We start from the raw sequence: 288,358 nt of genomic DNA on the forward strand, positions 1-288,358 counted from the left end.
TCGTTTGGCAAATGATTCCTGGCACGCATCGGCGGACCTCTATAGATAAGTCGGTCGGGCTGCCTTTTTTTTTTTCAAAAGAGGAGCCCCGCTGACGTTGTCGAAGAAGAGCCGTGAGTCGTCGCGGGTCTCGCGCGTGCCCGATCCGGCCAGTGGGCTGGGTGGCGGCAGAAGGGACGGCTGGAAGAGATCCTCTGCCTTGGAAAAGCGACGAAGAAGAAGAACACCGGCCTCCATCGAAGAACGTCGTGAAGGCTCCAGGAGAAAATTTCTCTCTCACACACACACACTCTGCTTCCCTTTTGCTGAATTTCTAGACACCGAACCTTTCTGTTTTTTTTTAGAAGCGTCCCTTCTTAACTTCTCCCCTCAACATATATATCACCGCAAGAAGGATGCTCCGAGTTGCTGTCTTGTTGAGGCGACCGCATGAGAGGAATGCGCTGTATATCGAAGAGCAGGGGGAAGAAGGGAAAGACCGCAGGTCGAGAAGTAGAGGCGCCGCCAGAGAACCGTTAATGCATCTTAACGCCATTTTCTATTTTCAGTTTCTTTTCAGCTGAACTCTTTTTCCTGCTTTCATTTTTTTTAGGATGACTCCGTGACTGCAGCTGCCGAGGCGTTGATTGCTACGCTCAGGCCACCGTGAGAGCCGCTGCCCCGCTCCCTGATATTCTTGCTCCCGAGTTGAGAGTCGTCCAACCATTTTTTTAGGTTTATATTTATTTCTACGCTATGAATTATCGGCTCGGACTGAAAATAATTCGTTAACTACAAGTAAACTTCAAGGAGAAAGTGACAATCGTTAATTTTTCAGAACTTCCGTAAGGAACCGTATATTGTGCAACGTACCTTTACATAGTGGTTTTTAGCAACATGAGTCACTAACTATAAAACCGCGGCACCCAACTCTGGCGAATATTATAATTTGTGACTGTCGCTTTGTATTCTAGCCTGGGCTATCCGTTAACGCACCCCGTACCTAATTCATCATCATCATCATCATCATCATCATCATCATCATCATCGTCGTCAACATCACCATCAGCCTGACTACGCCCTCCGCAGGGCAAAGGCCTCTCCCATGTCTCTCCAATTAATCCTGTCCTTTGCCAGCTGCGCCATCCGTAAGCCAGCAAAATCTCATCCGCCCACCTAACTTTCTGTCGCCCCCTGCTGCGCTTGCCTTCTCTTGGAATCAATTCCGTTACCTTTAAGGACCAGTGGATATATTGCCTTCGAAATACATGCCCTGCCCAAGCCCATTTCTTCCTCTTGAATTCTCTTCCTTCTCTTGATTCCTCTTGACTGACGTAATGCTTCACGACTCTATTAATCTCTAATGGCTACTCTGCGTAATCGCTAACCGACTGAAGTTCGACACGTTTATGTGATGTCGATTGTGGTTTTCATTCTAAGTGCAAGAATTTTATAATGAAGGGGAATGCGAGCGATGTTTTACAATGTTGTAACGTTGTAGCTCCTTTCGAACGTGTTGCCTAGGAACAGGGCTCTTTTAAATACGCGACAAAACGGTGTGTCAGAAGCAACCAGTTATACCAGATAACCCGTAAAGTTACTCTTTTTAGGACCTAAACGTCTACGTGCATCACAGACAGATATTTCAAATAATTTCAAACAAGATTGGGGCGTTGATGAAATGCATTATATTATCTCAGTGGTTTATAATCGTACTTCATGCACCATTAAGATTTCCCGAATCCAGATTAGTACGCGGACGAAAAAAAAAAAGAATCGGCCAGAACTCTTTTACGAGATCGCAGAACAAATTGCTTGTAAGTGAGGAAACGTGACCTAGTACAGCGAAGCACTGACGCGCGTTTGAACACAATCTTAATCTCTATGAACGTGCGACCAGGGCACCGTAAAGACAGCTAAGGATTCTTGAAATCTTGTCGAATGGAGTAGTAAATCTTCCATTATCTTTCGATTTTTTCCCTCTCATAATATCCCAATGAAGCAAAGAAAGTAACACCTGATTATTTACCTGAAAGGTATCAGAGACAAAAATGTTGCGATAAGGCCACTGCCCATATACGCATGCCACACAAACAACGAATGGAGCAATGCATTCGCGCATGCATCAGCTGCAGTCAGAAGACGTTTTCGTTGCTTCGCCTAGCACCACTGACGCGCGTTAGACAAGTGCGATTGGATTTGTCTCTCGGCGCTTGAGCCGCGACACTAAACAGATAGCAAGAAAAAGGTGCTGCCTGTCGACGCGTTCAAATTTTTTGGCGTCCTTCCATGAGACCACTTAAACCTAAGAGGCCCTGCGCCTTCAAGAAAGTAGCGGAAGCCTGCAAGAGTGCTCTTCGTATTAATGGGCGTCCGTATCGTCGCGAGAGTATGCAGCCTGCTTAATCCCCTTAATCTTTTTACAATCCACGTGTGTGCCCCTCTTTAGAACATTTTTGTTCTGCCTGAGCGAATGCTTTGTTATAAAGTAAATGGGCGCCAGCTCAGGGGGCTGAGTAACATTCGCAGTACATTCTGCATCGTGTGATGCTCAGGCCGAGCAATGTGAAGATGTTCTTCGAATTCCTCAAGGCGAGAACTCGATAAGGAGGTATGGCTGTGGTTCTTACTTCAAAAACGAATAAAAGAAGCGCCCCTTTCAAGTGGGACAGCACATGGCTGAGGCAATGCGATCGAGATTCCGGAGGATTAAAACGAGATGAAAAAGAGATTTGCATGCACTTGGACCTTCGCGATGGATTTAAGCCTATGAGTCACTAAAACAGAATAAGAAAAAAGACTCTAATCTGCTTTTCATACGAGGTCAAGCGAAATAGCAAGTACATTCCTTGCAGTAATGAGTGACAATGATATACCCTCCTCCTATAGTAGTTCGGAAGACATGCAGGTTTCTCGACAGCCAATGATAGAGCTTAGACTGTGGTTGGTAATTTTATCGCAGATTCTTTTGTGGTTGTGCTGTTGTAGAAAACACTTATAGGATGTAGGTTGGGGAGAAGTCCTGCCTTGAACAGTTATGCACGCCAAACTCGCGCTAGGGACATGTTTCAAGATCGCGAAACTTTGTTTTCTCCTGAGCCTCACTGAGCACATCAATCCTGCACAGCGGACATGCTGTAAGTGGTTTTGCATGATTTCTCTGCGTGCTTAACAGAATTCCCCGCTATACTTGTCGTTACCTGCTGCGGTGGCTCAGTGCTTAGGGCGCTCGCCTACTGAGCCGGAGTTGCCGGGTTCAAATCCGGCCGCGTTTCGCCTCCACCAAAACGCAAAGACGCCCGTGTGCTGTGCGATGGCTGTGCACGTTAAGGATCACCAGCTGGTCAAAATTATTCCGGAGACCTCCACTACAGCACCCCTTCCTTCCTTCACCCGCACCTACCTCTCTTCTCTTAAGGCGCGGAACGGATGTCCACCAAGATGTGCGGCAGTTACTGCACCATTACCTTTCCTAAAAAAAAATGCTGCGGTTTAACTACTGCGGAACCTGGTTAGATAGCGAAAGCTGGGGTGTATCGGGCAACTAGACGCGGCTTGGCGTCTATAACGTTGAGTGGATGGGCAGCGCGCTCACCCTGCCACCCTGGCATGAGACAGTTAAATTAATGGTTGATCGGGAGAGGTTGTTCGCCCAATTAACACTGCGGCCAATATATTCCCCCCAGAGTGACTTCAAAACGGCAATTTCCATCGCGTGACACCACGCGATTGTCACGTTACTATTCTACCGCTCTCCACCGGCGAATCGATAGGTCAAACGTCAAGTGGTGCGACATCATGCTGGACCACATGTGGTAAGGCCTATAACCACACTTGACTTCTGGCTCACTTGAAGATCAACCGGCAACGCACGGCAAAATCGGCTCTACCTAGCGTAGTGAAGCTTTCGCTTTAAAAAAAAAAGCTCTGCCTTGCATATAAACGATGTTGAAGCGAAAAGCTTCACTACGCTAGGTAAAGCAGCCTTCGCGTAAGCCGGAGAATGACCTTGAACGACCTTAATCCCAACCACGTTAGTCGTGTATGACCGTATGTGGTACAGTTATGATGTCGAACCCTTGACCCATGGCTTTTAGTTGACCTTTCACATTGGGCAAGCTTTGGGTTGACCTTGCACCTTAAGAGCGTCCGATTGGGTGATGTCAAAATCCGAGGGGGGGGGGGGGGGTGATAAGACCACGCAATACCACGTCATAGCCACGTGGCCTTGTAGGTATATATAGAACAGCTATCGCAAGCGTGTAGCGGAGCTGCCACGGACGAGCCTCAGACACTTAGCAAGCATGCATGCTTTTCGCTGAATTCCAGGGTTAGCCAAGTTAAGCCACTACCAATTTTTTGATGCGACATTTCTGGGCTTTTTGCCGGTAACACCGAGCCGGTCCCAGCTACCACGGTAAACGAAGTGGCCCGAAGCTCGGAGAACCAGGAGGACCGTGCGACTAACGTGACGTCATTTTCCTCCAATAACAGGCCGCCATTTGCTCCGATTCCTTCGGCTTCCTCGTCATCGAGCCGGAGGCATACACAGAACCGTCAAGTGCAGCGGCCATATTTTCTGGCGATTCATTTTTTAATTCCTTTCCTGGTTAGCTCTTAATAGCCGGGGCTTTGAGAACGCAGCCTGCAAAAGACTGCTCGCTGCCTGCCAGCCCTGATGCCGCATATAGCAGCTATCCCTGTTAAAGGGGAAAAAGATAGAGCCGGGAAATTGTTGTTTCCAAAACACAGTACCATGTGAGAAGGTACACCGCTCTAATAGGCACTAACCGCAACGCGCTTATTGTAGATGCGCTTCTTTCCTGAGGAGCCTGTAGCTCTCATCATTTCACCTCTATGCTTAGGTGCACGAAGAACAGGTGAGGAGTACCAGGTATAGGAGCTCTTTTGGCTGTTATGGTGCTTCTTTTCTTATTTCTGATTTTTTCGTTATAAAGGTGAGTCGGAAATAGCCGCTGTCAATAATATGCACCATGTGGTGTCCCTCCTTACCTTATGTGGATCAGTGTGTCTCCCCCCCCCCCCCCCCCCCGCCTCCCGTTGATATGTGGGCCGGGAAGTGGAGGCTCTGAATAATATGTCATATGTAGTAAAATTGGAATCGACATTCAAGCTCCGCATTAAGACCATGACGAAATAACGTTTATGGGTTAATGTCCCTGTATGCTGAATTGGTCATTCTCGAGTTTACATTGATAGATCCCCGGGAGTGTTCATACCATTCATGGCGCAGTTTTGCAGTGGTTAAGTGTTGCGCCACTGCCCTGCGATGGCAGCTGCTGCCACCAGTGAGACTTGTGCGGCCCGTCTCGCGTCATTAATTTAACTGCCACCTGCAAATGTGGTCAGTTTGCTCATTATCTGTTGGAGAAGTTGCGATGACGCCACAAGGTCACGTGATCTAGACGGCCCAGCTAGGCTGCTTCTCCGGGGATATTTCGCTCACAACGCCGGTCACAACTCTGGATTTTCAGCAGAAAGAGAGCCTCTACGCTCTCGCGTTAGTATGGCTTCTCAGATGCGGTGTGCAGTCAATGCAGTGAAAGCTTTGTGTTTTTCGCCTTATAGCCGGCACAAAGCACATCTGTTTGTTTTTTCTTGGTGCGCAGGCTTTTAGCGCGCAGTGGTATGCCGGTTTTCCGTTGCAAGCACGTGCAGCTGACAAAAAAAAATTAGGTGCTAATAGCTCTTTCACAAGCGCTGCGAACGATTATTCTGATTCTATGTCTACTAAGCAGTAGTCACCACTTCTACCTTTCCTGAATGTAGTCTCGATGTCTAAGCTCGGAGTGGAGCAAGCGCATTCAACACGCGGAACGCTGATTTCGAGAAGAGTCCGTTAGCATTGGTTGCAGAAAGGTAACTTGAGTGCGCTCACACAGTGCAACATTTCAGATTGCTGAATTACCTATATTTGTGCTTGTCGTGATAAGTGAAGCCCACGCCGGTTCTGCCTATCCGGGGCAAAGTGCGTTCAGAGCTCGAACGCTGTAAGCCCAACCGCCATGTTGCAACACACTTCCATCAAGGCGCATAAGGAGGTTTGTTTGTCATGTTGCGTGCGTTGCGATTTCCACCGAAATAGCTGCCCACGCCGAAGAACGTGTGAGGCAAGCGCGCATTTACTAAGATAAAGAACACCGCTGCCGACTTTTGTCGTCAGAAAGGGCTAGCTTGTAGATAATGCTTGTAGATGTTGACCCCAGTATCGAGACAAAAAGTTTGCATATTCTTTATGGTGAATGCGGAGACAAAGATTCATCGACTTGAAAATTTTGTTTCAACATTTACAGGGGATATATGTCGACGGCTTCGTCACCTGGGAAATATTCTCTTTGACAAAAAGCAGGGGAAACACAACTGAATCGAGAGAATGTGCAAGGCGCCACACATCTTGTGAGGGTTGTTTTTCAGAGGCCAATACATACCGATGTTTTATACCACGCAACACATACGACATAGGGACATAAAAAGAAAGAAATGCCTTCAGGCGACTTGGCCCGATAGAACAATAGCAGCTTAAGAAAGTGTGTGTTTCAGTCTGGCGGCAGATGGGCACTTTGCCCGCTTATATAGGCGCTGTAGGTACCTTCACCGACTGAATCATATTCCTGGTCATGATATCTCCCCTGTTAAGCACAGTGCATTGTTTCTCCCATCACTTTGGAGCCAAAATTACCTAGGCACAGATCGGCAATCCATCAGAAAAATTCATGCAGCCGCTGTTGATTACAAACCTTTGTATCGGATGCATTTTGTATTGGTCCTATCAGAGAGCCACCTCAATAAGGGAAGGGATAAAAGAGGGAGTGAAAGAAGAAAGAGGTGCCGTAGGGGAGGGCTCCGGAATAATTTCAACCACCTGGGCATCTTTAACGTGCACTGACATCGCACAGCATACGGGCTCCTTAGCGTTTCGCCTCCATCGAAACGCGGCCGCCGCGGTCGGGTTCGAACCCGGGTACTCCGGATCAGTAGCCGAGCGCCTAACCACTGAGCCACCGCGTCGGGTCTCACTTATAACAATGTCTATGTCGCGCAGTATTCAGAACGCATCTTTCATTCTTGCAGAGAGGCGTACGGCGCTGACTCGACCTAAAATCATGCCGGTCGTGAAACTAAGGGAAAGCAACGCATATGATCACGAGCCGCAAGTTTTTTTTTTTTTTTTACTATCGAGATGGGTGGAATTTCAGATACGTCGTTCTTTGCAAAAACCAAAGGCTACAAAAAAGAATTTTAAATACGACTTCCCGCAATATTTCACTGCATCAAAAAAATAAAAATCCCGCGGAAAGCAAGAAGAGAAAGAATAGAATAAAAAGATGGCCCAGCTGACGGTACAATCTGTGCAGCCGAGGGAGAACGCCAGCGGAGGTCGGTGTAGGGAGGAGACGAGGAGGGAGGGCAGGCCTACTTTGAAATGACAGATTGATGCCTCTGTCAGCCGCAGTTGAGCGCTCGAGTGTACGAGACGCCCACGTCGGGGCTTCCAATCTCGGCAACGTTCGAGCGCGCACGCACGCCGCAGCGCGGCCGAACCTCCATTTCGTCTTCTGCGGCGGCGTCCATTGGCTTTCACTGCGTCTGATGGCGCTAACCCCCTTCCCCGCATCCCCTTCTTCGCACAAGCCGCGCCGTCCTCGCCTCCCCGACGTCCCTACGCTGCTCTGGGGAAGAAGGGGGAAGCGGCCACCGTCTCAGCTTCCCCCCCGACCGAGGGCGCTCGCCGTGGCGGGTGTGAATCTCCACTTGTGTCGCTGGATTGGCGGCAATCGTGATTGGTATTTGTGCGATGCTTGAAGCGAAGAAACCATCCATCCGAAGGCTGGCTTGCGCGGTGGCTGTCTTCATGATCGGGGTTCACGGATCTGCGTGCTTCTTCGGCATCGCCCTTTCTGTCGACGTGTTAAGAGCAGCCGAGCGTGGGCCAGGCATGATGCAAGTTTATTTTTTCGCGTACTTATCTTTGTCCTAAGCTTGCTTCATCGCACGCCGTATAGCGTCTAGGAATGTTTTCGTGCCTGTGGCGTATATACATTCTATGCAGATGAACGTCGGCAGAAAAAAGGGCGATTCGGAACAAAACTATGCACTGCTGACAGCTATCATTTCGCCTAAACATCGCGACGAAATGTTAATTGTTGCTTCGAGTATTGTTAAGAATTTGCCGAGACATGACTGGCCGATTAAATCTCATTCGATGGCCATGTCGACAGACTGCTCTTACGTACTATGAAGCTAACTTTTGTGCATGGGACGACGATACGTGCGAGTGTGTTTAGTGACACAGCCCTGCACAGCACTGACGCAGCCCTGCCCTTCAGCCTGCACAGCCATGACATAGCCCTGCTGTCCATTTTGTGCTGGCGATGTCTGCCTGCTGATAGCAGGCACTATAGCAACTGTTGGCCGTCTTTTCAAAATAACCCACAAAACACATTGCTGTCTTAGATCCCCATATTTCGGTATTGAAAGCTCATCGGCTGTCAAGGCATCCGGAAGACAATTCCGGTTGACATCCGAAAGAAAAGTTGCCTAATCATTTCGGCACTAGCGGCCTGTATAAATGACAGAAGAATAGAACGTAATGTGAGCTTATAAATTATCCAAAAAGATGAAAAAAACAAATAAAACAAATGAACATCGGTATAAGTGTTCAGCAATGCGGAAATTTGGGCGAGTTGGTTAGTGATCATTTTCGCTCTCAGCGCAACACGAAACGGGACACAAGACGAAAGACTAGCACAAACAGGCGCTGACTATCAACTGGTTTTTAGTGCTCTCTGACCTCCCACGTGCCTTTCCAGATAACTTTTGTTGATTGATAAGTAATTCACTGTTTGTATTTATACGCTTTTCGTTCTTCAATAAAAAAACCAGTAGATAGTCAGCGCCTGTTTGTGCTAGTCCTTCGTCTTGTGTCCCGTTCATTTTGCGCTGAGAGCGAAAATGAGTCTAAGTGTTGCTTCGCTTGTTACACGAGGAAGGCAGGACGAAAATTGCGGATGGCATCGCCAACGATGTAGTAGGAAATGAAGATATCTGTTACTCAATAATTAGTCCAATTTCTGCGCTGGGAAATTTTTACATTGTCTTAAAGACACTTGAGTACTTGAATTCATTGATAAATCTTCGCTTCAAGTTTTTCATTGTTAGTAGCTGCATGCGAATTTTGTGTCCTTTATAATGGATATCAGTGCGCAAGAGCTTTTGCCGAGTGACATATCTTGCACCTGGGCATCTGTCGTTTAATTTAATTCGAGCCATCTATCTTAGTTGATATTTTATGTATGAAAATTTTGGATGGAATATTTTACTTAGCTTGAAGCTTCAGTCACTTAACTGAATAAAGGAGTCTTCAAAAATAAACCCATTGTCCTTTAAAAAATTCAAAAGTAGCTTTGCCATTGCCCGCCGCTCAGTCCGTGAACCCTCAGGGTACACGACGCGAGATGCGTCGTCCGAGAGAACGTTTTTCTCCTCAGGTTGCCCAGACAATTGCCATCCGCCCACTGCAATGCTAATACCGCCTGTACATAAACACCGCCACGATCCCTCAGCTCGAAGAACACCTCGCTCAAGGGGGGTAAGTCTCGAATATTCCGATACTTTTGCTTGCTGCCCTAGGGAACGGGGTCATAAGGCGTGGATTGAGGCAAAGAATTGGCGGAAGAAGCTCGCGCTCTAGTTGAGGCGAGAGGGAGTGTGGCGCTCTGGAAGAGGTGTTGTTCTCTTGATGTTAGCCCTACACAAGATGGAACATACCCACACTGGGTGATCGACCAAGAATCGGGAGGCAGAGGTTGCTATTCACCTGTACTCAACGAGGCAGAAGCAAGGCACGCGGGAGTGCCTGACTCGTGGGAAGGGGAGGGACCGGATGACGTCAAGGAAATTGTGCTATCGTGCAATTGTGCCCTGGTGCTGGAAATATTTTGAGAAGCCATATGCTCAATCCCAGCCGATTGCTGACGCTTAAATGAGCCCGTTCTTGAAGCTCTCTCTTCGTGGTGTGAATATTCTTCAAACTATCTGCTCAAAAGTTTGCTTACTGCGTTAGTCGACATAAAAAAAAAACACTTATTTGGTTTTCTCAGATGGGCACTCAGTGCAGACGAATAGAGAAGAGATATGGAGGCCTACTGCCCTCAGTAAAGACGCAACTTTTATTAGCTGTGGACATGGCTTGCGAGCCTGCCTTCAGCGAAGAATAATAATAGCAGTGCAAGCTCGTCGGGCGCAGAGGTAGCCCGATGATGAAATGCCAAAAGCGCAATGTGCACCTTTACTTGTCCCCAGAAAAAGATTCCTTCTGAACCTTTCATACGGAATAGCCTCAGACTTGGAGTAGAATAAATTGAAGGCGAACATTGCGTACCTGGGATAAACTTCAAGGTGTATCATTTATTTTGTGCTCGGTGGTAGCCTCCAAGCTCTGGCGTCATATATTGCACACGGTACAATTTTGGATGCTGATAGGACTCTGAGGTCATTTTTGGTGTAATGAGTTTCTTTGGCGGCAGTTCAATTTCATTGTTAATTTCGTTTTTTTCCAACATCGACATTGCAGATGTTGAGAACCGTGAAAAAAAAAAAAAAGCCCCTGGCTTGACGCGATTCACGGCCCCTAAACATGGCATTGGCAACAAATGAGGATACAAAAGCAAAGTACCAGACATTGAAGGATCTGATGCAAATTCAAGAGGTAAGCAAGAATAATTAGAAGATAAACAAAGATTTTAATGAGGTATACAGTGTATTTTGAAATGGAGAAAGAGGCATAAAAGTGCAGGTAGTGTGGGTGCTATAAATTTCGCAAAAACAGCATTATGGCTACGGATAATTTTGCTTGTTTAGAAGCGATGGTAGCATATTGCGTAGCACTGGGCAACCATAGTGCGTGCTCGAGGTATTTTCCCAGAGTTCGGTACTGCGAATTATGACGTGCGTGTAGTTTACGAGTAATGTTTGCTCTGTCACCTAAAATGTTTTTATTCTGTTTAATTCTGTCAGTGTAACGCTTAATTAGCATTGTTTTATAAATATCGGGAAGTGTGGTAATGTTCATTTCATTGAACAGAGACCCCGTATGACTATGGTATGCAGCGTTTATAACTATAACGAATTGCCCCTTTATGTATTGAGGTTAAATTTATGAATGTTTGACAAAACAGTTGTACCTCACAATAGGCGGCAGCAGTTTATATGTGAAGTAACAAGGAATTGAAAATTAGACGTTTAATGCTAACAAGTGCGCAGTATCGCAGTTGGCACCAAATCCCTTAATAAGCGAAATTTTTCTCACAGAGTCGGACAGCCGAAAAGCCGGACTAGCTCATGACCGTAGTGATACTCTGAATCGCTCCTGACGAAGGACCTTAGTGTTGAACTTGACGCTGGTTAAGCGTACGAGCTTTGAGCCGACCTCTTCACATGGGAGTGAAACACAAACCACTTTGGAGGCTGAGTGTTCGAACCTGGGTTTGCTCCCGAAGGGGCGCAGCGGGGTTTGCGGAGCCTCCTCCAAGCACACACCCCTGAAGAAGCCGGGCGCCGGGCCGGGGGTGGCTTGTACCCATTTTTACCGGTGGGTGTCCGGAGGTGGGTTTCGAACCAACCACCTCCCGCAGCCGAAGCGGACGCCCAGACCACTAGGCGAAATTTTAGCGGCAACTGCGTCTATGTGAGTATCCTAGGACGTTTTCTTCCAGCACAACACTGAGGCATTTAACTTGAGGTGCTATTTTAATAGTTGTAGTGCCGAGATGAAATATGAATTGTGTCTCTACGTTGCAATTTTTTGGCAAGAACAAAACGGGTTTATGTTTTACTATTTCTTATGGTGAGCCAGTTAACGATAATTCATGAATGCAGTTAATTTAGCGGCAGATTTGCCTTTGAAGTAAGAAGCTCGATATCAGACCCTATTAAAAAATATGCTGGTGTCCTCAGCGTACATGACAAATTTTGCTCTGTTGTCAATCTTAACTAGATCGTTTATGTGAAAAGGAAAGAGCTGAGGCCTAAAAATGGTTCCCTGAGGTACTCCTGCGCGAGCTCCTCTCACATGAGACAAATTATGATTGATAGCAGCTCGCTGGCGGTGATATTGAAGATAGGATTGAATAAACTGAAGGAAAACACCCCGGCATCCGTAATGATTTAACTTTAACAACATGGTTTCATAGGTAATGGTTTCAAAGGCCTTAGAATAAATAATATATATATATATATATATATATATATATATATATATATATATATATATATATATATATATATATATATATATATATATATATATATATATATATATATATATATATATATATATATATATATATATATATATATATATATATATATATATATATATATATATATATGCCTAATACGCGCATTTCTCGCTCCAACGCGTCAAATATTATTTCCCAGTAATAATATCAGAAAACGCTATTATTTAAAGCATATACGGCAGGCAAAATTTTCTGTTCACAAAAAAAAAAAAACAGCGGAGCTGGAAGAGTTTAGCAAGTCCAGGTTTCTTAGACATAAACTTCAATCTTGAGACAATAAATAAATAAACTGTACGATATGTAAGCTGCTACTACAAACATATTTCTAATAATGGTCTAACAGCCCAATGAGTAGGAAAACCTTGCTTGAGTAGGTTTGTCCTGCGCTCATGCCGTCAAGTTACGACTTCCAAGGAAACCAATGGGCTACGATTTTAACAATAAATACAATAAATCTACAGGTGTCTCGAGGAGCGATATGTGGATATACTGAATGTTATTGTGCATTCTTAACATATGTGAAAAACTTGCCTTCGAAAAAATTGACTTGTCAAGAATTTCTTAATATGACTTGTTTTCATCGTGGCATCCTTTTCTAGTTGTGCTGCTCCGACGTGCGCTTTGATGTTTTGTGCGATTCCATCACAACTCCTCTGGTGTGACTACGCCTGACTATGGCTTGCACTTGTGTACTAGCAGAAAACTATGCCAACACTTCCGCCATTAGTGTAAGTTCTATCTGTCTAATTATTCAGTGCCGGATCAAAATGCTTTCGTTGTTAAAAACATCATTTTGACCTCGGCCGTTCTTAGCTCCGGTTTAAAAGGTTCTCGTTTTTAGACAAACGCTATTAGTTCCTGATTTCTTTCAGAGCTGGCTTGCGTAAGACAAAGAGGGAACCCAGCTATACTGATGCAAACGGTTACAACACAACGGCAAGCTACTTCGGGGAAGCGCTTCCTCTGCCCTCTGTAAAAAGCTCTCCTCGGGGCTCTAACAGCCTTGGCTCTAATGGCCTCCGTTGTACAAGCGTCGATGCTTAGGCTATGTATGACAGCGCGCCGACAGCCTGGACAGAAAAGGCGCTCACAGATAGGGCACACGTCGAAGGCGGCAGAGCGTTTCGCTGGCGTAGCTGCAAATAGGCTTATTTTCGAGGGTGAAAATTTTAGGCCGCCTCTCAGGCCCCGAGAGCACGACTTAAACGGCTCGGGACAGCGACGTAATTGAATTTCGGAGACGCCCTGGAACGCCGCCTCACGGAAAACACAGCGAACAATAACGAGAAGAGAAGCAGCAGCAACGCCATACAACGCTGGCGCGGACTCAACGCGCCACTGTCGCGTTGAAAAAGAAGCACGGCACAGCCAAGTGACGCCCGGAAAACATGTTGAACGAGCTTGCAAAGCATTCCTGGCAACGTCATGTTCCCCTTGGGTCGCTACAAAGCCCCGCCCCTTCCCTCTCTCCTCCTTTCCAACCCAATGTCTCGCCTTCCACTCTGTGGCCTTTGGAAACCCCGCCTACACTCCTTTTCACCATATACGTGCAGCGTAGCGGACGCTTGAAGCGACATCGAACAATCAGCCACCGAATTCACCAGGATGTCAACGTCCTTACGTGCGTAGGAGCGGTTTGTCATCGACCGGTTCTTTATACAGTCATGACGCCAGCGGTGGTCATGACCGAGCAACATGCAGTCCAGCCACTTTTACGTACGAACAACCTCGTCAGCGAGATCCGCAATTAACTGTCGCAGTGCGTAGCTTGAGCAACGCTGTCCGCTTCTGGGCTAGAGGAAGTGTGGGGTCGCGGTTCGTCGGGAGCGCGGTTCGCACCCTCGGCCTGACTTTTGGTTTCTTACCGCCGCGCTCTCGGCGTCCGCGAGCCAGTCTCTAATTAATTCACGCGTCTTGCAAATTACAGCTCTGGCGTGAGTTATGGGCAGAAACTGACCCGCAGTCGAGGCGCAGCGAATTCCAGTGTCCCGGACCAGTCGCCGCCGCCCCCCTGAGCCAGCCATAGACTGAGCAGGGCTCTCTAATAACAAAAGACAAAAACAAACTGAAAAACAAGCGGGAAAATAACAACTTATACAACGAGAGCTTGAATAATTTTTCCAAACGACGCAGAAGTATATGGGAACCCCCTTTGGCGCTAAATGGATGCGATGGGTATATACTGATGTTACGCTATAATACGGGGTTCCTAATCAGAATGGAATGCCTCATAAGCATGAACGTTCTATTTTTAATAACAGTTTTTGCTACGCGTATATCATAAAAAAAAATGAAGCACCAACCCCGGATAGCACTCACTTTTATGACTTATTGCGAGACGTTAGCTCGGGTGCAACACAACAAAGCACCATGTAACTTAAAAGCAAAAAGACACTAAAAGCTGTCGACAGACTAACTGATCTTTACGATTTAAATTCATTGCTTGTAGGACTTCATGACTAAAGTCGTGGCTCGATAATACCACCCGCATCAACATAAACGACACAAATTATGGAGAGTTTTCCTGGGGACCAAACTGATTTACTGCATTTACTCCTCGTTAGTATGAAAACTTGCTTTCAGGACAATAGACTGGGTGGAAAATCAAGGAGGCTATATTGAGGCCAATGTATTTTGTAGCTTTAACAAAAACTACGATGGAAATCAAGTCTCGACTGCTGCTGTCATGACTTTCTTTTACTGCATTGTGAGTGCAGGACACCAATAGAATGAAGTAGGAAACTGTAAATGCTCTAGTGGTGCCTTGCCTTTGGCGTCCTAGCAGGAGATATGTTATCACGCCCTTGAATGTCATCACGCGTCTTACAGAATACTGAGCGCTCAAAGCTGCACCACATTGTTCAAAGACAATTGACCACTAGGACAGTACACTTGAAGCTTCAAGTGTACTGATTTGATTAAGAATTTGATTAATTTCTACTGTAGTGTCCACTACTATGCACGCAAGAGAAGTTAGCTGGACCACAATTTTTTTTTATACAGGATATTTTTTTCGTCATGATTCGGTTATTACGGACGATTCGCTTTATGGACAGCTATGCGCGAGACCTAGAGTGTTCCTATTAATGAAGAACTACTGTATGTTATTAGTTTGAATTCAATCTAAAGTTATTTAACTTTAACTTTTTTTACTAGTGACGCACCGATAAACGTCCGATCGAAATGTAATGCCCGATTTTCGGGAGAGGGTATGAAGGGGTGCAGTGCCATGCATAATTTATGAAAGCGCACGTCCAGATTTCGGGGCAGATTAGGTCTGTGGTGCTTGCCCGTATCCCTCTTGTCCCATCTGCCTGCTATTTTCGTCCTTTTTTTTATTTATGAATACTGCGATCTTGTACACAAGATCGTAGCAGGTGGTAAACATTGTGTTCACATACAAAAATACAGACACAAACAAAACAGAATTGCACATAGAAAGTAAGCAAGAAAATACCGCGGGAAGGTCGTAAACAGCAATCTTGCTATCTTTCCTATCCCTTTGCTATCTTTGCTATCCTTGCTATCTTTTTCGTACTTGATAAATCTTGATACCTTGTGCTCACCAGCGCCAAGCATGTATGGTAAGATCAAGAGGTGGGAATTGCGCATTTGTTTCACCGTAGAGCGGTTATCTTATCAGGCAACACGTTTGTATTCTCAGTGTTAAAGCGCTTCTTGTTATCGTCTTGAATTACAGGCATTCGATAAAGTATGCCGAGCGAGAGTTAAATGCTTTATTTGAGGTATTTCTTTTAATCGAACTTTCGAGCCCATTTGAAGGGTAGTCTTTAGCGGCTACAGAAGTCGATCAGAGAGCTGTCGTCTTCTTCTCTTCGCCTTCGTTTCTTTAGACGAATCCCCTGCCGAAACGTAAAGTACAATGTTTCTTCACCACGTCTACATATTAATATATATATATATATATATATATATATATATATATATATATATATATATATATATATATATGCACACACATAACGGCAGCTTTGGCCAAAGTGCGCCATGGCACAAGGTAATTTACATTTCACAAAGTGGGGGTCAGAGACCAATTTCCCAAGCATTTCACCCTAAGAAGCCGAGCACCAGGCAGGGAAAAGCTTGTATATATATATATATATATATATATATATATATATATATATATATATATATATATATACGAGGAGGCTGGAAATCTTTCAGGGCTATAAGGTGCTCTAGGCAGCTTGAAGTTATCTCTGAAGGCCTCGCATGGCTTTACAGTACGGCATAGTGGTGAAAGTACTGCTTACAAACCATAAAATCATAGACAGAAGCAGAGTATACTCTAAGGTTACCTCATATTAGATAACAATCATGACTATCAACATATTCTGGACGATTTCTACTACCTGAAAATCAAGCTTGACACCGACCTTCAGGTAATGGAAAAAAGGAAACTAAATTCGGAAATGGCATTCAGAACACACTCCAAAAATTACTTACGCAAAACACATCTAAAAAAAACGCAAAATAAGAAGGAATATGTAATAGTCTTCTGAATATCAAACAGTGATAAATTTCAAGCAGGTTTATCAGAACACTGAAAAAAGGCTAGAAATGATGTTCCCCACCCGCCGCGGTGGCTCAGTGGTTAGAGCGCTCGGCTACTGATCCGGAGTTCCCGGGTTCGAACGCGACCGCGGCGGATGCGTTGTTATAGAGGCAAAACGCTAAGGCGCCCATGTGCTGTGCGATATCAGTGCACGTTAAAGATCCCCAGGTGTCGAAATTATTCCGGAGCCCTCCACTACGGCACCTCTCTTTTCCTTTCTTCTTTCACTCACTTCTTTATCCCTTCCCTTACGGCGCGGTTCAGGTTTCCAACGATATATGAGGCAGATACTGCGCCATTTCCTTTCCACCAAAAAACCAATTATTATTATTAATGATGTTCCTTGTGCTAGCGACCGTTACATAGATGAAATATTTTCTTTTCGCGCAGTGCGTGGCTGAAATAATTATTTTAGGAGTGTGAAGAATAAAGGTAATGAAGGTCGTGATTTGCCACCACATCTCCTAAACATAGCTACTGTTCATTGCGGATTCTTGCGAAGAGTATAAGCATGTTGAGACTGTATGTGTCTGTAGAAATTTCTTACTTGACTTTTTTCCGGATCAGTTGCCGTATTTCAGCTCACTTTTTATGCTGACACGCAGGATATGTTAGCTGGTAATGGTCCCTTAGCTGACGGTGCATTCTCATTTAAAGTTAGGAACGCCTCTTTCGTATCGGAATAGGGTGTGCACCAGCTTAATATCGCATTGTAAATGGGTACATTCAGCTCCCAGAATTTTCTTTTCGAGGTTCAGTAACTCTGATAGTTTTTAGTTCCTTTTTTGTTGAGCAACTTTCCGTTTGCTGCGTTCAGAGTCGTAATGGGAATCCCTAAGGCACCGTTACAAGCTATTTTTCGAGTTGTTTTTTTTTAGAGCAGTACGCTATAGGCCTATCTCGCCCCCTTTTCTTTTTGTTATTCTTTTACCACGATTTTCGGACTGAGACCAACGTACAAATAGGCAAATCAGGCGAAGCTATTTGCGTTTAAATGAAGTCTGATCCCATTCGGGTGCACTTCTGCAAAGAGTGCGGGCGCGAAGGCAAACGCGAACGGCTTGCATACGCAAACAGAGGTGGGACAGAATGAAAGTCCGTGATCGAGTTTCGCCCGCTCATTTCCACAGCGTTCATCGTGACTCCTCGGGCATCCGCACGGTCAGCAGGCAGCGGACTTTGTTTATTCGCGTAGGCTACTGTCAAGTTTGCCTTTCCCAAACTTTTGCAATGATCTTGATCATCGACTTGCAACATGACCTATGGTGAGGGAAAGTGCTACGCGAAACCATGAACGTACCGCTATCATAAAAGAGAATACAAATTCTGAATAGAAAAAAGCAAATATCACGCGGCAGACACAATCAAAGCTAAAATGAAGTTAGGTATAAACACAATCGCTCTTGATTTGTGCCGCTTCAAGCGCGCGACTAATACGGAATTACAGCAAGTACAAAAGCAGGAGCTTAGCGTTAGGTGTGGTAGAAGATACATTATTAACGTTTGCCATCGGGTCGTTTTAATTCAGGATACCAGTTTATGAGTACGCTTTTTCTACCTCACTGCGGTATTGATTTGCATTTTTTTACCTTGCAGGTACGAGTGTTTCACAATCCTGCATTTTCCATGCGCCCTTGATCTTTTTCTTCGCGCCCTTGGAAAAGTACGCTGTTAACGGGATGAAAGTGAACCAAAATACTGCAGAGGCGCGCAAGGCAACGGTCAGCTCGCGGCTTGAACACCCGTAGACTATCGAAATTGATGCAGAAAGGTGCAACGACAAAGAGACAAAAGCTTTTGCCTGAAGGCGGAGCCAAAGCGTGATCAGATAATTGGCAGTACTCCAAACACCAAAGAATGGGCAGAAGCTATTTGTGCAGCGGTTAATGTATGTTGGTTAGCGTATGAGAGTACGCACTCGAATGATAGGGCTGCCAAGCAGTGTTTCATTCCTACACCCACGAATACCTTGGTAGGTAAGGAAATGCAGTCCGCAGGCTTCCAAACCGGGGGTTCGGAACTGCTCATGTTCATAACAAAGAAAATAATGGGATAAAAAAGGAGAACCGACTGTCATTTGTATGTAGTCTTAGGTTTTTCAGTAACCTGAGACCTCCCTTTAGCTAACCTTCAAAGGTTGTAAAAATTAGCAGCACAATGCAGCAGAAAATAAAAGGCGAAGAAGAGAGATTCCCCGCACAGGTTATATTACTTGAGGAGAAGAAGAAGAGGAAGAAGAAGAAGACGAAGAAGAAGAAGAAGAAGAAGAAGAAGAAGAAGAAGAAGAAGAAGAAGAAGAAGAAGAAGAAGAAGAAGAAGAAGAAGAAGAAGAAGAAGAAGAAGAAGAAGAAGAAGAAGAAGAAGAAGAAGAAGAAGAAAAAAAAGAAGGTTCTTCGAAATGCAGGAATGAGACGACGGGGCCGTTGGTGCACTAAAGATAGTTTACTGAAAATTTATGCTTTTCCTTTTCCTTAATTCCTGCTTTTTACTATTACAATCTCTAGGTCTAGTCGAAAAGAAGCCAGCTGGAGGAGGTGTTGCCTGTTTTTTTTAACATTAAATACATTGGCTTACGAGACATTTTAAATGCTCGTCGAACATTATTAGATTCTTATGTATTTTGGAAATGATGATATAGAGCCACAGATACAACGTGTTTACAGTGTGGCTGGTTCCGGTGCGAATGTTGCTGGTTTGTCGCTTAGCACGACAAATGCGTTAACTCTCTTGATGAGGCATTGTTAGCTCACGCGAAGTCGTGTATTTAGTAGCTGTAGTGATTAACTTCCCTAGCACGTAATGTTAACTTGTGTGTAATATCAGCGCCATGTTTCAAAAGCACAAAAGACTTTCGTCGTTAGAACAGGATCGTCTTCGGGAGCATTCTTTGCTTTTAATTTCTTTGCGAGTGCGCAGTTTCAGCAAAAAAAAAAAAAACACCTGCAAATGCGGACGTGCATGTAATTCAACTGAGCACAGCAATGTGGTGACAACTTCGTTTTCCACATGAAGCGAATCGAGAGTTTTTGAGTTACTTGAGTTGACTGTTTCAGTGGCAAATAAGAGATCTGTTAAGTGACTGCAGACAAAAATAAAGCTAGAGAAAAGATAGTTAAAGAAATAATACGAACGTTGATATCGCGTTCGGAGCACTCAAAAATGCTGTGTCTTGTCTTTAGGACCAAATAAAAATAAAAAACCTTTGCACAGGAGACGGGAGAATTTGCGTAATAACGCCATGTGCAAATAGGAACTACGACCGGGCGTTGTCAGCCGTATGCAAAAAGGATTTTTCGTTCGTCTGCAGGCTACATAAACTCGTTCCGTTGGGCGTCTCGAAGTGCGCGGGGCAGTAATTTTATTTGAAATCTTTTCTTTTTGCCATATTAGCGATTTTTTATTCGGAAAGTAGCCAGCCTAAGCGTATTTTAAGTTCGACGTGCTCGGTGCGTTGCGCAACACATCTGAAAAAAAACAAAACAAGCCGACTACTTTCTCGTAGGCAGGCGATCGAGAAAGTAAACGATGAAAAGGCTTGAGCAAGAACTTAATAGATTATGCAGGTTGAGATTCCATTGGTCCCGTGAATGTCTCTCATTCTGTTACTTTTTATTTTGAATCAAGGCTTTTTTTTTGGTGCCGTACCTGATTTGGTTACCTTTTATGCTGAATAGCCGAGCTAAACTGACACCCAGGCGCTACGGCAATTGTATCTTGATGTGAGGTGTGGAACATATATAAATTACTAAATGCACCAGCGCTAAGACATGGGTGGACGTGCTTTCGCATAAGCTAAATGGCCAGTGACAATGCACCTAGTAAATAAATTTTAATAACAGTAATTGAAAAACGGAACGAATGAATGATTGTATCCATTATTACATGCGGAGAGATGGCTTTTGACCGCTGATTAGACGATACAAAAAATTTACGCGGGATCAAATGAATTGATGCGGAGGAAGTGTGATAGTATATTTGTTTTACTCGCCAAACCATTCCAATTCCGATTCCACTCCCATTCTCACTTCGTTGTCTTTCACTCATCACTCTGTTTCGATTCCGATGCTATTTTAATATTGATTATATTACAATTCTGACTCTATTCAGACGCTGATTCTATTCTGATTATATGCATATTCCGCTATGTTCACATCGCTTCTTTTTTTATTCATTTTTGTTGACGCATTCTTAGTCCGGCGTCTCCCTTCTTGTTCATACAAGTGAAGATGGAGAAAGTGGTGAGGGGACGGTTGGTCAGTGGCAGGTGTAGAAAAGCAAATCCCCGTAAACACCACATGCCACCTGCCGCCGTTGGCACGTTGGCAGGTTCACACACACGCCGACAGCGCCCCCGCCGGCAACGTCGGGTAATTTTCGCCTTCGTGGCGCTCCTAATTATGTCGCATTATAAAAAATACATCATCCGTGCTCTTACAATAATAGTGCATTACATATAGTTTCGAAATAACACTCAATATTTATCACTGCCTTAGGCTGGTAGAGCAAATGTTCCTTTTGGTTCTGCCCATTTAGTTCATTTAGAAATGCAAGCGAACATTCCTGTGCCTTCGAGTATACTATGGTATACTTCTGAGCCGCTGCGCACTAAAACAATAGCAATTTATTTAACATTACATTACTTACGTTGTGCTCAGAACATTACTCAATTGCAACCTTAATAAGGAAAAGGGAACGTAAAGTATTGTTCATGAATGCCAGTGCCTTGACAAAGCCAGAAAACTACTGTTTTATGCTATTAGATACTCTGAGCATGGTATTCACTAAATGGTAACGCTTTTTGAGCGTTATCAGAAATGCAAAACCGCAATGTTTCACTGTGGAAAGGAAACAAACGTTATCATTCTAGAGTATACGTCCTGCGAGAAGCTCGTATCACATAGTGTCAAAAAAAAAAAAACGTCTGCTGGATAGAAGGGCAGCACACTTCTTCAACTTTATTTACCTTTATTATTGTATATAGCATAAGGAAATGCAACGAAATTGCGCAAATAAATATGTGAGGTGCACGTTTCTGTGCCTCACGTAACCCCTTCGATAAAAGTGCAGAAATAACGACTGACAGCATTTTGTACTCGTAAATGTGTGACAGTATATGTGATTTGCAACATTTGCTGCAAACTTCATTTATAAAAGACGATAAAATCGAAATACAGATCAGCTAATCAAGTGATTTCTGCGGACTGTGCGAAACCGCTAACTTTAGCATCATCAGTACAGTAAGGGATACAGTAAGTGGGAGGTTTTGTTTGATGTGGTGGTAGTTTCCCTAAATGGCGTACTCGAATCACTTTATTACGTTCACTTAATATGATGGCGTTGCTTCTTTTTGCATGCATTATTTGGAGCAGTCACTGAAAGACACTTGCCGCTTATGGATACATCAATTAAGGATACAAAGTTCTTCATCGTCGTTTCAAGCTCGGGCCCCGCTGCCTTAACTTGAAAACCTAATTACTCAGATGGTTACACAGGCTTAAGCTTTCACATACTCATAATTCAGTTTTGTAAGGATGCAGTTCTCCTTTTTATTCAGCGTCTAACGTTTTCTGATATTGCTAATAAAGTTTGCTTTTATTGGCAAATGATGCTTGTATGCTTTGTTGCATCAAATCATCAAAGATTACTTTTAAGACGGTGTTTTTGTATCGTGAGTACAAAAACGGCCATCCAAAGCCGACAAAAAGACAAGTTCGAACAGCCAGAAAGCAGTGATACTCTGAATTGCTTATGACGAAGGACCTTAGTGTTTGAACGCTGATGTCAGCGCTGGTTACACTTTGAACGCTGACACCAGCGCTGGTTACGCTGGTTTCAGCGTACAAGCCTTGAGTCAAACTCCTCACTTGGGAGTCAAGCACGAACCACCTTTGCAGGCTGAGTTGTTCCAAACTGGATTTGTTCCCGAAGGGGAGCAGCAGGGTTTGCGGATCTTCCTCCAAGCACACACCCCTGAAGAAGCCGGTCCGGGGGTGGCTTGTACCCATTTTTATCGCCCCCCTTGACTAGCCCTTTGAGTTTCCTATCCATTATTTAAGCCCTGATAAAATTTTGCCACGGCTTTCCAGGAACATCCAGATCTGAAGACTCTCATATTCTCCATCTCAATGTACTGGAAAATACGAATACCTTAACATCTATCACTACATTTACATAGCGGAAAACCTCGTGTGAGGTCTTTAATTTCATTGAATTTTCAATTTTGTCGCTCGTTTTATGCGAGGTTGGACTGGCGGGAGCGGGGAACAAGGACGGTATGGTTGGCCCGAGTTTATTTGTACACATTTTATGCACGCGACGAGCCAACCATACACAGAAAAGCTATCACGCAGGAACACAACAAATGCGGACAGTACATGCACGTGCAAACGCTGACGAGAGTACGTGCGAGGGAGTCGACGAACGCGTGTTCGAACAGAACTGAAAGCCGACCACAAATAAAGACACTCTAGGCGTTAGGAAAAGATAAACATCAACTTTTTCAAAGAGTGTTTCATACGTCACCTGGTGGGAATATTGTTCATTCGTAAGCTAATAAAATTCCTCTGTCCTCGGTATCTTTAACAGAATCTCTACTTTCCTCCTTGGGGTTTCCTGTGTACAAAATCAGAGCCAGTTTATAGAACCGCTGCTGCAATTCACGTGGCACAAATTGTAAGCCCACTTTTACATGAGCCCGTCGAATTCGCATAACATTCTACGACCTAATTTCCAAGAAAGAGAGGCAGCACCGTTTAGACGTTTCGGCGTTAAAGGCATCAGCGTGCCTTGATGCCACTACCCATACTGGCTCCAGAATGGCGGTGATTCGGATCCCCCTCATGCCTGCACCTTTCGCGTCTATTTTTATTTTGTCGAGCTTTCTGATGGTGTGGACAGACGGACGGACCAAATTCAGCAGACAAAGTATTGACATTGTATACGTTAAATGCATGCCTGCATTAAATATTTCGCTCCTCTCACCTTCGGGGAGAAATTACCGACGCAGCACAGATAATAAGTCCAATATTGGAAATGTATTGGAAAATGCTGGCCCTACAATAAACCAGTGTGAAGTCATCCCTTTCCAATATTGCGCCAATGACCTGTGCTGCTCGGGTAGCCTTCAGGGGCAACTAGGAGTGCAAGACTCGAATTAGTAATTTTTAAAATGTTTTTGGTGCTCAGCTAATAATAGGTTCTGTAGTAAGGTACAATCAATGCTGTGCGCGCCAGAAATGTGGGATGCACCGACCTGCTGCCTAGTTTTACGTAGTCGTCAGTGTTACATTTCCTATGGCTCTGACACGCCCCCCCCCCCCCACACACACACACATACACACGCACACATACACACGCACGCGCGCACGCGCACACACATAGACTCACTCTCTCGCTCACTCGGCCTCTGGCCCAAATAACCGATGAATTAGCGGCTAGGTGGTTGAGATTTTTTTTTCTATTGGGTTTTGTGAAAACCTCTTTTCTTCACTAGTAGTACCATTTCATTTTCTTTCTTGTTTTTGTGTTTTTTCCCCACAAAGATGTATTTAATATGCCGAGAACTGCACCTTTTTTTTCAACAAGTACCAATGAATGGATAATAGCAAATCGAAAATTATTGGAAATCACGCTAATGGTTACCAATAAAAAAAAGAATGCAAATTAGTGAAGCTCCATATAAAAGGCGCTTTAATGCGAGGAAATTACGACACGATGTAACACTTTTGTACAAGTGAGCGATTTAGTTTTGCAAATTTTTTATCGTCCTTTTTGTTAATTTTCTTTCTTCGTCGCGTATAGAAGATATTGATGGGCCTCGTGGCTGAAGCGGAATTCAATAGCATCTCCACCTCCTCGTCCTCACTGGACCGAAGCGCATTACAAACGCCGGTAACATGCATGAAAAGTGCTTTACAAACAACCACAGTGCTCAATACGTTCCTATCTCGGGAACGCGATAACAAATAGAGCAGCAGCCCGCAGCCGCCCGCTATTTTGCGCCGCCCATTGTGCGAGCGTTGCTCTATCGATTCAGTGATCGAACTGCGCGTGGAACGAACGACTAGACACTGCGGGTGCCTGTAATTCGCCTACACCTGTGAAGGCTTGCCTTACTCTCAAGCGGGCAGGAGTAACAAGGAATGAAAATATCCATTGAAGATCTGAATTTGCTTCGATTCTTTACTCGATATGGAACACTTCATTTGTAGATTACAGAAGGTTATGTACTACAATAAATTTTTCGCGTGTCTATGTTTGGGATATAGAAGCGGCTGCTGTGGCTCAGTGGCTATGTCGCTAGGCTGCTCACCCGAAAGACACGGTTTCGATCCTGGCCGCGGCGGTTGAATTTCGATGCAGGCGATATTCTAGGCACTGTGCGATGTCAGTGCACGTTAAAGAACCTCAGGTGGTCGAAACCGGAGCCCTCTACTACGGCGTCTCTCATAGCCTGAGTCTCTTTTTGACGTTAAACCCCATAGACCACCAACCAAACCATGTTCTCGGCCATCAACAAAGTTCAAGGCCATCAACGAGCCTCAGCGTCAACACAGACCGCGACTGTACGTGGGAACGCACCTGCAAAATGCTCAGACAGCGGAGGAAAAAAGTCGCACTACTAAATGTTGATATTTTGACGCTGCTTTCTGCGTTCTTGGTAGTACATTAATGCACTGTTCATTTTGTACAAGACATTCACTTTTTCCTGTTTTCGCATGTACACCACAGAATACGGCGATGACTAGGTTACGAAATAAATTTACATTACTGTATGTTAAAGAGCTTTTGCAATGTTCTAGCGTAGTTTTAGTTTTGTAAAATAAAAAAGACCGCAGTACAGTGCGGTAATTCTTACCTATAGGCACATTGCAATTCAGAACGGCGTTATTCGATGGGGACCGGGCCAGTTACTGGCGTCGCAAGCTAGAAAGTGAAAAAGTGAAACTACGATCTGCTGTTCAAATATGTGAGCGAAATCGAATGAACTGCTCTTCCGAATACACGGCACCTTCGCGCATAGCAACAGCCAGCGCGACGGTATGAAACCTTAGTCGTCGACAGTCAACCATGCATTAAGCCCCTCATTAAAATTCCATACCAGCTAGTGCTTAACGTACAGCAGTAAAACGCAACGTACTGTTAAACCTGCAGTTGAGTCCACTGGTGCCATGCGAGCGACACAAGCGCAGCACAGTTACAACAACTGCCGTTTCTAACGGGACCTTTCGTTTATCGTGCACTGCTCATAGATTACTGAATTCTAGATTACTGATCACACGGCTCGTTGAAGCAACGTTTAAATGTTAGATTACGCATCACAGTTCGCTACGCAGCAACCAGACAATCACACGTAAAGAGTCAGCCGTGGCACTGCCGGCAGCACTTTTTTTTTTCATATAGGCGTCAGCGGGTTAGGATTACGGAACTATGGAGAATGCAGGACTTTATCTTCAGTGTTGCATAAAATATCAAAAAGACGAAATAACAGTACGCACACGGAAGAAAGCTTTTCTGATACAACGACGTCATACGCCACAGGCGGCCTCTTGGACTCGCGGGTCCCGGATCGGCGGTGGCAGCCCAAGCGGCTGCTTTTTCCGCAAATCAAATTCGGCGGGAGTTTCATTAGGAGTATTCTGAACTTTAAAAAACGCAGGACCCGCCGCGGTGGCTCAGTGGTTAGGGCGCTCGACTACTGATCCGGAGTTCCCGGGTTCGAACCCGACCGCGGCTGCTGCGTTTTTATGGAGGAAAAACGCTAAGGCGCCCGTGTGCTGTGCGATGTCAGTGCACGTTAAAGATCCCCAGGTGGTCGAAATTATTCCGGAGCCCTCCACTACGGCACCTCTATCTTCCTTTCTTCTTTCACTCCCTCCCTTGTCCCTTCCCTTACGGCGCGGTTCAGGTGTCCAACGATATATGAGACAGATACTGCGCCATTTCCTTTCCCTAAAAACCAATTATTATTATTATTATTATTATTATTATTATTAAAAAACGCAGGCAAAAGCTCCGGCGGGTTAGTATAGCGTAACGCGAAGTTCAGCGACGGCTGTTTTCGGCAGTGAATACAGTATCTTTAATCAATATTATTCTGATTTTATCTGGCAGATTGCCTGTGATGTCACTTTGCAGTCACTAATGACGTCACCATGTTCGGACAAGTCAGCGTGGCATGTCACAGTGTAGTTGTGCATGATACCACTGCATGTTAACTGGTCAGCGTGTTGCGCTGTGCGTTGACATTGGGCTTTGAAGTGACGTCATGCTTGATGTCACTGTGTGTTGACCAATCAGCGTGGTGCCCTGTTGCGCTGACGCCGACGCTGTCGCTACTTTGTTGTTACGCTTTTGCTATAAAAAAGAAATGAAAAGCAAGAGCACCAATAATGTATCAACCACAAAAGTTTTATTCAGTGAAACTTTTATCGGCAAGACACAATGCGAACTATAGAGATGCCCACAAAAGGTGTTGGAATGTTGGTCTGTGCTGCATTCTCTGGCAGCAGTCCTAGCTCCACACTCTTGTAAGCGTACGTGTACTGTCGCGATCAAATGTTTACGGGACGTCAGTTGGTTGGTTGGTAACAACTTTATTAAAAAAATCCTGCAGAGCTTTCGCCGACGGGGCCTTAGGTCTCCCACGTGTTGACGCCAGTGTGCGAAAAAAAAAATTTAGGCTTAGTCAAGTAATGTAGACACCAGAAATTGCTGATACTATGAGGGGACATGTTTGCTCTTAACGCTGGTAAGTGCGCCACAAAACTGAGGGGTCCCGAGGCAGAGCTACATTAAATGTTTTTTTTTTTCTCAGAGAACACATGTCCCACAGTATTTAGATCTCGATTATATATTCGTCGTTTTTCTGTAGTAAGTTCTATTGATACAGAGAGAGGAGTTCGTATTATCGAGTTGTTCCCATGAGGGACCAGAAAACAGATTTATTAGTGCCCCGAACAACAATTATTGGCTTTGTAAACACTTACATGGTTTATTATTTAATATCGACAGGGTCATAAAGTTATGACAACCAGTGCAGTTTTATTTATTGGGTATATACAACTCCAATTATGCCAGAGCAAACTTGGAAAAAACTGTAACGGCGAAAGAAGGTGGTATGCATTAAATTGGCAACCCAAGAGATATCTGGTAACCCGCCGCGGTGACTCAGTGGTTAGGGCGCTCGACTACTGATCCGGAGTTCCCGGGTTCGAACCAGACCGCGGCGGCTGCGTTTTATGGAGGAAAAACGGTAAGGCGCCCGTGTGCCGTGCGATGTCAGTGCACGTTAAAGATCCCCAGGTGGTCGAAATTATTCCGGAGCCCTCCACTACGGCCCCTCTCTCTTCCTTTCTTCTTTCACTCCCTCCTTTATCCCTTCCCTTACGGCGCGGTTCAGGTGTCCAACGATATATGAGACAGATACTGCGCCATTTCCTTTCCCTAAAAAACCAATTATTATTATTATTATTATTATCTGGTAAGAATCCCCACGCGCTATTTTTTACAACTTGTATCCTTTCGACACCTTCGCCCGAGAGCAGAGTGCTGGTCTTGGCTGTTCTTTTTATTTCTTTTTCCTTGCGCGCGATTTACAGCCAATAATAAAAAAATAGCAGTCTTTTTTACGCGCTACTTTTGGAGTTCTGTTACCTCACACAGGTCCCAAACTTGCATTGCTTTTAAAGTACGACAGAGATGTGACAAACTAAACCAAATTCGAGCCCAAGAAAGACCATTCTCTCGGGTTACACTTTTACAATTCCTCGAACAATTTCTTTTTTTCTTTTACAGGTTCATTTCTTGATTCCACTTCTTCATATATTATTACTAGTCGTAGATCTGGCCCCAGTGAATGCAAAAGAATAAACAAAAGCAGCTAGAGGAAGAGCGAAACTGAGTTTGGCGCGGAGTTCACGGTGGCCTGACGTTCCGTCTTTTCCTCGCGAGATATAAAAGTTTACTTCGCCAATTCCGCTTGCAAAAAGGGTTTATATGTCTTGGAACTGGTCATCGGAGACCATCTTTTACGACAGCTGGCCAGGTGACTTGCCCTCTCTCTTTCTCTTCTTTTATCGACGTAGAACTTTGAAGAAAATAAAATTAAATCACAGCGTGCTGGAGGCGCTTTCACGGGGTTGCTCTTTACCCCACAGGCGGGATGGAATTATAACTTCCCGTTTCCGCATCGGACGCGACCTGCTTGATACGGATTCGTTTTCTTCATAGTTGTGGGAACTGATATTGCGTTCACAGCTCGTAAAATCAGACCAGGAAAGCAAAAGTGCCCGCGGCGAAAGTTCACTAATAATGCCGTCTTTTTTTTTTTCACGAACCGCGGCGGTTCTAACACCTCCATATTTATTAATCTTTACGTGAGCTTCATTCTCGTCGAGATCTACAACTCAACATTATCATCATTCTTGTTTATTATCCCTTAAAGGCTCCTAAGTGGGGTATTACTTAAAGGAGGGGAGGGGGGAGATCGATAACATATATATCAATGGTCAGTAATAGAAAAACGAGAACAGGCACTACAATACAATATTACAATAATAATTTACGGAAACCATAAATTGTAACAAAACAAAACTCAAAACTCCTAAAACAGACTATAAGCAGTATAAGTGCAATATTATCAAAAACGCAACACCTACCACGATCACATAAATTCGAATAATAATAATAATAATAATAATTAATAATAATAATTAGTTTTGGGGGAAAGGAAATGGCGCAGTATCTGTCTCATATATCGGCGGATACCTGAACCACGCCGTAAAGGAAGGGATAAAGGAGGGAGTGAAAGAAGAAAGGAAGAAACATGTGCCGTAGTGGAGGGCTCCGGAATAATTTTGACCACCTGGGGATCTTTAACATGCACTGACATCGCACAGCACACGGGCGCCTTTGCGCTTTGCCTCCATCAAAACGCAGCCGCTGCGGTGGGGTTCGAACCCCTTATAGCCTGAGTCGCTTTGTGACGTTAAACCCCTATAAACTATAAACCAAACCCGGGAACTCCGTATCAGTAGCCGAGGGCCCTAACCGCTGAGCCACCGCGGTGGATAAACAAACTTTTTTTTTAATTAATTGGTTTTGGGGGGAAAGGAAATGGCGCAGTATCTGTCTCATATATCGTTGGACACCTGAACCGCGCCGTAAGGAAAGGGATAAAGGAAGGAGTGAAAGAAGAAAGGCAGAAGAGGTGCCGTAGTGGAGGGCTCCGGAATAATTTCGACCACCTGGGGATCTTTAACGTGCACTGACATCGCACAGCACACGGGCGCCTTAGCGTTTTTCCTCCATAAGAACGCAGCCGCCGCGGTCGGGTTCGAACCCGGGAGCTCCGGATCAGTAGTCGAGCGCCCTAACCACTGAGCCACCGCGGCGGGGCACATACATAAACTTGGAAGAATAAAATTACGCACAAAGGAAATCGTTGTAGTTATGTATATAGATGGGGAGCTAGTTTAGTCCTGAATTTAAGTGTGTCGTGCTCAGAGGCTATTGATTCGGGTAATTCCTTGCTGCAATTATCATTGATGAAACAGACAAAAATGTCCCAAACGGTGCGGAATAATTAAAAAATTCATATAGCATGGAAAATATTTTCTCTTATTCAGTCGGGCTTGTATCATTCATAAGTGAGAGATGCACAAAAATTCCTGCTGTCTTGCTTAATCAACTCTGGGTCGGCTCCGTGATGCAAACACGTCGGTCCAAAATGCATCTGCAATGTGTCATTCAGATCTCGCTCTCTCGGCCAATCTAGTTAAAACTCAATGGTCGTGCAGTGGTCTAGTTAGCTCTCTATCAGAGAAATATTAGATTTGGTGCGGTAATGTGCCATTTCTCTGTTTATCTTTCGAGATTTGGTTTGGAGTTTTGTTGCGCCTTATCGCTGGTATGCAATGCGGAAAGACAACGCGCTTTTGGCCGCATTAAATAGAGGTAAATGGCTCGCAGCACTTTGCAGTATCCTGCCTTATTCCGTCAAATGTCCCGTCATTTACATAATATTCATGTGTTTCCACCTTGTGAAAAGATGTGTTACGTCAAACATAGACGTGAGAAATATCAATGTTGTTTAGTGAAACTTTAAGAGAATTATATCCAAAACAGAGAGAAATAGTGTACTCGTTACAGCGAAGTGTGCTTTCGTGCCTGATGTTTTGTGCGGCGTATTTCATAGGTTCGGAAACATGCTGCTCAAAACCTGGCGTGCGATGGAAATTCGAGTATCCTGGCATCATCATTCCGGCCTGAAGCTTTCACCCTCGATGCAGGGCCATCCGCTGACACGTTGCAACAAGCTACAGCCCCATTCGCCATCCTAGGGACCTCCTTTGGTCCTCAAAACCGTTACAGGGGGCGACCTTCGAAGGGTTGTGGCTAGCGAACCAGTGGTCGCAGAGGAATGCAGGTGAGACCAAACGAATTGTCGCTACGTAACGTACACGTTGCTGTTCGAATCTGTCGAACGCATAGGTGAAAACAACTTAGCTAACGCTCTTCATTTAATTTCGCATTCGCGAATCATCCATTAATTTTTTCTTTCTTTAGATAATTCTGAATTTTAGAGCTGAACTCTACCCGGAAATAATATTTTTGTCCAGTTAACAATGCCTCGGCTTGCCCTTTAACAAAGCGTCGCCCCATCTAGATGCTCAGGTATCGCCGCACTTGTTCCTCTTGGCTCTCAGACGACGTTCTCAAACATCGACAAGTTAACGCCGAACTCTGCGAGCTCACATATCCATATTCTGTCCGCAGGAGGAGGTGCGAAAGCTATCGAAGCAGTGATAACAACAACAACCACCCACGTTCTCCAGAAGCTCGAGTTGTTCGACAAAGCCCGCCCCTTCTCCGGAGCGCTGGAAACGTGAGGCGAGAGCTGCTTTTAAAGCGCGTCTCGATGAACGCCGGAGCCGCAGAGCTTTGATTCAGCACCGCGCTCGCCGTGTCTCAAGTGTGTTCCGCTTTCGCTCGCACAATCGATAACTTCCATTAGAGGTATTGCACGGCGGGGATCTGTTTCAATGGCAAGAGCAATGGAGGAAACGGAACTGGTTTGGTGGCAAGTCTCGACTGATATTCCCTCCTGATCCGATTTGCTTCTGAAGCTTTGCTTCGTCTTGCTTCGTACCGGAGTCAGCCACTGAATTGAATGCGCTGTTTGCGACTACAGCGCAGGCAGTAACTTTTGCCGTCCATCGTTGGACTACATGTATTCCCCTCCCGTGCACTTTTCATTCCAAGAGTTTGGTTCAGGTTTAGGTCTGCTTGAAGAAACCGACCCAGCGCTGAGAATTCTTTCTCCGTAGAATAACAAGTCGCATAAGGCTTGTCCATTCCATTTCGAGTGTGCAGAATAAGCGGTTAAGAGTTTACATATTCTGTTTAAAAGTGGCACATTGATAATGTATGTGCATTGGTTGAATAGGTCACTGTGCGATTTATATGTCTGCGTTCATGCTGTTTGTATTAGAGGTATTTTTTTCTGGTTTAGAAAACAACGTGTTTTTCATGACATGCGTGAAATCATATTTGATATGAGCTTGTCTTAATTCGTAAAAACTGTGCGTCAAAAGCGGAGGAGGCGATGAACGACTTGTCCGCTAAAAATAACAGAAACCTCGTCTCCTAAGTGCTAACATTGCGTTCATCTCTGTTGGTCTGCAAGGTTGCTATTCCGAACACATCTCGCTTTTTTTAAGGAAAACAAAAACTGAGAATCTCTAACCTAGGCAGCGAGGGTTTAGCGATAAATATGCTTTTTCTCATAGCAGCCGTATTTTCAAAACAGAGCATTGGATTCGGCTATACTACGACGAGGTTTATGCGACACGTTCCTTCAGAACATCCGCTTGTTTTATCAGATGGGTGCAAGCCCGTCGCTGACGTGTCGATGGGACTCTCCAAGAAACTGCCAAGCGTATTTGTTCAACGTTCCACGTCCTCCACTGATTTGGACGTTCGCCACCTGCTGTGAATGTGTCCGCGAACAAAGACTTCAAGAACAAGACGACCACAGGAATTTGGGCTAGAGGCTTCCAGAGGGGAAGGCTTCACTTTGCCGCTGACGGACAGTTCTAAGAGCCGTAGACTGGTGAGGTTCTTGGATGAAAAAAGTTCTACGACCTTCTATAGTATATCAATAGCCGGATCGTTTGCCACAAGGCAGGACCGCGAAATAATAAAAAAAAAATTCGCGGCCTTGCGCTTGGCTTACAGACCCTGACATCTTGCGCGAAGTATTGCGCGCCGTCAAAAGTTGCGAGTGTCGCAGGAGGAAGTTGCATGCAGCAACATGTTGATTAGTTAATGCTTTCCTTTCAGTTTGCGTTTTGGCAGGTTATCCTATTGAACGGATGCATGTTTCTTATCGGCGGAAGTAATCACTGACCGGTTGGACCAGTGATTAGGCCTGATATGCCAGGCTTCCCATCCCCAACAGTTTTATGGAGGTTTAACATCCCAATGCGACTCAGGCAATGAGGGCCGCCGTAGTAGAGGGCTCCGTAAATTTCTATCGCCTGGGGTTATTTAATGTGCACTGACATCGCACATTACACGGGCCTCTAGAATTTCGCCTCCATCGAAATTCAACCGCCGCAGCCGGGATCAAACCCGCGTCTTTCGAGTCAGCAGCCGAGTGCCATAACCAATGAGCCAACGCAGTGGCTCGCAGCAGAATATGTCTTTCGTATAAATGAAAAAAGAATGGCTCCTGTGCCGACCCCTTCGGTACAGCAGATGATGCTTCCACCCGATCAGACTGCGTTCCGTTTAACGCTACCAGTTAACATCTGAAATTAAATATTCTTTAATCCTTTCAATAACTGAACAAAACGTGTTGTGCCAAGATAGTTTCAAGCAGTAAAGAATAAGGGACTAAGTAAAAAGTTTTCTTAAATATAAATAAAAGCAATCAATAGCCAATTCGTTGTTCTTAGCACAAGCCAAACACATGTAAATTGAGCTACAGCACTAAAAAATAGGGCACAAGATTAATCATCAGTCAGGGAAACAAATGTTACAAATAACATGCATCCCCAGCGTTGCTAGAAATCATGTGCCAATCCCAGCTGCAATGAGACGGAGCGCATGGGAGTTCAAGTACAAAGCCATTTATTGCTTTTTCTCCTCACTAAAGCAATGGGTTGGGAATATACAATACAATAAGGAAATTTCGTGGACGCAATTAGACAAGGCATTATTTTCAAAGGATTCATCCTGTAGGGCTGTTTGGAACTCATTACCTTCATTGAAGATGTATGAAAGGCTGTCGGATACGAATTTAGTATGTTCTCACAGGTGCAGTAAGGTGGAGACTCAACAGCATATTTATTGTTTCTTGTGCTAAGCTAATTGTCTGTGTGCAGTGCATGCGGATGATTTCGTTGAACATTTGTTCCTGGAATGAAGAATGCTGCAGTGCTTAAACAGTACAGCACGAGCTTACTTTCGTAGAGCCCGAAACACTAGTCTATTTTTGAAGCCTTCCAGATTCTCATCTCGCCGAGTTGTCAAGGGTTGACAGATCGCTTTGGGCTGCCAAGTTGACGTGCCATGACGCAGGAAAGACATGGGGACTAGCTTGAAACAAGTATGCAAGTAGCACGTATAACAAACGAACAGAAGTCGTGCCTCAGGTGAGAGGGGGGTCTTCAGCCAACCGCTAAAATCGGTCTCTTTTAGCAAGGCCTCATATTCAGAGCTATCACACTCAATATCTCACACTACAGCACAAACTACAGTGCTGTCCGTGTTAATGTGTTGCCTATTAGACTAATCTCTTTTACTTAGCAGACGGAACATGTTTTCTCAGAACAGTCTTTTTCCTCTTTCTTGTCATTGACTTTGAGCTATATAAAAGCAAGCAGACTACAAAATTCTGAAGAGAACATGCCCTGTAGCAATGCCCTCATCTTGTTCGTGCCTGCATTCCGTTCATTATTTATCCAGCATTGAATGCTTTCCTAAATAATAAAATAAATTGCGTCTATAACTGCGCCTTTTTATAATTTTGTATTGTAATGCATGCTTAAACAAACCACTGAATAAGAGTTCGGCAGTAGCTTATGTTTGGTATATAGCAATTAATGCGAAATGACTACTACGCCCATTACGAGAAAAGATGGTGGCATGTGTACTCGCTGATGGTGGCATGTGTACTGGCAGATGGTACAGAAAATCCCAGCGGCACCCAGAACAATAGGGTGACGTAATCAAGCGGCCGTATGACGCACAGAGCGAGCCCAGCATCGTCACATCAGGCAGCGACGTTCGTCATGTCGTTCGTTTATATCTACTCATGCAGGCCAACCTCCTGTGGCGCCAGTTTCCTCGACATTGGTACCAAAATTACGAAGCAAGCGTTTGTCGTACAGCGTTCCAGGTGGCGTCATACGATTTGTCATTGCATATAGCTTACATGTGCTAATCAAGTTCTACGCTGGCTTTCGACAGACAACGAACAGACATCATATGCACCCGCATTTGTACGCGTTCCCATACTTTCGTGACAAAATTGTGATGAAACTGCTCGTCGTACAGCGTTGTGCGTGGTGTCATACGCGCGCGTGTGTTTGAGTCGACGTCAATGGATCCAGGGACAATAATGCTTTCGCATTCCCACGCGTAATCACTCTTAAGTGTGTCTGGCGATTTTTTTATTGTTTAGATAGGCTCTCTTTATCGTCGAGGCATGCAAATTGTGCCGATAAATTTCGTCCCTCCTCTGTGCATGGTCATCATGTTGGATCATTACCGTCCTAATACCCAGCGACTCAGTGTGCCCTTCTTAATTATTCATTAGGTTTCAATACAGTTACTGAACAAGCGACTGCGTTAGGCAATCTAATTATACCATGGCAAGGTGGCCAATGTGATATTAAGTTCGATCAATTTATTTCAACGGAATGAAGTGGTGCTCACATGCTCGCGCTCAGGTTCAGGTAGCTTCTCTATATATTAATGTTCCCAGCTGCTTACGAGTAATTTAGCAGATTCAAGAACAGTACCGTTAGGCAGTAGGAGAGATGTTTAATATTACATAAGAGACGATACACCAAATGATTAGCACGAGCTGACCTGGGTGCTCCTTGTAATTAGTTATGACTATCGTTCCTCTCTTCCCCGCTGGTATCCACAGCGTCAGCTTTAAAATTATATTCACCATGTGCGTACATTTATTTTCGGTCGACGCATGCCTCTGATAAGATGAAAACTGTACGTGCTCACCATTTGAGTCTCCACTCGCCAGCGGTACCGCTGCCTTCTAATAAACATAAGTTTGCGGGCAGTTTTAGTTCGGTCAGGGAAGTTTCTTTCATGTTTTTATAGGGCTTGCCAAATGTGGAGGAGAACTTCCAAATTCGGCCGGTCCGCATTTTAAATTCTCGGTGTACATCACAGGTGCTCACCGTTCCTTACAGACTGCGCCCAAGCTCATTTCTCATTGGAACGACACAACACATTCGCTCTTCGCCGATTTGGTAATTTAACCGTAAATTCTTGGAAGTAGACTGGCGGGTGGCTGATACAGCCATCTGCATTTATAGTTTTTTTTTGTTCAGCATGACATTTATTACATTGAAATGATGTTGTATAGGCAGGAATTATTTAATGAAGTAACCAAGCTGTGACACTAAACAAGAGAGGAAACACCAAAGAAGGCAATAACTACGGCTTCACAACTTTCTCAGCGTTGCCGCTCTTGTATTGTGCAGCTGTTCCGAGGTGTTTAGTGTTCCAATGCACAAGTGATCTGTGTCAGGGTACAGTCGCGCTCGTTATCACCTGCAACGTACCGGCGACAACTGTAGTGCTGTTTTCACTTCACGGCACTCAAACAGGTCCCAATATTGTCTGCAGAGAGCTCTACCGATTAGATTGAGAGCTAGCTGGATAAATTCTGACTACCACCAGGTTCGAATTGATACCTGAATGAAGCTCCAGCGCCGTCTCTCTTGTTGCATTTCATACTGAGAGCGACTGCACATATTCAAAAAAGTAATGCTGATGAAGGTGGAAGAAAACTAGTTCAGCAGCCAGAAGACCATTAGAGTGGCAGCAAACACGCAATGGATTGTGGTGACAAAACGGAAACCAGAGCGACATCCAGTTCACTATGTTCACTGGAGGCACACTGTACAGGTTTAATTAATCGGTTTCTTGGTAATGTAGCGCTAGCTCCGTCATAGGTTGTATTCTCTGCTAGAAATCTTGTTGCCAAATTGCATGATTATGTGTAAGTTACTATCTCACAATGAAAAGATATCTTCATTTTCTGTTTCAGTCCGTACATAGCAGTTGCGCTTGTTACTTGCGGCGCCATTCCGGTACATTGCTGGCGCGCCAGCCTCCATTAAGAGACTCCTGAACGTTTGTGCTGGCTCACAAGAAAAAGAACCCGCCACGCCACAATTGTAACTTGTTATTTATTTACAAAATTTACATAGCCAACGTGACCCTTTGTAAGTTGAAATATGGACACACGTACATGATTGGTTACTCGGGCAATTCGAAACAGGAAATCGCTTTCGAATGATGTTGAGCACATGACTGACATTTTTTATTTCTTACAGTAAGTATAAAACACTTTTTTCAAGCTTTTTAACGCAGACTCACGCTTAGTAAACCTCTTATTTTTAAAGAAAGCCATAGTCTTGAGCAGACGTGTAGTTTCCCATTTCTAAATACCACAGATGCGTAACGACCACTAGAGCGTTTCGATCGCAAAGCACAAAGCCCCAGAAGCTGGCTGTCGTGATGATACAACAATGAGTCTTCGTAGGTATGTACATCATAGGAGTAGTTTTTACAGCGTTTAATTTAACGCAATTTCTTTTCGCTATTGTTTTATTTGCTTAGTGAGTCGATGTAATGAATGTTGAATCGCGGTTTAGCGTGCTTGTCGCCTGGTTCCATGCCAGCAAATTTACACACATCATCCTTTGCTGTCTTCGCTCACGTTCTGTAACTTTCCAGGAGCGCGTCACTTTAACGAGAAAACACAATACTATCATAAAATATGCCTGCAATAACGACACATGCAGAGCAAAAAAGTGCATTGAAAACAGCATGGCAACCCGTAACAATAAGGCCGAAGGTTTCGACCTCTGCCTTCAAGACTCCAGGCTAGCGTAGGACACTTCTTTGCCCTAAATATTCCCCAGTTTCTTTGGAGACAGGGGCCATTTTGATAGCTGTTACAAAAGCTGCGTCTCAACTACATGTACAATGTCGCAGTAGATCACACAGTAATTTAAGACCCGACAATTGAAAAATAAAAGACAAGAGTCCATTGGAAACAACATAACCATAGCTCATATATTCGAGACGGTTTCTTGATGAAGGTGACCAAATGGATCTGAAAAGCAGGAAAAAAAACAATGGTTATCACCGAACATCACTCTAGTTTTCATGAAGTAGATTTCTTTCTTGGTGCACGGAAATAGCATGCTATTTTCGAGCCAAAATAGTACCCTCGTTTGTAAATCCAGTTGTTTCTCATCTTGCACATTCAGTTTTAACTTCTGATGGTTTACCGATTACACACATGTCCTCTGAGAAGTCAGCGTCGATATCACGTAGCTCCTTTTCCAGCACGATTCAGGGAAACGGATTAGGTAGTAAGTCATGACAGCCCTGGTCTGGTCAGGCGTTGGTTGAAATCATACACTTTAACCCTTCTCCCACTTAACCCTTCTCCGACCAGCTCGTAGTTCATGCACAATTATTTTACTTAAGGCGGGGAATATGGAAACAAGAGGCTTAACGCCTTCACCCGTTGATGACTTAGAACCCCATCGCTAATTTCAAATGGTAGTTGAAGACTCGTTCAGTTCTGGGTAACGGGAGAACTTGCTTTAGGAGCTCTTCTCCACACGCAACGACACTCCTCATCGCCGCGCCAGGCTACGCTGAAGTGGCACCTTCAGGACTATCAGAGCAGCCTGTGAAACTTTCTGAGTTCGAAAGTGAGCCGTAACGCCCATAGCTCTGCACACTGTGCGACAGATTGTCAAAATCGGTTCCTCAGCAGCCTAAGATCCCATGCTCATCTGCTGGCACTAAAGCCTAGTATTCCAAGAAGGGCGGTGAATGGTGTGCCTGTTATTAATAACGCGTTCCTCAAGATATACGTCTGTTACACTAACTGAAGGTAGAGTCTCGCCTAAGTCTACAGGTACCATGGCTTGCTTTGGAGCCCTACAGCCGAGTCCTTGAACGTCTAAAGTTCACACGAGTGGGGACGATCGTCTTTATCGCCCTCCAGAAATGTGCAACATCTTGTGTGCCGTTCCTATCCAACTGCGTTGCTCAAAAGCATCCCTCGGCCCAAAGACCTTTGAGCAAGACTATACGTCTGCTAACGTGGAACATTAAGTTCGTTGGTGCAATATGATATGGTGTAAGGCACTTACACGCCTGCAAAGATAACGAAAATTCCAGCTGTGAGAAAAATAATTCGCTGGCTTTACCTTACTTTTCCCGCTCGAATGAACCAAGAACTCAATTCGTAGAATTTTTCTTACGCTCGTTCATAGCAGAGGCGCCAAGTTTGTTGAAAGCATTTTGCCTCGTATTAATTTGGTAAGGCAAAGTGCAGCGGTACTCACCGGCGTTTTTTCTCGAAGGCGTGGCTGAATGCAGGTTGGATTGATTTGGAGCAAAATGCTGGTTCTTGGTCAGGCGCACATGTCTCTTGTCGAGACGCACCTGAAGTTTTCCGGCAAAAGAGAGGGTCCTCGTTTCCCTTCTAAACACTTGCCGCGTTGACGTCGCCTTTTGTCGTGTGGTGTATACTTGCTTATCTTGTTCTACGTTTTTTTTTTCCTATTATACACTAATATTGTTCTCAATCTGAACTGCTATGTTACATACATCGAGTATCACGAACAGTCATTTAGGTCACTTGCACACTCCCTGCAAGTTTCAAAGAGAAACAAGCCACCAAGAACCAAGAACGGAACGGAGCAACCGCGCAGAATAAGAAAAACAAAACAAAAAAAAGTGAGCGACGAACGACGCGCACGAGTTTTTGTCAAGTCCATGTTGGCTTGCTGTCAGAGTCATTTTGTCCCGCTGTCCTCTACATCCGTCTGTTCATCCGTGTAATTCTCTGTGGATGCCACTCCCGCTTCCGCAGAGGACCTCAGCATTGTTCGGGTTCACAAGGACAAGCTTCTTCGGTTGGACGATTGTTTGGCGCGCTGCTGACGCTTCAGCTGTGATGCCGTTGAGGAGGGGGCCGCACTGTGTTACCTCGTCATGGCGTACACGTGCACCCAACAGATGACGAGGAGGGCAGCGACATCGGCAACAACCACCGAGGAGGCTGGGCGGCTGGACGACGAGAGAGGCTTGCCGTCGTGCTGCATGGCCGCCGGCTTTTCGCCTGGGAAGCAAAAATCAGTTTAAGCTATTAGAAGTATTCTGCCCAGCTCTCCCAACTGCGTCTAATGCCGAATAATAAGCTCTGAGATAAGCTCTTGAGTTCATTTACGTAAAAGTTCGAGCCGTAATTTTCGGTTGCGAATGCATCGGCCGTATAAGAGAGACTGTTTGCGAGGGTCAAGTGGCCGACGAGGTTATGAAAAAAGGAAAGGCGTGGTAAAGGACTGTAACGATATATATAGGACGTTGTCCCCTTCACAGTTTGTAACTTAGTCAGCTTCTACTGCATTAAAAAGTACCATTAGAGTTTCGTTATTCTCTGATTGCAGACCTTAACCAGCGCCATGGGTAAAAAGGATTTGGGAGGAGGAAGAAACATGAAGTCCAGCGGCCGAATTACGTAAAGATCACAATCTCAAAACAGTCACAAAACATTCAAAAAGCGCCGCTTCTATTGGTCGGCACGGACTGGCGAGCATATCGACTAATAAGAGCGATGTGACTAATTGATACGCTTGGGATAGGTTTTTGATTAGATCGTTCCGTGATTGAGCCCGAGGTGAAAATTGTGCGGGATATATGGCATGCGCTAGTTTTTGTAACCCACCGGTATGTGTAAATGAATATAAAGAAATAAGAAAAAATGGTTATCTGTTGAGAACAAAGTAATGGGTTTTAAGAACTTCTTTTTTTACATTCTTCGTTGGAACTAGTAGATGCTTTCCAGGACAATTTTTTCCAGTGTTTTGTCATAATGAAGAACCTTATAAAAACGTCCCTGAGCGGATACGGTGGTTTAAGGGAAGAGCTGAAGAAGTTAACAGAATGTACGGGCCCGAAAGCACGAAAACCTTGTAAATTAAAGTGTAAATAGCTAGCGAAATATGACGGCGTTATAGCGGCTTTTCAATCATGCCACACAACCACAACGCTGTCGACGTGTTCAGCATGCCTCTATTGTTAGGGGTTAGCAATTGCCTTTGAGCCAAGTCTTAAACAACCGTTTCCGCGAAAATACCATCTCCTGAATAAAATGCACCGCCCGGCGCTTTATAAGAGGCGGAAGCACAATCGTTCGTGGGCGGAACTTTTTCAAGGAATGATTAAATCTACGCGATCCAAAGGGTAGCTCAGCTTCCATATTTTCCGGCATTGTTTTACGCGCGCAGTCGGGCTACAGCCGACGAAGTTAGTTATGTAAAAAAAAATCTCCGAATATAAAGTCGAAGATAGCAGGCCAATTGGATTTGCATCAATCCCTTGCACCCCGTTCCTCTCTGTATGAGGCCTCCGCCATGGGTCTTGCACGCGCTGTACTTGGGCATTCTGTTTTCACTTACGAAGCGGAAAAAAGAAATTCGCGCCCAAACTCGCAGGAGGAGCGAGCGAAAAGCGAGTAAAAATAAAGAAAGAGAGAGAATGAAAGGCAGCCAGACGACGCAAAATTTAATAAAAGCCACTGCGCAAGAGAAAGAAACCGCGCACGAGGTAGGGGAGGTGGGGAGAGAAAAACTGAACACAGGGGCGGTCGATATTTGGGTCCATGCAGTGGAACGAGTGGCAGCGCATTCCATAACGCCTCACGGAGCCCGAGACTGACGAGAAAAGAAGGAAGCGCGGAAGAGAGCATATCGCCACTGACGCCCACGCGAGCGCCACTAGTGCGCCCCCAGAGTTCTTCAGCTCTTTCAGTTCTTCGCTCTCTTTCTTTCCCTCTTTCTATCTCTCTTTCCCTCCCTGTGTAAGAGCCATTTAGATTCGCGGAATATCAGCAATTCAATGCCCGAAAGAGGGAGGGTGGTAGGACTGCGCGAAGAGCAGCAGTGGGAGCGCAAGCAAGCCGTGCGAGTGGAAATGCAGCGATGAAGGAAGGCAATAACGCCGCAGCGCGCGCCGCGTGTGTGACTCGGCCTCGCGAGCGAGCGAGGAGAGAACGGGGTGTTTTATATCTGACAAGTCCCCCCGCCACGGGTTTGCGGCGGGAACAAGGTTGCGGCAGACTCGAGTTGGCCCGCCGACTCAAGTAAGTCGGGGCTGGTAACAGGTGCCGAGCCCATGAGCTTATGAAGCGTAGGAGAATAAAATATGCGGAGCTGAGGGAAGATGTGAGGGTAGAAGCAGTAATACCTAAAACGTGTTTACTCGTTTTTCTGTAGTTTCGGCTCAGTCACGCCAGGGCGAAGCATTCGTAATATTGCAGCTGGAGACAGGTAAGCCGGCGGGTACAAGTAACCAGACTGGAATGCGCCCTTTAACATTAAAACAAAAATTAATATTCGAGCTAGAAACTCTGATGCGCTTATGGTAGGAACAAGTAATGGTTGGTTAGGCGGAAGCAGCACAGGAGAATTTCTTTTGCAGTGAAAACAAGCACAGAAATATAAATATGAGAGCTTGAAACGGGCGAGCCTGACTCGTTTTCAGTAGAATTAAATCAGACCTTGTTAGGCGGAAGCATTATCGGTGAATAATTCGTTTGAAGTGAGTAGAAGTATTTTGATTTTCCCCATGAAGGTGCATTCCGGAACTTTAGGGTGAATATATACATTTTTTAAAAATAGAAAAACAGGTTAAACAGGCTGCAAAACCTCTAAGGCTAGGAAAATCGTTTTGCTCTTGACGCATACCTTGTTAATTCGTTTCATGGTACTTTTCGTCTGCATTATTAAAACCCATTTTCAGTTGCCTCCGGCCTGATTAAATGAACAGGGCTCTGAAGTTAAAGACGTCATCTTTCAGCCCATTTTTTTTTTCACTCCAAAACAAGAAAGTAAAGCTGCGCTTAATGGAATTCCGATGAAGACCGTTCCTTATAGCGGAAAAAAGAACAGAAACAGAACAGAGAGCAGAAAGTATAATGTCTCTGGAGACAAGATAAGCATGCAGCATTGCACAATTTCATGATTCATGCCGCTGAAATATCGTACGACCAAAACCAACCCAAAATGAATTTCAGGTTTTAACCTTCCCAAGAGGACACCGCGGCGTATTGTGTCATCCTTAGGCAAAGGGCCTGAATATCAAATTAACTGAAAAAGCCTAAACGCCATATCATGAATATCCATTCAGAAATAATGAGCGCAGTTCATTCTGTGTTTTCGTTTGCTTTCTTATTCTTGTGCCTCCTGCCTCAGAATTGCTTAATGTACTTAGTTGATTTACCTACGGTGGATAACATTATTAACTAAGCCTTGGCAAATGTTTTTCTTACTTCTTCCAAATAAAACTAAAAATATTGAAGCTCCTAGATTATATAAATGCTTAATAAGTAATGCGAAATATCTGACATGCGTGATATTACGCATTATGCAAGGGTTCTCCGTTGAGCTAGAAAGGCTTTGCAACGACGGAAAGCTAGAAGCTTTTTGCTGTCTGGATACAATTTTTGCTGCACACTGTTACTTTATCATAGCTGGTTGTGAACGACACGCCATTTTGTTTTCTTTTTTCGTCCGTTCTGCTTTATAGGATTCCTCACTGCTAATTAATACTGCCGGTGTGCCGCACTGTGAATTGCATTTATGAATTGCATCGTGACTTTCTTAGTGCAGTTGTGTTGTGTGCCATGTTGACAACGTTTGTGAATATTGCACTACGGAAGCAGTGTAAGCAGCGGACGGTTACTCAGAACAGAAACACAATAAACAGTCGACCTCTTCAGCAGAAACCGGCCACCTCCACGATAACTGCATCTGATTTCGTTCTAGTACGCTATCATTTACGGCCACCTGTGTAGTTGGAAGGGTCTTCAAGACCGGCTACATTCAAGGAGAAGATGAAAGATGGCTCAGAGCCCCATTCACAGTCCTATCGCAGTGATTAATCGCATACTCGAGTGCCTCTATGAGCGATGTGTTCCTGCGCTATCCATGCAGTGACGTGGACTCATTTCGCAACTCATTTGCAACAACAAGCAGCCAGCGTATGTCTAGCCATGCTCACTCCCAACCAACTCCCATTCGCGTAACTCAGGCACCAAACGTAAGGACGGATAGGGTTCCATCTCACCGTTCACAACGTGTACGCTGATCGAGACTGGCTCCGCGTTGGCCGGGTCGCAGGTGTAGTTCCCCGAGTCGAGCGATACGGCCTTGCGGATGTACAGTCGGCTGACGGTCTTCTCCGGGCCCCCTTTGTGAAGCGTGATCTCTCCCTTGGCCGACACGTAGTTGATCATGCGGTCGTTGTGGTACCAGAAGACGAAATGCGGCGGCTCGGGGCTCCGGCTAATCTCGCAGGTCAGGTTAATGGAGCTGCCCGTGCGGATGAACAGGTCAGGGCCGCCCTCGATGACAGCTTTGGCCACTGCGAAGACGCCAGAGTGCACCAAGACGCACTGTGTTTTTTTTAGCGATATTACGGGTTTACCATATCTCATGTGTTTACCACAGGAACGAAAGGCACACTTTCTGATAAGACGGGCGCCGTCTTGTCCCTAAGTGCACCTTCTTTTTGTTTTAGTGCGAGTTCTACAAGTAGAACGGGAACCAACTAGCCCTAACCAGGACTTCGATTGAACCACTGTAAATGTCGTGTTAAAACATTGCAGCACTTTCAGCGCCAGCGGTAAATTTGTTATGACACGTTGCAGGTACGCAGTGGTAAAAGGAACGTCCGCTTCAGTGCAAGGCTTTTAGCAGCGGGTGAGATGAGTCGCCGCATTTTCCGTCCTGTGTGTCGACTTTCTGAACCAGCGCAACACCCAGCACGCGAAAGGACGTTTTTCCGAGAAATGGAGGCGGTGATCGCTGTGCGAGTGCCTTCGAACGTGCAGACCTTGTGGTACGACATCGTTAGCTTCCCGCGCCAAACGAACTCGAGGTGGAGCTCAGCGTTCGTGTCCCCGTTCTGTATACAGCCACTGAGTGCGCCTTCTGGGGCCCTCGCAAAGGTGCCAACGCGGCAGCTGTTGTTACTGCGACGAGGTTCCACTGCCGATAATGATTGTAACACTTCGCAGAGGACCGCTTCCCCGCAGCGCTTCCGGAGAAAGCAACTGCGCTCGGAATAGAAAGTAACCTCGCCGCATCCCATTAACAGATGCACGCGTACTCGTGATTGCCGCACGAGGCCCCGCTCCGGTTAATGCCAACACTCCTCGCTGAGTTCGGTCGACAGAGAGAATACAAGGTGATGAGGAGGGCAATGGGAGAGGGGACGAAAATATCAAGAGGCGTAGCGAAAAAATTGCGGGGCAGGGAGCTCGGCTCCGACCGCCAACTAAGTCGGTCGACGAAGCATCGCCCCGGGACAAAAGGAACGGGTTATCCGCGCGCCGGCGGGGGCAATATTGCTAATGAACCGGCCGGGCCTTTGTTTTCATTGGGTCTCGATAGCATGGGGGGCTCCGTCTGTTGCCCCGAGAATCGCTCGCCAGCTGCGTTTTTCTCGTGTCTTCCTCGCCTTGGGCGGCGGTCCGCTTTTCTTGTTCCGTATTTATCCGGTCCTCCGGTTGGTCGCGCTGGAAGGCTGCAGGAGAGCCCCCGGGCACCAGCTCGCGGGGTTCTGGCCTGACCCCCGCACGCCCCTCACGTTTAATGGAAGCAGCGTCGATTGGGCCGGTAACTAGCACTCGGTTCCAGGAAACACCATTGTCGGTGGCCGGTAGAGCTCGAGAACACGAATGTATCGGGGATGCGATGGGAGCCCTAAAACTTATATTATGGGGAAACAAAAGGCTAGAGGCAGCAGCTGGGTCGTGCAAGGTTAAGTAACGTTAACCAGAATCCGACCGCGGAGAAAAAAAATATTGAACTGGGTCTTCTTCCCTTCCCACTGGGACATGTAGAAGGGGGATAAAGCGGACCTTGTTGCTACCTGCAATATTGAGTGCGAGAGTCGGTTTTTCGGGAATATGCAATTACGTATAAAAAGTCATAAAATTCGCAGGCAGGTGAGCGTAAAAAAGAGAGAGTAATTACGAATCGCCCCTGAAAAAACAATGAGCGCGCGGAAAGTTGGGTTGTGTACAAAGGCGAAATAATGGGTACGGGATGCGCATTGCGACGCGCACAATTATCGGTGCGCATTTCTTGTAACGGGATGTACATAATACAAACCCAGGGCTTTGTTTACTGCCTGTCAGACATGCGGCAAGTTCTCGTTTGTGGAACACGGCAGCATTCTGCGTGCCCCCATATTCAGGATGCATTTGTCTTTTGATTTTGTGGAGCCGTTGTTGCACTTTCCAGTATTATTGTTATGAGACAGTACAATGAGCCGTGATGAAAAACATGTTTTTGATGTGGTAAGTACACTATATATCTTCTGAATAAAACAAACCTGCTTCGTTTCGCCTGAGGTATCCAGGCGATGTTTTCTGTAGTATTTCAGCAATGAAGGAATACCCCTTAATTTTACATCCTGAGTAGGTGGGAGCACTTTTCATGTGTGAATGGTATGGGAACGCTACAATGAGAGCTTTCAAAATTTCGGCCCTTTAAAATGCGCTGAAAACATATTAAAGGTTAGCAGTTAGCAGATAGCGAAACGATGTGATAAAATGGTCCAACTACTTGCAGTAGAGATAGCGCGCAGTAGGGCTAATGCGCGGGTTGTGGCACCGGTAGGAACGGTCTCCTATTGGAGGAATTGACGTTTCATATGTTAAACTTTATACAATTTGCATGACATATTTAGTGCTAGTTATTTTCAATAAGGAACTCCTGCCTCATTGGCCTTCAGTGTAATGTGACATTCATAAGTGAGGAGTCAATAGTGATTAGCAGGAAATTGAAAATAAGACTCTCGTTTCACTTTTTCTCTTATTAAATGAGTAATGGCAAACGTTTGAAACAACTAAACCCCGCCTAGAAAATGCTGCATGTTTTATCAACAACACTGTTCGGTTATAAGTATTGTTATTCTTTATTTTTTCACTTCCTTGCAAAGTTTATCGAGTTTAAAAAATGGCATTCAACCTTAGGTTTTCTTTTATATATTGTGTTTAAATCCTAACCACTTATTCACAGATTTTTCTGGTGTAGTTGACCATATTGTTGGCCATTGGCCTCGTGTAATTGTTCATTCTGAAGTCAGCGCATAATAGGCGATCTAGCCGAAAGAAAAAGGCGGTCGTTCGACCCACCAACAAGATTTCCGGTGCCTAGTTGATCTTATTTCACTGGTACAGTGACTCTGGCATATCGGTCAGTAACATACGACTCAAAAAGAGCGCTCAAATTTCCTAAGCGGTTATTACGCACTAAGCCGAGCTGTGGCTTTTCGCCTTGTAAGTAAGTGGCAAAATGAGGGCGTACCAAGAACGGTGAGGTTCACGAAGTAGCTGATCTTAGGGTCCGAGGAAACTTGGCACTCGTAGAGACCCTGATCCGAGAGCTGCACGTAGCGGATCTGCAGCGCCCAATCCGACGAGCGCTCCAAGTGCACGGCTTGGAAGCGGTCGTCGGCTGTGTACGTGTCCAGGCCCACCGTGAGCACGTTGTAGTCACGCCGACGGATCCACAACACCTGCACATCAGTGAAAGAGTATACGACCATCGTCAGTTGCGGCATGGCAGAAATGTAAAGTCGTCTAAGCTCTGCTTGGTCTGGTTATCAAGCGGCTCGCCCCTTGTTTAGCACCAGAAAACTTCCTTTGATGAAAAGCTGAATCTAGGCGCCCGTGTGCTGTGCGATGTCAGTGCACGTTAAAGATCCCCAGGTGGTCGAAATTATGCCGGAGCCCTCCACTACGGCACCTATTTCTCTTTCTTCTTTCACTCCCTCCTTCATCCCTTCCATTACGGCGCAGTTCAAGTGTCCAACGATATATGAGACAGATACTGCGCCATTTCCTTCCCCCCCTACAAAAAAAAAACAATTATTATTAATATTACCACTAGTAAACTCAAGCAAAGTGAATGCTTCATTTCTGATGTTGCGTGAAGACGCACCTGTTGGACTGGCTAACAGGGGGTATCTTGTTTGTACAATTCCTAGGCACTCTTGGTGCAGATGCCGCTGCTGCCGAATTTCCTCGTTAAACCTTTTTATTTTGGCTCATAATAAAACGGCGGCAAGGCAAGAATGCCTAATTGTCGACGAAATACTACTGTGACGCGGTAAATAGGCTTTATTCATCCGTGTCCATCACACTGACCAGAAGGTGCTCTCGGAACCCGCCGAGGCCACCAAGTGGCTATGTCATTCGGATAATGAACTTAAGACCCCTTGTTTCTTCGCGGCTACGGCGGACACATATTTATACGGCCGCCCTGCTTACAGGCTCATTTGCTGCGATTTCAGTGGGACATAAAAAGTCACAGGAGATTGAAATTAATTCGCAGCCATCCGCTAGCGTAAGCCTTGCTGCTTAAGTGCAGCTACAGCAAGTAGAAATTTATTGTTTATTGCCTCTCTTCAATACGGTCATCTTGGAGAAATACCACCTCGGTCCTTTCTTCAAGGATGACTTAATTGCGAGCTAGCAGCAGCAGGGAGTGGTCTTTGTTTTGTTTTTTTTTGTTAACACGTGGCGAAGTTCGTTACCCAGCTAACCAGGCGGACTTCCGTCAAAGATATTCTTGTTAACATCCATCTTAACAGCCATCGTAAAAGAGCGCTCAAAGTGGCCTGAATTCACAAAAGTTCGGGCTTGCCGCCACTGACTGGCAGATTTTGTCAGCGACATTCTAGTTTTGTATCCTTCTGGTGATTAAATATTTTGAGGTGGAGGCTATAGTTTTCGAAATTAAATGCACCAGGAAACGGTATGGAGTGAATAAAAATATTGAGACATTTTATCACCCTCAGAGTTGACAATTTTATAATCCTCAATTACGCCGTTTAATGTCTCTGATAATTTCGCAGTTAGCATTTCAAACTTCTTTGCGGCAGCCAACATAACCACACTACTGCATCAGGAAAATGTTTGCAAAAGAATGCATGGCCTAAACATCCAAAATTTTTTAGAGTGAAAAAGACATACTAAGAGCGATTCTCCGTGAAAAATTTTTTACTGCCTAGTTCTGTCACACTAAGTAAATTAAAGTTTTCGGTGTCGGTAATGAGTATAGAGACGCCGTTTCATCTTACACAAAGCCAGTCAGAGATATTCAGTGCACCGAAAAAATAATGAAACGCAAGTGATATTGGTCGAAGGAAAGGAGAGGCTCGAAATGTGGGGAGGTATATGTGCCTGTAATGCCAAAAGTTACAGCACACTGGTGTTTACTGGTACACCATCGGTACGAATGTTTATTAGCTAACATATCTTGCAACAGCATTTTGCACTGCTATCGATGTTTCCGGAAAACTGCCCGCTGCCTGTCGTTGTAGCGTTGGCGCAAAAAATTATCTTCTCAATGTCATGTAAGCAGCGTTGATAAAAATCCAGAACCACAAAGTTAATTGAAGGTATCGAACGTGAAAAAGTGAAAAAAAGGCATTATTTGTGCACAAGTTGTCGAGCTTGGGAGCTTTATTTGAATTGAAAAATACACACAGTGTGTAGAATAAAACTATCTATTTATTTTATATGATTCTTTACGTTAGCAGCATCCGCTTTAACTGGATTTAAAGGTGCACTTTAAAAGCATTCAGTGCCATAGAAGCCCTAGCCGACTCCAACTGTTCTAAAAGCATGTCCTCAGACACTTCATTTTCCCCTCTGAAGCAGAGATAGTTAGCGAAAGAAAGAAGCAAGTGTACAATGCGATTCTATCAAAATGGAAAGCGCCCGATCAGCATTGTTCGCTGGTCGCTTATCAGGCCCCGCTTCAGCCTATCAGATGACATGATATCAAAGTTTTGTTTGTTGTCGCGCCTTTTAGGACGAATTTTAGCCGTGCTGCCCCGTGCATAAGATGAATCGACTTCTAGCTTGATTAGTTTTATAAATACCGGTTGCTTCATCCAACACTTTCAAAAACTCCTATAAATAGGGAGTTATATATGGAATAGAATTCCTGTTAGGAACCAACATCAGTTGCGGCTGAGATTAGTTACTGCACGAATAATCCTATTTATGCAGCTACTGAACATAAATTACTTCATTACCTTTTAAATTAACACAATCTCATTGTTATTGCCGGTAGGTTGTTAGAAGTCACATACTTGACGATACCATGTAAGCTTTCGAAACGAAGAAAAATTCATGAGCTCCGGCTTACTAGCGAAATGAAATCCTAGTTTCTTTTTTTTCCCCCTCAAAACCGAGCCTGGGTATAATAAGACGCGCAGGAAGCTCGGTGGAAGCGCAGTTTGCTGGTGACCTGTTACAGTCTCTCAGACGCCCAATTTGAATTGCCCGCGCTTTTGTACCATGCCATGCAGATTATAGTATTTCCTCTCTCAGTGCAAGGAAAAGGATTATTCATCGCCAGCTGCTTGGTCAAAGCGCCACAGAGCAGAAGGAAGTGCATGCCGTGGTTTAATAGAGCCAGCACTTCAAACTTGGGGCTGTAGTTAGTGCCACCCGACATCAGTAGACGCTGCACTTGCACCGAGCTTCCAGCGCATCTCATACGCTCAGTGTCAGTTTGTGCTGAAAAAAACTTGAGGGCGCACATAAGCTCCGCCTTAAGGGTATGACGCGATAGCGTACCTGTACCGTTTTACCGTTACCGTTACCGGAGCACCGGGAGCCCGCCCGCCGTCGCTTTGCACGCGCTGATTGGTCCCGATGCTGCAGGCGCACGCGCAGCTGCCGGGCACCTGGCGCCATCTGGCGCCGTCAAGGCGACTTGTGCATGCCCTTCGGCTGCGCACGGGCTGCAGGAACTCCGGTACCGGTAACGGTAGCACGGTTCACGGTATGCTAAAGATGTATAATGGGTCCGTTCGACGGCATGGGGTCCTCTTGGCGTATTACTTCCCAGACACTGATACAGTTCTTCCTGTTACAATCACGCAACGCTAAACCTACCCTTGGAGTACATCAGAGATCCCTGCGCGCAAGTACTCCTTCTCTGTCACCTTGGTTCGCCTCGTGCTGCAGATCTTTGGAGAAGGACTTTTTTTTCGATTCAAAGATTGATATGGTACCGTACAGTTAGTGGATTCGAACTCCCCATTGCCACTAACCATCAAAATGCGCTAATTAAAAAGCTAATTACTAAATTTCACGCAGCTTGCTGCCTAAAAGGGATAATTTGTTTAGCAACTCATGTCCGCCACGTCTGAATAGTAAAAAAATATTTTCTTTAAATTTAAAATTCCACATGTTTAGTCACTTTTAAAGTTTCGCTGTGTGTGTGTGTGTGCTTGTGCGTGCGCGTGTGTGCGTGCGTGCGTGCGTGTGCGTGCGTGCGTGCGTGTGCGTGTGTGCGTGTGTGTGTGTGTTTTAAACCTGGTCCAAGAACAGCTAGAGGAGCAAGAAGCACGAATGCAGGCTGGTTATCCTCGTCAGCCAGACTGTTCCCGAATAGCCGTAGCCAGACTGCATAATAACGTGCTTTCGAACTAGTTGCCGTGGCAACGGCCTTTTCTAGCCTCGGAAACAAAGCCTCCCTAAAACACGGGTTCAGCCAAAATAAAGGCGAGGCTAGGGTCGGCACGGCAACTTCGCTTAATATTTTTGTTCTCCCTAGGCGAATACTTCAGCGAGCCATTAGCATCCCCGTTTCGAGCGACTTACGCGCGGAACGCGTCCATGACGATAAGAACCGCCAAATTTCCAGCTGAAGTTACAGGCCTTTGTTTTGGCTGATACGAGGTTCAGAACGTCCTAGAGTGTTTTATGGCGCCCTCCGGCAGTGCACCGCTCACGTCACTAAACAGAATTGGAAGCCATAGCTTAGGTGCTGGCACAGCTCGTAACGTGAATGATGCTTCAATCAAGAATTTTACTGAGATGGTTAAAAAGTGCCAGCTTGGTTGCAAACAACCGCAATATGAAATGTTGTACTTGTGTGCGAGACAGAATATTTTGAAAAAGCTAGAATTCATTTGTAGAAATATGTAAAAAAAATTCACAGCTAAACGTGCGATTAAGCAAAACGTAGGGAGCGGCAGTATAGGCTTAAGCGCTTCGCGCAATGTGTGAAATCTATAACGTGCAAGTGTTAGCCGCACTTTGGTGATTTCTTGCATCATCGATGATGCCGGGACGGTCAGGAGCACGAAGAGGTCAGTAAATTTAAAAGTAACCAATACATCTTCACAAAATACAAATTTTAAAACTAAAAGTGTATGGCCATAAATCTATAGATTGTCTATATACTGTGTATAGGATTTGTATTGCCTCTGAACTGTTCTGTTGGATTTGTCTATAGAGACTCAATAGACTTTATAGACAGAAGTCCATGGACAGTCTATAGACTGCCTAAATAATTTTTTGTAAGGGTATATGACCGCGTAGCGTGGAGAGATGTAACGGCAAAATAAATTTTGTTATTAAACAGCGTCCATCACTTCTCGCACACTTCGCTCTTCGCGATTCACATTTGCGTACGAAATCGTGATGATTGCATGCAACCAGAATAGCCGGCGTGCCGATAAATTCAATTCATTCGCATCATTTCCAAACTACTCAACGCGAAAGGTTTCTGTTGACTTCATTACTTTGAATCTGCTTTTCGTCGATTATCAGGGCTGCAGTGGTACAAATTAAATCAGAAGAGTAACCTTTTAACGAAGCTCTGGCTGAAGACATTAGGCAGGTGAGTATAGGCCGTGTTGCAACGGCTCTTGAGGCCGCTGACACCCATCGATTTTAGCTCAGACGTCTGACGCTTCTGCCTCATTTGTAGACACCAGTAAAGAAAAACGCCCCCTTTCATGGGGAATTGGAGGCTGTGATATTGCGTCTTTCATCAAGAGCAGAAATGATAACCCGTTCGGTTGTTGATGAATGACCGCAACAGTAGAGCTCTACAGCTTCGCCAGATTCTATGGGTCCCGCTAGCCCTCCTCGCCTTTATGGACTGGGTGATAAGAGATTGCTTAATCCCAAAACAGGTTACGTAACAGATGTTCGTTCGAGCGTTAAAACATACGAGTGGCTATCGTGCGCCCAAGTGCTCTCGACATTGCAGCATCTTTTATTTTCATTTTATAATCTCCATTAGTTTCTGGTTATATTTTTTTTTTGCCCAGTAACGAAAAAAGAATGAAGCGCTTAATCCGTCCAGTCTTGTCGAGCAACACGTGTAAATGGTTCTGAAAGGCGAATCTTTTTCTCCTGAAGCTGTGTGTTCCAGAAAACGCGTTCACATTGTAGACACCGGCAAGCAGGCAATGTAATCAACAGCGTGCCAATCAACACGCCTGCTCGGGTGCGCGCACAAGCGCGTAGCGAAGAGAGCAAGCGTAGGCGTACTCGGCGCCTCATCAAAATTTCCATTAGTGCGGGCCTCAGACATCTTGCGCTTAATAATATCCTTGAATGATTTAACGGCCAACAGTCTCGGCTTGCGCGAATAATGGATGACACTTTGGAGCGGTAGCCGGCCGTTCATACGTTATTGATGTGATCCTTGCGCGGTGAACTGCGCTGCACGCAGAGCCAGTGTTGTTGTCTGTGAGCGAGGTTCCTGCGCTCCCAATCTCCCGTGGGGAATTCCAGCCGGAAATGCACCGCTGTAGACAACTCGTCTGCGCTAGCGCTCTCTCGCGGAGGGCCTCGATGAAAGTGAACTGTCGTCGGGCAGTCGCAATTGCCGCAATGGTTGCTGCTACATCAATTGAATGGCTTTGCTTGCTTGGTTGTCAGCAGCGCCAGAATTTCGAAGTTCTAGATAGTTTTTTTTTTACTGTCACACCAAACTGGTGTATGTATTCGAGGGCCCTGGTGCTTCCTGATACCAGTCCGAGTCCACGACATCAGATATTCCGTTTTATAGACACAGCGAGAAAAGAACCGAATGTTCGGGTAGATTTGACATAAGAAATGTAAGAAAGCACTAGTACGGTCTTATATACAGTGAAGTGTTACTGTAATTATAGGAAACATATTACGACACTTTCTGTCCAGTCGCCATTGTGATCTCCTTGCTCTCTGCGTGTGATAGAAAACGAAATGGATGTGTTGATGTTTTCCTCAGTCCAGCTTTACAGCTCTCGTGCGGTTCTTGAAACAATGCTGAGTGGTAGTTCGCATAATTTTGTAACGGGATAGTTGAAGGTTAGAGCCTTTCTACGTTCGAAGATTCCAGCGTTACCACTGATTCCCCGGCCTAAGTACAGCACTTTTTGGTTTATTTATCTTTAACAAGTGGGCAGTAGCTGACCGGGTCTAGCTATATTAGAGCGCGACTTGCACGTCGGAGCTCTTCACTTTTTTTTTTCTTTTAAAAACGTCTGGTCAGAGCCAGCTATCATTTGAATTGGTCGCCTTTAAATCGCTTTCTTCACATTATATCAGTGCCTTTTAGCGCAACTACAGCGAATGTCGACAATTATTGCTGTTGATGGAGCGAAACACAAGATTTACCAATAATTGCTTCGTACTGCCTTCCTTACCTGCTTTTACCACAAAGCAAAGAACGCAACAACAACAAAAAAACTTCCCTTTGTGGGTGCGCCTATCTTCTTTGTTCGGTTTTTATTAGACACTTCGCATGCCGTGCCTCCTGAAGGAAAATTGTTCAAAAATTATTCTTTATTGTTTTTTTTCCTAGTTGGAACTGGCAACCAGACTACGAAGACTACGAAAAGTGTAATGTTACTGCCTCTTCTCAAGAACTGAACACCACAAAACCACAGTCAGCATGAAGACTAAAGAAATTTTAACTGGTTGCCGATCAAGTAAGCTTCAAGTTCGAGAACACAAATAGAAGTCAGGCATAAAGTAAAAAAATATGGAAGTAAATTCAGGCACCAAAATACAACGCACAACATAAATGAGGAAAGACAGAACTTCTTTCAAAGGCGCATTGATCGAAACACGAGCTTCGTCATTTTACTACATTAAACATAAAATCTAATTCCCGCAAGAGTAAAGCCAAAACTACAATGCACGTGGGACCCACATTCCTGACTTGACTGCCAGTGACTTTTATTTTTCTATTAAGAATTCATTGCAAGAGACACGGGCATCTTGCTATCTGTCGCGAAAAAACTACTAGCACGCCGCAACGAGCAACAAGCGTGCTATGAGTCTCACGCTATTAAGGCGGGCTTATTATTTAGCTGCATTGAATAATAGAACCATTGTGAGGCTCTGCGGAACTTGAGCTCCAGCTAATTGGTGAACACCCTATTAATGACCCGAACAAACAGAACGCTCTGGGCTCATTGAAACAATAGTAAGTAAGGATTGTGAGCTCAACACATTCCGTTGTATCCTATAATATTGAAAAGAAAATGTCTGGCTTATCCTCCACGCTTTCATTTTCATTTTAATAGCGGTTCGGCGACGGTTTGCGACTTTCACTAATGAAAACCCCACTCAGTGTTACTGGCATTAAAAGCTGTTTTACGCACGACAGTATCCATTCAATATGCATTCACATGACTGCAAAAAAAAAGAGAAAAGAAGAACAAAGCTTGAAGACATAGTCAGGAACATTGTGCGTTGAAATGTTTACGGCTACATTAAGAATGGCAGTAAAAATCAAGAGAAAAAGTCATTAAGGCTTTTTACGTTGCTGCTGCGGTCTTAATTAAGGACCTTTAATTCCATCTTTCGTTAGAAAGCTTCAGCTTTGCTTCTTTATAAAATTTTACCAAATTCTTTTGAGTGCCTCGCAGCCAGACGGTAACTATTTTCTATTTGTCAAGAAACACCCCCTCTTGCGCACACGTCCAGACACAAAACAAATACACCCACATACAAACACGCATCCTCTCACGCACGCACGCACCCACGCACTCACAATTATGAAGTCGAAATTTTTCCATCCGTAGCCATCTTTATCTAGTGCCCTAATTTATTTTTAGGTGACGTAACTCAGACACGGAGCTAAACTATAAACTACATGCTCCACCTGGCGGCGCGTTTGGAACCACTGCGAGGAATCGCTTGCAGTACCCGTGTCATGCGAGCCTCGCGTGCTGCAAGAAAATCAAATAAAGCATCACTGAAAACATGGTGCACACAACGCCAAACACTGCAGCGCCTAACCATGCAGCGAGTGTCAACAACTCGTGAGACGATTCGCATCCGTGGATTGCCACTGCGCCGCGTGATGTGTCCGCGCCGCTGCAGACACCGGCGGTCGGGCGCCAGCCGCCGCCTCGTCTCGTCGAAAAATTCAATAGTGTGTGACGACACCAAAAGTCTCTTATCGTCGCCACGCAGGCCTTTCTCATTTGCTGGATTGCGTTGCCGTGAAATTTACTGCTTCCTTTGCTTTTCTTCCACTGAAGCCTCGAGTTGCCCGTTTGTATTGTTATCCGGATCGTTTTCCAGCCCTTATTACGACGTTCCTTTCTTTATAGTTATTTTTTTCTCGCATGCTGGTTTTCGAGAAACAGGAAAATAAAAACGTGCCACCGAAATGGTGGCTCCTGATATTGCGGCCTCATACAAGCGCAGAGTGAAGACGACACTTTCATGGAAGACAGCGTGAAGGGGCTGCAATTGCGTGCGACCGGAAAAAAATAAATTACGGTTAAAGAAAGCGGTCAGTCAATGAGTAGACAAGTGGAGAGTTCTTTGAGAGCGTCAGCGCTTTGCTCTCAGGAATGAACGTCCCTGGAACCGCAAAATGAGAGAGAGCTTTACCGCTCGTCATCCAGCATTGTTCCACGTTTCACGAGTGGGCAGTATTTCTGTTTTTCTCGTAACGTTATGAGTCGGGAAGACGGTGCGTCCAAATAATTACGTCCCAGATGGATAAGGGCGTTCACCTTTAGTCACATTCGCGCGTACCTGGTGTCGAAAAACACCGGGAACCCGGCCGGCAAGCCATCGTTCCATTCTGTGGAAAGCAGTCTACTGAGCCTCAGCGAAAAAAAAATAAAATCGCAATGCTGAAGCTTGTTGCGCAAATCGCGAAATTCTGCGAGATGTGTCATTAGCGTTGTGAGTTCATTTTTATTCCTATGCCTTGCGAACCTTTGTTAATCATTTCATTCATAGCACGGCTCAGATGTCCACCAAATGTGTGAACGCAACCGCACATTTCTTTGTAACTACTTCTAATATCCCTTACGAATACACGCATTCTCTTTGGTTCCAACGGAGTGAGCACGCTGGTCCCTCCAGCTGTAAGTGTGAAGCATCTCCAGCGCGGACAGCAGATACTGATATCCCGCAGTTTCTCTTATTACGCAGCCTGGTTTAAGCACTGTCACTCTCGCTGCGAGCAACGTCAGTGCCATCTACCAGACTCGACGTGGAAGAGCGTGATGAGGATGGTCACGTGACCACGGACCGACCGAATGCAAAGTGTAGCTGAGGGCGTACTAGTTACAGCTATTGCGAAAATTCAAGAAATTTGTATCACAGCGCAGCCTAGACACAAAAGGTAAAGCGGATAATGTGAATAAAAATAATGGTTTTGTTTAATGAACTTAATATTTGAGTCCTAGCACACCTTTTCAGGGCGTTTTTCGACATCTTTTTCAACATAGCTCACAGCCCAGTGCGGATATATTTCTTGCTTTGTTTTTGCCCATAACTCGCGGCAAGTTGCAAATATTTCGTGGTGATAGGCTTGTTAATCCTACCCTACGTGCTACATTTCCATTGTAGGTGAGAGAAGGGTGGTATTACGCAGCAGCCTTAAGTTTTCGCCCAGGGATTTCGGTGCCACTTCTATAATGCTGATGTGTAATTGGCATATTTCGCGCTTCAACGCCGCTGTTCACTAGATTCTCGAGGTGCGTTTCATCAGGTACATCCCTGTTCTAGACACTGCCATGCGCGGTGTCAGGTTTATATCTGCATACTAAGAGATTCCGTTCAGCCGCAAAGTTTCCTCTGTGGCCTGCGTTAGGTGGCCTGCGTTCCCCAACTTCCATCGCAAGTTGAGGCCGCTTCGCCTTCACAGGATTCCCTCAGCCTTCAATTTCGTTCGAATCATTCGAGTGTCTTCCCCCCCCCCCCCTCCCCCCAGTTTTCTTTCCCAGTCAACGTCTTTGCCATGAGCGCGCTTGGCTAAACACTACAATTCGCCAACACTAGCTGACATCAGCGCAACCGGGTGACACATGCGTGCGTTTTGCTTTCTTCTAGCCTCCTAAAGCTTCCGTGCCTACCTCGGGAAAAAGAGGGTGAGGGGGTGGTGCGGCTCACCAAACTTTGTTTTTCTCAAACTTCTCCGGTGCGACGCCCAGGGCCGCGCCACCCATAGCCCTGGGCTTCACCAGTGCTCGCCCATTTCCTGCATGCGGATTGCCTTTCGTTCCGCGTGACAAGCGTCTGTTCCTGTGCGCGCCTGCAGCCTCGGGCCATCGATGGGGCATCTGTCAGAGCTGTCGGGGCACCGTGGCTTCGCCGGCGGGATGGGTGGTGGACGGCCGTTCTCCAGCAGGGTGGCTTCGGAGCCTTTCCTCTCCACAATGCGCCCGCCTTAGAGGAAGACCGCCGTCTGCCTCCTTTTTATTTTCCTGCGTCGGCATCTCTTCTTTCTTTCCTAGGGTTTCTTCAGTGCTATCTTTATTCTTCCCAAAGCTACCCTAGCTCTTTCTTTCGCTGTGCTGTTTGTGGGCCGTCTCTGTTTTATTTTTGTATTTGGTGCTGGAGAAAGGATAGGAAGCTTTCCCAATTTCCTTGCGATCAAGCGCTGCGATAGAAAAACCGCAGACGATGCCGCGGCTATCGGTGGTCCCCTTTGAAGCACCTGGTGCGCGTCGGATGGCGTCGACGCCTGCTGCTATGTGAGGCGTTGGCAAAAAAATTGTGAGAAGATTTTAGTTTTGAATATGTTTAGGTTGCAAGAAAATCGGCGACAAATTTTATAGGGGTTTCGCCGGTATGGGTGTGAGCAGTGGCAGTTTTCGTTTCGCTTGTTGGGCACGGGGAAGAAATAGGAAACCGCGCGATTCGCAGACGGGACAAAGTCGCGAGCGAGGCGTTCAGAAGCGAGAGCAGCTGTCTCAAAGCCAACGCGAAGAACAAAATGTTTTTGTTTTTGTCTGGGTTTGTAAAGCTTTTCAAATTCATGCAGTAGAAGGTTCCAAACCGGGAATGTTGCGAGATGTCGAAAAGAAATGTTAATGCTAAAAAAAGGAAACGAAGGCCTAAGCAGTTCGTGGAGATCTGCAAGTTTAGGCTCTCTTCACAACTTCGAAAATTTCATGGCTCTCCTTGAACCGCCTTCCCAACTGCCTCTGTCTCACCGAGCAGAAATGCGAACCCAATAATATTTCAGTCGAAGATTTTTTCTAAAGAATTTTTTGATGAATTTATTTTCTTTGTAATAAACAAAATGAGTATTCAGAATTCTAGCCTGTTCTGCCTATTTTGTTTTTTGAAAAAATGGCACGATTTTAACGTGCGTGGCTCTTCTTGAGCATTATTTCGTACGAGCAACAGATTCAATAGTTTTTAGGCGGCGCTGAACGTCGGTGACGGGAAACATTAAAACAGAGCTCCAAAGTATGTGATCGAGTTCTCTTTTTTGACTTTTTATTCTTCAGGGATATTTTTTTGCTTTTTTACGCCTATTAGAGAAGTTCCACAGTAGCAGCTAGCTACCCGTAAAACAAGAAAAGATTGTAAACGTTTTGACCTTCTAACAGTCTTGTTTGAAACGCGAGTAACAATTTGGGCATTTGGCAGGGAGGTAGCTGATCACATGGTACATTACTATGTAGCATTGTACAAAGAATTCCAAAGTATCGTATATTCAAAATAGTCTGTGGAACCTGATCTTAAAGTTGATAGCTTGGCGATCATTGCTTCTGTAGCAACAGAACATGTCAAATAGTTTAGCAGTAAGTCCGATATCTAACCAGGATAGTGTGCAATATTCGAATTCGTAAGACATGTTTGTATACCCACACGTAAGCATGCTCCTTATTTTAACCGACATACTCTTCTACTTCGAAGGGTCCTTGTCCTGAATCTCTGCATTTCTACGCATTCGGAAGGCTTCGTTTTGTACACCGAACTTTCTGAGCAATTAAAATGGTGGCAAGCTAATCACTTCAATCAATCAATCAATCAATCAATCAATCAATCAATCAATCAATCAATCAATCAATCAATCAATAAATCATTCAATCAATCAAATAATTAATTCATCAATCAATTTGGTTTATTACTTATTATCACAGTCTCTTATGCAACTGAGTAATGAACTTCACTGATTATTTGATACGTAAATCTTGGCACACATGCAGCATAACTTACGAAAGTGAACAAATGTCTGCAATTTTGTCATCGAAAAAATACAAACTGTTTTTTTCAGTAGCCTAGAACTGCTTGAATGGAGGTATAAAAACAAGAAAAGGCTACGTAAAACAAACATCAAACTTTCCGGAGGGTAAAAATTAAGAACCGCTAGAAATAACAGAAAGCTTGCGGTAAACCTCCTGAATTATTCTTAGTTGCAAATAACAAATTTGGGGAGCAAGGAGCGCTTCGATAAGTACCACGGCAAGCAAGAGAAGAAATGATGTTGTAGAACATTGTTCGACGAGAAAGTGTTACACCGGTAATCACACGCGAAGAGTGTATTTCAGCGAACAATAAGCACACACGAGCGGTTCTTGATACCCATGCCTTATTAGGCGCTGAATATACGTATGATAAACATGCGATAAATAAATGTACCAACTAGTGTCGATAAATAATGAGTAACAAAGAATCCATGGCAAATAAAATTACCGCAAGTATACCCTCCCCGTTGTTTAACAGCCTCATATTTCAAGGCACACATGCACTCCCAGTTATGGGCGCAGACACACGCACCCGCCTGGTCTGAGGAAACGCTTCTGAGGAAACAGTTTTCGCGAAAAGCGGGCCTACGTTGCAGTAACTCAAAATTGAGTGTTTTATCTGAAAAAGTTTGCTACAATAATTTGCGTGCGCCACTTGAAAGCGCAATGAAGATAAAATGCCGCTGCGGGACGGTGAGAAAAAAGGATATTTAAAAGAAATGCGGAGAATGTTCTCTGCGAGCAGAAAAAAAAGAAAACTATTTGAACGGCGATTTAGAATGTTTAATGGCCCAGCCTCTGGTTGATGAAAAAAATATTCGATTACGCGCTTCGAGGGCGCTGCAGTTTTAAGTTCACTGCAGCCTAAAAAAAATATAGAGCTTTTGCATGTTTTACGGACGGTAAAATTACTCGCTTCATTACGTTCTCTTTGTATTCACTCATGAACAAGGGCCTTTATCTAAAACTTGAAATTAAAAAATGTGCAAGTTAAGCAATTAGGAAGACAAAGAAAACCAATTAACCACAACCTCATAGAGGGGTGGGGGGTCGCTTTTGCGCTAATATGCAAAAACTGTGTACGTTTTATGGCATCCTCAAATGGTGGGCGGTCTACTTGCTCAATATTTTCACCCCTCGCGATTCGATGGAAGCTCTAACGAATAGTAAGGCTATACGCGAGATGGCTGAAACTTTCGGTGTCAAAAGCAATAATGAAATGTGGATATGTGGAGCGCAGAGGAAGAGGTATAGGCATCAAAATTATGAATTTTAGGTGGCTTTGTGTATGGTCTTAAAATATTCACCGTAAAGATTAGGAAGTTTGTGAAACGAATGGTTGCCCAACACAGGTTTTATGGAGGCCCTCTGAGCTGTATCAACGAGGTCAATGCATTGTGAATTGGGCCGGGGCCTGCGTATTGTGAAAGGGTCCAATGTCGTTACGATCATTCTTTTGTTCTCTTTCAAGGATAATGCATCGCTGCGTCTCATGCAGCCGAAGTTTGTTGCCAAAGCAGTTTTGCCCGGGAGCCACAAAATATGTCGAAAGACGTTCAATGACCCGTAAGTCGAGTCTTGAGCTACTTTTTTTTTTATTTTTCACTGATAGCTGCTCGTTATTAGTCGTAGGTGCTGGCAGGAATTAGTTGGCGTCGCAGAGTTGTTTGAGGTCAATAAAAAGAATTATTAAAGCACTCTCCGCAGTACTAGAATGTATTATTCAAAACGTTTCCAATCTCCGAGAAAGAAACAAAGACTAACAATTTAGAAATCCTGGCGCCAACAACTAATATTTTGTAGTTTGGCAGGAGAAACAAGAAACTGCATTTGCTTGTGCAGTTTTACGGAACAGTGAGTGTTAAGCTGTTGCATTCTAAGCGTAAATTATATTCCTTTTTTTTTTCTCTTAGGTATCTTATAGTGCTCTTCTCTTTGCGGCTACTGCGTTTGAAGATTTCTGATCTTCGGATTCGACATTAAACTGCTTTTGTCAACTTGTAGACTCGAAGCACCGACGTCAATCAGTTCATAAGCCGTATTGTAAGATGAATGTTCTCTGCCATTTCAATAATATTACATCTGAATCCCGGAGCAAGTGCTTGAAAGATGTGCGTACCTACCAAGCCTGAGGAGGCGTTCAGCGGTCTGTGTGCGGAGACTTGCCATCAAAAATTTCCTAGGAATCCCCTAGAAAAGAGAATGCCTAATCGATTAGCGACGCAACCGCTGAAATAAACTGTCGTCCGTTTATCATTGCAAAACGCCGATGGCGGCTTTGCCGGGGTTTAAGGGCTATTAAAGTACGTTTTGTAAATATTCGCGGAGCGCTGCGGTTCAGTGTGTGTCTGGCGTGTCGGGCTTCAAGTACCGCCAGACCCATCCTGTCATGTACAAACACATGCAACTGAATGCTTTGTCTACATCAATGACAAAAGAACAGAATCGAACGAAGGGGCTTATGCTGTAAAAAAAAATGTACGCCCGTCAGATGAGTGCCTTTATTGCTGTGATACTTGCGTAACCGGTTAAAGAGATGTGGTGCGTTAAAGAGAGAAAAATTATTTCGATGGCCATGTTCTAATGCAAGAAATTTGCGAAGGTAAGTTTTGTGGGCATTACCGTCAAATTTAAAAGCGCTATGTGCACATTTTATTTTATTTTAAAATTTGCTGCGCGCAACCGGTTATGGCTGCGCCTCACCGCGTGTTCTAAGCTGGCCGTACTCCGATAAAATGAATGGCCTATCTGGACAAGCCCGTTCATTAATGGTGCCATCATCGATGTCTTTGATGTTAATGAAGCTAGCTTAAACGTTTATGCGGTGCGGTGACCAGTGATTGAATACCGATCACCTGTGCGCTTTCCTTAACATTAGAAGATATCATTTCATAGTCTCTTTTTTTTTTTACACTCACAAGTTTACTATAGCGTTTCTTAGCCGATGCGCCTTGCTGCATCTCAGCTCTAAGGTTTATTGGCGCTTACTTCAAAAACCACTATGTATGAACGTCACTGATGGCTAAAGCTCCACGCAAGCTCCGCTCGGCCGATGCAGAACCTGCATTTCTCGCTTGCAGGGCCAAATAATAATCCTTCATCCAAAGGGTGGCATCGTCCCCACACCAGCATATATCTTTTTTTGTTCATTTGAGCTCAGTCTGCCATTGCCTACCAGCCCTAACGCTGCCGCACATGAATAAATGTGACATCAGCGTAACCCATCGTTCTTCACGGCTACAACAGGTGTGGCTACATACGATATGACTCAGCTGCGAGCTATACACATCAACAGTGAGGTCCAGCAAACACTTCACTATCATTGAGAATTCCTCCGCGTAGTGGCCGACGGCATTGAAGCTTCCATCACTTTCACCTGATGTGGTGTGAGCCACTTTTATTTTCGATTCAAGATTTGGGATTTACCCCGTTAAGAGCCGGGGTAACGAGCAGACCGAAAGAGCGATTTTCACATTTCAAGGCAACATGACTCACATAAGCTGTCCCCTATTTAATTAATGCGATTTATTCCACCAAGCATGCGCGTGGGCATAGAGCATCTTTCTTGGCGCGGGCTAGCTTTCGTATACTGTGAGGCTGAATCAAAAAACTACACTGCTGTGCGCTAGCCGTAATAAATGTACAGGACTGAATCGCAGGTCCTTCGGAAACGCAATGAATGAGAAACAAAAAAAAAACACTTCCGTATCTAAAAGCGCTGGATAGTGAAAGCTGAAAATATGTCGATGGATGCGTTGCCGCTGCAGTGTTATGTGCTAACGCAATTAAAAGTACGCACCATTGTCTCCGGTGTGTCTTTTCGTTTTCTGTCTCTCTCTTTCGTGAGGACTTTGCTTTCCAAGTTTTTACACGGTGAGAGTTCTTGGTGCTCTTGCAAGAATTTCCTGACAGCCTAGTCAGTGAACTGCTGTCCTTTGAGATAAATAAAAACTTTTCTTGCAATGCAAAGCTATACCCCGAAGAAAAGTGTCAAGCTAGTTCAGATCATTATGCTCTACGCCCAACCAAACCCGTGTGACCAAGGAGCTAAACAATGCACAAGCCGCACTAACATGCCGCATTCGCATGGATTCTGCTCACACTCTAGCGTGCATATGCGACACCGGACAGTCATCCCCACTGCCGTGTTCTTCATAGGTTGTTTGTGGCGACTTACATGCTATCCAATGTGCTGCGTAAAATACAACGTCAAGAGCCGTGCATTGCTCGCTTCCCTGACGAGGAACAGGTGTGCCGTTTTCCTCTGAAAGACACCGTTTGTCCACAAGAAAACCAGAAAATTTGGACGAAAGCTTGCCGGCTTCTTTTAAAATGCCTTCATGAGACGGAATTGGACCACAAATGGTGACGGCGGAAGCAAAAGACCCGTGGGTACTAATGCGAACGCTCATAGAGGACTGCTAGTTGAGAGAACTGCGCCACAAATTGTCAACATTTATTATTTATTTAAGTATTGTGACAGTGCAGCACCGCCCAACATTATGCCTCAAGGCTAGATCTTCCTGGAGCTTACAACATTCTCCACCTCTAAACTGATCCAATGAGGTGCAGTTGCAATAGTATTTTGATTCGCACTTTTTCTTTCTTTCACGCACGAATTGTGTGAGAGTGTGGCTTGTGCTGTTCCGCACGAATCGGAAAAAGAGAATGGTACTGAACTCGCAGTAGAAGTGCGAAAAAGGAGCTGCGTTCCAGCGTTAGAATTATTACTGTACGAAAACCGGAAATACTCATGTCTGTTATCACACTTAAGCGCCTTTTAAGGGCTGTCGTGGTTAGGGGCCACTACGCAGTAAAAAAAAAGAAAAAAACCAAGCCCTACGCCTCTAGTAGCGTGTCATAAGCTTACCTTTGCTGATCGTAAAAAAAGAAAGAAAGGGCGGTAAAGCGCGAGGGAGCTTATGGGAGAGACGGGGAAAGAGAGGGAGAAAATTCTTTGTCCATGATAGGATGAAACCAGCGTCTTTCAGCAGGAAGCAAGCGGCGTTCTCTGAGCATTCTCGAAATTAAGACTGCCCGGAACTGTGCCAAGCAGTGGGAATTAACGTTATGCACGAACATATTCATCATTTTCCCCCGACGCTTAATCTCAGCAGCTGCACAATGGCCTGTTGCCTTCTGCAACGTCCCAGCGATGTCCACACACAACATACGAGCCTGCATCGATTCAAGCTTTCGAAAACCTCTCTCCGTGTTTCGCAATGACAAATGGAAGGTGCTTTGTTTAGACGCCCGAGGGGCTACACGATTAAGCCGGCCTGTCTCGTTTCAAGGGATTATAACGCAATTTTGATAATTACCTTAGGCACGCCTCTCGGCGATCGGCTTTTGAGGTCCAGTATGTCTGTTTCTCTTCCGTGAGCGACCTTGCGTAAGCGGCCGAGAGCTCTGTTAGCGAGATCCGAACAAGCTTCTCCCTGCCGAATTGCTGCTGAGTTCATCACATGCTGAAAACTCTTCCGATGTAATTCTGCTGCAATGCAGTGATGCTTCCCAGCACAGCACTGTACCTGCCGTGAAACCGCTCACTTAACCAGCGCTATGTAATTTACTCTTTATTCATGCTATTTGTTATCAGCTGAATCTCTGATATCGGTTCTGAGGCGCATAATGCCTGCGTTCAGAAAATTATCCCTTAAAAACTTAGTTTAATCTTGCTTTTTATTGATCGACTGAATCAAGTTATTCAGTCAGATTTCCGGTGCAGAAGATTCCCTCTTCTCCTATTGCATCCTCGAAGTGGCGCTTGGTGTGCTAGTCTGCCCGCACATTCATAACCTTGATCCGTCGTGAAAATCTGACACTATGCTAAATTTGATATGAGGAGATATATTGTCCAGCGCCTGCGACGTATAGCGGAAATTTTATTTCATATATTTTTACACACCACCGCTGAGAATGCCAGGCATAGTTAGCGTTTATTAGTTTTAAAGTTTTACTTGTCTTTAAAGCAAGCTTGGGCTTCTGCGAGTGATGGCAGTCATCATCATCACCAGTCTGAATACGCTCACTGCAGGGCATAGGCCTCTCCCATGTCTCTGCAATTAACCCTGTCCTTTGCGAACTGCGGAAACCGTATCCCGCAAACTCTTGAATCTCATCCGGCCACCTAACCTTCAGCCGCCTCCTGCTGCGCTTGCCTTCTCTTGGAACCCACTCCGTTATCCAGCGGCTATCTTTCTATCGCATTACATTCCCCGCCCAAGCCCATTTTTCCTCTTCATTTCGACTAGGATGTCATTAACCCGTGTTTGTTCCCTCACCCACACTGCCCGCTTCCGGTATCTTAACGTTACACCTATCATTTTTCTTTCCATAGCTCGCTGCGTTGTCCTTAACTTAAGCTGAACCCTTTTCGTTAGCCTCCACGTGTGTGCCTCATAGGTAAGTACCGGTAAGATACAGCTGTTGTAGATTTTTATCTTGAGGGATATTGGCAAGCTGCTATTCTTGACATGTGAGAACCTGCCACATGCACACTAATTCATTCTCATTCTTCTAGTTACTTCCCTCTAATGATCCGGATCAGCAGCCATTACCTGCCCCAAGTATAAATTTTCATGCTCAATAGAATATAGTTACAAATCTACTGAAATGAAAGTTTGTCTGCCAACGCCGCTCGAATCAACCCTGGATAAAAAGTGTAATTTCGTCCGCTATCAAAGAAAAAAGACTACTATGGCAACGCTGCAGACGTACGCCCTGTGACAGTGCTCTGCGTGCTGAATTTAGAACTTCTCGAAATAAAGTAAGTGCCCTAATTCGTGCGGCCAAGCGTTCGTACAATAGAAATCGCTTGCATCAATCTCGTCATAATGCCAAGAAAATATGGTCTCTTATAAGCGAAGTGAGAGGTTTACCTTCAAACTCGACTAATGATGTTCAGAACAATTTTGATTCAGATTTATCAACAGTCGTTAACATCTTTAATCAGTTTTTCGCTACGTCTTCTCGGGCGTCCAAGCATTCGTGTTACACCGCTAACACAAATAATCCGGTAATTGAATTCGCTTTCTTTCCCTCTATCACGGAAGAAGAACTTCACTCTTTATTAGGCAGCTTCGGCAGGCGTCAATCACGAGGAATCGATAAAATCCGCATGTTTGATTTTTACAGGAATTTCGGCATTTTTAAGGAAGTCCTGTTAGAAATCCTAAATGAGATAATTGTAAGCGGAAGCATTCCTGCACGCTTTGATTAAAAACAGCCGTTGTGTGGCCCATTTTTAAAGGTGGCGATGTCAAGTGTGTGCATAATTACCGCCTCATTTCCATCCTGCCTAGTTTAGCGAAAATTTAAAAAAACACGTATTCTTAGTAATGAACCCCTTGATTTTTAAATCGGGGGGGGGGGGGGGGGGTGTTGCGATTGTCAGTACGGTTTTATCGAAATGAGTGACCACTTGTTTTCTTCACTAGAAAGAAATCTTGTATCATGCGCACTTTTTTTGGATGTCGCAAAAGCGTTTGACGTGGTATGCCATGCCATATTATTAGACAAGCTCTGCAATATAGGTTTTCGTGGTCCTTTTTTTTTCGGTTTTTGCAAAACTTCCTTACATATCGTTACCAGCTTGTTTGCATTTCAAGTATCTGCAGCTCTTGTGTTTTTCTCAAGGCTGGTGTACCACAATGTTCCATATTGTCTCCCTTACTTTTTAATGTATATGTTAAGGACATGTGTACTGTGGTACCTACTGGCAAACTATTTCAATATGCAGATGACACTGCACTTGTAACTACTCACGTGAATTCTTCCAACGCATCTTCAATGCCTCAGACTGACGTCAGAAAAATAATGAACTGATTTGACATGAATTCAATAGATATTAATCATTCTAAACCAAGGTAATTTTGCTTCCGCAGCCCACTCAAGAGTGTCTTACTTTCTTATCCCCTTTATCTACACTCATCCCGATGTATGAACTGCTCCTGCCATCCAGTACAGTTTTCGGATTCTGCAAAGTATTTGGGGATTTGCTTTGATTCCAGTCTTATTTTTTTCTGCTGACTTATCCTACGTATGTGCAAAACTTCCTAAAGTCGTCTGTTTGCTGTACCGTATTAAGATGTTTTTACCTATTTCGGTAAGGAAATTATTGGTTCATTGCTTAGCCTACAGTGTACTCAGGTATGGAATCACAACTTTTGTTCATTGTTTCGGTATCTGGCATCAACATGTAACTAGATTGTTAAAATGTATATTAATAAGTGTTACTTACAATCTGTGTACTCCTCAAAATGTGAACCTTTTTCAGCTGCTAAGGATGCCCAATTTTTGATCCCTTTTTGCTCATACCGTGGTACTCAAACATTACTGGAGGGACACATTTAAAGCTCCATTGTACTTTCCGGGCCTTTACGTCAATGCCTGCATTTTCAGTTCCTCACACATAGACCAGATTTGGTAAATGTACTCGAGGTTACTATGTTCCAAATATATTTAACGCTCTTCCCTCTGAAACTAATTCCTGTGAGTGTTTACATGATATTCGCGTTAAACTTAAAAAATTGCACTTAGTATAAGTATATTGTGTATTTCAATATCTGTGTCATTGTAAAACTTTTCGGTTTTACCAGTTTTCTGCTTGGTATTGTGTTACTTGCAATCTGATTGGTTTCTTTAGTGCCTTCTTTCTTTTCTCTCCCCCCCCCCCCCCCCAAAAAAAAAAAGTCAGTTTTGCGGCCGAGTCTTACTGTTGACTGGCAGGCTTCGCGTGAAGAGCCACAATGATGCTTAGGCGAACCTGGTTTCTGTAATTGTATTTGTAGATTTGTGAATAAGAACTATTACATATATATATATATATATATATATTGTTACGTGGCGGCCAGCCAAAGAGAGAGACACGACGATCGATGGCAATGAGATGATTTAATGGCCGGTAGCCTAGCGCGAGCGCTCCTGCCCGCGCCACTGCACAGTTCGTCTTCTTCGTCACAATATATATATATATATATATATATATATATATATATATATATATATATATATATATATATATATATATATATATATATATATATATATATATATATATATATATATATACCAATTTCCATCAAGAGGAAAGTGTACAACAGCATAATCTTACCGGTACTCACCTACGGGGCAGAAGCGTGGAGGCTAACGAAAAGAGTTCAGCTTAAGTTAAGGACAACGCAGCGAGCCATGGAAAGAAAAATGATAGGTGTAACGTTAAGAGATCGGAAGCGGGCAGAGTGGGTGAGGGAACAAACACGGGTTAATGACATCCTAGTCGAAATCAAGAGAAAGAAATGGGCTTGGGCAGGGCATGTGATGCGAAGGCAAGATAACCGCTGGTCTTTAAGGGTAACGCAGTGGGTTCCAAGAGAAAGTAAGCGTAGCAGGGGGCGGCAGAAGGTTAGATGGGCGGATGAGATTAAGAAGTTTGCAGGCAAAGGGTGGATGCAGCTGGCAAAGGATAGGGTTAATTGGAGAGACATGGGAGAGGTTTTTGCCCTGCAGTGGGTGTAGTAAGGCTGATGATGATGATGATATATATATATATATATATATATATATATATATATATATATATATATATATATATATATATATATATATATATATATATATATATATATATATATATATATATATATATATATATATATATATATATATATATATATCCTGATACATATTCCCAACGAAGGCAGGCGACGCGGCCGTTGCTCGCTTCTGATTTCCTGCTGTGGCTCCCTTTCATCTTTCATTTATTATGTTTTTCATGCGGAGGCATTGAAAGGTGGCGCTCGCTTCAGAGATTTTGGCGGGAAAACGTGGTTTGACCGCCAGAGCCGTTGGAGCCACCGGCACATAACATTCTCTTTTGTGCGTCGTGTCTGTCTGCGTTTCAATCGTGTGCTGTGTGGCGTGCTCGTTTCTGATGGTGAAGATTGGCGGAAAAGCTACAATGTTATGAGTACGTTGACACTGGTTGACTTACTTGGTGTGCCGCGCAGTAGGTGCACGAACACCGAGTACGACTGCCCAGAGTTCACTTGCAACAATGCGCCGCTCTCCGCAAACTGTGGGCGCTCATCGGCCATTTTTCAACATCTAGGTAAGCAAATTATTTTTAATGTCTTCACTCAATATATGTTTTCGCAATATTTTCCGAGCAACGACGTTTTCAGGGTAAAGTGCAAGATATCTTCTTATTTCCCTCCGAACTTCGCCTTAGGGTCAGGTCAAGTTCTTGGCTGTCATTTGACTCGGGCCGTGTGGTCGACCGCGAGAGATGACACGAAGAAAGGAGAGTTGCTCTCGCTGCCTTTGCTGTGAGTTCGCCATCCGCTTTCACCTGTCTCGGCGTCTTGCGCTCGTTTATGGCGCCAAAGTTTCGCGGCCGCGTTGTGGTTCGCGTCGGTGGCCATTTTCTGACTGTTGATAGTAAGTTTCTATACGTCTGCATTTCGCCAGCTTTTTCAATGGTATTTCTTTTTAACAGAGCTAAGTGCTCTCTTCACAGATGACGACTAAAGTTATTCAAACTGTCCTGTCAAGTGGAACTCATTATGCACAAGCTAACGCGCTCGGGACCAAGAAGGGATTCAGCAAGGGACAGCTGTGTGATGAGCCATGAAACGAAGCAGCGGCGAAACTGGAAGTCGTACACTGGCCTCGATCGACACATACCAGCGGCCAAGGCTCGCATTAACTGCCCCAATCTCAACGGTGAGTGAAATCGTTTATCACAACCGAAGTTTCATGCGCAATGCAAAAGTTGTTCATTCTGCCGACACTCTTATTTTTGAGCCGCGTGTAATGAAGATTTAACGCCGCAGTTGCAATGTGAGGCAGCGCCAGTGAAATGGTGTTTATAAATTTGTAGTTACTTCAGTAAGTGAGATTTGTCAACGGTTCACTATATCAGGCACCACTTTATTTTGTTAATTTTATCTTTGCCAGGTTTCACCCGCAGGCATCGTTGGCCCATGCATTTCGTGGCTGCTGCTCTTGCTGAAATGAAGCTGCTGGTATGCTGCAGACAGCCCGTGCAATCATCAATTTGTAACCCGACACATCTCAGAGAAGACCTTGCGTATATTAAGTAAAGGGCATTACGTATACGGTGATTTTATTCAAGCTGTGGTAGGACATGGCGTTATAGTCGAAGTTACACGTGCTCAAGAAAGGCTACGGGATTTTTCTTTTCGAAGCTCCACTTTGAGAGAAGTTCATGGTCATGTTTAAAAGGAAAAGGTCTACTGAAGTATATATTCATAAAATAGTTATAAATTAATATGTACCTGCAAAGTGGAAAAGTACGGTATATGCGTACTCGCGTTTCATTCCGGCTTGACTTTACATAGCAGTTTTCATGCGATCCTTTAAAACGGCATCAGGGATGCATCTTGAGCCTATTTTTTACTTCATGTGTTTTTTCTCAAATTGTTCTTCTAGTGAAGCATTTTTGTAACTTATGATCAATAAAAAGTTCCACTCATATTTAAAATTCGTTTTAATAGCGTTCGTAGAGTAGTCCTCAGCTTTGCTTCTACATGTAAATCCTAACCACATTCCTTACTTAATTTTCTCTATAAACGTATAGGCGATGACGCCGTAAGAATGCACATCAACGGGTTAGTTGTAGGACTGGCTAGGCGCACTTGCGCACACTTTATGAAAATTTCTCTTTCTCTGCCTTCAACGAAGCTTGGGTTCATCAGAATACAAAAAAATTCGCGCTTCCTAAGCTTATTTTCTGGCATGACATAAAACCCACCAACTTTATGGAATGGCTATTTTCATAATGCAGCTCCTAAGCGGTGTTGAAATGAGGTGACCTTCTCTTGTAATTCTTCCATTAGCTACGCAGTCAATATGTAGGAAGATGTCATGAAACTAGAGTTTCAGCAAAAACAAAATGTTCACATTTTCTTAGAACATTCAGGCTCATGCTAATGTTGTAAAGGCGGCGACACTGAATAAGCGTAGATAGGCCACTTTTTAAATGTTTTAAAACTCGCTTGTAATAACGCGCAGTATATACAGAAGAAAAACGTTGTTGTGAAGGCATAGTCGTTTCAGGCAACGTAACACACAATGCCAAATTGCTAGTCTTAAGCAGTGCGTAAGCGCGCGATATGTGCCGTTAAGTACAAAATGGTGAGAGTAGCCAACGAATTAAAGTAGGAATGTCTTATTTTTTTGCTTTCATCTTGTACTATAAATGAAATTCTGAGTTTCTAAAAAGCTAGCTATCTTTTGTTACGTTCTCCCAGCGCAGTGTTCTTGTTTGCATATATCCGCGAGATTAATATTGCAAGTTAACTCTAGTAATAAGCAATTTAATGGTAATCATCAGTATTTTACACGCAGCCGCCAAGCCCATAAATGCGGGACAATAAGAATGTCCTCGTTTCAGGTTCCTTTTAAATGTTTTTTGACGGCCTACGCAGCAGGAGAATGCCGCATCGAGTAAGTGAAAAACCTTTATTTCGCGTTTAGCGTTCGGGAGATCATCAATCACGCATGGCAAGCGTGAGCGCTGAAAGCGCACCACGCCTAAAACACTCTCCACTCAAGCTTGGCTAACGTTACTCCTCTTGTGAGTCATGCTTCGGAAGCGTGATTTCTCAATCGACACCCACGCTTACTAAGCGTGAAAACACACCACGCTTAGAACAAGTCTGCAAAAAATCATCGTCACTTGCTAAGCGTGAAAAATTTTAGAGTTTATGGCTAATTCTGGAGGCAATCTGAGAGAATTATTGAAGAATTAATAGTAAAGTTAGTTTTAGGATTAGTGCAATCTGTTTCACCTTGTGACAATTTGCGCCTTTATGCTCTTTCCAGTTTTCTTTTGAATGGACTTGCTAATTTGTAGTGTGCTCTTTTTCATTTTCATTGTTATTTTGTTTTTGTCTCTATACGCGTGATTCATGCTTTTCAGTCACTATGTTTTTTTAGGCATGGTCCTACAAGCCATCTAAAGGCTTAGATCGGCCTGTCTCGCCTGTATTGCTATTGACGGTGACAAATTTTTTTACTATTATTATTATTATTATCAATATATAAATACAAAGCCTGTATATGAGAACACGTTTACATACATGGGCGTTTAACCAGAAGCAAAAAATAAATGCACAGGTGCAATACGAGACGAAAGTAAAATTATAAGTACAGATTAAAAGGAGTTACATTTGAATGAAATAATCATTTACTATATAGCGGGAAAGATTACATATACTTGTGTATCTATTCAGATTGACAGAAATATTTTGCTTGAAGGACGGCAACTTGTAATTGCAGCGAAAACGGTGAATGAATCAAAGGTAAATACTGAGGTTAGCAACAGCATGTTCATGAAGTGACAGCGAGTATATGAGTCCAAAAAGACGTCAAAAATAAAAAAACTGAAACTCCTTTGAAGTTAACGGAAATTACTAAAAAATGGGATACTCATGAAGGTGGTGAAATCTGGTAATATGGCTGTTAAGAAAACTATCCGTGTCGTCAAGCCGTCATCCATGTTTCCTATATAGCGCATAATGTTCTTTGGAAGGACGCAAATTTTGTTTATGTTTGCATTTGTTGTGATTACACAGACTAGGCTGCAGTGGCTTATGTGAATGAAAATCAAACTATAATAAGGTATCTCAGGGCGACCTGCTTGTAAGTATTGCTTCATGACTTGCTTTTACTAACCAGAACTCACCAGCGCAATACCTCGTGTATAGCTCTAATTGCTCTTACGAGTCCGTTACTCTGTTAATCCTTTGATGCCGCCTAACGAAAAATATAGAATAAGGCGTGCCGACACGAAGGTGGCGGCTAGTGTGGCCTTGTTTTCCGGTGGGCCGAACTTCATCTGTCCAAAGCACGGGCTGTTTTCCCGTCAAACACGCGACGCGTGCCGCCTCTCGCCGACGGCGGCCTCGACCTCGGCGCCAATCCAGTTCGATACGAGCCTCGAAGAATGGCGTCTCAGGGTCGTCACCGACGGCGCGGCCAGGTCGCGCGCCCGCATGCCGGCGGCCGTGCGCGCGGCGACACCGCGTTTTCCCGTGTGCCGGCACGCGTGGGCCGCGGATCCAATTTGCGGCTAATCCCAGCGCACCGCAGATCACACTCAGTGGCAGGCGCGCGCGTGCGCCAATCTCGGCCTCACAGGCGCTTCCCGCAGGGCCGCGCCTAATCCCGAAAGCGACTCTCGGGGACACGTAACTTTGTTTGCGTAAGCCGCCGCCGACGACGCCGACGCTGGTGGGAGCGCAGTAATTCCTCCCCAGAGCTGACCACAACGTTTGCTCTCGGCGTAGTTGTCGCGTTCGTCGCCTTCTCAGCCTTTGCTCAGTAACCCCCCCCCCCCCCCCTTCTTCCCCCTTTCCCTCCTCTTGCTACTCGATCAGCCCCTGTCCACTCCTCGCAGTCTTAATATCGCGCCTCTGCACCGAGGGTCTGCGGGAGCGGAGCAGTGACTCCCTCGGCGCCGATAGCAACAAATTGACGAGCCCCCTTCCACGCAGGACCTCGCCAAGTGGGTTCGTGTTTGAGTACTCTGTGGCTGGTGTCTACGGAGTTGGCATGAAGCGTCTTAGCGGGGCTTTACGATGCGATGGCTTTACTGTAGTGGCCGAGTTCTCAGCGGTATGAATTTGCTTTGAGAGCACTCTCTAAAGCAGTTCATGTTAGGTTAACTGCGGTGCCAGATTAAGAACGGTGGATGCAACGCATTTGACTACAATAACGCTCTCTCTAGTTGAGCTCCATTCGTAGAACAAATACCTCGGAAACCATCAGAACGGGCGACGAAACTAACTTACGGGTCTAGATGGAAGGACAGGAGCTTGCAAGTACATATTCAGGAAAACCAGTGCTAACCACAAGCCAAATAAAACTAAGAAAAAAGAACCTAATTAAAAGATATTTCGACACTAGTGGGCGTCTAGTTTGTTTAATTCTTAGTGAGGGTTCTTTGTTGGTGTGTCGTAGGCGCAGGTAGCAGGGCGCAGCCCAGAGTGCGCGTAAGGAATGTTCTTGTGGATGAAAATGTAATTTTGCAAGCGCGCAAGGGCACAAGCCGCATAACATGACATCAGCGTACCTCCTCCCTTTAAGCTGGTGCAGCCAATGAGGAAGTTACCCGGGGGGTTTCCGCATTTTCATACCGTGCTTGTTCACAATGACACTTTTCAGTACCCGCGCAACATGAGTGGATGCTAGAAAAAAACTGCCTCAACTAAATGATCCTGAAGCGTTTTCAGGGCATAGAGTCAGCGGACATAGCCCCTAAGGCTGTGAGATCCAAAAACGCGCTAACATGATTGTCATGTCGGAAGCAGCCATCTTGGTACAGCCGGAAATCTGGATGCATTTCTGCACGGAGAAGCGCTCTGCTAAGTCCGCGCGCAGCAGAGAGGGGAAGCCGCTCCGCTCACCCACTCATAACGTAGTGTTTTGCGCATGCGCACTAGCACCGGCTGAGCGGTTGAACCTAGTGCACTGAAAAAGTGCGGCGCTAAAACTCGCCCCTCACGTCAGCAACGTGCTCGATGTGAGTGCCGTCATATCCCTGTAAACAAAGCGATATCTTAAACAGTGTTGCTGGATACCTTATTGAGAAACGGCTGTTGCGTTTAATTAGCTGAGAGAAAGATATGAAGCTCGATGACAATACACGGGAGCAAGAAGGGTTTAACCAGAGGCGATGCATTACCAGCTGCATGATGGAGTTGCAGTTTTAAGTACGCATCGATAAAATAATTTGAAATAAAAGGTACGAAGAATGAAACCAAAGTGCTCCATGACAAGGAACCAGACGCATAACTACCGCTTGGGAAATGAATAAAACAGTTGCGAGACATCAACATTCTTTCTACAGAAAAATGGTGATACATGACTGGCGAGCCGAATGTCTTAAATCTCACGTAAGTATTTCTTGACACAAAAACTCACAAGGCTCGTACGTTTCCTTAAGTTTTTAACTGCATCTTAAATGTGCAGCACCCCTATTCCCAACCTCTCAGTTTGCTCAGTCCTTGTACTTTTTATCAGTACCACCTACATATTAAGCCGGACTCGACCGATCGCTCCATTAGTGTCGCACGTTTTAAGGTTGATCATGCCGCGCCTTTATTTCGTGAGAGCTCGTGAGGGTCGCAGAAATCAGCTCAATAACATCTTTTTACTTTCGAGAGTGCCTTCTTTTTTCTTCTTCTGTCGTTCTTAAGCACCAGAGCAAGGACGTGAAAGAGAGAATGAGATTTTAATTCCCTATTCTGATTTGCCTTTTTTAGTCGCGGCCTTTCATGCTATTCGGAAAAGGAAGTTTCAAGATTAAATGAGCTTGTAAGTGACTCGCGCCCCAGCCCCCGTGTTGTGAGGCGCACGTGCCTCGAATGCAGAGGTGATCGATGAGGACGTCGCCCTTTGCAGCTGATCGATGCATTCCATACGCTGAGCTGTCAAAAAACGCAGAAAAGCAAACACGAGAAAACCACAGTCGCGAGAAAAAAAAAACTGAAGAATATAAATAGATCTCTTGAATAATTTTTTTCTGCGCCTGATTCCCTCGTTTTATTTTTTTATTTCTCGTTCGGTATCAGTGCTTCGAAAGGACACGACGGGAGAGAGAGACGGATGTCAGGTCATTTTGTATGCATGCGTAATGAGATCACGCTTTATTTTCAAACGTAGTGGGAAGCGCCTAATATCCGCGCTGTCACGCAGAGCACGCGCATTATTCTTTCTATCCTTCAATTTGTAAGTAACAGGGTCGTGTCCTTTTAAAGCGGTAGTAATCGATGGAATGTTCGCTTCACGTAGAGCGTGGCTGTTCGCTTTTTTGATGGCTGTTGTGTATTGCGTGCGTGCTATGAAGATTGCGCTAAATCATTCATGCATGCCGTGGGCTACGGCACTTTCTCTACCGCACGTGTCCGTTTTCTCTGTTCCACGTCTTCGGTGCTTTGCATAAATTGGCCCAGTCAGAAATATACGCCGTGATTTACTCAGTGAGAGAAAATTGAAAACAAGAAAATATAAACAAAATCTTTATTTATGGCTGCATTAAGACAGAATTGTTCTTTATTAGACACCATATAAATAGTAAAAAAATAAATAGACATTAAATAAGCCAGAAATGAAGCCACTTATTGCTAGTTCCCTAATTTCAAGCGCTAGTCAAGCACGTGCTGTTTAAAAATTGAGTGAAAAAGACGGCTGCATTAATTTCCACAGCTCGTTGTATTCTACGGTACTTCCGCTTTGTCGAACGTAACGCGCGGATTTCGGCATTAAAGCAAGCCAGCCCATTTTTAGCACTCTCAGTGACTTAACAATGTTTCGTGACAGTGCGAGATACAAGCAGTGAGCAGAGGAATGTAGAAACTACGTTTTCAGTGAGCGTGCGTGTGTGCTCCCTTGCGCCTCGATTCCGGCAGCGATAAAGGTGTGATACCAATAATCCCAGTTGAATGTTTGCTAGCGTCGAGTTAAAATGCACCGAGACTTAGCTGCTTTCTAAAATTGAGGCAGTCATTGTATTTATGGCGAGTGGTTGTTATCGGCAAGTTTCCCGACATTGAGTGGGCGTCTCTATTGACTCAATATGGCGGCGCTACGAAAGACTGCTTCCGTCTTTAGCGCAGGTGGAATGGCGTCAGTTTTATAATTTTCGCGATAACTTCGAACTTGTTTCTCGGTAGTGGAAACTTTGCGTGGGCCAAGAGGTCTTTGTTTCGCGAGGTTGTAAATAAACAAGCAAGAAGCAATGAAGAAATCGCTGCCTGTCTTTTGTAAACGGCCAGCTTGAAAGCTGAGCGGGCTAGACAGTCGGCGCGGATTTTAGAGCAAATTGAAATCAGTGACATCTACGAAGAAAACACTTGCAAAACGGAAGAATAACAAAAGTTGAAGCACAATTATGGACACTTTGCGCTACATGTAACAAAAGCCCAACGACTGTAAATTTCCTGTTCCGACGCCCTCTGTGAATATCTGGCGCCAGAACACTCACGCAATGACACTGCAGCTCTTCTATAATGTTAGCGTGCGAACATTCATGTAACAGCGCTGATAACATACATTTTATAGCTCTAGCACCTTAACCATCCATCTCAGATTTCGCCTATGCTTGTCCGAAACCTCTCCATAGGTTTCAGGTGGTGCACTTAGGCCACGTGACCATCTGACATCATCACTACCTGCCTACCGGACTATGAGCAAACTGCACACTGAGGCAGGTAGCAGTTATATTGATTACTGGTTGCGAGAGGTTGTTCGGGAAGCGCAAATTGGGTCTCACAATAACCTAGCGGTGGCAGTACCTGCCAACGCAGTACAGTGGAACATCGCTTAGTCGCTGCACCACTGCGCCAGGAGTGGTATGAGGAATGCCACGGATCTATTAATGTAAAGTAGAAAATGGTCAACGCCGCATATGTGGGGATTAATTCATAAACTCTATTGCGTCATACCCTTAAGGCGGAACTTAAGTCCGGTTTCTCCAATCTTTCTTTCAAGCCTACTTGACCTTGAAAACTGAGACTCTAACCGAAACCGAGGGTAGAACTGAAGCGCTAGCGCATCTAATTCACATTTGGCTTAACCATGCTAAACCGGCCGTCATTTTTTTTTTCAACAAAACTCGGACAGCCACGTCCGAATGTACGGGCGAAATACGCAGGGAACGGAGCAAACGACGGGGCTCCTCGTCAACTGTTCCTCCTTGGACTAGTTCGCGGCGCCGCCGCAGCAGCACAGTGCCGGTTTCATGAAAATTGGAAATACCAACCCGCTTTTGGCAGAAAAAATTGGAGCCAGAATAACAGCCATTGCTTAAGTCTCGTAGTGTTAGCCAACCACCGAGAGGGTTCCGCGAATTCCATTTCACATCTGTAGCTACTATTGGGCTTCCCACCAAAACACTAGTCTAATGCGGCTTGGTGAATCCCCCAATGTGTAGTAGACTTCAGTTAAGGGACTTATAACTAATTGGCAGCTATATAATCTCCGTCGTATGGCTTCAGAAACTGCGCCGTTGAAGAAAAACTCGCTCCGAACAGGGATAGCTGTAGAGCTTTCCTTTGCAGAAGTATTGCAGTGCTCATGGGGATTCTAATGAGTAATTTTTTTCTTAAACAGAACCTGAACTCTTTTACTCACTTATATATGCATGTAAGCGCAAACAGCAGAATCAGCAGTTGCCTGCGGAGGACAAAGAGTGACCAAGCCTGTTCCACCATACAACAGCAGAAACAAACAGGGCGTGCACCGACCGTTTTGTCGCCGAGGTTGTTGACGATGCAGTGCAGGTAGGCAGTCTGTCCCAGCTGCGACGTGACGTTGCGCGCCGTGGTGTTGTCGAACGATGGGAAGAGGCGACTCGTGGGAGGCCACAGCTCCTCGCCCAGCCGTGCCTCGCTCTCGTCCGACACCGCCTTGCGCAGCCGGATGCTCTCGGCTGTGATGTCACCTTGGCCCTCGGTGGCAGCCAGGGCGTCTGTGGTCTGCCGGACGGCCGGCGTCAGCATGGCTGACGTCAGGAGCCGAGATGAATCTGCGAGGCAGAAATGCACCGGGTTGACGAACATCGCGTACCAGCTCTATGAGTATTCCGATCGCTTTCTGTGGGATAAAGAACAATAGGCTAGAAAGAACGACAAAAGGCACTCATGAGCAGGAAATCATTGACCACCATCGCTAAAATATATTTTGACTATCGCTGAAAAAAAAACGAGTTTTAGTTTTCTTTTCTGGTATATTTAGTTATGTTCGGGGCATTTACTGCTTAAAGGGCCTCTGAAAGGGGCTCTAATAAAGTTGCAGTATTGCTGGGATGTTATAGCACGCGTCTTCATGAATACTGCGCAGCAAGAAATTTTCTAATGCGCTTTGTAGAAGCTGAGTTGCCTGTGGTCAGAATTTGAATTTAAGCGTGTTCGCGCTTTCCCTCTCCCCTCGTCACTTTTTTCAACGTCGGCGCTCCTCCGCTGGCACTATCTCCTGGGGCGAAGCTTTCTGACCCGCCGCAGCTACTCGGCTAATTGACCGCGTCCTTGGAAGCTGCCTGACGTCTGAAAGAATCTAACCAGTAGCCACCACTCAACATGTGTACGTAGATGCGAGCGAATAAGGAGGGTGCGAGCATGAAAAAGTCGCCGGGAAAGGCTCGTCAACTTTCGCGCTTGATTGTGAATCCTCTGCTGCGTGTAGAAGCGTATTACTTGGCTCAGGTTTTCATGACAACACAATGCAGTGATTAGGCGAGTTGATGTGCTTTCATCGGAAGGTGTTTCAGAGCCTTTTTAAGGAACATTTTTATGTTTCCTATCCCCAATATAGGGTCATACCAAAAATGTCTGCGATTTTTCCGAAATAGAAAAATTTGTTTATTCTTAATAATTGATAAACCGCTTGAAAGGTTGACCATTCCTCTGATTTTCCACATAATCTCAATTCAGGTCGATGCATTTTTATAGAATCTGGGGCAGTATTTGCTTGCCAATTTCATACTGGCTCGCCATCATGTCATTGTTGTTGTTCTTGTTGCCTCTGAAGCTGCGGCACATATCTAAGGTAGGGGATTGGTCAGAGTTTGTTGCTGATCCAAACAGCAGAAAAATTCATCCAGACCTATATCAAGCGGCTCATAAATAAGAATTGAGGACTCTGATCAATAAGGAAGCGTTTGACTTTATCTTTTACATCGTCATCGTAGTGAAGCAACTTTCAGGTAGAAGTTCTTTTAATTTTGGAAAGTTATTGTTCCTAGGTGCCACGTACGGACTATACGGGAGTGAATGAAGATGTCCCATCCAAACTTTTGCTGGAGAACGGCAGTTAGAGAGGCGACGTTGGAGCGAGCGTTATCGCAGAGAAGTTTTATTCCCTTGATCAACATTGCCCATCGTTGACTTTGACTTTGAACATTGCCCTTCTTTGAATAACAACCCCTTTTGATCCCAAAACACAGTTATCATAGCCATGGCTGGAAACTGTGCTCGCTTGAATTTTTGTGGCTTTGGCGAAGAGGAATGCCGCCACTCAAGCAATTCCTGTTTCGTAACAGGTGGGAAGTGGAATGGCCAGATTTCCTCATCCATAACAATGAAATATAAAAAGTGGTCTTTGTCGTCTCTATAGGCCGAAGAAATTCGCGGAATGAGTCAACGTGTTGCCGTTCTTGCTCCGCTGTGAGCATTCGCTGGACCCATCTTGTGCAAACCTTCCGATATTCGAACTTTTCTGTCAAAACGCTATGAATAGTGCTTTGAGAAACCTCAGGAACCAAAATGTAGATGTAATCGAACGTGACTCTCCAATCTCACCGCATCATTTCTTCAACCTTCGTGGCAGTAACTTCAGATATTGATGGACTCTCGCTTCTTTGTCGTTAAATTCAGTGCGACTAGATGTGAACTTCCTACACTACTTGCGGAATGTTTTGCCACCTATGCGCGACTCTCCGCACACTTCTGTGAAGTAACGATGAATTTCAATAGGTTCAACCTATTTTGCGTTCGAAAACCTAATAACCGTGCAAACTTCGCATCTAGCGGTGTACGACAAGCGGGAACTCCATTACAAACGCTGTCGAGCCAAGACAGAGTCCCAGTGGGCTGAGAAAATTGGTTGTTTGGGAAAGGAAATGGCGCAGTATCTGTCTCACATTTCGGCGGACACTCGAACCGCGCAGTAAAGAAAGAAATATAGGTGGCAGTGAAAGAAGAAAAGAAGAAAGAGGTCCCGTAGTGGAGGGTTCCGGAATAATTTCGACCACCTGGGGACCTTTAACGCGCATTGAAATCGCACAGCACATGGGCGCCTTTGCGTTTCGCCTCCATTGAAACGCTGCCTCCACGGTCGGGTTCGAGCCCGGGTACTCAGCAATAGCTTGTTTTGTAAAGGGGAAAAATCCAACAGAGCAGTGTGGCGAGAAGTCATGTGAATAGTTTCCTTGTGGTCCCAGTGCTTTGGAGACCTTACTCTTGGGAGTATCCTATTCTTCACTTGTGAGGCCCTCCAGTTTCATTAAGATATATATTATGATCGCCACTTTTGCACCGGTGTCTGCTGTTGTTAAGTGTAGCGAGGGCCATTGGTACCCGCCAATGGGGAAGAGGGGGATTTGACAATCTTGTGTGGAATTGTACAATGTTTAGGAATAGAGGAGCAATATATCTCTGGTAAGGTATTCAATGGAGGAACTCTCAAAGTGCATACTCATATGAACGTGCGGTTTGTGATCAGCTAGTCATTTTACTACAGTATATACCGTTGGCATTCATTAATGAGAAGCACAGGATCACCGGGCAAACCCGAGACTCTATCAGGCGCGATAAGTTATGCGGGCTCGGCCCGCTTTGATTGGCCGGTGTGAAGCATGCAGTCTGTGCGACGCTTCTAGGATTCAATAATGTCCACACAACAAATGCATGTAATTCAACTGCCGCATCTTTGCAGTTTCGTAAAACGGGGCAAAGGGGGGGGGGGGGGAATGAAAATGAAGAAAAGCGAGAAAATAGCTGAGGGAGACGAAAAATACAGTAATGATGCACAGAGATGCCCTTTCATGTAATTATATGGCGATAGATGCGCGAAAAAAAGAGCGTGTTGAAAATACTCAAAGGAAGAAATAAATAGCCCCTACAGTTCAGACCATGTTTCGCAGAAACAATTGAAAACTGAAGTTGCCCTGTTACCTTTATAAGCGAAAGTAAGGCGATGTCAGAGCGCCAATTGATCGATATTGTGAACTTGCTGCTGTAGCTGCTTTGTACACCTTTATTTGTTTCCACCACAAGTTCAGCCTCGATTTGTCTTTTATTTACTATTGTGCTATTTTCTCGGCTCACTCCGGTTACTGTAAAGCGAAAAAAGAAGCATCTTTTCGCACAGCGGCGACGCTTTGTAGAGTGTGTTGCAAACCCTTTCACGCCTATCTGCACCTTCATGGGCGCAGTTATTGATCGCCGTGGCCTCCATCGCCTTGACGTGTCACATCCAGGCACACGCCGCGACAAAGCGCGGTCTGGGTTACAAGAGCGATTAACTCTGCGGATGCCTCTTCGGCGCTGCCTTGCAATGTTGGCACGCCGGCGTGTTTGAATGCGGAGCGTATGATGGAGATGCCGTAGAGTGGAGAGAAATGCATTGACCTCTTCCAGAATCAGTGATCCGTTCCTGCCAATAAAGACGTCAAGTTACCCATGCTTTGATTGCAAGTACCTTGGACTTTGCTTCCAGAAACCGGCATAACAAGATAGAGAAAAAGTTGAACGCCGTGCAGTGTTTTTGAGTTTTCTGTTTAGACCTCCCAGAGAAATCCTGGTTCCGGCAGCCTATGTAAGTCTTCGGCTGGTTGATAAGTCCTCTGCTGGCTAGAACGAGAAGTAGCCCCAATTTGCCGACAGCCGATATTATGGCGAAAGCCTTTAATGGCCCATACTCGCGGCCACGAGACTGTCCGCCTGATGTCACGCTCTTCACCAACTAGATAAGAAAAAATTCTTTGTGCACGATGGGATTCCAACCACCAGCCTTCCGCTCCGCAGCCGATCATGCTAACGACTGCGCTTTTTCCTGCCAAGGCATATGTAGTTGTCCTTGTATAGGACGCTGGGGAGTGTTTGCGGAAAGGCGTCGAATCATACGGATGCCTTCCAAACGCGCTCCAGTGTCTCCAGAATTTAAGATTCACAGACAATTGTATACTTAATCAACATCTTAACCACACATCAGTGACACAAGCAGCAACACCGCGCTAATGGCTTTCGCCTCACCGCACTTTGGGTCAACAAAGTGCCCCCTGGATTTTTTTTTTCTCGCATTGGACTCTAAACTCTAGTTTTATGCACATCGTCTTGCACTATATCGTAATGTTAGAGCTGTAAGAGTGGCTCGACCCCTAAAGCATCCATAACTAATGCCAGAACTCAAATCCTTGAATATTGTGGGTGGCCTTTATGTGGGTGTCACAGTTTAATATATTTGACTGCGCACGCATATAACACAGCAGATAACAGTGAATGAATTATACTTTCGCAGAAAATCAATGAAGTGATATTTGAGGCTACGTTAAGTGCATAATGCACAGGAGCCCGCACCAATGATCTCAATGCGTGCATAAGATTTAAGCGCGTGCTCTAGGTAACGTATATTAATGCAGCTGAACGCGTGTATATTGTCGTGGATATCAAACGCGAAAGCAGGCTGGGAAAACGAACAAATGCAGGCTCAATATAGCGAAGGAAACATTTCTTCGACAGCTTTCATAAGGAAGTACAAGTTGCCCTTAAAGCTTTTGACGTCGAGAAGTAAGTTCGCAAGCCATGAGCACAAACTTCTCTATCCACTTCTCATCCAGCGTTATATAAGGTCAGCTTTTTTAATGCTTGCCCCTATACCTGCCCTGTTCACAAGGATGCTTACGGTACCGCAGCGTCAAGCCCACCCAGGAGACTGGCCCTTAAGCTATGCTTCAGTGGAGTGCTTGTAACATCAAGCACAACACCTCTGATGCAGTTTTAAAGGTTGATATTAAAGCCCAACCTTCAATAATATGATCAAGGCGCTAATTTTAGGTTTATACGTTATTCATCTTCTTGAAGTTTATTCCAAGATTTTAATCTTCTTCCAAAGGCGTAAGACCAAAACAGCAACATCTTCAAGGTGAAAATTTCGAAAAACTGGCTCATCCTTTTTAGTCAGCTGAAAACATCTTAACTTTTCAATATGCTGGACCTCTTTCCAGTTTAAGGCTGGGGCACTTGTTTTAAACTAAGCGAGCTAGATTGTTATAAAGAGGGCGTTGTTTCGCAGAATGACTCTAAATATCACTTATTCCAGCGCGCTCTTCTCAACATCTTTTAATGACCTACTTTCTTCGGAACTCGGTAGCGCTAGAAATGTTGCATAGCTGAGCCGCTCGGGTATCGCTACATTTCACGAACGGTTCCAGCTGAACACAAATACAGTATAGACATTACGAAAACAGAAGCGGTGAAATGTGCTCTCTAGTGGATATTCCATTTCTCGCTTAAGCTCAACGCTAAGGGCGCTGGAAACGAGGTTCGCGAGGCCGCAGTAAATCAGGGGATGATCGTTCGCGAAATCCTATTCACGAAAGCCGTAACGGGACAGAAAATCCGGGCTGCCAAGGCTCCGACACGCGCGAAGCGAATCGCTGCCGACTGCGCGTGAGACCGCACCAGAGCCTCCGAACGGAGAATTGAAAGGGCAGGAACGAGGGAAAGAGAAGTGCGCAGGAGGCAATGTAATCTTCTAGTGAAAGTTCTCACTTGTCTTTTTGTAATATATTGGGAGTGAGTGAGTGAAAGACTTTATTGTCCAACAGAAGACGACCTCATCCTACCATAAGTACTGGTTTCGGTTAACATCTTAGGCTTTGAATGTTCATCGCGTCTGTTTCTGGTACATTATTATTTCGAACGTGTAGCTTAGCGACTGGAATTTGGTTTTTGCCAACAAAGAATGGCTGGCGGGAACTTAGATAGATAAAGAGGAGGAGGGAAAGGCATTAAAAAGAAAATAAACTATTGCTGGCGCCATATTCCTCAGCAGCATTGTTAAAATTAAACCTGGTAGCTCTGACGCCATTAACAGTAAATAATTAGGCTTGTTAATTAAACGCAAGTTCAAGCTCAACTCTTTAGACTATGAGGCAAGCAGGAGTGGGAAGCTCCGGATCAACTTCGGCAACCTGTGCATGTTTAATGTTCAGAAACAAACATAAATTCAATGGATAGACTAAGAAACGTGGGTGTTTTTTATTATTATCAATACTGCCTATTCATCCAGGAATCAAATACGCCGGGAAAAGCAAGCGATGCGACAGGGAATCAAGCAAGACACTCAGCCAGTGAGGTATCACTGCGCTTAATTTCACAGCGCACCTCTTTCATTAATCTGGGCCGCGAAGTCCACTGCACCATCCACAGTGATGCGCCCGGATGCGCTGATCCCGAGCTCCCGTGAGCAGATAGTGACACCCGCTGCGCTACCTAATTAGTCAAATCTTGTACTTCATCGTGCCATCAGATCTTCCAGGAAGGTATAGTTTTTGCAAGCGGACCACACGACGAGCTGTATCGTCTAAAAAGTCCTCCACGCTCAATTGGAACTCGTTTGCTCTTGATTTTGTCAGCAGCAGTCAAAGGTGGTTCTAAGAGACAAGCATTTTCTCTGTTCTCATCATTACGTCTCTCTGGCGTTAAAACGCGCACCGGCAGAAGAGCGCTTTTTTCTGAGCTTCGCACGGGAGACTATACAAAGAGGATTTCGGGCATGTCGAGAGGCCACTACTGGCCGAGCATGTTGGTAGAGACTAACGCCTGGGGTTAAGAAGGAAGCAGACGCTGCGACTAGCCATGAGGAAGAGCGCATGCGAAAAATCCGCAGTCATGAAAAAGAGCCAGAACAAACGCGTCTGTTCTTCACTAACAGCTAGAGACCTTCCGACAAACAAATCACCGTAGTGTTCAAACGGTAAACCTTATTATCGTTTTCATATGTGACCAGAGAGCGTTGTTGTTAACCTCTACTATTTTAGAAGCTTTCAAAAAATAAAAACAGTAAATTTTTATATCTCAGCATCTTTATGTCAGTGTGCTGTGCACCTTATAACAACTGCTTTTTCATATTTGAATTAGTGCTTGAGAAACCAGCCGCCAAGTTAAAATCTTCACCCCGTAAATAGAAAATTTGAGGCGCTTCAAAGACGAGCCACATAATGAAGAATATAATATATATGCCTATTGTATGTACTGGATGATAATGTTGGAACAGTGTCACTGTACAGCAAGCGGGCGAGGCTCTATGCCGCAGCAACCGGCAAGAGACATTTTGTGCATAAACGGAGTACGAAATATGAAAGTGTATGAGGCGACGACTTGGTGTGTTTCTTGGGGAGCATTCTTATGGCTTAAATATATTGCTGGCAGTACCTCGGCCTAGGGAACACGTTTTTTATTAATGACGCATTGCTATAGGCCTAGCAGTAGTCGCGCGTAAGCAGTCTTCGGCAGTGTTACAAAAAGTACGGGTTCATTCCATCTCAAATGTCGCATGTAAGGCGCTCCACTTTCTCTCATTTCTCAAAAAAAGAGAATAGTAGTAATTGTGGCTATACAGAATCGTAATTTTCCTCAATATTTGTGTCGAAAAAATTTTTAAATGCCTAAGCGGTCCTTAAAAACCATATACCGGGTGCTACAAGGAAGACTAAATAATTTTCAAAAATAGGATTTTTAAAGTAAAAATATGACTTTTTGGCAAGGTATTGAGAGACTTGGCGAACACCAGAAAACAGGTGAACCATTTAACTAGTAAGGTGGTTAACTGATTTTCCATAACCAACTTTTTATGGAAAATCTCACAGAAAGCTCTTTGCAAAATTTCATTGTTTCCTGAGTAACAGTCGTAAGAAAATGGATAGAATCATACGTGCCTAACCGGCAGCAATTAGTTTCATGGAACTATATTTTCCTTAGCACTAACAAATCAGCTGGAACAGGTGTGTCACCAAGATCAGGGGGCTTTACTTTTTTTATATATATGTATTATAGGTATGAGCGCCGGCTTTTCCCCAAAGGTAGCAATAGAACATTATGCAGAGGACATCGTGATGTACGCAAAGATCTGTTCCTCTAAATGCCTATAGGAATTTTCCACCCATTTGGAACGAAAAATTGCTTCTGGTGTAACGAGTGGCAAATGGAGATTATTGAATCAAAAACATTTGTAACATGTATGATAGGCAGAAAGGATCCTTTAACTTTCTCCCATAATATCATCGATTCAAAATTAACTCAAGTTAACGAGCTTAAACATCTAAGGATCCATCTTTGCACAGACTTGAGGTGGGCGGCACAGCACGCTGTCATCGCTTGCAATAAGGGTATTCGGAAGTTTTTGTAACTATGACGAAAACTTGATTATGCCACGCCGGAGGTACAATTATATGCTTACGAAATTACTGTACTTCCAGTGCTGAATTATGCCGGTCATATTTGGGAGCGGTGCACTCAGCGGAACCAATTAGCAGGCAAGCGGATTCAAAATATGGTTCTAATGTTTATTTTTAAATGTTACACTACAACCTAGTCAGCGTCACAACTTAGAAGCAGGCCTGGACTCGCGACCATAAAGCTTGAAAGGCAGCATAGCGAGCTCATCATAGGTTTTAACTTGTTTACCTATGATCATAAGGTAACATGGACAGAGACATTAGACCGTATGATCTTGCTGGCATTGCAGTAATGCATTCCATTCACAGTACATCACTGTAATTCAGACGAGGTCTTTTCGAACATTTTTTATTGAATCGAACCTTAGATGAAAGGAATAAATTACCCAAAAAATCGTGCGGCTTTCTTAGTTTAATCATTTTGAAAAGACCTTTTTCCAATACTTGTAATTGGCTGGAATTGTGCTTCCAACCCATTCCACATAAGTGTTGCTGAACCCTCGTTAAGGTTTGTTGTTTCTCGGTTGCAACTGCCTCAGACACTAAACAGTTTCAAATTGTTGAGTAAATTTTTGCCCCTTAGCTGATACAATTGTGTATTGTACTTTAGTCACCCTAACCACAGGATAATTAATGTTTTCATTTTTTAATTCCTTGAGTAAAATGAGTTGTGTACAGGTTGAGGTATACTGTTTTTTTTTAATCTGAAATGCTGCGTAGTTAATTGTTGCTATGCATTTAAATTTCCATGCATTGATGCATTCGTTGTATTTTGTGTTGTCTTCATAACCACAACTCTTGCCTTGGCATATTCCGAGCATATTCTGAACGTAGAAATAAATAAATACTGCAAAATCACACAACTAGAAAGAATGAAGCCATTTCAATTCTATCATTTCTTCGGTGTTAGCTTTACTCCTGAAAAGCTATACGCGCGTTGAACGAAGTGCCCGACAGCCCGAATGTTTACGACAGTACTGCGTGTTTTGAACATCCGCCGCATGATTGCGCTGCGGGGCGGGTTGTGACAGGGCTTGCCCTAGATTCCACACCCGCTGCCACAGTCAGTGCACCAGAGCGGACGAAATTTTGTGCTGTTCACGGGTAACGTGTAATACCTTCAGATAGTTAAAAAAAGCGTTAAAGCTGGAACAATACTTGCAAATATTAACGCGGTTTTTCGATTCCTTTTGACGCTCATAAAATTTCCAATTAAAACGCTTTACATGTATTTTCAGTTGTTTCAGAGGTAATAGGTTTTTTGCAAAATAGTGATTGGATAGAAATGCTTCTTTCTTTACGCGACCCTCCAGTAAGAGTACTTCCGTTTACTGAAACATGGGTTGAACACAAATAGAACAAGAAAAAGAAAGAATTTACGCGATTAACCATTTGAAGTCATGGCAAAAGCGAACAAACATGGTTTTGATGTAATTATACAATGGGCAAAGTGACTGCCAAAAGGCGTCGAAAAACAGGCATACTCAGTTTTTTGTGGCAATTTCATTTCAGTTGTTCGCAATTAAAGGAGACGCTGTTCGCCTGTAAAAAGCCGATGTTTGTCGACTTTTCATCAAACCTCGACAAAAACTCAGTGACTGTAGTTTTCGAAACATGCTAGGCGCAGTCATGGAGCGAAAAACATGATTCTGACGGGAACTACTTCACAACAACAAAAAAAGGAAAACTGAAGTCCGTTGTTGGTTCCCCAGTTTAATGGGATTCGCACTTTCTCGCTCCTGAAGATTGCCTCAGAGTGCACACCTTCGAATACAGTACAGACACTCACAAATAAATTAACGTCACGGTATAACTTGTTTGTGAACGCAGGCTCGACTAACCTCCTGACATCACGCGAAGGAGGGGGAGTGCATTCAGAATTTTGTGCTTTATTCGCCATAAAGCAAATGTGGAGCTATTCTTTTCCAAATTGCCGCAGCCTAGTCAGTGCTTTGTTTTATTTGCCGATGATAAAAAATTGACCCCGTTGGCGGTACTGAACTGACAGAAACAAGGCGCAAATATAGTAGACATTAGGTTATTCTACTGGGTCGTGCCCTGAAGCTCCGCTCAAGCCAAAGCCCTATCAGTGCTGGCTTCTATCAGTGTTCTATCAGTTGTATCAAAGTTGACTTTTGCTCGCGGCACCGGATTCGACCACCGTGTGTGAATTTGCCTCCGCCTACTCCCCCTTTCAATAATTAGGCCACCGAGTCCTACCGATTCGAATAAGAGATATTCAATCCATCAATATTTAGGCATCTCCTGGTCACGAGGGAAAACCCACTAATGCGAGACGGTGGCCTTAATGGCGCCCTGCTTAACTAATAACGAGCATTCTGTGAATGACGCTCATCGTGTCATTCTTGTCATTTTTAGGGCTTTTGAAAATTTAATTTTCAACATTCCTCCTTGTTTATGATCGCTTCGTATCGGTTTCGTACGAAATTTTGTTGACGCTGACCTTTTATATTTTCTAAGAAAATGCGACAAATTGATTCCCTTAAAACAGACACCATGAATGAATCAGGATCGAAAGTAATAATGAAGAGTTCTTTATAAATTGGCCGCAAAAGACAGAGTAAAGCAAAAATCAGCCTAAATATCTATCTTAGGCAATTTTATTACTTTTCATTAGGGTATAGCAGTTCCGTTTATTGGTAATTGTGCAGCCAGAATGCTTTCGATGATGATGGTGATGATGATAATAACAAAATTACTGATAATTTTTACAAGCTGAGTTATTTGATAACTGGGCTGTAAAAACATAACTGAAAGGAAGGAGCGACGTTTGGTCAGTTCTACAGTACCCTGCCTTTTACGCCGATGCGACGTCTATTAAGTCGAGTCAACAATTAGCTTACCCTTGCTCTTTACCGTTCATAAAAACGAACAAAAAACCAAAAATCTGTTGTGAGAGAGAAACCCAATCATACAAAACATGTTTACTAATCACTAGTTAAAACGCCCGAGAGCCCAGAAATTTATATTTGATTTCGAAGTTTTCCTTTTTTAGTTTTGTTTAAATCTTTGTACAACTTATTTTTTTCCCCATTATTTTAATGTAGCACGGCAACACGGTCTTATTAAAGGCAGGAATATGTCATGATTTGTGATAGGAATGCGCAGTTCCGGACAGTTTCATCAATCCACTAAAGCATGCAGTTCTGTATGCGGTAAGCCATTTTATCGCAATAATGACTTTATGACTACTGATCGTTTAATTTCCTGGTGCCTCCCTTCCAACCTAAATCGACTTTAGTCGCACGTTCACAAGAAAAAAGAGATCGAGGCTATAAAAATAAATGCATGAAAAGCTGACGCCAGCTGCGTCTGACGATTTCCACGCCACAAAGAGGTGAGATTTCTTGGCACCGACCTCCACATTGCGTAATCAATACTTCAGGACCAGCATTTCCCGACCACCCAATGCGGGACGACGATGAAGGCACGCAGCCGGTCTCGCATCCACATTCCCATCGCCATTGTCATCGTCATTGTCATGTGTGTGTTCCACAGCGTGTTTTGCAGAGGAGAATGTGAGGCAACGGACCCAAAAAAAGGAAAAATAAAAGAGACCGGAAACACCAGAGGAAGCGCCGGGACACACACAAATAGGAAAACAAGGCGAAAGCTCGGCCGAGTCAGGAGTGAATACACCGAGTCCAGGAGCTGCCCCCGGAGCGCGCAGGGAAGACAGCAGCCACGTGGGTTAGGGCAAGTCCTTACAGAGGTTATGCGGCTTCGCCCCCCCCCCCCCCTCTCCCTTTCTTCCCTGGAGGCACCATGGATGCTGCCGCATGATGTGCTGTGTCCCAAACAATGAAAGAGCAGAAGGAGGGGAGACTGTGGGCGGATAGGGACCGGCAAAGAAAAAAAAGAAAAAAGGAAGTGAGTTGGGCAAAGCCTCGGATCATTGATACGGCTCGGTCGGATTCGGGATATCGAGGCGGCGGGCTAGACAGCCAGTGTCGCCTGCATCGGAACGCTTTGTTCCGCGCTATGCATCGATCACTAGTCGATGTCTCGCTGCGCGAGCGCGCGCGCCATCTTTGTTTGTTTGTCGGTTGTGTCGGATCGTCTGCGGGCGTCGCCGGGTCGATTGTCTGTGCGTGTCTCCGCTCCGGCGAACGCTCTGCTGTCATGTTTGACAAAGCCGGGGGACGACGCGGAGCCGACTGGAATTTTTCTACGCATCGCTCCTGGCTTTCAGGATTTTATTTTTCTTTTTTTTTCGTGTAGTTAGCCATCGGAAACACTGCTCCACGAGCAACAGGAACGCAGAAGAGAAAATGCTGCGTCACTCGCATTAGTAACATATTTCATCATCTTACGTGTCCTTCCTGGTTATAACTTAGCTCTTTCTTTTTATGAGGAGTACACTAGTAGGTAATTTACTGCCACCTACATAAGGCGCCTTAAATTTTGATGCTCTGTCATAATTGCTATCAAGAGAACCTACTGAATGAAAGTTCGTTTCGGATGTTTTAGAGCGAGAGCTCTAATCCGGACATTCAAAGCCTAGAAAAACTGTTTCTTGTGTGAATGTGCTTGGCGAGAGCGCTCCTAACCGTAGTCTTCTAGGTAGCACTAATACGGAGGTTCCGACCCGAAGAAAATTCTCTTTGCGTTCCGCAAAAAAAAAAAGAAGACAGAAAGTTGAAGCAGTCGTAATGTGTGTGCCTCGGTTCATCATTCATGCTTGTAAGATCAGTAAAAGCAGTCTTTACCCCCCAAAAAAAGCCCGCGCTTTCGCTCAGAGGGGAATGTTGTAAACATTCTCTCTTATTCTTTCTTACTACCTTCAATAACACGAATAATAGACCACCGCATCGGTATTCACTCCCACTGTTCAGGTGCATAAAGCAAAAGAAAAATCGGAGGATTATGTTGAAGGTTCGCTCTCGTGAACAACTGAAAACATCATTGTCTGCAAACATTATCTTGCAGCAGAGTACTGTTTGTTATTAAAGCACTGTTCCGTGCACAATGGAAAACAATTTTTGGCGCTTCAATCGATGTGCAGATCAGGCGCGTGCCTTCACCTTGCCTCTGTAAGGGCATTCGGTTTTCGCGTGAATGCACATCCTTTGATTAGGCTCACAATAGGCGCTGCTTTGCACGATCATCTGGGCCCCGAGTTGATGAATGAGCCGCGCAGTGCACATCGCGTCGCTTGCGGCACTTTTCCGCCGCATTAGAGTGTTGATTGATTGAGAACCAAACCGATTATTAGAACTGGAGCGTGATGCGAACGGGCCGCTTTGCTTTTAATTTCGCGTGAAAAGTTCTCGGCGATTTTTCGTTCATTTGTTTTTCTTCGGCGTTTGTCTGAGAGGAGCGCAGTATTGCCGAGTTCGGAGAACGCATATGCGCAAATATTGATTCGCGTTCGCTCTGCGAATGATCCCTGTTCGGTACTGCGCTTCTGCTGACACCAGAAACGCTGCTGTTCAGATGCGTCAGAACGGTGTGGGAAGGATGCTTGGCACGTGTTTTTTTAGTTAAATGAGGTTCTGCTTGTATGCTGTATACCGATAGCTTATTTATTTGCTCTTTATCGCGCTAGCGATTAAAACCAAGGTTGCCGGCCTCCGCGTAGCAGCAATCGATGTCTTGACTAATGCTTGACTAATGCTACGTGCCCCGCCGCGGTGGCTCAGTGGTTAGGGCGCTCGACTACTGATCCGGAGTTCCCGGGTTCGAACCCGACCGCGGCGGCTGCGTTTTTATGGAGGAAAAACACTAAGGCGCCCGTGTGCTGTGCGATGTCAGTGCACGTTAAAGATCCACAGGTGGTCGAAATTATTCCGGAGCCCTCCACTACGGCACCTCTCTATTCCTTTCTTCTTTCACTCCCTCCTTTACACTTCCCTTAGGGCGCGGTTCAGGTGTCCAACGATATATGAGACAGATACTGCGCCATTTCCTTTCCCCCCAAAAACCAATTATTATAATGCTACGTATACCTACGTGATTTTTATTAGGACGTGGCCACAAGTTCACTCGACCACCCCGGGCACATTTCCATCTCGTGCGTTAACTTCGTTGTCTTATCTGATTACGACGAAGTGATGGGAAGGATGCCTTCACGGTGTGACATCTTGTGCGTGGGAGCAGTAGGAGCAGCGGCAGTTATGGTAAGACCGCCGACAGGGACATGGGACATCATTTGCGTTCGGGCGATACGTAGATGCAGATGAAGCGGAACGCCCAACAATGAACGCTGCACATGCTGCACAATATTGACCACATAGCGTTGTCATGCATATTACAGGAGGTATAATAGCTAATTAGTTTTATTATTTTCATTATTTTTACTCAGAATTTTAGTCTGTCGCATCAGTATGCCGCACCCACACCGTTTCGTGCACCTAAATAGATTCTATGCGAAGTGATTCGATTTCTCGAGTTTATTGTTTGTGTACATTTAGTATTTTTCGTGCACACAACCAAATGCGACGCCCCTTCAATGGGGCGTTTGAGGTAGTTAAAATGAATGAATATATAAATAAACAAGTACGCTCACACGTGCGTGGGTTTGTGTCTGAGCAAGCAGGAGTAACGCACCGGAATCCTGAAGGATGCCATTTTTTTTTTGTATAATTCTTACGGTATCATTTCACATCGTCAGTAAACGAGCCATTGCATTTTGTGTTATAAAACTTCACAATTATACATGGTCAGTTAGAGCAGGAGAGTCTTTTTTTTTGTCGCAATTTCAAAACTTTCATTTCTTTTGTCGGGCCTGTTTTTCTCTTACGCTTTCGAGTAGACTAAAATCTAAACTTTAAGCTATTGAAAAAAGCACAAGTAATTACAGTGAACGGTGCTTCGGATCTTTTGTCGCAGGAGTGAGCCGGCGAACACTTTGCAGTGCGATGGTCCTCTATAGAAGAGAATTGATTCTCTATACATTCTTCATGCGTCATCTGGCACGGAGCTTCATGTGGGTTGCTTAAGTTAAGCACGCTTCGACAAGAATTTGCGCCTTCAAACTGCATGCTAAAAGAGAAATATCTCTGCGGTGTTTTGAATACGTTGTGCGTACCGTGCAATGCTGAGAAGAAAGTGCTTCTTGTTTTCTCTGCCCCGCGTTGTGAATCACCGTCTTTGTGGGCTGGCTTCTTCAGTGAGAAACAGAAAAGGAAAAAGGGCTGCTTCGGATATTGAGAAAATGCCCGGAGTTTTGAAAGATGCCGCTCTTTTTTTCGTTGTTTTGATTTACCGTGGCAACTTTTTCGAGACAAGACACGGAAAGCTTTCGGCGCTTCCGAGAAGCTCATCAATCTTTAGCGGGTGTGCGTCCATACCGCGTATGCGACCCTGGATTGGGAGACTGCCACATTTTCCCTTTCTTCAATCCGCTGTGGTCGGAAAGTTTTTCGTCAATGGAAAGAATTGAGAGAAAGCTAATATATCAGCTCCGTGGGCATGATTTCTCGTATCGGTTATGCGTACCGTTGTTCAGAACTGTTCAGACCTTTCTTTCTTGACGCATTTTGGCCGCGTTCAGCTCATAACCGCTTTCAATCTCAAGTTATTCATCCCTCTTTTTTTTTTTCTTGCTACGGACGCGCAAATAGACGTGGCCTTCTTACCGAGCTAGAAAATATGGTGCTACGCTTTCGGATCGAAATAAAAAAGATTGGATCTTTTGATATGATAGCAAAATGCGAGATTAATTTCCAGCTTGTATCTGTTCTCCTTAGAAGTTACTGCAAAAAGTCAGCCGCCTGCATAGAAAAATAGTGTTGCAGTTGTGAGCTTCTTCTGTGCTTCAGTTTGATGTGTACAGAACATACTTGTCGCCAACAGGCATATGACATGCCATAACGTTACACAGAGCTGCGGTGCCTATTTTATTTATTTTTTTTGTTTAATTACTCTCAGGGGCGAAGCATTACAAAGAGGAGTGGATAAAGACATAATAAAAACAACAACACGAACAGAATTAGTACAGAATCTCCCCATTATATAATCGCTAAACCCATTCTTAAACAGGTCGGCGTTTGTCAACAAAGCGATAGAATTTAGAAGGTAGTTCCATTCTTTAGACGTCTTGGGGAAGAAAGATCTGAAATGTAGGCAGGAACATTCCTTGAATGTGCGGACGGCCCGGATTGTCTTTTTCACAAATCCACTAGGACACCTCGCTCGGATGTTTCTCTAGCAGCTCCGTTAAAATGAGGCGACTACATTTGCTTCTGCTAGATTTGCACAACCCACCTTGTAGAGCGGCGCGCCACATCTGAACGCAGTAGTGGGATTCGGCCGCGCCCCGCATCCACTGGTAACACGCGCGAGCGCTTCTCCCCCGTGCAAGTCCGCCCGTTGCTCGAGACACAGGCGACGAGAAGCCAGCGACGGCGTCGCCTAATTTGGGAGCGCCTCCACTGTCAACGTGAATAAGATGGAGGAGAACAATAATCCGCGCGGGCTGTTGCCACAGCCGGTCGCCTCGCCATTATGCGTGCAGACTGCGGCGCTCGCAAGCGTCGGGGATATGCGTGCACGCACGCACGCAGCACCCTGGCACGCACGTCTTAGCAACCGGCGGAGGCGGCAGTCGCCTTGTCGCGCCGGGCGCGCGCATTCGGGCCTCCGGTCTCATGCATTTCTGCGCTCGACGGATCGTGCGCGCCAAAAGCTACGCCGCTGGCGCGCACACATCTTTATGCACATCCGTCGCGAGCATTCGAGTCACGTTTCTCGGCAATGCCGCCTCGGCCGCCGCCGCCAATGCCGCGAGCGTGGGCCCGAAACTGCTCTTTTGTTTGTGACAGGCGCGTGACCTTCTTGTAGGCGGGTGTGTGTATATAGGATGCTGTGGGCTCCGGATGCCTGAAGAAGGAATCGGGGGATCGCTTTCTTGCACGGCGACAAAACCCGTCCGCGCTGTATAGGCCCGAGTCGTGGTGGGGATGCGTGCGTGCATTATTGCCAGGAGGCGTCTGAGCCTCCACGTGCTGCGCAGTACGTCCGGGAGATGACGTGATTAAAGAGGGACGTCGCTTTCTGCTACTTATTGTCTGTCTCTTCATATGTGTTATTTCCCCCTGTTTATCGTTTCTATTTTCCTCCCTTTTTCTCTGTTACTCTTCTCTCAAGAACTTACGGTTAGGGAACAGTTGCGCCCGCCCGATGGAAGGAACTTATTCACAGTATCCTCATCCTCATAATCATCAACATCAACGCCACCGCCATCATTATCACGGCCCTGCACTGATGATGCAAGTGAGAAAGGTGTTGTGCACTGATGCTGTCGACGCTTGCTTTCTGGCGTCCTATCCAGCAGAGCGTCCCTCGTTTTTCTACAACCACAACCAAGATATTGTGAACGCGAGAGAAGTAGAATCCAGAGATGCATAAAAAAATCACTACGCTGTGACCGCGACAGGGCGTCCAGGCTTTGCGGAAAGGAAGAAGACAAAGGAGGTCCCTTTCCACGGTTCTCTATTGCTTTTTAAATGTGTTTCGTACAAGTTGTTTGATGTTACTGCTTGAGAAGTTAGCCTCGTGTAGCTTTGCCTGATGTCACGAGTCCTAGTTTCAATCATTATCCAGGGCCTAGATTACGTAACTGTCAATTAGGAAAATTGTCAAAAACTTGTCACAAAGGTATCAATAAGCCTCGCTCTTATTTGCCGGTCGTGGCCGGCGGCCATTTTGCTTTTTTGAGTCATGGGTGGCTGCACATAACGTCACGGATAGGGAAGAAGTGATGACGTTGCACACCTAATTATGCAGGCGCTTATTGAGAGTTTTTTGTCACAGCTTTGAGGCTGTCAATTTGACCGCCGAGTTTGTGACAGAAAATGGCGGTGGTTTACGCGGCCGTACGACTCAGGCGGCTGCACTGGCGCGAGCAACGGCGAAGGAGGGCGCACGAAGACGCGTTTGACTTGCCGGACGAGCTGTTTGGACGCCTTTTTCGACTGGAGAAACAGACTGTGGAGAGGCTTTGCGACGAACTCACCGATGAACTGGGAGGTTTGCGTGCGGGTGCGCTGCCGATGCGGCCGCGGGTGCTGTATGCACTGCGGTTCTTCGCCACAGGCAGCTTTCAGGCTGCCGTTGGTAGCGAGGCGCACGTCGGCATCGCACAACTGGCGGTGAGCAAATGCGTACAGCGGGTGTTGGAGGCAATTTCTAAAGTTAGCGCGCAGAAGGGGTGGGTGCCGTCGTCACCTCTGTGACACACAGCTACATATAAATAAGACACGCTTATGATGGCCAAGCACTTTCTTTTCCCCAGCAAATCGAACTTCGTGGTCGTCTTCCGTTTCCCAAGGGAAAAGAAACAAACAAACACTCGTCACATACTGCAACGCCTCACCTTTTGGCATTTTTGTCATCGATCGAAGGAGCCGTACCACACAGACGTCAACAAGTTGTCTTCGTCTATTTCGTACCTAGCGCTTCTTGCAAGTTCGCTCGGTAGTCACGTAGCCTTCACAGCATTCGTTGAAATTTTTCTGCGCGCTTAGGTCAACCGCACAGTAGCCCGATTCCAGACGCCGCGCAAAAAAACAATAACACGGCGTGAAGCAGCTGCTTTAGTGCAAAGCGGCCTTTTTACTGCCGTCAGCACACCCCCGCGGCACCGAAAGTTACCCACCAGTCAATTTAATAGCACAACTTCGAACGCTTTTTGTTTTGCTTAATATTTTTGAACCTTAAACACAATGTTTTGACAAAATAAAATATTAGTTATTTTCATAGTTGCTTATTTCTTATTTCTTTTTACAAAAAATTAAGCAGACGGTTCCTCGAATGCTCTCGGGGCGCCGCCCTGCTGTAATTGGCTGATTCCTCGTTGCGTCACGTGGTGACGTCTCATCATGTCGTCATTTTGACGTCACTGTCAATAACTTGTGACAGAATTTGTCAGTTGCGTAATCTAGCCCCAGGACACCATCTTGATCACTTTTTTTTTCTCTGTTAAGAGAGACATCGGTCGGCTTTGAAGGTGTACCTTCTTTACTGCAGTAAACTTTTCAACAGTCCTGAAAACTTTAAAGTGGACGCACGTCAAGAATAGTAGACGTGGCAGTTCCTACCTGTTTCAGATTTGAATGGTATTCGAGTAAAAATATCTGCTTCGCGTAAGAACTACGACTCAAAATGCAGTCAATGCACAATCAGTGTCATCAAGTTAGAAAGTCAACATTAACGCGCGAAATACGACAGCTGTATCTAGCAGATTCAACGACGGTCTTCCTCGGCTTACCTCTATTTTTGCGACATTAAAGCGAATTACCGCACGCAAAAAGAAGGGCAGTGGTCGAGTAAAGCAGAAATTTGGGCAAGTTGGTACGTATCCATTTTGAAACAGCGCAACAAAGACGGGACGTGCGCTTGTTTGTCTTTACACCTCAGTTTCCACGTCCCGTCTTTGTTGCGCTGTTTCAAAATGAAAAAAGGGCAGTGGTCGCAGATGCTTGCAACTTCCCCGCAGTACCACTTTTAAAGGCCACTGTATTTTAACATGCAACTGTCTACCTGCATCTCACAAACTGAAAAGAATGTACTTGCTTACTCGCTCTTCTATCTCCTATGAGGTATATCATTATTATTACCACACCTTTCCTAAGTCTACTGCAGGACAAATACATTTCTCATATCTCTCCTATGAAGCCTGTACCGTGCCAGCCACGGCCAGCTTTTTCCCAAACTTCTTAATATCACCCGCGCACTGAACTTTCTGCCGGCCTCTTCTGTTGTCCTTCTCCTAGAATCTAGCTCACTGCCCTTAAAGAACAACGGTTATCCTGCCTTCTCAATACATGCCTTTCCAAAGGCCCTTTCATCGGTATATACAAGGACAGTAATCTTAAGAAATAAAACGCAAAGGCACAGTAACTACTTTTCAGTTAAGCAAGAAACCTAGGAGAACTCTTCCTTTTCCAAGCCTCCGATAATTATTTTCTAAGCAGAGAGGCCAGACGCACAAACCTTCGTTAGATACTTTCAGTTGAAGGTATCTGTTTTCCAGCTAGAGAAAGAGAAAAAAGAAAGCACGATAGTAGCGAGAGCCTATTCCAAGATTGAGCTTAAAGAAGCACTCACTCGGCATGCACCACCACGAAGCATTTCACGTTCCCGTCTCGGCGTGAGTATTTGGTCAAGAAGACTCGAAAATGTTGCATCACCGTCTTCTCCAGCCAACAAGCGACTGATCCAATATCGTCGGTCGCACAAGAACCGTAGTAAAGCCAGAACTTTCATTCTGCAAATGCAGCCAGAACAAAAGTGTGTTTCGCAAACTCGCTCGATCAATAGGCCTCAGAGGACTGTCTCAGACGGAGGAAACAGGATAACTCGCCACGCTCTGACGTAGCTCGAGCACGATCGTCTAAGATTTCGCAGGCATGCCCCAAGTTTCGTGCTTGTTTTTTTTTTACTCAATTGTAAAGCATTTAGTTCTCGGAAGAGCGCACTTGATAAATGGCGCAATTGCTACTAGGAACGCTGCAACTCTCTTCCCTGCCTTACTCTAAATAGTTCGCGGCCAGGCGCTCTTTTATGTAGTCTACAAAAGTGGCAAAGGAAGCCACGTTGGGTGAAAAGTAAAGGACTACGAATGTGTTTAATCGTCATGGTCTAAACAGTGAATGCCCTCGGTGTCATTTGTGCTTTTTCAGAAAGTAGTGTTTCTTGAGTAGAATAAATTAAAAATAGAAAGCATGGGCGCTGAACGGAATCCGGTCCGGTTTGCTACTAACCACTCAGAAAAAGAGGGAAGGGAATAAGAAGAGGGAAAAAGGAGAAAGTGAACCTAGCAAATGTACATGACTTTCTGACCCAGAACGATTGAATTTGTTTCTGTGTGACGAGTAGTGTGTCGTCTACTACGACATGCTTTCCACTAATTAGTATTATAAGAACAATAAAAGTGGGCGCTGCAGTATGTAATGCGAAACACTGCAGTAGTGACCTCCGCGAAAACCAGCGGCAGTTATGCTTTTGGTCAGACCCAACGCGACAAAAAAAAAAATCTCACGGGCTTATGGCTATGCTCGGGATTGGAGATTTTCAGCGCCGCTCTTGAGCTGTTTTCATTTCACGACAGATTGAGGTAAAGAATTTGAGAGCAAAATGTATATATGTACAGCCATTGGTCACACTTTTTATTTTCCATGCACATTCTTGCTTTAACTGACCCCTCCCTCCCAGTCCTCCATTAATCATGAAAGGAGCCTTGTGGTCAGAGAAGTGACAGGCTATTTGTTCGAGGCGTTGGACGAAGGCCTGATTCTGAATCACGAGGTCTACGTATGCATGTGCTTAGGCAGGGCGTCACAATAGTGGGAGGAGTTACGAGGGAGAGGAATGGGACGTTTCTTTGGGTGAGTGATGTGACATATTCTTGTTTGTTTTTATGTCTGTAGTAAAGCCCCTCTTCCTCAATCTCCCTAATATATTGTCAAAGTAGCGTGTTCTTCACTAGAGCGCGGTGATCTATCGATATCGATGCATTACAAACTCAAGTGCTCCATACTTTTCTTTAAGCCTCACGCACATAAAGCCTTTCGCGCTGCTGCTGAGAAGCACACGAGGTAATCCTTGTTACATTAGGTGGATGCACTCTGGCCATATGGCCTTTAGTTTTTTTTTCACAGCTGAAAAGGTATTGTCCACTAATCTGTGGTATTCTAAAGCATAAATACTCACCGCGACATAAATGAAGATGTCACTCCAATAAACAACGAGCTGCTGTACGGCTCCTGATGCGACCGATCTGACAGGCTCTCAAATAATTCACACCCAAGAATTCTGGACAAAAACATTTTTGAATGGTTTTCGAAGTGTTTTAAAGAAAAAGAGTTTATGAAGGCATTTTTTTCATATATTGCAAGACTTCACTATAACAATCAATACATCCGCAGATCAGCCGCCGGAAGTTTTGAATTTTTTTCTTTAATAATGTCCTTGCTATCGTCAAAAGCCTTCCTCTTTGGTTTTCAACAGCAGTCTTGACTGTTCTATGCGAACGATGAAACAGCTTTTTTGAAATATACATATTGGTACACATTGCAAGAATTCATTTTTACCTTTAATAGTTCCATAACGGCACCCTGCCATTTTTCAAAATTCAGAATTTTTTTCTAAGAATGTTGGACCTACTATGTATGAAAGAAATAACTGGCCGGATCAAAGAGAATTCAGTTTACATACTAACGTACGTGTGCTTCCAAAGAAATAGTTCTTTTGAGAGGCTCTGCCTCCACTGCTATATATAGGCGCTCTTTGAAAGAACGCAGTTAGCATTTGACTCGGCCTCGAAAGCAAAACCATGAATGCGTTGCTCTTTCATCCAAGTTACGAGTCGAGCGCACGACATCACAGATGCGACCTTCATCTGCAATCCAGAAAAACAAATTAACTTCAGGAGGTATCCAGTGTCTTCCTCTCACTGCTATAAAGAAGACTACATTTAATACGGCTACTCGCCTTCTTACTGTCAACTACTGGCCAGCATGTTCTAATTGCGCTGCGTGCACCAATAATCGAGATGGTATATAAGTACAAAAAACACAGCTATGGTCCTGCGCTATGTTTTACTCCGCTTAGCAGATCTTCAATGCCTGCTAAACGTTGTACAGAGCACACAATTTAATAAATTGCTCCGTCTTTCGTTCGCGGTTGGCTCCTGAGACGCTTTCACAACCTTCCGTTCACGTGTGCGTTAGTATACTCGACATTTTCCTTCACTTTCTTCGCTCGTACTGGTTTCGAACCTTTTTTTATTCGTCCCCCTCTCGCTTCGCTTCACTCTTGCTGCGCGTCAATAAGCGCGGGAAGGCGTGACGTAATCAAATTTCCTCTTCAAAATGGCCGCCGACTCGTCGTAGGTGGTTCCTTAATCAAATTAAGGGTGACAGAGACTGCTAGTTTGCGTCTGTGTGAACTTCTCCACCCTTTTCTTTTTGCGCGTCTTTTTCTACTTTATTTTTTGCTTCCTCGCCTTTGCTTCATTGCCTTTGCTATGAGGTCCTTCGTCTCTGCAGCTCCTGCTTCGGGTTCTTCGGGAATGTCGAGGCTTTCCGGTGCATTGCGTCGCCGTTTGTTCTGACGCCAGGCAGTGCCCACCGTTCCCTATACTCCTGCTCTCCCCCCTCTCCCCCCTCCCATTTCCCTCCCTGCCGTCATCTTTCGGTTCTCTGCGCAGCGTTCTCAGTTCGTTCTTCCTGAGATCGCTTCTTTTCTCTGCTTTATCAGTTGCCTGTTCAGCTGCCGGTAACGACGTGTTTGTCTAGAAGACCGCGGACTAAAAGAAGAAGCGTAATTGTTTAACCGTGCGGTTAGGAAACTCGTCTCACTGCATTGCGAGAACAGCTCGCGGTGACATTTGTTACGACGGGTCACACTCAGCTTTGTTCCACAAGCTCTGGTTCTCGGGTGACCGGTGAGTAAACTGTGTCAAAATAGCCGAAAAGAAAACGTAGACTACGGCCTCCCTTACGTAGGCGTATTTCATGCAGAACTCCAGTATTTCGTATCCCTCAAGAAAAATTTTCATGTTTTGTTGTTTTGTTTTCAGTTTTCTCGACCGCATTTCTTTTAACGCTGACTGTACATACCACCACAAGCCTGTTCTACTTAGTAGGGCGGGCTAGTACACATTTTTCTTGTTTCCTTTCTAGTCCCATTATAATCTATGTGCATACCAGCACGAGTGAAGAGGTTTAGTTGAAAGGTGAAAGGTATTATTATATAAGTATATCGTAGTTTATGGCAGCTTTTCTAGGTCCTGATTCAATATTGGCTGATTTAGTGTTATCTATGTCAGCAGCGGCGAATTCCGAATTTGTTGTCGGAATGAATTTCTTTCCTGAGAATTTCCTTTCTATTCATAGAATAAAAAAAAATATCGGACTGGACGTTCTGCTCTGAACGAGACACGTTTTTTAAATTAACACGCTTTCAGGACCTCCAGGGTATATAAAGACAATTTCTTAAACAATGGACTGCTCTTTTAACTTCAATTAAAACATACGACATAGATTTTTGATGCTATCAAAGAGAGAAGCAAAGATTTTTTTATATTTATTTGAACCACAGGCAGTGCAATTTAAAACGATGTTATTTCAAATTGTGAAAGCACAGTGTGATGCCTTGAATGTAAAGTAGTAAAAACGCTATAAAGCATTCAAGTGAACAAGCAGTGTGCATCAAATAAGCCCTTGGGGTTTGGAACTATCACCTAGTGCTTTCAGCTTGTAACTATTGTTCCTGTTTTTTATGCTAAATTCGTTCATGAGTTTCAACTTACTGCACTGCTGGCACTGCCTCGCTCTTCAGTTTGCAGATATGTTTTGCAATACTGGTAAAATAATTATGTGAAGTACAATAGCTCCGATATTCTGAAGAGTTTTCTTTCAAGCGAAAGAAGACTTCATTGCTAAAAAAAATATGACATTTAGTTGTCCACAAATATAAAATACGAGTGCCGTCTTCAAGTGGAAACATAAGTTGTTCAGAAGTTTCGAGCACGTCGAGCTCATGAAACATTTTGATTCAAGGGAGCTTTTAGCGTCCCTGTATCAGGTGCTCGATCTGCTGTCAGCTTTGCAGATATATCTCCCATTTTATCGAAAAAAATTTTCATGGCATCCTAGAATGCTCCACGAAACAGAAAAAAAAAGTTGTAAGCAGAGTTGACAGCGCTCTAAAAGATTTCGTGTCTGCCTTCTTTTCCAGCTTTGTGAAAACGACCACGAAACGCTATATTTGCGACCCTACGGCATTCCTTAGACAATGATGATTGCCCCAAGAAATACAAGGCTTCATTTCGGTTCGGTGCTCAGTTACTGTTCGTAGACGTTTTACTTTATTATCTTCCAGTGTGACACAAATTTCCGTCCATTGATTCTTCCTCGTAGACGCTACAGCTTTCTTTTCCGCCAAGCGGCAAGACAATGGTCTTAGAACGAAGTGAGGCGAGCTGCTGCTTGCTCGAGTTGTGTTAAACGACGAAAGATGCCGAACAGTAGGCTCCGCACCATTCTGCGACGGCAACCCCATTCGTTGTAGAAGTCGTCCCTGTTTTTCACCCTGTAACGAGCCCGGGCCCAGACAGATGGTCTCCCCGTTGCCTCCAGCTGCGAAGCGAAGGGTGGCGTCACTTCTTCCCGTTTCTTCAGTTGTTCTACAGCCGGTTCGCAGTTTGTGCCTTGTTCAAACTGAGAGGAAGCCACGCTGCTGCATTCCAGGGATCGTGAAACACGAGCACTAGTAAGCGAGCGCTGCCTATAAAGTTCCGAGGTGAGGGGGGGGGGGACGTGAGGAGCGAGGGGGGAAACACGAACGGAATTTTTTCAATAAAAGCGTCCTTGAAAGGTCGACGCCGGACGGGGCGATGCGCGAAGGGGCTCGAGACGATTGAAACCTTATTGCTTTCCTACTTAGATTTCTTATGCGTTTCGCTATCCTGCTCTTCTTAAAGAATAGCACTTAGGCCCGGCGAGGGACGAAAACGCGCAGTGCGGAACTGTGGACGAGAGCGCACGCGTTGGAATGGCGATTCGAAAGCAACAGAAAAGGGCGGCAGGACGGAGGAAAAGGGTCCAAACATATTCCGGACAATGCGCGTGTCTCACTTCTGCAATACGCATTGCACAACCAGCCAGGACTCACGGTCCATCTGTCTGCGCGAATGCTCGTTGCTTCCCCATCGCTTGTACGTTCGTTCACTGCTGTTGTTGTTTTTTCGCCCGCGCAGAAACTTTTTCGCTCCTTTCGGCCGTCCGGAGTTATCTGCGTCGTCGTCTTCAGAAGCGCGCTGTGCCGGATGCAACTTGTTTCGCTGCCCAGCGGGCGTGGCTGCAGTAGAAGTAGGATAAAAGAAACAGGGGAGCGGGAACGAAGAAAGGGAATAAAAGAAAATGACGGAGACACAAAAGGAGGGAGACAGAGTATAAAATACTGGCCGAGCGGTCACTAAGCACGGCGAGCGAGCGCGCGTCAGTCGGGTCGATGCGAAGAGGTGAAATCGAATTCCAGAAAATCGAAACGCCGCCTCCGGTCCCCCTCTGCTGGGCCCGCCAGGCCGCTTTGGGTGCCTCGCCGTAACCTCTCCGGCGCCTGAGGCGAGGAGACAGCAGTGAGCGCTCGCATAGACGACGCCTTCTGAGCGGGAAATTTGCTCCTTCGTGGGGCTCGAGTTTCGAGCGCCGCATGCGATCGACTGAAAGTAGAGATCAGAAAGGCGCTGAGATAAAAGCGCAAGATTCGCCTCGGAGAACCTGAACTTAGTATAGAACAAAGCGAAGGGGACGAGGGCGGGAGAAAAGCTGGGGGCGAGGATCGGCCCGAGAGTGGTGTGTGTACAGTTCTGACGGCACGCGTGGTCGAAGCCATTCTGAAATCGCAACTTGAGAGGCTCCTCCTCACAAAAGGCCCGATAACTTCTCACTTTTCAGCTCCTTCTAAAACCGCGGGTCTTTTCTTTTTTACTTTTACAGCTCATGGCCGTTCAGCGTTTCGAATTCATAGGTCCACTGAAACGGTTAAGCTACAAGGAGGAATACGAAGAACTATAATTAACCGCTCGTATAATTACTGGTCCAAATTTTTGCGCGCTTTAGGGTCTTTCTTTGCTGAAGTTCGTACGACGTGCTCGCTCAAACTTTCAGCTCAATCTAAGTTCTGTTCTAATTCTGCGTCCTTGCCGTTCGAAATGATTAAATTTGACATTTTCATGCGAAGTTTATTAATTCATCGGCGATACAACGAAAAAGCTTCTGCTACCAAGAATGCGAGAAAGAAAAAGTTATAAAACGGCAGTGAACTTTCACTGTGGAGGCGGACATAGCAGCAAGACTTCTCTCTAACTGAGTGTAGAAAGCTCTAAAATATAATTTCCGAAATGTTAAATACTCTCCTGTATCCTTACATCTTAACAATCATGTCCGTGCATGAGCGCAATACTGCAGCAACCCATTCTTATCTTGTGCGAGCAATCTGTGACGTCCATAATTTACGCGTAATCAGAAGCCGGCGCTAACTCAGGAAACCTTTATCAACCCAAGGATTAAGACAACAGTTAAGCGCACCATGAATCTCACTTGATTTAATGAGCACCAACTACATGTTTAATATCAACCGCCCTTGCTTTGACAGCATTGCTGCGCCATTTCATTACGCTGACAGCGACGCTGTACCGGTCAATACTGCAATACTCTTTTTTTTTATCCCTAGGCCGTTCCCTCTGCGAGCTCAGGTCGGAAAAGAAGATAATGAACGGCGTTGGTTGCCTGCGCAGTCTCTATTTTTTGTGTTATTAGTCAGCGTGTTCGGGAAATGATAAATTGATTCGGCACGGACTGCTTCATAAATTACGGTCGCCGACGTTCGCCAATCCGCACTGACTTCAGTTGATCCTGGAGTTCATCATGTCCCGCGGAAAGCAGTATAAAACAGAAAGTCGTGAAAGTTTACGACTGCGTTACCTTACATCGCTTCTAAAAAAAGAAAAAAGAAAGTGTTACCCCTCTAGCGAATGCTTTACTCCAGTCATTTTGCCTTGCTACTATTCTTTGCAGTAGGATATCGGTAGCTTGTTTACACGCGCTTTCTCTGGGAGGGAAATAAAATCTAAAATGGAAGGGTTACCCCCTGAAGTCACGTAGAATTGTTTACTTTTTTTAAATTTGTATTCGATAAAATGCTTTCCTGTCACGCAGTCCTCAAGCTGATGAAGACTCTTGAATGATCTGCAAATGTATGGACATTGATATTTCGAACAAGATACATTAACGGCTAGCATTCTTTCATGCATTAGTTAAGCCCATTCCGCCTACCGGCAAAGCTGCCTTAGGGAAGAAAAATAATTTGCTTACCCAGACTTCTTCACTCACTTTTATTAAAGTGAGTACACCTTATTGGGTGTTCTTTTCGATTGCATTCTTGGAGTTCCTTAAAAGTGTGCTATTTTCGTCCATAACAAGTAATAGTTAAGTGACTAAAGGCTTAAATACTCGTACGTGCCAAAATGTATCGGCAATGGTGAACAAGATTGAAACACCATTTTTCTAATCAGGAAAGTTTCTTTTTTTTTTTAAATCGAGGCACTCACTTAACACATCGACAAAATAAATTGGGAAAAAAGAGGATCACTGAACAGGTACATGTTACTATCTCGTTATCTTCCTGGTTTTAGGCCATTAGGAATCTTTAATTTTTCACGTAAAACCGCTACTCCTGAGAGCGGCTCAGATATATTTCTTTTAATAATTTTGAACCAATGTCGTTTCAAGTGCCTCACTTTGGAAATGCGAAATTCAGATACATATGACGGTAAACGTTTAGACGGCTGATTATTCTAGCGCAGATTTTTAGCACATACCATTTAACACGAGAGCCCGTAGGAGCACCTAATCCTGTCTAAAAGGAACTGGGCGTAAAAGTAATCAGATAGCCCTGTCTCTGCTCTGCAGACGCCCGCGATATGTCGTTAAATGCCTGCATTCAATTCTCTATGCTTTTGTTTGCCTCGGGCACCTAATCCTTGTTTTGCCTTCCTCCCTTTGCGATTTTAACGCGAACGCGTCAAGGCTCCCGTTAGTGACGTCACATGTGGTAGTGACGTCACATGTGGAGTGACGGACTTGAAAAGTGACTAAAACATTACGTAAATTCTTAGTAAAAGATTTCGACATGTCTTTAGCCTCAGTATGACATGCAAGAATTTAAAGCAAGTTATTTTCGCCAAAAGAAAATTTGAGTCCGATGGGAATTCAACCGGTGCCCCTTGGATCCCGAGAGAGACATATTCCTCCAAAGCACGTTGGTTCGACTTGGTTAACTGAATGCCTTGTGTATTTTTTCCGACAGTGTCCTTGTCTGAGAAGTGATATGCAAATAAGCCCTCAGAACACTGAAGGGAACCAATAAAGCTGTCGTGTCATACCCTCTGAATGCGGTGAGTGCCCCGAATTTTTTTTTCAGCTGTGATACTATTAGTACTGAATAAATAGGGTACTGTAGCGTTTTCCCCAAAAATTTTCTGTAGCGTCTTCCTCGTGCTCCACTTCGTGAATGCGAATCTTAATATGCTCGCGTCACTTTTACCTTTCGCAAAGGTGCGTAATTTCGGCGAGATAAAATGTGTTGAAGAAGGTTTTTGAGCGAAAGGCTTTAGCTTACTACAGGCCCGCAAAAACCTCAGGTGGTCACAGCAAGCATGAATACGCAGCTGTCAAAACCCACTGTTAGTGCTCTTAGTGCCAACGTGACAAGACCACATGCTAAGCCAGAGTAATACCCCTGTCACACGGGCACTTTCGATCCTCATTGAGTCAATGCTCATCGAACTCAATGCAGATCGACGGTTGTCACACGGCCACTTTCAAGCGCAATCGAGCTCGATCCTGCTTGACTCGATGCCGATTCCTCAAGAGTGCTTGAGGTTCCAAGCACAATCGAGAACACTCTCGCTCTCATGAAGCTATAAAAATAAACACAAGTTAACAAAACCAAACCACAATTGTTGTTGTTGTAATTGATTAAAATGTAATATAGAACATTTTTCAGGTAATATGCCTGCTTATATGCAAACATTTGAAAATAATCTCTACACCACGCTCCAAGCTTCGCCATCAGTGTAAACAAAGATGGCCTCCTCCTGCTCGTCGGCGCGGAAAGTGTGGAGCGAGCGCGAGACAGCCGCTCTCATCGACTGCTGGCAGGACCGCCTAAATAATTTGCGGCGCCAGAAGAGAAACGCCGCAGTCTATGCAGAAATCGCGGAGGCGTTGCGGGCCCTTGGGTTGCATCGCACAGCAGCAGAGGTGCGCCACAAAAACCTGGCGCAGATACGCAATGTACCTTTTTGGCTACGGATTTGGCTGCCGCTGCCCCCGACTGCACAGTGTTGCCGGACATCGCCATGTTATGGCTGTCGGCGGAACATTTGGCGCCACCTAACACACATGCGGGAAACTTCTCAATGTGCATTGAAAATGCCCGTGTAGCAGCGGATGTTTCGAGCGTGCTAGAAAATCTCGATGCAGATCGAGCTTAGTGAGGATCTAAAGTGCCCGTGTGACAGGGGTATAACAGGAGCTGACCGAGGAATTTCAAAAGCGCCATTTCGTAACCCGGGAACCAAGACTCTCGCTCTGCGCTCCGCAGTTGAAGCACCAGAGAAACGGAACCATCGGCCATGCATGAGCCGCATTTGAAAACGTCAGCTACACAACCCGTGGTAAATATTAGCATCCTGTGGATAATATCAATAAACACATTTAATAGACAACTGCATATAGAAACATTTCCTGAGCATACAATCCCCAACGGGAACAACATGTGATTTTCGTTGCGAAATAACCTGCTCCCTCCACGTCTTAAAACAAATTTTGGCAAACAGATGTTGGTTTCTGCCGCCATATCTATTTGCAATAGTCTTATAGTTATGGAATAAAAACTTCCACTTGTTTGTCTATCTTCCAACGAGAGCTTAAGAAATTCCTTTTTTCCAACGAGAGCTTAAGAAATTCCTTTTTTTTTCAGCAGACCCTATTTATTCATTAGTAACGATTGTTTGCAGATTTGCGATGCCAGTCTATATATTAACTGGAGCGTGAGCTTTTTTATCTGCATTATGGATTGAGTTTATTGGTCTTTTTCAGGAACCAATTGTTTTCTTGTCCTCTTTGTGCTGTTGGTTGTTTATACGATTTGTAGCATATGGACATTGAACCCTAACATATTGTGTTTTATGTTCGTGCAATGTATTGTACTTTTTCACATATAACTTGTACAGGACGTCCCCCCGCAGTTTCACATCGGGAATTCCTGCTGTATATTATCGTTACATGTATTTGACTCAAACCAATAGTAAACAACTGATTGAACCAAACCGAGTAAACACAGGCTGTCGAAGCGGCCACCAGATGTCACCAGCTTGCGAGCGGCTGCTCCAGATCTTGTGTGACACTATCGCACACAACGCCGCCGCCGCTGCAGCCCGAAGCGTTCACTCGGATGTGTCGTGGCTCCGTTGTCGAACGAGGGGGGGGGGGGGGGGGGGGGGGCATAGTGGCAGCGGTCCAGAAGACGGCCATGGTCAGCGCACCTCGCTTGGGCCAGGCGCCAAGATGGTGGCTCCGGAGGTCGCCATTAGCCGTCTTATCTGTGGCAGCCTGTTTCCCCTCTCTTCTTTATCCACGCCGGTTTCGTGAAGCGGGCGCCGCCATCTTCGCTTTTCTCATAGTTCGCCGTCGCATCCGCGTGCACCTTGCACCGTGATGCTGGCGGCCGAACCATCATCAGCACTTGTGGGCGAAGGGACCAGGGGGGGGTTAAATGAAGCAGTTAAGCACGGTGTTCGGCCGGTCGGCGTGTCATTAGCGATACGCGTACTGGCGGCCTGTCCAGATAATCGCGTCCTCACTACGCTTCGCCTGGGCCATCACTATTTTTCTTGCTTATTTGTATATTTTGCGTTTAGTTACGACATTACTACTTTTTCTTGCTCATTCTCTCTGCCCCTGTCGCTTGACCAAGGAACAAATGTCTTCCTGTCGCGCCTTCATCAAGCACATTACCTGGCTGCACCGAGCGAAGCCTGCCCTCATTCGCGTCAAGAGCCACTCTCGCAGTTTTGCTTTCATCGCATTTACTTCATTAGTGTGCGTCGACTGTCGAATACTCTCTCTTCCTTGATTTTACGGAGCGGGCGTATTTTCTGTACAACTTTAATCTTTCCCTACGAAGCCTTTCTTGAGTCGTCAGTCTTGTTTACATAATTCTGCTTTGAATTATAAAGAAAAGTTTCCTGGTTTATAAATCTTCACGTTTATTAAAAGCTCTAAATCACACTGTGCATCCGCAATCACTGTTTGTTTTTCAAACGTCGTTCTATTATCGATTTCACTGGCGCGGACCAACCGCAAGTTCGTTTTCTTGGCTGTTCACGAATAAAAAGTCCGTGTCAGATAGGGAGCTTCGATAATTTTTTAGCTAAAGTAGAAAATTATATTGTAGGCTTTAGCGTTTCGAAGCGAACATGGGCTATGAGGAACGCCGTAGTGGATGATTTCGCATTTATTTAGACCATCGAAGGTCATTTAACCTGCGCTAACATCGTACAGCACACGCATGCCTTTCCGTTTCGCATCTATCGAAATACGATCGCCGCGGCCGGGATCAAACCCTCGAATTTATAGTCACCTCGGCAGGTAATATAGATCAAGCAATCTTCATTTAATTAAAAGTTGTTTTCATTAATAAATATTTAAATATTTGTAGCGCATGATAACGGCAGAAAATGCAAGTCAGATGAAGAATTGAAATCCTAGTGGGCAGTTTGCTCACAATATGGTTGGCAGGTTGTAATGAGGTCATACGGTAATGTGACCTTGATCAGCTAAGGAAAGAGTGGCCAAACACACAGTGGCGAAATCGGTGAGCGCAAGGGGGTTTAAGCTAATTGTAGCGAACTAAAATATGAAGAATAACTCCTTACAAAAATACTGCAGCCAATTCTTCCTTACATAAGTTCACCCTTTTTCTTGCAGAGGTTACCGTTGAATACATTATAGCGGGACTATGTTTGGCCGATTTGAAGATCACATACATTTTTTAATGTTCGATGCCTATTCTTTTCACCTCTTAGTAATAATTGCAGCTGTAAAGATATTTATGACAAAAATTCGTAGTGTGGACTTCAAGCTGTTACTCTCTAAGGCGCGGAAAGCCGCACATTTAACCAAACCGCACGAAGTGTTCAGCCAATTCTGCGTCGATGCCTTTTATGTATGATTCGTTTAAGAATTCTATGGAGTCTCAAGTGCGCTAGCGCTAAAACCCCCATTCCCAGATTTATCAGGTCCCCCACCTGCGCATCGGGTTGTGGGTAATCTGCCTGTAGGCTTTATTGCCAACAATGCAAAACACATCATGACAAAACACTCTATGGCCGCATGTGGGTTTCGAACCCGCGGCGGTGCGAACTGACCAGCGGCGCTGGCCACTGCAATAGACCACTACGTCATCGCCGCAGCCGAACATACCGCGTATTTAACTGTCGTTGTTGTTAGCTGCCAGTCTCCCGCGCTGTGCTTTGCATGCCGTCGTGTTCATCAACTTCCATGCACCACAATAAGCCGCCGCGGTGGCTGAGTGGTTATGGCGCTCGGCTGCTGGCCCGAAAGACGTGGGTTCGATCCCGGCCGCGGCGGTCGAATTTCGATGGATGCGAAATGCTAGAGGCTCGTGTACTGTGCGATGTCAGTGCACGTTAAAGAGCCCTAGGTGGTCGAAATTTCCGGAGCCCTTCACTACGGCGTCTCTCATAGCCTGAGTCGCTTTGGGACGTTAAACTCATATAAATCAAATCAAATCAAGCACCACTGTCGCCTTGCCGAAGTGAAAAGCGAAGTGCAAATGCACCTAATTCGCATTTCGTATAACCACTTGAAGCCGTCCGTCAAGCTTTTCTTACTTTGTCACAGTGATTGGAAACAAATTTCGACGCTGACCGCGCAGCCCCCAGTGCTCTGTTGCTCTTTTCATGCTCCGCCTCTTTCTTAGCAGAAGGCCTGTCAGTAATGAAAGTGCACTCAAAAGATGAGGAATTTCTTTCTTTGCATAGTCTTTTAATTGTCATATTGTTTTTATTTCTTCAGTTCAGTAGAATCCGCCATAACAGAAGGAGGCACTCTCTTTTTCCCTTTTATTTCTCTCTAAACCGCACGCACAGCTGGCGCTACGGAATGGCACGACGTTGAGAAACCGCTCATTTGCCCTCTAAGAATTCCCTCGCAAGGCCTCCTTTTATTCTCTACTTCGTCAATCTTTTGTCCTTTTTTTACGTTCTAAACTTCCTTCAAAGTTAGGTCTCCCTTCTTTCAGCCAAAAAGTTTGACAATCATCTCATCGAGCGAATGAGTCTTACATAACCTCTTTTCTTTTTTCTACGTTCCTTAGCTCGTGGGATTTCTCGATATGTCGGGTCTATATATCGACTGGCGAGAGGGAGAGACCTCGTGTCAAGATCATTACGAAGTCATGTACTGTGCTCAGTCTTGCATTCCCGCTCCATCGGTATTAAGGGGACACCGTCTTCTTTTGAGCATTCCGAAATTTATCCAATTTCTTTGATCGCGCCTCCTCTCCATGTTGGCCGTCTGGTTCCTTTTCTTCCCTGGTGAGTCCAGTGAGAACTATTTGTTTTATACTTAGGTAGCTTTAATGGTCTTTGAAGAAAGAGTACGCCTGTAGTGGAGCTGAGATGGTGTCAGCATCTGTCGCGGTCCATTTGTGTTAAAAAATAAAATGAAATCAAGACCCGACTGACCCGCCTTGTTTCGACCGGCTAGCTTGTCATAACGAATTCCATGCTGCGGAGGAGGTGCGTCCTTCAGATATCTCGTAGCAGTTCCTGAACAAATGTGAGAGAAAATCCAGTTTACGTTTTAGTTTCTCATTGGTCTTCTGTTAGCGAATATATGAGCATCGATCTATGAGGTGAATCCCATTACGCTGTATGCATTAAAATTAACAACATTTACTCGTACCCGAAGGCCACTATTAGTTACTGGAGGAAAATTTATGTATATACGCGAAGATGTCTTCCTCGAACACAAAATTTCGCGAAAGCATGTATTGGCATAGTGTCAATAGAAAAAAACAACAACTTTGGACTAACACCGATGCCCTTCGAGTTGTTCATAAATTCACTCTCGCCCTACCATACACTTTAAACATGAGTGCGCCTGTATAGAAGTAAACTGGGAGTAAGCTGTGCTCTAGAGCACTCCTATTTACAAAATTGGAGTGTGCATGAGGATACCTTTCTTCCCTTTTACTCCTTTCTGTTTAGAGTGTATGCTAGCCATCCCGGTTAGCTCAGTTGGTAGAGCACAGTTCCGGTGTGTCGGTAGTACCGGACTGGAGCCCTGGACCAGACCATTTTTTTTCTGTGCAAACAATACAGTTTTTATTTGCAGCCTTATGGCTGCACTTGGGGAGATGCTAAGGAGTAATTACCCTCCGGTTACAGAACACGTATATATACAGCCACTCAGCAGCTGAATGTATGCGTAATGATTCTGAACGTACACACTCAAACACCGTATAAAGGCAGCCTTTACATTCCCACTGTAGTTTTAGAAAGTAAACAAGAGAAATAATAAAACGACATGGTCGGGCAACTTCACTTTTCTAATCCAGTAACTTCCAACAAAAAACAATCCTCTCGCAAAGCGCTAAGTATGAGTACGGGCCCAGGAGAACTCATTCATCAAAGGCATTCCACGGCTTGCCTGCCAGACCAGAAGTAGATATTGCGGGCGGGTTTATCGAACACTGTGCGCCGCCGAAACGCCAAAAAGCCAGGCCCGTGAATCGCCAGCGCGCGGACGTTCACTCGCACCCAGGAAACGGCGGCGTAGCGGCCGCCACTGCTTCCCTTCTTATCGGCGGCACGACGCTCCCGCATAGAAGCCGCTTATATAGGTCGCGAAGAGCTCATCCCAGTGCCTAGAGGCGCTGCTATACCGCCGACAGTGGCGGGGAATACTCCCGGATTCGGTGCTGCTGCTGCTGCTGGCACTGGCAGTGAGTTGTGTGCAATGCACCACGCATTCCCAGTCTGTTTGGCGGCTTTCATCAGAGGAGGCCGCCGGCACTCGATCGCGCAGCGACAGAGTTGTCCAAATACATTACGGCCAGGGCACCTCTGATCGAGCGATGGAGGAGAAATGTAGCGAGCGAGAGAGAGAGAGAGAGAGAGAGAGAGAAAAGAAGGTGGGGGGCGGTGGAGGGCGGGGGGGGGGTGGCAGGTGGAAATCCGTGCGGTGCGCTGAAGGCACGCGCGTGCGCTTGTTTCGGTACACACATCTCTGGAGGCACAAAGCAGGCCCGGCGCGCTCGGTGCCGGAGCTGCGGCCCGGCTGAGCAGGCTGTCTTTCACTGTGCAGGGGTGCGCGGTGCTCATACACAGAGTGGCATGCATATTTGAAGAAGAGCTTAGTCAACATGCGGATGAGATTGCTACTGCATTGAACCCCACTCGCCCGCGCATCCCGTCTTTCACGTACCCTTCCTCGACGGCGGCGTACGCTGGGAGGTTGATCGTGTGTTACCATGGAAACCATGGTTGATGTCGAGAACCGCGGCTTCCCCTCTTTGCGGCCTGCCTCCAACGCGACGATCTTTGGCTATAGAGAGTAGAGGGGGAGTGCCGCGGCAAGGGGGGGGGGGGGGGGCGCTCGCAACCCCCTCCCCCCACGGGACAGAGGTCCGGAACAGGGCGACAGCCGGGGCGTCTACCTACAGCCTGCCCGGGGACCGGAGACGAGTGCGAGGGAGGGACCGGTCTGCGCGGTGGGTCACAATAGAATCCATAAGCAGCGGTTCCCGAAACGCTGCTGCTCAGTGTCCCGCCGCCTCCGAAGGCCGTACGAGCCTAAGTGAGGCCGCCGGGCCGGCCATCAAATATTCAGGCAAGTGAGGACCGAGCTCGGGGATTTCCTGGCCCGTCCTACGGCACTGCGGAGGCAGCCCCGCCAAAGTTCGGCGGCGGGCTTGTGCGCTGGGCGAGGGTGATGTATGTGCGTGAGTGCGCGCATGTGTCCGCGCGTGCGTCTGCGTGTCCCTGTCGGTGTGCGCTTGCTCGTGTGCCAGCTTTGTCGCGGCTGCGTGGTTTCTTCACCCGGAGCTCGGTTCTGCTGTTGACTCTGGCGACGCAGGTCCTTTGTGACGCTGTTTCTATGCGTGTCGATCAAAGCGCGCCCGGTGCACTTCCGAGACACGCGCGCGTCGTGGCGCGATGCTTGGGCGGAGGTTTTGTTTGAAGAGCCGCGTGGTTTCGCCGTTGTTACAACGCGCGGCGGTGGGTCGCCTCGCTCACCGTCCGCTCTGTGATAGCGAGGCGAGGTAAACACTCCTGGTTCCCGTTACTAGCGCGCGCACTCATTCGTGGATCCATACAAAATATTATCTCTCTCAGTAGGGTTGACTATGAGGGTTTTCGCCCGCCAGTGAGGTAGCTGCCACTGGATTGTTTTTGGCATGTTTTTTTGTTGATTAGCTGAGAAAATATTATTTGGTCCTGTTTCTTTCCAAAACTCTCTGGCCTAGCTGGAGCCTGCTGAAATATACAAGCTCCCGTGGCGATTCATGGTCTCTTGTTGCGTTTTTAGACTCTTAAACCGGCAGCTAAATTAGATAAATGCTTTTAATCATCAAAAGTTTCTGAAATTACCTAAAAGACTGCGCGCAAAATTTTTGTGAGTGAGGATAACTGACTCCACTCTTTGTAATCTGATGGCTAACTGCAGAAGCCGCAAAAAAAAAAACTACATTTGTGGTTCTTAACGAGAGCCAACTTAGTATTGACATCCTAAAAATTTGACGCAGTAATTTTCTGCTGAGAGCTGCTAAAGATAAAAGTATTCGACACATCGCTCGTGACACCTCCTTTGTTCCGCACTACTTTTTAAAATCTGCCCACTATCACCACCGGTCAACTCTAAATATCGAAATTGCGCAACTGTACCGAAAACTATTCTGAAGTTATCAATTGCACAAAACAGTTTGAAATTATATCCGAGTAGGAAATCGACTGATTGGAGTTGTTCCCCATTATGTGAGTTAAAATACGAAGGGAAAGATTGATTTGTTGCACAGCTCGAGAATTACTGTCCCACACTTGCACTGCGCTGACGAACGCTACAATGTTATCTGAATTTTTGTTTTGTACGGTCTAGCTCTCTGTTCTCTTTGTATAAAAAAGAGAACCCCTTTTACGCATGACTATTCGGGGAAAAATATTAGATCTTTGAAGTCATTTATATTATGTAACAAATCGCAATAAAGAATAAAGATAATCGCAGCCCTGAAGGGCCAGGAGGCCATGAGAAAAGCTAAGCTTGTCGAGAATTAGGCGCCCGTTTCTCTTTCAAAGCTTAAGGTATCAAGTGAACTGTACAAAAAAATATGAATGTACAGTCATAGAGAGCAATTTGCAGGATTCAGATTTGCGGAAAAAATTTATTTCTGCATTTACTCGCTAGACAGGCAGATTCTATTTTTGCTAAAATAGGAGCACACACGTCTCCCTATGTTCATTTCAGTGATCTGCTGTGCCTGCCCTCTGCGCAATATTTTTGTTTCCCGCGAATCCACATCCCGCAAACTTTTTTTCATGACTACAAATTGCCAAAGCCCATGCTCTTGGAAAAGACCAGCAACTTGTTTCCACCCGCTCGCCAGAACCGCGTTTTCGTGAGAACTATTTTACTGCATTTAGGGAATATTTGAATATATTTTTAATCCTTAACGAATTTGCATAATGTTTTTGTCTATTTTTTATGTCCTTTTTGAAAATTGCCCGGCATGACGTGGTTATGTCTACTTTGAATGCTCGGGTGCAATATAAAACCATTTCGGTTTCTTAGAGTTCCTAGACCGCCCATCTCATTAGACTACGTGTAAAATGTTTTCATGCACACTGCTGTTTTGTACGCTCAGATTCGTGTACAGTTACGTTTCTTTCCATTCTACCTCGCCTTGCGCACTCGTCCTAGGAAGTCCAGGCTTGTGGACGCTAGGTATGTCGTCCGGACCGCCTTTCATTTGGTGTGCATTCCGACCTACGTCCTGGTCGCTGATTTCGCTGCATTTCATGCATTATCCGTGTCGTCATTTCCGCCTTCATGCCCTTTGGCCTCTGCACAGTTTGTTTTCATGTCGCTTATTGCATACCCCAACGTTGTTTACCACAAACGATGTGTCTATTTCCCTTCCAACCAACCCGGAAGACGGTCAGTCAATTACCGGTCTTTTATGCTGTTGTTTTCTGCTCTTGTAGTGTATCTTGATCGCATCTCGTGACCTTTCGTACGAGTTATTTTTGTGTCTGCGCCCCTCTGCTCGCGTTCGCGTTGTTTCCAGCCTCTGTCCCAGTTTATTTCGTTTGTTTTCTTGCTCCCTATTTCCTTCCGTTCCTTGCTGTCCTATTGTGCATTCCTCCGAGCTCCTTGTTTCTGTATGGTGCGCGTGTAACTATATGTGTAACGACCATAAACATTCGACGCTTCTGTGAGCTTAGATATTACTGCATTATACGCTAATTAAAACTGTATGGTCTATTGTGTTGTGTTCAGCAGTATTGGACTGTGTTCCACTTCATTGTAGTGCTTTATATTGTGAAGAATTGTATTTTATTTTATGAATAATACTGCCAGAAGCTCACTTATTCAATAGCAATACAATAAAATTCAGCTTCAGCGAGTTCAATCAACCCGCCGCGGTGGCTCAGTGGTTAGGGCGCTCGACTACTGATCCGGAGTCCCCGGGTTCGAACCCGACCGCGGCGGCTGCGTTTTTATGGAGGAAAAACGCTCAGGCGCCCGTGTGCTGTGCGATGTCAGTGCACGTTAAAGATCCCCAGGTGGTCGAAATTATTCCGGAGCCCTCCACTACGGCACCTCATCTTCCTTTCTTCTTTCACTCCCTCCTTTACCCTTCCCTTACGGCGCGGTTCAGGTGTCCAACGATATATGAGACAGATACTGCGCCATTTTCTTTCCCCAAAAACCAATTATAACCAATTATATATAGTTCAATCAATTGGCATGAAATCCGACTATTTCTTCTCTCCTTGCTTTCCTGTGTATTTTCTTCTGTCTTCAGCACGTAGTGACCGTTCAGAGTTCTGTGACGAGTGAAGAAGGTGGCGCACTAACTTTTTGATGTACTCTCCGCACAAGAGAAAAGGAAACGAGGAGGACAGAGAGGCCAAAACTAAAGGGTGCAGAAAAAACAATAAACCCCGTCCGCCTCGCGAGGGGCGCTGCTGAGGTGGCTCCTCAGGCACACGGTCCTCTTAAGGGCAGAGTGCGCTGCAGGAAGTGAAGATAAGAGGGAGAAAGAATGGACCTCATTCAATGGCGAGTGAATTCTTTCCCCTGCTCCCCACTCTCACCCAGGGGCAAACTTGTTGAACTTTAGGCAGTTTAATTTGGGAGTTCTGAGCAAAGGAGAAGAAGGGACAGCGGCGGCGTTTCTTGGGTCTCTTTCTTCTTGATGGACTTCGTGTGGGTTGTTTGCTGCTAGGCGGAGCGTTGGAACGAGCGAGCAGTGAGTAGAAATCCGAAATAAAAGAATAATAAAGTTAATGTGCTCGCCTGTTCTTGCTACGCTCTGCTGGAAGCCTGAGCGAGAAAGCTTTCAAGTTATTGCGTAATATTGCGTGCTATAATGAAAAAATGCTTTGTAGAAAGTAAGACATGTGTAGAACACAAGAGGGCGCTGGCAGCGCTTCTTCATACGGACATAGGAAAAGAGGGCGTGGCTGAAGTGGTTTATGACACCCGTACTCTGCACAAAGAATAACTCTCTACGCAAACTTAGCCTCTTTTTGGAGCGTTATAGAGTATGGGAGAGGGGGGGGGGGGGGGGGGGGGGAGGGGTGAAAAATTTTCCCCCTAAGCCCGCACGGCCTCTCGGTTTTGAAAAGGTACACCCAGCCATGCTCAAACACCGAGGGCCTCGCTGTGGGGACTCCTGGCTGCGGGCGAAGCGCGCTCTTCCAATTCACGGCACCCCGAGCGGCCGTTTAGCATACGGGCAAGAAGGTTTTCCCGTACTGACTTCTGGACAGTGTCCCTTTACAGCGGGCCTCCAGGAAGGACTACTCGACCAAGAGCTACCGTGTTTGCCGTTCGTGTGCTCGGGAGAAGCGGGGCCGCTCAACGCCTGCGGTGAAGCTGCTGGGCAGGCGGCTTACTTTGCGTAATGAACATTTACCTAGCGGCTATACGCAGCCACCTCTCCGGGCCGCAATGATGCCCGGCACGTACTCGGCGGTGTGTTTTCACGGTGTGCGGGTGGCCGGCGGGACATGCCACTCCGCGTGCAGGCAAGACACGCCGTGCCTCTTTCACAAGAAGTGCCCTTTCCCTTTTTCTTCCTCCCGCCAGCTATTCGTCTTCAGCGTGCGGGAAAGCCGGGAGCATTCTGATGAGCTTGGTGGCGCCAATGCGTGGGTTCCGCAGGACGTGCTTGAGGCTTGGGCACATGCTTCCGGTTTTGCTCTATTTAGTTTTTTCAGCAGCTGTATGTAATTTCAAGCACTCCCTCCTGCCCACACACGCAAACCATAGGCATCCTTTTGAGCTGTTTAGGAGCTTAATGAAGTAATCTCTTAACACGCCGCTGTGTTGGGAGAAGCCACATGGAAATGCTCGATCCAAGTGGAGGCGCTGATCAGATTAAAGCTGTTCGCCCGGAGGCTTAATCATCGAGTGCGATATATTTGTGAGATTAAGCCGTTCAATGCCCTGCTGCCTGTAAATTGCCCCCAACTACGAAGGCGTCGTTTCTTTCGCTCTGCTTGTTCAGCAGCTATCCGGGGGGCTTGACCTTTCCGCCATGCCGGGCGCAGCTTAGTAGCTTGCGTAACGCAGCTGCTGCCATAACCAGATAAGAACGCGTGCTAAACAGCCGTAACCTAATCCACAAGTATTGCACAACGGCATGTATTCCATCTAATGGCGATACCAAGCAGCCGTAGATAGATAGATAGATTGTTGCCAGGAAGAAAGAAAAGGAAAGTGCACAGGCCTGCTCACTGGCTAAAGACGAGCCACAATTTCTACCACGTGCAGATAGTAGGAGAGTTGAAAGATGGGATAGACCAAGGTGTTTTTATTTGCTGAACCGTCAGTGTTGCAATAAACTAATTGAAGGTAATTCGTGAAAGCACCCTAAGGTAGCATATGAAGTACTGGGTAATAATAATGAGATGTCATTTAGCATGCCGAAATAGAGATAAAGCCACGTTAACGCAGATAAAAGAAATAGGTCGCGCATGCTCGTCAATGCTTAACGCCTCTTAAGCCTTGCAGTTCACGTCTCAATGGTAGCAGAAGCCTTAACTGCCCTGGACGCTGCTGCAATAACGGTAGCCAAAGGAATTTCTTGTGCTTTCAGAGTGTCTTTGTGAATAAACTAGAGCTCGTTTCACCATAATCGCTGAATTGGTTTACGAAATAGTATGCCGACAGCAATTCTGAATATTACAAGGGTACAAATTTTGCTGGGCGATTTGACAATTTGAGCAGGGTATTTTTGCTCATAACTGAAATATGCGCGAATAAAAATGGCTGTATATACAGAAGGAGACGGTGCCTTTTTTTAATTTCGAACCTTTAAAACTACAGTAGAGAACACTGACATTCATGCTAAAGCAGAGAAACCTGCATATCTTAGAACCACTTCGGTAGCTCGAGTTCTTATTCGTGTGTGTTATAGTATTGTAAAGAAAAAAGTGCGATAAACAGGGGACGCGTGTAAACAAAAAAAAACAGCAGTCCTGCAACATCGCCACATAGCTGGTAAGGGCACTGACCACCGTTGAGAAATAAATCGCTTTTTTTCTGGCGACCCAAAAGCTTTCAGGCTCAGAGTTGGGCGACAACTGCGAAAGATGGCTTGAGAGTTCGCATCTATTTTTTTTAAATTTTTATCTCGATTCTCAAGAATTCCAGTTTACATACATTGGCTCCTACTTCAGCCGCAACTGTGTCCCAATACTTTCGTCGCATCAGTTGGTCGTACATCAACTGAAAAGATATGCTGTCAACATAGCGGTTTGCATCAGAGTTGCGCAATAAGGACCGCAGAGAATATCTTGGAGCTGAATTGTGCAAGATGACGTCGAGCAGGAGCCCATGGGGTCAATATTCTTGCGCCGTCAAAATCGTCTAGGGGCACGACTGAATGAAACTGATTTTAAAACGCATTGGGACTTGTGTTCACCCATACGAGGACTTTGTAGAGGTTGTAATACCTTCACCAGAGCATTCAAATCTTACACGGACACGCGATCTTGTTCAAACAATTGATTCCAGTGTAAACTTTGTGGATCCCTGTACTCGATGGTGTGCACTTTGAAGGGGCTTAAACGCAAAGGAATAATTACCAAAGCCCTAGTAGTTATCGTTTAGTTAAGCAGTTTAGTTTCTCTTCCATTCCCTTCGCGATGTTCTGTAGCTTTTATTTCTACGGATTAATTTGCATGCCGGACATACTCTAGTGTGAACGCTGTCAACAGCATCTTCGAAATCTGTAACAGAAAACTCCCACGATGACGTTGTGGGCGGTCAGATAGCTGTCCCGGAAAGCAGGAATCGTTCGCTCTCATGAAAGCGCTCTCATGCATCCTAATGCAGGCCAGTTTGGACCATGGCGGTCCAAGTCTGGACGCTCTTGATATTGTGCTATAGGTACTCACGTGAACCCTGTACTTGATTCTGTAATGCGCCCGTCTTCTTGGTGAAAAAAAAAGTCCGGCGATTGACAGGCCGATTGGAAGGAAATGCGTAGAATTAGATTGTAATTGCCGTCCGCATGGCACGAGAAATTGCACGCATTTCTTCCCACCTATCTTAATTAGCACACTTAGTCCTCGTTGTGTTTCCTAATAGCATGCTTCTACCTGTTTTCTCCTAAAGAACAGGATGCCCGTCCAGTCGCTGACGCACTCTTCGAGTACGTTGCTATTCGGCTAGCTGGACCCACCTTATGTATTTGACTCTTATTACGCTGCTCGTTGAAAGTCCCGCGTCCACGAGACCCACTGAAACGCACGATATAGCGCCGTTGGACTGTCAAGGGCAGCTCTTGCACAACGTCTGCAGCGGAAGCGTGGCATCCAGCGCGCGAGCTCCGCTCTGATACCTCCGCTCTTTTTCTCAGCTCACGTTTTTCCTCACCCTCCACCTTACACGTTAGCCACCCGCCGGGTTGTTCCCGTGGCTACCACGCTCAGAATGCGCATTTGATCGTCCTTGTTAGAATCCCTCCCCCCTCCACGCTATCTACCCTCTGTGTTCTTCCCTTGGCAGTTAAGAAATTATTCCGGAGCCCTCCACTACGGCAGCTCGTTTTCTCTTCCTTCTTTCACTCGCTCCTTTACCCTTCCCTTACAGCGCGGTTCACGTGTCCGCCGAGGTGTGAGACAGATACTGCGCCATTTCCTTTCGCCAAAAAGCAATTCTAATAATAATATTATAAATAATAATTGATTTTGGGGGAAGGAAATGGCGCAGTATCTGTCTCATATATCGTTGGACACCTGAACCGCGCCGTAAGGAAAGAAAGAAAGGAGGGAGTGAAAGAAGAAAGGAAGGAAGAGGTGCCGTAGTGGAGGGTTCCGGAATAATTTCGACCACCTGAGGTCTTTAACGTGCACTGACATCGCAAAGCACACGGGCGCCTTAGAGTTTTGCCTCCATAAAAACGCAGCCGCCGTGGTCGGGTTCGAACCCGGGAACTCCGGATCAGTAGCCGAGCGCGCTAACCACTGAGCTACCGCGGCGGGTTATAAAAAAAAAAACAATTTTCAAATTTCAATTTCGTCTCTGGTACCCACTGGATTAGTAGTTACACACGAATAAAAATGGCGCCTGCGATTGGATATCTATTAAAATGTGTCATATGACGTAACGCGATCCCCATGAAGCTGTCAGCTGGTTCTCTTTTGGAAAAGAGCAATGTAGCGCAGCTGTATTTGACACTGGTACGTGCCGGAGGTGGGAGAAGGATTTTCAATTGTTTTTTTTTTCTGGAATCAAACAGTTCTCGAACAGATGCGTGGGTAAACATTCTTCCTGTTCCAACGCAGACAGCTGTCAACCCTCCGATATACCTCTTTTCGTCAACAAGTAATTCTATGTTAGAGCAAGTTTCCAAACAAAAAAAAACATCCCTCTGTAATTCATGTTAGTAATTTTGTTGACTCTTTCACCGAGATTGCAGTATGCAGAGAGAAAACATATTTCCAGTAGTAGTGTTGTGTACATTAGAAACTCGCTCTTACATGACAACTTCGAGTGGAAGCGTATGCAGACTGTATTTTTGCTTCTTATTTTATGCTATCTGATGCATTCGTTGCGTTTTGAAGCCTTATCCGAGCAAGCTAGCATAACTAAAGCAGCCACCAGCGAGCACCATTCACTGTGCACTTTTTCTGTTAGAGGGACGACAAGCCTTGTGCAAACAATCGTTTGCGTATTTATGTTACCGTCGGCAAACAGTCAACGAAAGGAGTCGCCCAGATACAGCAAACAACAAATCCACTCTCTCTCTCTCTAGACTGCACCTTCTTCGCGTGAACTTAGCGCTGTGTTGCAGTGCATTAAAAACACTATAAAAACACAAAACCACCCACCACGCTGTCTTTTATGTTAAAATAAATTTGAAATAGCATGCAGGTGCAAAATAGCTCTAACGAAATGGGAGGGTATGAGTGTTTGTTCTTCGGAAGAACGCACAAGAAACACTGGCACAAAGAGACTGCAGAGACACAGTGTTCACTCACGGAACATCTGCGCGATTCCCACGAGGTGTTAAAGTCGCTGAATCTATACTGGACGGATAAGCAAAAAGAGACGCGGTGAGAGGTTGTGCTTAGGCTACCTGTTTTTTCTAGTAGCCCTGATTTTTTAGTTGATAAGCTTCATTGTAGTCTCGCATGGTTTGCAATTATGTACGCAATGCGACATAAGTGCACCTGATCTCTGGGAAATTGCAACTGAAAGATTGTTTTTCGGCTTCCACTAAGCGTACCAAAGAACCCTTTCTGTGATTCAAGATGCTACATTTGTAATCATATTTTATATTAACTTTTACTTTAGCTTTAATTCTTGATATACTTTATTCACTGACGTCGCGTAGCTCAAGCTGCGATTTTTACAATTAAAAGCTTGTTACTGCCATGCACGAGTCTCCTTCCGAGAGAAAACTGCCCAGTCAACGACAAGTGGTCAGCTTAATAGTTCGGAAGCACCAGCGCAATAAAATATTATCGGCTCAGATATTCAAACGCGAAAAGGATTTTAAGGAACCTTTATTTTATCTTTGGATACAGTTCGCCAGAAATACATTTCTGGTCGAGTAAACTTGTGCCACAAGCTTTTGATCAGCATTCTATGTGACACACATGGCGACGCGTTCAACATATTACAGTTTATTTGAACCATGACACTGTTGTATGATGTATTATATAATCGTATATTTGACAAGCGAAGCTAATGAAATTTAGAACAATAACATTCAATATTAAGTGCGTTATATAATTTGGCGTGCTGGGTGAGGGACCTGTACAGCCATAGGCAAAAGTTCTCGGAATATACGCTCCCGAACGAAAAATGCGTAATAAAACAAACCATCTTCTAAAATACCTGAAGCAATGTAGGCTGCGTATGCTTCATACACTGAAAAATAAAAATTGGCTGACTGGGAAGCGTTGCAACTCACCACTTCTTTTCATTTCCAGGCGAACCTGCGTTTCTCTAACTTCCATCTATGAGTGCAGAAAAAGCACGTCCAACGCGAATGACACGAAGCACAATTCGCCAGACAGTTCAAGAATATGGGTTCACATCGTCGTTGACCTGAGTTTGCTCGGTGCGCTATTGCTAAAGCTAGGGAACGTAGGAGTCTACTCGCTCCTTTACAAAACTCGCATTTCTATTTGCAACTTCGTTTCTGGAGCTGCAAGCCGCTTCCAGAATAGTAGAGGATTTTCTGGCAAAAAAACCGTGCGTATAAGCGCGTCCCGACGTACAAATTGGGCGTTCATGAGGCGTGGCTTTCCTAGTAAACAGCAGAAACCCGTTTACAGAAGCATGGCCGTACTTTAACCCAAGTGACTGTGATTTAGAAACAGCTCTTTGAACAGTGCTGCAACCCAGAAGTAAAGTCAGTGAATCTAAAAGAGAGGTGCTGTTTAAAGGGTCATTAAGAGCCTACGATGCGACTTGGCCCCAAATCTATTTGATTATCATAGTTCTGGTCAGGAGGCTTGTGCTGGTACCCACGATGATGGCGAAAGGGTGACGCTCATGTCTGGCGAGTACGCAGCAACATGTTTTCATCTCGCGCACATGCCGGTCCACTTGCTTTCTCTTTATGCCACACACTGGTGCTTCAAAACGGCAGACTGCTGCCCAAAGGACCCGCCGCGGTCGATCAGTGGTTAAGGCAATCGGCTACTGATCCGGAGTTCCCGGGTTGGAACCCGACCGCGGCGGCCGAGTTTCGATGGAGGCGAAACACAAAAGGCGCCCGTGTGCTGTGCGACGTCCATGCACGTTAAAGATCCCCATGTTGTCGAAATTATTCCGGAGCCCTCCACTACGGCACCTCTTTCTTCCTTTCTTCTTTCACTCCCACCTTTAGCCCTTCCTTTACGGCGCGGTTCAGGTGTCCCCCGATATATGAGACAGATACTGCGCCATCTCCTTTCCGCCAAAACCAATTGTTGTTGTTATTATTATTATTATTATTATTATTATTATTATTATTATTATTATTATTATTATTATTATTATTATTATTATTATTATTATTATTATTATTATTATTATTATTATTATTATTATTATTGCCCAAAGGAGGAAGAACAAATTAGGTGCGAACAATTGGATTGATATGGAGGAAACACGATAGCATTTTTTTCTCTCGGTGATATAATCCAAGTTCTATTCTGCTCTAATTCAATTTCTTTTTTTTTCATTGATGTTTACTGAGTCATTTTCAGTCTAGTACAAGTGGATAGAAGGGTTCTATCTCCAGACCAGCCACGTGCTATCCATGGCAGGTGACAGGTAAGCAAGTAAGGAGGTGACTGATGGAGACAAGGAAAACAATATCTGCAACTATTAGCAGGTGGAGGCTTCACAAACACGCCTACGACACCACCGACACCGGACAGTTTTCGCATTCATGGCAATCGTAATGCTGTCATATTAAAATGAACAAAACAACGAAGATTAAAAAAAAACTGATTCCACCTCCACTTACTCCGTGTGGCAGTGCGATATCTCAGAACCTGAAATTTCAGATTCTGTCTGCGGAAAATCGGTTTATTCAAAATTCCGCATTTTGTGAGCAAAAGTAATCAAATCGCTCATTTTAGCGCGTTACATCACCGGCCATTCAGCCACAACCCCGCTAAGCGTTAACTGCTACAATAAATTAATGTATGACACCGGTGCGGTTGAACGAGTCTACACTTGACTACGCACAACACTGCTCCCTATTAGGCACAGTGCGTGCACAAATCTATTCCTGCAAAGATAAGAAGCAGTAAAGGTAACAAGTAGGGGCATGAAACAGGAATAAGAAAGTGAACAGATAGCGGCTTATCGGCGACCCGTAAGGCAAGAAGTGGGGAAGGAACAGTTCCCCTCCGGTTCCTATGCCCGCTTCGTGACCTGCCACCGGGAAAGAAGCTTATCGATGCCTCGTTGACGCCTCTCTGGCCTGGAGCCTTCCGAGCAGCTTGAGTAAGCCGCTTACTCTGTGGGGACAGCGCCAAGAGACAGTGCTGGCGCCGCTTCCTTGCGCCTTTTTAAAGCAGGAAAGAGAACTAAAATGAAAGACGGGAGCTAAAAGGGGGAGAATAGGGAGATGGGGAAAGAGAGCGACGTTAGCACGAGGAAGGGCGGAAGGCTTGAGGAAGCAGGGGCAGCCTCTTGCGGACCCTCAGCCGCGTACATAGTCGCTGCCGCTTTCGGAAATCCTCGCGAACGGGCCACCCATGGACGAGGACCGCTTCTTAGGAGCGGCTGGCGCCATTAAGAACGCATTAATTGTGCACAAGGCCGCGCTCGCTCGTGGAAAAAAGGGAAGGAGTCTGGAAAGGAGAGCGCGGACATTGTTAGAACTATCTCCCGAGCTCGTTCGCCGCGGGCTGGTCGCCCCGGTCCTGCACTTTCCTTTTGACTACACACACTGAGCGGCGAAGGACACTGTCCCCCGCATGCATATTTTTGTATCGTCGCCCCCGGCCGCAATCCCTTTGTGCGCTGCTCCGTTCGTTTACTTTTGGTTTCGTGTCCATTCACAATTCATGGTTTGTTGCGCGATGACTGGAATCTCTCCTGCTGCTCCTCGCCTCCTTCGTTCCTTTTTTCCTCCTCTTTCTCCTCCTTTATTTGCCTCCTCTTTCTCCTCTTCCTTACCTTTTCCTCCTGCTCTTTCCCTCGTGTGCTCATTGTACGGCGGCGGACTTCGTCTCGTCATTTCTTTAAACGTCTTCATCCCACGATCCTCGGTTGGATTGTTCTCGTCTGGTCTTTTCTAACTCTCGCCGAGCTGTTCTCTTCCTGCAAGTCGCGCACTGTTGAGATAAATTTGTCGCACTTAGCTCCGTGGCGACACAGTTCCCCCTTTCTTTCATTCATTTATGATTTCTTTCTGGCTGCATTCATTCCCTCAATGATTTATTTATTCGTTCCTTTCTTTCCTTCAACGTTCTTTCTTTGTCACTGTTTATTTGTTTCGTTCTTTCTCTCTCCCTTTCTCTGTCTTCATTTCTGTAGTCATTTTTTATTCGTGACTTATTTTGCTTCTTTATTGTTTCGCTTGCTTTTTCTCTCGTTATTTTCTTTCTTTAATTATTTATGCCTGTCTTTATTCCTGTATTTTCTTAATGAAGATGAAAGCTGAGAGTTCTTGGCCCTCCCCAAGTGAAAATAAGAGAACAGTCTCAATTCAACACAATTTTTAAGTTATTCTCTTTCTGCCTTCTTCCTTTATTCTTTCTTTCTTACTTACTTTATCTCTTCTTCTTTTCTCTTTTTTCTCTCCGGTTATCTTTCTTTCCTCGTTTGTGTATCTCCATGTTTTTCTCTTCTTCGATCCTTTTATCTCTTTTCTCTCTTTACTGATTTGTTTTCAAATATATATGCGCTCCTTCGTCCTACCTTCCTTTCTCTTTCCAGCTTCAAAAACTTCATTTTCCCCTTCATTCTTTTGTGTCCTCATACATCTATTACCTGATTTGTTTGCTTTCTTCCTACTTTTTATTATCGATTTTTGATGCCCGTTTTGTACCACAACATTAAGATAAATGGTTTTTATTTTTGAGCATACTAATACTCTATTCGTTGATTTCTAATATCACCTGACGGCTTGACGTAGAGAAGAAATTCGAGAAATGGGCTGTTTATGCTTTCAACAGCATGTATTCAACATCGTCATTATCACCAAATTTGTGTCTGCTGCGGGAGAAGGGCCTCTGCCAGTGATCTCTAATAACCATGCCCTCTGACATTTGCATGCTCCGTATCCCCGCGAGCTTTTTGCTTTCATCTGGCCCGCCTGAGTCTGCCGCCTCTTGGTTTGTTTATGTTCTCATATTATCCACAGTACCAGACTGCCCCAAGGGACCATCAGTCATCTTGCGCTCGCATTACATGCTCTGCCCATGTCCATTTGCTCTTCTTGAATACAGTAGAGATGTCAACTATCGTTCGTTTCCTAACTTAGTCCATTCCCTTCTTGTCTCTTAACTTAAATCTTATGACTTTCTTATCCATATCTCGCTGCGCAGTCCTTAATATAATTTCAAGCCTTTACGTTATCCTCCATGTTTCTGCCCCATACTGGCATTAGGCAATCATTGTGCACTTTTCCTTTAAGGGCGTTGGCGAGTTGCTATTCATGGTCACTAAGTATCGCTCTGGCCAAAGCAGTGCGGTAAAGAGATTTGCTTCTCAGCGGTTTAGGAGAGCTTTTACGACACTCCTAGAGACTGAAACATCTCGAAAGGCGAGGGCAAGAGTTTTTTTTTTTACCTTACACAAATTTAGAGCTTCAGGAGTGCCGTAAGTGCTCCACTCCAAGGCTTTGAAACTAATCGCGTCTCTTGGTTGCTTTTGGAACAGGTGATACTTGCCAAAAGCACTGCATTCCATTGCTGTCTTCCTACCTGACTCTCAGGTCGCCGGTCTGCGATCACTACTCGCCTATTCCCTTACTACGTCCAATAATTTTTCCACCTATTGTAAACTGTTGTGCCCCTTCCTGCAAAAGATATCATCAAAATATATCAATCACTTGGTTTCCTATATTTTGATTTGTTTTATTTGTCCTTCTTTAGAAGAAATCATGCATCAGAAGAAAAGCTCTTCGACTAAGAAAAGAGCAGTCCATGTGGGGCTCGACTTTGCCTTTTACGTTATGTATCCAAACCATAACATAATTCGAAAGTAAATTTTTCATTGATTCTTTATTTAAGTACAAAGTATTTAACCACCAGCTTGTGTGTAGCGCGTTAGCTGTATGAAGAAATGCGAAGCGATTATTTCGTTGTCGTTGAGAGCGATAAATTTTGTTATGAATTGTAGGAGCAACTATACCTAATTTTGACGAAGCACTGATACCCGGTGCCATGACAGGCACGTTGCCTAAGCCTACGGCACGATTGCTATAATTTATGGCCAGGTTTCTTTAAGCAAACCAGCCTGTTGCCCTCTTTAGATAGTTTCGATGAACCACAATTTCGCCGGCTGGTTGCTTTCGGCACTCAAGGAAGATTTTCCTTTGCTTTGTGCGTAACGTTTTCATGAAGACCTGACTGCATGGAATGTTTTTCTCGCTAGCAATGTGCGCACCAAACACCGCAGAGCGATCTAAGGCAGCAGGTAATGTTCATTCCATGCGTTCTCAGTCCTCAGCAGGTGACGAAAGGGGAAAGAAAGTGGCAGGCTGACGACACCGATGGCAAGATGTGGGGTGTAAACGCATAAAGAGTTTATTTCAAGAGCTTCCACTCGAAAATTTTGAGCAAGTTGGTAAATTTTGCAGCAATGCATTGTTCACGTCTAGAGCAAGCAACGGTATTTTAGAAGGTAGTATAAAAATCTGGGACTAATCATTACATCAGGAAACCGCGGAAGATCCACTATAAAGATTAACTAGAGATAATAGGGAGCGTACCACGGGGAAAGAATTAGGCGCTCTAAATAGAAAAAGTACTGAACCGCTGAGTGACAGGTGAGGTTTTTTGATCAGTCAGCGATTCTCGTGCGTCATGGATTCTCGTGTCTCATTCTTTTCGCGCTGTGAAGCTGTTACGGTGTTTCACCAACAGATCCAAACTGCGTCGGTAGATTGCAAAAAAATGGCATATTTGGCAAGGGCAACTTTGTTTGGAGCATGTTTTCCCGCCAAAAGAAAAAAAGCAAAGCAAAACTGGACACGCGAAATTTTACATGTGCGAAGAAGGAGGGCGTGTTTTGAACGCACTGCATTAGGCAGTTTCTCTACTATTCTATCCCGGTGATTACGACCCGGAAAGTACACTATGTGGCGAAATAGACACTTACGATCGCATATTGTGGAAATGTAAAGAGGAGCCGCCACCGCTATGAATAATACAAGTGTCTACTCTCGAGCAATGGGAGGCCGTGTTGGTCAGCTCAGACCTGGCATTCAAACCCGGGCCATTGAATGGGCTACTCAGGCAGCTGTCAGCCATGGGCTGATAGCCACCTAGCACAGATCATCTGCATCTGCTTTTTCTGACGAAATAAATGTTCTGCAATCCAATCTACTCGTTGATTGCACAGCGCACTCACTTAGGTTCGCTACGATATCGCGCAAGAGCCTGGGATTAGGTCATTATAAGGCATGGATTGAATGCAGTTAGCCTGTCTTTGCCTAGCAATGCCTTCTGATGGGCATTACCTCTAATATAATCAGGAAGAAAAAAGTGCATTATTCAATGAACGCAGTAGGCAAAAAAAAAACTAAACGAGACAGAAACTCAAGCGTGAAACGACGATGCATCTTCGACTACCTTCATCCTCTGCCTCCTGTGTCTCGGAGATGAGCGATGGGGGGGGGGGGGGGGGAGGTGCTTTTGCGGGACACTTCAGGGGCGGCTATCAAGGCTCCGTGTTTGTGATGCTGGAAATTTAAGGCACCCGAGTGTGTTTACAAACCCTGAAGCCTAACCGGCGCCACTTACCGTGGCGAAAAACAGCCATGCAAATATGCGAAGTCGGCATTCATAGCGCCGAAATCAAGGCACATACTCTAAAGACATCTCAGATCAATACCGCGAGCTCTTTCCTTAACGAATCTTGTCGTCCTAAAGGCATCTATGACGACCTTCAGAACTTCGCGCTGTCGTCTTGTAGCTTGGTCCGAGATCCAGACGTTTCTTAGAAAAGCTCTCCCCTCTCTGTGCACATCCGCAACTGCCGTGCTTCATGTCCTCCCCTCTTCCACTCTCTCCCCATGTTTCCGTCAGCAAAGTCGAGGAGTGTGGGACGAAACGGCGGCGGGCTTTCTTGGCGAGCCAACGCGGCCCGCATAGATTTTTTGCGCGCTAGCACCGACGATGCGGGCCCGACTTGGTGTCGGGAAGGGCACGCAGCGCCATGCGTCGGGTTTCCTTCCCGGGAGACGCCCGATTACAAATGATCCCGAGCTCGTCTTTCCGCGATATCCAAGGGAGGAGCCATTCCACCCCCTCCCCCCTCCCGATGCGCAGTTTCTGCCTTCGCTTAAAAAAAAAGCTAGGCAAGCACCAAATGGCGAGAGCACTGCGACAACTGGGGAGAAGCAAGGACAAGAAAGCGCGGAAACTGCAGACGCAAGCAAGAACAGAAGGGTGGCGAGGGAAGGAACAGAAAAGAGGGATGGTTCCGAGCTAGTTTAATGTTTTACTCTGAAAAGAAAAATGAGGCGGCTAGCGCCGCGATCTCCAGCGAGAGATGTCATTCGATTTTGTATTTTTGTTTGGATGAATTGTTGTACTGCACCTCGATGACAGGAAGATATGACTGAAATCAAGGAAAAAAAACAACAAAAAGATACAGCCATAACGTTAGGCTAGAACGGGTTAGGCGAATAGCGATAATAAATTGCGATCAAAAGCGCCAATAAAAAAAATCTCTTACATTAATGACAGTGTTCATACCCAGAGGGCAGGGCAGACAATCCGTTCTTTAAAAACAAAAGGTGAGGCTTTAAAAATGACGCAATGTTGCCTTTCGGCCGTCCGGCCGTATTAATAAAAATACCTGCTTAACTTTTATATATGGCATTCATTCATCTCTCGTTTTAGCAGTCCTCACTCTTTCTTGCACCAAAAGACGTAAACGTTTGCCGCGTAATGAAATCCGCCTGAACTCGAGGAGCTGAAACCTGAGCTGACAAAACAGATGGAAGCCTTATTTGTCCGCTAGCACTCAATCGCAGCCTACAAAACGTACAGATTTGGCTACGGCGCATGCGACTTATCGGTACAGTATCCATAGGAGGCGTGTCGTAATGTATTTAAAACAAAATTGTTCTCAGTTTTCCGTCGCTAGGTGACGCGTATGAATAAAAGAGCAATTGGCGATGCATTCGAGTGCACTGCTTTGAACAAAGCTCATCGCACGCATAATAATTAAGTGTCCTGAATAAGTGCACATTAAATACAACTCAATACCTGGCCGTTGGCTGTGAAATGCGTTTTAGTGCTTTGCGTAATCAGTTAAAGCATCACAAACAGCAAAGACAGTAAATCAAAATCGCCAAGAAACATCGATCGGAAACCCCAAATGGGAAATTCGTGCGCCCCGACGGCCAGAAATTTACGAGTGTGACGCACAATACGGCTACAGCTGTGATTGACGAGCACGATTCTCGACGATTCTAGAACACACAGCAGGGAGCTTGGACGCCTGACCACTCGCGCGCCGCGCGTCCACGCCTTTCAGTCAGATATGTTCATTTGTTAGGGCTCTCGCTTCCTACGGCAATCAGCCTACTTGGAAAAATATAAAATAAAAAAATGAATTGTGCGAAAGGGGACGTTATTTCGAGCCGTCCTAAGAATCACGCCACTAGCGGCGTGGGGCCTCTATTCAACCGGGCCGGCTCGAGGCTTTCGAAATTAATAGCCGGCCCATTGGAAACGTCGACTCGAGAAGTCAGAACACTCGGAGAAATGTACGTTGTGCCTTTGCTCCAGTTTATCCAGCAAGCCTTCCCTTTCGAACACCCTCGCCCGGCGTTTGGCGTGCCTCTGTTTACTTGCCTCCAAAAACGCTGCGACGTAGAAAGGAAGGAACATTGTTTCTCCGCGTTAAAGCATCCCAATCTCGCGGCCTCTTGAACGGCGGCGAAGATGGGGCTTCGCCGCGGCAGACGAGCCGCTTTAATGGCGCCCCAGGCGCGCCTCGTGGAGTCGGGACGCTCTCGAACGAGCCTCGCGGGGAATGTCTCATCGCTGAGTGAGGATTCCGACGACGCCGCCCCAGCCGCGAGGCTTCGAGAATAATTTCGCCCGGGTCGCGCTGCGAAAGGGGGGTGGGTCTCGGCACCGCCGCAGCTGCCGCCTCCTCCTAAGCCAATTCCACACAGCTCTAACGTCGCCTAGGACAAGAGAGTTTGTGTACGGCGAAAACGCGCGCGAGCGGATAACGTGAGTTTGCGCGTTCGACTGAAGCATGACGGCGTCTTTCGAAGCTCGATCGCAGGGCGCTAAGTCTGTGCAGCTCAAACAGCGTCAATCTGAGGCGCGGATTTGCGCCGGGCGTCTAAAGGTAATCAGGTGCACTTGAGGCACAGCTGACGGAGTGTGCGGGGCGACCTATGCATGGTTTGTGGCGTAGAAAAGTGGGGGAATGAAATATTTACGCGAAAAGTAGCGACACTGCAGTGGCATTCCGCATGCGTGCCTGCGTGCGTGTTATAGACTAGTATTTTGCTGTAGTAAGAGCTACAATCTGTAAAATAAAATTATCCGATTTCTTTCCAGTGCTATTCTCAGTGTACACACCTGGCTTAGCAAGCTAGACAAACCGAACTGTTTTATTATGGTGGGCAAATGCGGCGACTGCATCACCATCACCGAGGCATTCACCTTCACCACGACTCCACTTTTGCTTTGTCGATGCATGGACTCTGCATCTCAAACACTCTTGAGAGGATCCAAATTAGCAACCATGTCATATGCGCCTCATTGTTCTTCAGCAGCCCTTACAACTCTACCAGTCAGAAATGCATCACCTCTTTTCGTTCCCGTTCTCATTAATGAGAAACGCAAATTATTCGGCCAGAAACCTGCGCACAGACTCCGAAATTCTCCGCGAAATACCTTTTAGCATTGTTAGGAGCACAAAAGTGGCATTATCTCGTGGCACTTGCAGTCATTTCCCAAACACGATGTGTGATATCTCGATTGGAAGCTGACGCGTTGTGAACTTTTTTGTTTTATTGATACACGCTGCATAGCTCGCTTAGTAGAGTGTCGTAGTTAGAAACCATATTTTTGGTGAAGCACGCTTAGCGCATCTGTGAAAATACACCGCGCGTGTGCGAGGAGTAGGCTCTATTGAGATTTATGCAAATAAGGCAACGACCTCGGCAGTATTGTGGAGGTGCCTCGTTTGCACAATGAAGCGCAACTCTGCCTGAGTGGAGCGACTTTTCGAGGCGAGCGCAGTGTTCGCCTATGTTTCGGTGCTCCTTTCAGCTTTGGGCTGACGGCGCCCCGTATTTATATCTGTGCATGGAATGGGGCCGTAAAAGAGATTTGCTGGCGGAGTACATTTCCGAAATGATCTGTTTTTTCAGCATGTTGTAGGCTTTCCTGTTCGCGTGTTGTAGCGAAATATTATTTTTGCGTAAGTTGTTGGCGGTCCTTGAAATAGCCGCACGAATAAAAACTTGCCCGTGAGCACATTAACTCAGCGACATAAAACTAACTTTACTTGAAACGTTAAATGGGCCCAGATAACGTTTACCTTAGCTGTGGTGGGAACATTTGAGTTAAGTTATGGCGTGGAAGCTAGATGGGGGAGATAGTGTCAAAGACGTTGCTGCGAAAGCGTGTGCGACCATCATCCCCACATATAACTGAGCGCCTTTGGTACATAACGCCTAGAAATTATCATCACAAAGCGCATATGTGTAGCCTTCCTGGTGACTAAAAACAACCGCATTGCCTCCAAACGTTCGTATAAGCTTTCAAAAAGCTTAGTTTGACCTTATTTCGTCAGTTGTAAAAGACCCGCATGGTTCGTCTGCACATTAAAACACCGCCCAGCAAAATACCTTACAGCAAGCAAACTCCTGAGGCGAATACATGCCTTAATTCTATGAAAGCACGTGTTTACACCGTTCCAGTTCGCTTGCAGAGGCACGAGTTTTTCCGACTAGTGCCTACAAAAAAGAAAGGAAATTGAAGCCATTTATTTTGTTTAGCGACTTCCTTACCTGATGTATACATGAGTATAAAGATTAAAATTTCGTTAACTGTGCGTCTCAAACCATTAACAATGCGCGATATTTTTGTCTTTATTCATTATGAACGCTCAGTGGCTTTACAGAATCCTTGCCTTTGATTCGACGAAACATAATCAACCTAGCAAGCAGTTGCGGATAAAGCAAATACGCCGTAATCAAAAAGGGAGCGAATACAAAACAAAAAAAAAGGGACGCGTCCTGATTCCTGGGGCTTGCGAAATTTCGCAACAATGAGCTTTTTCTTCTATTAGAAACCAGAATACAGGATTGAAGTGACTGTTCACGCTATTGTTCCTTCGAACGTTCAGTGTTTGACTGGTTAAACTTCTGCCGACTCGTGAGGAGCTTTCCACGCTCGTCTTGCGTAGCCTCCACAGCACCGGTTATTTGAATGCGCTGAACTAATGGAGGACGTATTTTTCCTTTCTTATTCGCAATCTATACGTTCGCTTTGACTTTGCTTCCGCCGTAAGGGAATAGATAAAGGAGGGAGTGAAGGAAGAAAGGAGGAAGAGGAGCCGTAGTGGAGGGCTCCAGAATAATTTCGACCACGAGGAACATCATTAATAATAATAATTGTTTTTTTGGTGGAAAGGAAATGGCGCAGTATCTGTCTCATATATCGTTGGACACCTGAACCGCACCGTTAGGGAAGATATAAGGGAGGGAGTGAAAGAAGAAAGGAAGAAGAGGTGCCGTAGTGGAGTGCTCCGGGATAATTTCGACCACCTGGGGATCTTTAACGTGCACTGACATCGCACAGCACACGGGCGCCTTAGCGTTTTTCCTTCATAAAAACGCAGCCGCCGCGGTCGAGTTCGAACCCGGGAACTCCGGATCAGTAGTCGAGCGCCCTAACCACTGAGCCACCGCGGCGGGTATTGGGTCATGCCAGTTTGTCTTTTTGTTCGAGACCCCAATTCGCGGCAGACGCAAGTGGCTTTACTGTCATATACTTCATTATTAGGTGAAGCACGCTTTTAAGGAGACACGAAACAAAGGAGTTTGAACCGAACGAGAGGACGCCGCACTAAGTGGCAAAAACTGGAAAAAACAAGTGCGTGGGGATAATACAACCGAGATGGATGATCCACATCAAAGGTAATAGATAAGAAAAGTAGGAGAGCGGGTGGGTCCAGTGTAATCTGTTTCAAGGAGGAAAATCAAGAAAAATTCCTAAATGAAGAGAATTGGGCCTAGTAGGTTGTTCATGGTGGTTTAATGCGCTTAACTAGCGGAAAACGTCCGCAAACTAATAACTGCGGTTTCCTTTACACGACCAGTTTTTCAACCGGCCTGATGCTCTCCAGCATAGCGCCTAAACTGTGACCACCACGGACACATTTCCTTGGCGGTTAAAGTAAATATTTGTTTACGCATGTGTAAACAGTAAGTTGACGCTGAAGGTACTTTAAGTTAATAAAAACAAGCATGACTAAGCTTATGCGCATTAAGAAATATACACTTGTAAGAAGTATCTCACGTTAACAACGAAATCAATTAGACCAAGAGCCGCTCTGTCTCATACTTGTAAGAAGTATCTCACATTAACAATAGAATCAACCAGACCAAGAGCCGCTCTGTCTCATCTGTTGGGTTCTAGAAAAGGCTACACTTATTCAACCTAACGCAACGCCATTTGTCAATTTCTTGCTGAAAGGGCCTTTGTGCTTTATAATAGGACAAAGAACGACGAGTGGTTAAACAAGAATTATATACATTAATTCTGTGCCAATTCGGCCATATTAGCGCAATAACTTGCTGAAGATTGGTGAAGTTTAAACATGAAAATTATGTTTTGATGAAAATAAGTGCGTTATTAAATCACCGACGGGTGTGCAGTTCGCGGCTAGGCACTTGATAAAAACAGGCCCCTTTGTGAAATAGGCAGGAGTATTGCTTCAGAAGCAACAAACAACATTAAGGCGAACTCTCTTGCGAGTGTAGTACGGAAGGAACAGTACAACGCTAAGAATGGCGGCACTCGAGCACTGCAGCAGCACATCAAGAATGCTATCCCCTTCTACTAAAAATACCGTGATGGTGCTCACTGATCACATGATCTCTCGGCCACCGCTGGTGTTTTCGCATGCTACACTATGTTAAACTGTACTGCACTTGTAATTTTTGTACATTTATTATTCTTGTTAAGTGCGTGCTTCTGTATATTTCTTTGTCACTATGTGACAAATAGCAATGGACAGTTTTAGCTGTGCGTACGCAACGGCTTAGCGTACGCAAGGAGTTAACGGGGACGGTAGTGTGCATGCGCAGAACGCAAGCGCAAGCCCTGCGTCTTGCGTACGTACGCTAGCCAGCGGACTTTGCGTTGCGGCGCTTGCGTGTCTTGCGTCGTTAACGTTGACAATATGGCGGCGCCCTTCTCATCCACTTCGGAATAAATACAAGTCGCCGCTGGATTCTCAGACGCAATAGCTCGCTCAAATGGTAGCGGTTCGCTTTTATTTCGCCTACTCTTGCCCACACGTAGCGGTATAAGCGATAACGAGCCCTTGTTTTTCAGATAATTGGGCGATTTTCAAGCTCATAGGCCTAACTAAATGCAGTGTGTTTTCCTCGTAGCAACGACACCTGACGAAGCACTTTTCTAGCTTTCAGTCAGTACTTACATTTTCTTCGGTTTGCATAGCTTTTCTCCTTAGAACAAAAAAAAAAGGCTCATAACGCACTCACCCTAGTTGTCAGTAATCACGGATGAAATTTGCTTCAACCGAGCGTTGGTGTGCTTTTACGTCTTGTCACTAGATGGCGCTACTGTTAACGCTTTCGCTTGAAGGACGCTACGGCACGATCAACTAAACTATACTTCGGAGCGGACAGCGTAACGCACGCAGCGCCGTAGCGCTTTGCGTACGCAAGGACTTGCGTACGCACAGCTAAATGTGTCTAATGTGTCCAAGTGTGTGTTGCCGTTGTATTGTACAAGGGCCACAGTCCCTGTCATGCCACAAACTGGCTTTTTGATTGTGCCCTCCAGCATCAACGACGTTGAATAAATTTGATTCGATTTAACGCCGATCCCTCTAAAAATGTATATAAACAGCCTTCTGTTTAGTAACGCTATTCACTGAGAGGAGGCCAAATATTCGCTCGGGCCCCCTTCGGCGCCTGACTGCGCGACCTTCGCCACGGGGAGTCTGCGCCGTTTAAGAGAACAGCGAATGCAAAGCGGGAACACTTAATTCTGCAAGGTCTTCTTGATTGCGCTGTCACCAGAACACGGTGCTTGGAAGGAAACACGGTCGCGAGGCTCGCTTCTCCATTTCTGGCGGTGCCTTTGTTTCCTCACCGGTTGCCCAGCGTTGACCTCTGGCCCACGAAGCAGAGTCAACTCGCAAAAGGCGCAGCCTGGCCGGAGTTACTCATTGGAGTAAACGTTAATTGGCAACCTTAATGAAGCGACGCGCAATCACCTGCCTTCGAGAACCAAGGAAGCAATTAACCCGTTAATTGAAACTTCTAAATTAAACCGGCGTCGACGAAGCCGCCGTCCGTGTCACCGGAGTGTGCAGTGGTGCCTCGGCCGGAGGAACCGGCAGGAAAAAAGAGGGCGCCGCCGACTCGTTTAAAGTTCGCGAGCAAGGCCTGATTGGCTTATTTCGTGAAGGCGTTTAATTCTGAGCGCGCCCCATATTGCTGGCGCTTCCCTTTCGAACGCCGCCTTGCGTTGGTTGACTCACGGTCAATTATTAGCCCTTATAGCATTTAAACATGGCGCAGTTCCTCATGTGCATTCGGTTCGTAAATGCTGCTCTTGAAGTTCTTTTGCATAATAAATTACTTGTTACTATCATAAAAGGGGACAATAAAGGTTCATATTGCGAACTTGTTTCTTAAGGTTATTTTTTCCAGGCGCAATAACCCGCACAAATAAGTAGCTGTGAGCTTTGAAACGCGGGAGAACATGTGTTCATACTAATGGCGATTTGGTGATTTACGTGCGCATTCTTCAAAAGTGGGTGCAAACTGAACTTCCAGCGTTTGTTAAGAATCAGCCCCGCCTAGCAGTGATTTCTCTGTTTCAAGTGAATTAACCATCCATCGTGTCAAAAATGGGGTGCTTTTTGATAGAAACATCACCAGGAGTAAATAATATTTAGCTAGTTATTAGTTAGGTTAGAAGCACATCCTCCTTCATTTTATTGCCGAAAGGCTTGCAACCTGTAATAGTACCAATTTTCTTTTTTCAACTTCTGGCATCATGCGCTTCTTCAACACCGAAAGGAATTCTACATTCCTTGAGATGTTCATTTTACGTATACTTTCATTGTTAAACCGGGCACTGTGGCATTCAGCACAAATTTTTTTAATGCCTATAAGTTTTCACCCGCAGGGTTTTCGCGTTGAAAGCTAATGCATTTGCTTTCTTGAAAGCTAGGTAGGAGAGAAAATATTTGTTTTTAATCTATATCATTAGCGGCATCTGAAACTAATAATGCTTAAAATGACGGCTCTAAGGACCTGCTTTCTGAAGATGGAAAGTAAAGGCAAGAAGTTTAGCTCATTGGTCTGAACATTTCTGTTCCACACTTTTCAAACAATGAATATAATTATTTTCCCACTCTGAATCCAATTGTAATGTATAGGTAGGTCTATTAAGCCTTCTTTTTTAGTTTTAACTGAGCAGCTGAAATGCTACTTGTACTAAATCCCGAAACGTCATTTGTATACTGAGATTTATTATGAATTTTACGAGCAAAACCAGCAAGTTTCTGGTGGGGTCTTTCGATACGCAAGCAGGAAAACAAAGTTTTAGACCCGGCACCATTATAAGTGTCTTTGACAGGAAAACTAAATCCGAGGTGTTCCTTTTGGACGGCTATTAAACAGCTTGAGAGTGATTCACTTTGTGCTGGATGGTAAGAGAAAAGAAAGGTTAGTAATCTTACCCTTCATGGGTGATTTAAGCTTAAATTGCGGCAGGAAGCTATAACGATGATTGCGACGCGAGTGATTAAGGCGGAACGATTTGATTTGGCGGGAAACTCTCCGCAATCTCTGTTTGGATGACGGCGCCAGAAGGACGAAGTGGCAGTGCCTATTCACATTGCCTTGTCTGTTTCTGTACTGACCAGCTATGCTTTATTATGGACGTTAGCCCTTCAGTTTTTACAACTTATTCTCGTTAATTGTCTTTAAGATTTTTATTTTCTTCAGCATTTTGAGCAGGGGCTCGCGCAAGAGGGATGTGAGCGAGTATTGCGACATGAAAAAAAGTTTCTCTTTGGGGAGTTGACTTTTGTGTGTGTGTGCGTGCGTGTGTGTGTGTGCGTGTGCATGCGTGTGTGCGTGCGAAAGGTTGTTTAGAATGAACGAAGCGCAGTGGAGAACTTTGTAAAAAAAATATGTATATTTTTCGCTTGCGCACAGTATGTGACGTCAGAGAAGCGAGAAAACGCTCTCCTTTCAGAGCTTCTGAAAATAAAATCCTACACAAAGAAGTTGACGAAGTACGACGTGATCGCATTTGACAGCGCGTTGTTTACAGCGTATTGAAAGCCAGAAATTCTGGACAGGCGCATTTTTCACCAAGAAATTGTTTATGAACGCAATTTTTTCATACATCGTAATATTTCTCTATGGCAATCATTATATCTGCAGATCGTCTCTTGACAAGCTTGCATTTTATGATTTTATTTTTTGTTATTAACATTTATAGCCAAAAGCATTCTTCACTAGGCTTCTACGGCAGCCTTAAATACTTGCTGTGAACGATCCACAAACTTTAAAGTAAAAAAGCTTGATACGCATCGGAAGAATGAATCATTTCCTTCAATATTTCTACAAGAGTACCTTAGGATAATCCTCATTTGGCTTACAACAAAAATTGGTGTTCAGGAACGTTGTACTTGCTGACAGCGCTGCCATTGGGATGACACAATGGCTACGCATGATGTTCTTTTCTGAACGGCATACAAAACGCTGTACTTGAGCTTGTGCTTCACTGTGTCTCCCGTTGGTTTTGCTTAGGCTTAGCTTGTTACTGCTCGCTTGCCTTCTTATCTTCTTCACATTACACAGACAAACAGTACCTTACACTAGTTTCTCTATGGCTGAAATGAAGAAACAACTTCCTGTTTCCACTAGCACACACACCAGCGTTAAAATGCAGCTGAAACTCAACCTATAATCCAACCTAACAATAGGGCGCCATCAACACACAGTTTTGGCCGAAAATTTGTAGTCTTTTAACGTATTTAAACCGAGTAGACCTGTGAAAGCATGCTTTTAACTTGAATGGCTCATGGTTTTGCTTTGCTGGGTCGTCAGCGCATCTGTCGACGATATTAGGCACAGGTTAAGCTCTGATCGAGGTTAAGCTCACCTAACAGGCTTGCGCCGCAGATGGAATTTGATGAAGATGGTGATATGCAATGCACAGCGCGAGAGTGTGTTTGAGTTTAACACGAGGCACGATCGGCTGCAGCACTAACACAGTAACATAGTGCCCTCGTGGAGTTGCCTGCGAAACTGACGTGTTCGTGAAGCCGCGGGTTTGAAACCCAGTCGTGGCACAATTTCTTTTATGTATTTATTTATTATTGTGAAAGAAACATTTCTATTGCTAAACGCTGAGCAAGATCTTGCGATGTCAGCGGGTTTTGTGGGTTTGTGCAAAGTGTAATATATAAATAAAAATAAGCAAAATATTTGGGACTGGGATTCAAACCTGCGGCAGGAAGAACAGCTAGGCTTTACTGGCCACTGCGTGAGAGCGCTGTGCCATTGCCGCAGCCGAACACGCCTCTTGTCAAACAGCGATACACTCTCGCGTTGTGCAGTGCACACCGTCTTCTCCATGAAGTAACACTGCTCTCAAATGCTACTATTAATACTGCTACACTATTAAAGTACAGTTCTCGCTCTAAAAAGAAAATTAGGCCACCGCGGTTGCTCACTTGTAATGGCACTCGGCTGCTGACCCGAAAGACGCGGGTTCGATCCCGGCCGCGGTGGTCGAATTTCGTTGGAGGCGAAATTCTAGAGGCCCGTGTACTGTGCGATGTCAGTGCACGTAAAAGAAGCCCAGGTGGTCGAAATATCCGGAGCCCTTCACTACGGCGTCCCTCATAGCCTGAGTCGCTTTGGGACGTTAAACCCCTACAAAATACAAACCATTCTAAAAACTTCAGGCCGCTATGAATGGGCCACGAGCGTCTGCGCTCTGCTATCGCGACGCTGTCACCGCCAGCGCGCGTCGCTGCTTACTAGAGCCGAGGATAAAGAGGGCGAGGGAAGAACTCCCCTCGCTCTAAGACATCCCTTGATAACTGCGCCCTTGAAAACCTCTGCCTGGTGCGTGATTGTCTCACGACAGGCACGCTACATGGATCCTCCTGTCACGTTTGTGCGCGTCCTTGCTTGGTCGCCTTCAGGACATCCGCGGCGCAAGCAAGCGGCGTTTGCCGGAGTTGGCAGTGCCTCGATAGCGTAGTGCAGCCACTTCTTTCCTATTCACAGTGGCGTGCAGTTTTCTTTGACCAAAACTACTTTTTGCAAAAAAATAAATGAAACACGCGCGAAGCCTTGACTAGAGTAATGTGATCTAAAAAGGACAAGAAAAAGCCGTGTATCAAATCTGCGACAAATCGCTCAATCGAAATGCAAGTCAGCAGCGATTCTTGGATCCTTTCTCTCAGTGGGCGAGGAATAGAACACGACCGAAAAAAACCTTCTCTCTTCCAAAAGCACTCAAAGCTAAACCTACCGCCTTTCCTCGGGTTCGGCACTCGTGAAAAACGTATTGCTCTCCTTATCGGTCCTGTTTCGAAACCCCCGCCTCCGAAAACGACAGCGACGGATGGCAGAAGAGAGGCAAAGACGGCGACAGGAAGTGTGTCCCTCGGTGTTTGTGAGAAGCCGCCCTCTCAAACTATCCGCCTATCTTATTGGAGAAAAGAACACTTTCTTCCTCGCTTTATCCTTGGAAATAGGACACTTCCTGAGACAGCTAGGGCTGAGGATAGAAAAAAGTTGGAGGAGAGGAAAGAGGCGGTGTCGTAGGCTACTTACGGCATGTCTACCACAGTGGCAACCACGCGGGCCAAACATGAGCCCAGTGTTTCTCTCCCAGCCTCTATCACCCGCATTTCGCACCTTTTAACACCAAGCCATTCATTTTTTTTTCCCGGGAGCTTCAAAATGCAACCGCACTTCAGATCATGCATCGGGTTTGCGCTTCCCTATCCTAAAGAAAGGATAGAGGCAGACGAAGATAAGTATGTAAATCATCGTTTTCTTCCATCCACACTTCAACCAGCTCGACGTTGAAAACTGCCTGCACCTTGTTCCATCTCCGATCCTCTCAGCCTTTTGCCTTTTTTCTGATTGACATGCTCTATTTTTTGTCCGTCTTCTATCTTTCCAGTGGATTCACAGCGAACAGCCAGGTGTTTTTTATTGGTTCAGGTCTTACCCCCTCAAACTCGCCTATTTCCTTCCATCTATATACGCCCCCATTCGGCACCCTTCAAGAAAAAAGGTTTCATTTTGTAGAGCATTTCACTTCGCGAAATGTACTCCATCTACCCGCGAGTCTGTTGATCCTGGTGTGGGTATTTCTCTCGCTGTCACGTTTATTTTGTTTGCTTCTTCTGCTGAGAAACTTGTGGTTTGCGGTTCTCGCAACGCGCGTGGCCATATCGGCGAAGAAGCCGGCAGCTTTGCGGAAGTGCATGAACAGCGTTCGAAATTTCCCCCCCGTCTTTCAGCATTGGGTCGACGAGTAGTGGCATGCCACATTTTGTCATTTATTTAAAGACTACGTGTTTTATGCTTATGCTATCTTTCACTGCTCTTTTCTTAGCCAGGAAAAAGAAGTCAATCCACAACAACAGTGGACGTGCTTACTTCGGTGTACCGGGAGGTCAGGCTTTGGCGTTTGTCAGTTTCTAGCTGCAGCTAGAAGGCAGTTCATTCTTACTTCTTTTTAAGGCGCATCAATGAAAGAAAAAAACATCTATGATTTTCTCTCTAGCTGAGAGTAATAACTGCACAATGACGACGTGCCGCAAAGTTGACAACGCCTGAAGGAAGCCGCTTGTTCCTGGCTGCTGTACATTTCTTCAAGCAAACACGAAAGTTTTGATGGAGTTCAGTCAGTACGAGTAGGATGCTTAACTGTTCGTAGCCGTCTTTAGTTCTGCCTTATTTTGGAGTACACTGGCGCGTTGACTCTTGGAAAGAAAGCAGAGCAGCCAGCCTAATCTAGCGCTCCACTGAACGACTGAAGCGCTAAGGGTAAGCTCATAAATTCTATCTCATATTAACTGCATACTTCTGGGGAATGGTGATGCGAAATATGACGACACTGCCATCGGCGATGAAGAAATGGCTTTCTGCAATAGCCTCGACCCAAGCAACAAACTTAATCTTTAATCCTGTTCTCCATGGTACCCAGCGCTTTCTTGAGTTCTCTCGTTGCTGAATTATGGTGCGCAAATATTAATGCCAGGCGGTATGAGAACGATTTCCCAACTTTATGGCCAAGCAAGTTCAAATGCAGCCCCAGAAGTTCAAGTTTCACCTTAGATGTTAAATGTGCAGCACATACGCTCGTTTCTAAAGTCACGTAGGCGTTCGTGTCGTAATCGAGGGGTGTAATGCTATGGGCTGGTGTTGAGTAATTCGGTGTCTCAAGTGCCCATTCACTGGAAAAAAATTTTTTTTCAACTGCTCAATAAAAAATTTGCGAAGTGTACGGGGAGTGTTTTTTTTTTGTTGTTGTAACTGTTGTTGTTCTTGTACTGCTCTCATATGACACTGAAGAACTTGTTCTCTTCACTGTGGGTAAGCAAGAGCACGCACACTGTACAAAAAGGCATTTAAACTCGCCACACGCAGTTACCAAAGGATGATGTATCGGAAGTATTGTCGCCTTTAATACGTATGCTTGGAGCCACATACGATTAATTTAATTTTGTAATGCATTGACAAGCGACCCCGCAATGACGGCTGCTTTTTTCGCCTGACATCAGGGGATTTACCAAAAAAAAAGCTTTGTGGAGCCTTATTTTTCATACTTTGTTTTTCTCCTCTTTCTGTTGTCCCTTCATCTTTGCCAGCGGCCCTCTGTGGCGTCATAGCTGACGGCTGGCATGAAACGTTACTTGTCAGTTAGCCCCAGTTAATCCTGACCAATGGCACAGGAGCAAAACAAATGGAAGAAAAAAGGAAGCTTTCAAAATACGACCTTTGGTTGGAAACACGCAATCATCGAGGAAGGCTAGAGAGCCTTGTACGCACAAAAGCGTTTTCCACAATTGATTCAAACTGAGAAAACAAACTTTGTTGTGAAGCGGGATGTGTGTATAAAATTCAAACATCATAAATGTTAGTGTCCTGTATGCTTCGTTTGAGTGCACTGTTCGCTGACGAAGAACAGAGTCGACTGACTTGAAGTGAGCAAGAAAAGGATCCTTTGCGCGAATTAGAGAAATCAGACACAAGCGATGAAACGCAACGCAGCCGTTCGGTGGCGGAGAAAGCCATTTTCAGTTTGAGCACTCTCCATTATTTTCTTGTACTGCGATACGAAAGAGAGTTTCTGTTGAGCATTTTTACTCTTCCGCTGCAAACCTGCGTCAGTAAAAGAAATCGCGTTCATTGGGCCGTCGGGAAGTCACCCAAGAAAGACCTGGCGAGTCTGGTCTACCACAGCACGAGCAGCGCCCGGCCTGCAAAGCGTTCTGAATGCGCTCTCGTAGTCGCCAGACTGACTGGAATGCGGGCCGCGGGGACGCAAAAACCGAGAGGCGCTCGCGGGTGGCCTAGCAGTTGTGATCTCCGACGGCGGAGAGAAATATGACCAGTACGTCGTGTTTCATCATAGGCACAAATGGAAACGGAGCCCAAATAGCGGCGGGCGAGGCCCGAGCGAAACTCGAGCAGAAAAAAAAAGTGAGAAAACAGGTGATAAATGAAAGCGGCTTTACGAAGGCTCTGCTCCTCCTTCCCTCCAACCTCCTGAGCATTTTTTTTTGTCTTTTCCTAGTATATAGTTCTTTCGCCTTCGATGTACTGCACTGCGTTTTGTTTGAGGTGCTCCGCGTAGCGTTACTTGAGCGCCAAACAGTGGAAAGGGGGAAAGGCGAGGAGGAAGTGAGGCGAACAGGGTTTGCAGGACAGCGCGTCGCTCATGAACTGCAGCGCTGCGCGCTTGGCCGAGCCTCGCTAGAGACGCAGAAACAATGTGGCGCCAATAAATGTTTATAAATAACAGACGCGTGCCGGCGGGGCCAGGGCGGTCGTAGCAGGCCGTTTGCGATACGATACTCGGGAGAACTCTGAGTTATGACGCTGCCTGCTTCTCTGCTGCTCCCTGCTCGGCTGGCGAAAGTGCTGCGCGGAGCCCTGTCTTATGTTCGAAAAGCGACGACAACGCTTGGTATAGAAGGGGGATAAACAAAAGCATGATGGTTTTTACGAATGTGTCAATAATAACGAACGAACAAAACGTGCCACCGAAAAAAAAAAGCACGCAGAGTGTGTTTGAGCGGCTGCGTCGGATTGTGTCCTTTAACCTGTTTATTCTACAGCCCAGAAGCATTTGAAGTTAAAGGGCGGTAATCCCTGCATACCATAGACCTCCCTATAATTATAGCTTTAGCGATTACATGCGGCATGGCGAGCTTTCTTTCATTCGTACAACCCTGATGTCAGCCATACAATGAGTGAGCAGAAGCAGTGACTAGGGAATGTGTGAAGGGTAAGTAAATCAGCTTCGACGTCGTGTCGATTTCAGTTGTGAAGTTCTCTGTGCAACTTCGAAACTAAAAAAAAAAACATGGGAAGAGGCTTTCGTTGACAAAGTTCAAAACAATTTCTTTTTTGCAACTGACATTTTGTTATGTAAATGCAGCTTGCTGACTTTACTGTCTTAGATACTACAGTGGTCGTATAAAATCTTCTGCGAGCGGCACTGTGAAAATCGAATGATGTTAACGCAACGGGAAGTGTAGAAACTCTTAACGAGACGCCACCGTAAGCTTAACTTCCTGGGGTTGAAAAAACAATGAACATGGTTTGGTTTATGGTTTATGGGGGTTTAACGTCCCAAAGCAACTCAGGCTATGAGGGACGCCGTAGTGAAGGACTCCGGAAATTTCGACCACCTGGGGTTCTTTACCGTGCACTGACATCGCACAGCACGCGGGCCTCTAGAATTTCGCCTCCATCAAAATTCGACCGCCGACAATGAACTTGAGCCAATGGAGGCGAGTGGTTATTTCCGCGTATCATGCCAGGATGTGTAAACCTGGCTGCGCCATAACAAGCGCCAGTAGAACCCTTTTGCAGAGAAATCGATACTGCTACGAATAAATTGGATTTCAGAGATAAAGATTCGCCTATATGAGAAGCTGTTCGCCACGAAACAGCATTGATAGCAAAAATACGTAGCGTTTATCCCAAGTGGCTCTTTCTTAGTTGTATTCGCTGCTTTCCCATACAAAGTCCCTCTTCTTGCGCTGCTCAGTGACCACAAGCAAGTGTGTGTGCGGGCGAGCACCTAATACGTTCGCGTGTCCAATTTGCTTTGGCTCTGCCAAGCATAAACGTATCACAATTATCGCGCTTCTTACTGAAGAATCCTTCAACGAGCCTTATAGAGAGAGTTGATATTGCATCATAGGTTTATTCATAATATTTTTTTATGCACTCCTGCTCACTCTCAGGGTTTGTGGAGGCGTCTCAGCGTAAAAAATGATACGAAACCAACGACAAAGCGCTATCTACCGCGCGAGAGTGGTTATTTTTTCTCTCCCTTTTTCACAGCAAGATCAATGCCTCGCATTTGTCCCAGCCAGAGAGCCGCTTTGAACTCAGTAATGCTCAAACAGATGGCTTTTTGATGCGGCCAGTGGGCTGTTACGTTCTTCTGGGAGCCACGATGATGAAAGCACGGCCGCGTGAACTGCCTACTGAGAGCCTGCCTTTTTTTCCCTGCTATTTTGCTGACTACCCCCATGGCCTTGTCTAACGCAGTCGTAAAATAAATTTATCTTGTGTCGAAAGCCATGTTCTCGAAGGCACGAGGCTGATATCAAGATGGAAATGCAGTAAAAAAAAAACAGTGACTCTAAAAAAAAGTAACAACACAAAGAGGACACACGCTTCGCTGCTTCCAAGTTCTTCGGCAGAAACTTAAAAAATAGCAACTCTTTGCTGTTTTTTACTTTATTTATTTGACTAAGTGCGGCGTATGCCATAAAACTGCCTCCACCTAGCGTAGCACTCTCGGGAAGCCAAGAAAATTGTTATTTAAATTTGTGTTCGCTTTCACGCACATATAGTTTATTATTCCAGTAGACATGCATTTTTTTCTTCAAGTAGGTCAATGCGCAAGGATTGTTGTTTTCTTTTTTAGGATTGAAAGCAAAAACCAATTTTGAAAGAAGAGTGGGGAGGCGGTAATAATTTTGAAAATTCGGGGTTGCTGCTTCACGTGCACTCTTCCATCATAGTAATTTCGCACGATGCTCCATAAGGATATCATGTCTCTTGCCTTTTCAGGTCACTGGAATTTCGGCTGAAGCCACAAGGATACCACAGAATAAAACACGGCTTCTTAGAAGTTCGCCCAGTCTTCAAATGATTGCTGGTGTTCCACAGCACTTCATCATCATCAGCCTGGCTTGGTGGTTGTTATTGTCCTAATTTCAACTCACAACGGATTCAGCCAAGCTGCTTTCGCAAACTTTCTGCGTGCTGTGCCTATCTTTATAAAAAGGTACTTTGCAGCACAAAGGTTAGGAAATAAGGTTTGATAAGCTTCACCTAAAACTTCACGGTGTAACTACCATTTTAACTTTATCAGGCGCCCTGTTTTCTTTCCATCGAAAACATAAAATTCTGTGCCGAACGAGAATATTCACGCTTGGTTGGTTTTGGTTTTGAGTAAAGCAAGTGACGCAGCAACTGTCTCACACATCTCGGTGGACACCCCTAATGCGCCGTAAGGGAAGGGATAAAGGAGGGAGTGAAAGAAGAAACGAAGAGAGAGGTGCCGTAGTGGAGGGCTCCGGAATAATTTCGACCACCTGGGGATCTTCAACTTGCACTGACACCGCACAGCACACGGGCGTCTTAGCATTTTGCCTCCATAACAACGTAGCCGCCGCGGTCGGGTTCGAACCCGGGAACTCCGGATCAGTAGCCGGACGCGCTAACCACTGAGCCACCGCGGCGGGTCCCCGCGTCAACTACGAATAAGAACCGTGACGCAAGACAATCGCACTGGCAAAGAAGAAAGCTGCAGTAGTAATCAGAGAGGTGTTGCCTATTGACGCTTTTTTTGACACGAGGACTCTCCTGAAATGTGCCAACCTCTCTTTTCCAGGGGCTTCCACTGCATGTTCTTTCTTCTGGTGTGATACCGAGAAGACGAAGACTGAAGCTCTGTATTCCGGGGAACAACGTCTATGCTTACCAGTCCAGTCACTACAGTAGACGGATATGACTCCAGGTTTGAAATGCCCCCCCCCCCCCCCCCCACCGACAGAATGATGTTTATTACGTTTTTTTTAGTCCTGTCCAGCGAACTTGTGGCGGCGAATGTCCGAAAGAAGGATTCGTAAATCTTAAAGCGCACACATTCTCCTCTTCTGTTAAATTATTTACTCGTTTGTCTGCAGAATCCTTCGGTAAGGATTGCATTGCGACGTAGGGTTGTTGGCAGGCTTGGCTTGAATTAGCACGGCTTGCATTGCTCATAATACAGCGCCCCGACAATCTCTTGAAAACTTGCATTACTTGTTGAGGCACGTGCAGGTAAAACCTGATGTACCGTTGCTTTAAGCGCATAGTAAAGATAAATAGAATAGAACAATGTTTTCGACCTGCGTCAGTTGTAAGATTTACATGCGGGTAGTCATTTGCTCTTGGATGTGTTGTGCATTACCCCCCCCCCCCCTCCTCCTCCTCCCTTATTTTTTTGTACTCATTCATATTCTAAGTGGCACCTTGTCAAGGAAAAAGCTGCTTCAGTTCAAACGCTTTGAGCGAACCCCAAGAGTCTGCACCTCTTACACTTCTTTTTATGCTATCTCAAATTTCAGATACAAAAATTCTGAATAGCATAGCTCGTTTTTGTGGCAGCGGCTGCTAGATTGCTTTCATATTAGCAAATTCGTCTGAGAAATTCCCAATAATGCCCTTGTGGCAGCCTGTGAGCATCATTTGCTGAATCTCTGAATGCTAATTGTCTTCATGTGAGTCAGTTGTAATGTTCCAACCCTCCCTGCGCTTCTTACCGTATCATACGAGTTTATTTACCGCTTAAGTAGTGAAGAGAAAAAACGACGCTTTCGAAATTAGCCGCCGTCACTGCCCACGTATCTAGAGATCCCTGCGCAAGTTTTTAAGCCACCTGAGCCTTTTACAACGGCTTAGCACATATACATTGAAGCAAAATGCATGTTAAGCCCTTAAACGAACGCATGACCCACAGCTTAGCAACACTTTCAGGGTGTTGAACGCGAGCTATTTAATAGAGACGCTGGAGCAAACTAACCACGCTTACAGTCTAATTTTTTTTCCTTCATTTTACTGTAACGCAGAGATATATGATTATTCGTAGTGAGAACCGCAGCCACCACTAGTGTTAACTTTCAGCGAGTGTATGGAAATAGTGAAAGCATTAACGGCTGACCCTGTAGCAGTGACGTTAAAATAGAGAAAATTAGATGCAATGAACCCAAAACTCAAATACAAAATCTGGCACCTTTTTGTAACTTGGTTGTGGAGAAAAGATATGGCGCAGTATCTGTCTCACGTATCGGCGAACACCTGAGCTGCATCGGAAGAGAAGGAATGAAGGAGGGACTGAGAGAACAAAGGAAGAAAGAGGCGCCATAGTGGAGGGCTCCTGAATAATTTTGACCACCTGGGAATCTTTAACGTGCACTGACATTGCACAGCACACAGGCGCCTTTTGCGTTTCGCCCCCACCAAAACGCGGCCGCAGCGGTCGGGTTCGAACCGTGGTACTCCGGATCAGAAGCCGAGCGCCCTAACCACTGAGCCACCGCGGCGGGTCTGGCACCTTTTTGTATTTTAGAATCCAGTTACCTCTCGGTGGGACGAAAAACGCTATTAGGCTGTAGCGCTGTTCTTACGTTTTGTTTCGCGTCTCTTGTCACTCGCAGCGTTGTGGCTTGGCGGCGCGAAAATTGCGACCAGCCGTAGAGAGTTGAGGGTGAAGGGAGACGCGGATGTTGCGGAGGCAATCTTTTCCTCCTTATCTTACTCCGCGGGCGCATCCCATAGCCACCGCATTTATGCCCCCGGAGAAAGCGGCATTTTCTTTTCCTTCAGCGTCGCAACGCCACAGGCCCCTTCGGCAACGTCGTTTTCGTCCCCAGCGTTTGCATACATATTGCCTTTTTAAGCGTGGAAACCAACGACTCCTCTTTCTTTTTCCTTTCTACTGTGCTCGCGTCGGTGACGCGACCGGCATTCGTTGCGAGCCGTAGACGGCGCCTTCTCTTCCGCTTGTATGTACGTATTTTTTCGAATTTCCTTCCTCAAAAGCGGCAAAGAAACGTCGCCTTTTCCCTGTGATTCGCGCTCAAGTCGCGAAACTCTATTCTTTGATGCGAACGATATGTTAGCGCTTCGTACCAACCTCTTTATCCGACTTGCTTTTCCAGTCGTTATGAACCGCGTAAGCGGCCTGCCTCGTACACAGCCGCAATGTGAGACCGCGAATGTTGAATCCTTATGGAAATGGTTGTAGGAAGGAGGCCTTGGTGAATTCTATCTCATCTTGCCGACTAGAGATTTTTCTCTTCAATACCAAGTGATTTAAACAATTGCATTAGTGAAACTTATTACTGAAATTTTGTTAACAAGAAATAACTGGCTTTGTGCCTTATTGGAATCAAAATTTACTGCTGGATACTTCGGTAATTGTCCTTTTCTACGGTCTAGAAAATGCTGTGTTCTACATATCTAGCACTATATTTTGCGCTTTCCAATTTTCACGTCAACAGTTAGCGCAATAATTGCAAGCAAGAGAAATATCTTAGAAACTCCAATTTTCCTAGTTTTTCAAGGTAGAAAAATTAAATATTGGTGCACAACCGAATGGCATAATACCGAACAAAATTCTCTACGAAACGTGGAAGAGCGTGGGCTTACCGCCGCACCGCGTACAGAACTCGCACAGAAATATCGCGAAGAATTTCGTAGTGCCCGTACGGGTTCAGCCTCACGCACATATTCAGGCCTACTTTTCGGTAACACAGCGCGCTGCCGCTAGACATGCTGCACATTTTAGAACACCTCGTGTCAACAATGTCCGTCCGTGTGACATTCACAGGCAGCACTCTAAACAGTAAGGAGTAAAAAGAGTGTAAGCTGTACTCTAGCTCCCTCACTTTTATAAAAGCAAGTGCGCTAGAGGTCAGCTTTTTTCTTTTTTTCTCTCACATAGGCGCATTCGTGTTTAGAATCTGGCGAGCCAACACAAATGCATGGCGTAATGTAGAATGCAAAAGCAGTTATGATTAATGAACTGCTTCGTGTGGCTAGACCTTTGACGGCCAAACTTAGTTTTCCGTCCCCTTTCTGAACTCCATTCACGCGATCCAAGGCCCGCGTTCCACGAAAAGATAACCCAATATTGAATACGGACGATGCTTGGGGACGCTTTGGCAGCACTCAGCGGGACATTGCGTTAGAGGCGCCTGACCGCGTCACGCCACACACCGCCGCGGCCGATATTAACTCGCGGCCTCTTTCGGCGAATGAGGCAATCATTGTTGTCAAGCCCGGTATTAGATGGTTCTAACAGCGATATGCACGCCATGTGCGGCCGATCGGCGCTAGAAAACTGCTGCTTTACGACACAATCAAGCTAATATTATGTATGGGAAATCGCCTCTTTTTCCCCGACCGAACACGGTAACGCAAAATGTTAGCAATTAATAAGTTTTAAGCACAACATTGTCGTTAGGATTTTAATATTGTCCATTTGTGTTCAGTCTCTTACGTTGATTGATTCACGTGCCCCTGCCGCTCTGTAGTCCGAAATTCCTGAGGGTAATTTAAGTTAAATAAATGTGGCTTCATGGGTTGTAGATTACATAAGCAAACAGAGCAATTCCGTTTCTAATCAGCTCGTCGCTATGGCTTTCAGGTTTTCAATTAATACGACTACATATAAGTCAATGGCGGCTTAGTAAAACAGGCTTGTGTTTTCAGAACTGCATCGAATTCTCACAAGCCACCTCGCTATTCCCATATCCTTCCTGCCCTTAGCTTGCTGCCCGCATACGGAAAGCGTGGATGTTTAACAAAACCCTTACCAGAACTAATCGCTCGTTTGTCTTGAATCATGGCCCGCACCGCCCTCCCTGACACAGAAGAATGTTCAGAGCTGCTTTGAATAACGGTGTCCCTCAGCATGCAGCAAGAGTACAGCATGAAAACGGTAGCAGGGAAATTAAGTGCGGCGGCAAGGCCTGACATAAATAAACACACATACAAAAAAAAAACGAAACACGACCACCAGTCACCGGTGGTAATGTTCGGGCTCACAAGCGCTGAAGCTGTCCGAACAGAAACAGAGCACGGATATAGCTTTCTTACACCGACCATTGCATTCAGTGAGCGAACCCCTCGCCATCGCTTTCGGCTTTATGCGCTACGTACGGCTCTGTGCGCTTTACGGCTATGTGTTTCGGGCCTGCGCTGTACGTGAGTCGGCATGTGTGCGCAGCGCGCTGGGTTTTCTGCGCTCAGAAAGAAGCGCGCGCGCGACGGATAAATGGGAAAGTGTAATTCGGGTGGTGGCAAAATAAATTGCGCCCGGCCTGCAGCTACTGCCGTGCCGCGTGCGCTCTCCGCGGTCCAGTAGCGTTGTGCGGGATTCCGGGAAGTATGAAGCGCGCCCGGCTCCAGGGCCTCACTTCCCGATTCTCCCCTGCTCCCTTCTCCCCAGCATCCTTTTTTCCTTTCCTTCTTGCGTCCCGCGTTCATTTCTCTCCTTGCACTGCGGCTACCGGGCCCGCCTCGTTGGCCGTGTTTTATATTCATCTCTGTCCCGGCAGCACACCAGCTGCTGGTTGGCCAAGAGCTTTGCTCCGGCATATTTCTTTCCCCTCGCCAGACGCTGCCCGTTCCCGTCCCCCCTAGCTCTGCTCGTGCTTGGGCTTTTCCTTTGCTTTGCTTCCTTTGTTTGTTTGTTTTTCTTGCCTTTTCACTTCCTTCTACGTACTTCCTGGTCGGACATTTCGTTGCACCACGCTGGAGTTGTCGCTCTGCAGGTGATCGTTCCCATCGTGTTGCACTGCTTCTAACAGACACTCCCCTTATGCTGCGTAAACCACTCCTGCTATACGTTAACGGCAACGTAAAGTTCGTGAAGCTCAGGCGGATTGCTTCTATCGGTATAAGTCCTCTTTGTGTAGTTAAACTTAACATACTTTTGCGAGAAGGAATGAAAGCAGAAGCACGCACTTTGGAGCTTGCACGCTGCTAAAACTGCTCTGTTCGCAAAACCTAACAACAGGGCACTTTTGTTTACGCAGACAGCCCAAGTAATGTGTTTACATGGAGAGCAGTAGCTGCGCAAATTAATACTCGCTTGCCTGCGCCCTATACCTGGTCCAAGTAAAACGCAGTAAACAGGTTACAGTGTGCCACCAATTGTTGAACTGAGTATCCGTGCTCGGCGCATCAGAGGGAAATTTCAAGTTGACGACGGCAGAAAACGTTGAGTCTGAAGCATAAAGGCACTGGTACAAAAGAAAATCATGTCCCCGTAAAGCTGAGGCACAATCTTGTGTCTGCAGGCGACAGAGACTCCATTAAATGATCAATATTTCAAGTATTCTTGTTCAAATAAATTGATAAGGATGCGCCAGTGTTTCGTCTCTAGTACGTTGCACAGAAAGCCTATCCCATTACAGACCTGCATTGCAGTTTCGTTACACGCAAAGTGTCGTCACATAAAGAAGCAGAGGAAGATTAGTGCGTGAGGCTGATCCGCCCGGCCGGAATAGGACGCGCACACACGTTCGTTCATATCGACCTTCATGTACGCCTATAATCATGTCAGACGGCAGAGATTAGTCGATTGCGACAAACGGGAAAGGGCCATCGCCTCGTGGACTTCATAAGCTGGACGTAATAAGATTACAACGCAAGTGGGACGCATATTATATCGAGAATGAAACGAATGCTTGGGAGCGCACGTGAGCTCGCAGATATGTTGCGCAGCAGACACAATTTGCAGTTAGTGCGGCGAGACAAGCAAAACATAAAATAAAAAAGCAGGCTATTCACTGCAAGAAGCTTCGAAAAAACTGGAGATACTGTGCAGCGGCCGTGAATTGCTGGTTGAGCCTGTCGGGGGAACAGGGAGTGCAATAAATAAGCGCTATTCCGAGAACTGTCGGGCACAGCACGCGTTACATAATGTACGTTCACGGTTGCGTTGTGAAATTGTTGCCACGTGGCATGAAGCAACGCTTCGCTAGAGCATGCCAATTCATGCGAAAAGAAAGATGATAGAGCCAGGAGAGTCCCCGCCGCGGTGGCTCAGTGGTTAGGGCGCTCGACTACTGATCCGGAGTTCCCGGGTTCGAACCCGACCGCGGCGGCTGCGTTTTTATGGAGGAAAAACGCTAAAGCGCCCGTGTGCTGTGCGATGTCAGTGCACGTTAAAGATCCCCAGGTGGTCGAAATTATTCCGGAGCCCTCCACTACGGCACTTCTTCTTTCCTTTCTTCTTTCACTCCCTCCCTTCTCCCTTCCCTTACGGCATGGTTCAGGTGTCCAACGATATATGAGACAGATACTGCGCCATTTCCTTTCCCCTCAAAACCAATTATATATAGAGAGCCAGGAGATGTGGGAACAGTAAGGTAGCGAGGTATAAAATTATTTCCCGAATATCAGGCCGAGGTAGCACACGATTCAACTGATCTTTTCTTTCCCTTTTTTGCTCGTCTCGTTCTATTGTTATTTGCATCAATTGATCTTGACTTCTGCTCTTAGCGCATGAACGCTAACGAGCGCAAACAAGTCCGGATGCCAGCTGTGCGTAGGAGCAGGTTGTTTTAAAAAACCGGCACCGATTTCCATTCACTTAATTTAAATCTCCAAAAGCAAAGGCGAAGCTCTAACAATCTGCAAATAAGTGCCAGAAAAAAACCTCTCACCTACATTACAATAACGCGAATACGAGGGCTTCAGCAAAGCACGATATACTTGGGATGTCACGAGTGTGAATGTCAAGCCTACAGCCTCTTGAGCGCTGGAGTCAGATTTGGGAGCACCGCTGAAAATAAAAGAGGATATGAAAAGAAGAAAGAGCATATTACTTGAGAAGAAGAAGAAGAAGAAGAAGAAGAAGAAGAAGAAGAAGAAGAAGAAGAAGAAGAAGAAGAAGAAAAAGAAGAAGAAAAAGAAGAAGAGAAAGAAGGAGAAAAAGAAGGAAAAGAAGAAGAAGAAGAAGAAGAAGAAGAAGAAGAAGAAGAAGAAGAAGAAGAAGAAGAAGAAGAAGAAAAAGAAGAAAAAGAAGAAGAAAAAGAAGGAGAAAAAGAAGAAGAAAAAGAAGAAGAAAAAGAAGAAGAAAAAGAAAAAGAAAAAGAAGAAGAAGAAGAAAAAGAAAAAGAAAAAGAAAAAGAAGAAGAAGAAGAAGAAGAAGAAGAAGAAGAAGAAGAAGAAGAAGGAGAAGAAGAAGAAGAAGAAGAAGAAGAATACAGCAGTTACAAAAGGGGCTTGGGCTTCCGTTGTGCACTTGATGTTTTTGTATTTGAAAGCGCATTTCGCACAAACCTTCTTTTAATTGCCGCGTAGCAAAATATTGCGCTTCTCTTGAAGTATGCCTTCTGTTAAAGCTCGAAATATGAAAACAAATAGCTTCTAGAATACAGCAGTTACAAAAGGGGCTTGGGCTTCCGTTGTGCACTTGATGTTTTTGTATTTGAAAGCGCATTTCGCACAAACCTTCTTTTAATTGCCGCGTAGCAAAATATTGCGCTTCTCTTGAAGTATGCCTTCTGTTAAAGCTCGAAATATGAAAACAAGTAGCTTCTATAGAAAACATGGAGGAAGTCCATCGTCAGTTTTGTTCTCTTAACCGCGAGTTTTGCTGGCGATTATCCTATGCCAATATAAATCCTCCGATGTTTTCGCAAACAAAGTGACGAAAAGGGTGGCCGGCACACAAGTTCGTTTTCGAGCGAAAGTTCACCCGTTTAAACCGTCCTTAATTTTTTTCTTCTTTACAAGGACAAGCGGAGAGTGTCAGTTTCATAAGGATTTTTGGGTCACAAATTTTATTGCCGTCTTAACGCACCGTATGTTTATTGCTCCTTCACAGTCCACCGAAGTATTATCTTACCTTGTTCGTTTTCGTCTTTTTTTCAGTCTCAGAACTTATTTATTGGGTGTTAGTAAACAACCTGCCACCTTTTTATTTTTGTTTTTATAACAAACAAAACAATACGTCTAACGAAAAGCAAAGTTAAGTTTCATCATTATTTCGCGACTTATACCTACATAATTATTTCGGATTTGTGTAGCGCTGCGCATTTATTTATTTCTGATACAACAAGCCTCATTATCGGCTCAGCGCAACTGCGTGACTTAAAAATTATTTACGCTGCCAGCCCTTTCACAAGATTATCTATTACTTAACAGATGCATGAAGTTCTGCTTCAGCTCGTTTCATTTCAGAAAAAAAAAGACACGTTACGACTACGAGCTCATCGCGAGTGCCGAGGCTTTGCCGCAAGCAGCTGAAAGAGACTGAATGCTTAACTCTCTCATTTCAAACCACTTTCTCTGAGGCGTCCCAACCTCACTACTTCGTACGTTTTAGTTATCGCCTCTATGTCGCAGTATACCAGCTGACTTTAATAGTGCATTTAGTTTCTCGAAAACGACGAATTGGTACGCGCTTCTAACACAATGCAACGTAATCTGTTTTTCCTCCATCGAAAGGCGGCCAGCTGATGGAGAGTGTCCTGCGCCTCCAGGATAAGGACAATGACACGATTCTGTCCCGACCTTACAGGGTTGGTATTGTTTACAACGTCGTAATTTGTTGAACCGACGTAAGCCCCCGACATAACGGGTGTGTGCCAGTCGTAATATCTGATGGTGATAATTAAATAGTGCGTGAGTGAAGAAATAGTAGCGTTACTGCGGCCCAGTGTTCAAGACTTCTACGCATTGCCATTTCCTACGTTTTTACTCCGACTCAAACACTCACCAACCCCTTCAATATAAGTAGAAGGCGATACTTCTTAGTAGTCTTTAAAAGGTAGTAGTTCATTGCCTCGGGTTGATTCAAGGGAGTGAAGTTTCAGACTCTAAATAAACAGGAAGCTTCTATACATTCTCTCAGTACCACAGCATGCATTACAGATTACCGCTTTGTTATATGCATAATGAGACATTAGCCTTTTCATGCGCGTTACGTTCATATCCGTAGCAGGAAGTACCTGGCGCTACTATAAGGTACTAATGCTTCCTCATATGCTCATTAAAACAAATTAAAATGCTCTTCAGCTTCACACTGAACATGCAGGTGTAGCATTCGAAAATAAAAAGCTACCTTTGCCGCCTAGAGGCTCTTGATAATATTATGAACAGGGTCAGCGACTCCACGCGCCTATGGCCTTATTACGCACTCATGCGCACGCGCATGCCCATTTGTTACCTAGCAGTAGCAACAGTAACAACAACAGTAGCACAATAACATTGTAGAATTTTATCCCAGCGTTAATGCGGTCTTACTGCTATTATCGCAGCTTTCAGGCGCTTACTGAGGCTGCTCGTTGCAGCTCGAAAAGAGCTTCCAGCAGACAAAGAGATGAAAAACCATGCCAGAGCGTTTTCATATGCTCAATCATTCTGATGGAGACTATATCAACGGTTGTGTGGGGATCTCTAAGAGCGCCGTTTCGGTTTCTGTGATCAAATAAGCTAAGTTCCACATCTGTTTCAGCATAGCGCGAAAGTGAGAGGCCAATGACCCGGCGCTTCAAGAGCTCCTCCACAAAAAGGGCGAGAAACTTTTATGACTATAGTTTAGCTCGGGCCCAGTCATGAATGCAGAAGCAACAACACTTCGTAGAAAGCCTAAATGACCGGTTCCTTGAATTGCATGCTCAGGCGTTCGACTGCTCAGGGAGCAAATTGAAGCTAGTTAGAAGGTACGGATGCGCTAATATACATAAAAAAAAATCAGTTTCTTTTCGAATAGCAAACAAGCGCACCGGTTGTGCATGCGGCAACGTGGCACAGGCGAAATGAGTGTTTTCTTTCTCAACTTTCACAGGCAATATTCAGAAGGAAAGCCTCTTTGCAATTACCCAGAAAGGGCGAGATTAACTTGGGTGTTGCATATGTGTCCATCAAGCGCTTGCGAAACGCTCTCGAAGGCGCTGTACCACGGCCTGAAAACCGAAGCCGCGCTCAATTAGAACTTTTAATTGCTGTCGTTCACTTTCTCCGCCGACAGCTGGGAGAAGTGGAAGGACGGACGGAGGAGGTTGCGAGGCAAATGGGGGGAGGGCAGCGGGCAGAACAGAAACGCCGCGCTTCAGTTAACGTCCCCGTATGACCGCCCCAAGATTGCGCCGCGCGCTCCGTAGCGCCTCTGAGCAAACAACGCAAAATGAGGCCGCTTTTGACGGCGCAGTGGCCACCGAACGGTCTCGCCGTGATGAAGGCGGCGAAACAGGCGCGACAGCACGAGTGGAAGAAAGAAGTTTAATTGGGTGAAGTCAAACGCCGCTGGAGTCAGGAAGAGAATGGGGAATTGGGGATGAGAGGGAGTTTTGGAAGCAGAGATGGGGGAGTATGATGAGCGCGCCCACGCGTTATAGCTGCATGCAAAGAGCGTCATAAAGGAGCACGGGCAGGGGCGGAGAATTTTCTTGACCCTGCCTACTCTATCGCGGTTAGTCTAACAGGGCAACCTCCCCTTCCCCCGGCCTCCTCTTCCCCACTTCTCTTTCAGTCACGAGGATAAAGGACGACTGGAGGCGTACGCGCACCAAGCCGTACGCTAGACCCCTCTGCTCTCTCCACACCAGCCGCCGCCACGGCTGCCGTTAGTGGCCACGGCACCGGCTGAATAGAGCCCCCGAACGTTACGGGCTCGCGAAGCCATGCCGCTCGCCCGCTTGGGAGACTGCGGACGGCCAGTATTAGTCTTTCGGGAATCGTTATTTAGGACTCGCGCAAAACACTGCTGCGGGGATGCTCCGCAGTAGATGCGAGCGTGCAGAAGGAGGGAAAGGAAAGAAGGAACTACAGGCAGCAAAGCTCGTTACCCGGGCTGTGCAGCCGGAGCTTGCACGTAGCCAGAAGTGGTGCCTACGCCAGAGTCTAGCGTACCGCGTGCCTCTTTCGGAGACACGCGTTTGAGGCGGAGACTAGGTGGGTGCCTGCTCGGTATGAACGTCGCGTGCTTGTGCTTCGTGTTATTATTTTTATATTTTGTAGCGGGTCCATTACAAAGTCTCTCAAGCAGCGAGAATGCAGGTAACGAAAAAGCAAACGCTGAAAACGAAGTGCGTTTTATACAAGCCGGCGGTTTCGCCGGCGCGACTTCGGTGTACCGATCATTCGGCTTATCTCTTTATGTCTCGGACAGCTCAAGGTTCTTAGGCTACTAAATACAGACATTGAGACGCGCAGCGAGCTTGAGAGACATGTAGCCGGAGTGACAGCTGACCGAAGGTTTTTGAGAGTAGAATGTGCAGAACGCTTCATGCTCTGACACACTTCTCTATTTGTACCCGTACCGAAGCGTATCAACATTAAGCTGTGTTACTTAAATGCCACGTGACATGAAGGAAAGCCGAAAGCAGCCGCTGTCTTTGCGCCACCTACACTATACACTCGATTTCATGTTACACAGCTTGATGTAAATGTTTCCTGTGGTGGACGATTCTCAGAGAGGTTAAAACGTCAGCATTTTTTTAAGCTGCTCGCTGTAGCTACTCGTACAGGTAACCAAAGCAACCGTTGTCCCGGGCAATGAGAATGGTAGATTGAAGGAAACATATGTACATTGTAGGTGATGCAAAATCCCATTGCAGTTTCTCGCTAAGCAAACAGGAACGATTTCGTTTGGCCTCATCGACATTTGGGTGATAACGAGTGCGTTAGTTGCAACTTTTATGCGAACGGTCGGGTTTCTTTCTGACGCAGACATATTCAGCGCTTGGCGACGTTACTGAAACTCGCACATTTTTTTGCCTGCGCTTAATATTTTTCAGGCAATAATGACCACATAGTGTATAAATCAAGCACCGATATTGAAGCCAGATACTGTGACTAATATTGCTCGACATGTGAGAGCGGTGGCTCAGTAGTTATGGCGCTCGGCTGCTGGCCCGAAAGACGTGGGTTCGATCCCGGCCGCAGCGGTCGAATTTTGATGGAGGAGAAATTCTACAAGCCCGTGTACTGCGCGATGTCAGTTCACGTTAAAGAACCCCACGTGGTCGAAATTCTCGGAGCCCTCCACTACGGCGTCCCTCATAGCCTGAGTCGCTTTGGGACGTTAAACCGCCATAAACCGTAACCCAAAGTCATGTTGCTTGTCACTTACCAACAATGACGTCACAAGTGACCACTGTCAATCGTAAAACTGAACAAACCACGAACAAATGCGCGTATATTACGGCCCAGGACGCTTCTTCTTTTGCTCCAAAATTGTTGAAAAAAATAACAGAACATTCCGACATTGACGGCGAGATATCTCTATTTGTCACTTCTGCTGAAATTGCTTGGATGATTAGAATTCCTAGAGCGCAAAAATCAATCGAACTTTCTACAAGCCCACGCGAGTGTCATTTTGTCGTCAATGTTTACAGACTCACAGTTAGTGCGTTAAAAACTCGAGTATTCACATCCAACGCTTTCGATCAATTTTATCTTCTACTTTTTTTACGAAATATCAATGACGCGTCGAAAGATTTATGTTGTACTACAAATTAAAGCAGTCCACGTGGCATAAATATGATGATAGATGATCTTTTAAGGAATAAAAAGCCGAAGCACCGGGGCTTCGAGTAGCGATGGGGAGGTTATTACCGAGCGATAAGCTGAAACTAACGACGCCTTTGGGGACACCTTCGATATATCTTGATAACCGCACCGCGGCTCCAGCTACATAGAGAGTAAGAAATCTAAAAAAAATGTCCCAACGAGCAGTGTACTGACGTGCACTTTAACGTCGTCGTTGCTATACGATCCGCACCCGGAAGGGCGAAAAAAAACAATGAAAAGAAGACGGACATGAAGAGAATGTATGCATGCGACAATGGCTGCAACGCAGGTCGTATATACTTTTAGTGGCAAGAGCGGCAAATAAAGACGAAATCTTATGGGGCCATTATTGATGGTTTCCAGATGTACTGGCTGCAGTCAGGAGACGATAATAAAAAAATTGAGAGCTTCTCAGGTAAAGAAAAACAGAGAGAGATGGTTGGGTTACGATTTATTGAAGTCAAAGAGAAACCAAATTCAGGAGAACTTAGATAACGTGCAGTCTGGTTAATGTAACGTTCTGTAAGGAAAAGGCAAATTTTTTGTCCCATCTGGCATGCTTTTGGTTGAGAGGTTGAAAAAAGAAAAAAGCGGTCGATCGTTGCGATGCGCGCTTGATAGAAACAGTATCGCCGAAGCGAGCAAGGTCTTACAGATGCATTTTCGTTTCTTTTTTCAGCTTGGCAGCACAGGCTTGTCCATGCATTTTGCTTGTTTTCTATTGCCTTGCAGCTCGCTGGCTTCCACCATGCCTTTATATTTCTTGTAGCTCCCATGCTGTCGAAAACAGCCATCCTATATTTTTCTCGCCGACGGGCGCCGTGTATTATACGCACAAGTGATGTAAGATTGCGTTTTGATGAGATGCACACACACACACACACACACACACACACACACACACACACACACACACACACACACACACACACACACACACACACACACACACACACACACACACACACACACACACACACACACACACACACACACACACACACACACACACACACACACACACACACACACACACACACACACACACACACACACACACACACACACACACACACACACACACACACACACACACACACACACACACACACACACACACACACACACACACACACACACACACACACACACACACACACACACACACACACACACACACACACACACACACACACACACACACACACACACACACACACACACACACACACACACACACACACACACACACACACACACACACACACACACACACACACACACACACACACACACACACACACACACACACACACACACACACACACACACACACACACACACACACACACACACACACACACACACACACACACACACACACACACACACACACACACACACACACACACACACACACACACACACACACACACACACACACACACACACACACACACACACACACACACACACACACACACACACACACACACACACACACACACACACACACACACACACACACACACACACACACACACACACACACACACACACACACACACACACACACACACACACACACACACACACACACACACACACACACACACACACACACACACACACACACACACACACACACACACACACACACACACACACACACACACACACACACACACACACACACACACACACACACACACACACACACACACACACACACACACACACACACACACACACACACACACACACACACACACACACACACACACACACACACACACACACACACACACACACACACACACACACACACACACACACACACACACACACACACACACACACACACACACACACACACACACACACACACACACACACACACACACACACACACACACACACACACACACACACACACACACACACACACACACACACACACACACACACACACACACACACACACACACACACACACACACACACACACACACACACACACACACACACACACACACACACACACACACACACACACACACACACACACACACACACACACACACACACACACACACACACACACACACACACACACACACACACACACACACACACACACACACACACACACACACACACACACACACACACACACACACACACACACACACACACACACACACACACACACACACACACACACACACACACACACACACACACACACACACACACACACACACACACACACACACACACACACACACACACACACACACACACACACACACACACACACACACACACACACACACACACACACACACACACACACACACACACACACACACACACACACACACACACACACACACACACACACACACACACACACACACACACACACACACACACACACACACACACACACACACACACACACACACACACACACACACACACACACACACACACACACACACACACACACACACACACACACACACACACACACACACACACACACACACACACACACACACACACACACACACACACACACACACACACACACACACACACACACACACACACACAAGCACTGATGTGTATTATCTAGAGCTTTAAATATCATATACTGCACTTATGACGGAAGCCAACAGACATCGGCATCGCAACCGAGCAGCATAGGAGATTTTTTTTAAAACTTACGATGTTCATCAATTGGAGGTTAATACAGTAACTGTTTAAGGACAATTGATTAGAAAGACTGCACTCATTATAACTGGAGATTCAGTACAGAGATGCGTACTGTTGGAGCAAAAGGCGTGTACACTAGCTGCACCTTGGTCCGATACTGCCGCGTCACTTCGCGCATCGAATGATGTCTAGGCATCTATGGAATCTATGGGGTGAGTGAGTGAGTGAGTGAGTGAGTGAGTGAGTGAGTGAGTGAGTGATTACATGCAGCGGCGTTAAGAAATGGATGAATGTATGGCTGAAAAAGCATTGTAGGGAGGAAAGTATCACGTTGCAACTGCCTAAAGAGCACTGGTAGCTCGGTGGCTTTGGCGTTCGGGTGCTTTTCCAGGAAATAAAAATAAAATAAATATATCACGTAAAAAAAATAATTGCGTGCACCAAAAATTAAAAAGAACATGCGCCATCTTTCTATCCTGCTTAGAAGTAGGTAAACATGGTCGTTCCTAACAATAGCCCCTGGATTGTACCAAATCTCGTCTTTCCAGTGTCTAGAGGTCGTGCATTTCTACCACATAAAATAATAAATAAAACTCTTGGTTATTCACTTTCCTTTAAGTTGCTACCCTAGAGACATGCTCAGGAGCTAGTATATGACCATAAATATTAGTTTCTGAGTGCCAAGCCAGAAGTAATAGACCCTGTGAATATATGGAGGGTGAATGAGGCGAATGAATATTGAAGTCGAGCGTGATTTATATTTAATCAACTCTGTGGAACACTGACTTCGGTTCCAGGAACATGTCGCACCGACTCGCGTTCATTGCAGTAAACTTAGCCACTTTTGACCCTTTATCCACCATCCCCTGGCTGTACTCGTCGTGAGAAATTGTACCATTATCGCCAATGACAAGCCACACTTGTCCGGCCCGATGTTGCGCTGCTCCTACTACCAAATTCTGGTTACGGCCGGCAATTGCGTAGCTTGCAATTTATAACTTTAGTGGACGTAGTTGTTTAAGGAGAAACGCCTTTAGCGCCTGTTTTAAGCCTGACAAAAGTTAATTCATAATAGCGTCACACATGAAAAATGCGGGTGGCGACGATATCTACACAAAAAGAGCTACTTCTTGAAGTACTTTTGACAGCAGCGTTGTTTACAATCACGATGTTGCTTCCGACAATGACTCCTACTTTGGTTGCGAGCTGGACACTGCGTCAGATGACGAGAGCAATATCGGCGTCGACGACGGTTACGCGTTATGTGGTGCACGTTAACTACTAATAATGAAACACTTTGTGTGTTAGGACGAGGCCACATCTATGCACTGTGCAGTGAGTTGCAGCCTATCGCATCAAATAAATACGGCGGATTTCTTATGTTATAATGCATTACTATTCCATGCACTAAGGGGAAGCCGCCCTCATAAGCAGCTTTTTCGTTTTTTTTAATTTTATGTTTATTCCAACCAGAAGCCTATGAAGTAATATATTGTCATACCCAGAATTACCTGTAAAAATTATGACAGTTTAAAAAAAATGGCGATTTTGGCAGGTCTTTCCAAAATAATTTGTCGGTTAAGGCGTTAGTAGCTCTATGGTAATAGAAGCTATAAACAACTAACTTTTCTTATGCGCGACTCTAGACCTACGATCTCAAAAGCTACAGAACAGTTACGTACTAACAATGTAAACTCCATCCTTTCATTTAAAGATTCATTTCACGATAAGACCCAACTTGTGAACTCATCGCCCTGACTCATAAATGATTCAAGGAGAGCTGAGACACTATTCATTGACGGATTTTGAATATATGCTCATATGCATACTAGAGAAAGAGGAGAGGACCATTAGATTCACTAGAAATATGACTGTCGTCTTTGTTTTTCTTGGTTTGATGATTATGTAAACAATTTGTTGTGAAAAGAAACGGCTATTTTGATATAGTATTTGTTGTCGCAGAATGAATCTCCCACTGTTTTCGGTTTTTCAGGAAGCAGACGATACATATTGCACTAGGAAGAACTTTCGCAGATGCCGAGTTGTAATGAATAAAGTTTTGGTCTGGAGATTGCAAAAAAAAAGCGTCTGTGTGGGAATGAAACAATTTTCTTACCTTTCCAGATCACTTGGGAGGCCTTACTTATAGCGGAAACGATGTTGCGACCTGCCAACTTAAGTAGGAGAATATTTATGAGTAGAATTTCTGGTGTATTGTTTTTCAACTTTCATTGGAAAAGCGAAATGCAATGAAAGCGCCTCAGTCATCGCCACTGCATTGAGCGACACTGGTTTCCAGCTCTGTATCACGGGCAGTATGGCTCCCCGCCACAGCAGTCTATTCAATGCGGATATGTCATCTGGCACCTGCGCACCACTGCATATAACAGCGGGGATCCAGTTGGTTCTCAATGACTTTACAAGTCTTTTTTTTTTTAGTGGTCGAAACTTCACTAAAGGCTTTGCGTTATTTGAGTGCGGCTGCGTCCACCACGTGAAAGAAACTGTGACTAAAGTGGGAGTTTTGTAGCGGAGTCGTCTGCGACAGGCTGATGACAAACTAGCCAACGAGCCATTATTTTGACTTATGATATCGTTTCGTCCCAAAGAGCCCCTGTAATAGAAAAGCAGCCTTTACACTTCTTTTAAGAGAACAAAAACGCATTCGTCATGAAAATAGTTGCGCAGAAATATTTAAGCTAGAGCTTACATTACATTTGATGGCTAAAGAGTTTAAAACATTTAAGCTAGAGCTTACATTACATTTCATGGCTAAAGAGTTTAAAACGTTTTCGTTGTTCTTGCTTCCACTCTCGCGTCAACAAGCGGTAAAACTTGGTCCTCGGAGAATTCCGGTAAGTTATGTTGCAGCCAGCAGTACAACATTTAAAGTTACTCATTGTGGGGTATATATTTGCCTGAAAGATTCCCTCTGACATACCGCAAGATGCTGCTCAACTAGCTGCCACGCACTAAGAGTTCTCGTCGCGTTACCACTCTGTCCCAGTTGGATAAGCACAGTGCCTATAGACTCGCGCGTTCGCAGAGCTAAATAAGGCTTGGCTTGGTATGCAGGACTGTGAGCTTTGCAGACAGAAGAGTGATAAGATCCCAACTCTATCAAAGAATAAGAAGCAGCTATTTTTCAGCGAAAATTAAAAGCACATAACAACCCCGATCTGAAAACACTGCTCGCTTCTGAGAAGACTACAAAAAGAAAGATGCAAATTCCCCCCGTTAAAAAAAAAAGTAAGTTATTGCCTAGGAGAAGAAATCATCTCCAAAAAAGTGAAACATTTCTACTTTTAAACTTTCAGGCAAGGCTACGCAATACAATTTTGTCAGGTACTCGTCATGGGTTGTCTGTTTTAAAGGCAGCACGTATACAGGTTCTCGCACACTTTACCGAAATGTCGCGAGCTTTACTAGAGCCACTGTTCCTCATATCATTTCTTCTTGTCACTATAGCCTCGAAATGAAGCTGCCTTTTTCTTACAAGTTTCTGTCAGGTCGTGAAAAGTAGTTTATGTAGTTGGCTCCGCCTGTTACGCTTTCTTCGCCGTAACCGACAAAGTATATTGAGCGCTATCGCTAAAATTAGAAAAAAAAGGTAGACTAGAAATATTAACAATACTGCGCCTAAGACTATTCTGGCAAAGATGAGAAAAAAGGAATATATGAGTAACCGTACAAGTGCTTGTCCTAGCGTGCTGCCGACGTTTTCTAATTAAACTTGCTAAGGGGCTGAGAAGCCACCGTTTACCGCACTACACCCTGTTTCCAATTTGTGTGGCAAGAGGAAAATGAAGGTTTGTCGACATCCTTGTTCTCATCCGCTGCTCTGCTCAGGTTTGCTTTCTCGTCTTGCTGGGTTTTTCCTATAGGCATGGGGTTCGCTTCGGCCGCTCTGCCGGCAAATTCATATTCTTGTCTGAATCCCTATGACGCTGAATGTTTTTCGTTGCGGACACAATTTCGGTTTTTCCTTTTATTACACCGTTTATTTATTACAAGCACTCCTCAACTGAAGCGTATGCATGTATGCTTTTTATTTTATTGCTAATTTTCCAATATGTTCTACAAAATATGCCACAATAATTGTATCCAAAAATTGAAGCTAATCAGTGGCCAAATATACGCTGTGCAACTGAAGGCAATCAACCCAAATAAACAATGAAAAGAAAAGCGGTTTTAACGCGAATAAATATATGCAAAATAATATTATTACAATCCAGTCATGCATTACCGGATGAGATAAAAACAGCAACTTTTTTAAGCCACTGCTTTTTAATTCAGCCGAAATTTAATCAAGAACCTACCATAAAGGGCCTTCTATTTTCTTGACCCTATCCGAGTATTTCTTTTTTTCTCTTGAGTAGGGTTGTAGCGGCAAATATTATTCACGGCTGCATAATATTTTGGCATGCAAGTTTTTTTTTATTCGTGTGTTAATTAGTTGAGAAGTTTTTATTTCACTACAGACTGGCATCTGACCCTTGCGGAAGAACTAACAGCCATGCTGCCAGAACGGGACGGAACAGAAACATTGTAAAATATTACAAAAACTGTGCCCGAGAAAAAAATACATATATTTCTACGCTGCTTAGGCTTTTAGCTAGTGCTATGACGCAAAATTCATTTACCATGCAGAACATTGATCGTACTAGTCTTTGCATTCCAACTTTCATGAAGTTCTTGTTAACAATTCTAGCCAGTTACAGCGCTGTGGGAAATTAGTAATTACGTATGTTAACTTCAATAAATAGGAAAATAGGTTAAGTTTTATTAATAAAGACCATGCTAGCAGCTTGCGCCTATAGTTAAAATGACTTGAAAATTCTATTGGACCAAGTCAGCATTGAAAAGTTGCAGCTTTGCCTAGCGCATCCGCACGCAGTAGACGAAGCTTTCATGGAAGATTAAAGCAAATGTAGTTGTTTCCGATCTTTTTTTTTTCGACCTAAGCACGCGTGGATATTGATAAAATAAGAAGAAGAAACAAAAAAGGAGACGAGAGAATTAAAGGCTTGTAGCCAGAGCAACAAAGAAACAATGACGCCTGGCGTGTTCATTTGACCTTTTTGTTGCTGAGATCGAAGATTAGCGTTCTTTGAGATCGAGGAACCCCGCAAGCTCCGCTAGGTTTATGTGAAAGAAGCTTTCTATAGTTTTGTGCTCTTGGCTGACAACGTGACAACAAAGACGGGTCGGAAGATGGCTTTTGTGGGAGAAGAATGCTTGCGGTTATCCTCTTCTTTTCCATAGCTTATACTTTGAACTGGTGTCGTCTGTTTATTTTTGTTGATATATGGGTAGTAGTTTCTACTGTAGTAGTATGAGCGTAAAAATACACCAAAAAATTACCGTTTAAGGCACTAGTTCGATTTTGGACACTTGGAACCAGGAACTGCGCCTACCATTGCATGTGCAGGGATGCAAGCTTGTCGTGTTAAGAAGCGGAGAGCTTTAGATCAGATGTCTTTGGCGCATTACAGTGAACGTGAGTTGCACTTGTGGCTGCTTGGAAGCCGCTCTCAACAAGCTGAATTTTCCGCCCATAAGCATAAGCTTAGATTTTTCGTCATTACCTGTACTGCTAGGAAACGTGTACCCAAATTAAGGTTTCAAAAGGTAATGTATACTGGTTAAATTTCCTCACACTAGACATTTATTCCGTCCCTGGGAAATGATATCAGTCCGACCAATATTTCTATTCCCTTCGCAAATTTAGGGAGCGTATATGTAAATTGACCCAATTTTATTCCTGTCCTGAACTAGTGTTTTTTTCCTTTCGCTATTTTGGAGAGAAACTAGATATGGGACGTTACCGGCCGCTCAGACTTAAGCCTAATCGTATTAGTTCAGGTTAGTTAGGTTAATCAAACTCATTAGAATTTCAAAGTTGTCGAGTACTTCCTCTCCTCCTATGATCAGAAATTTTTTTTCTAGCTTGTAAAAGTTGTCGTCATGCCTTGTTTGTTTCTCTAGTTCTTGTTTCGTACTCTGTGTTATTTGCTGTTAATTTGTTTCAATGTTTTGGTGCAGCCTTTCTCTTTTTTTTAAGCTTCAGTTGTATTCAGATTTATATATATTTTTACACTGTATTTCTGTGTACTCCGTTTCGCATTGTAGCCCACTCCCCTCTGTAATGCCCTCGAGTGTTGAGGGTAATGAAAAATAAATAAATTGAAGCAAGCAAACAATAGGAGTCTATAAACAATTGAAGGCAAGTTCCTTAGCATTTTGCTAACAACCTGTCATCCGTAGCAAAAACTAGAAAGCATTATTCTTGATCTCGTGGGTACCATTACTTGACCACGTTGTCCTTCACTCTTAGGAATCAGCTGCTCAGAGTAGACTGTTGTCCTAGTTCAACTTTGATCATGTTTGCGATAGCTACAACCCCGGCTATGTTCGTGATAGCTACAACCTTCAGTGCTTATCTCCGGCCTCGTGCTGTTTTCTCGATTTTGTCGCACTTCGTAAGATCTACAGTATTTTCTGCACATTCTTCATGTTGCGGATTGACTATTTTCTTTCCTCGACCTAGATTTCACAAGGAGTGCTGGGAACAATTAATAACCGTACTGATATAAAGCGCGCAGTTTATACCAACGTCCATGGCAAGCTATGAGCCTCAAGTATGCTGGGAAAACAAATTTTGGCAATAGCAGCCACAGCTTTCCTAAAACAGCATGCAGTTTTTGCAGCATCCGCAACTTTGGCGAAATAGCATGCAGCAAGGCACGCGGCGGGGTGACTCACACGGTATCATAGTCTCCACGGCGGGAGGCCAGCATGGCTGTTCACGCTGATGTGCGCAGCCTATTTTCAACACTTTTCGACTTTTTCTTTTTTGCGGTGTGGCAATGTAAAGTGCGGTGTGTTTAGTGTGCATTAATTACAATAAAGGCGGTGGAATGTTGTCCATGAATGAAGCACAGTGCTGGACACGCAACAGCCAGTTTTTTTTTAAGTTGAGCACCTTCTACTTCACGTTCATTGCTGCTTGTTGGGGCTCGGAAAGCGTGAACGTAATTATTCGCCGTTTTTGTTCATCATATAGTTTATGTGGCCGATGCAGGTCATTCACCGTGTATAGCTGTCATGTTGGTTGTGCCTTAAATGCAACACCATTTGTGCTGGGCAGTTTCAGTGTCGCAATGGCCGGCGAGAAGGCAACGCGAGCAGCAGTTGAACGACAGCGCAGTTTGCTTCGAAGGTAAGAAAAGCTGTGCCCGATTCAATGCTAATTTGCGTGTTTGGAAATTGCTTATTCCTGACGGTACTCTAAATTTAGGTGCTAAGTATCCTAAGTAGAGCAAGAAACCTAGTGACGCATGCCGAGGGCTGCTTGTTCAAGTGGCGTTATTTGGGTCCACATCATATACACTGCAATAAGCCGTGTATTGTACTCTCAGTTCTTGGCAGCTTCCCGCAAACAATGAAATTGCATTTTGTTGTGCTAAATTTATGTTCCTCCTGCATGTTAGAGTGTATGTGTGTGCGTTCATCGTTTTCAAAAGATGATTTTTCGGTTAAAATTTTCGCACAACTAGTCTCAGTACTGCCAATCAGACCCATTTACTTAAGGGTACACAAGTGCCATCATTAGTGCTGTCACGTTCTCTAAATACAAAACGAGGCGGTTGCTTTCCTGTTGTGCTCGAATTTCGAAAGATTCATTTCCTGTAAACCCTACATCTCAATAGCAGCAACACAATCCATGCTCATTATTTATTGTTAGTCTAAACTAAGCACGGTAAAAAAATTTAAGAGAAGCCAACAGCTGCTGACCGCAGCTTAATCTCACTTTTCAATTGCAGGCGGAGGGCATTTGGCACAATTGGAATGACTTAATAGGTGGTGTTTTTCGCATGAATTTAAAGTATATTGTGCATGATCTTTTTATTTTTCAAACAGAAATTTTTCGTGCGAATTCAGTGAAATCTTTATGTGAAGCGCACGAGCCAACATTGTATTGCTGCGATTTGAAAAACTTAGAAGCCCTGCATCTCTTTTCAGGCAGCCACGCATCTAGCGCACTGTGCCCTTGCGCTTATTTGTTTCCCTCCACCTTCCGCACTATGTTCTAATTACAGGATAACCAGTGCTCGGCTGCAGCTCTTTTACTTTAGTGCACCTTTTCTTTCTTTTCGGATCTGCGTTTGTTTTTGTTTTTTTCCTGCCTGCCCGAAATTTTTGTACTCAACTACAGCCTGGCAATAGCGTGTAGTGATTGAGCACCGTGTATCGCGTCAACTGTGACGCGATACAATTACTGTCCGTTTCTGGCTTCATCAGTCGCTGCACAGTGTATCACATTTTGCATATCACCACATCATCTCTTCATTAAAGGCTCCCACACTGCAGCAAGTTCAAGAAACGCTCCAGCCAGTTGAGCGAACCTTAGAAATACCTCCATACGTAAGTAAAATAAACTTTTGAGTTATGTTATAAAACTCTCCACTGATTGTAAATGTATATTTCAAACGTTAGCTTAACCTGAGAGCATGGTTGTAGAAAACTTCCTTAGCACCCCGTAGCAACTGCCTATATGAAGTAATTATTATTCTCATAGCGGCAGACAGAAAAATACTCTGGGCCGCAATAAACAATTTACACCGTTTTGGCGGAATAAAGTAAATTCTAGGTGCGCAGCGGGCTTGAGGACAAGTGAAATATTCCCATCTGGTCACATATTTTGCTAACTGTATTTCTGTATGCTGTTATAATACGTTGATTTTGTGATTCTCACAAGCTGAGGGTTCAGAAAATCACTAGTAAATGCATCGAAGGAAGATCTCTTAAAAAATAGCAGTGCCCCTCCATTGCCAAAGTTTGCTGATTCAAACATTTATTTCCCTTTTTGGTGCATTACCCAAAGTTCCCTCACCGAAGAACTTTTTGCAACTCTATTAAAACACGCGCAAAAACACCTCCTGTTAGGTATTCTTTCGTCATGCTCCTATCACAAAAGCAAATATTAACGCGACTCTAGCGCAGCTCTAGCGCCTCTTTGTATCCGGGCATTACTTCAAAACGTTGCTTTTAGACATAAAATACAGGTGACGTGTCTCGTGTCTCACGGTTTTCAAAGCGCATACGTTACTTACTCTAATGAACCAGCAGCTCGTATTTTATGCGAACACTGCTAAGCTTCCTAAACCCATCAAAACTCTTGTTGTTTCCATCTGTCGTATGACGGCATGTAATTCTGTTTTGGCTGAGAAAATTCTCCAAGAGGAGTAGACTTCATTTAGGCAGTAGATACTCTTGTCACTAAAAGATATTAATTTTCATTATTTCCTTAACAAAGACCCTAGGATTAACGAAGGAGTAATTGCCCCTTAATGCATAAATTTTAATCAAGTACAGTTCATGACCGTATGCTGTACCGACCCCTATAAAACAAAAAATAACTGCATCAATTGGACATATAGATATCGAATGATTGTACGTTAAATTGAGGTATATAGCGAGCAGATCAAGTTGCCAGCTACAAAAACTGCAAGTGCAAGAGTCTAACTGACTGCGCTTCTGCCGTGAATCAAGCCAACGTTATACCTGGAAAACAACCTTGACTTGCTTTCCTACGTGCATTACGACGCCCGAATTTAACGAGACATCGCCATTGAGACAAAAATTAAATCCCATAAAAGGTCACTTCGTTGAACGTAATCAAAACATATAAAATGGCAGGTTCTAAAAGAGCATAATTTCTTCTCGAAAGATCGTTTCCACACCACGCGTCCGCCGTAGAACCCGGAAGCGTCTCATTAGGAGGACTGGCAGAACCGTGATCGTGTGCACCTATATCAGAGCAGTCACCACAGAGACAACTGTGTGGGGAAAGCAGCCCGACTCACTAACTTGCGCATATTAAACGACATTAATGAATGGGATTCTCCAAACTCTGTCTCAAATTAATGTGAAAAATTACGCTACGCGCACTTCACAGTTCCTGAAAGAGATCGTAACTTTCTGTTGCATTCTCAGAGGAAGCTATGGCTCCAATGGTGGAGCTTGGTTGAGCATGATTAATATGTAGCGCTTCATCTTTCTCATATGAATCAGCAACAGGTTTCAGGCGTTTTGAATGCTTCGCTCAATATCTTGACCTTGCTGCTACGCAGGCCTGACTGTGGATGTAGCAAAAATGGCAGAATGGCAGATCGGCTTATCGGTTTAAGCTGCAAGCCGCGTTGCCCATCATAACTTAAGCTGCGTATGCCTCTTATTTTTATGCTCTCTCCTGGTACTAATGAAGTGGATAAACTGCAGTGTCAGGCAAGATTATTTATTAACGGAACGTGTCTTCACAAGCTGAAACTGAGGGCTAATTCCATCGTGCTAGGAGCATACTTTTTTATTTTGCTTTCTCTTAATTAGTCTAATGTTAAGAACATCGTTATTAGGAACTAGAACCAAGGAACTTTACGAAGCTTGTTTAAAAGTTTAAGTAACTCAGCTCTGAGGAGTATTAACGAAGAAACAAACAGAAGAAAGTTTTGAACGCGTTCATTATTTGGCGCTTATATTCTTCAGCGAAAAATGAGAGAGATCTCCGCTGCCTGTGTTATTGCCTCGAGTGGGCGCTTCAGACTTTTGCACATCTTTTATTTTCTGATATAACCGGACAGTCGCCTTGACTTGTTTCGTACTGCTCAGAAGCTAAGATATTTTGTGCTAAGCGTTGAGCTGTTGGTGTTGAATTTAAAACTTACTTTATTGTCGGCAATGAATACATACCCAACAATTCCGGACAAAAGCATTTTTCAGCGGGAAACTGTTTATGAACGCAATTTTTTTCATATAATGTAAAGTTTCACAATAACAATCAATATATCCGTATTTCACCCGACGGCAGTCTGGCCTTTTTTCTATTCACGTTTTTGTTATCGTCAGAAGAGTTCGCCATTAATTTTTTATGGCAGTCTTAATTGTTCCTTGAGATCGCTGGAAACACTTTAGAAGAAAGATCTTGCTACATATCAAAATATTGGACCTGTACCTTCAATATTTCTATACCAGTGCCTTACAATTTTGCAATTTTCAAAATTTTTGACCGACAAAGCTCGACTTGTTTACGCCTCCAAGGAGTTATTTTGTTCCCATTAAAAAAATTGCATCGCGAACACTGACTTACAAAAATTGCGCACATGAAACCCTATGGCACACCCAGATCTTGCAAATAAAGGGTCCAAATAACTGCCGAACAAAGGAATAATTGCTTATGAATTTCTTTATTCTCAGAAACAGTGCAACAAGAATAAATTACGTAAAGGCAAAAAGATAATCTCAATTTATTTCAATAGTGGGCTTAATGATATATTGGCAACAAAGTGAAAAAAAAAAGCGCGCAGAGTAGCCCATGAACATGCGTGGAAAGCCTGTTGCGTCGATGAAGAAAGCTGCAACTACTTCAGGGGTGAAAAGTTCACTCACGAAGCATGAATCCTCTCCAGCTCTTAGGCGTTCCTGAACGAATTTTTTTCAAGGTAGCCATAGAGGTACCAGGAAAGCGAACTACCAGATCAAGAGTCTACTGAGCTAAGTGGCGGAGGCCAGACTGTATCCAGGCTCCTCTTATGAAAAAATTGAAAGTCAATTCACAAATGTGACCAAAAAGAAAGGACCCATACAGTGGCATTCATGACCTGTTAACCCATGTCCACGATTTCCATTACAGAGTAAATTTTTTGAAGCACATGCGGCAACCTATATTTCGCCTTACATACGTTATTTTAATCCCTTTCATTCCACGCGTGACCTCACGTTTGACGTGAGCGTTGTGGGTTGTTTGAAAATTCCACCGCGAGACCATGTGGCTGTTACACCACGACCCTATCGACGAATCAGGATTTTATCGTGACAACGTCACCGATGCCTGCTTTGCGACACGACCCACCTAACGCTATCGCGTTACAAAAGAAAACACAGCTTTCGAGTCCTTGCCTTCCCCCCATCTCCTCCCCAGGGAAGGGGGGGGGGAGGCTTCTTTTTCCCCACAGAGAAATATTAAGCATTTAGTACTGAGGCGCAGATGGCACGTTGTCGCAAGAGAAGGCCGCATAAGGAGAGACGAGAGTACCGATTGAGGGTGCGGCAACAATGCGGGGAGAAAAAATGACGGATAGAGGCACACAGAAGGATACAGGAAGAGCCTGAAGGGGTGCGACCATATCTGTGCCTTCATCTTGCCTCTGAAAAGGCCTGCTACGCAAATGTACACAATTAGCGGGAACGTAAAGAATACTGAAGAAATAAATTCTTCGGCAAGGGCGGATAGGAGGGCAGGAATGGAGCCAGCGTTGATAGACGCTCAGCTGGCTTCCATTGCTGCTGGCCTTGCTGCTTTCGCCACTCATTGAAGCCCCGGCGAAACGAGCTTCTTCGGCGCCCGCGCGCTCGTGGGCGGCAATTACGCCCGTTCCTTGCGCGGATTTGCAGCGGCGGCGGGGGACCTCCTTCTTTTCCCCTCTCAATCTTTCGTTCTCTCCTGGTCCTTGTCTTCGATTGGAAGGGGCGAATGGAGGAGGAAAAACTAATTAAGACTTCACGTCGCAACGTTCCGTATTCGTTGTGATATCCTTTTATTCTTTGTTTTACCACATGCGATAATTTATATTTCTCACAACTTTTATGAAATATGTGGCACCTCTGAAATCGCGAATTAGTCTCCGCGGTTTGAATTTAAAAGGGAGCTCTTGTTTTTGAAAAAAAAAAAAACGCATGTCCGTCAGCAAATATCCTTGCAATTTTATTGATTAATGACGATGCAGTTGTATGGCTCAAATTGCTCGCCGATTTGATTAAGATCGTGGACAGGGTAACATAGCAAATTTATTGCATCTTCATACCAACCATTTTTTTGCAGCTTTTTTTATCTTATTATGCGCAGCCACAAAACCGGTGTCGCCAGAATATGTCTGTTGATCCGGCACGCAATGAGGATTGAACACAATTGAAGGCACGGAACCTTTCTAATACCCCTGTCACACGGGTACTTTCGATCCTCATTGAGCTCGATCTGCATCGAGATTTTCGAGCACGCTCGAAACATCCGGTGCTACACGGTCATGTTCAATGCTCATTGAGAAGTTTCCCTCATGACCTCTCCGCCTTTCTTTCATTAAAATTCCCTCTTCTCCCTCATGTGTGTTAGGTGGCGCCAAATGTACCGCCGACAGCCATAACAAGGCGATGTCCGGCAACACTGTGCAGTCGGGGGCAGCGGCAGCCAAATCCGTAGCCAAATCGGTGCATTGCGTATCTGCGCCAGGTTTTTGGTTTTTGTGGCGCACCTCTGCTGCTGTGCGATGCAACCCAAGGGCCCGCAACGCCTCCGCGATTTCTGCATAGACTGCGGCGTTTCTCTTTTGGCGCCGCAAATCATTTAGGCGGTCCTGCCAGCAGTCGATGAGAGCGGCTGTCTCGCGCTCGCTCCACAGTTTCCGCGCCGACGAGCAGGAGGACGCCATCTTTGTTTACACTGACGGCAAAGCTTGGAGCGTGGTGTAGAGATTATTTTCAAATGTTTGCATATAAGCAGGCATAGTACCTGAAAAATGTTCTGTATTACATTTTAATCAATTACAACAACAACAATTGTGGTTTGGTTATGTTAACTAGTGTTTATTTTTATAGGTTCATGAGAACGAGAGTTCTCGATTGTGCTTGGAACCTCAAGCACTCTTGAGGAATCGGCATCGAGTCAAGCAGGATCGACCTCGATTGCGCTTGAAAGTGGCCGTGTGACAACCGTCGATCTGCGTTGAGTTCGATGAGCATTGACTCAATGAGGATCGAAAGTGCCCGTGTGACAGGGGTATAACTTACCGGCCCGTGAAGCGCTTTGTTTCAGCCTAGCAACAGCTACAACCATAAACTGCTGCATTAGCAGTAAAAAAAAAAGTAAGAGCATTTACTAGCAGTAATATCCCAAGCACTACTTATCTCCTATTATGACACTTTGCTTTCTACGGTAATAAATTTTAAATTCTGCTCAGGTGTAATTACCTGATACAATGGTGATAATTGATTTTGAGGGAAGAAAAACTGGTTAATGACATCCTAGTTGAAATCAACGAGAAGAAATGGGCTTGGGCAGGAACTGAAATGCGAAGCCAAGAAACCAATAGCCGTTAAGGGTAACGGACTGGATTTTAATAGAAGGCAAGCCTAGCAGAGAGTGGCAGAAGGCTAGGTCTGTGGATGAGGTAAAAAGGTTTGATTAGGCAATGTGGTTGCAGCTGGCACAGGACAGGGTGTTCATTGGAGAGATATGGGAGAGACCTTTGTCCAGCAACAGGCCTAGTCGAGCTGATGATGATGCTAGGGCTGTTACGCCACATATTCGAATAAATTGCGCGCGCGCGCGCGCGCGCGCGCGCGCACGCACACACACACACACACACACACACACACACACACACACACACACACACACACACACACACACACACACACACACACACGCACGCACGCACGCACGCACGCACGCACGCACGCACGCACGCACGCACGCACGCACGCACGCACGCACGCACGCACGCACGCACACACACACACACACACACACACACACACACACACACACACACACACACACACACACACACACACACACACACACACACACACACACACACACACACACACACACACACACACACACACACACACACACACACACACACACACACACACACACACACACACACACACACACACACACACACACACACACACACACACACACACACACACACACACACACACACACACACACACACACACACACACACACACACACACACACACACACACACACACACACACACACACACACACACACACACACACACACACACACACACACACACACACACACACACACACACACACACACACACACACACACACACACACACACACACACACACACACACACACACACACACACACACACACACACACACACACACACACACACACACACACACACACACACACACACACACACACACACACACACACACACACACACACACACACACACACACACACACACACACACACACACACACACACACACACACACACACACACACACACACACACACACACACACACACACACACACACACACACACACACACACACACACACACACACACACACACACACACACACACACACACACACACACACACACACACACACACACACACACACACACACACACACACACACACACACACACACACACACACACACACACACACACACACACACACACACACACACACACACACACACACACACACACACACACACACACACACACACACACACACACACACACACACACACACACACACACACACACACACACACACACACACACACACACACACACACACACACACACACACACACACACACACACACACACACACACACACACACACACACACACACACACACACACACACACACACACACACACACACACACACACACACACACACACACACACACACACACACACACACACACACACACACACACACACACACACACACACACACACACACACACACACACACACACACACACACACACACACACACACACACACACACACACACACACACACACACACACACACACACAATGAGCGAAGGGATACTCTGCTAAACGACATATATCCCACCCAGTAATGCGGTAAAAGAAGTCATAGCTTGAGCATAGCTTAGAAGGGTCCCTGAAATTGGTTGCACTGAGGGCAAGGAAAGCGAAAAACTGAAAGATGTTGTACCACTCATTATTCTCCTGCAAAAAATGTTCGATCTAGCTTATGCACCACCAGTGATGTCGGTGGTTAAAAACAACTCCTTCGTTCTCTCTCTCAATGCATACACCGAAACGAACCAGATTTAAAACAAAAATTGAAAACCAGGACCATTATCTGCCCGCAAACCCCTCACCCGGTTGAGTTGCTTACATTTCTTCGGCCCTTGGTTAGGCCACAATGGCACGAGATGGGGACCGAAGTTCGATTGGAAAGGAAGGCGGCGCCGCCGTCTTCAGACAGGTGGCGCCCTCGCATGCCAATCTTTTTCACCTGTTTCGTGTACGAGCGTCACTGCGCTGTTTGACGAGCCAAACACTGCCCCTTGTGACTGACTCAGGATTTCGCATGGCCGGGTTGGCACGAGAGACCAGCACCAGACGTCACCGCAGGGTTCGGCAATGGAAATTTGAAGAAAAAAAACCTCGTTTTTAAATTATCTGCTCGTTTTTAGGTCTGCTGCGGGGCAAAAACGCTGAGTGGCCTTCATTCTGCAAAATGCGCGTTTTATAGCCAATTTCAATTGTATCATGACCATTTTAAGCTTAAATACGAATTTTCGAAACAACCTCCTCTTCGTAGGGATAACAGCCAGAACGCTGGAAGCCGCTATATTTGTCGTGTCATAATATAATGATATAACATTTGTCTTAGTCGCAATATATCATAATAATATCTTACACCGTTTATACCGCCACGCGAGAAATTAAGACGTTTAGGGAGCGCGATGATGCAAGTAGCGAAGAACAACGCTCCTAAGAAGAACCCGGGAGGCACGTCTTGATTAATGGGTTTATACTTCGCGGAAGCCCTTGCCACACAGGCCATTTGTCCTCTTGTCAGCCAACTTTTCGTAACTCACTCCTGCGCTGGGTGACTTGCGCCACCAGATTACAACTTTATAAAGCGTATTTTAATGCTTACGTACACGGACTCCGATGAAATAAACATGGCCATGGCGGACGCGACCGACTTTATGTAACATCCCTGTAACTTTTTCTTCGCCTTTGTAAGCGTTTTTATTGCAGAGAGTGGTGTTAACGTGGGTGTCAAGGTACGTGTCTTCTTCAATAAGAGAGATGGAAAGCCTTACAACATGTCCCTCGACGCCTCCGCTTGCTTTGAACTATCGGAATCTTTACAACGTTGGCGCAAGGAATCGTCTGAAAGGGTTCTCTCTGCCGTGCAATTTCCTCTATCCTTTTTCGCCTTCGTCTGCCCAGAAGCATTTCTGGCGGTTCGCAGTTCACTCTATCATCACCATTTTGCAATAACGCTAACATCGCTGTTACCTAAACGTTTTTCTTTTTGCTTCCTCAGAGCATAAAACTCGATATCGATAACGACGTTCCCGACGAGTGGACTCTCATCTCTGAAAAAATAAAGTAATAACTTTCTGATGCTCATCGTTGCTTTTTATCAGGACAAGCTCGTTTTTGTTATTTTTATCAGTTACGTGTTCACAACTTCGCTAAAGACTGAATGGAAGCACTAAACGGCTGTTCACGCACTACATAAAGAACAGACGTGTTCTTTCACTCGTGCCACACTCGTGTATAAAAAGAAGCATAAAAGAACACGAAACGTTCATTCTACCCCGCTATGAGGCTTCACATTTTGTAGTGCATTGTTTATGGTTACCGAGCTTATAACTCAGTAATAAATTTAAAGCTTTGGTTTATGGGGTTTAACGTCCCAAAGCGACTCAGGCTATGAGAGACGCCGTAGTGAAGGGCTCCAGAAATTTCGACCACCTGGGGTTCTTTAACGTGCACTGACATCGCACAGCACACGGGCTTCTGGAATTTCGCCTCCAACGAATTTCGACCGCCGCGGCCTGGATCGAACCCGCGTCTTTCGGGCCAGCAGCCGAGCACCATAACCACTCAGCCACCGCGGCGGCAATAAATTTAAAGGGAAGTTTACTTAATACGAAAGGAGCTGCAACGCCATCACCAACGTAAGTGGAACGTAGAAAATACAAAGTGATAAGCGAATGTGTCCTGATCACAGGCATGACCCACACCTCACTAGTCGCGGCAGCCGACGGTCATGTGACCGACGACAAGCGGTCGTGTGACCTTACTGTATGACGTCATAATATGTAGACCACTCCCACGAGATCTCAGAGGGGCTGAGCAGAGGCCCTGCGTATATATGCTGACTCAGTAAAGTTTTTGTGGGCTGCAAGTTTCTGCAGCTGTCTTTTCGACATAGCAAAAAGAATCTGCGAGCTTCGTATGAGCAAGAACTGCGCAGTGGCACTGTGAGGCATCATAATGTGTGAAAAGTTTCATAGGAAACAGTGATATCTGTTCAAGGCAGGCCAAGTGAAGTCTTTTGTTTTCGTACGAACCATAACGAGAGCTCAGTGCTCCATACCCATTTATTCGCATACGTACAGGCTCCACGTATATGTCCAATAGTAAAGTTTCTCGCAGCTGACTAATGCTTCCAGCTTTGAGAGAGGGATAGAGAGAAATATGCTTATTGTAAATCCGTTTTCACTATTTTCAGTTGATACGCGTTATATTTTGATGATTTACGTCATTGCCTTCGTTAGTCAAAACTGCAGTGGCGCCGCTGCCAAACCAGGAAGTTATTTGCTCAACCCTGAACCGTTCTAACGACTATAACTATTTTCTGTCGAGGAACAACCTACATTCACCGCTTCCTTACTGAGCCCGGTGCGAAACCCGCATAATGCTCCGCGGTTCATCTACTCTCAAGAGCCAAGTCTTCTAGCAGCGACCGCAAGCCACCGAGAGTGTTCTTTCTACCTGGTTTCCTTGAAACTGGCGGCCGTCGTCTGGCCCATCATCTCGAGCTGGCGCGCAGACCGACGACGAGACAGGCGCCGCCTATTGCACGCCGTCAACGATCAGGATCGCCTGGCGTAAACGGTCGCACAGCACACTACACCGCCGCGCCGCCCGCAGCGTGCGACGCTTCCGGCGTAATTGCGTAATGTGGCGGAGCAGCCGATCAGCGTGTTCGCATTCAGCCGCCAGAGCGCACCGAGCACTCGGCGCCACCTCCCGCACTGCACCGTGTCCTCCATTGGGGCCCGGTGATGAGCGACCGTGTATATTGGCCGTGTAAGGCGAGGCATGCTGCCTGCCGCGCTTCTGATCGTTATCGTCGTCACCGGCGCGAGCCAGCTGTTTCGCCGGTAACGTCGAGTAACAAGCCGCCAGCGCCACGGCCCACTCTGTTCCCAACCCTTTCCATTCTTCTTTCTTTTTTTTTACTTCTATTTTACCCGCTCATTATCTCGATCGCCGCGCCTGGCATAGTGAGGGAAGGAGCGCGCTTCCACGGGGCATTAACTTTATTTCCGAAAAACGGAAGGCGCGCGGCAGTCTCACGTGCCGGCAGTGTTGAGGGCGCTTAGCGATAATTTAGTTTTGCACTGTTTTGGGCGTGCGCATTTCCTTCTCTCGGGTATCGATAGCTGTTCGCGCCAGCGTCGCATGCTTAACTGCGTTCGCCCGCTGGAAGATGGAATAAAAAACTTCGAGATAATAATCCGGTCCGGACAGTGTGTGTACGTTCTTTCCGCCGCGTGCTCGAGTTAATGAAAGAAGAAGCGCAGCGCGTCTCTGACAGGGGTCGGTGTCACGATGTTCCCCTCGTCATGTGAAAGACTAGAACATCAAAATAGTACTACAAAACCGTTAACGAGGCGGCGAGTTTAGCGGATACGCGAAATTACCTTACTTAATCAGGTTCAAGCTTTGCGTCGCGCGATATTGGTTTGGTTTGCTTTGGTTTATGGGGGTTTAACGTCCCAAAGCGACTCTGGCTATGAGGGACGCCGTAGTGAGGGGCTCCGGAAATTTCAGACAACCGGGGGTTCTTTCACGTGCACTGACAAGCACAGTACACGAGAATTGCGCCTCCATCGAAATTCGTCCGCCGCGGCCGGGATCGAGCCCGCGTCTTTCGGGCCAGCAGCCGAGCGCCATAACCGCTCGGCCACCGCGGAGGCCTCGCGCGATATCGGTTTTGAGTAAACGACATGCGAGGTAACTGCCTCACTTTCCGGGCGGACACATCAACCGTGCCGTGATTGAAGATAGAACGGAGGAAGTGAACGAAGGAAGAGAAAGATGCGCCCTAGGAAGCGCAGACTACAAACCGGTACCTACCCGCACCTGCACAAACTACACAAGATTTTCCATACACAATATGTAGACAAATCTCCGTGGTTCCAGGGTAAACCCACACTAGAGCATGTCACGTGGACCTGCCCTAATGCAGACTTAGAGCCTCGAATAGACCACCTGGGTGTGACGCAGTGGGAGCACTTGCGAGCCAGCCAGGACGAGGAAGCGCGACGATTTCTCGTACGCCGAGCCACGATGGCAGCCGTCAAGTGCGGCACCCAGGACCAAGGTTTGACCACTGCGCCCAGTGAAACGCAAGGGTCAAGAACACTGTAAATTTGTCGCAATTAAAGTTTTTTCCATCTATCCACCAGAGCGGAGAGATCAGAGGGTCTGGCGGAAAGTGACACGACTAGACCAGGTTCATATGTGTGATGCCTCCACCTGCCAACCATGGCATGTGGCGCATGGTGTACAGGAAAAGCTAAAAGCACGATGGATATAACAAGCTCCATCAGTTACTTTACGCAAATGCATCAACAACCTCGAATGCTAACGGATTGCTGGCACTTAATGGAATTAGTTCCTGTGTTTTAGTGCGTTAGCGCTCGAGCTTGCACGCAGCCGCTTAGCCTTTGTCTGTGAGGCCCCTCCGCGTACCCGCCGAGTTGTGAACAACGTACCCTAGGTGGCCACCTATAGGTTGTGGGTGGTGGTGGTGGTGAAAAGCCTTTATTTAACGAAAGCGGTGAGGTTCTTTAAAGAGCCCCGCAATGGGTGGAGTCCTTATTCCGGGACTCCATAGGTCGAAGCCGCCAGCTTAGCCCTCTTGACCAAAGCCTTTTGGGACTGAAGGTCCGAACAGCCAAGCAGGGCCGCCTCCCATTCCTCTCTGGTAGGGTTGGAGTGGGGGGAGAGAGCTGAGTTGCGCTGGCAAGCCCAGACCATGTGGTAGGTGTCAGCCACCTCCCCAAAGTGTTTGCACCTGCCAGTGAACGCTGGATCGAAGTGTTTTAGTACTGCCGGGCACAGCATTCTGTTCGTGAATAATCGGAGTAGAAAGCGTTCGTTTGCTTTCCCCGGTCCCTTTGCAGGGTCCGGGTAGAGGCGATGCCTATCCTTATAATAGGATGTGATAGCTTTGAAGGAGAGTAAGTAGCTACCTTCAGGTTCCAGGTGCTCAGGAGCCAATGGAAACGCCCGGTGAATGAGTGCTCGGGCCGCCGCGTCTGCAGCTTCGTTTCTTGCTAGGCCCTGATGGCCCGGACTCCAAATCTGGCAGCGGGGTGTAGGATCGGTATCCCGGCTGCAGTTCCTTAGTATTCGTTCAGCTAGTGGAGTTATCCAGCGAGCCTCATAATTGCGACATGCCGAACGCGAGTCTGTTATTATGTGTTTGGATTTTGAATAAGAAGCAGCTAGGGCGATGGCAACCTCTAGGTCGCTCAAAGTTGGGACGACATCCCTACCTGCCAACCGGATTGCGAATAAACAACCCATAGGGCCAGGTGGCAGTTCATTTAATGACTGGTCGCGAGAAGTTGCTCAGGAAAAGCAACCTGTGTCTCACAAGCCTCACCGGTAGCAGCACCTGCCATCGCAGGGCAGTGGCACATCGGTTAATTGCTTCACTACTGCGCCAGAAGTTCTATGAGCACTCCCAACGTTCTATGGATGTAAAGAAAAGAAATGACCACTTCCGTATATATGGGCATTGACATATTAACGCTGCTGCGTCATACCCTTAAAACAAAGCTAACAGAGCTTAAGTCCGATGACTTCTTCATAATTTGCTTCGGACTTCGGGCGGCACTCAAGCTACACCTCGACAGCTTGGATTACCGCCCATCAGACACTAGAATCTGGATAGATGGGCTCCAATACCGGGCTTTGTTGGCATTTCTTTCCGACACAGCTCTGCATACGTGCATATAACTGTCTGATGCCGAAGGGCGCATTTGCGCAATTAAAAAAATTGTCCAACTTCGCCGATCCTTGTCTGAAACCTGCTTGAACTTTAAAATGAGGCCTCGAACCAAAGCCAAAATCGAAGTGCTAGCGTGGCTAATTCCAGTTTGACCTGACCACTTTAAACCATCCGACAATTCCTTCAAATCAGCCACACCGGCTACGAAGCTGCTGTTCTGCTAAGAACATATTCTTGCACCAGCTATAGTATAGATAACTCGGCGATATCCTAAAGGGATGGCGTTCTCGGATCTCATTATAGTCTGACAAATACACGCAGCAATCGATTGAGTATAGAGGAGCGTATTTGCCCGTTCATATATAAACATGCCATTGTAAGGAGAAGGAGACGAAGAAAGGGCAAAACAAACGAGCGGAGAGAGTGCGTAAAATAGCAGTCCGCTGGGTAGCGCATATATATACGGGCATGCGGGCTAGAAAGTAACGGGCCATCATACACAATGGCGGCGCTAGTGTATAATGCGGAGGCAGAGACATAACACAGCCCTGTTTAGAGGAACCAAACAGAAGCACGAAAGAAAAGACAAACGCGGCAGCGAAAGCGAAACCTACAAAGAGTCGCGCGGGTGTGTTACCCCGGCACTCTGCCTCTTATCTTTTTTTCGTTACTGCCATCCGGAGAAACAATACCGGCCCACCCGGAACATTTTCCGCGGACATTAAGTAGATTTAATGAAACGACAACGAAGATTTTTTTTATCTTTCATTTATTCTCTCTTCTCCTGACCACTTTCCTTCCTTCTGTTCTATCAATCTTTCTTTCCATCCTTCAGCCATTCTTGTTTCCGCTACCACCCTTTACTCCCGCTCGCCGTGCTTTGATTGCCCCATCATTGTTATTTCGTCCGTTGCTTATGTGCACGCTTGCCGTTTATTTCCCGCTATATTCGAGTCTGCTCAATATGATGTTTGTATTTTGTTTCGCTTTTACTCAGTCTCTCTTCTCCTGCTTTCTGCAGTTCATAAACAAATATACGCACTTTTCACTGCGGTGCAAAAACGCGCAAGACGCAGTTGCGGAATAAAAGAGGAGGAAAGAAAGAACGGAAGAAGGGAAGGCGTCCAGCGGAAAGGACTGCGGCATAGGAGAGAAGCCGCCGCTTTGCTTTGAGACTCTCTTCAGCCATAGAAAGCTCGGTGGCACTGGGGTGAGAAGCAAGCAGCACGCGCACTCTGCTCCCAAAATTCCTCGCCCCACGAGGAGCGCGCGAAAGTGCCACGCTATCGAAACTGCCTCGCTATAAATATAATTCCGCGGGTTCCATTATTTTCACGTGCGTGTGTCAGACACGAGCTGCTCGAATACGAGAAGCATGGGATCGCTCGGCCGGAAGTTGTTTCATTCGAACCCCTTTCTCCTAGCTTTTAAGAAGGGCTGCGGTATTATTCTTTTACTATATATTGCTTGGTCTTTGCAGTTTTTTTTTTGTGGTTACTCTGTTTATTCACTCCACCGGTCCAAATCACTGCAAATATTTGAGGATGAAATGTCCCGCCACGTATTGCTTTTTGTTCTTAACATGTTCTTTTTTTTTTCTACAAACGAAAATTCAATTTCGGCTCTAACGCTTGTGTTTTCCTGTTTCTCTCTCCAATGTTTTCACCAGGAAGTGACGTTCAAGCTTTTCATTTTTTTTTCTTTATGCTGGTATTTTTCGTGTACATAGATCTAGAATTCGACTTCCACTTTAAAGACAGTGTTATTGCGCCCGAGATCGATTTTCGGAGTAAGCATAAACGTTTTGAAACATGCGAGCTGATCTCTTAATGCGGCACAAGAAAATAATATGCCTTTTTATTATTTTTTCTCCACATGACCCTCACGTTTTTTGGTATTCGTCGGTTGGATTTTACTTTTGTTACTACATATGCGTGCACAGGAGAGAGAACTAACGCAGGATTGTATGGAGTTCACTTGCAACCCGACATACTAGAGTATGACAGCTGGAAATATTTCTGATATAAAAAGTAAAGAATCAGTAGGCAAGAATAGGGTCGCAAGATGAACTCGTCAAGACACATACTGAAGTATTCAATATTCTTTGAAGCATGCGAAAGAGTAGCATTTTATTGTTATTGTTGTTTTTCTCACATAACACAAGTAGTTTTTTGTTTTACATGGGAGATAACTTGATGAAGTGGAAAACGGGCCAGCATTATCGCATGTTATATGTTCTTACAGTTTCTTAAATAGTGCCTGTTCTAAAATTAAGTTTTACTTCTCTTTTCCCAGTAAAAACCCTGTTTTCTCAGTAAAAAGTAATATCAACATTTTCGTCACCTTTCCTTGTTTCAAAATCTGTTGCCTTTTTTTATATAAAAAAAGAAATTTTGAACGCCAGCGTCATGACGTCTTGATATTCAGACTACAAGCAAGGAACAGCGGTCAAATAAATGTTCGCTTATACCAAGTTTGGCGCCAGGAATGAGGAAATAGTGCAAACAGCCAGCCTTAGAGGCGCAACACATATTTATACGGAGCAAAAACATTCCATTTTCCCACAGTCTCGCCATAACACGCTTCCGTCGTTCACTGCACCTCAGGCGGAAGTTAATGGAGAAAGTTGCGCGTTTCACAAGCGTTAATGTATGCGAGCTTCACCAGGTGCAGCCTTTCCCTCACGTCTCGATGCAGCGTACGAGGCGTCCAGAACTCAGCGCGCACCGTTCGTCGCACGAGCGAGAGAGAGTCAGCAATATTTAACACGAGCCGCGTAGACAGAGCACGCCATATTTTTCTTCGCCCATTCCTTTCTTTCTATCGCTCAATTTAATGGTCTCTCGTCGTTGTGAAAGCGAAAGAAAACACAGAGCGAAAAGCGGCGCGCGCTCTCTGCCGCACTCACTGCCGCTCTTGATGGAACGAGCATGCCTGTTGGCTGGGTCTCGGTTGGCCTTTATTAAATCGGCGCCACGGCGCGCGCGCGTTCCAGCGCCACCATTGTGCGCTCCAGGCGAGACGATGCTCGCCATCCCAGAGGCCGGCCAGTGCGCGCGCGCATCCCTCGTTTTTGGCGGGAGAAAAAAATGATCATAAAAAAAAAGAAACTTCTCGCTCGCGTCGCAGAGGCACTCCTTTGAATCACAGACAAAAGAATGCGAATGAGTCGTCGCCGATTCAGAATGCTGCGGCCAGCTCAAAGGCTCTGGGGCTGCAAAGAGGAGTAGAAGGGAGGGGAAAAAAAGGGTAAACAAAAGGAATTTTTCCAAGTGCATATACGCAGCGATTATAGAATTGAGGGGGTGCGTCGACTAGACAAGTGGAAAGTAAAGAATACATAGCAGATAGTGCCTAACGCCTAGTCGTCACCCGGCGAGGACAACTTAGCTGCCGCTATTCATCTCACAAAGGCAGAAGCGAGATATGGAGGGAGCGGCGAGCGGTGCTCACATATCGCGTCCTCATCTCAGTCAGTGCGCATGCGCGGAACGAGAAAGACGGAGATGGGTCGTTATTGTTTTGTTAGAACCCGTTGCCTGGTTACCTACCGTCGGATGCGTACAACGGGGAAAGTAGCCAGCCAGGCCATGTCCTCTCAGCCTGCTTGCGGCGTTGTTCGCTCGTGTGGGCGGTAAGGATTCTTCTGGTCGTTCTCGCAGGCCTTGTTTTTTCGGCGCGCAACATCGGAGGGCATTCGGCCGGGTAGCTTGCAACTTCATTAAAAATTTAGAACGTTCTTCGGGGTCGCCCGGGTTTCTCCAGACCGCGGTACTACCTTCACTTCGCTTGCTTGCCTTTTTTTTTTGCGGCTTGCTCACATCCGTCGGATGCTACTAACAGCGAGACATGTATTTTTTTTTTCTCCTTGTGTTCGGAGACCCCCGGCAAAGCTGCCTTGATCCGTAGTCCCGCATTTACGGTAGTCCGCTCTGACTTTTTAATGACGTAAAAAGGTAATGTTTATGGAGCAATAAGAAAGCGGGTAAATGTTTCTTTTTAGAACGTACTTGATTCGTTTCATTTTTCACATTTGTTATACTGCCACTCCGCAGTCTACAGATTCATCACAAAGAATTATTGAAAACCCCCCCTTTTGGTTTTCACAGTTAAGCGAATATGTTGAAGTAGAATACCTTGAGGCTCTCTTTGGGTGCATTAACGAGATTAGTACTGTAAAAGAGACTAACTTCGCGGTTTTGCTAAGCACAGGAGCCCTTTCTCTCCTTCTTCGTTTTAGGTTGGTCCTGATGTCTGCTAGAGTGCCACTCGCTAGTCTTTGTTAAAGCTCCGGCTATAACTACCTCGTAAACGAATACTCTCGAGCTGAACAACAACACGCGTCATTTCGCGATTGCTACTTCGTGAAACGAAGGTATTATTCACCAAACCTCGTTCATTTTTCATTCGCCTTCTCATACTCCAGAAAACACGCCAGACTTTATCCCCGCTGTTCCGTCCAAAGCCAACGTTGCCGTTGGAACTCCTCTTTATGGGGCAGAGTTCGGTGAGCCAATCTTTAGGCATCCGGCCAGATCCAGCTGCGCCCTTGTTAGTCAGTCGGCTCCAACAAAAGAGCACGACTACAGTGCCGCAAGCCTCGAGGTCGGGCGTGCACGGGAAAAGAAGAGAAATATACGAGAAGCCCGAAAGCGATCGACAACGGCGCCCGGCCGCAACAGCGCTCCCGGCAGCAGTCGGAGCCGCAACTCCGTTGCCTGCTCCGGAGGCCGGCTCTGAGAGATCCGGTTTCTCGTTTGCTTCGTCGCTCACAAATGCATCCCCGCTGCGAAAACTCCGCGAGCTCCGATGCCGCAGGCAGGCATCCCTTGAGCGCGTGCTTGTGCCTCTAATTACTTGCGAGCCGTGGCATCGTACGCTCAGCCCTGCCTTCTCAGCAGCCTTTGCGGTATGCGCATGTTGCATGGGCGCAGCAGTGTCGCCAGTGACTTGTAGCCTGACACTTGCATACAGCGCTGCGCAAATGGCATCCCTTAATTCAAAAACAAAGCCACGTACCAATTTTTAATGTTGTAGCTTCTTTTTTTTCTTTTTGTGTATATGGTATTCGTGGCATTTTGGCAAACGTTTGCTCAAGTCGGCTTGCTTACGTTGCTTGGACTATGTTGGTTGAAGTGTACGCCCTGGGTACAATACAAAATGAAGAAGGGGCAAAGGCTTAATTTGCCAACCAACGTTTCGAGAGAAGCACCCCCGTGCATTTGTACTGGCCTCATGTCGAAACTTTGAAGAGCTGACTGAGGCTTCTCTCTCGTTCCTCGATCATTCTGTGCTTTGAAGAATCCGATATTCTCTGGCCTCTCTGTACCATGTAGCTCTGTGTACGAGGCACATTTTGCGTAAACGGGGACATTTGCAATTTATTCTTTCTTTTCTTTTTAATTTTTAAGTTAGAAACTCTGAACATAACAAGCGAGTACTAGCAAGATATTTTTCATAAACATCAAACAACAAGAAAATAGGTTTTAAGAGCTAAAAGAATAATAATAATAATAATTGGTTTTGGGGGAAAGGAAATGGCGCAGTATCTGTCTCATACATCGTTGGACACCTGAACCACGCCGTAAGGGAAGGGTAAAGGAGGGAGTGAAAGAGGAAAGGAAGAGAGAGGTGCCGTAGTGGAGGGCTCCCGAATAATTTCGACCACCCGGGGATCTTTAACGTGCACTGACATCGCACAGCACACGGGCGCCTTATCGTTTTTCCTCCATAAAAGCGCAGCCGCCGCGGTGGGGTTCGAACCCGGGAACTCCGGATCAGTAGTCGAGCGCCCTAACCACTGAGCCACCGCGGCGGGAACTGAATGCTGCACAGAAAACAACCTAGAAACAGAAGTCACCACTTTATTTCACTGGCGGGTCAAAATAAACTGATCTACATTAGCATAGCCTACTTGCACAAAAAAAGTTTCTGAAAGCTCCTCATCGTCCCCAAATAATTATATAAGATTTTGCCACGTAAATTAAACGCTTCTTGTCTCTAGCGAGATAGGTCAACTTTTTCGCACTCAAAGTAACTGTACACTGCAAGCACAATTTGCTCTGTGCTAGACGCAATCGGCTTGAAAGCAAGCTGTCTTCTTAGACGGATACAGGCTTTCTTACTTCGTAATGAGTGCTCGTGCCGGGTTCATTAATTCCTCATTAATTCCAAACCAGACAACAGGACAAAGCATTAGACAACTAATCGAGGCAAAGTTTCAATGAGCTCGAGGCTCTTTAGGCTGGCTCGTGCTCACATCGCTGTAACCAGCCAGCTCTCCTGAGGAAAGGCACCAGGAAAAAGATTAAAAAAAAAGGCAAGGCTGGCTTATGCCAATAAAAGGCGAAACCTGCCTAATGATGCTACGCGATGTAAGGACAGATGCGGGCGAAAGATCCTCGCGATCTGCCTTTCTGTCTTGTGCCTCGGGCATTCGTCACCGTGACTGAAAGGGAGAAAGACCATCCTGGGTCTCCTATTGGGCGACCCGCACCTAAGACCTCTCCCTTTCAGATGCTCTTTTCTGCAGCGCCCATGCATTTTTATTTTGTTTTACCACCCTATACATTTGCTCTTTCCTCTCTTCTTTCTTCTTAGAGAGGCTCGTATTCTTTTTTATATATATACTTTCTCTGGGCGGTGCTCATGAGATAAACAGGAGCCGAACCGCGAGCCTATCCAGGCGTCTACTTTTCAGTTCGGGCGCGTTCTTCTCATTTATGTTGCTGCGTTTGCAATGTTTTTTTTTCTTTTCTCATTCCGGCGCGATTCTGTGTGTGTGTGTCAGGGCGCCAAGGACAGGATCTAAAAGGGAGCCGCGGATGACAGGCGTTGGGGCCGGTTATTAACGGCCCGCTAGGACCTTCGGAGCTGCTCGTTGGGTGCTGGATTTCGCAATGAAGCCTCTTCCGCGTTGTAAGCGAGACATAGAAGCGCAGAAACGCCTGAAGTGTGCACTTCGCTTTTAAACTAAGTTCAGTTTGCTGGACGTTTCGGTTGTAGCAATAAGAGGGCTTTGTGCTTTAGTAATGTTCATTTAAAAAAAAAAATCCCTAAAGCCTTTGACATGATGTATGTACACAATTGCGTACAAATTGAACTCGTAGCCATTTATGAAAGTGAGGTGCACATAGCACGGATTTCTTTGCATCAAATGAATTCCGCATGTTTCATGTCATAGAGTGAATGCAGTAAATAATATTTCACCAAACAGTGAGCGGGGTAGCGCGTAGTCCGCCATTTTTGTGCGAACATAATTTGTATCCAGTAGTAATAATATTTTTTTGGCAATTTCAAGAGTAATATTCTCCTCCAAGGTAGAACCTGTTTTCACCATCCTTCAGGAGTTTACTTGATAAGTCGCTGCATTTTGATATTTATGTTTTCGTCAATCAGGAATATTTGTACGAAATTTTCGCCCATCTGTGCAAGAAATTAACCACTAGGATTTTGCACTGCAAATATACAAATTATACTTCGTTCTTTAATATACTATATAAGTAGTAAAATCTTCCGTTTCAATAAAAAAAATGGCTTATCAAAGGGTTAACAGGGAGCAAAGTTATGTCTGTAAAGGCTTTTTTTTTTCTTTACAGACTAATACATCACGTTATGCGTTGCCCTTGAGCGATTATAAATATTTTACAAGTTTGCGTTGGAGATTAAAACGGTGCCATCCAACAAGGTCAGTCTATGCTCTCTGATGCAGTCGTAGTGCGCACAAGCAACTACTCTTATCACCGTAGGATTGGCACGAACAAGAAAACTTACCATTTGCGGGCTGTATTTCGACATGCTTAAGGGGACCGATGCTCTAAACGAAGGGAACATATCCTCACGCTCAAAGCAAAATGCACTACACACTCAGTTCTTTTTGTGGACGCTTTTCGGGATGTTACCAGCGACGAAAGAACCGAAAAGTAAGCGCATGTAATCCTTTGTGCGTTACCATTAATGCGTTCTTCGTAACCGGGTCACGATTAGAACCTCGGGGTCGCCGAGGGAGAACCTTCGTTTTCTTTTTATAGAACAAATCGCTGCCGTCTAGAAAGAGCGTTGCCGGTGTATCAAGTGAGTGTGGGCTCAATCTGGTGGCACGAGTCCAAATACCGCGGGAGAATTTGGCCGCATCGTGCAGCCTCCCACTGTTCCCAATTTTCCTCCTACGTTTTCTGCCGCGGGTTACTTTCGGTTTCCGCTGGTGATCAGAGTCCTCGGCTAAATGTAAGAGTGCCCAAAAGCTTTTTCTTTTGTGCGTGTACGAAGAGTTCAGGAGCAGAAAACTTTTACTTCTGACAAATGAAGCTGTCAGCATCCAGACTTTAAGTGCGTGTGTGCGTGTGCGTGCGTGGGGGGGGGGGGGGGGGAGGATGTGGGGGGAGGGGGCGTGCGCATTGTAAAGCTTTACTCTAACATGAAACGACATATACTGCAGCCTTACGTTGGTCTTCCTAACCATCCAGCAACAGGAAAACCGGTGCAAATTACAACTTGCCTCTGCAGACTCCGGACAGCCATTAGGCTGTGCCACTCTCATTACCGCCTCCAGCGGGCCAGCGACTGCTGAGCTTCGGTTCGTGAGCTGTAGCAAATGTGTGCGCTGTGATGCACAGCATCAAGCACGCGGATACGCTTTTGACAAGTACACTCTTTCGGCTCGTGGCTATATCGACAGCACTCCAGCGCTGTCTGTTTGACACAGCTTTGTGACGACAGCTCCGGCCTCGTACTGCGTGCTGTGGTTCGCTCTGAACGCGGCAATGCATCGCTAATTTGTTAAATGTACAATAAGTACAATTGAAATTGCCGTGTATGGAAAGACTGCCGCGTATTCTCACTGAAAACGGAGCTTTCATAAGCTAGGAAAGGTAAAAAATTAATTAAATTCAAGGATCTCCAACACTGGTCATTTTCGCAAGCAGGCTGCGGTGACACCATGGCAGTGTTTTGCACGTGAATCCCCAAGGCTACGCTACTCAAGCATTCACTGGTAAAAAGTGACCTTGGGTCCCTCCTATGTCTTGACGTCACGAGTTTAATTCGTGCTGCGCGAAGATTTCTGAGCCCAATTTTAAGAGAAATAAATGCGTCTTCATTCCGAGCAAACATCAAGATGGGCAGGAAAAAAAAACGAAATTTATTTTTGCCGCGAAAAATAATTGGACGTCCTCAGAGTTGCTCCCTTAAGTGGAGACACGCTGAAAGCAAGTGACGCTTTGTAGGCAGATCACAAAAAGCACCAATGCGCGCCACCATGCACCTGCACTATGCACCCATATACACGTTCAAGCTCTGTTTGGATCCTCCTCACATATAATATACTCTCGTTTTCAGCATGTGAGAGTCGCATAATGCCTCCACAATATTGAGATAACATAGTGCGAGCGTGTTTGCACTGCTTTGTGATGGTGCCTGCTTTGTTTTGACGGGGGTAGCCAGCTACCTCGAGCTACCTCCTGTGGCGAAATTCATTCCCCCGTGGGCAATTGCACCAACCTGGACATATCTCCCACCGCCCACTGCGCTGCCAAAGCTGATGAAAGACACGGCTACGGAGGCGATCCACGCTCCTCACGCAAACTCTGCGGAAGGCGCGTTGCTAGTGTTCATGTAGTTGCCACATCCGAGCCGCCTACACTGCGTAAGGGGAGTCTGTAGCGCTGACGGCGCCTGGTTGTTATCGTAACAAAATTCCGTCTTCTCAAATGAGTCTTTCTTTTGTTTCATTTACTTTTCTTCTCTATTATAATTTCTCAAACTCTTAAAGATCTCACGTGTTTCGTAAGGTCTTGTTTTTTTTCTATTATTATTCCTGCGACATATTACATACGTGTCATAAACGCTTGGTTACCTAACTACAGCAGTACGCTGGCCAAAGGAGGCGGCGTAATGGTAGTGTGCTCCGAACTTAAACGTAAGCCCCTGGAATTACGTAACCGCGTAATGGTCTGGCTGCGTGTGATCGACGTGGTTGCGTGTGATCGAAACCAGATTGGTGTGGTAGTAAAGACAACAACAAGAGACCTCTAAAAGCCACCAGAATGAACCTTACATTTGTGTCAGCCAACTTTATTGACAGTGACCATATATAGCTTGGATTCAGAACATCAATTTTAAATCTCCAGCATTACATCAGTGGGCATGTCCAGAAGTGAATATCGCGGCTTCTGTAACCTTTGCGTTTTATCTTGAATTAACAAATTAAAACTGTCTCAACAGGTTTAGCAAAGATTTTGAAAATATGGTTCAGAGTTAGCAGTGATGGCGACAGGCTTGCTCTAATAGGTGTCCTTAAATACATAAATAATTACCGTATCTACACGTAAATAACTATACCAGGAATATATTTCGAGAAGGGAGTTGGACACCTCGATAAAATGAAAAATTAAGCATATAACGATTACACTGCGACCGCAGCCCTTTGAAGTGAACTGCAGCCGAGGGCTCGGAAAGAACGGCACGCAAAAATGCGAAAGCAACGTATACGTCGATACTATTTGAGAGGCAGCGCTTCAGAAATGCGTCCGATATCATCGAGCGCGGCAAAGCCTCCGACGTGTTAAGTTACGCGGTCTCCGACTCAGCAGCAGCCGCCATCACCACCGTGCACCACGGCTATGTGTTTCGTGCTGCCCAATCCTTTTTTCCCTCCAACCTTCTTTCTTTTCGCTACACCCCTCCTCTCTTTCAGCGCCTTCTCTTTCTCAGCGGTGCGAACAGCCTTCTTTCCACGTTAATCTGAACTCTCTCGCTCTGTTGGCCACTTCTAGCAACTCGAGAGTCTGATGGGGAAGTTTGTTGTAGCTATTCAGCGACGCTAAAAACAACTTGCGTTACATTGATACGCGGGATTTATTTCAATCATTTAATGTCTTGACTGTCACGCGTGCATACATATTTAACCTGTTCTTAATATACAAGAGCAGCTTAAAACACACAAATGAGCATTTTCTTCGAATGAGCCGCCTTAAAAAATCCTTGCAGCTGCCATACAGTGTAAGGCAAAGAGATACATGGGATTTGCCATTTTCCCGAACCAATAACGGTTTTAACAGGTTGCAATATCGTGTACCATTCCTGCTAAATAGCCTTGAAAAGTTACATATAGACCCGAACACCATGACTAGAAAACAATGGAAAAAATTTTTAATGACGAACGACGGTATCCAAATTTAAGAAAAAAGTACAGAAGAAAAATGTTGTAATGTAAACGTTTTCTCTTACTTTGGAGCATGCTTGTATTTTGTATTAGGTTCGTACGATTCTTTTATTTGTCTGTACGTCCTGAGTGTAAATGGTCTAACTTAGACCAGAAACTCGTTTTTTTTTCTCCTTTCCCTTTTGCTGCATATGTATCCAAATATGTTGGCCTGCACGTGGGATGCTGTTGTACGCGAATACATTTGTATTGCTTTTATCTGTGAGATGCAACACATATATATATATGTAAAAACTGCATTTAACATGACTGAAAAACCTTCACGCTGCCAATCAAACAGGGGCAAGGGCCTTGTCAAGCTGCTTGTAGCAGCTTTTTTGCTCTTGTCCCAGCATTACTTTGTTACACGCGGAAGAATGCTGAATAAAGATTTGATTTGATTTGATTTGATTTGAAATATGGTAGTTAATATTCATTCTTCGCCCCACAATGCATTTTCGGATGGAACATCTCACTTTGATGTTTCTGCTTTACTTGGACTTGTAAAGAGAGGTTCATGCCTGAAAGAGGCTCTAGCTGGCTACTTCTTTTCACATAAAAAAATATCCCACTAGAAAGTGTCTGTTATTTGGAAGATTTTGCTGCATTTACTCACAACGCTGTCGCGATCATCCTTGCTGGAAGCAGGGATAAAAATCTGCCGACTACAGCCCCGCATTAGATACGAAGAATAAAGATAATGTAAAAGAGTAAAAATAAAGTAAGGCTTCCCGGGAATTGCAAATGGGCGCCTGTTTTAACACAGGAGAAACAGAACACCATTTAAAGGCTTCAAGAAACAATTCGAATATAGTGTTTCTGTTTCTATTCATACACGCTCCACTCGAACTTATTTCTACCTCACAGATGACTAGGACTTGCTTTACTTTTCGAAAAGATTATGCGTTTCTGCGAATATAGTTCTTTCAAGTGACAGCAAAAAACTGCTATTTGGGTCTATACTTTTTTGTTATCATAGTCGCGACAACTTTGCAATCCACTCTCTTCAGCTCTCTGCATTTGCTTCCTTTATTTTCGAGCGAGAACACAGCCGGCGTTCGCGTTCAGTATTACTTTGCCCGGAAAATTATCCTGCGTGCCCTTCGGCGCGCAAACTTCCTCTCGTATACATTAGTGATTTCATATTATATGGGGAGAGATTCTGTAGTTATTGGAGGAGTATGCAGCGTTACCGGAATAGCAATTTTTCAACGCCCGATGGCCCCTTTTGTGCTCGGTTTTGCATTATTGCCTTTTTTATTATACCCTCTCCAGTGAATGGAGTTTGGCGGAGATGACGCCACGCGCTGGTCGTGAGGGTTACGCGAGGAGGACGGCCAGCTAGGACCGAAATTGGAAGAGGGAAAAAGAAAGAGAGGGAAATAGAGGCGCGAGAAAAAGCGGCCTCACATCCCAAGGATTCCTCGGGGAAACAGCGAAAGGCGACGTACTGCGGCAAGCCTTCCTGAAAGGAGGCGTCCGGGACCCCGGAAAATAAGGTGCGCGAAAGGGGAAGAAAGAAGGGGTGAAGGGGATGCGGCAAAACGTACAAAGAGCGAGACCGAGATAGAGAGAAAAAGGGGAGAGTTATAGGGGAGTGTGCAGGGGAAAGGCGAACCGCGACAAGCGGGGCGAAAGCTGAGATAAGCCGGAAAGCGTGGTTGGTCGTCGTCTTCGCCGGCAGCGAACGAGGCGGGGAGAAGCAACAATGAAGGGAAAACGGGGAATGGGGAAAGTGCGACAGGGCGAAAAAGGAAGTGGGATTGCATGCGGAGGCGCTCCGGTTGGATGTAGGGACGGTCGGCGGCGGAGAGGAAGAAAAGGGTTGCGTGTTCTCCTGTTATCGCCTTCGCGCACCAGAAAATTGTCCGGGTCCCTCCCGCGGGTTGGTGGTCGCCGTTGCTGTCACCGAAATGGCGCCGAGAACGGGTCTCTTCTGTATCTCTTGGAGTCAGCTTCGACGGCGCCGTTTGATTGCTGCGCTCCACGGCGGAGCGATCGCCTCGGCGGCGCCGCTAGCTCCCGCTAGCCAGTCCTCTCTCCCCTTCTTGCCTGGTCGCAGTTGTCCCGCCTTGTCCCCGCACCGCCAAGGACGTCGTAAGGGAAGTGGGAGTCTTAACTGCGTGAGCTGCTCGTGGTGGTGCCTTGAGCTCTGTCCTATCTAACCCTTCTCCGAAACGCTTACGGTCTTCCAGCGATGCGGCGTTTACCTTTGACGAAATGTGTTTGTAATATGTGTGAAAGGGCAAGCATTCAATGAGCAATGAATTACGTAAATGCAGTGGTGCCAGAAAAAACGCGCTTAGACGCTCAGAGGCCGAGACGAAATGGCATTCTCAGACGAGGAGCAGTCATGTATGAACGCGGCTTCTGCAGGGAGTAGGCACACCTAATTAAAATTTGCAAAGCAATTGTGTTCTTTATTACCTCCAACCCATAATCAATGACGAAGTGATAAGCATTTATACTTCTTCTTGACAATATTTAATTGTCCAGAAAGCAATAGGAAATGTCCAAATCGACTTTTTTTTTAAATAACTGGGTATTAGTGCAGCGACGCGTCTCCAATAACCCCTAATTGTGTGGAGCTCAAGTTGTTGTCCCCAACACAAAACAACTTGTCCTCATTTCTCCGTTCCGCACAGCTTCTGCACTCGAAAGGTCAAATGCTTTAAAAAAAAAGGAAGGAAAAAAATTGAATCTGTCCTCCTCGAACACTAGTTTCTCCCCCTCGAATCATAGCCGCAGGCCCAGAAGTCGCTCCATCTTCATCTACGGAGCAGCCAAAAGTGGGCGCACTGGCCGCTGAGCGGAATGAGGGTCCAGGGCCGAAGCAACAAAGAAAAGGAGCCCCAAAACAATCGAACTGTTTCGTTTCCAGACGGCGCCAGGCGTTGTACTTCGAAGACTTCCTGCCGTTTGAAAGAGTGCGCTTCCCAGACGGGCCGGGACAGCCTTTGTCACAGGGTGCGCCAGGAAGAGGAGCCCTTCCCCGACCGATGGACTGTCGTCGCTGAACAGCAGCCCGTGGATGTGCAGAGGAGGACGGCCTGGAGGAGCCTGTGTGGTAGCGAAGGCGAGGGAGAGGATGGCTCGTCTAGTGAGCACCAATTTCCGAAACTTGCCGTCCCGGTTCCGTCGTGTACGCGAAACCGTCTTGCCCGCATGGGAGGAACGGCATTGCGCTGCGACCAATACGCTCTACTCGTCCCCCCCCCCCCCCCCTTCCCTGTTGTCGTTTCTGTTGCACTTCTCCAATAATGCGTCCGAAATCGACCAGCTCTAATGGCCCCTTCGGGGAACCGCGCTCTTTCCTTTTACACACTTCGACTCTGCCCGCCTGCCTTGTTGCTGCTTTTTGCCCCCGGGGCACAGCTCTGCCAGTAACGGAAGAGATGGTGAGCCCCCTGATCCTATCCACGATGACTGTGACAGTGAAGTATAGGAGACGCAGCAACTCTGCCCTCGCGGGCGTCCCAACTTGGTTGCGAGGCAAAAGTGGCTTTCGCCGCAGGGTTTCATTGTTTTTGTTCTCTTTTTGGGGATAAATTGTCTCCTGAGAGGAGGTCTCTGCGAGAACCTATGCCGATAACTGACTCAGCGACCAAACCAAGCGTCCAAGATGCCCTACGGGCCAATCATGCTGCCTGACAGCTGGTTCCTGTGTGCGCGGTTCTTTGGTACACGGTTATTTTATGATACACTCAGTTAGTGCAGTCCTTCATAAGGGGAGCAGAGCTGGGTAATTTCCCAGTAGACATGCACCCGGATTCGTGCGTGCGTGAATGCGCAAGGTGTTTCTCCTTTCTCCGTAATAATTAAGCACCGCTTCTTTACATCAACACCAAGTTCGGAAGTGGCTCCTTTGCTTTCGCTTCAGTTACAGTTATCAAACTAAAAACTGGTAGTGAAGAATGGTCTTCACACTTTTTTCAGAGCAGAGGTTGCGGAGCGCATGTATTCACGGGCATTTTCCTCCGTGAGACACAGAACGAGCTGTCAGTGTTATTAAAGATAAATTTAAGGAAGGTTTTGTTCCTTTAACGACATAGGAATATAGGCAAACTTTTCACCTTTCCCTAGGTCCCAGGCAAGATGAGAATACGGTTGAGGTTAGGCACAAGAAAAAACGAACGAGGACGCAGATATATATATATATATATATATATATATATATATATATATATATATATATATATATATATATATATATATATATATATAAGCAGAAAAAGCTCAAGAAAACAGCCATTCTAAAGAAACACAGTGTATTTCTGAAAAAGTACAGTGTTCCTTCACCATGTCTGTTTTCTTTCAAGTATATACCTTTACAATTATATATAATGCACGTAGCCTCTTATCGGACAAGTAAAGAAGAAGTAGAAGATTCTAGAAGCGCTCCTAGACAAACAAACAAGGAGTAACACTAAGTAACGCATACCAACGCATGACAAAAATGCCTCTTCCACTCTATCTGCTACCACTTTCCATGTGCCAGATCTCCTCGAGGGAGTACATAAGTTTTTTCTCTGCGTCAACACGTCGCTGGCTGCTTACTAAGCGAAAAATTCCTTGACGTCACGACGTCCCTCTTTCATATTGAGCTTTTTTTTCCCCACAGAAAAAGACCACTGTAGTTCCACTGCGCGCTTCATTCGACTTTATTCTCGTGTTTTCCCTCGTGCTTATGCAGATTTAAACACACGGTTGCACTCCGCTTTCGCTGTCCGTCTGCGCTTTGAGGCTTTTTACTTTCCTGCAGGCTTTCTAATGACTGTCATATCTGCGCTCGCGCCGGTTATTTCCTGAGATGAACGAGCGTCTTCCTGCCAGAGGAAGTGCGTTTCCCTGTTCCCGTGTCGCCAGGCCTAATGACGGAACCTGCCCTTCCCTTCCAAGCTCGTCCTGCCCACCCTCTTCAAAAAACTGGCACTATTAAGAGTCGACGCCGCGTGCATGCGGCGTGCGCGTTTCGCACTCGCCCGCGGCACTGCGCGCTGTCTGCGTACATGCTCAGCTTCAACAGCCCGCAGTGCATTTGCACTTTGAGATGCTTCGCCACCCACCTTTGCTATACAGCTTTGGAGCAGCCCGGATAATTTTTGATGCCTGTGTGTGTGCGTGCGTGCGTGTGCGTGTGTGTGCGTGTGTGTGTGTGTGTGTGTGTGTGTGTGTGTGTGTGTGTGTGTGTGTGTGTGTGTGTGTGTGTGTGTGTGTGTGTGTGTGTGTGTGTGTGTGTGTGTGTGTGTGTGTGTGTGTGTGTGTGTGTGTGTGTGTGTGTGTGTGTGTGTGTGTGTGTGTGTGTGTGTGTGTGTGTGTGTGTGTGTGTGTGTGTGTGTGTGTGTGTGTGTGTGTGTGTGTGTGTGTGTGTGTGTGTGTGTGTGTGTGTGAGTGTGAGTGTGTGTGTGTGTGTGTGTGTGTGTGTGTGGGCGCGCGCGTGTGTGTGTGTGTGTGTGTGTGTGTGTGTGTGTGTGTGTGTGTGTGTGTGTGTGTGTGTGTGTGTGTGTGTGTGTGTGCGTGCGTGCGTGTGTGTGTGTGTGTGTGTGTGTGTGTGCGCGTGTGTGGGCGCGTGTGTGTGCGCGCGCGTGTGTGGGCGCGTGTGAGTGCGCGTGTGTGTGTGTTTGCGCGCGCGAGCGCTACATGGTGCACCATACTGGGAGAACGCACTGTAAATCTGGAAGCATCAAGCGTTGCTTGATTGGAACACGAAACGCTAAAGTTGTAGAAAGTCGTCCCATGAATCAAACTGCCTCCTCCAAGAAAAAAATTGTGCGCGTCTCCGATTTTCCTTACACTGGTCTCATTTTCAGCGCCTGCGTGAAACATTTGTTGTTGTTCTTGTTCAAGTAAAGCAGATATCATGCGGCGAACGTTTCGCTGTGGACTCGATCAGACAGCACTGCTTCCCGTGCCTAACGACATGAATTCGTTCTGCCGTGATACGAAGCCTCTTCCGGCGATATCATGAATGCAAACAAAAAATGAGTGCCGATCACCTACTGTGTTAAACGACTGCCATATGCAGTCGCTGTGGAGCAGGAACTCGAGAAAGTTTGAGCCCCTGAAAAATTTCCAACCTCTAAGATAAGCAACAAAATATTTGAGAGTAGCGTACTGGCGTCCTGCAATGCTCGGCGTGGCCGACGACATCATTAGTGTTTGCCGGAGGGAATTCGTTACAGACGGTGTTTACGAAATCTTGAAAGATGCATGCGTAGCTTAAAAATATTCAGCGTTGCTGGATAATTTGAAATTTGTGCTGGCACGTTATAGTTACAGAATATACCTGACTTCGGACTCGCTTCCTTTCCTAACCAACTTCTTATTCACGGGTGGTAGTCCCAACCGTCTCAAACTCTAGCTTTCCTTAAATTTCAACGTGGTTAAGCGGTTCGGTTCTTTAATCACTGACACTGAAATCTCTAGTTAACCATAACCAGCAGTTTCTTACGCATTCCTGCTATTTCAATAACACTCCAGAAAGGAATGTTCGGCCTTAATCATAACGTGAACACCAACATATAAGTCACTGGTTCGCACGTAGGTGCAGCTAAAAACAGCTCGCGAACCGATGACTGAAATGCGTTGCCCGTCTATTCACTGATTAAACAGAAGCAATAAAGCAGGAAGGTGCGTGAGTTTTGTCTTCGAATTCACTTTTTAAAAAGTGATATTTTTCTTCTTCGGCACGCTATAACCCTGCGATGGTCCAAAGTGTGAAAATATTGAATAAATCAAACAAGTGTAGCTTTCCACAGAATGCCGATAGGTTTATAATTTGCTGGCAGATTTGAGTGAAATTCTTTAGTCACATAATTTTTCTTGTTTTCTTTTTCTACTTATAAAACCGTATTTCACTTTTCTGCAATATGTTGAAAAGGTGCTGCTCAGTAAGTTAGGTCAACCGAGAGTGCAGTGCCCCTTTGTAAAGCGTTAATGCTGCACTATATAGCTTTCATTTTTTTTTTAGAATACATCGGAATCACTAATGGCTCATGATAGTCGGTTTTAGGATGACTTGTCTTTTACGTACACATTTGCTTCAGGTTACGTGAGAAAATCATCCTGGAGCTCTACTGTCGACACTACCATACATCGCAGAAGATGCTATGCGTGAAAATACGCTGAATAAGGCAGGAAGCATACTCTAACTGATGTGTCAATTAGAGTGAACAAGTGAAGGAAAGCCTCAGCATGGAATGCAACGTTTCGACAAAAGCGCCTGTCTTCGTCTTTCCCAGACGAAGGCATGTCCTCTTGTCGAAACGTTGGCTAAGCACAGTGAGGCTTCCCCCTCCCTTGTTCACTTTGCGTTATAAAGAAACCCTTATAGCTGCCCTCTCTCAACAATTGATGCGTGCATGTCTAAAAGTATATGCTAAAAAACATGTATTTTAATTGATGCGTATGTCACCAGTAATAAAGTTTTCGAGCTTCCTGCACTCTGTGCTGCAGTTTTCCTTCGTTGTGAATTACTAATGACTCATGCAAACATCCCTTCGATCCAAATCACATGCACAAAACACACACACGCACAAAAAACAAATTAACATTACCGGCGTGCGGCAGTCGTACTGGAGGTATCGCTTTTACTTGCCAAGACAAGCGCGACACATCGTTGTGCGTTTCGGAAGCAACTGCGCAAGAGAGCGGCATGCCGCAATGCCGGCAGTAGAACGAGATTGTGCGGATTGGTCACGGAATTTTATCGTTGTTTATATTGTCGCGCGAAATTGTTTAAGACGCAGGCAAAGACGACCTGACAATAATTTTCTATATAGAAAACATACTCTTGCTGTTCGGTCGATACTCTTTACTAATGTTTCCAAACATCCTAAAAGTGAAAGACAGAATCGGTAAATGTTTCAATCTCGGCTGTCACGCAAGACAATTGGTTTGCTCCGTGAAGAAGATAGAGCGAGAAGTGAAAGGAGGATGAGAGAAAGAGATGCTTTACTGCATTGAAAGCTCGGGATCGAATTTCTACTACCTGCTGCTTGTGATGCGCACGGACGTCCCCGTTATGCTCTCGTGTGCATTCGCCTACATGGAAATGCAGCAGCCGTGACGGCTACTCGAAGCGAGACTTTATACATTAGGGAAGCTGTCGCACACAGGTACATAAACATCATAACAGCCTCAATTAAGAAATGTAGCGTTAAACGCCTCTATTACGTCGAGTTAAAGCTGAAACAAAAGGGCACGACAAATTGTCACAGAAATACCAGTGCTCAGATATTCAAACGCACAAAGCGCCTTGAACAAAGGTGCATGACGCAAAAACAAATTTCTTGCATTTCTTCTAGCATTTATACGAAACGCGAATGAACAGACGCACGAACCCAAGCGCTGTTAGTGCGCGCGGTCACATGTGTGTATGTATGTGTTTGCGTGCGTGTGTGTTGTTTGGCGACTCAGGCTATGAGAGACGCCGTAGTGAAGGCCTCCGGAAACCACCTGGGCTCTTTAACGTGCGCTGACATCGCACAGTACACGGTGTGCGTGCTTGCGTGTGTGTGTGTGTGTGTGTGTGTGTGTGTGTGTGTGTGTGTGTGTGTGTGTGTGTGTGTGTGTGTGTGTGTGTGTGTGTGTGTGTGTGTGTGTGTGTGTGTGTGTGTGTGTGTGTGTGTGTGTGTGTGTGTGTGTGTGTGCGCGCGCGCGCGTGCGTGAGGAAAACTGAATGACTAAACACACGCACGCACGCACGCACACACACGCGAACACACACACACACACACACGCACGCACGCACGCACGCACGCGTGTGTCATACAGTTTTCCTCACGCTTTAGGCGGTTTACGCAATGAAAGAACAGCTCATGCGCAAGTTTTTTTAGTGCAATTAGTGTGATTTCGTAGCTCGGCTAGGCAGCCGTTGTAGTGACACATAACATGGCTGTGGACCTCTGTGAAAGACTTTTACTTTTTTTTATCATATAGAAGAGTTCGAAGGTCAAGCCTAACTTACGTGTATAAATGTCTGCCTTTGCAAACTCTGCTTTCCGGACTTTACTGTCAGGAATAGGTCGAGGCCGAGGTGCAGCATTTGTCTTCGACTAAGTAAGCAAGTCCAAACCGAAAACTCGTCGAAGGTTCAAAGGAGTTTCCTGGACCACGTGTGGTCGGTCGGGATCGATTGAGTAAACATTTGTTATGTACCCAGTGAAAGATTGGGGCCATGCTTTGCGGGCTTTATTTTCCCGCGAGGAATGTAAACAGGAGAGCCAAGCCTTTTTCTGGGGCGAAAGGGGAAACCGGTGCTTTCTCTTTAGTTTTGTTTCGCTCCTAACCATTTGTCCCCTCTCCTGGAAAACGCCTTCCAACAAACGCCTCCCAGAACAGTTCGATATACTGAGCGGCATTTCCATTCAATGACCTCCGGCTGTTCTGCAGAAAGGTTAACTACAGTGAACTAGTCCAAGCATACGCAGCTTGTTTGCTCGTTGTAACCGGCGAAGAACTTCTCTGCAATAATTTCAGCCGCAAGCCTATTTGCTTAGCCCTTTCACCCTAGACGCTCTTTTGTTCGTAGCCCTCTATGTCTACCTCCAAGTTATCATATACACCTATTCAAATGAATATCTTGGTTAGATCCCGCGTGTATTTTAATGCATATTTGCTTTAATTTGATAGAAAAAAAGCCAATCTGCTATTGGCCGTAGTAAGCTTTTCAAGGACTATGTAGGAGTAGGGGCTTTTTGAGCAGCCTTCCAAGTTGGTTGGCTTGTCTAAACCAGATGTTAACGCGACAGTGTTAAGGAGCGCGTGTTGCAGGAAAGCCGGTGTCAGCGTTGTTGGCGTTGTCAGCGTTGTAACATGAGGACCTCCAAATAAAAAAAATCTTGCGAAGATTGGAGGAACCGAGGCCTGGTCTGTAAGCTTGCAAGGCGAGCACACGCAGAATACGCTACGAAGGCCCGTTTGTTCGACCTGAAGAAAAGTGGACCCAGTGAACTCGCTATGCTCCTTGACTTCGCGAAGTGTCTTTGTGTACTGATGCGTACACGAGTAATACGCTGGCAGCGCTGCAGCACGCTGGCGCATTCCACTCTTAAAGGCGAAGCCTAAGAGTCCACCATTTTTTTTTTTGCTCCCACTAGCGAAATAGTCTCCAAGTTTCTCGCTCTTTACCATGCCGTTATTTGTAACTTTAATATAACTACGCATTCTGTCGTATATGCATTTGTCCTAATATACGCCATAAGACGTTTTTGAAGGCTTCTGTAGGCGCAGAGGCCTATAGCAAAGAGCATGCCGAAAACACATAAAGGAAGAACTGTTGAAACTACGTCTGTGAATTTTTTTTCGTACACTCATGGAAACGACCAGCCTTGATAAATGTAATTGAATTATCGGTGAAAAGATGAAACTTTGCTCGGGTCTGACGAGGGTATATATTCTCTCCGGGATATGTACTGAGAGCCGTGCAATCGAGCAAGAAAGAAATCTACAGATTACACGAAAGTCGACCGGATTCTATAAACGCCTTGAATATAACAGCACGAGATGAAGATTGTGTTTTGTTGTCTTGCGCCATTCCTCTACTCTATTGGGCTTCGTTTTCAACAATCACAATAAAATCAACACGGCATTAAATCCGCTGGACCAAGGAGTTCTGCAACTGCTTTTGCATGCCTCAAGGCGGGCTAGTAGTGATGTCTGTGGGAACAAATTATTTTTAGAGTTGCGTATTTAAAAGGACAATGAAGCCAACTACGTCTAATTATTGTTCTCAGTTAAAATCGATTCTTTAGCTCTTTCTGATGTTGACGTTTGTCCGGCAGCAATCGACGCATTTATAAACGAGAAAACTGGGTTTAAATATCCTACGACCAATAGTTTGCGCCCTTACCGAAAAGAAATATTTGCCAGCATTTGGAAGTCAATGGCGCTGTAGCGTAGCCTCTGGGATCCGGGACAAAATTTTTGTCCATGCATGCATTTTACTTGCGCACTCAGTCGAAGGTTCCGATATCTCCATTTTATATGTTGGCATTTTCTCGCTTATAAAAAAGTATGCTTACAGTGCGAGTGATGTATTAGTCCTGTACTGATAGAGGCCAACTTCTATTCGTCCTCAGTGTGCCTTCAAAACATCTGTCTTATATAACATTGATATATGTAGCACAGTCATATAGCATTGGTTGCCTACCCAAATTTCAGGTTAATGCAAAACATGATTTCGAATTATAAGGATGTGTGATTCGTTTTAAAGATAAATGAGTAGGAAACACAGAAATGCGATTGTTTTGTATGTGGAAAAAAATTTCCTCAGCATCAAGAACAAGGCATATTCGCATAAAGAGAATAAACTTACAGCTATTGAGTCGAAAGGAATTCCAGTTTATAAACCTAGAAGGTCAGCAACAGGCTGCAGAGTATATTTGTATGGTTATGAATATTAAATAATTTTGACAACCTTAGCGATTACAATGTACGCATTATTCGACTCCCTTAACATTAGTTGAATTCAAGATTGTTATTAATCTTTGTCGGTGCTTTCCTGCTATGAGCGTGGAAATATGATATACTTTGTTTTCTTTCAGATAAACAAGGCAATGCAAATGAGCAACAAGCCCCGTTTTGTACGAGGAATGCACTTTCGAATGACGTCATTGAATTTTCAGGATTTGACACTGGACCAGTCAAGAATGCACATGCGAGTTACTTGAAATTGCAACTTACTCGAAGTACTGTTGCGCTATCGAGATGAAGGGCAAAAAATAAGGCGCTAATTTTGTGGGCACCGTGTTTACCGTATAATCTCGCGGGACGACGTTTAACGCATAAGCGCTAACTATATCAGTTCTAATATCAAAGGCTGAAAAGCTTTTTGTCTTAAGAGAATAAAATTGTGCTGATGAGAACTAGGGTTGAGGTTCTACGTTGTGCTTTATTTCATATCTTCTAGGTAACCTTTTCCGTTTCGAGCTTAATAGTACGGAAGCAAACGGGGAAGTCAAGAAGATTTATTTCTTTATTGAAGGCCCATGAGCAGACTAAGCCTATCGGTAAGATGTGCGGCCTGGCGAAATTGCTTCTTCTAAGCGCTTGGACGAGAAGTCCATATATCGATAGGCGCCTACTGGACAGGTTCCAATTCTTCTTCCCAGGCGCCAATTGGGGCCGTCCTGTAGATTCTATTTGTTTTGCGCACTCGGCAGGAGTCCCGCTGCCAAAGGCTCATTGCAGTACGAACCCGAAGTGGCACAGTGCACAGAGAGACGTCAGACCACCGTGAGTCCAATTACCTTCGTTTATTTTTCCACTCTGACGAAGACGCGATTAATTATAGTCGGCCGCACCGGCAGAACGCGTTAAGGAAGAAATTAACTTCCTAGCAGCTCTGTCTTATTTCACGGGAGTGGGTGTTTGTCTTTACTTATTTCTCGGGTTTCGCCTCTTCGCTCCGACGTTAGGACTTTCTCTGCTTTCTAAAGCCTGTTCTCTACAACTATTTTCTACTGTGTGTTTCTCGACCTAGTTCCTGTGCGCCGCGGCTGCTGTGAGGCGGCCACAAAGTTCTTTTTCTTAGCACGAGGCAGCGCGTTTGATATCCTATTGTAGCTGTGCTATTTCAGTGCAGCAGAAACTCAAAATTGCCTTTTGTTGCGAGCTTTTGATACAAATAATAAAGTAAACAAAAATGTATGAAAATATGAACGGTGCCATTCAGGCTGCTCACTTTATGCCTGCAGCGTAATATGCGTTGATACTCTTTCTCATTAAAGAAACCATAAGATGCGATTAACGTACACAGCTGCAGTGTCTACGATGTACATATCTGGGCCTGTCGACAGTCAGAGTTTTTATTCTAAATAACATGCCTAAAAAATGCGCTTGACACTTCTATTTATTTCAATTTTGGCGAGCGTAAGAGCATGCATTAAAAAAAACAGAAATACGCCTACTCTGCAGATTAAAGCCATGAGCTCTTTGTGCGTACAGAGAAAAGAATCATACCATTTTTGTAGAATAGCAAAGCTAAGCTGCAGCAGCTTCCTGGCGCATGATAAATTGAAAGTGCTTTGAGCCTTGCATGTTTAGTAATGAGCACTGAAGTGCAAAAACTGTGAATGTTATTCATCGTAATTACATACTAATGTTGAAACATAGAAGATATTGTGTCATCTCATTGCTGAGCGAAATAATGGTCCGAACTCTAAAGCAGAAACGATAGTGCACCTTGAGAGAAAAAAAGCATGTAAAATGTAAAAAATTGTAACAAAAAAGGGCCATGTTATTAACTTGGTCCGCTATGTGCGTTGCAAACAATTGCCAACGCATAATTTATATATCATGTAATGCGATGTTCGAAACAGCAAATTATCTGCGTTCAGCACGCACTGAGCGCCTGCTGCAAGCACTTCAAAAGAAATAAATGTCGCTAAAAAATACGTCGCATTTCTGACCTTCCTCAGAGCCTTAAGTGAATAAATATAAAAAAAGAAACCGACAACAAAACGTCCCGTTCAGCGATTTATACCTAGCTGGAGAGTTCAAATTTGCGCTAACCACAGAAAAGAACATTACACAGCGTCTGTGTAGTACTTAATTCCATACTAGAGTGCGTATTTTCTTTCTGCAAAAGCGTTTTAGATTCAACGGACATTTATCAGCCTTTCTGTATTAAGTGCAGAGTCCTAGCCGGGAGCAGTATGAGGCTTTTAACCTTTCCACCACTCAACCAGTAATGAGGTTGGCCCTTTGCATACATAGTGCGGTTTAGTCCTTTTCTTTTTCTAGGGCAAAAACTTCCAGACACAAGCTTGTCCTATCATTGCTTTGCCATACCCCCATAAATATAAATTTTGGCGCTGCCATTAGTTTCGGCTGGATACGAGCGCACCATTCTTGCTCTAGTAAACTGCATTGATGCTAGCTACACTGCCAACTATATTAATTTTTTTTCACTACGTAATACCGATCGCTTCAATCTTTCCTGCTAACTAGTATGGATTATATATAGGCTCCAAGTTTGGCTGGTCCTAACAGGGCCAGCTCTTATGCACCCACGCTCCATCGAAAATGACTTAATGCCGTCTCTCGTCACGCGCGTCAGACTGTGTTTATACGTGTGTCCGGATCATTTCCTCTCCCGACGGGCCAGAATAAAAAGAAACGCCGCCTACGCATTGCTTTACACGAGGCAAACCAGAGAAGCGCGCACTGCATTGCACATCTTCGCCCCCTTTCTCCTGCCCCTGCTCAGTGTTCTCGTTGCGTCGCCCCCGCAACAAAGGGAAAGGGCAGCAATTGAGGAAGGGGAGGGCGGGAGAGGAGGTACGGAGGTGGGAGGTGAGAGCCGTTATCAAGGCTTTATAAATCTCGTCAATGCGCGAACGCTTCGGCGGCGCGCATCAAAAATTTAAGCCTGCCAATACACGGAGCGCTGGCGGCCTCGCTAGTCGGCGCGCAAGGCAAGCCGGGTTGGTGGGAGGGGACTGGACGTGATAAAGCGACTCAGTCGAAAAGAATCGCGATTTCCCGTCCTGAGCAGTGAACTTTGCGAAAGAATTACCCAAATAAAGGGACGAAGAGTAGAAAAACGCTGACAAGAAGTAAGGAACGAAAGAAGACAGAAAGGAAAAAAAAGAAGCGCCGCCAGGATTATGGGATATGGAAATGGGCGCAGTGAATTCCCTTACTGAGCACATTTTTATGCGAACGAAAAGAGGACGAGAGAAACAGAGGGGGGGGGGGGGAATGGAAAGAAAGGCATTAAAGGTTAGCGCACAGATAGAACGAAAACAAAAGTTGAGCCGGAGCAGAGGGAAGAGCCAACAAAAAATATAAATACTCCGGGCAGGTCTATTGCTACGGCCGCCCGAATAACCGGTAATTTGGGGAATGTAAACGTCGAAGCCTGGACAGGCCGCGCGCACGCCCATGCCGCGCGAGGGAAAAAGAAGTCGCTCGGGATTTCAAGTAGAACGCCAAGGAATTTCATCCGGGACAAAATTATCGAGGCAGCCGCGGGTGGGGGAGGGGGTGGTCCTCTGTGGGGAGAGTGGCAATTATGCGTTTGACTGAGGATCGGGGCTTGCGGGGTGGACGTATTTGAAAATAGCACCGCCAGGCCAGGCAGCTCCTTCGACATCATTTTATGTACTGTACTGGCCCGCATTTCGGCTTCCAGAGCTGTTCATTTTCTTCATGAATAAGGCACAATTTTAATAAAAATCTGCGGCCGGGAATAATACCAGAAAAATAACTGCGGTATCAAGTGTATTAAATGAAAATTAAGATGAGAAGCAAATATATAAGCAGTTTTTGCAATAGTAGAAGTTCAGCCGGCTGTCAGTACACTGATTATTTATAAAAAATGCGATCCTCAGGAGATCGTTTCAATGCGTTATCAACCCAACGTTCGTTATATCTGAAGCTGACACACTTAAAGTTCGTTATTTCCGAAGTGGCGCAACTAGATTCGTGAAATAGAGGTAAGTTTGTTATATCCAGTGTGGCATACTTAGGTTGACATACCCTAGGTTAACACATTAAAATTCGTTTTATCCGAGTGAGCATTCCACGGTTCGTTATATCAGACGTAGTACACTAAGTTCGTATAGAGAGTGTCCTATACAGAGAGAGAGAGAGAGAGAGAGAGAGACAAAGGGGTGGAGGGAAGGCAGGGACGTTAACCACAAGAGTGTTCCTTATTGGTTGCAGGGAAGTATGCTATGTTCATTCGTAGCCTCATGAGTAGGTTGCCACCTGCCCACTGGCTACTGACAAAATGCGGTCGCCATTTACGATTGCATTGATCTTTCTAACACGAACGCATTAAATGAAATAGCTAATTCAGCGCTCAGTGCAAAACCCTTCTGAGGAGCGCTGTTCTAAAAACTTTCTTGTCTTTCTGCAGCAAGTACAGAAGACAAAAAGAGGCTTTGTGCTGTTCAATACATCACATTGTGTGAACTCTAAAAATATCAGTTAAATTTTGGCTCTTTTATGACTTGCGCTAACCTCCGCACTTTTTGTAGCCGTTTTTTCTCACATTAGCCTTAACTGCCCCATAGAAAGACCTAATGCAGCATATTGTATGGGCTATAATGTGATCGAAATAATTGTTCCTTCTTCAGATGAAATCGCATGAAAATGTACATCATGCGGTCCGCAACTGAACATGACAATGAGTTTTGAAAATTGGTCGTACCCAGCATCAGTACTTTTTTTGTTATCTAACTACACAGTGTTTTTGTGCAGTTCAACTTTCTGTTAAGATCGAGAGCTGTAAACAAGCACATATAGGTTACATTATCGTGCTTTCTTTTATAGTCATGTCTGTATCTGCTGCCTGATTAAATATGTGAAGTAATCTATTTTGGCTTCGCGTGCTGAAAATTTTACATCTGCATGTGTTATGATATGGATGAGTAAGAGTTCACTTTTCGAGATAGTGGATGATTTGTGCACGTTGTATCAAATCAAGTGTGCATGATTTTCTGACTTGGGTAGTTTGTGCAAAAAGACTACTCGCGTCGTAGGCGCCCGATTTATTCCTTTAATGCAAGCCTGTATTCGCCCCTATAGGGGTCCTGAACTCCTTAATCAACATCATAAAGAGAGCGCATATTAGTTCGTTAAAGCTTCTGAATTTTTGTTGAAGCTAAAATTTGCACTAACGGCATTGTACAATACTCATGTATTTTTATGAAAATGATATATAATTATGAACAGCACTGGTACTTATAAACCGGCTTCCCAGCAATGCAGTAGCATAGTTCATTGTTGTTAAGGGCTATCAAAATTTAAAAGAAAGGACATCGAAGGTGAGAGAGAGAGAAATGTGGCCTCACTCAATCGGTAATCAGGCGCCTGTGCTAGAAATGGCAACAAGAAGAAAATTTTTGATGTGTTATAGTTACATCTTAGTTATTCCGCACGTGCTTCTGTGGCAGGATCGAGAATAGTTTTGACGACTTCGAGTTTTTCAGTGCGCAACAAAGTCTCAGTAAAAGCGGGGCGGCCACCACAGCGCACATCTAGCCGTCAACTCGTAATAGACGACCAAATTTACCAAGTCCACAATGCCTCATCGCAAGAATTCCCGCATTCCGGGACCTCGAACTGTTTTTTTTAAAGATTGGATTGAAGTAAAAATAGTGTCATAGCAATAAGCTCAATGCGGTCTCTATGTTATCAGAAGTATGTTGCTCGCCGTTGGATGCACAGGTATAGAATACCTGTTAGGGCACTGCTCGTAAGGTCGATAAGCTTAAGGATGTGTTTTCGAAAGGGAATAAAGGCTTGAAGGCTGACCCCCGAGCCCGTCACCCGCTTTTATTACGCGATCTACATTTTTCGTCAAAATACGCAGAATCCTACCACTGCTCCTAAAACATAACACTATGTATACGCGCATTAGTTCTGTGGAACTCCTCTGCCGCACACTTGGCTTACGTCTCAAGCAGCGCACCATCACAGGGCGCATCAAACTTACACAAGCATCCAGACAAGTAAACTGTAAAAGTCTAGAAAAAATGCACATGGACACAAAGAACTTCTTTTGAAATGAAAAGGGAAGATAAGGACGCTAAATGACGAAAACATTGATGAAAGTACAGTGAAGAATGCAGCGAAAAGATTTAACAGCTGGCTGGGGGTGACTGAACGGAGAACCAATATTTCGGGTGAAAGAAGGGATTAAATCACGTAATAAAAGTCCCAAGTTGAAGCCCACGCCACACAAGCACTCGAGCCATTGGTCTTCACTGCATTCGTTGTTCAGTCAGCATATATGGAGCTTCATAATATTTATAGCTGCTACTTGAAAAAAGTGGCCCTTTTGCAAGACCACATCTTCATTTGCTATGTTCGTGTTTGTGGAAGAGTTTTCCCCTTTACACTTCTCGCTGTAGAAGCAACAAACTGTTGTAAGCATCTCTTAAAACATATGCAGTGCGTATACAACCTACCAAAGGTAAGGAATTGCCTTAAACACGCATCGGCATATTAACTGTTGGCTTTGTGTAATCTGGCCATATTCTTCTTTTTGCGGGTTCAACTCCTCACGTACGTTCAAAGGAAGGAGTCCGTGCCGAAGTGCTGCAAGAAATCATACCCCGGATAATGCGCGAAAGCAGCATCTTTACTTCCATTTTTTGCCGCGTTGCCCGCAGAGTCGGCCCATCGTAAAGCCGGTACGGGCAGACGCATGATGAACGCGCGAGAAAGGGTGCGATATTGCATGACCCAGTGTAGAGCTTGTAGGTGTGCCTTTGTTGGCAGCGTAGCCACGTATCACAGGCCACATGGGCACCGAGCGAACGGTACTGTGATATCAAAAGAGGTTGTCTCCGTAATAAAAAGTGAACGTTAATATTCCCAAAAATACAGCGGTATAGAACTGCAAGTATCTTCAACAGGGCAAACCATGTGTGTTCATTTGCACTTACCGATAAATTTGTTAAGCCCTTGAAAAAACACGCAAGTTTGGAAGCGCGGCAACTGCTCTAATATCAGCATAAAACAGTGTCACCTTAGTGCTTGAACAGACTGCATGTTATTTATGAAAAGCGGAAGATGCATTCTTTTTGAAAATCTAATGATTATGTAATAATGTGCAACAAGTCCAATAGTATGAACGGTATGCGACTGCTTTGGCTATGATTTTTTGTTCTCTTTTTTGTCTGCGCTCACTAGTCCCTGGAAGGGACGTCTCACCAATTTTTCATTGAAAACATTTACGTCTTCACCTGCGTTGTTCTTGAGAAAAACTAGCATTAAACACGAGGAACACAAACTAGCTCAGGCAGCATGCGAGCACGGCTTTCCGTTACCTGATGTGGTGTATTCCGAGGAGAGGAGGAACTCCGCCGCTATTTCTGAGAAGGCCAACGAAACAGTGAGGCAGAGGGAGTACCAGCATCCGCGCATCCCGAACTGACTGCGATGAAAGACGACTCTGGCGCAATTTTTCCTCGGCTGGCTCATGCTGGGCTGGCGGAAAAGTTCATCTGGAACTAAAGGGACGCCAGTCTGGGAAACCTTAATCGCGGGAAATCACCGATAACCAGTAGTTCCAACCGCACTGCACGCCGGCCCAACGTCTGAGGCACCTCCGGCACGAGCAGCGTCCAAGCGTTCACACGTGCGTCAGAAGGGAGGCGAAAATCATCGCGCTTTGGTATCCCGCAGAGCGAAGGGGCATGGCCGCAGATGTGGCGTCGCCTTTCACCTCCACGCACCTCCACTCACGCTCGGTTAGCCTGCAGCAGAGCACGCTTCACTCGATCCTGCTGGCACGTAAACACCGCAAGCTGCCGACAGCGCGCACACAGTTTCTCTTTTTGCTTCGGTGCTGGCGGCGTCCGCCCCTTTTTTCCGGCCTCGTTGATTTTCTACGCCTTGTGTGCAGGCGCGAGCCCAGGAGGCAAAGTTTCCGTCCGCGCCCCCGTCCTCTCCCCTTTCTTAGCGCCGCACCGGACAGAAAGTGGGACAGTCGTGAGGAGGCGCCGGCAGTGCAGCAGCCACGAGGAAGCGCTTCACCGCAGGACGCGTCCGATGCTTGTGGCGCCTCGAGGTGGGAGAGGGTGCCTGCGGGTTGAGTCACGTGGTCGTGCGATCCCGAGCGCGCCTGCGCGGAAGAGGAGAGCGCTGACGTCACGTCCGGTTCGCCCTTCTCCTCTTGCCTTCGATGTCCCCTCCGCCGTCCCGGACCGGCGTCGTCCCGTCGCGCCCTGATAGGGAGAAGGGAGAGCGCGGATGGGGATTGCAGCGTTGGCGCGTTTAATCCGCATCGCCAAGAAACGGGCGCCTCCGCCACGCTTTTTTTTCCCTCCCTTCCTTCCCTCGTGCTCGCCAGCTTCGGCGTTCCCTTTTCTGTGCAGGCCCCTTGGCCCGCATCCAAGTGGAGAGACTTTTGTCGAGAAACGGGCTGCGGGACTGTCGATGTAATAAAATAATGTTCGCTCTTTTCCATTGCCCGGAACCTTCTTTATTTCTTATTTTTGAACATTCGCGCTGGCCGAGTTCTTTCTTCCGTTTCGGGCGCTGCCGCGTATTTGCAGCCAGTGCAAAGTGGAGAACGCTGAGCGAACGCAGTGGTGCGAATCTGTCTTCCAACATGTTTCCTCATGGCCCCGTCATGGGGGCTGCGATGCTTCCGGTGCGAAGAAAATAAATAAAGGAAACGGATTCGCTTCTCGTTGGTGCGCCACTTTACGAATTGTATCTGAACAAAACAGGTTGTGCGTCCTTGATACGCTTGCTCTATTGTAAAGGAGCGAAACCTATATACGCAAACAGCATTATCCTTCTTTACCGAGCGCGTTTTCATTGTTAGCCGTCTTATAACAAGGTGGCCAACGAAGCGCGCTGATGAGCCTTCATCAATTCAAGGAGAAAGGAGTCTTTCAGCTTCAGAGTCATAACATTGGTAACTTGCGGTCTCTTGGTGGTCTTACCAACAGGCTCCCGCTCCTTTTTTCTTTCTTTCTTTGCTTTTTGCATGACTAAACGAAACAAAAACAGCCATGCCCACCATTCTACGAGCACGAATACCACCAGGGTAATAGCAGAATACACAATCCATATTTTGTACCACGTGGGCAAGGCTCCAATAGCTATCGGGGATGTGGTGGAACCACAGGGGCGTTCTTGACTAGGTGCTTGTTTGTTAGCTTTTTCGCTCTGATAACAAAGAAGTACCGCAGCGGTGGCCAAGTTGTTGAGCGTCCGCCTCGCATGCGGAAGGTGCGGTGTTCGATCCTCCAGTGCCGCCGGTTACCTATCGGTGATACAATGGGTACAAGCTTTCCCTTGGCTTGGTGTTCTGCGTATCTGGGGTGAAAGATACTTGGAAATGAGTGGCAGGTGACCGATCTGCTTTTTAGCTCACAAGGCTTCCGCCAGCGACGGTGATAACACTGCCGACGCCGAATTTTCTATAGAACGGAAGCCTTAGCGCTTTCTTACTAGAAGCCCCCTCTTGCACACAGTGAAATGAAAGAGAAGGCAACAAAATGCGTGGATCTACTGCAAATATTTTTGCGAATAGGATAACTGAGCGCGACAGGAAGGAAACGCGGCATGAAATGAAGAAAGGCAACAACATAATGTTGTTGCCCGAGTTCACACACTCCTTTCGTCTTTCTTTTCTAATCGCAGTCTGGATTCAAACACAGTATTTAGTTAGAAGAATGAACCACTCCGACACGTGCCCATTCATTTCTCTGCGACAAAATCCGTGCTCCCTAGTCCTTTCATACTGGGTTCCCCTCCTCTGCACGCAAGGGGTGCGGCGCCACCGCAGTACGATAAGGACATCCACGCCGCAAGGGGGGGAGGGGGGGGGGGGTGTGACTAGGGGCTTCCCCTGGGTTTCTGGGTAGGATTTCACGTTTTAATAATCAGATTATTGGCCCTTTTCATCATGCTCCCTCCCCGTCATCGGCAAGCTCGAAGCAGCCCCGCCGAAGGCTGCTGCAACCCGAAATCGACACCGGATCGCTTCGACCTGAACTAAGTGTGCAAACACGGGGCTTGACGACCCAGCGGCTGAAGGGTTAGGGACAGGGGGTTAGCTTTTTAGGCCCATGAAGAAAAATGACAAAATGGAGGCAGCTGGAGGCGGAACGAATGCGAGAAGCACGGTTTTAATGCGATGGCGCCACCGCGTAGCAGAGACAAAAAAAGAAGAAGAAAAATGGCGTTTGCAAATCTCCCCGGGGGGGTTTCTTTACGCCACGTGTAGCTGTCGGCTAGGTCTCTCAGGTCGTGTTTGTGTGGCTCGCATTAGATATGAGCTCGAACGAACTGCGGCGGAACGACGCCTGAGTGCGTTTACTTAGAAGATGTGGGTTGAAGAAGGAAGTTTTCATTTGGGGAGAAACAAGAGACGGTACGTACGAACGTACGAATTCATTAAAGGGAATATATATATAAAGGCCCCGGGTTCGTACCCCCCGGCACCTCCACCAAATGTAACGGGGGGATTGTTACGAGGCACTGGGGCGACGGGAACGGCAACGGCAGCAGTCTGGGATCAGATCGGCAAAAGACACACAAGCGTAGCGCTGGCAGAAACTCTCGAGAACACTGTCACCTCGTCTTCGTCTTTTCAAATCATCAGACGCATCTTCTTCTTTAGCCTTACAATATATATATATATATATATATATATATATATATATATATATATATATATATATATATATATATATATATATATATATATATATATATATATATATCAGCAGACAAGTTAAAGGAAATGAGGGGCCCGTTTGACAAATTTATGAAGGGAGCCAACAGTCACCGAAACCATATATATATATATATATATATATATATATATATATATATATATATATATATATATATATATATATATATATATATATATATATATATATATATATATATATATATATATATATATATATATATATATTCCATACAAAAAGCAACGCTAAATCCGTGTGACATGAATAGATGTCGAAAAACAAGAGGCAAGCGAAGGAATATATTCTCTCAGAAGCCCTGAAATTAAAATTCGGACCATAGTTTTAAAGAGTATAGAGCCATCACGAGAATTACGAAAAGAAGGAAAAACGAAACCACTGATACCACGACTGGGGCGACGTGGAAGGATGCTCAAAAAGGAGCGGTAAAGGAAACAATAATAGCATCAGGGTCTTCCGCTTACAAAAAAAGGAAGAAACCTAACAGAGATAAAGGGGAAATGGGGAGACAGAAAAGCAGCGAAAGCAATACCTAGGGACAGAATGCGGGGAGGACAATGGATAGAAGGGCGCGCACAATCGCGAGCCTGGGGGATTCGGGGGTGCTTCGGGCGCGGTGGCCGCGAGCGCGCGGTGCAGCGACGACGACGACGGTGGTGCTGGCTGGCTGTAATTACGGGGCGACGGCCAAGCGTGAAGGCGCCATCTGCCGCAGCGGCCCATAAATACAGCGAACGATGTCGCCTGTCTCGTGATTCCGCCCCGCACCGCGCTCTTACACCCCCTCCCTTCCCCCATGCCGTTCCCATCGCGCTCTCTTCGAAGAGCATCTTGTAACATCCTGCGGGCCGCGAAAAGGAACAGCTCCTTTGTTTGCGCCGCCGTTCGCCACCCGCCCGCAGTCGGCGCCGGAGACGATGGGTGGCCGGATTGGTTTATTGGCTGCGTCTTCGGTGTTCGCTGTTTTTTAATTGGCTTTTCTTTTTTCCTCTCTAGGCCTGCGGTCCTGCGTTCTCTGCGGCCCCGCTCTCTCTCTCTCCTTTTTCTTTTTTACTTTCTCGCGTTCCTTTGGCGGTCGCAGGTCATGCCAAAGATGCTACCAACATGCCCTGTTTTGTCTCTCTGCGCTTTGTCCTCTCCCAGATGCTGCTGAAGGGGATGTCAGTCGGCTGTCATCGGTGCATTTCGATGACGCGTCCCACGCACTGGTTGTCACCGCGTTGGTGGGGACAGGAAGCCCTGGCAGTCTTTGTTGTTGGCCGGTCGCCATGTGATTTGGCGCGAAGCGTTGTGAGGGCTCGTTTGGCGCTGAATGCATGGGAGCTTTTGCTGTCGCTTTGGACGTCAGTTCTTGATGGGAGCTTTACGTGTGTCAGCATCGCTGCGCATCGTATTGCGCAGTGTTTCGCCCAGCCGGACTGCGGATGGGATGATGAACTCCAAGTGCCGCATTTAGAGCTAATATCAAAATTATTTAAATTGTAACAGTCGCCATTCTGTATGCGTCTTGAAGGTCATCCTTACTATCTTCTACTCTGGAAGAAAAACGAAGAAAAAAAGAAGATCATCTTAGAAGGCAGTCTACACTGTTCCTTTTTTTCTTATCATGGCGAAACACTGAATGCCTCGGGAAAGTTTTTTTTTTTCTGTGTTTGCAGCGCTGTCTCAAACAAATCGATTCGCATTGATAGTTTTCTAGTTTTTTCTTGCCGCACAGGGTAGTGGTGGTGGTGAAAAATATTTGTTGGGTCCTAAGAATTTCCCCTATATGGGGGCAGGCCCTCAGTCCAAGGCTTCTGTAGCCTTTGCTGTCAGCTGGGCCCGGTACATGTGACGTACGACACGCTTCTTTCTATTAGATATGCTGAGACGTTTGGCAGATGGTAACAACCACCATAAAGAATCTTACTGTCATTCAGTCGGGGCCAAATACACTACAAAGTTTTCGATTAGTTCATTTATGAAGTATCTTCAGGTAGGCTCACCCCCACTTATACCAAATGAACAAGTTTCCTGCCTCGCTGACGCAGTTTTTCTCTGGCGTTAGCGTAGGGCACAAGGTTTTGCAGACGTCCTCTCTAACCCCCGCCCCACTCTGAACTTGTCCCCAGAAGAATAAAAGCACTGCCTCACTTCCACTCCATATGAAAGCCCGGAAGAAATCTTCTGCTATATATGTAGCATTTCAATAGCCAGCAAAATTTGTATTGTTGTATTGAACTAAACGGTTTTCACAATTCAGCACTCTACATGTACCCAAGAAATAGTCTAGCTTCGAAGAAAACATGCGGACTAGAAAATTTACCCTAGAACTGTAGAAGAAAACACAAAGCGCAGCCCCTAGACCCGTCTCCTCCCTGCGCTAATGTGTGTTGCTACAAGGCCGGGTTGTTTACAATAGCGCTGTGCGTACGGTGGTTACATTTTTGATTGTTCACCCAGATTGTGGATGGCGCTCTCTTTATGCGAGTTCGGGGTACTTTTAATTTTATTCCATATTGTTTTCCTGTGATAGTTTTATTAGTTTTGTCTTGTATCGTAGAGTTCATTTCTGAAGCTTCATTAAATGCTACCCATCTCTTCGGCACTGAACTGCATGGCGTATTTTCAGCCAATTAAAAATTGACAGCCCGCAATGTAGGTAGCTGGCTCATTCAACAACCTCTACATCCTCGCACACACTCTTAGCTTGTTTCGCTTAATGTATCCAAGAAAGTTTCAGGACGAGCGCTAGAATTACTGCCGATGCAGTTCTCGCGTTGTAAATAGTGACTCAACATTAACCCGCGAAAATCTCTAATACTAACTGCCAAAATATATTTGTTCGAATAAGCCCCTCTGCCTCGCTATCTCTGTCTCGTTCTGTGTGCGAAGGAAGCTCTTTGGAAAAACTTGAGCGGTTAAGAAATAATTAACGCCATCTTTTTACTGCGGCACGTACGAGTGGCGAACTCAGTAGTGAAATTCACGCGTTTGGGCGCAAGTCCCGTACTTTTCCTCGATTAAAGTTCAGTCCCTCATTAACAGGTGCCTTGCATATTAACAGCTCTTAAGTGGCTTGTGTTCAGGCGCCCACCTAACACCCAGCGTTGCTGCGCATGAGGACTTAACAACGCTGGTACAGGGTAGCCAATCAACCGTGGCACAATTACTCCCCACACAGGAGATTAAAAATGCAAAGTTACATTCTACGGGTGATAGACAAAATGTACGGCTGGCATTTCCAGCTCATGCAGAAATCCTTGCACCCGGTCATGTAAGCTGCGCAAGCAAATGTTTTATAGCAACAGTGATCCTTACACTGTGCGTTTGCACGTTTCGGAGGCAACCGTTAGAGACAACTTTAATGCTAACACCAGCCTGAAAAAGCTACAAGCTTAAAGGGGCTGTGAAAGGGGGTCTCAAGAAAGATGCGATCTGCCTAGGATGCTAAAGGACGCCGCTTCACAACTATCCTCCAGCAAGAATTTTTAGATGCGTTTTGGGGAAGTTGAGTTATCTGTAGTCGAAGTTTGAATTTGTGCGTCTTCGCGCCTTTCCCTCTCCTCTCGTTATTTTTTGCACGATGAAATGTCGACGCTCCTCCGCAGGCTGCCGACGAGCGCGAACTAATGTTAGCAGTCCGCTGCTCAAGTAACAAGAGCTACATGACGTAACAAGCGCGGATGATGACGTAACGAGCGCGGATTCGGGCGAAAGCCCAGCACCACAGGTCACCACTAAGCGCGGGAGTGGGAGTATTAAAAATTGTGTAGTAAATTATCGACTCGCTTTTGAGGTCTTTTACGCGGCACGAACGTTCGTTGGCCTCTACTCTACATAATGCGAGAATTTTATAGACAACCTCAAACACCCTTTTCAGGCACCCTTTAAGGCCTTCTCTATGTCACTGCTGCCCAAGTTACTCTCATGCGGGACTGCTACCTTCAGTCTTCTTGAAATTGTATTTACCGCGCATTCACTGATATCGTTTATAGAATCATGTGCATCCCTGTAGGTAGCAACCGTGATCGAAAATTCAGGCAACTTGGTGTGATCCAATACCTTTGTTATTTTTATGAAGCATGTGTCTGTATATTTCCCACAAGTAATATAAAAACCACTAGCCAACATATTTCGCCGAGTGTGAGTGTTTCTAAACACAGTTAAAGGAAATGTCAGACCGCTGCTTTAGCACTCGCCATATGCAAGTAGATTGATCACCACATTTTCATCTTTTGCCACGCACAAAAACAAAAAAGCTCTCTCAGGAAAATAGTTCACTGCACTCCTGTGATAGCTAATGAGACGGAAACTCAATAAAAAAAAAACCCACACATGTGTTATTTAAGAGAAGTTTTGATAAATCAAGAAAACGCAGAGCTCATACAACCCGTATTGTGAAAAGAGTTTGATTAATGCGCACCCAGAAAGGCGCACCTCGAAAGAAAACTGAAATAGTATTTGCACCGGTGACGGGAAAATCGAAGTGTTTCGGCTGGTTAAATTCAACTCAGGAAACCTCAGCAACTGAACAGGACTCTGCCTCTAGCAAAGCGTATTCTGTTTGAGTGATGCATTCAGCATCTGTCACGCATGATTAACAAGGATGCTTCAGATCCTCCTTTTTTTTATTATTGCTCTGCGTGGCGCCATATATTCTGTTAATAGGCGTGTCCTCAGCTAGGTTTTGCAGAAAAGCGCAGAAAAAGAAGTAGGCTAAAGAGAAGGAAAGGTGCGGGAACTTTCTCGCTGTAGGTGGACCCCAGAACGCATGATGCTTTTGTTGTTAGTGGGTATTTATTAATTAATTAACAATGAATGAAAAGATGCTGCAAGCCGCCGCATCTGCCATCGAAACCTGAAGCACGTGAGCTGCGGCTAGTGGGAATCAAGGGATAGAGAGAGGAAAGGGAGAGGGAAAGAAAGGAGGGGAAGGATAGAAAGAAAGGATAGCGGCAGGGCGGCGATATACCCTATGAACAAATATAGGATGTATGATTCTGTTCCCTCCATGGTAGTCTGACAGCTTCCGCTACAGCAGTGCCACCTGGCGGCAAAAATAGGATCACTTTTATGAGCAATGGCGTAAAGGTAGAGCATCCGACTCACGTGCAAGAGCCCGCGGTTAAAATTCTTGTTCCGCAGAAATTCTCCACCAGGAAAACAAAAGCCCGTTGTAGACAAAATTTTATAACCAGGCCTCGGGTGTGGCCTCACCCCGGCGACAAGAGCCGACAGCCAGAGCCTACTGATTGTAGATGAGCACGATAGAAGAGAACTCCCCGCTCTCCATAAATACCGCGGGAAATCCAGAATCCAGAGCCGACAGCACAACTTGGCCATGTTGGTGCAATATATGGCCACAAACGCCTATATTATTCCACCACTTAACCTCCGGCCCTCAGCCCCCAGCGGCTGCAGAGCAAATGACCAGGCCGACGGTCTGACCTGTGACGCAACAACGGAGGGCGATAAGAATATCTGGCTCAATACAAGCCGCCATTAAAAACTGAAGCAAGCCTCGCATAACGCTATAACCTGATATACTGAAGCTAGCTAAGCAGTGCTGTTCTAAGAATTAGCGGGTATCAAATGGGATGTGATAGGGCTGTGAATGGGATAGGGCTAAGTGAGGCTCTGAGGGCAAATGAAGCATTTACAGGCTCAAAAGGCGGGCAAGCACTAATCTACCGTGGTTTAGCCAACCGACGAGACCAATATGTGGGATTTATGAAGAAGAAGGATATTGCAGGAAAAAAATAATAATTCTGCAGCTGTAACGCCACTGTGGCAGTCATCGTAATGAAGATTTAAAAGCGGTACAAATTGACGGTGGCTCAGGACTATGCACATATAACCAGTCATGATGAGGAGGTAGTAAAACATGAAGACATGGAATCTACATTAAGTTCAGCAGAAATGCAGTACGCTTTCTTGGTGGGCGATTTCAGTTCCAAAGTAGGCAAGAAGCAGGCAGGAAACAAGGCGGGGGAGGAATATATCATAAGTTGTAGTAATAGCGATGGAGGGTTATTTGCAGAGTTGCAAGATCGAAAGGACTTATTTGCTCAATTCTAACGCCCGCTCGATTGTAAAGCGCGTCCGTTTTTCACCATCCGACAAAAAAAAAGCGTAATGTCTTCGACTGTAACGAACACCAGATTTTCATGCTTCCGCACGAAGAGCACTTTTCCGCTAACTGGAAGAGCCACGCTGACGTAAGCGAGAGAAACGCAGAGAGGCGCCAATCAGCTTCCTAAACAGCGCGCAGCTGTGCTGAATTGGCTGGCTGGCTGATGCGCGGCCGATAGTCGACGCCGCTGAGGACTGGCGCAAGCTCAGAAAAGCGAAACTGAAACTAAACGGCGGGACTGTTCTCAGAGTTCTGGGCCATCCATTTCCCGTCAACCATTCCCCTTCTCTTGCGCGCACTTCAGAGGTGCGAGGTCAACTGTGCATCAAGCACTTGAATTTTGAGGATAGGGCTATTTCGACAATCGCTTGCCGTGCCTGTCGTACCTGGACGCGGCTTCCCTTCGTGAAGCTGTTCCAAATCACCCGGGGCGGGACGCGTAGTGTCCGCATTAGCAGGCGCCCGAAGCCACAGACTTCCATGGGGAATGACCGTCATCACGCTGCCTGTTTCAATTATCCCGATTTTTTATTTAACGGGGATCCCATTAGCGACCTTTTACTGTGTCGACGCGCGAAGATTACGAAGCCGCCATTTTGTGATGCCGATGGCAATAGGATGTTGCTGACGTAGTCTAATTTTCTTACTTGATTCTAACGCGGATGCCATTTTTGTGCTAGTTTTTCGAAGGGGGGGGGGGGGGGGGGAATGGAGGCGACACTTAAGCTCGGCCTTAAGGGTATGATGCGACAGCGTTAATGGGTTAATTTCATTTATGGGTGATTAGTCATTCTCGACTTGAAATTAATAGATCTCTAGCAGTCATCACACTACTCTGGCGCAGTAGCGCAGGAATGAAGCTATGCGCCAATTCCTTGCGATGGCAGGTGTTTCTTCCTGTAGAGTTTCTGCGACCCAGCATGCTATTATGCAGAAACCTCTCGCGACCAATCATTATTTTAACTGCCACCTGCCACGGTGAGCAGTTTGCTCACAATCCGACAGACAGGTTGTGATTACGCCACAAGGCCACATGCCATAGGTGGGCTTAATCTCACTAAGTGGCGTTTGTGTAGATTTTTTCGACGATTTTTCGCTGATGGTCAACGATGCTGATGCCGATGTCAGATTTTCGGCGTCACGGGCTCCTTAACGCTATCGAGGTAAAAGGTGCGCATTAGAATCGAGTAAGTACAATCTTTTACGAATCATGAAAGCCTTCTTCTGGAAACGGGCAAACAAATCTGCAATTAAAACATATAACATTGCTGGTTTTACTGTAGGCTTTTTGTCCTTGTCTAAGTTTTTTTTTCTGGGGGGGAGGGAGGTTTCTTGGATATATATAGCCCGTGCTTTCGCTGCCAGGATTCAATAAATGATAGTCAGTGCCCGCGCGCTTTTTATTTTATTATCAATGTCCACTAATGCGCGTAAACGAAGCAAACCTTCCCTTTACCCGGCAATTCGTGTACTCCTTATCCAGTCTTGTGCTATGCAGCAGCAGAAAAGTTGCCTTACTGGATCATTGGCGGTGTCCCCGGACAGCAAAGCGCTGCGAACAAAGGTGTTTAAAAAATTAGAGCCGACATTTAAGCTACGCCTCAAGGATAAGATGCGATAGTGTTAATGGATTAATGTTGTCCATATATGTGGAATTGTTCATTCCCAACTTTGCATTCACAGGTCCCTGGGAGTCCTCACACCACTCCGTGCGCAGTGGTGCAGCGGTTAAGGGATGCGCCACTACCCTGCGACGGCAGCTGCTGCCACCGGTGGGGCTTGTGCGACCCAGGTTGTTCTTGCAGCTCAACCTCTCGCGATCATCATTGATTTGACTGACACCTGCCACGGTGGTCAGTTTGCTCAAAATCCAGTGGGCAGGTTGTGATGAGGCCACAAGGAGGCGAGACATAGGCGGCCCACCTAGTTCGTTTTTCGGCGGGTGGCCAACTGGGCCACCTTACGCCACCCTATAGTTTTATCACATCACCAACAACACGGACGCCGGATATTCTGGGTAACGCGGAGTTTATCGCTGTCGTGTTAAAACAATGGGTTGTTGTTAAATAATGCACTTCTTTTCCATCTGATTTAAACGCAATGTGACTAGGTAGATACCTCCACAGCGACTAACGGTATAGGACCCCTTGGCTCATTACATTACGAAATAAATTCATCACCCTTTAGTGGCGGCGACAAAGAGTCATCGTTAGGGAAATTCTTCGATGCGAAAAGAGAACAAAGTGATAAAATTTACCTGCGTGTTTTTCAGCCGTCCTCAGAGTTATAGATGATCGATGTTTCGAAAAGTGAAAGAGAGGCGTTGAAACAAAAGAGCGGGCCTAAGATTCATCACTTTCCCCGACCCGTTCGCGCGCGCGCACCTTTACTGGGCCGCTCACACTCCCGCCGTCAGAGTTTTCATTCAGACGGCCTTCAATTAAATCAACCATAATATTAATCAATTTCCCCCGTTAGCCAGACGTCATTGTGGTTTCATTTTCTTGCCCACTAGCCTTCCTGATCCGCCCCCGCGCTTTTTTTTTGCCTCCTGGCAAGCTATTATGAAGCAAGCGGTTTCCAGCTATTTTCCCCGGCAACCCAATCTGGCGGAAGCCATGTCGAAAGCTGGCGGCATGCTTCTCTAATCTGAACGCGCCAGCCTTGTTGTGTAAGCTTTTCACGACCGGAGGTGGGAGAGCGCTCGTTTGTACTTTAACCTTGGTAACCATCGCCCCAGCTTCTTTTATTCTGCTTCTCAGAGCACCGACATTAGGTCGTCGGCAGGGGGGAACGTTAAGGCGCATCTAAATCTCATCGGAGCATCTGCTCTTCTTTCTTTTTTTTTCCTTGTGGTTGTTTTACTGCTTTCGTCTCCCTCCCCGCCTTTCCAGCCTTACTTTTGCAACCCAAAGTAAGCGTGTGAAAAAATATAAACTGAAGAAGAGAGCAAAAACTAAGGAAAAAGTTAGAAGAAGGCAATCTCTGCGTTAAGCATGCGCGTCCCGCCCGACGCAAAGCTCATCGCGCGGGGCTTTTAACCTTCCCCGCAGCCAATGAGATTTGGCCAAACCCCGCATTTCCCCCGGTACTCCCCATACGCCTATCCCGCGCCCTGTAGCGTCGTTCTGGGTTGACAGATTTGAAGTTATTTTTTATAACTTTTGTTTTGCGACTCGTTTTGATGAACGACCAAATTTTCGGCTTGCGCCGTTGCCTCGGCATTTGGGTCCGGAATTATTCTTCATTGAGCGTGTAAATTTTGACACTTTGCCCTGGCTTCACATTCGACACTTTGTCGTGGATGTCGGCGACAGAGGGGCAGTGTTCTGCGTGTCTGTTGGCTGAGACGGTAATGCAGGGTAATTGAGAATGATTGACTAAATTATTTACGCGACGTTACAATGACCTCGATGCATAATTTGGAACAAAGAAACCGAAACAATGGCGGGAGCGGTAGGGCTTCACAAGACAAATTTTAGCGCTGCACCCCTAAGACGGAGCGAAAAAATGAAGTGGCCGTTTTGCGGCACATGCCCTTATTGACGGAAAATCGATACCTAATTCAGTACGAAATGCTTGCCGCACAGTGGCTCATGCAAGCATTGTATCTTACACCACTCTTTGAGACAAGCTGTCTTTAGAAATCGAGGCAAGAATTGACTGCGAATAAAATAACACACTTTCTTCGACACATCGCGCAATTTCAGATTCATTGTTAGCACTCGCTCAAAAAAAAAAAAGTGTTTAGGTGTTTTTTATTGTCGTGTTCTGACGCGCTTTGGCGTACCGAAGTGATATAATTATAGTGAAATTTTCTAAAGAAAACTAATCTTTAATTTATTGCGTTATCCCAATTGAATGAGCTGTCAGTCAGCTCTGGCTTCTCCTAACCGGCACAACGAACCCACAGTCCACACGGGCAGGTTGTCAGAAAAAGAATCAGAAGAAGCACACTTCTAATAGGACGAGGACTATCATCTGATTCACACCCATTTAATTCACGAAAATGCAGTCAACTTATTTCGTTAATCCTGTTGTTAGCGTAAAGAACAGTGCAGTAACAAACGTTCTCCTGCGTAACAGCGTGCATAAAATATAGCATTTGATTGGCGAATCTTTGTTTTGTTCATTGTATGCTTCTGCGAGAAAAAAAAAAGTAGCATCCTTGCACGCGAGGGGCGTCGCATTGTCAGCCAATGGCTCCAAGGAGGAGTGGGCGTCCTATCGTTGCACAGCTGATGAATGAGACCCAGGCGCCATTGCCTATTCTCGCTGCCCCGGCTTCAGCACGAGCGATGATTAGAGGCAGCGCAAAAAAGAAGCTTTCGCCAGGCAAACACATAAAAAAAAAGTGCGCATACAGAAAAAAATAAATAAGCGAAACTATCTCCCGATGCGATGCGCCGCGCTCTTTGGCGTCAACGGCCTCGGGCACTTGGCTTTCAACCCTCGTCTCCTGAACACCACCCGCCGCCCTGGTCCCCTCTCAAAGCCTCACGGCTGCCCCCTCCCCCGTGAAGGAGATATCACGCAGCCGTGTGTTCTCGCCTCCCCTCCCAGGCTCTGGGTGCACCGCTTCTCTCCGAATTGAAGGATGCGTTTTGGTTATCTCGCTTTGACGACCAACTGTCCTCTCCACATCTTCCATTACGAACAAATCTGCGTCTGGCATCTCCCCTCCTAGCACGCCGCGGTCTTCCTGTCCCATTACGGGATGATAATGTTTTTCGCTTGCTTCCTGTTTTTACGTTTATCTTTGGTTTTATTGGACACACGTTTTGTCCTAGCCCGAGAAATAAAAGTGACCCCTTTGGCTTTTTTATTTCTTTTGGAGAAATTCTTTTGATAGATGTAAGATGATAAATAAATATAGGTTTTCAGATCGCTTTTGCTGGAATAATCGTATTTATTTGCGTGGTAGCTATTTATTTCACTTCTGTACATAGATGTATGGTTTTTGAATGGTGCTTTTTCCCCTTAGTGCATGCGTGCGTGCGTGTACGTGCGTGTGAGTGTGCGTGCGTGCAGCCTATTTCTAAAGGAAATCAGCTCCACATGCAAAGGAGCCGCATATGGTTTGGATGTGCAAATAAAATGTACGCAAGGAAGAAGCATGACAACAGAATGAAGAGAAAGAGAGAAGTTCCCGGAAAAAAAAAATGGTTCCGATACACAGATAAGAAGAGGAAGTCAGCTTTGTCGGGATCGTCAGCCAAGAATGCGCGGCAGGCTGGCTGGCGCTGTTCCGCGACGTTGGAAATCCCCGCATCTTTTTGTTTTCTTCCTTTCGTTTTTTTTATTATTTTTCTCGCTTCGCATCGTTCCGGCTTGCATATCTCTATAGCCTCCCGCATTTATTCATTTATTATTCGCGTGCGCTCGTTCCTCCTCCTTTGCATGCTTGTGCGTGCAGCGCTCGGCGGCTGCAGTTCGGGCATGTACCCCCAGCTCCGGGGTCCTCGGTGTCGGACGCGTCGTTCAGGAGCGAGGCGGCATAAAGCGGATGCGCGGATGCGACGGGCGAAGGAAAAAAGGAAAGAGGCTGGGCGGGAAAGAGGCTGGGCGGAGCGGACGTCGATCTTAGTTGGTGCGGATCAGGCGGAACAACAACGAGGCGTGCGGGATCGCGGGGAATCGAGCGACGGAAAACGGAAGCGACCATCCTGTAGGGAACGCCGAATAGCGAATTTTCACTCACGCTCGTTGCTGAAGCAGCGAACATTTGGCTAGTGTGGTTGTGATGATAATAAGGCGCAGCCGACGTTAGCTTTACACAATGAGGGGGACACTTAAGCTCGCCCTTGAGGGTATGACGCGAGAGCGTTACTCATTATTTGCTGCTTTCTTTAAATATTAGTACCTCTTTCTAAGTACACGCTCGTTAGCATACGTCAGCAAGCATAATAGACCATGTGAAACACCACAAGACGCACAATGCATCTCTTTAACCGTGTAGAATTAACGTGCATCAATTGCCTAGGGGCCGCCGCGGTGGCTCAGTGGTTATGGCACTCGGCGTCTGACCCGAAAGACACGGGTTCGATAGCGGCCGCGCCGGTCGAATTTCGATGGATGCGAGATTCTAGAGGCCCGTGTACAGTCCAATGTGAGTGCATGTTAAAGAACCCTAAGTGGTCGAAATTTCCGAAGCCCTCCACTACGGCGTCCCTAATAGCCCGAGTCACTTTGGGGCGTTAAAACCCCCATAAACCAATTGCCTAGGGGTAGCGTTCCTGATGCAGAGCCTAAGGGTCATGCTTTTGATGCCTAATCACCCAATTATTTTTTAAATGTAGTTCATTTACTTTACCTTGTTAGATGCCATAATGACATCTAAGTCATGCTACAACCTGTAATCACAATATAACTCAAATTCTAATCACTTTTATTTTACAGCTGAAAGTGGGACATCATGACTTTCTCTACCTATCGCGATTTTCTTCACTCGGCAAAGCCGACAACTACAGCCATTTCTCCCCTCAACAGGAGCTTAACGCTGTCGCATAACAGTTATGTCGGTAACTGCTCGTGGTCACTCTTAGTCAAAGAAGAATTTGCCATCCTCTACCAGTGCTTGAAAAGGTTAGTGCCTTCTACAGATTTAAGAAGTACTGCTTGAAAAGGCTAGTGTCTTCTTTAAAGCTCAGAAGTATTCTTGTTTCGCGGAACAAAAAAGTGGGGCATAAAGCGCCCGAAACATTTTGCACATGCGTGTGCAAAAGTCTTAAGAAAATAAAGAAACTCGCCAAAGGCGACGACGGAATTCGCAAGTGTAAAGAGGAGTTGTTTTACCGGCCCTACCCTGAAGTTTTATCTCTTGTGTATTACTCTCACAAGGCAAGAGGATGTGTTTTACCACCGATGCAAACAAGTCGAAAAGCCAACAAACTTCCGTGTCCGCCTTACGCGAACGCTGTAGTCGTGTTTTCTTCCACGTGGGAATTCCTTAGAACTTATGTGCGATTCTCTGCAGCTTAGTTGTTGTGCATTGCACTGTATTCGTGCCAAGGGCTCACGTAATTCTGATGTGTTGTTTTTTTTTTGTGCATTGCAAGACGACGTGTACCAGGGTGGTAGACACGCTGAATATTCTCTCCCAGTGCCAAAACACCCGTATTTTGTCCTTCAGCTCCTGCTGCATGCATGTATCGAAGCATGTGCTACCATGCTCGTATATATTCGCTACATATGCACGAAGGTATACTATGTGTAAAACTTACATATTATGTGCATACATGGCGTGCATACCAGCACATTGCCCGCAAAGGATGAGTTATATATGCAGCAATGTTCAAAATCATACGGGACTGAGGTTGCGTCGATGGTTCTCTTTCATTTTTTTTTCACTACACACAGGCAGCATAAATACTTACATTTGCCGCCGCCTAGACTGCGCAGATTGTCTTTGGGTGTCCATTGTGTTGGCCACTGACTTTCTCAGAGGACTGTTACCCGGCTATGTTCGTACAGTGCTACCGGCTCTGGCCGAGATTATCACCTACATACGAACTAAGGACGGCAAACATGACATGCTTGGCCGCTGCCCAAAGACAGGCCAAACTTTTTCTCGTCACACGACATATTAACGTCGGAATCGGACGAGGCTCACATAGCGTAGCGGACCGCCTCAGGGCAAGCTGTACTTTCTTGCGTCATTTTCTCATCGTTCCATATTTCGTAACTTCCCCAACTACGAGTCCCGGCATCCACTGTTCTCAGAAGACAGCCGGCAGCCCCACTGACGCGTGCCGGAGCGGTCAGCTTTAGTTTTCGTGTGTCCAGATTTGATTGCCAAAGTCGCCTCTGGCGGTGTCACATGGGTCCACTGGGCGTTCGTCATAGTTCGGTCGTATGTGAAGAGCGCAGGCCGTGGCTGGAACAACGAGCTTCAAAATAGAACAGCCAGTCTGCAACGAGGGAATGAAAAAATGCGCCTCGATAGCCAGGAAGAAACTCGGTTATACAGAACATCAGCGAAGAACAAGGCGAGACATAAAAATTAACAACAAAGCCCGAAAGCAAACCCGGACAAGAGTAGCGAACGGTTTGCGAGTAGAACCAGGGACGGGGCAGTGGCAGTTTCGCTCCCTTTTGGTCGTCCGCCCCTTTTTTCCCCCCTCGCTGCAAACGCCCATCCCTTCTCGCTCTCCTTGCCAGCAATTGATGAATGAGTCCCGCTTCGTGGCTCGGCTGGTCATTCGAGCAAAAGATGTGAACCTCCCTCCACCCCCCCCCCCCCCCCCTCAGTCTCTCTCGGGAAGGGTCGAGGCCGAGATGTCCCGTTGGACAGCGATGGCTCCTTACAAGCGGAACTTTTCATGGGCTCGCGGCCAAATGAATGATCCCGGGATAAAGTTTGGTGTTAGTATTTGCTCCCGATTTTTCAGCTGCTGTACCTTTTCTTGCGGTTCGACTCTTGAGAAAAACTTCGTGCCGTTAACGAACATGCTCCGAGGAGCCTCTGCAGCACGGACACAAAGAACGTGGTAGAATGAAAATTGTTACAAAGTAAGCGACGTTAAGAGAGCGCGCGCCCTCTTTATCGGAAGGTTTGACGGCGAGGAAACGTAAACTTTAAGCCTACATTTTTGGGGACAGTCATAGGTTCTGCACAAATCTTCACAATGTTTCGCGCTGTAGTTTACAAGTGCGGCTAGAAAGGCTGTCATTCACTTCAGCTGTAAATGCGTTAATGCGTTATTTTTTTAGCTCTATACATTAAAGAAGGAAGAAAAGGCAAGGCTTTAGCACGGAAATATTTGTATTGCAAGTTTGCGCAGCCACCAAAATAGGCATCGGTGTAATGAAACGAAACACGTTTTTTTAATACTCCGCTATAATAACTCTACGACGCATAGTTGAAGACATTTGAAATTATGAGACTGTCAGAAACTTACCATCGCAGCAACAGGAACACTTTAACCTCAGTTTTCACCACCCACAGAAAACCTATGGAATGATTAAAAAGAACGTGCTCAATTTCTGGTCGATTTACGGCGTAAGTTTTCACATTCTCTTCACTCGATATCTCTTCAGCCTTTTGCTGCTCTCGCGCTTCCTAAAAAAAAACAACAGAAGCACAGCGACACTCTGGGGAAGCATAAAGGGGCTACGCGGGAAGGGTAAACGTATACAAATTAAACTCGGTGAACTTGCTGGGCGGCGGAGTATCGACGCGGTTCGCCATTAATTGCTTACGTCCCATCAATTATACACGGCGCAGGCGCGATGCGAGACAAGTGCCACGCTGCGGAAAGTGAGATAAGTGAAAACGATACGGACGAGGAGTAATTAATGGCAGTGCGCGAGCGCCTGCGTACGCCTTCTCTAGTTTTGTTTGCATACTGCATGTTGTCGCGTTCAGCTTCAGCGTTTCATGCCTGGCGTCATGCTGACAAAATTTCATCATGCTTATAAAGCCCCTGCACAGCGAAGTACGAGAATGCTGAAGGAAGGTTTGAATTCTGGTGACGACTGCGAATTACTGCTTTCAATGAATTAGTAATGCGTGAGCAGTATTGGTTGTATACATTTCGCTTTTTCAATGATCGCCTTCCCGTTGGGTATTCGAATTTTATTTCGACGTCTTTCTCTGTTCCAGTTCTGCGTCGGCTTCTCTTGGGCGGAGACATCTGGAGGTTGAAAGTCAGTGGATGATCGGCGGGCACAGCGTTCTGGAGGGCGAGGTAGGTGGTGGGTGATACTGACCGTCTTATATGTCCATTTGGGTGAAAACAGCAGGCGGGCAGATTTTTGGCTTGTGTTGGTAGCAATGATAACGCGTAAATAAAGGGAGCATTGTGAGCATAATATGTAATGCACACGATACAAAAGTGATAGATGCGTAATAAATTTATATTTTACCAGCGCGAAAAAATGAAGACAAAATTGAAGACGTAATGCAGTACAGGTCCTCAACTATCAAAATATGTTATATTAACAGAAAATGAAAGTATATAGAGTTCCTATAAAAGAAAAATGTAAGGAGATCACTCTTGAGCATGCAGAGAAGGCGCTGTCATTTCATTTTACAAGGTACAAAAAAAACCCCCCAAAACACACATTCAAGACAGCTCTCTGTAGTATCTCCTCGAGTGTGTGAATTTGCTAAGGAAAGAACTCTCACTATCAAGCAGGCTGACAGAAAGCCGAGCGACGCACACGTCAACTTCTTTTTTTCATCAAGAATGCCTCTGCCAACTCCTTACATATATGATCCCCGTGAGTTAATAAGACTCTTGTTCTATACATATGACGCAAATAGCCTTTGCAAGGGCTGGAATGCGGGGCAAGGTTGGAAGACACCACACCTTTCAAGGGCCTGCGGTGTTCTGCGAGTCGCTCTAATACGCCGGCGAATCTGGCCGATGTATTTATTGCCGCATAGAGCGGAACAATGTGCCCTGCCCACTCCTTGCATTCGACAAGTCATTTTCTTTGGGCTACTTTGCACCCCCTCCTTGCGCTGCCATCTTAACGTTCTATCTTATTGCACACAGCAGTATACATACCCTGCTCAGCTTATTTATTCCGTTGTAAATGACATGCATTCCGTATATTGCTGGCAACCCTTTAAACCGGTGTGTTTTCATCGCAAAAAATAAGCTGTCCAGGGAGCTAGGGCTATGCGTAGTAAGAGAGACAGTGAATATCACAGTGCGAGGGGTGGGTGCAAAGTAGTCAAAGAAAAAGGCTTGCCGTATGCAAGACGAGACTAGTACTCAATGTCCCGCCTTCATACGCTAAGAAATACATCGGCCAGACCAGCCGGTGTACTAATCAGCGGCTAGAAGAACACAGCAGGTATTGAAAAGTGCGGTGTCTTCCGACCTTTTCTTGCATTGCAGAGATTGCAAAGGCTGTTTGCTCATTTAGATAGAACAATCATCTTATAAGCCCACAGTGGTCCGATATGTAGGGAGTTGATAGAGAAATTCTTGATCAAAAACGAAGCCGGTGTGTGTCGTGAAGCAGGCTGGGAGGCACTGATACATCTTTTCTTGGGAACTTCTAACCTTCAAGAAAAGAATGACCGGTGGTAATTTTCAAAGAGTGTTTTTTTTGGGGGGGGGGGGGTTTGGATTTTGTGCCTTATAAAATTAAAAAAAATCGGTTTACAGTTAAGTGCCTGTGAAAATTGTGTTATGTCTTTACTCTTATTTTCATTTTTTCGCGCTGCTAAATATGAATCTGCACCAACCCGTCCAGTTTTCTGCTGTTCGAAAAATTAATGATGGTAGTGAATAAGGAGGAAAACAGTGAGGAAAGTACACAGAGAACATAAATGATCGGTAATCAAAATATAGAAGAAGTTGAAATGTAACTGTAGCAGCCAACGAGAGTAGGGAGTCTCCTGAAATGGAGTCGACAATAACGTTGCTGATAAAATTCACATAGAATGTCTGTGCATAACATCAGTTATGTCTCATCGATGGAAGACCTGTATGCAAAGCTTGCCTTTTTTGTGGAATAAAAATAGATAACTAATTATTGTGGGTAACGTCTGCAACTACAAGCAGTTTCTTGCTATACGAGCTGCGTACGTTATTTACGATGCACGAAAATATGCCAAATGGCTAAACATGGTGCATTTAATAATTTCTACTAAATCATTCAAAAGCTTAAAGCAAACCTGCCTCTCTACGCACTGCAAACGTTCAATGAAATATTCCAACGCTGCTTCAGTTTCTTGAGCTGTTCCATATGTCATGAAGTGATGGCTATTGTGACCGCCAAAGAAGTCCACGCTCTTCCTAATAAACCGAAACATCAAGGCTGTTCTTATACCTAACGTTCCCCACTGAGTGCAGTGACACTTTAATAATCCGGACCGGACAAATAGACTTTCAAGGTACTTTCCTGCAATGAGCGACGTCGCACTAAGTTAAAAGTGTTCTGTGAAGGAGATATCTTTCTTGAAAGGATTATTGGACATGGCCAAAGCTTTTGCTTCACATTGTAGTTTAGTGACTTAACGTAATATATTGCCGAAGTCCGTACAACGAACCTTCCAAGATTGCGGCACTAAGGGACAAACAAGACTCTCTGCGACAGCAGATTCAAAGAATGACAAGAAAACAACGGGTTTGGGAACGTGTATCTTGATGAAAAATGACGTTCGTCAAATGAAACGCCGTTTGAACGTTACTTTAAATGGAAAAGAGAAATAAAAAGAAAGAAGGACCCAGCATGGTTTGAAGCGAGACAACAAGGTAGGGGTAAGTGTTGCCTCAAGTCCGTTCTCTGCTGTAGGCGTTTTAATAACTCAGGCCCGTGGTGATAGATTGCAGGTGTAACAGATTGTGGAAGGAGTGTGGGGTTTTTCTTTTTGCGCCGTGCCTGTCTGCCCTAGACTTTTCAAGATTTGTGCTGCTTGATCTGTTGAAGCTGGCGCCAGCGGGGCAAACTTTGGCGAGCCGTAAGCTTCTCCCACCACCCTTCAGAGTTGCTGGACAAATTGCTTTTAAGATAATCTCACGTATCCCCACTATGTCGCAGATGTTCCCAGCCTGCGTTACTTGTTTCATTATTGCTTCTTTCCCTCTTGTGATGCCCACTTGAGTTTGACATTTTCCATGGTGAGGGCATCGTGGTAAAGGGCTTACAATGATCAAAACCTATGAATGTACTTTACTGGTTTCGTTGGTTTGACCGACATAGCAGGAAATATTTATGCTAGCATCGCAATATTGGACCTAGACACAGTATGTTACGAGATGATCGGGTGAGTGGATATTTTAATATTAATGCTTCGTGGCGAAGCTTTTGTATAAATCGAAAGGTAGAGAGAATTTGACTGCATCCACCGGCATAGTTCTGTAATTCGGTGGCTCAGTGGTTATGATGCTCAGTTACTGTCCCGAAAGACGCGGGTTCCATCCCGGACGCGGCGATCGAATTTCGATGGAGGCGAAATGCTAGAGGCACGTGTGCTTTAAGATGTCAGTGCACGCTAAAGAACTCCAGGCGGCCGAGAGTATGCGGAGCCCTCCACTACGGCATCTCTCATAGTCTTAGTCACTTTGGGACGCTAAACCCTATAAAACCAAAGCCAAATTGAAACAAATGTCTGCGTGTTTCGTCGGCAGAATCCCACCGCACATTAACGTGTAAATATGTAGTTTGCTCGTGTTTCTCACAAACATACTGTATTCGAATGAGAATCATCAGATCAAAATACTTACTGAGAACGCCAGAACTAACGAGTTGACGGCAGTACCCGCTTAAAAGTTTTCACTGCCGCCCTTTAGTTCTGGACAGTGACATTTCTTATTCCACTGAAGTTATTTATATTCGCGTACTATCTGTGTTGCTCTAGGACAGAAACCCGTTTAGCAAGGCTAAAACATTGTGAAGACATTAAGAAAACTAGAGCTCGTACTTTGTAGTTAATAATTTTCCGATTCACTTTTTTGCCCCTTTAGCATTAGCAGTCTAGTCACCTGTGACGTCAGAGTTTGTAGCACGCAAGCAATACTGTTCTCCGGCTCTGGCATGAAAGATGGTGCTGAACATTGGAGGAGAGGAAAGTCTCCATAGTTAGAGCACGGCTAGCCGATCCCCAGCCGTGGGTATGTGCCATTAAGCCTGAGGACATCAGCAGCAGCAGCAGCAGCAGGCACGGGCGGTGTTCATGTCTGTTTGTGCTGTATTATAACTGCGAAGCCACTTCAACACACGCGGTTTAGCATGCACTTGATGAGGAAAGAGATGCAGCAGGAAGGATTCCTCATAAAATTCATACCAAAATCTCTAATGTTCCTTTTCTTTGTTCTTTTATTCCTCTCGGTTTACGTTCTCAAAATATCTTTACCTTTTTGAGCAATTGAAGTAGACCGTCTGGACATGTTACAGGGCACGGTATCTCTAAAGTGGAATTTCTTTTCAAAGACCAGCATAGATTCCGTGACATTATTTTTAATGAGAGTGAGGAAACTCTCTATGTGTGCCCGCAGGTTACTTTCAGTACAGTGAACATTTATAATTGCCACTCTTCTGATATCGTCTGATCTCACAAAATCCAGTGATGGCGCTTTCTTGACTTTACGCCCATTCCCTGGCTGCGCCTTTGGTTTTTAGTATTTTCAGAGAATGCCTACAAACGTTTGTCAACTGCTTAATTAAGAATTATTTATAGTATGCTTGACTACCGCGACAAATGCATTTAAACCACTTAATGTTGACCTATTCTGAATCGCGGAGACGTGAAAAATGTTTATATCTGAAAGAAAACGGGAATAATTTTCTTAAGTGTCTGATTAAAAGAAGTTCTTCATTACGAGACGCGAGCGCTGAATATGTACATTTTTAATACACTCCAAGCTCCAAGTGGTCAAAAACACGCAAAAAAATGTGCAGTAGGTCGTGTCCTCCACTCAACCAAGGTTCTTTAGGGCGCCTTCAGCAGCGAGACAGCAAATGCATTCTAGTTCCATAAAATATTGATCTTGTTTTGGGCACTTGTTAATGTTTTAAGCGCTGTAACGCTTAGGATGTCATTGAAATTGGCCACTCGGAGTGGCGTGTGATCTGTATAAATCCAAAAGGGTAAACTTACCTTGGCTGTACCAAGAGGTAAAGCGGATTTTGCTTCCAATGCATCCAGCTCAGCTCTACAAACAAATAGTCATTGACCTTGTCACCTTACTAATAAAGCTGTAGGCGTGTGTGCGTGTGTGTATGGAGATGGTAAATAAAAAAAGGTGTTGTCCAGGCCAGATGGTCCGAAAAATCACATGACCTTAGACTTCATAGGCAGGGCCTGCGTCAGGAAATTAAAGCTGGATTAAGGAGGATCCTGGAATATTGCGGTGAATTAAGAGTGAATTACACATGATTAAGTTGGATTACGGTAGATTCTGGTGGATTACTCGCAGATTCTGGCAGATTGCGTAGTACGAAGTTGAATTACGATTGATTGTGATGAATTCCGGTAGACTCTGTCGGATGGCAGATAATTAATAATGAATTACAATGAATTAGGTTGGGTTAAGGTTAATTAGGTGTGGGTCAAATTGAAATAAACTGCAGCAGGGTGGGTTAAGCTGGACTGTTCTGATGATTATGATTTTTTATGGTGCAAGAGCATCTGTGGCCAAAGAGCGCCAAGGCACGAGGTATTTTCTGCTTCTCAAGGTGGTGTCAAAGACCCATTTTCAAGCATTTCATCCGAAATAAGCCGAGCACCAGACCAGGGAAAAACTTGTAGCCATTTTATCACCGGCGGGTACCCGGAGGCACTCAGGATCGAACCCCGCACCTCCCGCATTCGAGACGGATGCTCAACCACATGGCCACCGCTGCGGTACGGTAGACTGTGCTGTATTAAGTGTAGCTTACATTGGATTAAGCGGTAGTGAGGTGAATTAAGTTTAATTACGGTAAATTTTAGTGCTAAGAGTGTATTATATTGTATTATATTGTATTGTAAGAGTGTATTATAGTGTATGGTTTCAGCTGGGTAGATCAAGTTGAATTACGGTGGATTGTGATAGTGTACGCTTAGATTCTGTCGGATTTCGGTGTAGTAAGGGCGGATTACGCTAAATTGGGCTGGATTAGGGTGATTGTAGTGGATTCAAGATGGGTTCTAATAGACTGCGGCAGATTAGGAGTTGGGTACGTGGGATTATGTTTGATTAGGGAGCTTAGGGTGCATAAAGGTTAACTAAAAGGAAGTGAATTCTTTCGCCTTCGCAACATGTAAACAGTATTAGGTGCCGTCTCTAATTTTTTCTAGCTACTAACCTGAACGTGAGCAATAGTTAACGCGTTTTTAAGCCCGAATCGCGCCACAATTTTCTACCAAACAGTAGCACTTAACTAGCATATTCAATTTATGTAACACTAGTAGCGAGAGTGTACAAAGCCTCACTAGGTGGTAGCACAAGACGAAGTTTTATCGGAAGGCACAGAAACGACTTAGGAAGAATAAATACCCTATTTATGAAAACCGTTTTTTAAAGCGCTTGCCCTGAAGTCTAATTTTCCTGACCCATGCGTACTTGTGGCTGTTAACATCCAGTGTTCGCTGGGCACCTCAACAAGAGAAGCGAGAGAATAAGATAAACATAAGAGAAGCGAGGAAAGAGGGAATGAATGAAAGAAGAAAGAAAGGAGGGACATATTAGAGGGCTCCAGTTAAATGTCGACCGCCAGGGGTTCTTTAACGTGCACTTAAGCGGCGCCTTTTTGCGTTAAGCCTCCAATCAAACGCTGCCGCTGCGGCCTGGAACGACGGGCGGCTGACCTAGCTTTGCGGTCGGCCGGTGGGTTCAAGGTTCAAGGTTCGTTTATTACATGTTTATGATAAAAGGTTGGAGAAAAAAACATTGGAATACAGAAGGAGGTCCCAAAATCAGAGACTGTGGACGGGACACCCTGTAAGAACAATTGTAAAAATGAATTACAGACAGCAGATGCAAAACAAAAATTAAAGTTGTTGGCATCATAAATGACCAGTGAGTGAAATACGAGAAATAATGCAAATCCTTATTTGAATGAAAAATGATTACACACCTAATATCATACACACCAATACAAAACACAACTCATTGAATAATATAAATGTCAAAACTAGTACGATATACCAAGTAAAATACTATTAGGGGGATTGTAAAAACTGACGGAGAGCGGATTTAAAGGCACAGATATTAGGTGATTGCTCAATGCTAACTGGTAATGAGTTCCATAATGTAGTGGCAGTGAAACGAACTGTTTGCTTTCCATAATTAGTGTTAGGTTTAGGGAGGGCAGGACGGGAAGAGAAAGCGCTGTGCATGACGAGGGATTCACTCCTGAATAATAGCGCTGTTCTGCATCTAGACTTTCCCAGCTTCCTTCAGTGTACAGTTCAGGTGTCCACCCAGTGTGATACTGCTGCTAGGTCTTATCTTTAAGCACTAATCGCCCAGGCGCAGACGCGCACTCTGCTGTTTGTGCGTTCCTAGTAGCCTTGGGCGTAGAGACGCAGCCTCTGGCTGAGAACGGGCGCTTGCGTATTCACCTATTTCGTGACTTGTGGGGTAAGAATTCCCAACAGGGGCAACCTGAGAGGTGCTTCCTTCGCTCGCTAGGCTATGCAGTAGCAGGAATTCGGGATAGCGGAGCCACTATGCAAGTTATGAAAATTACTGAGTGGCACGCTGTGTCAGTCAACTGCACAACAAGCACTTGTCCCGAATTCCTGCTCATGTGTTAGGACGTTGCCGTAGACTTGGCAAAGTCCATTACCGCGGAGCGACAACGTTTCGCGGTCAGTTCCGGAGTTGCCATGCGCGGATGCAGTTCGCGTCACTCACATGGAGGAACAACGTCGTGCACAAGCTTGGGGGAGAGACGCGGTGCGTAAACGAGCGGCTAGCGCTCGCAATCCGAGCTAGGACAGTCGAGTGTGCCTAAGCGCTCGAACCCTGAGCAGTGGGTTGAGACGACAACTAAAGCACGTGCGGCTGTGCTGAAAATGCCGGCTCGCGAGCTCCAGGCTGCCCGTGAAAGACGGCAAGATCCTCCAGTACGAATTCGGTGAGTGGAACGCGCGCATTAAAGACGCCAATACACTCTTGTTGGTCTGCCTGCGGTAGTGGTGCATTCTGCAATACCGCTACAGGGTGCATACCCAAATAATCGATACCAGAAGTACAAAGCGCACAATAATTAATTGCAAAAGCACGACTAAAAAGCTGTGAGTGCTCATTATCCGCACTACCACGACTGCATATCGCCACATATTTTTTTTTTGTATCAAGCCACGCTTCCTGCTACTCTTATCCTGAATTTACATCCAGTGCTCCCATAGGGTTTAGCACAGTTCCATTCTGCACAGAAACCGAAAAAATAAAACGCAGAACAGTTGCAAAAACGTTTACTCCGCATAATGCTTTATGGGTTTATGGGGGTATAACATTCCAAAGCGACTTCGGCTATGAGGAACGTCGTAGTGAAGGGCTCCAGAAATTCCGACCATCTGGGGTTCTATATAGGAATATACTTACCCTGCCCACTAATCCACCTAATTCATTTCCTGGGGCTCGGCCTACTTCCAGATTTGGGGGTTCCTTTGTAAGAGTTGAAGGCTGGTCAGTTTCCGAATGCTACCGCATTTTTTTCGTTAGGAATGTGGTTAAAAAGGCCCCCTAAGTTTTTTTTCACTTTTTAAAGCTACAGATGCTACAGCTTTAGCTTTTGCTCTCAGGCTTACTTCGCTTCTCCTACTACCATGGCGGAAAAACTTTAACAGAAACTTCGTTTACTTTTGTATTTTGGTTTACTCGAAAACTGCTGCCAACGTAACAGAGTCTCGGAGACTAGTGTTCTCAGCCGATATGACATCAGATATTCCCACAGACATGCCACCGAATGAAATCCTTTTAAGGCTTTCTAGGCAGTGATGGCTACCGATGCGACGCTATAATTTGTACAGTCTTCAAGGCTTGTCTTCTTGTTTCTAGGCGCAACGGCAAATTCGCGTGAACACCTTGTTTACCATTACAAAACTTAAGGACTCCACGGCCTCGGCACTCCGCATGTTTACAGCAAGCATCTCGATGCTTTTAGTATACGCAACGCCTTGTCTTCGTTTCTTGTGTGATACTGAAACATCGCTGCAGAGAAAGCTTTGCACTATGCAGCGAAATAAGCAGGAAACATAAATAACCTGCGAAGCATTCGTTTTCTACATACCTTTGTGAAATATCACTGCGGCATCTGTCATTAGTAAGCGGCGAGTCTGTTACCTACTAACGTAAATAAGATCAGATCAGCAGTGTGATACAATACAAAGCGTAACATCAGGAAAAGCGCTTGTCCTTTTGCCTTGTTGTGTGTCGTCCTGTAGTGCTAAATATTTTTTTTATTAACCTGCTATTTTTTTATGAACGCACTGTTAGGAGAAATGTCATCTATACGTATGTAATTAACCATCCTAGAGCAGTGTTTTTACTGGACACATGAATGCCACTTTTAAAAAGTTGTCCACCCTGTTTTAACTTCAATAAAACTCTAATATTTTGTGCCTAAATATTTTATGCGAATTTAAACTATTTTTGAATTAGATCCCCGAGCACCAAACATGCAGTTTATTAGAAGTGCATTGCGCCTAACATTTGCCTGCCCGTTTAAAATAATTTATATTAAATATCTTCTTTTTATGATAAGGACAGAACGGTAACATTCAAGAGTAATTTAGCCTCATCCGCATATGGCAGGGGCTTTTGCTCGAATGCAGTGAAAAGTCTCAAAACAGAAAATTGTAACCCGAGGTTAGGACAACTCACTCGTGACAAGATACTATTTTGTAAAATAGAATACGTTATATGCCTCCATAACGTGAAGTCGCTAACGCACCAGAGCTATTCAGTCACCCGCACACATGACAGACCCTGTGCTGTTCTACTTCCACGCGTCTGACCGCCGAAAATCTTAAAGCGACGAGAAAGATCCAACAGAAGCAAGCCCAGAACGGCCTGTTGCTTCGAAAGCGGTTTCATGCAAAATGCTATGCGGATTGAAACGGGCTACGCTATGCGAAGAAGAAGATAAAAGAAACACGTTGAAACAGAGTGTACACAGTGAGAGACCGCGCCTGAAATGCCCGCGGAATACCCGCTACGAGCAATATGCTTGCCGGAATAACGAACGAGCGGCCGTCACGAAACCGGCAAGCTTCCCAGTTGGTCCCAGGAGCACCTAGCATCGCTCTTCTCAGGCGGCATATTACCTACGTATGTTTCTCGTTCGGCTTACATTTATTTTTTTTCCCCTCAGCCTTTCAAAAACGCCAGGCTCTGCAAGTGTGAGCGATGTGCCTTTCCCGTTTGCTTTCGCACTGGGCGCTTACTTCTGATAGCCCCTTCGCAACCCCCTTGATACATTGTTCTTTCTACTCTGTATCTAATCATGCGCGTGCGACCCCTTCGTGATGCCTTCGAAGACACCGGGCTTGCCTTCTGTGGCAGTATTTCTTTTTTCTTTCTCTCTGTCTGCGAGGAAGCACAGAGTGAAGCAGAAAATGTGCGCAGCGATTCGAAAGGACCCGCCGCGGTGGCTCAGTGGTTAGGGCGCTCGACTACTGATCCGGAGTTCTCGGGTTCGAACCCGACCGCGGCGGCTGCGTTTTTATGGAGGCAAAACGCTAAGACGCCCGTGTGCTGTGCGATGTCAGTGCACGTTAAAGATCCCCAGGTGGTCGAAATTATTCCGGAGCCCTCCACTACGGGCACCTCTTTCTTTCTTCTTTCACTCCTTCCTTTATCCCTTCCCATACGGCGCGGTTCAGGTGTCCAACGATATATGAGACAGATACTGCGCCATTTTCTTTCCCCAAAAACCAATTATTATTATTATTATTATTTCGAAAGGGTAATCATGAACGCAAAAAAAATTGATCGATGTAGATTTTTTAAAGGTAATTCGAATCTACTGAGCCACTGGAGGGTCAGAGGTTGTGTCCATGTCACGAAAAAAATTACAGACATCATTTCAAACCTCATTTTAAACCAAAACTCTCGCTGCTCATTTAACATTAGCATAACTCAGGTGACAAGCGAATTAAAGTAAGCAAATTTGCGTCACACACAATTAATGCAGCAAAGAACTGTAGTCACAGGTTTAATATAGATTAAAACACAAATTATCTCCTAAGTTATGCACATCACTACCCAAGACACGGAATGCATAACTTGCAAAGCGAACGGGTGAACATGGCTGACGCTGATGCATCCCGTCGCATGGTTGAAAATATTATAGTACCACCATTCACTCCTCGATAATTCCTCGATGAATTTGCTTTCGAGACCAGTTGCCCGGCGGCGGTTCAGTCAGCGTGTTTTTATTCACTATCATTTTTTTTGCACTACAAAGATATTAATTGCCCGGAAGTTCAAGTGCTTGTGTCCTCAACAGAGAGGTAGGTAACGCACCAAGACACGTAATTCATCTCATTTTTTTCCTCTTCAAAACCACTTACTTCCACGCGATTCATCGCTGCTTTCACGCGGCGTGAAATAAGCATATTGCCGGACAACTTCTTCGCTTGTTGTGTGGAAATGCGAGTTGAAATTGTCAAGCACTTAGCGTCTAAATGTGCACCGAAAATTCATCCCGGCATAACGCTTTCCGTCAAAAAAAAAAACAACTCTGAACACGAAAGTGTACACTCTTTGTCAAAAGTTTCCAACCCAAGGGGTCTGTTTCTGAGCCCTGCAGCGCGGCTCCTTTTGCAGACTAAAGGACCCTAATCTCAGGAAGGCGGGAGAAACTTGCGTCCTCAACCCTCCCAATCTTACGACTTTCAACTGTATAAAACAGCCCCTTTACATGGCTTGAAAAAAAAAAAAACCTTTGTACATGCACGAAGCGACGCTGTGCATGTACTGTGCAGCGGGCGTCGTTTTACGCGACAGTTTTAAGGTTGGTCATGCCGCAGAAAATTCGGCGTCGTCGACGGCACCGTCGTCGATGGCCGTGAACGAAAAATCCACGAAAACTCTCCCGAGAAGCAACATAGGAGGCAGATGGGCCACCTGTGTCCTGTAACCTTGTGGCGTCATCACAACCTGCCAACCTGATTCTGAGAGAATTGCGCACCGTGGAAGGTAGCAGTTAAATTAATGACTGGTCGCGAGAGGCTGCTCTGTAAAAGCAACCTGGATCGCACAAGTCCCACCGCTGGCAGCACCTGCGATGGCATGGCAAGGGCGCATCACATAACCGCTGCTCCACTGCGCCAGGAGTAGTATGGGGACTCCCAGGAATCTATGAATGTTAAGTTGAGAATTACAAACTCTACATATATGGGCATTAACACATGAGCTGTCGCGTCATACCTTTAAGGCACGGTTCAATTTTTTTCCGAAAACTGTGCTACGTCACCAAACCAATGGACAGGCATTGTAAGGTGGCACTGCCCCTACTCAGTGTAGTGAAGTAGAGTACGAAAATTTTCAGAGACATTTATGCAAAAAAGAACGCTCTTTCTTTGCGCAACAGAAAATATTCAAATCAAATAATAATTAATATTTACATGCGTGTTTCCACCTCATACTTCATCCTTTGGCTTGTGTTATTCCTTTGCAGATTTATATTTATGGCAAACACAATTTCTCTCTAGCATATGAGGTACAGGATGCAAGCAAACACAAAGCCGAATTAGTTTCTTTTAGCCATTTGTTACTTTGTAAAGGAGGCTCAGCCCTACTGAAATAAAGGCAATTTTTTCGCACGTGTATTGCAAATACAAATTGATTGTTCTCATCTCAGAGCTCAGCTCTTATGCGCTCGTTTGGGGGTTGGGCCGCGTCGCCGTCGGTGTAACCGAGCGCGAGGGGAGGAGAGCGAGGGGACGAGAGCGCGCTCCTCTCGAGACTGGTTGTGCCGAGCGAACGAAAGTACCACCGCTCGCTCATAGATGACGCCAGATTACTGCACGCCATGCGCTCCGTGGTTCATCACCACTGCATGCGTGAAGGTAGATGGCTAGGGGAGGGAAGGTTTGTCTGCGGCGGCGCGCGCACCCACGCGCTGCCTGCGTCTTTGCAGTCGCGCCCCGCTCGTGTCCGTTGTGGGCGGTGCTTTGAAACGCGCTGCACTCGATCGATTGTCCGCGCCGGCCACGCCACTCAAAGCGTTGTCTTCCGACTATAAACCGACTGCTTATCAGCCATGCACAGCAGGCGGGACATATCTCCATCCATTTCTCCGACCACAAAGCCACCTTCGTGGCAATCAAAGACTGGGAGAAGAGTGTTACCTGAAGAAGGAGTGCCCCTGGAAAATAAAGAATGATTTGTAACTGTACATACATATGCGTATCTCTAATTCTTTGCCTCAATATATCACGAAATCAAAAAACCTTCACAGCTGCGCTCAAATTTCTCATTAGAGAGTACCGTAATCATCCTCAAAATTTTATTAACAGCCTATAAATATTGTTCCTTCTGAACAAATCAACCAATTGTTCGGCAGAGCCATGCTTGGTTTTCCTTAATTGTTTTCTTCGTTTTCGTCCTATTTCAGTACGAAGAGGATATCACGAGCGGCCGAATGTAGTGCTGTCCTTTTGCGGCAGCTGCTGCGATAGTCGCTGCTCGTGGAAAAGGTCATAGGTGGCGCCGCGCGCCTGTAGAAGCGGACTGAACTGGAGAGCTAGCCGAAATACCAGTATGCGTGGAAAAATAAAAAAGCGCTCTGTAACTCTACAGATAGCAAGTCCCTCTCATATTTCTTTACTCAATATATCGTAAAATAGAAATACATAAGGGTCGTGACATCATTTTTCATACTCAAGCTGTTCATTTTATTTTCTTCGCTACGCATCTCGGAACATCTGTGCCAAATATGATGCCATTTTTGCTGCGAGTAATTTGACATTGAATATTCAAAAGTTCGCCTGAATCGTGTGACGTTCAGGCAACACTAGCGCTCCTGCTATCCATGACGGCATAAACAGACGGTCACGTGCTCGCTCGCGACTGAACGACTTAAATGCGCACTGCGCACGCAGTGAGCGCAGGGGAGAGGGTTGCTCGTTGTTCATGCCAGAGGGGCGAGGGGGGAATCCACGACGGGAGGACAAAGGCAACAAAGGACCGTGTCCTTCCCTTTTCTGTCTAGCTTCCGCCCGATCTCGGCGGCTTCACCACAGTAAACACCTTTTGCATACCGTGCACCGTTTTACCGCTACCGTTACCGTAGCACCAGGAGCCCGCCCACCGCCGCTGAGCACGCTCTGATTGGTCTCGATGCTGCAGGGGCGCGCGCAGCTGCTGATTACCTGGCGCCATCTGGCGCCGTCAAGGCAATCTGCGCATGCGCAATGGCTGCGCACGGGCTCGCGGTAAGCAGGGTACACGGTATGCTAAAGGCGTCTAATGTGTCCTGGCCGGAATCGACTAGGCGCTCGCTCTGCTCCGCACTGATCGCGCGAGCGGCAGTTTTGCAGCTGGCGGCGGCGATGTCGTTTATGACGTCACTTACGCTGCTTCAATATGACCGTCGCTGCCAGGGGGAGCGGCTAAGAGCTGATCACTTCTAAATGCAATTTGTAGCTCAAATGAGCGCGTAAATCCCTACTTCTTTTTTAAGCACGCATAACAATGTTGTGGCTAGTATCTGAAACGTAAAACCACGATTTGTTGGCACACCACGTAATGACCCCTTTAACAGGTATCGCTCATTTGCGCGTTAACCTGTGGTAACCATCCTGTCAATTTTTTTTTGTTTGTGTGCATAACAGGGAACACAGTCATAGCTCTTTCAGTAATTTTGCTTGCTACAAAGCTGAAGAAAGCAATGTGGGTGGCTGTTTTATTGTAGGAGGGGCAATCTGCCTGATATCCACGTCCAGTCGCCTCACTACGCCGTCGCGCACACTTATAAGGAGCGGTCCCACACCACCCGTCTTCACTGTGATCAAGGGACTCGTATGAGTCTGAAAAAGTTAGTTTTAAAATTATCGTTTTTGATCTTGAATGAGTGTATCTTTCCTTTATTTGCTCGGTGGTTCTGACTTTGAAGTCTATTATTCGTTTTGACTTCCTCCTTTTAGTCCCCTATTTCCTCTTCCCCAGTGCAGGGTAGCCAACCGGAACCCCTTTTTAGGTAACATCCCTGCCTTTCCCTCCTCCTCTTTATCTATCTATCTATTTACCTTTGAACTGCTTGGACCTGTGCAATGTTTGCGGTATTGAATAAATAAACAAATGCTTCTCCGCGCCATCTGAAGTAGGTTAGAGGACTGCGCAGTTCATGAAAACAATTACCTCGGGAAGGCGGCCTTGTTGTAGGCCAGCTGTAGTGAACGCGACAACAGCGCTCGTGAAGTCAGCCGAACTGGGCGACCACTTCAGATGGCCTCAGAACACACGTGCAGATAACATCCGTCCGTATTTCCCCATTCCTTTCATTTCACATGTCCTTCAGCCTTCTACATCAAGGAACGTATCACTCTTTACCCGCTCTTCTTTTTCTTTTATTGGTTCCCTTACGCCCCTGTCTTGCGCAGGACATTCAAATGTCGCAGTCGCATCGTTTGGTTTAAAGTAACGCTGCTTATATGGGCGGGCGCCACTTTCCGCTTCTTTGGTTTCAGCTTCCAGCAAGAAGAAGGTCTTCAGAAATGAAAGTGTTCGCAATTTTTGGGCTTTATTCTTGTTGCATTCATGGCTCCAAATAGCTCGTTTTCGTCCCTGTTTTCATGCAAACGATGTTTCGAAAAGTTTTTGTTTTTTCATAACTCATTCATTTTGAAACAATTCTCCCGGTATGTTTAATTTGGCTAGACCCTTAGCGTTTCTGCGCATGAATGCGTACGTCTTTAAGCACTGAATAGTGATGAAATGAAATAAGAAACGCACTTTTTGATCAGCTATGGTTACGGACTAAATTAAGCGCCACGTGTATAGCAATTCTGGAAAAATACCGGCTCATGTTTCGTTTTTTACCGTGAGTCATATGAGATTTATACTTCATATTTCTCCGAAACGTTTCGCCGACTATGATTTAATACATAAGGTTTCGATCAAGTCGAGTGCAATAAACTGGGACTGAAACTTAAAGAATACACTCGCATGCTGCTTCAGAAGACACCCACGTCATGCCTTTATGCACGTGGTGGGCTCAAGGAAATCTTGTGAGGTTCTTAAAAACACTAGAAGTGTTCCTTCATTCAGTAATCTACTTTTATTACCTGATAAAGACACCAACCTGTAAAGCCGACTAAACCGTTCTAAACACCCGCCATTATTAGCATGAGTACTGCTTTTAAGGAGTGCTCTCGTTATTCATGCATTCCTTAGACGTTTGGCTCTGACGTCTGTTCGGTGTTCATTCATTAGTTACGTCTCGAAGAACGTTGTATTCAAAATGAAACGATACGCACAGTTGCGGCACTTCGACGGCCTGATTATGGGCAGTTGTAGTGGATTACTTCTTGTGTGGGACGCTGCTTTGAGATATTAATATTAGGAGGGAAATCAGAAGTCGACTAACCCTAGGTGGAGTTTGTTAACGAAAAATCCTCGAGGGAGGCATGTCTCTATGCTTTCTTGCGCTGCTAGCGATCACGTTTTGATTAAGGGTATATGAGTGCGTTGAGCCCTGAATCTCTGAGCTCTTTCACGACTGCCCATATTATTCAGATATAATACTATTTTTAACCTGGTGCTTGTGTGCCTGTCTACATTCACTGCCTAAATAACCTAAAAAATCACTTTACTAAAGCAATTACTGCGAAAGGTAGGTAATTTCTTGCTTTTTGCACTCTGAAATGTGCACATTTACAGCATGCCTCATAATTATGTTCCTATGTTATTATTCTTATCGCAGCCTTGATAGGAAGTCGTAGCCTTGCGACCACGGAGCTTAACTGCTATTTTATACGATGAAAGTAACAGAACGCGAAATGTATGCAAGTAACGGCGTTCCATCCCTATAAAAAGAGTACGATTGCGCGTAAAGAACATCGGCATTTTCTCACGACAGTTCAATGCTATGTTTTGTTTCTTAATCCAAACGTGCTTTCGTTTTGATCCAACTTGAAATAAGGTAGTAAGGAACATAACGTCATGGCATTTCATGGTCTTTTCAGCCATTGCTGCTTCCTTGCTCCATAAATCTATCTGATTATTTGGCCATCATGGCTTTTACATTAAGCGCAATTGATTTCCTAATTTCCTAATTTGGTTTCGGCTTCCCGGTTAACTTTCTCTTACCAGCGTCTATTTCTGCAAAGACAGCTGGGCGGTGGTAGTGCAGTAGACGCCGGGGCAAGAAAACAAAGGCCACAACGTACCGCCATTCTGACAATCGTTCTCGTCATTTCCTACTTCCAAAATAAACTTCATACTTCGTGTAATCTTTATTTTTATTACTTTGGGGAGATATAATGACAGTTTCGCGCCTGATAGCGTCACCTACCTCTGCATTTCGCACTAGAGAAAAAAAATATCCATGACTGACGGCCTAGTACACAGCAACAATTAGCTACGACGCACAGTGAACAAGGCAGTAATGTTCTGAGTGGATGTGCTTCCTGCTCAATCGTTTCTTGTTTGATTTCCCTCAACAAAAAAAAATAATAGACATACATGTTGTTCACATTGCTTGTGTTTCAAAGGCAAACACTGCTGAGTGACGGACCTCCAAACACTGCGTGCAAAATGGTGGCGCTCCACAGGCTGCGTGTAAAATCGAGCATTGGCAATGGTTCTCCTGAGACAGCAAGGGTAACAGGTGACCCACGGTATTTGTGCAGAGAAAAAATCTGATCGTAAGTAACATATACAAGCCCATAAGTTTGGTCTATGGTTGACAGTGTTGGAGTAGCTGGGTGTAGTCAGCAGTCATGGTATGTTGGGGTGTAGAGGTACGGCGTGCGCGGATGATGACACCTCGCAGAACACCTACACAACTTCCACTCTAAGACGCGCTTTTTTAATACGGGAGGATGAGGAAAAAGTGATGGATTGCAGATAATTGCCATAGCTCTTCTTCTAATGCGCTCCTCTGAAATAAATTATGCATATTAAGGTTACCCTTTAAAATTTTCTAAAATTAAGCATAGTTTCATTTCCTTAGCTTGTTCAGTAAATAACTGTCCTCTTTATAGGATCAATTACAAAAACGTTGCTTTCCAACCCTCAGTGCTGAATAAGATGCGCATTGTTTCGGAAACAAGCAACGCAGCTTCAACGCAGCTTCGCCGCTTCAACGCCCGGCCGGAGCGGTGGTGCTGACATCACGCTCACGCCACACGAATTGTGAGCATATTCAGACGCTCCGCTGGAGTCCACACGGCATCATTCTTGCACCTTTCGTTGCAGTTACTCCTCAACGGGTGCGTGACTCGGAACTGTTATGTTCTGCTGTGGACCTGCTCGTATGGAGGAACGTTGCATGATGATGATGATGATGATAAATTTTTATGGCGCAAGAGTATCTGTGGCAAAAGAGAGTCATAACACACACGGTTTAAGTCTACTCAAGATGGGGTCAGGGGTCAGTGACCCATTTCCCAAGCATTGCACCCTACAGAAGCCGAGCACCGGTCCAGGCGAAAGCTTGTACCCATTGTGTCACCGGTGGGTACCCGGCAGCACTGAGGATCGAACCCTGCACCTCCTGCATGCGAGATGGATGTTCAAACAACTAGGCCAGCGTTTCGGTGTAGTCGAGGCTTGTAATTATAAGCTATTTCTAGCCGCACCATACAGGCTCAATTTATATTAACCTCTTATGTCACAAATTTTTAAGCAATGAATTAAAAACGTTCTCTCAATATTCTAAGAGACATGCCAAGCTTGCTCAAAGAAAACTCCCATCTTCGCAGATCAATAATTTGTACAAAACCTTTCGCATACTGATGCATACGCATCGTGAGACTTAACACTGCTTTTAGCGCTCAATAGCACTTCTTTGCACTGAGCCATGGGATAAGAAATAGCTGTGTGGAAAAATAAGCTGGATGTACGCCTTATAGAGCGCTGATGTTCGCAAAACAAGCCAACGAAAACATATACAGTTCTAAAATCTAAAAAAAAAAATGCGGAAGCGTCCATCTTGAAAACATCGCATGGCTGCCTTCGTATGGCGTCACCCCACTTCTTACAAAAGGTTCCAAATATAAAATAGAGTCATTCGCTGGACATTGCATCATTGCAATAACCAAAACGGAAGCCACACTGCGCATATGAAGACGCTGTGACCAGAGACTTCAGACACCTTAAGCGAAATTGATCGAGTGTATGCTTCTTACACACTGCACGAAATTCGCTCGGATCTGTCAAGTATTTTTTGTTCTCTTCTTAATCCAGATGAAAAATATTTGCGGAATGTTTTGAGCTAGCTAAACTACAATAACTATATTACGTAAAATATATTAAACTTATATTAAACACACAATGGAAGTGATTGTTACAGTATCGTAGCCTCATATCCTTATGAGTTTAATTCACCTAGCTACGGACTGCCTTTACTTTCAAAAGAGAGAAACTTTATTATTTGCTCAAAAAGAAGCATCACTCCATAGATAACGAATCTTGTGGAAGAGAATGGCTTCTAATTTCACGCAATTTACTTTCGTAAAACTGCAAGTACCTCTTTGAAAGTGATGCCAAGGGGGCCAAGAAGGATTGCACTTCCAATATTACAGGCTCTATCTTGACCACATTCCGTTCAGCGCTTTTAACTGGCCAGCTTCATTTCTACATAGCACTCTCGAGAGAAAAGGCTGTGTGCACCACGTGACTTCGACTAAGCTGCCTCGTATGAAGGCCTGGCGTGCTGTTGAGATCCCAGATGTTGGGCTTTTTTTATCTAGTGGCGTGTGAGTTTCTTCGTTCCTATAAACTTCGCTCCTGCTTATGAAAAACAGCAAAAATTTTGTGTTCGGTGCAGTTTGGTTGAATCTCGCGTGGTATGCATCACTTTTGCATCCGACAGTTTAGTATATCCCGCTACTTTATTTTGCTTTCGTTTGCAAACCTCGCCAGTTTGGTAGTCAGTAAAATTTATGAGTGAAAGAAACGGTCTCAATGACAAAATTCGTTGTAGGCCTCCGCAGTTATCGAGAATTAGCTCTAAAATCCTTATTTAAGCTTAAAGTTTGCAAAGCCCGCGGCTCGCTCTCAGTTTCCATGCAGTCAAACAGGGCTGGCCGCCGGCCGGAGGCGTAAGTGAATTACGCCGCGAAAGTGCAACCCATGATTAAATCAGAATGGGGCGGTGTAATTTTCACTCGAGAAATGCGCGCACGCTGAAGCGCAAGGTAGATTTCGCGGGCTTTGCGCGGCGGTCGTGTCGAATGCGATATCGGTAATCAAGTTAGGGTCAATGGGGAAAGGAGGAAGACCCCGGTCGGCGCCTTTTCAGCGAATCCTGCATTCAGACTTGGAGATACAGTAATGCAGGTCCAGCCAGTCGCGCTTAAAGTACGGCTTTGAACTCTCGTATGACGTGTCGTCTAGCGGCGCTATACACGAAGCAGGGCGTCGCTGGGTGCTACACGGAATGCACGGTCGCAACAAAGCTTTAAAGTGCTCTTCGCCGTATAGCGTGGACGCTGTTCGATCTGTAATGCAAACTTCGTTTCGCTGCTTAATATGGTTATGTGCCTCCGCAATCGCTCTCGGTATCTATTAGATTTATTTTTTTCGCTCATACGGCATACCTCGTCGAACGGCGGCCTTTTTTGTTTGTATGGCCGATACAGGGTTGGAGTTTGCATCCTGATAAGAACCTTGGTAATGAGGCAAAGTTTCTTAAAAATTTTAAAGTTCTGTACTGAAAGGAAAAGTATTTATGAAGCTGCAATCTACGGCGTTCGCTTCTCACTGTGTTCTTTCCCTCCGTAGTTGTTTGGGTGAATTAGGCCGGGATTAAGCCCGGTATATACAAAAATGAAACACGTATCTGCACAAGTGCTCTAAATTGAACTGCAGCCATGAATTTTGTTTTCCGGTTGCTCTTCTGTAGTTCGTTAGCTTTCCAGGTAGGAACTAACTCTTGTCAGTTATACAAAGCGCTGTTTCTTGCGCATTCTTTCCTCTTGTGTTGCTGGCCTGGTTTGCCTTGACATGTCTAACCAACTTGCCCGCCAGTATGTGTTGTAGTTGTGATGCTCACTAGCCTCAAATTTATTTAGTTCGCCATGCTTCCTAATCCTCATTGGTTTTTTGATTGTATATAGACGCTGTGAGACTGCAGCTAGATGACGTATCACCTGCTTGCTTTAACACAGGTTAAAAACTTGCAGAAAGATAATCGGTAGAATAGGTATCAACAAACTGCCGCGAGGTCTCGTTAGAAACTTGAAATGACCGCACTAAACCTCCCCTAGCACGCATATTTTACGGCGCTATTTCGCCATGTGCTATAAAGAAGAAATATTAGGCTCGCGGGACCTATAGTACAGGGACTTCTGGGGACCTATAATAACAATATAAGGACAAAACCAGTGCGCCACTGAATAAAGCTGCTGTGTATTCACTAATTAATTGGAAAGGTTATTAATATGCATGCAGAGCTCTAATGCAGGATGCTTAAACTAGTCCGTTCTATGTTACAGAGGCAGTGAAAAGCGACCCCCAAGCCTTTCACTAAAGGCACGAGTAATCACGAAATGTGGAAAGCTTGCATTTATTCAGGTGCCGAATTCTCTAAACTTCCTGTTCGTAATGTTGTATTTTGCCTCACCCTACGCTTTGCATATCATTATTATAGCTAACATTATAAGTTATAGCAAAGCTGACATACAAACGATGAGCCGTTCGCGCATGAAAACTCTTTTATTAGTTCCGTCCGTAATTAGCAAACGTCAGCTCTAGCTCCGAAAAACTACATGGTGTTAGCGAGTCAGAACATTAGGGACCTGTTTTCCATGCACCTTGGAGGCGGGAGGATGAGCACAATTTTTGCTCTTTTCCAACCGCGCCCTTCCGTGTATTTCGAAATAGTTTTTAATTCGCTTTTCTTTCCACATATCGCGTGAATTTCACAAGAATATTGAACTTTCATGGCATTGTTTTCTCTTTGTGAGTTGTACAGTGTGGCGAACTGCACTTAGTTATTAATGGCGTCGCACTTTGAGCTTTGGCATCAGCGCACAGCGTTGAAGAGAACGCTTGTTCATGAGCGCACTTTTTAGCAAAGGCCATGTTTTTAAAGTTTGAAGTTGCGTTCAGAGCGTGGCGAAGGAAGTGCTTTGCTTTCTCGCTGACGCTTAGTGATTAGTACCGTATTTGCATAAATTATTCTTTCTTCGCTGCCACGCAAGCTTTGAGCAGCGCTGTACGTGCTAGACGAATGTTGCAGCAGTTTGTATGCAAATTGCGCTTTTTAGAGCGCACCAAAGACACAAGCGAGCGCGTAAACATGCGCTGCGTTTAAAATGCTACGCCGTGCATTTCGGGACTTCAGAGAAAGGATACCTTCCGGTATGCTTTCTTTGATGAAAACCCGTTCAGCGTCTCGAGAGTGCGCAAGTGGGGTTGAAATGCCTTTGTCGACAGGTAAAATAGAATATACTAACTTTTATTCCTCTTTCACTAATTAGGAGGGTCACAGCGAAAGGGAACCATTATTGCGTTTCCTTACTGCAAGTTTTTGAGCGAGGAGCTTAGTATGAAAGTTTTTTTTTTCTTTTATGCGATACCGTAGAAGCCTATCCAGAATAAAAAGTTGGTATCGACCGTACGGCGTTATACAGAAAAGTCCTTACTGGCTGACGCGGAGTGACGTGATCAGTGACTTTACCATAGTGGAGAAATCCCATTGGCTGGAGGCAAGTTACGTCACCAGAACAGATTCATCTATGTGAAGCGTCCACCCGCCAACCATGGCAGGTGTCAGCTGGTGTGTACGTGAAGAGCAAACAGGGTCTCGCAAGCCTCACCACATACTTTTGGAGAAGGTATCACCGGCTTCGAAAGTTACAACTTTGCCAGCACATAATTAAATTGACTGTGCCTGTGTGTTTATAATCAGAAAATGTATTAAAAGTTGCGACAGCAGACATCGAAGCTCTGCAGCCATCCGATTGACAGTCTGGAGGAAATCAATTTCTGCCCGACCATCAAAGACAGCGACGTGTTTGATCTCGGGTTTCTCTACACCGAAGAACACGTGTAGGGGACTATAGGAAGTGGTGTAACAGCTACAGGTTGATCCTGTTTTTTTTTTTTGTAGCTAGTAGAAGCTGTTGATGAGCAATGGCTTGTATAGGACTGAAAGCATCCGTCATACTAGGTTAGGTCGTATTGGCCTAACGTAATCTTGTGCATAATTTGTTGATACTGCATCAAAATACTCGGAAACTATTGAATTATAAACAGATGACCAGTCTTGCAACTTTGAACGAGCAGTCTTGCCGCCTTCAGTTTTCATAAAGCAAAGACATGAATTATCATCGGCAATAACGTCTGGTGCGATCACCGACGTTGCGTCCTTAGTGTGCTCTCTAGAATTCGGCGCCAGCATATAAGGTAGTACTAATGGGTGAGTTAGAAGCACTAGCATAGAAATCCTTCCCTGTGCCTGCAATTAGTTTTAAGTTATAACTTGAGCCAAGGTGCTGAAAATCAAAGATGCCTTCGTAGTTCGCCTGTTGGTGTTCAGAATCTGGATTGAAACACAGTGTAGATAATGGAGAGTATAGGAAAAAAGACTCCAAATAGCGGGAGACACGAATGGCGTAAAACGGTTGCATATGTAAAAATAAACTGCACGAATTTTCAATTTTGGCTTGTCCTCTCTTAACTTCAAGACGCGCACGCACAGATGAGCAAATATAGAACGACAATCCAAAGGTGATGTCTTCACAGTCATTCGTATGGTCCTCTCCCGTTTACTTCCGTGGGCCCAATTTCATACGCCAGAATTATAGACCATTCCAATTTTTTTACCTCGCTGAAAAAGCGCGTCTTATATCATTCTTTATTTGCACAATTTCATACCGCTGTTTTCTTTTGACAAGCCTGCAAGTACTGATCAGCGACCACAGCTCTAGTGCAGAACGCAGACAAGTTGCGACGACCTTGTCTGCAAGTTCTGTTAGACAGAATAACTTTTTGTGACTAAAAGATTGGTCACAGCAGCCATGCTGATAGCAAACTACAGGCAGAAGAAAGGCAAGGCGCTGTACTTGTAACTACAGATATAAACTACCGGACTATGGAGTTGTGTGTTTAAGGTTAAAAATTGTCCTTTTTTCACAAATTTTTTTTACTGCCTCGTTTGCTAAAAATTAGTTCCGTGCTTTGCGACCTGCGAATAGAGTGGGCACGGGGCGGAGTGAAGGAGTGCGAGAGGAGAAAGGGAAGGAAGTCGGCGTGCTGCAATAGCGCCCCTAGCAGCACAAAACGAACTGACCGACTTTCCTGCACTTCCACAAAAACATTCCGCATTCCGCAAACATATTGATTGGGAGCCCTAGATTAACAAAAATCATCCAAATGAGATTGCTATATACGAGAAAATACAACGCTCCTTCTTTCACGTTGTCCTTTGCTAACTTTTCCTGCTCAGCTGTTCAGTTTCTATTACAATTTCCTCTTCATCTTCCTTCGTGACCAGTGCGACATTTCACTGGCTGAGTTCACGCACTGCCATGCATCTCAATAATTGAGATTGTCAAGATAGCTGCACGAAACATTTTTTTTAATCGAAAAACATTTGATAGTGCCCACAGTACTAAAATAATATTTAGTTTATGATGTCTCTATCTCGACGACATTACACTCCATTCTTACACTGATTCGTGCTTCAATTATACCCCAATTCTTCAGATTGCATGCTGGTGCTGTGGTGCTGAATCTAATATTAACAATACTTTTTCTGGAACGCTGCCAGGAAACTTTATGTTTACACTATACTGTAAGGACGGCCGCCAAATGAGACTTCTCCAGCGTCCCGTTGGTGGCGATCCTACTTTCGGTCTTTGGTGAATGAGTACTGGCTAACTAATCAAGTCTTCCTTCCTCGTTAAAAGCTCGAGCGCCAGCTGAAAAAATATTAAAATGCATACATTAAATGGCCGCTAATGCCAACAGAACAAAGGGGAAGGGAGGGGGGGGGGGGAGCTCTGAGTGCCTGAAATCAATAGGAGACGAATATTGGGCGGAAAAAAGCTAGAGCGGAGACAAATAACAGCGAACATAAAGAGTCTGTCTGGCGTCTCGCCAGAGCGTAGGCGACTCTTTAAGAGCGAGCGCGCGCACCAAATGAGTAGAGTCAACAGCACATGGTAAAGACGCGGCAGGGTTGCCAGGAAGGGGGGAAGGAGGTGGCCCGGGAAAGATGATCGCCGCTGCCGGGAATGTTCGGAGAACCAAATGGGAGCCTGAGAAAACTGAACGGCCTGTCGGGATCGAAAAAGGACGCCGCGCTCTTCTACGGCGCGGTTCGGCCCCGTTGTACGGTATTGAGTGGAGCAACGGGGAGCATGGGTGAAAACCAGCGCAGCACGCAGAGAACCAGCAGCTTCCCTCTTCCCACACTGACAGCACCAGCCGTGTTCGCAGCCCCGACCTCCGCGTGCAGCGCTGGCTTCTGCCTCCTCTCTCGCCCTCCCGCCTTCCTCTACGTCTCTCCTCTTTGAGGCGCCTTCCGCCGTCTTGTATTCTCGGGGGAAATCAGCGCCCGTTCCCGCTGGAGTATTTAGGGTGGAGTCGAGAACGCGTCCTGCAGAGTCAAGAAGTACTTCGCGCGAGGATAAGAAAAGCCGCCCCGCAAGCCGCCTCGGTCAAGGAGGCCCAGTGCCCGAGCCACCGGCAGCCTTCCGCCCGCTCCGTCATCATCGGTGGGCGGCGTGGCTAGCGCGTGCACTCTCGCGCGGGAAGTTCGCTGCACCATTGCCAAAGCCTCGTCCTCCCTGCAATTCGTCCATCATTTCTGTCGCCACTGTTCAGCGAACGTGCGCGCTTCTTCAGAAGCGCTAATCTGTGTATTCAAGATCGTGCTACAAATGAACGACAGCTGTAGTCGGGCCTGCGGCTCAGAATAGGCTGTAAAATGTGGTACCACCTGGCAGCTATACGAGTTGAAGAGGCGAATCATCGTCTCTGCGAGTTGGTCGCGATGGAGTCTACGTATGTGTAGAACCGTGCGGGCCGAAGTGTTGCACTGAAGTAATGCGCGCCAGTGCCCGGTCCAGCGACCGGAGCGCGCAGACATCCCGGCCGGCGGTTCGGAAAGCTTCGCTCGTGGGGCGAACCCGTCGAAGTGAAGGGATTAATGCGCGTCTATCAGCCGGCGCTACGCGAGGACAGGCGGGGGGGTCTGCTCGGCGCCCGGCTTTCGGCGGGCCACTCAGAGGCGAGGTCGCGATCGGCGCCCCGAAGGCTGCCATGGAGAAGCCTTGATTGTGTCAGATCTCCATTGTTTGTCGAGATAGCGTTTACGCGCTGTTTCCTCTCTTTGGATCACTGCGGCTGTATGGAAAGGACGTCGAGTGAAATGGATGGTGTTTGCTGGTGGCGGCTGCGCTTCGGACTCCATCGTGATGAAGACTTAAGCCCCACTCGCGTCTGTGCGACTCACGCTTCGCGACGCATGCGCTTTGCGCGCTCAGTGCTTGTCTGCTCTGTGTGTGTTGCGTGTGTCTGTGTTTGCGCCGCTCATCCGAATCTAGCGGGATTTGCGGAAAAGTTATACACTACGTCTCTGCATGGCCGCATTCGCAGCGATATTTTGTAGCGGGAGATTTTGAGGCCTCATCCCAATCCAAGCAATGGGCAATGTGAGGGTGTTTCTTATTTGTCGCTATTTTTTAGTGTACGACATAATTTCGCGACTTCGCTTCCTGTAATGCAAAAGCAACCAGCCAACTGAGCTGTAGTTGAACTTTAATGCTAGACTGACTGTGTCGTTTCTTGACGAGAGAAACTAAAAATGGAGGCGAGACAATTTTGCTGGCGCAGGGAAAGGGTTAGAAGAAGAGCGAGTTGTGCGAGTTGATGTCAGTCCATTATGAAACAACAGCGCGAATAAGGACGGGGACGAAAGAGAAGACGACGCAACGAGCGACGACTCTCAACTAACTTTATTAGACTTGATATGCTGCACACTATTTCTCATTTTTTCCTTACATGCAATTTTCCCAGACGCTCATGCGTATATAAATTCTATTTCAAATCTAATAAAGTTAGTTGAGAGTCAGCGCTTGTTGTGTCGTCTTCACTTTCGTCCCCGTCTTTTTTCGCTCTCTTGTTTCATAATGAAGAGGGTTACTGTGACGACGCACATATATAGCTATCTATGCATAAAATATTTTTCAGTTTAGGAGATGGTTTCATCTTGATAGTCACGATTGTCGAAAGCTATGCGTGTTAATACGTTGAAAAATAGAGCTGGTGCTACAGAGAGGGTGTCATTATTACCAAGCTCACGGCAGCTACGCCTAGTTTCTGAGGGTCAGATGTTTGTTATTCTAATACGCTGCGCGGTGCGCACGAAACGACATTTTTACAGATACCAAGTCGCATTTTCCGATAAAAAAACCTTTCTTTAGCAGTCGCAGCTAATCACCGGATAGAGACATCCACAAGTTTAACCGTACACTATATACGCTGGCTGGAAGTGAGGCCATTGATAGATATTGGTGGATATCCTGATAGCTATGATTTTTTTTCCGAGAGGGAGGATGGAGTACGCTGGATAGAAAACCGAGCAACTTTTTTTTTCTTGGGGGGGGGGGGGGGGTTCTTTTCTTACTGAAGGGAAGGTATACTTTTCAGAAAACAAGCATGAGATTGGATGCATGATTTGTGAAAATATTCAGGTGCCGTTTTAAGTGACATCTCGCTTTCACATACCAAGGTGGAGTTGTGTATATAATTCTTAACAATTCGTCTCCTTCTTTGCCGACGACAAGGGGCGGTTGAAGTTAATATGTGCTCTTTCATCTAACGCCTCTACATTCATCGTAAAGGGAAGTGATAAATCAAGAGATTTTAGGTTGTGTAACAATTAACGACTGCCCGCTTTGAACGCCACGCATTTGGGGGGGGGGGGGGGGGGGGGGGTAAGTACACGGTCGTCTGCTGGAAGAGGGAATAAAATAGCGCGTGATGGAGTTATATTATGTTAATTATTTAAGATAGTGTCATTCCTACCTGAATCCACAATAAAAGTTGATTAAAACCACGTATATATGCGCCAATAGTAATCCCCCAAAAATGGACACAAAATTCAGTCATATCGAAGCAATAGCAAACAATACAAGAATAACAGAAGTTAAAGGCTAATCCAACAGCATAGGTGACAGAGAGGAGAAGGCCTTACGGCTGTTTGTCCGTACAGCTTCTCCGAGTAGACTTTCCAGATCTCCCGCTGTTCGATTTTAGAAAGAATGTTCGATGCAGCTTTCAGAAAACCTTCTCTCTTGTATATCATCCTAGTTTTCTCATTACTTGTTATTAGGAAAATGGGTTATTTTATATTCTGTTCTTTGTCGACAAGGACTGGATCCACTGAGCTACCAGTTTATTTTTCGTGCGTTTGTCTTACTGGAAGGACCAGTAACTTAACTTCGCCATAAAGCGAGAAAAGTGAGTCCTGCTATAGAGAGCGAAATAAGATGAATCGGAGCGCCTTTCCACTTCTCCAAATTCTGATACCAAATTTTGAACGTTTGGATTCCAAACATATTGTCGCATCTTGTAAGCAATTTGTTTCGTCTCGGTAGCACTAAACCTATGCGTTCGTCATGGCTAGGCTAACTTTTTTTTCATAGGTATTGCCAGCTGCACATACACCAGTGTTCCATAGAGTGCCGCATGACAGTGCGCATGCGCAAAAAGCTCGGTAGCCACGACAGCTTGCTGAGTTGCTTAATTGTTCCTGCTAGATTCTCTAGCATTCAACATACTGCACATTCGTGATTTCGCTTGCAGTTAACAACAGTGTATAGCCGTTCACCTCGGTCGCTACTACTATGAGTTCGACCTGCTCCGAAACAGTAGTGTAGGATTAGCTCTGACAGATATGCAAGCCATAACCTCGAGTTTAATTCTTTCAGCAAGTTCGTTGTATATGTGAGCGCATTAAACGAAACGAGGTCGGCTGACTCAGTCATGGTGCTGGAAGAAAATAGCGGAGGCACTTAGTTGCCACGTCCAGGTTGCACCACTTTCTTTTTTGTATTTTTAAATAAGATGGCGGCAGCACATTGTTAGGCTTCATATAGATACTAGTAGGAAGAAACGTCTGAATGCTCCTCCTCCTTGCGTACAGCTCAGCACTTGGCCGTCATTCAATTTCTATCGCAGGTGCGGGGTACTGAACCATTTTATTCTTCCGTTTAACCGCCCTGCCTTTCCTCCTCCTCCTCCTTTAGGTATAATGCGGATATAGTGACACCACAAATGAATGTACTGCACCCAGCTTTTCTGCTACTAATATGTTACGGGACGCAGTCTGAGAGCATAATTCAAGCACCCCCCAGGAAGCTTCTTCGATTTTGCTCCGCTTGATTTAGCAACAGTTATAAAATATCAACATTTTACCTTAAGGGCACTGAGTTCCGCGAATGAAGGCATCGGTTTGTAAGTCTAGAAGCTGATTATCGCTACAAATTCAACTACCAATGATCTAATGAACATCAGCTGTTTGGATTCAAGTTCACCCTCCTAGGCCAGCGCAGCGGTGGTTACCTTTCACGAATGCCAGTATAGAACTAAATGAAGGACAACACTAAAAACAGGAAGCACATTGTGAAATAAAAATAGAATGTCCTGTCAGAAAGAAAATATAAAAATTATTTCCGTTTCATATTGTTCAATAAATATGTCATTACTAGATTACCTCATGACGCCTCGACTTCTTTGCTGCAAAGCTCATGAAAGTCAGAACACCCAGGCCGAGCCAAAAGCTCGAAGCGAAGCTGTGATGGGCGAACTGTTTGAATCAAAAATAGTTCTGAGTCGCTAACCATTAAGACACTGGTTTACGATCGTACACTCTCGCTAGCTGTTGGAAAGAAAATTGACAGTTGTGGAGATTTTCTGGCGCGATGAATTGCGCAAGGAGAAAATGCTTCTATAGTGATACTTTTCTCTTTGATGAATTTCTGTTTTGCGGCATCCCATTGCCTGACAACTGCGCCAATTACTTCTTCTTGACTTTTGCTGCCTTTTATAGCTCACTATGGGCTCATTCCTTTACGTTTACTCCATTTACATTTCGCTTTACTTTTCCTAGCTTTCTGGCTTGCTAGTGTTTTTTCATGCTTTTAACTTTGTTGCATGATCCGTATTTCTGATTACTTGGTGCGCTCGCTTTCGGCACTGTTTTCTCTGTCTCAACACTTTCCGCTCGAATTTCTGCCTCTTGCCTCTTGTGTGTGTGCGTGGGGGGGGGGGGGGGGGGGGGGCGCAGGTCTCGCGATAGGCTCGCTGCAGACGTCGGTGGCTTCACTTGGCGTCCACGCAGAGACACACGCCGGTATTTCTGCACGATAGCCTCATACTGCTTACGCGGTAACAGAATGGCGTATTTCAAAATAGCATTAGTGATTTTTAGAGTTTCACAGTGGCGCGAGCAGCCAACACGGCGAGAAATTGTGCGTCTGTGTCGAGAATACTACTGTCAAAACCCCGCTCATGACTAGTGCTGAAACCAAACACAAACGCAGAAGTACTAAGGTACGAACGCCGTTCCGTTAACGCTCCGAATACTTGAACAAAGAAAAGACGTGCTAGGACTGGAAGAAGCAGAGCGGCGCCTTTGACAGTGCCACGCTTCCGGTTTACATTCTTCTCATGCGAGCCGTTTCGCGGACAGTGACGAATAGAAGATTCCGGACAAAAGTCTGCCTGCAGTAAATCTGACCCCATAGCGGACAAAGCGCCAGAAGAGAACAGATAAAGAATGCCAACAGTAAATACGCAAAAAACAACTCTGGCCAGCAAGGAAAAGATAAGACGTGAGGCGGTGTCAGGCACTGAGGGCAAGCTGGGAATAAAGATGACATTTCCTCTTGTTCTTCTTCGCTTCTCCACAGAAGATGCCTCTATTTTCTCGTATCTATGACTTTGTGGCCTGAGAGTAGAAAAAGAAAAAACTGAGAAGGCAACATGAGAAAAAAAATCCTTGTTTTTCTGCGCCCTTGGTCCCCCGTTTTCCTTTGAGCCTCAATGACAGCTCTGATTCGCCTACAATGGCTGCTTGTTATTGTCGGTGGTGTTGGAGCCAGCGCCTGTCAAAATCGAAGATGAACCCAAAATGCCGAAAAGCAAAAGTGCACACGGGCCACTCTCTTGCCTCATTGGGCACTAAACCGAAGAGCGCAAAAAAAGGCAGGATAGAAAGGGAATCCCAAAGTTTACCCCCGTCCCTTCCATACACCGCGAACAAGCTACCCTTAGGACCCGTTCCTAGTGCGTCCGCTGGAACCACCGGTCGATCGACTCGTCAAGGAACGTGTAGAATTTCTTCATCTTCCCCGTAAATTATGTGCTTGTTTTCTACCGATCCTTGCATTGAAGCAATTATAGCTTCATTCGTTTTTTGATGATGACCGGGTGCTTTTTGAGCGAGGGTTTTTACGAGATACAAAAGCGAACGATTGACGGAAGCAATCACACAGCCACTTCTGGGGAAACGGAAGTAAAATTCGTAAAATTCTCAATCGAAGAAACTGCAAGAGAAGCGAATAGCAGCGGATAATACACACGCGGGTAGCTTTTCGCGGGGAGGAAAGTATCCGCTAGTTTTGACGCCCCGTTGTGCGAGAACGTCCCCGCCTTGCGGCCATTGTGTCGTCCTCCCGGTGGTTCGAACGCGTGTAAGCAATGAAGATAGTAGGCGAGGCATTTTTCACGGCACCTCAATTGCTGCAGATACGAATTGACACCCGGCGACGACGTCGCGGCAGATGCTCTATCGGCTTTTCTGTCACGACTCGGAAGCATTAGTTGTTATGGATGTTGTTTCCACCAGCATCTTTTTTTTTCCTTTTCTTTTCCTTCCTTCTTCCGCTACACTTGAATGTCTCTGCTTGTCAACCGGCGTTCCTCGACACCCCCGTTGTTCAATGTCTTTTCGCGGCCGACCTCTCTTCTTGCTGTTTATCAGCGTTCCGTCCGTGTTTTGATCTCCTCCCTTCTCCTGTCGTTTACTGCTCGCTGTCACAAATACAAAGTTTTTGTTCCTCACTTACGCTTCTTTCCGCCTCCTCCTCCTCCTACGTGCCTGCTCTGATTTCTTCTCTTCTTTCTTTGTCGCTCTTTTTACTCGATGAGTGTTCTTCATTTTTCGGGTTCAGCGGACGGTGGTGAGGAGACGCTGGCTGTAGGTGCGGGAACGAGTTGGATGCTGCGGAGGGATGCAGGCGTAGCCAGATAGATGGCGCCATCGATCGCCCCGCGCGCAGGGAGCTGAAAGCTGCCAGTGATGCTGCTGCTTCAGCCGCCGCCACACGCCTTTGCCGCCTATATGCTCTCGAGCGCAGACGAGCGGACCCTTGATTCTGTACCACGCGGGTCTGCTTTCCGCCGCACCCCCCCCCCCCCCCCCCCCCCCACTGCTCGGAGAGACGCGCATTGTGGTGCCGCGCTTCGCTTTTCCTGATTTGTGACTCGCGCTGAATGGATGCTGCGGCGCTGCTACCCTTCCCACACCCCTCTTTCCCTTTCCCGCCCCTCTTTCTAGAAAACTCCCCATTGCGTCTCCTAGGCGTTATCTTCGCGCCCTCGCTTGCTTGAAGTAAAAATTTGATTCAAGCTCGTAAGTGGTGGTTCGTTCCCCACTAGGTACCTACTCTTGAATCTATGTTTTCTGTTATCCATATTTTTATTCCGTTTTTTTCTTTTCATTGAACAGGCTATTAAAAAAAAGTCAGAAAAATATTACAAGTAAACAGCTGCTTCCAGCTATCACTTGCGTTTTCCGAGAGCTTGTTTTCGTGCTCACGTTCGAGACATCCTCTATTGTGTCTGCGGTCATTAGGCAGCCGGCTCCGAAGTTCTCCGATACAATCTGCGCCCCACCTATTAGGCTGGCCACAAGGAAAGATCAATGCCGTTGCGAGTGGCTTCAATAAAGACAAAGGATGTTGGAACAATAGGATGGCCAAAATATGATCGTTTACAGAAAGTGAGCTATACAAGTTTGCGCAACTTGCTTGAGGACACAGCGCCGTGCATGGCTAAGAGCAAGCATTAAGGTTTGGCTGCTTTCTCAGAAAAAAAATTGAGGTGTTGAAATGGCTGCAGATGTGTTATAAATGTTTGATATGGCCTATTGGGCGCACCAAATATAATATTTGAATCGCCGTGTTCGGCAAAATGTATGAAAGAGTGAAAACAAGCGTTAATTATCTACTCTAAATGTGCTACTTAGCATTTTTTTCTAATTCTGCGCATGCATTTTAAGCAAACCTCAAAGAAATAGGATGTCAAACTCAAACTAGAGGGGACACTTCAACGGGTTAATGCCCATACATGCGGAATAGATCACTTTCGACTTTACATTCATATATCGCTAGGATTCCTTACACCACGCCTGGAGCAGTGGTGCAGTGGTTAAACGATGCGCCAATGTCCTGCGAAAGGAGATGTTGACACCGGTGGTGCTTGTACAACACAGGTCGCTCTTTCCGATCAACGTATTGCGACCAATCATAAATTCAACTGCCACCTACTATTGTGGTCAATTTTCTAAAAAAAAATATTCGCTGGCAGGTTGAGATGATGCCACAAGGTCGAATGACCTAAGTGGCTCAACTAGGTTGCTTCTCGGGGGATTTTTCACTCACAACGCCTGTAACAAAAAAATTAAATAACAAGCGTGGTGGTGCATCACTGCGGCGGTGAAGGCTGATTAAGACATATCTCCTCGTTTAAAACTTTTCTGATTGACAGTGACTGGTCAATTTTCATCCTCCCAGATTTTTAAAAACATTTGCCAAGTGCAGCTGTAATTTCACTTGGTCAGGAAAAGATTTCGTCCTAACGCCTAATTGCTCGTCTCCTAATTACTATGGTGAAGAACACACGACGAGGCAAAGCTTTTGACTGGCGGGTGTCCTCTAGCGACAAGACACTCTCTCGACTCCACCTCCTTTTCTGAAAGCATGCATGGACAGAGCATGCAATTTCAGGCTTTTCACTGGAGGGCTCACCGTGTTATTGTCGTCTCTGCGGTCTTCACGTCTTCTTCTATCCTAGTCTGGGGATGTAATCAGAATAGTCTAGCAATTGAGGATTTAAATTCAAATCATGCTTATGCTTCTACATAAGCTCTATTGTCCTGTCAACACCTTTAACGATGGTGATTTTGAATCAGCTAGTGCAAAGTTTCTGACGACAGTCATTAATCTCGTCTTTCATGTCTAGCCGGTCTCCCGGGCATTCCCCTGATTTCCTGGCGTATACGCAAGCCTACCCATAAAGTACTCTTTTGTTAGTCAGTCGAGGTTCATCGCTAACTAGATGGTAACAATACATGTGTACTCTTTATGAGCTATACGCCACGTTAACTCCTCCGAGCGCTTGCGATCACCGAGGATATTAAAGCGCATTTGTTAAGCCAGAGGCCTGTAAATCGATATCACCCCTATTTGAATCTGGCTAAATGGTCCAAGCGTACCTTAACCTTTACACTGATATGTTTGTCAGATTTTTGCGTATACAGCAATAAATGATGCATGGAAACTACCGTGCAACACTCAGAAGCCTTCGCCTAAGAAATAACGCGTATCTCTTACAATGCTCGCAACCAGCTTTGTAAAAGCACGTGTCTTCCAGAAGTTATTGCCTGCTTACGCTAAATAGAGAAAGCAAATGGTCCATATTTTTTCTGCTCTAGGGCAAAAACACTCAATCATTTATAGAGAACCGAAATGTTAGCGGTTAGATGATGATGCCGCGGTAATACCGGCTCTATTCAGTAGGACAGTAAAGCAGCATATCTTTTTCCTTTCTTTCGGCAGTTAGCTTAATATCTACTCTTCTTCAACGCACCACAAATAAATCGCGTTTATTCACAGCCCATAAATTCGGTTTCAATAGCACCCAGCTTCTCTTCATAATGTGAAAACACCTTGCATTAAAAACTGAAAGATATCAAACTTCTAAGCCGAAACTTTTTGGTTTCAGTGTAGGCCTGTCAGCGTAAAAACATACTGCCCTGAACAAAACGCTGGTAATTCTATTTTAACCTTTAGCCAAATCAAACAATCGTCTACTCCTTTTCTCTATTTCCGAGGACATTTACTGCTCTCATAATGCATTCTGCGATATTAGAGGAATTTCTGCAGCAAATGACCAGTAGCTTGTTTTTCCTTGGCGCTTATAATTGAGACCAATGAAGAATATTTTACTACGTTTTTTCTCATGTGGATGGGTCATTTTCAGTATCAGCTTTCGAGCTTGAATGTTTGGCTTTCATTTTTCACAGCTTTTTGTGCGTGCATTCAAGCACTCCTCGTGAAAAGCCCATCGTGGTTCTGGGAACAGCTTACTGCAACTACTTAGTACAACTTATCTCCTGAAAAAAGAACACACATTTCATTTGTACCCGTGGGACCTCGAATTTGGCAGTCTCGCAATCTTTAACTGAACACTCGCAATGAATGAGTCGACTGACTGTAAATAGGGCAACAACAGTAAAAAGTGTGCTCGGAATCCGAAGGAGTATGTTGTGTCAGAGGACAGGGGATTTACGTGCAGATGTCGTTTTAGTATGTGCGTTTGCTGCACTGCGCTTTTCAGTACCAGTACCCATCAGAGAATATTATACTTCCCGAAGACTAGAGCGAAAATTATGCTGCCTCGGACAAATGTGCAATATTTTAGCTTCTGGCAAAAAAAGTAACGCAGGAAATTCAGCACAGCTTTGTTGGGAGTTCAGGTTTAGAATAAGTGTTTTGTATGAGACAGCTCTAGGCGGCGTCTGTTTTGTGTTTGTGCTTGTGTAATTTTCACAAAAACCTTCTGTCAGAAAGAGCCAAGGCACTCTTTGTCGTTTTATTTGGTAATTCCAGAAAGTTCAAAAACTGTTTGCAGGACTCACGACGAAAAGTCATGGTAAAGCTGGTATAGCTCACAATCGGTACAATTCGGCACAGACGTCACGATGCACTCCCTGTACTACAAACGAAGCACTAAAATATAGGTGCTGCCATATTTTCAGCGCACTGGCCACGTGCAGCGTTGCTGATGTATTTATTTCTTATTTTCCGGCTAAGTATTTGATTATTGATTTTAATCGCCTCTCTTTATCTTCTACTGGTTAAACTCTTCTCCGCTGAACTCACCCGGGCATACGTAGTGAACACAAACAAAAATTACTGTTCTGCTTTGACAACGGCTCCACATTGCTAATGCCAAGATCAAAGCAGAGATCCCTCACCATAACGGCCGCATAGTGACGAACGCGGAGGGCAGAACACCAGCTCATCCGCGACCTGCAGTGAAGCTCGGCGGGAGAATTTCACTCCACCGATCAAAGCGCGCGACGCCCGCGAGGCCCGTGGTCATGCGCCGATTCGGAAGATTTATGGCAAGTAAAAAGAGACTCGGGAAAAGCGGACGAGTGTTGTTGCGAGCTAGATAGCGGAGTGGAGGCCGCAGGAAAACTGGAGAGGGGAAGGAAGCAAGGGACGAGTGGTGGAGAGGGCTGTGTGTAGAAGCGCGTGCGTGATCACCGACACGTAAAAACACTCTCGCAATGCGGTCCGTCGGTCTGTCAACATCCGAGGGGAATTGATTTCACTTTCTTGGCCGCCGCCACTGCTTGTAACGGGCCGTCCATCCGTCGTTGCCGGCCAGGGAGATGGTGAGGAGGCGGTGATGGCTCTCCGAGCGAGCCCCCTCGCAGGAAGGAAACGAAACCAGCGAGCTCGTTTGAAGTCCGAAAACACGGGAATCTACTTCAGAAAGCTTCAGCGCTCATGCCCCGCTACGTTCGCCACTTGCGTTCGGATCCCGCTGGCGTTTCTTCATTTTTACGCCCGGCAACTGGCCCTGTAGTCCGGCAACGCTGTGTTTTCGTTTCACTGAGTCCATGCGGCGAACATTCCGCAGGTCCGCGGTATACATTTCATCGCCAGCAAACGACGCGCGCTGTCGTTTGTCGTTATTGGAATCTCCTTTTTCTTCACTTCTTCATTTCTGGTCGCAGGTAGTGGTTAGTGTGCCTCAAGCGAGCAGGTGAAGTTTATCTTTCAAGTCGAAAAACTCTGGCTTGATTCGATCCTTAGCGGTCTTCTCATAGACGTAATAAATGGGACACTCAGGTTCGCTGTTCTGCACACACATGTATTGAAACACGTAATAACAAAGTTTCGGCAAGGGCTGTGGCCTGAATAATTCTTGAACTGACTTGTGCGCGTGAAAAAAATAGGTATTTTCTAGTGGCATTGACCCCAGAGAATCGTTATCTCACTAGTGACAAAACGTAAAACTGCACAATATTAAGCGATGCATTGGCGATGCGGTCACTGGCCGCTGAGGCACTCTTCACAATCCGCTAAGGTTTGATTAACGAAGCTGCACTGGCGAGTCCTTGAAAATTTTCGGCTTTTTTTAGCTGCCTTAAGTTGAGGGCCCTCCCCCGCGGAGGCTTCGGTTGAAGCGACGCGTGGGCGGGCATATATCCGAAGTGAACTCTGATGCTCAAGTCCTGCCGCCGTTTGATAATCTGGTATGGCGCAATCTGAGAACCTGTGCAGGATTTTTGGTGCCAATGACCTGTACCCGCGTTTATTGCTCCTCCTATTGTCGTATGTGCATGAAAAAACTTTGAACGAAGCGCTAACAACTTTTGTGCATTTGCTGCTTGTGACTCTCGCATAGCGGTTGTAATTTTTTTGTGCGGAGTTATGTAGGGCACGAGTAAAATTCCTTATTCACGTGATTACTACTTCAGGCCCTGCTATAATTATTCGATTTGAATCAGCAGAAGTTCGATCTGACCCGTGTCACTCATCGATTGTATTCGCACGATACTCCTTTCTATCGATACCACGGCACATTTCACCGCCATCGGTGATAAAAAATTTGGAGGGGACACTTAAGCTCCACCGAAATATGGCCGAGACGCTATAGGTAATGGGTTCATGCCCATATATGCAGAAATGGTCATTTTCTACATAACATGCATAGATCCCTGGGAATCCTCATACCACTCCTAGCGCAGTAGTGCGGCGGTTAAGCGATGCGCCACTGCCATGCGATGGCAGGTGCTGCCACAAGTGGGACTTGCGTCCCTACCGGTGGCTGTGATAGAAGCAGCCACATGCCAGCGCAGTGGCGCATCACTGCGCTGGTAGCGGTATGCGGACTCGCCACGCTCTATGAATTTTTTTGGCAGCATTGGACATGAGTGGTTTACTGAGTTTATTTCCGTCACATCACCGATGGAAAATCTTTCTATGTTCTGTGCGCCAATAGTATCTTATCTTTTACCCTTTTATTTTATAGTGTATTTCTGCGTTCTCACCGTGTCCAAAAAAGATAGAAAAAAGAAATGAAGCTTTGTGAACACCTGAGTTCTTGAAATAACTTTTCTTCGCATTGAGCTTACTATGCACATTTTTTTTCTCTGTTTGTTTTGCTATCTTCTACTAGCTTCTATCATTTTTGCATGTGCACGTTCATTGCATGCAAATGTCTAGTTTCTAACTTTTCGCTTCCCGCTTTCGTAGGCCACTATTTATTTATAAAGTGAATGGGAAATGATATATCGCTTAGAATCACTCCATATATCTTACTTTGATTTCTATTTTATAGGGGCTAATCTGACAAAATAGCAGAAATAAAAAACAAACAGCCCCATGGGAGCCAAACCCACGACATCTGCACGTCGCGTGCTGTGCTCTATCAACTGAGATGCGGGGGCGCTTGTCTCCGCTTCTATTTTTTGTGTTCTATTTTTTTGTGTTTTATTTTTGATGTTCAGATGGCTGCAGCCAATTTTGGAAAGCGTTCACTAGCGCGACACCCAAGCATGCTCCGACTGTGGTACGTCTTATGGCCATCTTAATATCACAGGCGGCAGAATAGGGTGTTCGAACACGTGCCCATTTCTCCTTCCGACCAGTTTGCAAGTGGAACTTGCGTTATGCAAGACAGAAAGAAGTAATATCTTCCTATGCCTTCCTTAATTTCAGAGAATCCTGAATTTATCCGTATACCTTAAAGAACCTCCCATTCTGATCATTTTTTATACTTATTTCTTTCACTGATATAGATGCGGAAAGAGTAAGAGAAATTATGAGCTGGCTCATGTACCCTAATGACCTCAGTCAAAATATACGCATAATTCTTTCAGCACGAACTGTAAATGCAGCTTCTAGAAGGCGCCACCTTGCAACCAGGCGGTGAAACCTGCCTTTTCCGCACTGTTTGTCCTTATGCGATTTTCGCCAAAGTTTGACCGTGAACGCTGCAGCGTAACAGTTTCACACAACACTCTAACGCGGCCGATTCCCCCGATTAAAGCCCAACATCGAAGAAAATGAACTTTACTTTCGAAGTAGATATGCGACGCGTGTATCCGCTCTGTTCCGGCTCGTCGTGCAGGGTGCCACACATTTTGTATTCACGAGCAGGAACGCGATGTGCAAACACGGGCTTTCGGAAAGACACTGAGCCAGAAATGGCGAGGCGTGCGCGCAGCCTGGGGAGCTAGCGCTATTGCCTGAATCGTAAAGGTGAGACGTGACTGCTGCCAGCGGCGGGGATGCAGAGCGACCCGCTGACAGCGCGGAGAGATAGGCCCGTTTGTCCTTATTCCCGAAACGATGTCAGTGCGAGCGCACGCGAGCCACGAACCACCCTGATCGCCGCCTCTGTTCGACTCGGCTCTCGACGGGGATATCGTCTTGTTTCTGTTGTTTTCTTTCGAACTTTCTACTACATTCCTCTTTTGGCCCCTCTGAAACGGACGGTGCTGCCTGGAGAACCGTGGCAGTGCGTCGTTTCCTTCGCCTAGGCGATCTCGTTATTATCCGTTCTTGAGAATGCGTACTGAAGTATGTCTCCACTCTTGGCACAATGCGATAAGAGAAAACGCTGGGACATTTGTTAAACTGGCTACGTTTAGTTCGGGACAGAAGGCAAAGGAGGAGAACATTGTTTTTCAAGTGAGAAAAAATGTGTTATGTACTTGCGTGGAAAGGTTCAATCGATTTATATTGAAGTCGGAACTGTTCAACACACAAAGACAGAAGAATGCGGACTGCATTCCGAAAAGTGTTATGTATGAGACAGTCGTAGAACCACTTATTGCCTACACCCAGGTCATTTTCATGTTTTAGCAAAGATTATAAGAAGCCGTTTCCAGCGTTGAAGAAAATGGGAGAGGTGTAGGAAATACGCGTACTTGCCTCAATCGTTTTTTCGTTTAATCGAAACAAATAGCCTCAGAAAAATAGCGCGAGGCAGCCACTGTGTCTAATAAATTACTTAACGAACGCATCTACTCATTCAATTATCTCTTTGTTGGGACTATTACGACAGCCAATGTTAACATAACGGGATGTGAACAGTTTTGTAAAGGGGGCTTTGCCTTTTTACTATGCTTGATGCGGCGGTGCACGCTTTACAGAATGCCAAATCTTTAAAGGGAAGCTGAAATAGTTTTTTGAGAATTCGCGGTTATTCAAGAATTCGGAATTATCAAGTTTCTAGATAAAGCATGCAAAGCATTGCGAGAGCATTTAAAATGGAGATGTAAGAACTGATTAAAATTATGACATTATGCATACTTCTTCTCAATGCACAAAGGGAGTGCGGAGGAACTCACGGTGACGTCAGGGTTGCTGAAATTTCAGATGTTCGTTGCCTTCGTCTACATGCTGCCATGCGTCTTCCGACGCTGCCATACAATGCTTCGTGAGCTCCACCTTCGACGGCTTTCGTTTTTTTTTCCTTGAAACGACCGCTTCTTCGCTTGAGACACAGCGCCACGTGACATCATCATTGCGCTCGCTACCTGTCGCTGTGCGCTGCAGAAAAGTCTGAACGCTGACGCCGCTTTAGTCGGTGATTACGTCACACTTTAAAATGCTGGCGGAAAAATAATGCGCATGCTTTACCTGCAAGTTTCACACATTCGGCTCTTTTAAAGTCATCGAATTCCAAAACATCTTCAGTCGGCCTTTAATGAGCAGGTCCGGCGCATGCTCCGATTCCATGCGGATCGACAGTCAGTAAACGCCTGGGACACCTCAAATTTCAACATAGGGAAGAACGCCCAAAACTGTACTTGGAATCCTCGGTGGAGGATAGCATAATACCCCTGACAGAGAAATTAAATATAAAGGGCAAAATATAATATCAGTTTCGTTGGCAACTATCTATTGGGAACTAATATTCCTTCCGAACTGAATGAAAAATGGTCAGAAGCTGCCGACATAATTTTCAGTGTAGTATTGCTACAATTGCTTGAGGTAAGTGTAAAATTCAGTAAAATTTAGTAGAGTAGACTACGTTTACCTGACGGTCACACGCCGTTTCTTCGCTGTTGGTTTTGTTCATATCTTTCGTTAACTTCTTAATTTTAGCTGTTTTATTGAGTTTTAAATCTTAAAGACTTCGGCGCTAACGCCAATGATTTCATTTTCTTTTCGTCTATTCAAGCTGCATAATATATGCAGAATTCTCGGAGCTGGAAGTAGCATTAGAGGAGGCTCGTCTTGCCCGCAGAATAATGCTGAACCAGGGCGAAGGTTAAGAAAAGAAAGTGCGAGAACGCATTTCCAAGCTTCCCCAATCGTAGCGAAAGGCATCTAATTCAGAAGCTGCGCTGCCATTCGGCCGAAAATAATTGAGAGCAGCCGCGGGGTGCACAGCACTCCACGTAACAGGCGAGTGGTCGCTGCCGCCCAGGCAGCCCTGAAGCAACGGGGCCGAGAGTAATTTGCAGTTTGCGCAATTCGCCGCGAGAGCGCGCGGCTTCTTTAATTTGGGCACGCGAGATAGGGCAGCACTCGAAGTGGAAACGAGGCTTGATTTACACCATCCGAGCGGGCAGGCGGGACCTGTGTTGCCGCGAGCCTTATCTGCCACTGTAGCGCCGCCGCTTGCTGCTTTGTATCAGGCCGGCCGGCATTATTCATACGCGCTCTCCGCTGCCGGCCGTGGCGCACCGGGCGCGCATCTTTAAAGCGCCTCGCTCCGCTCACTCGCGACCTCTGTGTGCGCCGGCGTGGGGGAGCTGCGCTGGTGCCCCCGATACGCTCATTAGTTGCCGAGGCGGGCGAGTTGCCTCACACCCAGTCTTGAAGAGCGCCTCCTAGCGAGCAAGCTACGTTTCTGCGGCCGCCGATTCTGGCGCTCTTCGTGCCTCTATGTATCTCGGAGGACTCAATTTTTTATCCCTTTGCCCGCTGTTTCACGAGTGCTGTTTTTCGTACGGCGCTTCGCTATTGCTGCGAGCCGACAAATGAGGAAAAACGACTGATCCCACCGCACACACCGCTGAGTTATTCCAGACGGCATCGCCCACGCCCCTCTCACTCGCAGTGCCCTTTCCTTCAGTCCCACGGCCTCCATTCTCGCCACCTCATTGATACAGCGCGATTAGTAGCTCGTTTTTCTTTGTCGACGTTGGTGCGTGCTTGTCACAATGGTCTGCTCTAATTGCAGTGGCTTTCAGCGACGTTGCGCATAACATATAAATGCGTGCCGCGTCCCACAGGGTCTAATTAACCAAAGGGACCCGTTTGAGCAAGCGCAGTACTGGTTTCCCACGCGCTATACTTTCTCAGTGTATTCTTTTTTTGTGTGTGTGCAGAAACAAAACAATATATTTTCTTAAAGCTGCTAACAAAAAAATGAAAAGTAAATGCGCACGTGCTCATTAAGCTTTGAAGTCATGAAAACCTTTATCAGCGTTTCTTAGTGAATCAAAAAAGTTGCATCAATTTTACGAGAAAATTTAATGACATGTTTCAATATTATTCAAAAATTCATCCTAAGGAATGAGAATTTTGAATAGGCTGCATGAGTGCTGAATTAGAACAAGTTCGTTCTTTGTCTGACATATCGGCACCGATGGTGCGCTTTGAGCGAGCAACCGAACAGGCGAGCTTTTACGATTTTGCTTACGGCCTGTATTCTCTGCGGTCGTCACGCCATATCCTTTTCATACCGTAATTTCTTGACACGTTTCGCGCATAACTTGGAGTGTTTCTTTTAAACGTGCATTAAAATCAAGCTGTCCACTACCCGTATGCCTTATTTTCTCTAATACGCTCAGCAGTTACATTTGAATTGTTGCTAGAGGTCAATTTTGAAGTTTAATTTTAATTTATGCTGGCAGCAATACAGTTGTCACTGAGATTGACGAAAAGGCAATAACGTGCTTGACAAAGCGTTAACTTTCTGTAACGTGGGACACATGGGAGACAAAAACAAAAGAAAAGAAAGAAAGAACTGAGAAAATATGCATACAGCTGTTTGCACAAACACATTGGTTATATAGAATAGACATAACTCAGAGTATTTATATATGTTTAGAGAAATCACCTAATTACAAGCGCTGTGGGCAGCTCATATTGAATCAAGAGACTTCTGGAACATTCCTAGAGATCTGGTTTCATTTTAATAGGTATGATTCAGGAAGGTGATCAAGGAGGTCTACTATCTGGTAAATCGCGCTCCATAGTTCGTGCGGATTTTCTGCTTTTTGTATTTTGTGTGGCGCAAGTCACAATTGTGTTCCCTCGCAAGATAATTCTGTGTAAAGGTATCCGGACCACATTTTAATTGGGGCGTAAATTTCCATGGCTAACATTCTTCATTATGTTGATCACGGCTAGTATTTGTTGTTTTTTGAAGAGCGCTTCTGTGTGCCTTTAAAACGGGACATTTTCGATAAGGCGCAGAATTCTTTTTCTGGAGCGAAAGATAACTTAACTTGTTTTTTTTTTTTTTGCTATGAATCCTCAGATAAGTAGATAGTAGTAAAGGTTAAGTCGACGAGAGGGTAATATAATGCTTTTTTTTTAGCCAGGTTTGCATTAAGTCTCTAAATTTTCATACAGCTCCTTTTGTCAGGGGTATTTCGCACCACATTTTTTGTGCGAGATAAGACCAATCCAGCCGCCGCGTTGGCTGAGTGGTTATGGCGCTCGGCTGCTGGCCCGAATGTCGCGGGTTCGATCCCGGCCGTGGTGGTCGAATTTCGATGTAGGCGAAATTCTAGAGGCCCGTGTGCTGTGCGATGTCAGTGCACGTAAAAGAACCCCAGGTGGTCGAAATTTCCGGAGCCCTTCACTACGGCGTCTCTCAATGCCTGAGTCGCTTTGGGACGTTAAATCCCCCATAAACCGTAAACCATAACGACCAATCTAGATTTTCTTGAAAAACAACGCCAAGAAAACTGTGCGTGGAGACTCGCTCTATGATGAAATAGTGAAGTTTAATAGAGAATACGAGGTGATTCGTTTGTTACGTTGACGAAAAATAACATATTTGGTCTTTTTTGTGTTCAGCTCTATCTTGTTATTCTGCAGCCATAACGAAAGATTCCGAAGCCAAATATTCGTCTCCCTCTCTAGATGAACTGGTTTGTGTCAGAAAAAAATTATATATATTTGTACCGTGGGCGTGCAGTATAATATATGAGATGCCTGCTATGTTAATTATGTCGTTCAGGTATACTAAAAGTATTTTTTTATCCTTGCTTTTTATCCTTGGGCAAGTTGAACTTATTAACTATGCATTTTGGTTTGGACGTATCTCAACCTACATATGTGCTTCTCAGCTTTTTTAACCTGAAAGACCGACCATATTGCGACCGTTCAAGTTTTTATGATTTATGGGGGTTTAACGTCCCAAAGCGACTCAGGCTATAAGGGACGCCGTAGTGAAGGTCTCCGGAAATATCGACCACCTGGAGTTCTTTACGTGCACTGACATCGCACAGTACACGGGCCTCTAGAATTTCGCCTCCATCAAAATTCGACCGCCGCGGCCGCGATCGAACCCGCGTCTTTCGGGCCAGCAGCCGAGCGCCGTAACCACTCAGCCACCGCGGCGGCTCGTTAAAGTTTTTCATAGTCTTTTCAGCACATTGGACAAAGGCCTCTAATTCCTGATATACATTACTATGTTCTCTCTAATAATATAGTTTTATAACAATGTTCTACGTTAATGACTACCGGGCTATCATCTCCTAAGGTGAAAGTTCTTAGTGACGAAAGAAAGAACAAAAGCACGTTCCGATGTCGACAAGAGAAAAATGGAACAAGGGCTGGTTGTTGTCAGACTCTGTTTATCTTTTTTTAACGCGAGTGCGTTAGTACCCCTACGTCGGAGAAAAATTAGGCAGTGGCTTAACTCTGGTTAAGCCTGGATATACGAGTGAAAAGCCTCAGTTATGCTTGGTTTGAAGTCATGTTTATGCTTCGTAGCTTAGCTGGTATTGTATACATAGAAAAACGTCGAGAGTGGAACACCCTATTAGCACTCGCTTTTTCACTAAGTGGTACCGCGTGGTCGCTGTAACGGCGAGTCTTGGGATTTTCCTCTTCTGACTCTCTTGTTTCCTCTTCCTCACTCGCTTGGCTGCCGCTGGCTCAAGATGCGGCCAAGACAGGCTTTTAGGCTTCTTTCCGACGTCGTTTAGCAAGGCGTATTTCCCGTTGTTCAGGCGTTGCGGCTGCACGTTTAGCTTTGGCTTTATCATTTTTTCGCTGTTGTGCAGCCAACTCCCAAGCGAGTACTTCTGGATCGGACGAATTTAGTTTCTCAGCTTTTCTGCGTAGTCTAGCAGCAGCCGCACTCTCCTTTCCTCCCATGTCGAGTGCGCACGCCTATTCTCTGGCAAGCGCATTATATAGCCTCCTTGAGCATGCACATGATGCACATGTGCAGTAGCACGCTGCTGCGCCGAAAGGTCAGGCGACGGAGTCGGCGGCGGTGGCGACGGCTGCGGCAGCGGCGAGGAGCGACCACCTGCGCGGCGCGTGACGTCACTCGTATTCGCGCATGCGCATAACTCACCAGTTCGGCTCACGCGAAGCTCACGCGAAGCTCGGCTCTGACCCGCTTAGTGAAGCTTTTCGCTTCAAAATTGCCCGATGTCGGCGTTGGCAACTGTTTAATGCCTCGCAGCCGTAGCGGCCGGAGCACACAGATGGAATGTGGCGCCTTGAGGGAGAGGGAGAGAGAAACAGATAGTAACCCTCTCCCCCTCCCGAAACAATCGGAGAAGCAAACTAAGTGGGTCACCAACGTCAAGTCACCTTGTGGCGTCATCACAACCTGCCCACCGGATTGTGAGAAATCTCACCATTTAAATTAATGGCTCGCTGCGAGAGGTGGCGCGGGAAGAGCAACTAGGGTCGCACAGGCGCCACCGGTGGCTGCGCCTTCCATCGCTGGGCAGTGGCGTATCACTTAACCGCTGCACCAGGAGTGGTATCAACACTGCCATGGTCTATGAATGTAAAGCAGAGAATTACCAATTCCGCATATATGGTCTTTAACCCATTAACGCTATCGTGCCATACCCTTGAGGTACAGCTTACGTGTCCCTCGAATTTTTTTCTTGTCTGCATAGTATTCTACGGTTGTTTTCTAAGCTTAGAAGAAATCCAGCTTGAAAGAGAAAATTGACGGCTCCGCTGACAAAATAAGCCTCGCTCGAATGATCCCGAAAAATACAAAAATCAGGGTTTCCTTCAATTCGATTTTTGCGAATTCTTTTTTTTTACCAGGTTCTTTTTTTCAACATGTACGAGAGATGTTTTCAAAGTGCTCCTCATGTCCACTTGAACTTCACTAAGTGATAAGTCTCAGCCAGAAGCAAGGTAGGCCTAATTAAAATTGCAGATTAATTTAGCGCTGTTCTCGAGCCTCTGAGGTGAAGGCTTAGTGATTTTATTCCTACGACTGGGAACCGCGAACAAAGAATAAATATTAGGCGCTGCGATGCAGTAAAGAATGAATTTCTGATGTACAGGCGTAGCCATCTAAAACCTAATATGAACTCGGTCGTCATGAATGTTAGCATAGAATTGATTAGCGCTCAGTTCCTAAAAAATTAATATGGCTAACGAGGCAAGCGTCCACTCCTCCATTATTAATCTGCTAACTAAAGATAGGTATCTACCAAAGTGCAAAATGCTCGATGAAACCAAGTTGTAAATCTTCACACCAGAGACTGTTTGGCGTGAGCAAGTGTTGGGCGAGTTGACGTTTTTTAATCATAGATTTTTAACAAAAAGGACTCAAAGGACAGACGAACAAAAACTTTGCTAGCACCGGCACTCTGCGAAGCTTCACCGTAGGTCTGTTTGCTGCTTCATCCTATATCCTATAATTACCGTTGGATAGAGGACTGCCATGCTCATTAATATTTTGTAGAAATATTGTAGACGAAAACGCAATTGAACAGCTCTTACGCCTTAGACCTCGCTGAATGAGAGAAAAAATTTAATGCTGCGTTTAACCTAAAGCTATGCTGCGATGAATGTGGCTTCCTGCTATTCTGCTCGCAGAGAAGAAAAATCAGGGAAGAATCCAATCCTTGCACTTTGTTGCGTAATATCACAGACCAGCGATCGCTGTTAACAATTTTGTGCTACGGAAGAACATCCCAGCTCCTCCTTGCACACCGCACCTACAGTCACTGAAAAAAAAAATATGTACACATTACCACATTCGTTCTCTCGAGCCTCCGGGCACGCAGGGCATAGAGTTTTACAATGTTACTTTTCAGGAAAACAGGCGCTGCCGTCTACGCGCATTTTTTAAAGAGCGCCTCACCTAGCGCGGGAATGCCGGTAAGACGAGGATTGTTATTTGTTTTTGCTAGTGTTTGGCCGAAAGTGTGAATTCTGTCTCTGAATTCGCAGCTGCACTACGAAGCTCTTCTCTGCGCGCAGACAATTTTTTTTAATAGTGGCTGTTTACTTCTTCAATGAATTTAAAGTAAGTGTTAGGCTAGTAGGGAAAATTTCAGAGCATTCTTTTGAGGTTTGCCGCGAGAATAGCTATATTTTTATGGCTGAATCCACGTTTCATGCCAACAATAGCCAAGCCAAATACGAAACCTCAACTTCTCTGCATTCCTGCTTCTATCCATGGCTTATGAAGTGCAGCGCCGCCTGCTTTCACTGTAGATAGATAGATAAAGAGGAGGAGGGAAAGGCAGGGATGTTAACCAGAAAGGGGTTCCGGTTGGCTACCCTGCACTGGGGAAGAGGGATTAGGGGGCTAAGAGGAGGAAGAGAGAAGGGGAAAAAGGCATAACACACACGCACGCGCACAACGCTGTCACAATTTGTCACTCAATCCAGTCGCTCGCAAGTAGGCAAAGAGTGCCTTGTTTGCCTTGAGGGCAGTCGACTGCTGTGGCCGCGGACCGAGGATCTTTTGCTCTGTTAATGGCCGAGGATCGAGGCGGTCCAGGGCTCAACACAGTGTATGTCTTGCACTCGCAAATGCAGGGCACTCACGAGAAGATGAGCGATGGTCTCCTCGCAACCGCAGCTTTCACAGGCAGAGCTGTCGGCCATCCCCATCCGGAAAGCATAGTGGTTGTAAAAGTGACGCCGATCCATAAACGGCATAACAATGTTGCGTCGCGACGTGCTATGTTACGTGGAAGACGAAGGCGCAGTCCAGGGTCCAGTGCCTTGAGGCGGAGGTTGCAAAACTCTCCCGTGTTCCACGCTAAAAGTGTGAACTCCAGCGCCAAAGGGCGAGGCCCACACGCAGCGTCCGGTCTTGATATTGGGATTCTCACTGGAAGTCCGTCGTTGTGAGCAGAACGCGCAGCCGTATCGGCCTGGTGATTACCGTTAATACCACAGTGTCCTGGCAGCCATTGAAAAATGATGTCATGAACTTTGGAAACGGTGCCGTGGCACAGTAGACGAATCTCAGCAACAAGTTGCTCCTGCGACCCGCGGCGTAGCGCAGCTTTCAGGGCTTGAAGGGCTGCTTTAGAGTCGGTGAAAACCGTCCAGTCATGTGGAGGTTCTTGACTGATGAACTCTACTGCAGCCCGTAAGGCTGCGAGTTCCGCACCAGTTGTAGGTGTTGGATAGGTCGTCTTCACTTTCATGAAGATGGATCTGGCCGGTATCACCACCGACCCCGCAGAACTGGTCGAGTGAACTGATCCGTCTGTGTAAACACGTTTGCGGTGACTGTGGTAAGAATACAGATGATTCAATGTCAGTTGTTTGAGAGCGGGTAGTGATGCACCAGCTTTCTTCGTAATTCCAGGAATATAGAGGTGAACCCGAGGTTCATGAAGACTCCATAAGGGTGAGCACGATCTTGACGCAGGGGTGAACTCCGATGGAAGATATGCGCGATGAGCTTCAATGACTTTGGCGAATGCAGCACGCGGCCTAATTATTGGGAGTGTTACGAGGTGATGACAGGGAACCCGTGTGAGGTCATACCGAATAACTCTATAGTAGAGGGTATATGGTTATCACACACCAGTGTACCCAGAACAGGTGGAACGAATATTTACCGGTGAATTGCATAAAGTGGCGCCTTTCGAGCGCCTCTGGGTTGAATTGCACAACTGGGTGCTTAAACGAGGCTCATAAATTCTCGGTTCTCTTTCTTGTAAGTGTTATCTCGCAATAGTATCAGCTGTAGCTGTACCAACTAAGCACGGTTTTAAGTTATCACCAAAATAACGACGTTGCGAAGACAGATATGTGCGGCGTCACAATTGTGATTGTTGCACTGGAAACACTAGGCAGCGGCAGCCACATACCTTTCATATCTGGGTGCGTAGCGAAAAGGACTGCGGTCCTCTGGCACAGCTTCCAATGACTCCAACCGCGTCGCCAGTACAATGCCCTTCTGAGTCGAGCCGCTCCGCCGCATCCTCTCCTACCGCACTGCGCTGTATGTGCAACATTCACCCGCACAGCTCATCTGCAGTGCAGTCCTTGCCTCTCGCTCTCACCGTCTCTACCACTTTTCCATGTCGCACATACTGTTTCCTGCTCCCCACACACCGCTCTCCACACCTCCTATTCCACCTTCTTTCCTGCCCTGGTCCCCTCCAAGTGCAAATGTTTACGCCAGCGTTGCCTGCCCGGGGCTTCTATCAATTAACAGCTATCGCTGTGAAACAGGCGGTTTCTTGACATCCATACTCAGCAGTTCTGGACAAAAGCGTTTTTAAATGGAAAAAAGTTTGTGAACGCAATTTT

At 45.5% G+C, this 288,358-nt stretch overlaps 1 protein-coding gene across 1 annotated transcript; it reads right to left on the reverse strand.

Annotated features, from left to right (window-relative positions):
* Positions 1 to 37,316: 37,316 nt before the first annotated feature.
* On the reverse strand, positions 37,317 to 219,932 carry LOC144125921 (zwei Ig domain protein zig-8-like). The gene is made up of 6 exons (XM_077659736.1): positions 219,201 to 219,932; positions 79,779 to 80,059; positions 47,550 to 47,760; positions 44,299 to 44,595; positions 39,513 to 40,291; positions 37,317 to 38,260 (listed from the first exon to the last, which is right to left on the reverse strand). The coding sequence occupies exons 1-5, from the start codon at positions 219,352 to 219,354 to the stop codon at positions 40,155 to 40,157; spliced, it is 1,080 nt and encodes a 359-aa protein (XP_077515862.1). The 5' UTR covers positions 219,355 to 219,932; the 3' UTR covers positions 37,317 to 38,260; positions 39,513 to 40,154.
* Positions 219,933 to 288,358: the final 68,426 nt, after the last annotated feature.

Source organism: Amblyomma americanum, chromosome 3 (assembly GCF_052857255.1).
Source record: "Amblyomma americanum isolate KBUSLIRL-KWMA chromosome 3, ASM5285725v1, whole genome shotgun sequence".
NCBI lineage: Eukaryota > Metazoa > Arthropoda > Arachnida > Ixodida > Ixodidae > Amblyomma > Amblyomma americanum.

Excerpts from the sequence above, each read along its gene's own strand:
- LOC144125921 (XM_077659736.1), bottom strand. The coding sequence starts at position 219,354 with ATGAGCCAGCCGAGGAAAAATTGCGCCAGAGTCGTCTTTCATCGCAGT. Across the intron at positions 80,060-219,200 it reads CTCGGAATACACCACATCAG|ATTCATCTCGGCTCCTGACG; the intron begins GTAACGGAAAGC and ends TCTGCCTCGCAG. Across the intron at positions 47,761-79,778 it reads ACAACCTCGGCGACAAAACG|GTGTTGTGGATCCGTCGGCG; the intron begins GTCGGTGCACGC and ends ACTGATGTGCAG.